The 258,150-nt window shown below is 43.2% G+C and overlaps 11 protein-coding genes and 1 long non-coding RNA gene across 37 annotated transcripts; 4 read left to right on the forward strand and 8 right to left on the reverse strand.

Annotated features, from left to right (window-relative positions):
* Positions 1–231: 231 nt before the first annotated feature.
* WBP2 (WW domain binding protein 2) lies at positions 232–14,014 on the reverse strand. Its single transcript, XM_079966264.1, has 8 exons — positions 13,855–14,014; positions 9,890–9,998; positions 9,123–9,258; positions 6,900–6,992; positions 5,624–5,758; positions 4,998–5,117; positions 3,632–3,708; positions 232–2,736 (listed from the first exon to the last, which is right to left on the reverse strand). Exons 1-8 carry the CDS (start codon positions 13,911–13,913, stop codon positions 2,683–2,685), a joined length of 783 nt encoding a protein of 260 aa, XP_079822390.1. The 5' UTR covers positions 13,914–14,014; the 3' UTR covers positions 232–2,682.
* Positions 14,015–18,038: 4,024 nt separating this feature from the next.
* TRIM47 (tripartite motif containing 47) lies at positions 18,039–37,460 on the reverse strand. The gene is made up of 6 exons (XM_079966050.1): positions 36,622–37,460; positions 27,420–27,515; positions 26,445–26,675; positions 24,434–24,629; positions 21,973–22,047; positions 18,039–20,425 (listed from the first exon to the last, which is right to left on the reverse strand). Exons 1-6 carry the CDS (start codon positions 37,351–37,353, stop codon positions 19,800–19,802), a joined length of 1,956 nt encoding a protein of 651 aa, XP_079822176.1. The 5' UTR covers positions 37,354–37,460; the 3' UTR covers positions 18,039–19,799.
* A 2,557-nt stretch (positions 37,461–40,017) lies between these two features.
* On the reverse strand, positions 40,018–50,696 carry TRIM65 (tripartite motif containing 65). Its single transcript, XM_079966096.1, has 6 exons — positions 49,965–50,696; positions 47,389–47,484; positions 46,757–46,990; positions 44,773–44,938; positions 43,309–43,389; positions 40,018–41,382 (listed from the first exon to the last, which is right to left on the reverse strand). Exons 1-6 carry the CDS (start codon positions 50,412–50,414, stop codon positions 40,721–40,723), a joined length of 1,689 nt encoding a protein of 562 aa, XP_079822222.1. The 5' UTR covers positions 50,415–50,696; the 3' UTR covers positions 40,018–40,720.
* Positions 41,390–45,210, forward strand: LOC307210454. Its single transcript, XR_013836021.1, has 2 exons — positions 41,390–42,584; positions 44,785–45,210. It is a non-coding gene; the product is annotated as an uncharacterized lncRNA (long non-coding RNA).
* A 3,430-nt stretch (positions 50,697–54,126) lies between the features above and the next one.
* MRPL38 (mitochondrial ribosomal protein L38) lies at positions 54,127–61,908 on the reverse strand. Its single transcript, XM_079966163.1, has 9 exons — positions 61,786–61,908; positions 60,904–61,083; positions 59,634–59,762; positions 59,331–59,539; positions 58,467–58,539; positions 58,117–58,162; positions 57,314–57,472; positions 56,252–56,388; positions 54,127–55,165 (listed from the first exon to the last, which is right to left on the reverse strand). Exons 1-9 carry the CDS (start codon positions 61,850–61,852, stop codon positions 55,029–55,031), a joined length of 1,137 nt encoding a protein of 378 aa, XP_079822289.1. The 5' UTR covers positions 61,853–61,908; the 3' UTR covers positions 54,127–55,028.
* A 10,219-nt stretch (positions 61,909–72,127) lies between these two features.
* FBF1 (Fas binding factor 1) lies at positions 72,128–102,982 on the reverse strand. Of its 5 annotated transcripts, none has more exons than XM_079965922.1 (30): positions 102,348–102,982; positions 100,184–100,292; positions 99,406–99,433; positions 97,010–97,051; positions 96,295–96,382; positions 95,942–96,002; positions 95,510–95,560; positions 95,246–95,381; positions 94,649–94,732; positions 93,191–93,310; positions 92,540–92,693; positions 90,729–90,850; positions 88,548–88,647; positions 88,034–88,462; positions 87,722–87,793; positions 87,007–87,104; positions 85,697–85,755; positions 84,560–84,715; positions 82,837–82,937; positions 81,140–81,346; positions 80,451–80,558; positions 79,027–79,166; positions 78,485–78,603; positions 76,216–76,338; positions 75,520–75,705; positions 74,899–75,075; positions 74,016–74,153; positions 72,934–73,072; positions 72,615–72,736; positions 72,128–72,269 (listed from the first exon to the last, which is right to left on the reverse strand). In XM_079965922.1, exons 2-30 carry the CDS (start codon positions 100,184–100,186, stop codon positions 72,186–72,188), a joined length of 3,447 nt encoding a protein of 1,148 aa, XP_079822048.1. In that variant the 5' UTR covers positions 100,187–100,292; positions 102,348–102,982; the 3' UTR covers positions 72,128–72,185. The 5 variants fall into 5 exon arrangements, with proteins under 5 accessions (XP_079822048.1, XP_079822050.1, XP_079822047.1 ...); XM_079965924.1 differs by lacking the exon at positions 102,348–102,982 and adding an exon at positions 101,533–101,650 and having other exon boundaries at positions 85,697–85,734; XM_079965921.1 differs by lacking the exon at positions 102,348–102,982 and adding an exon at positions 101,533–101,650.
* Positions 102,983–103,497: 515 nt separating this feature from the next.
* Positions 103,498–130,856, reverse strand: ACOX1 (acyl-CoA oxidase 1). Of its 3 annotated transcripts, none has more exons than XM_079966041.1 (14): positions 130,698–130,856; positions 129,198–129,357; positions 117,789–117,949; positions 113,580–113,687; positions 112,962–113,081; positions 112,377–112,492; positions 111,115–111,284; positions 110,622–110,784; positions 109,764–109,954; positions 109,160–109,339; positions 107,261–107,366; positions 107,023–107,166; positions 105,746–105,952; positions 103,498–105,205 (listed from the first exon to the last, which is right to left on the reverse strand). In XM_079966041.1, exons 1-14 carry the CDS (start codon positions 130,837–130,839, stop codon positions 105,155–105,157), a joined length of 2,019 nt encoding a protein of 672 aa, XP_079822167.1. In that variant the 5' UTR covers positions 130,840–130,856; the 3' UTR covers positions 103,498–105,154. The 3 variants fall into 3 exon arrangements, with proteins under 3 accessions (XP_079822167.1, XP_079822168.1, XP_079822169.1); XM_079966042.1 differs by lacking the exon at positions 117,789–117,949 and adding an exon at positions 121,987–122,147; XM_079966043.1 differs by lacking the exon at positions 130,698–130,856 and adding an exon at positions 121,987–122,147 and having other exon boundaries at positions 129,198–129,337.
* Positions 130,857–131,105: 249 nt separating this feature from the next.
* On the forward strand, positions 131,106–138,968 carry TEN1 (TEN1 subunit of CST complex). 4 transcript variants are annotated; one of them, XM_079966306.1, is made up of 4 exons: positions 131,106–131,261; positions 132,887–133,003; positions 134,772–134,929; positions 138,405–138,968. In XM_079966306.1, the coding sequence occupies exons 2-4, from the start codon at positions 132,915–132,917 to the stop codon at positions 138,539–138,541; spliced, it is 384 nt and encodes a 127-aa protein (XP_079822432.1). In that variant the 5' UTR covers positions 131,106–131,261; positions 132,887–132,914; the 3' UTR covers positions 138,542–138,968. The 4 variants fall into 4 exon arrangements, with proteins under 4 accessions (XP_079822432.1, XP_079822431.1, XP_079822433.1 ...); XM_079966305.1 differs by lacking the exon at positions 131,106–131,261 and adding an exon at positions 131,268–131,448; XM_079966307.1 differs by lacking the exon at positions 131,106–131,261 and adding an exon at positions 131,471–131,584 and having other exon boundaries at positions 132,885–133,003.
* Positions 138,969–140,694: 1,726 nt separating this feature from the next.
* On the forward strand, positions 140,695–151,676 carry CDK3 (cyclin dependent kinase 3). Of its 17 annotated transcripts, none has more exons than XM_079966195.1 (8): positions 140,695–141,263; positions 142,363–142,510; positions 143,314–143,391; positions 144,839–144,959; positions 145,677–145,847; positions 147,719–147,820; positions 149,902–150,105; positions 150,406–151,676. In XM_079966195.1, the coding sequence occupies exons 2-8, from the start codon at positions 142,485–142,487 to the stop codon at positions 150,529–150,531; spliced, it is 828 nt and encodes a 275-aa protein (XP_079822321.1). In that variant the 5' UTR covers positions 140,695–141,263; positions 142,363–142,484; the 3' UTR covers positions 150,532–151,676. The 17 variants fall into 17 exon arrangements, with proteins under 17 accessions (XP_079822321.1, XP_079822332.1, XP_079822325.1 ...); XM_079966206.1 differs by having other exon boundaries at positions 142,460–142,608; XM_079966199.1 differs by having other exon boundaries at positions 142,460–142,510.
* Positions 151,677–152,112: 436 nt separating this feature from the next.
* EVPL (envoplakin) lies at positions 152,113–194,105 on the reverse strand. Its single transcript, XM_079965850.1, is given in 25 exon segments — positions 152,113–156,083; positions 156,550–156,642; positions 157,354–157,464; positions 157,563–157,646; positions 157,943–158,093; positions 160,054–160,247; positions 160,692–160,830; positions 161,040–161,218; positions 161,891–162,072; positions 162,351–162,448; positions 164,706–164,860; positions 165,907–166,053; positions 166,930–167,055; positions 168,455–168,550; positions 170,248–170,355; positions 171,754–171,915; positions 173,627–173,665; positions 174,889–175,014; positions 176,667–176,790; positions 178,096–178,250; positions 178,729–178,831; positions 188,021–188,148; positions 188,150–188,192; positions 191,897–191,974; positions 194,074–194,105. Coding segments are annotated over 25 exon segments (6,255 nt in total). The 5' UTR covers positions 194,091–194,105; the 3' UTR covers positions 152,113–152,666.
* Positions 194,106–206,968: 12,863 nt separating this feature from the next.
* SRP68 (signal recognition particle 68) lies at positions 206,969–228,330 on the reverse strand. Its single transcript, XM_079966051.1, has 16 exons — positions 228,138–228,330; positions 225,877–225,943; positions 224,278–224,391; positions 222,444–222,639; positions 219,909–219,991; positions 219,269–219,378; positions 217,932–218,014; positions 217,099–217,239; positions 213,821–213,919; positions 213,561–213,625; positions 212,828–212,987; positions 211,574–211,668; positions 210,898–211,027; positions 210,359–210,434; positions 209,757–209,809; positions 206,969–208,877 (listed from the first exon to the last, which is right to left on the reverse strand). The coding sequence occupies exons 1-16, from the start codon at positions 228,292–228,294 to the stop codon at positions 208,650–208,652; spliced, it is 1,857 nt and encodes a 618-aa protein (XP_079822177.1). The 5' UTR covers positions 228,295–228,330; the 3' UTR covers positions 206,969–208,649.
* Positions 228,331–236,915: 8,585 nt separating this feature from the next.
* On the forward strand, positions 236,916–241,775 carry GALR2 (galanin receptor 2). Its single transcript, XM_079965826.1, has 2 exons — positions 236,916–237,733; positions 239,341–241,775. The coding sequence occupies exons 1-2, from the start codon at positions 237,354–237,356 to the stop codon at positions 240,119–240,121; spliced, it is 1,161 nt and encodes a 386-aa protein (XP_079821952.1). The 5' UTR covers positions 236,916–237,353; the 3' UTR covers positions 240,122–241,775.
* The last annotated feature ends 16,375 nt before the right edge of the window (positions 241,776–258,150 follow it).

A 258,150-nucleotide genomic window follows, 5' to 3' on the forward strand; every position in this document is an offset into this window, starting at 1 on the left:
CCTTTGAACCTCTGTTGTGGCTTGCATCAATCTTCTGGTGGAGGAGTGAAGTAAACACACATAAGGGCACAAGAACCATCTGATTCAGAACAGGAGTGTTCAGGGAGAAGAGCACTCTGTGTGCTGAGAGACTTTGACAGGGGAATTAACTTGGGAGTGCTCGATATCTCTATGGTAGAAGGTTTGTTGGCAGTCCAAGTTAAAAGACACCCAGTGAAATAGTTAAGCAAATCCAGAAAAAATGATACACTTTATTGTGTTCCACTTGAGTTGTGAATACATTTATGCAAATTCTTTTTTAGCTGGCTTCTGCAAGAATATCTAAAACCATGCAATTTATTTAAACAAGGTCTGATGGAATTAACTAACTCCGTTTCACTTGTGACAGAAATCAGTGGAAGACACAGAAAGAGAATCACCCTGCACAAGCAACCCGGGCTTTATTTGTAAAATGACTCTTCCATCTGAAAGCCTGTGAAGGCGATTTCACCACAGCAAAACAGCTGCCCACCCAAATATGCAGTCACAATGAGCCACAGAGAGTTGTTGTAAGTTATCTTTACTTCACAGTCTTGAGCAAATCAAAAGTCAGCCTTGCATTCAGAAGACCCACTTCACATCCATAAGGTATCGATAGAACTTCCCCAAAATACAATTCTTTAAATAATAATTTCTTTACATCACTGCAGTTTAAATAGCAATTCTAGAAAAAAGTCAGTGCATTAGATGGGAAAGGAGCGTGCACACGCATTAACATCACTTGTCAGCTAGAAAGCATTTGAAAATTCAAACTAAGGACTCCAGAAATGGACTTTTGTCTATCTGGGGCATCACACATCTAGTATCTCAGCAAGCTTCATTAGTACAGGGTGTTTTTTGAGCTCCTGCAGGAAACACCTTTCCCACTATTCAAAAAAGCACACAAACTAAATTTGATTCCTGCAGAAACTCAAGATTCTCATCCACTTGGCTGTCACTCAATTTTGCAGCATAGTGCGGTAACTGCAATAAATGCAAATAGGGACATTTTAAAGACTAAACAAGTTTGCACTTCCACCCCCTGGCATAAATCACAAGGTCAGGAATGTTATTCAAAACGAAACAGACAGCTAAGTCAGGGGAGCACAAATCAAGCACTGCAGAGGCATGCAGTTAAGCCATCCTACTTTGCCATAATTTTGGCCACAGATACTACCTGTGTTTTTCCTTGGGACATCTCTGCAGCAACAACAACAGGAAGCAGTTGGCATCCCTTGCTAAGTGGAACAGTGTCGCAATGTGCACAAAGCTGGAGTTAACTAGGGTGGTCTCAAACACTGCCGGATACCCAGGATCAAAGCAATTGTGAACAGATGCCCCAGGTTTTCTGCATGGGCTCAGTTAGTTAGCATTTGAGAGAGCCATGATTTGAAGCACTTCCTCTGCATCACAGATTACAGGGAAAGAGGGAAGATTTTTGTACAAATCAGATTCTGATTTTATTCTGGTGTAAGTCACAAGTGATGCTAATGGTAACACATGCATGCTGGGTCATACAGCTCTGTCAGTATATACCAAATTCCAAATATTCCCGTAAATGGGTTTCTGAGATCTTTGGGAGTCTGCTATGTTCTGTGCATCAAAGGGCTACTGCTATTCAAAACCAATTGCTAATATTCTGCCTCAGAAAGGAAACCGAAGATGCAGAAAACTCCAAGAGACTTTTCTTATTTCCCCATCTGTCAGTTTAGACATCATCTAAGTTATCCCCAGTCCAGAAGGTGATCTTTCTCTGCCTCTCTGAGTTGAATTTGAGCATAAGCAATCAAAGGGGAAATGCTTAGCCTCAGATTATGACATGCTCAGAATGCTAGGGATAAAAAACAAATAAATAAAATCAAACAAAACTAATTAAATAAATAGATCAAAATACAAGCCATCTTCTTCCCTAGAAATGCTTTCAGCTGCTAAGATGGAATTAGTGTTTAGGTAACTGATCAAACCGCATGGTCAAATAAATTACCAATTTTACCATAGAGGTATGATGTTTTACTGCCAGAACTTTGCAGCCAATGTTTTGTTGTTGTTGTATGAAAGAAAAGGACCAAGATGCATAAGTGACTCAACAGGAATGTTCAAAATTAAAAGACGATGCGTACATTCCACCATACATGCATCTTGCGGAAGAAATGGCAGAAGAGTCCAGTGTCCAAATAGAACCAGATGATCTTGTCAAGAGATCAGTGCACTTCCTTGGTCACAACAGAGCGGGGGTTCATGCAACTAAGGATTGTCTAGTAGATCACAAAGTTGATTTTCTTCCGAAGTGTCACCACGAAAGAGCTGGTCAACCTATCTAATTCAATAGCTGTTGGTTAAGTTTTCGGTTTAAGTGGTCTTTGTTCAGGAAGGAACATTCTCCAGGACAGTTGAAAGATGGGATGGGAGAGGAAGAACAAAACTCTTTCTCCATTATATCATCAACATAGAGAAAGAACCATACAGAAGAAAACAATATATTTTTAGTTCTATACGTGACAATCCAGGAAAATGTTAGATCTCTTTTCTAATGCCGCACGTATCTACCACTGCTGTTTGTGGGAGTTACGTGTATAAGAGGGAGGTTAAATGGTCCTTACCATTGTCATATCCCTAATCAACATTTAGCCAAATGGCAAAAATGAAGCAGTGTATGGTGGCTGTTTACTGGGTTTTCTTGTCTTCTGGAGGAAAGTAAGGAGGAGGAGGAGGCTGGTCCTAAAATGAGAGAGAGGGGGAGAGATTGTGTGAATTAACTTCAGTTCATTACCTCATAAACAATGCCAACTGTGAAGGAGCAATCCAATTTACTACTTCAGAGCACTCAAATATGTAAATCAAGGTTGGTGAACCTGTGATCTGAGGGCTGTATGTGGCCAAATTTTATTAGGATGCAGGGGGGGGGGTGGAGCTGAAACAGACTGCACAAAAGGAGGAAGAGCAGGGAGCCCCCTGTAAGCCCTCTGGCAACAGCAATCTGTCTCTCCCCTGGTACTCGCTTTTGGCTGTAGCTCCATTCACCACTGGCACATGCCCCCCCCCCGAAGTTTCCCAGCCCTGAGGTAAATAAATATTGTTAAGCTTGCGAACTGCAAAACAACCTCTGCTCTACAATAAATTCACTAAGGAGTGCTATGAAGACTGCATGAAGAGTACTATTCAAGTGATTAACGAGTTATGAGAATATATGAAACATCTTCTTGAATTTAAACGGACATTTCTTATATTGAACTAAAGAACCTTTGCCAACCTAGCACCTTCCAGGTGGTGCTGGACTACTGTATCAGCCCCAGCCAGGATTAATAGTTATTGGTCAAGGGTGATGCGAGTTGCCGTCTAAAACTGCTGGAGGGAACCACATCAGAGAAGGCTGCCCTACGGTGGGAAACAAGTCCTGCTCTTTTTTTGCCACCAGAATCTATTTCACAAAATCCTCAATGCATCCCTTGCCCTCTCCTGCTCTTTGACTGCTGCACCCACATTAATTTGTCTTATTTACCAACAGTACAATATGGCTGGAAGAGATGACGAGAGCAAGATGGAATACTATGTGCCCAATCTTCCCTTCCTTTCTAAGACTGCAATGACATGCAGGGCAAGGTGCAAAGCATACCATTGGCATGTAGACGTTGTGTGGGTTGCCTGGGTTGTAATAAGCACTTGCAGCAGCTTCTGCAGCCTTGGCTTCAGCTGGAAGAAAATCATCATGGTTAGGTAGGATCAGCATTTGCAATTGCAGCATCTCAGGTGAGGCTCCCTGCCTACTGACATCAGTCAGGCACCTTCACTTCCTCTTTTCAGTGCCTGATAAATACATTTTTTGTTTAGATAAGCGTAGCCATCTATATAGAATGCTGGTGCTTGTTTAATCTGTTTTTAGTTTGCCATTCATTGGTTTTTATTTGTTGATGTTTTAAATATTTGTTTTTAACTGCTCTAACTTATCATCTTATTGTTTGGTTCTTTTTGTAAACTGCTTTTTTTTTTGTAAATTTCCGATCGCCAAGCATCAAAGTCAGACCCACTGTAGGAATCTGCTGAAAGATCTGTGATTGTATAACAGCAGTTCTGTCCTAAGAGCCAAACGAGAAATCTGTGACAGATTCCAGTTTGGAAAGTTGAATCATTGCCAAACAGCTGCAAAGTGGCAGAAGGAGGGTGCAATTTGAAGTAGAGGAGTGGCAGGCCAGAAGTGCAGTGCTAAATTCTTCCCCCAACAACCTTGTTTCCTAGCCTGGATTCTGAAGCATTTGTCAGGAGATGGAAGTGTTGGTGGAGGAGGAAGGAGAAAGGGGGATTACAGGGATGAACACAGTGGGAAAGAAAAGGTTTAAGTAACTGCCTCCCACCTGTCACTGTAAACTAAGCGCTCTCTGCCATTTTGCAACTCTTCAGTGGTGACACAGATCTGCATCTATTTCAGCCCTCAAAAATTCCTACAAAACCTTCTCTCTCTGTGTGTAGTTCTTGTTTAATCTGTACTACACAGTGACACCAAATAAGCAAAGCTAGTGCTGTTATTATAGCCAGGTTATTCTATGTCGTTGCTATGGTAAACAAAGTTCAACCCTTGCCTGGCTCGTCTGATGGAGCAGCTGCTGTGTTTTCATCCCTTTCCTGATGACCCAAAATGTAGAAGAAAACCTCTATTTTCCCTTATTGCATTAATTGCATTTGCAAAGTTGGCAGCGAGGAAACAATCATTTCTTTGTAAACAGATTGTGCTAGCTCTGGAGTTAGAACATGATGTTTAACATGAAACCTCAACTGTACCATTTTTAGAAAGATGCCCTTTAAAGTTTTGCTCTCCAAAACACAACCCCCCCCCCTTTAGGAAATTTGCAAGGAGAAGCTAAATAAACATTATTCAGGCTGCTTTAAAGTCTAGTGAATCCTGCTGAATCCAGGCTTGAAGGCCCTTTACAGATATGTCACTGTTCAGAGGATATGTGATGCAGCCATCCTGGCACCTCTCTTACCTGCTGGAGTCGAAGGAAGGTCTGGACCACTGACAGGCGGTTCCATGGGCCCTGGATAGGGAGGGGGAGGAAGCTGCATGTATCCCATGGCTTCATCCATTGGGGGACCAGGATACAATTCTGCTCCAAGGAAGAATAAAGTGTTTGCAGAGAGAGTTTTGTAATGCATCACTAAACCATATACCTTCTGGCTGATACAATATATTTTAAAACAATGTCTATGTTATTAAAAACAGGGAATCTTAGAGAAAGAGCATGTCAGATTCAACCCTGTCACCAGCAAACCATTTTTCTGTATTGTGCCTGGCAAGTTATGGCAGATAAAATGCCAAGTTCAAAGTTACTTCACAGCATGATGACTACCTTGTGCCATGATAACTACCTCATGGCATCTGAAGACACTCATCATTATGGAAAGTACTAGGAATAGGCTGAGTTTTCTGTGGGAACTCTGTAGTTATTAAAAGTAAGTGCTTTCAAGCAAAACAAAAGTGGCCCACATTTAACAAGGGAGTAGCCAGAAATCAAGACAAAGCAAATGAGCTCTATTCTTTTCTCTCATTTTCAATTTTTAAAAAATAATAATAATTTAACTAGATTTTCCCTCTCCCACTTTCAATACTCACCCGGAGGTGGTGGAGGATATGGATACCCCGAGGGAGTAGGGTATATCCCATTGGCAGCAAGTGGTGGGAAGGTATAGCCCCCATTCGGCATGTATGAGTAACCATAGGCTCCATTGGGGACCTCACCCCTTGAGGCTGCAAAACAAAGGAAAGGAAATTATGATCAGTGTCCGTTTCAAAAACACTTCAGCCAAAAACACTATAGGGCACCAACTTCAACAAATTTGAAACTCGCTACTATAATGTCAAAAAATCTGCAGTGGGTGAGAGGAATAAATTAAACGGCTTGCCATATCTTACAACACCACCATGAAATCTTAATGAGTTCGGAGCACGCACTGTACAAAGATCTTAGTTGGCATGAGGAGTCTGGTGCAGTAGGAAAAGAGGAAATATTCAGCAATGTAAATTGTCTGGCCTGATGCCTAGTGTTCATGCACCCCTCAGGTGGAGATGGAGGGAAAGATGACAAGAAGAAATGCTTTACTGAGCAAATAAGCCAAGGAAGGAGACCCAGCTCCCATAACTATCAGCCATTTGGAAGAATTGGGAAGCAGCAGGAGCGGCTGACTGAAAAAGATGTTGAGGAAAAAGGCAGCAATGCATATTAGGGAGTTGGAAGGACTTTGGACTGTCCTTTGATAATCAGCGTGTATAAGGAACAACAGGTCATAATGGCAATGAGCTAGGGTGGAGGAGAGAAATCCTGTTTGAAGGGCTAGGTCAGGTGTGAAAGCATCTATTGTGCCTGCCTAGTGCCACACATAATAGAGTGTCTCTGAGATGCTGAATACCAAGAGTGGCTTTGTTTTTTGCAAATAGGGTCAATGAAAAGCTGCAACTTTGTTGTTGTTTAGTCGTGTCCGACTCTTCGTGACCCCATGGACCAGAGCACGCCAGGCACTCCTGCCTTCCACTGCCTCCCGCAGTTTGGTCAAACTCATGTTGGTAGCTTCGAGAACACTGTCCAACCATCTCGTCCTCTATTTCACTATGGCTTTCACTTTACTGATTCTGTAGCTACAATAGCTGTTATTTTCTCTCCTAGTAGAAGGAGCTTTCAAAGCAAGCTATTCAATCGAAGTACTGCCAAAGTTCAATTTTACCCGAAACCCTTAGAATTTCTCAAATAACTTAAATCACTCAGCTATATTTTAATTTCTCTCTCTCTGCCTTTCTCTCCAACATACACACACGTACACTCCTTCTTTTCAGCAAAATATATTCAGACTATATTTAGCGGAACTGGCTTCTTTTACCAAAAAACAGTGAGTACCTTGAGATGCTACTTGCAGCATACGTTGTCCAAATTCAATGGCACCTCCTGCGGAGAACGTCATTTTGAAAGTTGTGGATCCTTCCCAACCTCCTAGGGAAAAGGGAAAATAAACTGGAAGAATGGAATGGGAGTATCTGTTATCAGGCTGTTCTATAAAGCAAGTGTTATTCAGTATCCAAACATGAAGATTTGTTTCTCTTTAATTTGCCTTGAGACAAAGTAATGCACTTCTCTGATGTGAAGAGTTGATATTCTTTTGTATATGAAAGAATGGCTTGTAATATTTGTTTTTATCAAGCTGGAAATTTGCTGGTAATAAAAATGGTTTAAAAGCAAAAACCACCCATCTCTGATTTATGTAATTTATCATAAAAGTAGAGTTGCAATTTTCTGGATGCAAAACGTAACTTGGCTTTTATCTTATCTTAGGTCCTTAAGACGGTTGCAAGCTGAGTGGAGTCAAAAGACTGAAAGGTACATGAATTTGAAACACATCCCTTAGAATGTGGTTAAAGGACAACAAAGGACAACAAAATTCTGTCTGCCAACCTTAAATATCAACAAGATTAGATTTATTCTGAGTCAGCAAGGGCAAATTCAATTTGCTAAAAAGACTCTACAACTCCCCTCACTAGCTAGCCACAGATCAGTCTGGAATTATAATCATTTGACAAGAAATTAAATGGGAAGTATATCATAAGGCTCACAAAAGATCCCTTTGTTTAAAGAAATAAAATTAATGATAAGAGAATTTCCCATTTTAGAAACAAACAGAGTATATCATCCAGGCCACTGCTGACAATACACTACATGTGACTAAGTGTCTATTAAACTTGAGACACAAGTATGTGTGGAGGCAATATATTCATAAAAGGGAACAGTTCTGGGGAAGTGTCTTTAGAATTGCCGCCTTTTAATACATTGTAAGAATGACAGAAGTCAGAGTGGGATGGAAGATTGCTAATCTAACTTTTGGCAAAAGCCTCTCTCATGCTGTACAGAAGCAAATGCTGCTCAAGTGCTTTTTAGTGAATTAGGTTTGAGGTTTGAAATGAAGAAATAGAGTTACACAGACAAAAGAGATAAGGCTACAGCCAAGATAAAGTTATAGCTCAATTGCCTTTCTTAAATCCTCTGGGACCTGGACTGCTGTTCATTGTGAGCCATTTAAGGATGCTAAATAGATAAAATAATTTGGCTGATTTAGATTTATTATCTGCAAAGTGGAGCATGAGCTCATTTTTTCCTGTGACATCCTGCTTCATTAGAAGTACAAAGGTAGAGAAGGAATGGGACAAAATTTTCCTTACAGTTTTGTTACCAAAAAAGAGTTTTGACACACTGAATTTTGAACTTTTCCGACGTACCTAGTTGAGCTCAACTGCTTGCAAGTAAAGTTAGAAACCATTTCTGCAAAGGTAATCCCAACTCTCTCTAAAGACCTAACTGGACAGATTAAAATAATCAATACTGCAGTTCTGGCATGTACTTCTGTTGTTGTTGTTGTTTGGTCGTTTAGTCGTGACCCCATGGACCAGAGCACGCCAGGCATTTCTGCCTTCCACTGCCTCCCGCAGTTTGGTCAAACGGCATGTACTTCTAGAAATGCAATATTTGGTTTTTCATAGAAGTAATATTTTTGGCAAGGACTAGGATAAAGAATGACGAGAACAGGACAGGAAAAAATGTGTGGGTTCAGTGAATTCTTTACAGGAAGTTCTGAAGGCCGAAGGGAGGGGGTGCTCCCATACAGTTATCCACTCTCTTAACACTGCAACTTTGGGTCCTCCAATAAAATGCACTGGGCTAACAGAAGGTTCAGGATACATGCATATTCAGTATCTTTTGACACAAAGCATGACTACTCTTAAGGATTTTACTAGCAGAAGATACTGTAGTGGCTCCCCAAGCGCACAAAGTTTTTAAAACAGATTTAGAAAAATCCATAGCTAAAAATATAAACCACCATGTTTAAACTGGTGCAGAATCATCAGATTCTGGAGCATCTGACAGGCCAGTGGTGGAGATGAATGCTGGAATAAATGCTGTTTCATCAGATCCAGCACTGCAATTCTTACGCTCTTAAGAGAAGTTTGTTGCTGGTAATAAAGCTGTCATGTGGTCCATAAGAATCCAAATTCTTTGCTAGTTCTTCACTTTCTAATTCAAGTCAGAAACTGAATGCATCACCAAACACAATGGCTTTGGTATGATACCCACCTCCTGCCTCTGCTTTCACTTCCCCCTTGATGTAATTTGCTCCAAAAACTGGTTGTTTAATCTCACATTCTTTCATCAAATAAAAGGGCATCATGAAAGACTGCATTGCATCTTTTCCTTTAGACACAAAGATAACCTGCAGGCAAAAAGAATACATCTCCTTTAAAAGGTACATTTAGCATCAGAATAAAAAGCCATCTTACTGTTAGAAGCTAAAATCTGAAAAACTAAAGTGGGCTTTCAAAATGAAGACTTTCACAGGTCATGTATTCATTAGAATAGCCAAGCCATTCATTCAACTGATACTACTGATGCAGCAATGCATTTCAGAAACACACATAAGCTGTCATTGTTGCTCACCTCTTTCCAGAAACTTTCATAGCACCCCCCCAGAAGGTTAATGGATTTATTACATGAACAAGCGTAGCCCTGGAAAAATCCACCTCTCACGGTACTTCCAAGTAACAGGAGCCACTCACCCTCCCCACCCTGGGACCATGTGGAAAAGGGCAAATAAGAAATTGAATTTATTACCATCATCATAACTATCATATCTCCTCCTCTCCATCCAACCCTCCTACTTCTTTGTATCAATATGCTTGGCTTCACAAGTAAAGATATTTCAGATAGCTAGCTGGGATTCAAAACGTCAATTCATCATGGAGCTTCAGAGGAAAACAAGCACTGAAGAATCATGTGGTCTGTTTCTATATTCTTCACTCTTCATATTCGAATTTTACATACCAAATACATGTTTGCCAACTTACTCGATATGGGGTCATGAAGACACTGCCTTTCTTGGTCCCTTTGAATGCATCCGGCATGTGTTCCATATCATGGAATGTCATTTCAATGTGATCGTAGGTCATCAAGATGCTATACACACACAAAAAGAGGTGTTTGGTACACGGATTCACTCTTTAGTAATGATTTCTCTATAGGTTAGATAACGTGGGGTTTGACAAATTTCAGATCATCACCCAGCCTCATTCACCAAGTGAAACCCATATGCAATGTGTCCATGTTACTAAACACATGTACAAACATGCTGATTGTCTGTTGGGTTGAACAAAAAGAAATAGGAGAGTGAACACAAAACTGACACAAAATTTAATTAGCACAAGAGGCATAGCAACAGCAAAGCTGCTATCTTTGACTCATATTCAGCTGTTCAGATTGAACACAGGAGGGCTAAATGTGCACAGGAGCCCTCATTGGTACATGTACTGGCCCCACAGCCAATGTACTCAGCACATTGGATATACCCCCCCTTCCACCCCAAAAATAATCATATGAAGGGGGCATCTAACCATGTTCAGCTGAATGTGGTTAAGAGCTTCCACACAATCAGGAATCCTGTACAATCAGGATTCCTGATCTCACAGAGGCTTCTAACTGCAGTCAGCTGAACAAACAAATGCCCACTTCAAACCTTTACACTAAAAAGTTGGGGGGGGGGTGCACCTGGCATGCAGAGAATGTGGGAGGCAGAGTCAGCACACATCCATTATTCTATACATATTTAGCTCTCCAGTGATCAGGCTGAACTCCTGAACAGGGCCATGACACTGCCAGAACTATTCAACTTGCAATGGCAACTTTTGTTCACTCCATATTTTACATGTCCCAACAGGCAATATCTTATCAAGAAGGGCCTACATACAGTGTGGGAATTCCACATGGCTTTTTGTGGTGGTGGTGATTTTATGAGCCGTTTCAGTGTACAGTGGTACCAAGGGTTACATATGCTTCAGGTTACATACACTTCAGGTTACAGACTCCGCTAACCTAGAAGTAGTACCTCGGGTTAAGAACTTTGCTTCAGGATGAGAACAGAAATTGTGCTCCGGCGGCACGGCAGCAGCAGGAGGCCCCATTAGCTAAAGTGGTGCTTCAGGTTAAGAACAGTTTCAGGTTAAGAATAGACCTCCAGAACGAATTAAATACTTAACCCAAGGTACCACTGTATCCAGTTTATGCAATATGAACACAAAGATCACTTCAAGTCCCACCGGACCCCTACTCATCTACATGACTGTTAGGAAACACTGTGACTATATAGTTTGAAAGAGGGGAGGTACTGTCATTAGCATTGTCTAACATTGTAGGAACCTGTGAAACTGATGATGGTGTATAAACTGCTCTGCAATGTTCAGTTAATAAATCATATAATAGGGCTCTATGCAGGTGAATTTTCACCATCTCATGTCTGCTCTTCCAAATATGCTCCTGTTCCATCCCTCCATTGTCTTTGGCCACCACCATCTGCAGCACATTTATATACCCTGCAACAAACTCTGCCAACTGTTTCAGGAAGAAAAACATACACAGAGGAAATTGTTGATATACCCATGTGTGTGTGCTGCCATCTCCAGGGTGCAGTGCTGCTTTTCATCCATATTTGTGCTGTGCCAGGCAGTTGCTGCCCCACAGCATTTTGCTACAAATACAGGGAGCAGCAGGAGGTGGAAGGAAAATAATAGTGAGGAGAGGATAGTGGAAAACACCTCCTTGAAAATGTATTTGCAATACTGTACAGTACAAAGATGGCATCTGTAAGCCTTCCAGTTGCAAGTTTCACTTGTAGATGAAATCCCTTTATACTATGACTTAATAATTTAAACCTCAGGGTTTCTAAAGAATAGATTCATTCCTACAGCAGAAGTGTATGAAGCACCAAATGTGATAGCTCCTTCTGCAGTATTCCCATTACATAAACTGGTACTAGCAAGAGGCAACAGCAACCTTGGAATTTAATTTCCTACTGTGGAAGATTAGAGCTCAGCATTAATTACTTCCACGCCTGGAGAAGATGAGCAAAGGCTGTGAAATCTTATCTACAGACATGACAAAGTTGTGAAATCCGATATGAGGAGTAACCAAGACACTTAATTACAAAAGGGCAGAACAAAAAATGTGAGAGTGGTAGAGGGTAGCTCCTTCTGCCAGATGCCCATGAACTCACAGGTAATGTCAACTTTCTAAACAACCAAATATTATGAAACTGCATATTCTCGTGTTCCTGCCCTCCAGCATCCTGGATCCACTACCTGGCTGTGGATACCAACTACTCATTGGTCCCATTTGCACTATGCATTTAAAGCACTACATCACTTTAAAAAGTCCAGACTTCCTCCAAAAAATCCTGGGAACTGTAATTTGTTAAGCTGCTGAAAGTTGTTAAAGGTAAAGGTAAAGGTACCCCTGCCCGTACGGGCCAGTCTTGACAGACTCTGGGGTTGTGCGCCCATCTCACTTAAGAGGCCAGGGGCCAGCGCTGACCGGAGACACTTCCGGGTCACGTGGCCAGCGTGACATCGCTGCTCTGGCGAGCCAGAGCCGCACACGGAAACGCCGTTTACCTTCCCGCTGGTAAGCGGTCCCTATTTATCTACTTGCACCCGGAGGTGCTTTCGAACTGCTAGGTTGGCAGGCGCTGGGACCGAGCAGCGGGAGCGCACCCCGCCGCAGGGATTCGAACCGCCGACCTTTCGATCGGCAAGTCCTAGGCGCTGAGGCTTTAACCCACAGCGCCACCTGCGTCCCGCTGAAAGTTGTTAGGAGACCTTTATTCCTCTCACACAGCTACAATTCTCAGAGTGGTTTAGCAATCATTCCCAATTAGAAGGGAATCTGAATCTTAGAGAGAAACAACTGCAAACCCTCAACTGCGAAACCTCGGAAGGAACATTAATGAACTTGTGAAAATAGAGGGGGGGAAGTGCTGTCTCTCCTTCCTTCAAAATGCTAAAGGCTCAGGACAGAGAGATTAAGATGTGGCGTGTTCAAAATAGACAAGAGGAAATATTATTTCACATAACGCATGGTTAATTGTCAGCAAGGATGAGGATGCTACGGCCCTCCAAACGTTGACAAGACTCCCAACTCCCAGCAGTCCCAGTCTGGGACAATGGAAGTTTAAGTCCAACAGAATTTCTAGAGGTTCCCCTACCCCAGCTTACAGAAAGAGTCACCACAAATCACTGGGAGCAAAAATGCTTTCAAAACACCATCCTAGACTCCATTGATTAATAGATTTGTGTCAAGGGTGGAAGCTCAGTACTCAGGCACTGTAGCAGACCTCCAACTAGCAGGTATGCTTGGGAGCAGAGACAAAACACATCGGGTTAGCGAGCTTCCCAAGGACCCCTCGCTGCCCTAGTTTATGTATTAGTCCTCCTCCCCCCCCCACTCGTCCAAAGGGTTGGGGAAACAGTTGCAAACTTCTTCCTTTAATCCAGAGAGCAGCAGTAAAGGTGCCGATGCCTGAATCCCCCAACAGGATTCAGGGTTTTAATATTTCCAGAGAAAGGAAGAAAAGACGGACCGGCCGAGCGAAATGGGAAGGTAAACATTTGCTGCCCCGCCCCTGGGCGGGGCGACCCCCATCAGACGCAGCGCTATACACGGCATATATACATATATATATATACACGGTGGTACCTCAGGTTACGTACTTAATTTGTTCCGGAGGTCCGTACTTAACCTGAAACTGTTCTTAACTTTAGCTAATGGGGCCTCCTGTTGTTGCCGCGCCGCGATTTCTGTTCTCATCCTGAAGCAAAGTTCTTAACCCGAGGTACTATTTCTGGGTTAGCGGAGTCTGTAACCTGAAGCGTCTGTAACCTGAGGTACCACTGTACACACACACATATATATATATATACACACACACAACGTAGTAAGGGAACAGAACCGTCCACACACACACACAGCTGTCGCACCCGCTCACCTTTCGCTGTTATTGACAATGACACCGCCCCCCTCGGAATGGTTCCTGTTCAGCGCCATGGCCGCCAAGCAGCTGAGGGACCCCCTGATGCACACGGTCCCGCCGGCCTCCGCAGAACGATGTTGTGAAGAAAGCGCTGCGCAGGCTCTCCTCACGGCTTCCGGCGTAGCCGCGCTCCGGGAAACACAGAGACCGGAAGAGGGCGGGAGGAAATGGAGCATGATGGGAAATGTAGTTCGGCGCTGGACCGTCTCTAGGGAAGAGAGAACGGCGACTGCTGCTGCTGCTGCTGCCGGCGCTGCTGCAACCTTCCCTTTTTTTTGCGGGAAATCCCCTTATTTCAGCGCCGTTTCCCGCTGCTATCCCGGATTGTTAGATATCCCATAGACTGTCTCCGGGACAGGTGAGGCTGCTGATCCCTTATTTTCAAATCTGAAAGTTGACAGCTATGCTGCTGCCGCCGTTTGAGAATAAGAATAAAAAAAAAAACTTTCTTACGCAAAGAGAGAGAGAGAGAGAGAGAGAGAGAAGGCATGTACTTTTGTAAACCAAGAAAATCTTTAATAAAAATATTTTTTTTGAAAAAAGAATAAAAAAGACTTGATGCTAGTCTCGTGGTTGTGGAAAAAAGGGAAATCTTGTTGCAGATATGGTTGGAGTTACAAACTGTGCAGCGCAAATGGGTCGTTTGTTACTAGATTGTTGTAAAACCTGAAACCCTGGGAGAGGGAGACATTTGTGGCCCTCGTGGGACTCGTGACTTGCATCAGTCAAAGCCAATAGGAGTGGAGTTCAATGCCATCGAGAGCATTACTAGTCAAGGTGGTGGTCCACCAACTGGTGCTGGTCCACAAGCCATTAGCTGCTGGTCTGCAGTGACTCACAGCGCAGGTTGGGTGGGATGCTTCAAGGACCAAATATGGTACTGACCCTGGCACATTTTGTGGGGTGGGGGAATGCCCTTCCCCCGCATCAGATAGTTTGTGAAGCACTGATCTAGAGGTCCGCAGGTTAGCCTGGAAGCTCTTGTCCTTTGTACTTAACTTGAGCCCTGCCATGGGGAAAAACCCCCCTCAAATTACAGAAATGTTCTCCTGAGTTGTATTGCCTAACCAGGGATGGGCAACCCGTGGCACTGAAGATGTTGCTGGACTTCAGTTCCCATCATCCTGTGTCATTTTAATGTAAAGTTTAAATTATACTGGATAGGGACAGTGGGTTCTGGGCTACAAAAACTTAAAGCATAATAAAATGTAAGTATTTAAAGTGTCACATGGCTTGCCTCTTTTGTGTTTTGCTATAGCAAATGAACTCTGTTGAAATTTGTCTTGTCTCCAAATTTGTTTGTTTCTCACTGTGTATAATAAACTGGATTAATTCTATGAAGACCACATAAACAGGAAGCAGCAGTGGTCATATGAATCAAGTAACTTGATTTCTGGTGTTTCTGCCAAACAGAACAGCTGCAATTCACAGCAGGTATTTAACCTTTTTTAAAAAAATATATTGGCACTTTAGTGGTTTTATAAGCTATTTTTACTACTATTTTAGTTTGTTGTGGTTTCATGCCATTTTTTTTAACAGAGAAGTTTCCTGGCTGGCTCAGTCACATGGCTAAAACACACATTTTTCCAGGGCTTTAGTACAAATTAAGAGGCTGTAAGCGAGAACTGGATGTACATCCACAACTGATCCCTCACTAGCAATTGTGGTAGAGTTGGCAAGCCGTATTCGAGAGAAGACTGGAGTTGCAACGGAATGGAAACTGGATTATTTTTAATTTTTAGCCAGTTTGGCAGAAATAAAATTTGTGATTGGTCATTATGAGAGAGCAACAGCTGTAGCTTTTTAGCCCGTCTTAATCCCTTGGTTTCAGAATGATTACAATGTTGTGTTTACACATGGCTTCATGTGCTGGGCTCATGCACTTAACATTAGCTGAAGAACCAGGAAATGCTGAAACAAATAAACAAAGTAGACATCTGCTCCTACTCTCTTTGTCCAGTGCTCTTCCAAGTGGCAGCCTAATAGGGAGAGGTGAGACATCAAGGCTTTCACCATCTGCCAGGCCCAGACTCATAATCTATGGGTCCTCCTCCCCTTACAAAACTGCACCTATTGGCCATTTCATCTGACTGCAGCAGAGAGGCGAAACAGTGAGGGCCCACCCCTTCATCAGCCTGGTTAGACTCAACTACGCTCTGGGTCTTCCCAGAAGTGAAGCAGTATTGTCTTTTGCAGGGAATATCCCATCCAGTTCATTATCTTCATCATATAACAAGGGAACACTTTTCATCTCAAGGGGCTGCACTCAGTCATTGGCATCCTTCAGGGGCCGCATGCTAGAAGAAGAGGAGTTTGGATTTGATATCCCGCTTTATCACTACCCAAAGGAGTCTCAAAGCGGCTAACAATCTCCTTTCCCTTCCCTCCCCCACAACAAACTGTGAGGTGAGTGAGGCTGAGAGACTTCAGAGAAGTGTGACTGGCCCAAGGTCACCCAGCAGCTGCATGTGGAGGAGCGGGGAATCGAACCCGGTTCACCAGATTACGAGTCCACTGCTCTTAACCACTACACCACACTGGCTCTAGGGGTGGGCAGGGCCCAAGGCAAAAGTAGGTGGAGACAGGGGCAAAAGTGGGCAGAGCAATGGATGTGGTTACATTCCACCCATACAAAAGCCAGAGGTTTCTGTGTGCATGATTCACCTAACAAATCCTTGCACGATGGAGCTTCCTTCCTCTCCTCCGTTGGCACCTTGCAAAATTGGTTCTGGGGATGGTTGGGAAAACCCCCAGAACAGCACACATAGAGGAGGGACGATTGTGCCATCTGGCAAGCTGATGTGCTTGTGCAGGTAGAACATTCAACATTGGTCAATGTTGAGTTCCACCCTGTATCTCCACCACACATGCACACTGCTCCATTCAGGCAAACAAGCAGCATTATAATAATTCAATGACATGTTTTAGCCAGGCAATAGCAGTTGAGGGTATGGAGAAGGACCACTGAGCAACATGATCTGGAGAAAGTCCTGAGGGCCACTAAGCTATCTTTTTCAACTGTTTGCCACCTTCAGCACTTAGGCAGAAAGTGGGTGGGCAAAATGAAGTAAAGTTAAATCCATACTCCCCAAACTACATTGCCCTCCCCACAACCACAAATACAACCCCTTAATCTGGGCCAGACATGCATCTCCTTTACAGCAGAATCCTTTATGTGTCTGCTTAAAAGTTCAATGGGACTTACTTGCCGGGATCATACATACTGGACTGTAGCTGTAGCACCCTATAACCTAATAAAGACTTAACTATTACAAAATCATAAATTTAAAATAGGACACTCAAACCAGATATGGTATATTCTGCTTTTTAAATTGTGTTTACACCATCTCTACTGCATTTTTATTTGCTTGTTTTTTTCTTATCACTTTAATTGACCTTGTTTTTGTTTTTTAATACTTATCTTTAATGCGTTGTCACGTAAAAATACCAGGATATAACCTGCCCAGAGTCCTAGGAAGGTCACGGGAGGTCATTACTTTCAGCGACAGTTTGTGTTAAGCTCACTGCCTTACAACTTGATCCTAAAACTTGCTTTGTGGCATTATCAACAGCTACACCATCAGCACTGTAGCTATGGGAAGTTGCTTGGCTATTGCAGTGAGATTATTCCAGTATTACAGGCAGCAGTCAAAACAAATGAGAAACTGGAGCGTGAAGATTTTTACTGCAAAACAATATTGCAGAGGCTGTATCCATTCCCATTTTTCATGGAAGGTGGAATCTATATAATGTGGATAATGAGGATTACTCTGGTTGGGTTACGTACCAGCTAAGCTTGACTTTAGTGGAAATTTTGTAGTGCCACATGTTACAGTAATCACGAGTCTCTTACTATGATATTTAGTCGTAGAACTTAAAAACTGCAAGCCATTTTAATGAAATTAATCCAGATTATTTTCTTCAAAGAGGATGCACATGCTGCATGAATCGAATAAATAAAGCCCTCATTTTATTAAAAATAAATGCAGACACATGGGTGTGCAAACTTTATGGTGTATAGTTGGCTGCTACTATCCACAAAAGTGTTATTATTTGCCCATAGTAAACTGGTATTGATTGAAAACATTGCAGAAAGTAAGCTCATTCATTTGAGGTTAGCAAAGAAAGACAAACCAGGATTATGTTTGCATATTCTTTAATGGCAACTAGATTCTTTTAAACTTTTTTCCTTATTATTTCCTCACACGTTAGATTATACAACTGTGTATTATTAATAAAAATAATAAAACAAAGCAGAAAGGTTACCACCACCCAAAAATTGGGGTGAAAAACAAACAGCAGCACAGTATTACCTAAGGAAGCAAATATACTGGCTTTATTTTTTGCTCATGGAGGAACAATTAATATAGCCAATTTTGGTTCAGTGTGAAATTTCCTATTGTTCCAGTTTATCCCCAAAGTGTTTTTAAGAATAACGTAAGAATACAGAAATCACAACATGATCATTGTGGTATTCTTTCAATAACTAATTCCAATGGCAACAGGTGAGATTGTAAGGGCTGCATTTATAGGCATATCTACCAGGAAGTAGAGTCTTGCTCAACTCAAGTCAGACTAACATATTTAGTATCTGGCTGAAAGATGAAAATGCCAAAACATATTTTTAATAATGCTGACCAATGATGGTTTGTGTGTGTGTGTGTGTGTGTGTGTGTGTGTGTGTGTGTGTGTGTGTTGCTATTGCGAGCAATTGTGCTATAGTTATTTCCATTAGGGGAAGTAGAAAATAACTTTGGTGACCTCACCATTTCTTACTGGTAGACAGGAAGAACTGCATGAGCCCAGACAGCAGGGATAAGTGAACTCATACAATTAACCATCATGTTTCACCAAATTCATAATATTTTTCACCCTGTATCCAGTATGTTGCCATTTATTTTGTAAAAGATCCACCCATGGAAGATAGGCAACAAACTGAATAACTGGAAGAAAACTCTTGCAGAAAATAACCGTAGTGCTGAGACCACAGGGCTAATAAAACACACAAGCATTTCAGCAATTCAGTTATTGTCAGGGAATCCACGAGGTAAATAATAATAATAATCTTCAAATGGTAAAAATCAGTTCTGTCTCTGAACTAGCTAAGTTTTATTTTTCCAACCTTCCCAATTTATATGAAGAACTGTAATTATCTACTAAAATCAAGATATCCTAGAAACAGAAGAAAAGTAGGTCGCCTGTTTCAACTCAACCACCAGCTCCCATCTTAAAGAACAGCAGTTTAAATCAGAAGTTAAGATTTGGCTCAGTGCCCACAGAAAAAATTGTAACTCCTCACAAGCTGGGCCAGAGGTGGGGAGCCTATGGCTCTCCAGCTGTTAGGGGACTCCAAATCCCAGCAACCCCTGTCAGTCTGGCCAATAGTTAGGGGTAATGGGACTTGTAGTCCAGCAACATTCCAGGTTCTTGACTCCTGTCTTAAAGTAACACTGATATTTTCCCCGCCGCCACCATCCCCAAGCTAAGAGAGCAGGAAGAAGCCCTAGAACTGATGAGTACAGAATCAGGAAACTGTGTGTGTGTGGTAAATATATTGGATTAATACAGAAAATGAAAGTTCAGACTAGAATCAATCCTCTCCAAATCCCCAAACAGCAGGTGAAAGGTAACAAGCTTGGTCTTCGAGTTTAAGCCCAGTGTGAATAAACTATAACTATGACTAAAAATCCAAGAGGTGGCAAGAGAGAGAAAAGACCAACATGGAAATGGCCCATTATCTTTAAAGGCACCAGTCAAATGACTCAAAAGGTAGCAGGGACAGACATATGGGCGAAGACCCTAGTAACCCTGTATCATGGAAGTGGCATGCTGTTCTAGGAAAGATCCCGTTTTAAATCTCTTTACCAGTTCCTTTCTTGCTCTACCGCACATGGAACGAGTTACCGTCGCTTCAGCACCGAAACACAATCTTTCTTGAGAGGCCCAAGTTGCATGTGGGCATCAACACTTTCAAGGAAGAAGGCTGGCTTGAGGTTGTGTGTAAACAGCGCCGGAAACTGGTGGTTGATCTTATTCTGGAAGGGGTCAAAATGACCCTTCTTGAAGCGAGCCACTTTGAACTGCTGCAGGCACGTCATCTTGGAATCCTTGACTCCAAAGAAGGTCAGCACCTTCTCAGAGTACTCCAAGTACACCCCAATCGTATGGAAGAAAGGCTGCTGTATCACGCAGTCAAAGCCGCCGAACCAGGCCACGTAGTTCTGCCCGTTCCACTGTAGGCAGCAGGAGTTCTCGTTCCTGCCCAGGCGGCCCCTGTCATAGGACTCCTGTGGGTTGTAATCTTCCGTGATGACGCCAATGCTCACCCAGCCGTCAATGATCTCCACTTCCCAGTAGTAGTTGCCTCGGTTCATTAAGTTCTCGCCCAGCACCTGCTCGCAGTTGACAAACCTAGTCGAGCTCTCGGGGTAGGCGATAGGGTTCAGCACCCGCTTGGCTCCCTTGGTCCCAAACAGCTGAAGGAATTTGTCGGCAGTATCGCTGTCCAAGTCGATGATGAAGGCAACTGTGTGGGGTGGGGGTGGGAGAAGGCGAGAAGAAAGCAGAGCAAGGAAGTCAGACAGTATTAGTTATCTTGTCTTCTTAGACAACAAAACTGAAACATACCATCACTGAGGTTGGTACCCCTCAGTAATCATTCAGACTCCTGAACTTATGCACCCTTGGCTTAGGAGTCTTGGGTAGGATCTAACGTTGTGTGAGTGATGCAGTGGGACTTCCCCCTTCCTCTCTCTGCACCCCACCCCCCAAAATATGTTCCAAAGGGTCCCCTATCATGGTGGGGGACTGCAGGGGAAAGGAGAAAAGGAGGGTGGCAACACAAGAATGGGCCTTCTCTGCAGTGGCTCCCCATCTGTAGAATGCTCTCCCCAGGGAAGTTTGCCTGGCGCCTTCATTATACACCTTTAGGTGCCAGGCAAAAACGTTCCTTTTTAACCAGGCATTTGATTGATCTGATTGACATCCTATGCTCTTTTAAAATGTGGCTCTTTTTGTGTGTGTGTGTTTAATTTCTTGTTGTTATTTTGATTATATATATTGTGGTTTTTATGTCGATCTTTTCTGTGAACCGCCCTGAGACCTCCGGGTATAGGTTGGTATATAAATAACAACAACAACATAATTGCATTGCACAAGCAGAAAGCTGTTGCATGAGTGGAACAGCAGTGTTGGATACAACCACGTGTTCTAAAAACTCCACTACTGCAACCAACATATATTCTGCAAAAATTGTTGGATTTTTCCTAACTATATTTAAATTTGCGCATACCACTTGTGTGGCTTCAGTTTAGCCCTATGGCAAACTTGGTTGGTTGCAGTTTTTTTAAAAAATAAAAATATTTACCCGCACCTTGTGTTTCTGTGTTTTGGGAAGGTGAAATAGGAAAAGCGGGTGGCAAGATGGGGGTATGTAGAGTAATAGTCATTTAGAAGCAGAGAGTGGCAGAGGTATGGAATCAAGGAGCAAAGATGTACCGCACTCTGATTTCAGAGACCCCTTCTGTTTTCTATATTTTCAAGGTTTCTGGTTTCCTCCAGTTCACTTTAAAAAAAATAAAATAAAATCCAGTTTCTAGTCCTCATGATATATATTTAACATAAATCTCTTTTTTATGCCACAGCCTTTTTTTTCACTTTCATGCAGTGATAGAACCGAATATGTGTTTTCCATCTCCTCCAATATGTGCCTCTTTATGACAGGAAAAGGAGGTGGTGTAGCTTTACAGGCATCATAGAATCATGAAGTTGAAAGGGACCACAAGGGTCATCTAGTTCAACCCCCTGCAATCCAGGAATCTTTTGCCCGTGTGCTTAAGTCCCTGTATTTTCAGCTAAACCTAGCTAGGCCAGTAAAGACCAGTAACTGAGACACTGAATGTTTTCTAAAAACAACACTCAAGCATTTTGTTTTCACTGGACTGCGCTCATAATTAACTTTGCGTGGGCTGACATTTCTGCTGTCTGCAACACGTCTGCCGTCTGCCAAACGTTACGCCATCAGCAAAGAAAGAAAAGCCAAGGGAGACAAAACATACAATAAAATGGTCTTACATTTGAGAAAATAATCTCGGGACTCCAAACAGGCGGGGTTGCTGCTTTTTTCTGGAATCGGGGGCTCAATGGTCACTGTGAGGAGAGGAAATTGTCAAAAATTTACCTCAGCAAAAAAGAAAAAGAAAAAAACCAACCCATCACACAAGGAAAAGAGGCTTGTTCACTAGAAAGTATCCTGGCTGATCAGACCCAGGTGTACTATTCCATAAAACCACCTTTAACCTTAAATTCATTTGTCATCAACAAGCCTGTTGTGATTAGATTCTTAAACCTATTAATCAGAAGAGGGAAATCCCACAGGATGTTATCCCAGGATCCAAGATCCTAACATGTCCTTGTGCTACTACAAAGCCAGCCAGCAGAGGGATCTGCTCATAACTGTGTTGTAGTTCTGTGCTCATCCAAAAAACAGACATTTTACAGAGTTGCTGGACCCCAACATTTTCTTCTGGGTCTGCAAAGCCTGATTCCCTCTCTACTCTCCTTCCTTCAGCCTCCCCATCACCACATAGGGCTCTGTGTGGTGGTGCCCAGTTATCATAGAGTTGGAAAGGACCCAAGGGTCATCTAGTCCAACCCCTTGCAATGCAGGAATCTCATCTCATCCATGGCAGATGGCCATCCAACCTCTGCTTAAAAACCTCCAAGGAAGGAGAGCCCACAACTTCCCAGAGGGAGACTGTTCCGCTGTTCTCATGGATGTCTTGTTTGTGCCTCTGGCTGGGTCTTGTGGGGATAGTGGCAGCACGCTGTGACCTGGAAGCAGTTACTGAAAACTCCCTGGTAAGTATCCAGGAGGTATTCCTCCCTGAAACATGGGGCATGTATGGGAGAGGGTGGGGAAGCCCCAAACAGAACAGAGCCAATGCTAGGCTAGTAGTCACACATTGCAATAGTTTCTTTAGGGAGCAGTTGAACTTGAGGACTAAGCCAGCAAGATCCACTCCAATTCTGGCAGGACAGGGAGCTTCAAATGTATATCTCCCCTGTGTTCTGAAAGACAAGGCTCTGTTTTAAGGAAAAGCCACTTTGGACATCTTCCCCAAACCACTGCTGGCCACACCCGGTGATGTCTGTTTGTTGCCTTCTGATTTATTTGAGTCCTTATGGAAACCTCATAAAAAAAACCAACCCCAAGCGGGAGGCACAGGGCGCAGAAACCCGACACCAATTTAAGAGAGTCTTGTTATTATGCAACTTCAAAACAGCTGCACCACTTGCAGTGCTTTGAAATGGAGGCTGTAGTTTAAAACATCTTCTCCCTTTGAGGCTGGCATTTGACATTCATTTAAAGGTAAAGGTACCCCTGCCCGTACGGGCCAGTCTTGACAGACTCTGGGGTTGTGCGCCCATCTCACTTAAGAGGCCAGGGGCCAGCGCTGTCCGGAGACACTTCCGGGTCACGTGGCCAGCGTGACATCGCTGCTCTGGCGAGCCAGAGCCGCACACGGAAACGCCGTTTACCTTCCCGCTGGTAAGCGGTCCCTATTTATCTACTTGCACCCGGAGGTGCTTTCGAACTGCTAGGTTGGCAGGCGCTGGGACCGAGCAGCGGGAGCGCACCCCACCGCAGGGATTCGAACCGCCGACCTTTCGATCGGCAAGCCCTAGGCGCTGAGGCTTTAACCCACAGCGCCACCTGCGTCCCGACATTCATTTAGGCAGGTACAAATCAAGAGGAGACTTGGAGATGTCAAACAGAGATGGGGAACCTGGCCCTCCAAACGATGCTGCACTCCAGCCCCCATCGGTTCCAACCACCATGGCCAGAGATGATGGCGATAAAGTCCAACAACATCTGGAGAGCGGCAGGTTCCCACTTCCATGATGTAAATGGTGCCTAGTGGGTTCTAATGCCCAAAAGTCTACAAGCAAAATTCAACATGTGAATGGAAGCAAGTGTCCTGAATTTGCATAAGGCTGGGTACCTCAGCTGCATTTCAAGCTTTGAGAACAGACTGGGAAAAGGAGCATCTCCACCCCCATTGTTCTACCCGGACACTGAGGTCCAGCCCCGAGGGCCTTCTGGTGGTTCCCTCACTGCGAGAAGTGAGGTTACAGGGAACCAGGCAGAGGGCCTTCTCGGTAGTGGTACCCACTCTGTGGAACACCCTCCCACCAGATGTCAAAGAGAACAACAACTACCAGACTTTTAGAAGACATCTGAAGGCAGTCCTGTTTAGGGAAGCTTTTAATGTTTGATGCAAAGGAAGCAATGTGCATTCTTGTTGCTGATACTTCCAAGCCCAGTCCCTGTTCACAGAGACTTCCAGAGCTCCTAGATACTTAAGAGCTATAGGGAAGCAGTGGATTCTTAGCACTTGCTGGGCACTAATAATCTCTGCAGAAACCGCATGGTAGCTATCAGAGTCAGCAAAGAATTCCGTAATCAAAACACTGCAGAATGCATAGCGCTCTACATGTAATGCAAGGACAGGATATTCCGTCTGCTACAGACCTTCTGGCATGCCATAAAGAATGGGCCCTTCGTCTCCGTTCCCTGAGAGCTGGTCCCACTGGTTCTTGCAAATGTTCACTAGCATTTCCTTCACAGCGAGCACGGCCTGGCTGGATTTGATGAAGCTCAGCTCTTTGGGGAAGCTTGCCCATGAGACGTTTTTCTCTTCGGTGGCTATTTTCAGTGCTTGGAACTCCTGTGCCAAAAAAAGAAAGAAAGAAAAGGGAGTGATATACAGCAATTGACTGATGGGAGGACTCATTCCACAGAGCCACCTCTATGGCTGCTGTTTGTGACATGGAAACAAACATACCAGAGGGAGGGAGGGGGACAGAGAGAAAGAGCAGCTACACTGGCAGGAGATGTTGGCATGCTGCTCTGTTCCAAATGTGGATCCAGGAACATAGAGCTCAGCAGAGCCTCCTCCCTATAAGGTCCGTTTACCCAGGGCCCCTACACAGTGGATGAGGGCATATTTCCCAGCAGAGATCCAGATAGGACTGAGCACTGTGATTGCATACTAGCCTTCTTCAACCTGGTGCCCACCAGACGTTGCTGGACTACAGCTCCCATCAGCCCCAGCAAGGATGGCCAATGGTCATGGATGATGTGAGTTGTTGTCCAACAACATCTGAAAGGCATCAGATTGGGGAAGGCTGTTGTAAATGAATGAATGCCCTACAAATTGTGGGGCCTGGTAAAAGAGACAAATGTCCATTGTGTCCTACCTGCTTAGGGAAGCTTTTAATCTTTGATGCATTACTGTATTTTAATATTTGGTTGGAAGCCGCCCAGAGTGGCTGGGGAGGCCCAGCCAGATGGGCGGGGTATAAATATATTATATTATTATTATTATTATTATTATTATTATTATTATTATTATTCCTTCCTGTCCCTGTAGCGTACAAGCATGCCCACCTTCCAATACAAAAATCACCAGATTATGGACAAGCTGAATCAGACTCTCCACTTGTGGCTCGCTAGAGAGGACAGCACGTCTCCACAAATCCTCCCTTTTTCTACTGTTTCCAGAGAGGGGAAATCCATGCCATACATTGAAAGCACATTACTTTCTGTAAAATAATCCTGGTCCGACTGCACTCACTACCAATTCAAAGTGCTGGTTCTGACCTATAAAGCATTAAATGGCTCAGGACTGCAATACCTCAAGGACCGCCTCTTTCCATATGAACCTACCCGCACCCTGAGATCATCTTCTGAGGCCTTCCTTTGTGTGCCTCCTCCTCGAGAGGTCCGGAGGATGGCAACATGAGAACAGGCCTTCTGCAGTGGCTCCCCATCTGTCCAATGCTCTCCCCAGGGAAGTTTGCCTGGCGCCTTCACTATACACCTTTAGGCACCAGGCAAAAATGTTCCTTTTTAACCAGGCCTTTGGTTGATCCGATTTATATCATATGCCCTTTTAAAAGGTGGGTTTTTGGAGGGCAGGTTATTGGGTTGTTGTTTTTATTTTGATTACAGTGGTACCGCGGGTTAAGAACTTAATTCATTCTGGAGGTCCGTTCTTAACCAGAAACTGTTCTTAACCTGAGGTACCACTTTAGCTAATGGGGCCTCCCACTGCCGCCACGCCACCTCCACACAATTTCTGTTCTCATCCTGAAGCAAAGTTCTTAACCTGAGGTGCTATTTCTGGGTTAGCGGAGTCTGTAACCTGAAGCATCTGTAACCTTAGCATCTATAACCTGTGGTACCACTGTATATATTTTGTGGTTTTGTGTTCTGGTTTTGTTCTGTGAGATGTCCGGGTATAGGGTGGTATATAAATTTCAATAAATAAGAAGAAATAAAATTGTAGTTTGTTCAGGGCATTGGGAACTGTAGTTCTGTGAGAGGAAACTACAGTTCCCAGGATTCATTTGTGGAAAGTCATGTGCTTCCGATGTATGTTAGATGTGCTTTCGATGTATGGTGTGGATCTGCCCAGAGGCAAGGAATGAAGCGCTTTTAGGGGTGACTCTCTACTAGAATAACACTCAGGGGCACAGACCTGCAGGAAAGAGATGGTGTCTGTGCTGGGAACCTTCTCCAGATTCCGCTTGTGTTCAGTCAGTGTGTCACGCCTCTCTTCCTTCTGCCGCAGCTCCTCCGCTGCCCCAGTCAGCATTGCTCTTTCCCCATCTTCGATGAAGCCAAGGACTTCCTTCTGAAAGGCTGCAAGGACCCTGGCCGTCTCGGCAAAGAGTTTGCTGACCTTTTCCTTCTCTTTCTGAGCAGTGCCCTAAACACAACAGAGATAGCTTTATACCAATTATCATTCATGTAGATTACATATATTTTCACACACACCCCCCAAAAAAACATGCACACATCCAGATCCTCCTTTGAAAGTTGGCCAGGTGGGGGAGGGCAGAATTCGACATTAGGAAACATGTCTGGATTATTCCATTTTAAAGCCCTCCAATTTTTATCAGGACCACGACATGTAAAGAGGCAAACTTTAGGGAAAAGGTTCCCACTGCTGCCAAATTCACTAAGCCACTATATGCTTTTCTGTATTTTATCTGAGTGCCAGAAATGAGGGTATCCCTGCAAGTGGAAATGTAGCATGTCATGGAAATAGCTACCTTGGACACGCCACTTTCTTATAGGAATGGAGTTTCCCCCAGTCTGATGGAACGTTGAAAAATGTGATCCTCCACCTGCAGTCTAGGAAAAGCACCATGTGATCCAGTTCTCAGGAAGCTTGTATATTTGTGCAACACGGGTGCATACATGCAAGAGGATTTTTGTTCTTTGCTTACATGTTATCTTTAATTAAACCTCCCAACACTGCAGCAGAATTGGATCAGAATCAGTGGATGAACCACCTCTTGATACCCAGGCCAAGAGACAGCCCAAACCCCTGATCCCCTTGGCACCAGGAGACCATGACATAGAAATATATGAAAAGAACAGGGCACAGTGTGTGTGAGATCAACATCCAGTTTTTCTTCTGGGATGAAATAGACTGAAGCCATCTTACTTTGATGAGGTCCACAGTCCTCCTTGTCTGCGCAATAGTGACTCCAAGTTCATCCAACTGATTCTCAACGCTGTTCAGGATTTTGGGTCTTTGGGCCTTTTGAAGAAAGGGAATATCAGAATGTCACCTCGCATTGACAGAAAATAGTACATTTCTCTTCCAGTCCTCATGGCTGTAGAGAAATATTCACCGTTAAATGTATTTCTGAAAAGCAAGAATGGGGAACTGTGGCCCTCCAGATTTTGTTGGACTCCCAATTTCCATAAGTCCTGGCCAAGCTAGCTGTGCCTGATGAAAGATGGGAGTCCAGCAACATTTGGAGAGCCAAGAATTCCCCACCACCACTCTAAAGATTAAAAAGGACAAGTTCTTTGAAGGTGGTAGTGATGAGACTTCACTCTGCACTGTGCCTGATTGCCCTTGCTCCCCAAAACCCTTATATTCCCTCCTGTCCATTCATTCTGCATAACGTATTGCCCTTATTGTCTCTCCTGCCTATTATATATTTGTTCTTGACAAAGGCTCTGCTAGACCATAAATCTAAGCCACAGTTTGTTCAACAAACCATGAGTTAACCAGGATGATTAAATACACCACATCTTATTTCTCCATCATTTCTCCTTTAAAGCCCTAAATGGCCTCGGCCTTGTATACCTGAAGGAGCATCTCCACCCCTATCATTCAGCCCAGACACTGAGGTCCAGCACCGAGGGCCTTCTGGTGATTTCCTCACTGCGAGAAGTGAGGTCACAGGGAACCAGGCAGAGGGCCTTCTCGGTAGTGGCACCCGCCCTGTGGAACGCCCTCCCATCAGATGTCAAGGAGAGGATGATGGTGATTAGTTTTGTTTTCCAGCTCTTCTTTTCTCATGCCTTTGTAACCTGGTAAACATCTAGGTTGGAGTAACCAAACAAGCCATGATTGAAGAAGGGTGCTGGGTTCACATACTACACACCAAGCCATAGCTAAACCAGTGCTTTTGTGTGTGTGTGATAGTACTCACAGGTACTGAATACTGTTACATATTTTTTGTGGCTCATGGCAGCCATTTTGTGCTGGCACCAATGGCACTTTTATCAAGATATGAGTACCAGCACCTTGTTTTTTATTTTTTAAAAAAACACTGACTAAAACAAAGGTTCATAAGTCAACAATAAAACAAGTTTGTTGTCAGTGAACAAATAACAGTTACCGGTAAATGGCTAGGCAGGTCTCTCACACAATGCTAATAATGTTTTTGATTAATCCCTGGCTTAGTGTTATGTGTGAATGAGGCCAAAGTAATCTAAACTGAAACAAACCATTCCCCTGATGATCTATCAAATGTTGACCCTGAACATGAGTTGGTTTGTGTTTGGAAACATTATTGTAATATATTATGTGCGTGTGTCTGGTTTTTGTTTTTATTTGCAAAAGCAACAGTCTTTTGTCTACTTTTAAAGACCTGTAAAGGAAGCGATCTTCCCAACTGTCTGACATTTGAATTTTGACTGGAAACGTGCCCAATTCTGGAAAGCTAAAAAGAGCAAAGTGCTACTGTCATGTGGCTCCAAACTCCATTTAAACAATGTGCTGGAGTGAGATAAAGACCAGACTGAGAGGGTTGCAATGAAAGGAACAATCGTAGCTCTATCAGAGAAAGCAAGAGCCACAGCCCAAATTGCATCAACACCCTCACCCGGACCAGAAAGCAAGGAAATTAAAGTGCCACGGAGAGGGCTTATCTGGTGAAGCCATAATAACCCATTGATCTCTTTAAGCAGACCCAGGGAGAGGGAAGGAAAGGGATTTAACTGAGATGTAGCCAAGATGATTTAACAAAAAAATGGCATTATTTTTTCCGGTCATAAAAGCTAGTCATATATGCTATTTTATATAAACATACAGAACATAAAATTGCTAGCATTAAACGGAACTAGCATCAATAGCCACGATCAATTTGATTTGACACTGGCCAATAAGGTACAAATTGTATTTCATTTGGGGCATACACAGCACCAATCTGTCTATGCTGTGTGCTAGTTAGGGTACTGTTAAAGGACCAGGGTTCAAATCCCCTCTTAGCCCCTAAACTAACTGCCCAACCTACTTCTCTCACGAAGATAAAATAGAGGCGGGGGCGGGAAGAACAAGATACCCTTCCTCGAGGTGGAATATAAATGCAGCAATGAGAATGATTAAGTGCGTTCTGACTAACATACATGTGCATGTGCTCACACATACAAGGAATTTTTTTTTTCAGGTTTTCCGCCATGAAAATAAATAAAACTTGCTTAAGCCATCCCAGGCATGGCAATCCTTGACAGCAAGCCAAACCCTATCTATTTTTGCCACACAGGAAAGTCTCTGCCTCTTCCCTTCCACCAGGAGTGATAACATTTTATTCCAGGCAAAGGGGGAGGTAATTAACAGACGGGTTCCCTTCTGTTCATCAGCTACAGACTTGCTCTGGCTCCATAACAGAACTAGGGTCAATTTATGGTTGTCTGGCAGCAGGAAAGAACTTCACTGCCTGGAATTCTGACTTCATACCAGCTCCAAACAATTGGTCCTTCAAGCCTAGTAGTGGCTATCCTGATTGGCAGCCGTTCTCTGGGATCTTGTGCCAAAGTTTTTCCTGGCCCTGTTACCCAGGAAAGCCTTTCAGCTGGAAATGCTGCCAAAGACTGAACCAGAGGCCTTTTGTACGCAAAGAGGGTGCTCCCCCCACTGAACCATGGGACTGTCCAGTGGAGTCAGGTCCATTAAGGGAAAGGAGAACGGCCCACCACCCTCAGCCTGCTCTCTGCCAGGCCCACCTGCCTGCATCCTTCTTACAGCCAGTTCAGGGGGCAGCACAACTTGCCAGCTTCCTTCTCCTTAGTCTCACAGTGTTGCCCTTGTCCACCTCAGCAGGGAAGAGGATGGGGACAAATCTAGACAGTTGGCTCTGCCAATCATTGGCTCTATCTACTGCTGGGCTCCCAACAGGTCCCAGCTGCCACTGGGACCCTTTCTAAAATGTTTTGCTCAAAGTTTATAGGCAATATATCAGATGGCCTTTTCAACCCCTTCAATAAACTCTGTCCTGATTAACTTTATTCCTCCATTGTTACCATGCTATGAGGCTCCTTCCCATGACGTGATATATGCTTTAGAGACTGTCCCTATACAGTGGTACCTCGGGTTACAGATGCTTCAGGTTACAGACTCCGCTAACCCAGAAATAGTACCTCGGGTTAAGAACTTTGCTTCAGGATGAGAACAGAAATCGTGCTCCGGCGGCAATAGCAGGAGGCCCCATTAGCTAAAGTGGTACCTCAGGTTAAGAACAGTTTCAGGTTAAGAATGGACCTCCAGAACGAATTAAGTTCTTAACCTGAGGTACCACTGTACACCCCACTTCTGTGCCTCTATGACAGCAATGTGGAAGTGGTGCTCCTCCAGCTGCTGTGAGATTCCAACTCCCACCAACCCCTAGCCAGCATGCCCAGTGATCAGGGATGATGGGAGCTGTAGTACAATGAACAGCTACTGCTTCCCCATCCATGTTCTAAAAGTGACCACCTGGCGCCCATTTAGGGAGTTTGCACCTATACTTTGAAAGCCACAGCCGTCCTGCCTGTGGCTGCTGTAGCTTCAATCCCTTTTTCAGGCCTCATGCTACATACCAGAGGTACTGGAACAGACTGCAGTATCAGAGTCCTTCCCACACTAATGAACAGAAAGCAACATTCTCCAAGTAGGCCTTTTCGGGTGTGATCATAGCATCAGTTATGGTACCTTACATGGCATTACACCCAGAGGGCTACATCTCCCCTCTGGGTGACCTTTCAGGGGTCACATGCTGATGGTAAGCCTTGTCAGATGCCAAAGTAGGAAGAGCAATAAACATGAATTTTAGCTTTGTGCGCCTCTTTCTCTTCTGCTCCTCAATCCAGGCAAGAGTTCAAGGACCCATTCCAGCCAGGCTGAGCAGGGAGGGGGTGTGGCTTGAAGAGAGTCCTGAGGGCCAGACAAAGAGGTTTGAGGGACCCCATTCAACCTCCAGGCCTGAGGCTCCCAATAGCTGGTTTAAAGCATGTTAACAACAGCCAGTGCTTTGTCTAACTTTTTATGTACTCCCTTCAGAGATCAGGAAGACAAAGAGCTCCAAATGCTACTGGACTCCAACTCTCATCATTTCTGGATGCGGCTGGTAGGAGTTGGGAGTCCAAGAACATGACGGGTACAAGGTTCCCCACGTCCGGCTTAAAGTAATGGGTCGCAAGAGTAGTGTGAACACTGAGGAAAATATTTTCCTGGGCATCCTGGGGTACGAGTAGTGATGTTAAATTCTCAAGAATAATCTTTTGGAGAATACAGTGGTACCTCGGGTTGCATACGCTTCAGGTTACATACCCTTCAGGTTACAGACTCCGCTAACCCAGAAATAGTACCTCAGGTTAAGAACTTTGCTTCAGGATGAGAACAGAAATCGTGCTCCGGCGGCGCAGCAGCAGCAGGAGGCCCCATTAGCTAAAGTGGTGCTTCAGGGTAAGAACAGTTTCAGGTTAAGAACGACCTCCAGAACGAATTAAGTACTTAACCCGAGGTACCACTGTATTCTCGAGAATATTCTCTGGAGAATATTCTCCCCTCACCTCAGTAGGTTTGGGGCATCTCAATCGGCCTTGTGACTAGAGAAACAATGGCATCGCGATGCAATGGGAACTTGCCTGCTCTGTGTGGTCCCTTGAGGATTCCCATTTGCAGAAGCATCCTCCGCCCTTAAATGCTCCACTTAAGAATAATAACCTTGAAACGAAGTTGTTTTAGGGAGTTGTAAAGTACTGCTTGCAGCAAACCTTTCCAAGTTTAGCCATCTCTCCCAAAGAGAACACAGAGATGGGGTTTCCCAACTAACCCAGTGCTTTAGGATGAGCTAAACCGAAACTGACAGCTCAATTAAAAACTAGCAAGTGAAAATCTAGGAGATGAGTCAGCGTCAACTGGGAAGGGGAGCGATGGAAAAAATGCCCCGTCTCAATGCAACACAAAGGGCTAACGGAGCAAGGAGCGGAACCTGGGAGACGAGCCAAGTGAAATAAAGAAGCCAGTCTGAGCCACTGTGGGAAAGAGAGGCAAGGGGAAGAAATGAGTCCCTGGTGCAACTGCACAGCAGCCAAAGGCTGTCAGAACAGAAACTGGTTGGGCCCAGTTAACAGGCACACAGAATTAATCACACCCTCCTCCCACGCAACTTTTGTTGTAGCCTCCTCTCCAAACCCAAAAGCAACAAATTGTTTGCATGTGTGTAATCTGGCAGGCCAGGCTGAAGTTCAGCTAAATGTTTGTCTTCGCATTAGGAACATCTCATTGAGGGTTTGGGAAACACAGGCCCCCTACCCCACCCGCTTTCACTGGAAAGCTCTCTAGGCGTTGGCTGAGCACAGAACAGCCCCAGAAGCAGAGATGTGGGTGTGGGTGTGGGACTGTACCCCACCCATAAAATCAGAAATCCAGACACCTTCTTCCAGACCTCTAGACAACTCTAAGGCTGCACTCCTAACTACGTTGACTCTGAAGTCAGCCCTACTGAACTCAGTGTGGCTTACTCCCAAATAACTGGGATTAAGAAAGCCCAATTAAATAAAAACCTCTATGGTCTAGGAATTTCAGAACATTGAAATTTTAATAGGAAATGTTCTTCTCTGATCAATTATCTACACTCCCTACCTCACAACCCCTTCTAGATTCTCGGGCTCTAAGCACTTAACCATGACAACAGCCAGCTCCCCAAATCCTTACCAAATGCTCTCCTTTCTGGGTCCTGGCTGCACGCAGCTTTCACCTGTCTGTCTTGGTAGCTCTTGGCAAAGCCCATCCCCACAAGCCCCAAAAGACTAGTTGCAGAATATTGCATAGCTTCAGAGGAGCTGAGTTCACACAGGCATGTACCTCACATGACGTATCAGCATTGGGGGACTCGCAGCTCCATGGAAAATTACAGAACTCCCAGCTGCACAATCAGAAGTGCAGCAATGGATGTGACTGTCCTAGATGCTGTCGGATGGTTGCTATGTTGGTTAGTCACCTTTCCATTATGAATCGGTTTTGAAGCAGGTTAAAAAGCAGGTGCAGCACATCTACATATGCACTCTTACAATGCAATTCAATTGATGCCCGAAGCAAAGTAAGTGCAATTGAATTCAGTGGGACTCCTTCCAGGTAACAATGATGGAGAACCTCAGGCTGGGGGTTGGGGGCTCATATGTGGTCCTTTCTATCTGGCTCTATCTCCCCCTCCTGAGACACACACCCCATTGACAGCTTTGAACTCTCCTGGAGTGTTTTTGCCTGGATGGAAGGCAATTCCTTTAACTCAAATTCTGATTCGTGCTTGCCTAGGCAAAGAACAGAGGGGGAATGTGGGAGCATGCAAATTTCCCATTTACTGCTATGCTTATTTTGCCTCTGGCCCCACATACTTTGTGCCCCCCCCCCCAAGGATGCCCAAAAGGCATTGCGTCACCTTTGACTGAAAAAGGTTTCCCTTCCTCAATGTGAAGGATTGCAGTCACAAACGCCTTTCCAAACTTTTAAAGTGCAAAGTTTCTGTTGGAAAAATTGACTAGATCAAAAACTGGTTTAGTCAATCAAACCAGTTCATTTATCAGCATGGCTGCAGTTAGGAAGAACATCTGTGGTCCACCAGATGTTGTTTGACTCCAACTCCAATCGACCACAGTGAGCATGGCCAGTGCACAGGAATGATGGGGGTTTGAATGACTTCTGGAATGTCACAGGTTCCCCATCCCTGCCCTAAAGCATAGCTCCCCTATCAATCATTATACTGGCAGAGGGGTCCAGCTACCAATTTGGATCAGGGCTAACGCCGCAGTATGCTGCACTCCACCCTGTTCATTTGCAGTGTTCTCTGTCTGCACAGCCAACATCTGATCAAGTCATCAGCCTTCCAACTCTGTCTCGACAAGACTGCTACAACCTAAAAGCTTCCTGTCCAAGTTGCCATCACTTTGGGATTCGCTGTGCTAAAATTTGTTCCAATGCTTCTTGCACTTACAGCCAGGGCAGGGGAGACATAATTAAGTCATAAACCTGAACTTAAAACATGTCATGTACAGTGGTACCTCAGGTTACATACGCTTCAGGTTACAGACTCCGCTAACCCAGAAATAGTGCTTCAGGTTAAGAACTTTGCTTCAGGATGAGAACAGAAATTGTGCTCCGGCGGCACGGCAGCAGCAGGAGGCCCCATTAGCTAAAGTGGTGCTTCAGGTTAAGAACAGTTTCAGGTTAAGAACTGACCTCCAGAACGAATTAAGTACTTAACCTAAGGTACCACTGTATACCTGAAACCATCCTAAAACACCCTAAGTAGTAGCAGTGTCCATAGAACACATACTCCAGGTACCCACACCCTCCTCCAGATCAACAACCTAGCCTTACAGATTCCTCAGCAATGCCATTCCAGGGATTCCCCAGATAGGGCTGTGCCACTTCAACCCAGGTCTCCTCCTCCTCCACAAGGATTGCTCCATTCTCCTGCCAAGCTAGCTCTACAGATAACTTTTCCAGCGCATCTTACCCTGCTCTTTCCCTTTCTGAACCAATTTCCCAATAAGCCTTAATCTTGTTCCACAGCCTCCGCCGTTCCACTCATACGAACATAGGATTATATGGCTGCCCAGAGATGTTCTGCTGCCCATGGCAGAACAGCAACCCTCCCTCTCCCAGAGTCGCAAGATAAGTAGTAACCAAGAGCTGGCCACATCATTTTGGTACCTGAGGCACGAACTCCCACAAGTAGAAATACAATAGCAGTAATAATAACCTCAAATGTAACAATCTGTTGACAAAAATCAGTCACCCAAGGCAGCTGCCCCACTCGGCCTAATGGTAGGGCCAGCTTAGCTGCCTTCTACTGAGTCAGTCTTCTGGTCCATCTGGCCCAGTACTGTCTACTGGCACCAGCTGCTCAGCATCTCAGGGCAGAAGTTGTTCCTCCACTGAGCTACTTGTTATTCATTTCCCTGGAGATGCCAGGGGTTAAACCCCCGCCTACAATGTTTGCACACTTCCACCAAGCTACGGGCACCAGGCAGTGACTGGTCTAAGCAGGTCACCGAGTGTGCGTCCTGGCTGAGTATCTGAAACCTGGTCTCCCAAATCGAACACTCTAACATGTTCTCCCACTCTACTGTTAATGTATCCCCTTTGCAGACGGTTGTGTGTCTTATTTAACTTACTTCAAATTGTAGTAAGCCAGCCCTTCTGTGTTTGGTGGTGGTGGGGATCTCCTACTTACTCTGTTGAGTTCGACCCTAAACCATTGCCCCCAAGTCCTGCACTGACAGCACTGCTCTGCCTTCCTAACCCCAGAGAGCAACTACACACTGCTTCAAATTCTGAAAGCTTACAGGGAAGGGTCTTTCAACAAGCTCATACTCCTTCAAAGAAAGTACCGTAAGTTTCAGGAATGTGTTTCTGAGCAGACACAGACCCTTGTACCAACTCTTAGGAAATAGGGTACCTGCTTTTCAGATAACTTGGGGCACCTGACAAACTGCTGTCCCATCCTTCTAGATTCAGGTAGGTAGCCGTGTTGGTCTGACAAAGTCGAAATAAATAAAAAATTGTCCAGTAGCACCTTAGAGACAAACTAAGTTTATTCTGGGTATAAGCTTTCCTGTGCATGCACACTTCTTCCGATACACACGTCTCTAAGGTGCTACTGGACAATTTTTTATTTATGCCGTCCCATCCCAGTGGCGTAGCGTGGGGCGTGCAGGGGGGGCCGGCCGCACCGGGCGCAACATCTGGGGGTTAGGGGGCGCAAATCCACGGGTTAGGGGGCTCAAATCCACAGGTTAGGGGGCGCAAATTACTTGCCTTGCCCCGGGGTGCTGACAACCCACGCTATGCCACTGTCCCATCCAACAGGGACCTGCCAGCCAGTCACTTTGCAGCGGCCTCAGGCAGCTTCTCCCAACCCGTCCCTAGCGAGGCTCCTAAATTTAGCACGTCGAGGAACAGCAGCAGTGGCCGACAGCCACCCACCCTCCCCTCTTCCAGTTGGAACTGGTGAGCGAAGCTTGCAGGAATCTCCGCGCACTGCAGCCTAAGGTAGGGGAGCGTCCCCGCCCTCCGCGTCCCTGGAGCGAGGCTGCACAAAGGACCCCCTTTGTGCCTGGAAGGGCCGGACGGCCGTGCTACCCACCTCCACGTGCTCCCGCTCCACCTCCACCGCCACCACTTCATGGCCCCGGTGCTCTTGGGCCCTGCACAGCTGGCAGATGCAGCTCCGGTCCGTCCGGCAGAAGCTCTCCAGGGGCTTGAGGTGCAGCTTGCAGAGGCTTTCCTCGATGTGCCGCAAGGGCGGCACCAGCCGGTGGCCTTGGAAAGCGGGGCTTTTGAGATGAGGCTGCAGGTGCGGCGAGCAGAAGGACGCCAGGCACACCAGGCACGACTGCGCCGCTCGGGCGCGCTCGCCGTCGGTGCAGAAGTCGCACAGCACCTCTTCGGGCGGCGCGCAAGAGTCGCCGGGCCCGCACGGCTCCGGCGGCTTGTCGGGGGCCATGGCCAGCCCCGGGCTGCTCGGGGCGGGTTGCCGGAGCTGCAGCAGCTCGGCCAGGGTGTGGTTCTTCCGGAGCTGGAGGTCGGCCGGGAAAGGCTCCTGGCAGAGCGGGCAGCGGGAGCTGCTTGGCGCGCCGCTTCCCGCCGCGACGGCCCCCGGGTGGTGCCTGTGCGCCCCGAGGCAGCTCAGGCAGAAGTTGTGGCCGCAAGGGGTGGTGACCGGGTCCTTGAGGGCGTCGAGGCAGATGGGGCAGCTGAAAGGGCCTTCCTGGAGATGGGAGACTGGGCTGATGGGGCCGGAGCCCGCATCCATGCTGCTCGACTCCACCGAGAGGGAGGCGAAGAGAGCGCGCCTGGGCTGCTCCCTTGCCCACATCCAGGGCGCGGGAGAGCCGACTCCGCCCACCAGGAACGCGTGTCGCCGACGGGCAGCTCCGGCCAGCCCCACAGTCAGCGGAGATTGCCGAGTCCAGCCTCCCCTTTAAGGGGGCAGCGTGCGCGTTCCTCCTAGAGGCGCGGCCCCTCCACCGCTCCCACAAAGGTGCGAAGCGGAGGTGAACATTAATAAAGGCTTTTCTTTTTCCTTTTCCTTTTTGTCCTGGTGTGAATGTCAGGAGCAGACGATCGTGGGAATGCTCCTTGTTGCGTGTTTGGGGAAGAGCGAGGAACGAAGTTGGGTAAGACAAGTCTTTCATTGAATCCCTGTCGGTGGAACTCTGACCCGGACCCCGGAACATAAAGGGGGCATGTAGCTAATTGTGGTGGGATGCTGTGGCCCTTTTAAGACACTGTCACTACATTGTATATGGCGGGGGGGGGGGTTTATGGTCTGCCAGGTGTTGTTGGACTTCCAAACTCCAGGCAGCATGGTCAATGGTGAGAGTTGTAGTTCAACAAGCCTGGAAAGCCACAGATTCCCGCTGCCGGATTTATGGTGTCGTAGAAGTGATGCACGATACTAAGCGTGCTTTCTCTGAAGTAAAACCCAACGAGTTTAATGAACGAGGCTTACGCTCTAAACTTTATAGCATATTTAGGCTTGCAGGCAGCCTTATATAAGTTGTGACAGAATCACTAGATCTCGGAAATCTCTCCTATCCGGCACGCTCTAAAGATCATATTCACAAATACAGCGCTGGGGGGGGGGGGGGGTTTGGATGATTATTGCCCTGCAATTTTTTTAGTTCGTTTTAATTTCCCCTGGTAATCAGGAATGAATTTCTGGGGGGGGGGGGGAGGCGCTCGGAATTATGAATCTCCCATACAAGGTGAGCGAGCCTAAACATGTTTACTCAGAAGTAAGCACTGCAGCTATCATAGGGAATACCATCCTTTCATATGTGCTTGCTTTCGTATGTTTGCTAACTTGGAGACTGAGCAGATTTTCAACGATAAATAGGTGTTGTGACCTAGACAGATACAATTTTGTTTGCCTAGGATAGGGTCAGGGAAAGGGACAGAAACACACATAGATTGGAGAGAGCGCACCTAGCAAATTCAGTGTTCAGATTGTTTGGAATGGAACTGGAAGTAAAATGGCCAGTATCAACATTCTCTTATTTAAATCAATAGCATAGCTGCTTTTGGGATACAGTGCACAGTTCTGCCCACCCTTCTCCAAAAATTCATTGGCATGAAAAAAGGGGGGAGATAAAGCTATTAGTGCACCTTCCCTAATTTGGACAAAAGGCAACAAAGAAGGGGCATGATAGTGGCTTATAAATATATTAAGAGGATGAGCGAGATAGAGGTGGGTGGAGAGATAACCCTCCCCTCCCCCGATATTAGAAATTGAGGGCAACTAAGCACGTTAAAGTGCAAGTAGATACCGGTAAATAGGTACCGCTCCGGCAGGAAGGTAAATGGCATTTCCGTGCGCTGCTCTGGTTCACCAGAAGTGGCTTAATCATGCTGGCCACATGACCCAGAAGCTCCCTCGGCCAGTAAAGCAAGATGAGCGCCGCAACCCCAGAGTCGTTCACGACTGGACCTAATGGTCAGAGGTCCCTTTCCCTTTAATGAAAGGGAAGTACTGTGTTTCCCGTCTGCTGTCACAGGCAGCATACTTCCAAATACCAGTTTCTGGGAATCACAGGTGGGCAGTGTTGCACTCAAGTCCTGCTTGGATTCTTACCTCAGGCTTCTGATTGGCCACTGTGAGAACAGGTTGTTGGACAAGATGAGCCATTAGCCTGACTCAGCAGGCTGTTCTTCCATCCTTATTTCAGAGAACGGACGGTGATGGCCAGTAACAGTTTGGAAAACACAAATTCAGAGATGATAGGTCTATCGATGGCTATCGGTCACTGTGGAACTTTGAAGCCCAGTAGTCATATGCCTCTGATTTTATCCACCAAATCAGATTTTATCAGATGCACAGGAAATCCGAAGAGATTTTGTTTAACCAACCTTCAATTCAGCGAGTAAGATGGTACTTTTTTCCAAGCTGTGGAACGATGAGAAAAGCTCTTGGACTTGAGGGAATTAATCGGTACACAAAACAAAATAAAAAATAGGGGTCACTGAAAGTGTAAGGTAAAGGATCCCTGGATGGTTAAGTCCAGTCAAAGGCGATTATGGCGTTGCAGCACTCATCTCGATTCAGGGCAAGGGAGCCGGCGTTTGTTCACAGACAGTTTTCCGGGTCCTGTGGCCAGCATGACTAAACAGCTTCTGGTGCAGTGGGATACCGTGATGGAACCAGAGCGCACAGAAACGCTGTTTACCTTCCCGCTGCAGTGGTACCTATTTATCTACTTGCACTGGCATGCTTTTGAACTGCTATGTTGGCAGGAGCTGGGACAGAGGAATGGGAGCTCACCCCATCGCAGGGATTCGAACCACCAACCTTTTGATCAGCAAGACCAAGAGGTTCAGTAGTGTAGGATACCCAGTCCCTGGCAATTGTGAGCTTAAGGTCACCCTACTAAGAACCAGATCAGTTTTGTTTCTTGGATACTCTTCCCTGGGGTTATGACAATTTTCTAGCTCACAGCTAGAACAGGGAATTCTAATAAAAGAAGAAATTTATTTAGTAAGCTTATTTTTCCTTTTTGCTTAGAAAGCTTTATTTCTCAATAAAACTTTTTTTAAAAGGTGAACAATAAAACAGGAACCAACTTGGCAAGTTTTCATTCCCACCATAATCTGCTGATGAGAACGTGGCAACAAACACGTGAGCAGTTACGACATGTTGAGCCTGCACAGAGAAGTAAAATAGAACTCCTTCCATCATAATTTAAACTCACAACATAAAATAGTGCAACCTCTCTGAACCAAAGAGTTCAGTTTCCTTGTATGGAAAGCTATACATATGCAGTACATACACAGTGGAGAATGTAATGTTTCAAGGCAAGCCAACTCTGAAAATTAATATGTCCCAAGGAGAAGTTATCAGTCCCTACTGTGCCATTTAAATTTAATTTTTTTTTATAAAAAAAAATTAGTTCTGTCCACCTCCAGTCATCCCCCCGCCCCCTAATAATTGCGTAAGTAGGCTGAAATATTACAAACTTTGTTTACTCTGTTTTCCTGCTCCTCTTCATTTCCTGCTTAGCTTTTAATGAGATGAGATTACCAGGATGCACAGCACACTAAGCATTGAGTGGCCAGGACAGCCGGAGTTCAGTGCCCTAATCATCTTCCCCAAATTTTAATCCCTCTTGCACACTTGTCCCACCTTGAGATGAGAAATGGGGACTTGCATCTCTCTGGGGAAGATGAGTACAAAGTACCTTGAGACCTCAGGAGAGTTGCTCTCCTTGTTTCGGAGTGATCTCCTCAGATGGCAGTTCGTCCACTGTGGTGGCAGCAGCAGCAGCAGTAGCTGCTGCTTGCAAGACAGGAGGCACCCCATCAGTTTGAACTTTGCCCTGTGGCTTTTGGCAGAGGGTCACAGCTATGCCTTCGCAAAGCCAGAAGATTGGGAAAAGGGGCTCTGTGAAGATCGTGTTGAAAGTGTGGAGGAGTGTCATGTTGTCATCCACGCCATAAAAGGATAGCACTCCGTGGTTGCAATCCAACCACACCCCAATGAATTTGCACACGTGCTTTTTTATCTTAATGCACTCGGCGTTGTGCCAAGCCATATAGCAGTCTTCCTGGACGTGCAGACCCCAGGAGAGTTTATCCAGCCCAATGGTGAATGTGCGGCCAGCCCGCTTCTTCCTTGGGAACCTTCCATAAGCCACACCAATGATGACAGAGTGGCCAGATAACTTGACTTCCCAGTAGCAGCTGCCCTGGCTGAAGTTCTGGGCACACATGACTTGCCATGGCTCAAACCTCTGTGGGTCTTTTGGCCTCGACCCTGGAATACGTTGAGAGTGATGGCACTTCCGGTTCTCATCCGACAACTGCATGTATTGGTTAGCTGTGGTTGGATCAAAGGTCAAATTCTGCTGATCTGCAGGAGAGACAAAGGTATCAAAGTCAGGTGGGAGAAAAAACACCCAAGTGTCTTTAACTTGTTTTTAACTGGCTAATTCCTCTTCAGTTAGAGGAAAAAGGTCTCCAATCCCTAATATCAACATGCCATGGCTTTACTGAAGTGGCATTTTGGCAATTTCTTCTGTTGTTCTCTCCTAACAGAGCTAACCTATTGTCAACTCTGTTCTAAGAACAAAATACCAACTTTTTAGTATTGCAGGGCATTTAACCAAAGCAGCAAGGAGAAAGTATCAGTGCGCATTTGAGGAAGAGTGAAAGTTGGCTTTAGAGGCGTCAAATAAAAGCCAAGGGAAGTGGGTGCCTTCCATTTCCTTTGGAGCAAGATCTCTAGGATCGGCAGGCTCTGCTTTATTTAAACATCATTTTTTGCTCACAATGGCCTATGAGAAATCCCTGCTCATTGCCAGGGTGCCTATGAGGGGTGTCAGTTGTTGTCAGCAATGCAACATTCCCTTTGATCAGCCTTCTGCCTAAATAAGGTTAATGGAATAATTATTTCCCTCAGGGATGCAAACCAGAAGCCTGGGCAGGGAAAGTACACAGGCATTATGTGCAAGTATATACAAAAGATTGTACCTTGTCCATTGGCTCTGGTCCACAGATTTCTGAAAGGAGTTACTAACTGTTTGCGGTAGTTACTAGTCCTAAGTACTTTCTCTTTAATCCATGTTCCACCCGTGTCAGAAAACAGGAGCTGTTCCATTTACAGTCATACCTCGGGTTAAAGTCGCTTCAGGTTAAGCCTTTTTGGGTTGTGCTACGCGGCGACCCAGAAGTAACAGAGCGTGTTACTTCCAGGTTTCGCCGCTCACGCATGTGCAGATGCTCAAAATGATGTCATGAGCATGCGCGGAAGCGGCGAATCGTGACCCGTGCACACACAGATGCGTAGTCGCAGGTTGCGTTCGCTTCAGGATGTGAATGGGGCTCCAGAACGGATCCCATTCGCTTCCTTAGGTACCACTGTATTAGTTTAACAGATAAATTGTGTTCTTTGTGATTTAAGTGAACATCTGCTCCATAGCTTTCTGGTTTCCTGCTAATCTAAGCGCAAGAAGCTTCTCTTGAACAAGGAGGATCCTAGAGATCTTAACAGGGAACTCACCCAGCTGCCTCCAAAAGCAGTGTTGGGAAACTTGGTCACCGCCTCCTCCATAGGTATGTGGGAGACAGTGAGAATAAAATGCAGAACTTATAGGTCTCCATTGGCTGCTTCCAATATGGCTCCACAGTTTTGCAAAGCTTTTTGAACTCCTGGATCTGAAGGCACACCGGGGCCAACTTATGCTTCTTTTTTTAAAGGACTACTGATGTGGGCAGTTGCTTACTTGCATGAGCAGTGTAATATGGGAGTAGCAAACTTTTGCAATGTTGACTCCTTTGCATGAAAAACAAAAATCATGGACTGCCTTAAACAGTATAGGTGCTGTAATGGGAGCCAGCACAAAGAGCCCCACTAGCGCAGTCTGCCCTCCTCAATCAGCTCGGGGTAAGGGTGGGAGAACCCCCACAACAGTGCACAGGAGAGGAGAGATCATTCCAACAGGCAAGCAAAAATGCTTGCACTGACAAGTGATCTCCTCAGCGCTAGTTTGAATTCCACCCCATAAGTGGAAGGGAAGAGGAGCTACATTCTTGTATGACTTTGCAACTTCCATGCTATGCTGTTCATATGCATAGACTTGTTTATGCGAAAATTCCCCACGCGCCTCAGGTCAACCACCACCAGGAATATTATTATAACCAACAGAACGCACACACAAAGAAATAAATTTATGATCCTGACAGAGGACCCAAAGGAAGCAGCTCTGAATATATTTATGCACTTGTGACCCTACTAGCTTTTTTTAAGTAACTGCGTGCAGCCCAGAAAGTCGCTTACCTTTTAAAAAAGATATTCTTAACTCATTGTCTGGAAGGCACGGTCCGGCCCTTCTCACAATTACCTTTGGCTCTGGTGAGACTGCAGAGTGAGAGATAAGCAAGGAAAACTTTAAAGCAGGAAGGAAACTCATTTGCCTTAAAAACAACGATTTCAAAATGGTAGACAAGTCAAGACTCGGCAGTGGGTTGGGGGAGCCTTTTCGGGAGGGGTGAGGACAAGATACACAGGCAGCAAGGTTCAAAGCTGGCCTTTGGATATATTTTAAAATATCTCTCTTTAAAAAGAAGCAGCAGCAGCAGTGTACTTAAAGGCATCCCACAGTGTTATATTTTTCTTCATAATAACCAGACACTTAGGTGCTCCCAAGGAATCATCTCTCATGGTCTGAAAGAAGACAAAGCAGAAATACTCTCTCATGTATGATCAAATTATTAAAGTTTCTAAAATCACTTTTCTGTGTGCAGCAAGCTTTACAATTCTCATCCTAATGCATCACAAAAGACCACACTTGTGGACTGTTGTGTATGAGTTGTTTGGTGTCATGTAGGTGCAAAAGGAAGGGTTTTCTCCTTTGAAGGCAAGATTCCTTTGGAGGCAATCTGTTGGGGGGCTGCATGCCACTGGTGGGCAGGGCTGGAGCCAATGGTGGGCCCAAACCAATGATGAATGGGGTGCTCTCACTGCCACCCCCTTCCGCTCCCCGCCCTCCTTGGTATTGTGCTGCTCACCTTGCCCAGGCCCAAAATAAAGGGTTGCCTCAAAGTCAGGAGCTGAAATGAGTAGGTGAAATCCAGATAAAGGCCACATGTTCTGGCCCAGTTCAGAATTTCAGTTTGCAACAAGCTTCAGTTTGCCTTTTCATCCAAATGTGGGAAACTGTGGTTTGTGCAACTGCAGCTTGTTCTCAAACCAGGATCTGAAGACAGAATCAAAGAAAGGCTTTGAATCCTGATTTGAGAACAAAACCACAATTTCCTGCACTTTTTACAACTAGAAGCAGAAACTTCTAACCTCCTCCTCTTATGGTCAGAGAAGGCTGGGAAGTGGAGGAGGAAGCGAAATGAGCCTCAGGCTTGCTGTAGCTTGTCCTTGTAATGACAAACTGTGGTTTGTCATGATTACATCTGAACTGGATCCTACTTTCCTAGGAAAACATTTGGGAACAAAGGACTTTATAAGATTTAAAAGTCTCTCTGAGGAGGTCAAAGTTTTGTGGACCACTACAGAGAAAATTGGAGTAATTCTCGCAGTACAAATCTAATCTTTCTTTCAGAAAACTAAGCACTGTCATTGCCCTACTATTCCTCTTCAATATGGAAATCTATCAAAATAAATACTTTTCCCCACTTTACTGTAGCACTTAAACCTCCAGCTGCCTTTATTAGAAAGAAAACTGACCAACTGACTTTCCACAGGTGATCTTGAATTTTTCACCACTCCATAAAACAGCTGAATGGTTACCTTTTGTTTCAGTCATTGGTGGACTCAAGGAATTTGACTGAGCCTCTTGCAAAAGCCTGGAAACCTCATTGAAGAGTTCAGTAACAGCATCCACATTGCTGGCCAAATCAAACTCAACAGGTGGAATAACTTCTAAGTTGCCAAGAGGAGGAAGATGATGCAGTTCCTACAAGGAACAGGAAATGTAGGAATCACAAAGTTTGACTGTTGACGTACATGAATGGAGCTTAACTTCAGCTTATTTAAGTGAACTGGGTTGATCCTGGAATTCTTTAGTTTGGTACTCTACAATGGCCACTTACATATTGCCAAGCAGGAGGAAATGCATCGCCAAAGAAGGGAACAAACAAACACAAATTTGCATAAAATATGTTAATATATGCACATTTGGACAAAATTGCAATTCATTGAAATAAAAATAAATTGGGAAGACCTTAATAGTGTGACCTGTGTCCCTGCTCAGTTTGCTGTCCAGATGCAACTTCCAAGTCCCTGCCTCTCCCTTCATTGTGGTTCATTATCTCTTAACTGGACTTGGACCAGCCAGCCCTTCAAACAGAGGTAGCTATAAAGCAGGACACATGCTCCCCTCCCCACTTCTTCTCCTCCTCCTCTGCCTGCCTTAGTGGTCCCCATAGCACTTGCTCAGAAATCCAAATGCACCAAGAATACGTTGCTGGGTCCCTTTTGTGAAGCCACCTTGAGCACTATGTTGAAAAAAGAGTTTAAAATAAAAGCGAATAAAAGCAAGTGTGTTCATTATATATTGGAAGGCAGTGGTGTGCCAGGGCATTCTTGCCAATCTGAGACTGTTCAGTTTGTAAAAAAAATTCAAAACAGAAAGGAGGACAATGGCACAGCAGCTCTCTGATGAGAAAACCACACAATTCTCTGCTGTTGCTGCTGCTGCTGCATGCGCGAGTGTTTATCGGCTACAAAATGTTGCTGTGAGTAACCATTTGGGCAAAGCCATTTTGCTACAATAACCCCCTCTCACTGCATGACTTGCCTGTCTCTCTGTAGACCAAGGGCTCCATCAATGGAATTCCCACCCCCCCAGACAGTTCAACTTCAGACGTCCCCCCTCTGGCATGGTGGATGATTCACATTCAAAACTCTGCTCTGGAGTTGGCAGCCAAATTGTTTTTCAATTGTCTCAACTTGCTGACCATTAGGCCTAGCTAATCCTTTTTCTCCTCTCTCTGTCTCCTAGCTGAGAAGGCTAGAGAAGCGCTTATAATTATGAAGAGTCCCACAGAAAGGTCAAAGAGCCTACACTCTTTTCTCAGTTGCATGCTGTACACATGGCATGAAACATACCACTGCTTTCTTAGCTTACGATGCAGTGCAATGCTGGGGAAAAAAATCCCCACTTCACAGAAAACTTTTAAGGATAAGCATTTGTAGCCACACTGTTGTATGACAGGACCAGGGTCTGGGATTATCTTTGCACAGCATTCAAAGCGTATCACTGTTAAGAATTAAATAAACACAGAACTCCTGCATGCCTATGGTTGCCAAGGTTCAGAGGCTTAGTTATGATATTCAAGATACCTCCCAGTTAAGAGCTTGTCAGCTGCCAAGAATAGGGAGCAGAACAGGCAGCAACTCCCACTCTGTAATACTAAGCTATGGTTTATTTTAAGGGTGGGGAGCCTCTGGCTTGCTGGCCAAATTTGGCCCACCGGTTCTCCCCATTTTGCCTTCCACGACATTTTCCCGAACCATAGGTGTGGGGCACGTAGAGACTGAAGGGCGGGGAGTTCAATCCTGCTTGGTTTGGCTATGTAAGAACTCACTGGCACAGCCGATCCCTTCAGAAAGCAGGATTGAACTACTTGGAGTTCAGTCCTTCATGGTCACTATCTCTCATCCATGAACCAACTTTAACAAGTTGACAGGACCACCCACCTATTAAAGCTGTCCCCTGGGAGTAGGGATATAAAGATCTGGCCCAAATGCCATCAGTATACACATCACATACCTCCAGAAACGTCATATCATCAGTACAAGCGAGCAGCTCTTCTGCCTTCTCGTTGCGCTGGGTAAGCCCATCCAGTTGGCGCTTCAGCTGGTCCAAGTTCTCTTGCATTTTGCCAAGTGCAGCATCTTGCTCTCTTTCAATCTTCTCCACTGTCTTCCTCTGGCATTCCTTCAAGGCTTCCACAAGAGAAGCGAACTTCTGCACAACTCCAGATTTTAACTTCTCTGAGGAACCCTGGATGAAAAAGGAAGGGCAACAAAATACAGTTGTTTCCACTGTAGCTGCCTCTATTTCCCTTGCTGCTCTGCATTCTGTTGGGTACTAGGTGCCCCTCTTAATGGAAATAAGAAAATAAAATGTTGGGAGGCAGGCAAAAAGAGAGACTGTGATCCTTGACTGGCTAGCAGGGGCTGATGGGAGTTGTAATCCAGAACATCTGGAGGGCACCAGGTTGGCAAAGAATTCACTACAGGTCTGAGCTGTTAGGAAAGGGACACAAATGCAGAAGGCCCACTTGCTCATTCAGTAACTGGAGTTTTAGCCATGATGGGTACCAAATGGGGTCAATGGAGAGCAAGCACTTCCCATGGGAGGCACTTTTGTCATTATGATGCTCTCTGTGGATTCCTTACCTTGATGTTGTCTATCCGCTGCTCCAGTTTCTGAATTGCTTCTCTGATAGGCTCTGCCTCCTTTCGAGTTTTCTCCAGGGTTGCTCTTACGGACTCCTGCCAAAGAGTTCAAAATAATTTAACAGGCAAGCACTTCAATCTCACCTAGCCACACCCGGCCCCTGCATCTCACCTTCCCAAGAAGGGCGGCAGATTTCCCCAGATGAATCTTCCAAGATTCATTCATCCCTTTGGAAAGACTCCAGAGTTCTGTTAATATAACACCCTATTAGATTGAAGGTAATCAGTGTAGGCATCAAGGTAGCCAAGTTACAGGAAGTGGTAACTCACTGAGGATGTAAGAAGGGGCCATGATGTCCAGACTAATCCAAACCGTTACGTTTGTATTGAGCAGTGCTGAACTGCCTCACCACACGAAAGCCCATAGACTATGATTTGGGTCTAGCAATGTCTTCCAGTGTATATTCAAGCAAAGGATTCTTGCTTGGTATTGTTACAGCAAAGTCGTTATGCCCTAGCTAGCCTTAAAATGTTTCATATCTATACAGTGGTACCTTGGGTTACAGACACTTTAGGTTACAGACACTTCAGGTTACAGACTCCGCTAACCCAGAAATAGTACCTTGGGTTAAGAACTTTGCTTCAGGATGAGAACAGAAATCGTGTGGTAGCGGCGCGGCGGCAGCAGGAGGCCCCATTAGCTAAAGTGATGTCTCAGGTTAAGAACAGTTTCAGGTTAAGAACAGACCTCCAGAACGAATTAAGTTCTTAGCACAAGGAACCACTGTACGGCAAGTGATGCCTGCTTTATAACTTTCATGGCTTCTCCTACAGAAGTTGAGGAAATGTAGCTTGGTGGCAGCACCAAGAGTTAATGTCCGGCCATCCTTCATATGGAATGAATTAAATCTTAGGCTACAGTGGAGATAAAGGCCTTACTGCATCAAACCCATTATTATAAAGCATTTGGTATCTGAGAAGAGTCGTGAGTCAATCAGGCAGACATTCAGCAAGTGAAAATTTATCCACTGCAGCAAAGCTGAGATTAGAGCAATATACACAACCTAGGCTGTCTCTGCGTCACCAGTGGGCATAGCCGGGGGTGGGAGGCAGTTAAATCGAGTAAATAAATAAAAATACTTAACTAAAAGTAGAAATTGTAGAAGGATTTTGACTGGTTTTTCAAAAGAAAGTAATTTCTGAAGGCAGCCCTGTTTAGGGAAGTTTTTAATGTTTGATGCTTTATCATGTTTTTAATATTCTGTTGGGAGCCGCCCAGAGTGGCTGCGTAGACTCAGACATATGGGCGGGGTATAAATAATAAATTATTATTAATTAATCATCATCATCATTATTTAAAAACAACTGTTGTTGAGACATTTCATTCCAAATCTGAGACAGAGGATGATGACAGGTGAGTGTTCTGCCCCCAACAACATAAATCCTTTAAGAGTAAGGTGCGCACCACGACAACTACAATGTGCAGGGACATGTCCCACAATCCCAAGTAACTAATGCACCAGAGGGAATGCTTAATTTTAAAATGGGATGCCCGAAGGCTCCTTTGGCCAGCATGACACCCGTCCATCAACAGCCTGGTCCCGTGCAGGGTGAGAGATGCCCAAGATCGGCAGACGAAATTAATGGACTATGCAGAATTGGACAAAATGACAGGAAGGATCCGAAACCTGTGGGACCAGAGATTTACAGAAGATTGGAAGAAGTATATGAATCATTTGAAGAGCAACTGTAGTCAACAAATTACACTAGTAGGACTACAAGAAGTTTTGTAAGGAGAAATATACAAAGTGTTACAAAGTAGGAAAAGATAGAGATATTGGTTATGAGTTTGAAATGTAATAGGGAAGATAAGAAATGCATACTGAGAGATTAGATTGGAAAATTTTCAGACGGGATTGACGAAAGTCAAAAATTTGAATAAGATGTAAAAGTATGTTTAATTACTGTTGAAAATGATATGTTAAAAAAACTAATAAAATGTATATATATAGTACAGTGGTACCTTCGTTCTGGAGGTCTGTTCTTAACCTGAAACTGTTCTTAACCTGAAGCACCACTTTCGCTAATGTGGCCTCCTGCTGCTGCCGCGCCACTGGAGCACGATTTCTGTTCTCATCCTGAAGCAAAGTTCTTAACCTGAAGCACTATTTCTGGGTTAGTGGAGTCTGTAACCTGAAGCGTATGTAACCCGAGGTACCACTGCATATAAAAAAAGAGAGATGCCCAAGATCACAGGAGTTTGTTCTGTGTACATACAGTGGTACCTCAGGTTGCATACGCTTCAGGTTACAGACTCCGCTAACCCAGAAATAGTACCTTGGGTTAAGAACTTTGCTTCAGGATGAGAACAGAAATTGTGCTCCGGCGGCATGGCGGCAGCAGGAGGCCCCATTAGCTAAAGTGGTGCTTCAGGTTAAGATCAGTTTCAGGTTAAGAACGGACCTCTGGAACGAATTACCGGCAAGTTCTTAACCCGAGGTACCACTGTATATGTTATGTTGCCATGGCCCCAAGTGGCCGGCTCCGGAAATGCTTCTGCCCCGCTCCCTGCTTACTTCTTTGGCTTTCCGCTCGTCCTCGACGAGGGCCATGCCGTGCTGCTGGCACTCCTTGAGCGTGCACACGCAGCAGATGCCCCGCTTCTCCGTCTGGCAGTACAGCTGCAAGGGCCGGCCGTGCCTGGGGCACTTCCTTTCCCGAGCAGCGGCCGCCTGCTCCGTCCGGGAAGCCGGCCCGCCATCTTCCTGCTTGTGGAGCAGCTCCACCAGACTGTCGAGCAGGACGGTCTTGCTGAGCTCCGGCCTCTCCGGGAAGCTCTTTCGGCACGAGGGGCAAGTGTAGCCCGCGGCGGCGGGCCCTTTGCCCTCCTCTCCTTCCCAGTGGTCGCAGATGCACTTCTCGCAGAAGCTGTGCCCGCAGGGCACCGTCACCGGGGTGCTAAACGTATCCAGGCAAATGCAGCACGTCAGCTTCTCCTCCAGCCTCTGCGGGTCTGGGGAAGCCATGGCGCGCGGCAGAAGCGCCACTTACAAAGCCCAGAGGAAAAGAAAGTGAAACTCAGGGCCGCCAAAAAAAGGCTGAGGCTGCTGGAGATGGCTCAGGAGAAGGAAGGGCTGGGCCAAATCATCAGCCTCCAGGCTCTTAAAGAGGCAGGGAGAGTAAAGATGATTGGCATCTCCTTTCCATGCAAGAAAAGAGTTCTGAGTTTCTGGCTCCCTTGTCCCCGTGTGAAAGGCAACCTTTTCAAATACCACCTGCTCCTCTGACAGGACAGTGCTGGATATAAAGCTAAAGGGACCCCTGACCATTAGGTCCAGCCGTGACCGACTCTGGGGTTGCGGCGCTCATCTCGCTTTACTGGCCGAGGGAGCCGGCATACAGCTTCCGCCGCCGTTTACCTTCCCACCGGAGTGGTACCTATTTATCTACTTGCAGTTTGACGTGCTTTCAAACTGCTAGGTTGGCAGCAGCAGGGACCAAGCAACGGGAGCTCACCCCATCACGGGGATTCGAACTGCCAACGATCTGATCGGCAAGCCCTAGGCTCTGTGGTTTAACCCACCCACGTCCCATATGTATATGCTGTCCCATATGTATATGCTGGATATACATATAAACTAAACAAGCTATAGCTTAGGGCCCCACTCTCTTGGGGCCCCAATTTAAAAAAAAAAAAAAAAGTGGATGTACTTTGATAAAATACATACAGTGGTACCTCGGGTTACAGACGCTTTAGGTTACAGACTCTGCTAACCCAGAAATAGTACCTTGGGATAAGAACTTAGCTTCAGGATGAGAACAGAAATCGCACGGCGGCAGCGGGAGACCCCATTAGCTAAAGTGGTACCTCAGGTTAAGAACAGTTTCAGGTTAAGAAAGGCCCTCCAGAACGAATTAAGTTCTTAACCTGAGGTACCACTATATTTTGTTATGTGCAAAGGGCTTTAGATACCTATTAAGTCCATAAATTACCATATAGCATATATTCTACACAAAAACAGCGACAATTTGTTGCTGACAAAGGACAGGTGGACATATAAAGGGCCCCATTGCCTTCAGTAGCTTAGGGCCTCATCAAACCTAAATCCAGCCCTGAGACAGGAGATCTGATGATGAGCTTCTAGGTTCTTTGCAGGCTCAGTTGAAGGTGCAGCAAGATCTGTGCTCCATTTAGGCAAGTTTTTAATGTTTGATCATGTTTTTAGTATTCTCTCGGGAGCTGCCCCGAGTGGCTGGAGAAACCCAGCCAGATGGGCGGGTTTGACGGTCGTACAGAGCCCCTGGTCTTTTCACGGACTATTGACCTGTACACCACTACTTTATTCTTCTGCTGCCACCAATTTTGTGGGGGAAATCCCAGGGCTCCCCAGTACTTAGTCAGGTAGAGTTAACAATGAAGATTAAAGTTTATTTCAAACACAAACAAGTTTTAAAATATATTCGAAACGCTGTCACTCTATTCTCTCTCAGTCTTGTCCCTGCCTCTAACTCACTCTGACTCCTCTATCTCCCCTCCCAAAAGAACCAACCCAACTAACTCTCAAAACATCTGGGCTGAGCCTTAAAATCAGGTAGGCTCTGCCTCCAGGCTTTCTTAGTGGTCAACCTATTAACTCTTTCTCTCCCCCAATATAAATGTAACCCCAAAGAATGGGCAAATGCCACATCGGGGTATAAATAAATTATTATTATTATTATATAATTATTATTCCTGAGCCCCGCATCCCACAGCTTCACCCCTCTGCCAACAGAAAGAGAGGTTTTTGTCCAGACTGATCCTTGCCTGCTTCTGAAGTTTTTTTTCCCTTGTAGGCATTTTTTTAGGAAAAGCTCTAGATACATGTTTTTAATTGATGTGCTTTTCGTGATGGGTTTTAAAAACTTTTTTGCACTGTTATTCCATGTTATCTTAGCAAAGAAATTGATTAGCCTCTATTAGGTGGTGCACTCCAGGAAACCAGAATGGCTGTTAGGTTTCACATTTGTTATGATTTTTGTTGTTGTTGCTGTTATTGTTGTTATGTCCTGGTTTCCCCCTTTCCTGATTATGTTTTATTGTTGTCCTTCTTTATTTTGAAGTCTCTATGAAACTTGTGCTTCTCCTCTCATAACTGACAATATTTCTTTTTAATAAAAATTGCTATGAAATACTCCAGCATACACTCTTCCAACACAGGATAGTTGTCTTGAAAGACAAGAACTATTCAAGAGTGGCCAGACAGATAGATGCTGCTGAAAAGCTCACAGGGTATGATGGCAACAGTTATCCTCTGATATATGGCCTCTGATATATGGACATTTGATTTTTAGTTGTAGCACTACTGGTAGATCTATCCTCCATGAACAAGTCCATGAAGACTTATAAAAGCTATATAGACCAGTATCCATCACAAAACCTTGGAGCAATGAGTTCTACAATAATACACTGCATAAACACGCTACTGCCAATACATTCTGTTGGATGACTCTCTTGTATTCTAGTAATGAGCTTTATTCCTCTTTACTTTCTCAACAGTGGTCATGATTTTAGAAACCTCTAGCAAGTTCCCCCCAAAGTGATTTTCTAAATTACAAAAGCACAGTCTTAAATCTTCCACCTGTGAATTTCCCTCTGCAGTTAGTTTTAGTTGCCCTTTTCTACAGGATGCCCAGCTCTGTAGCAGGGCTGGCGAACCTTTGGCTCTCTAGGTGTTGGGACTCCATCAGTCCCAGCAAGAATGAATGTGATACAGTGGTAGTTCCGCATCCCTACTCTACAGGTTGCTCAGGAGGATAAGGCTATCAGTGGCTACTAGCCTCAATGGCTATGCTCTTATATTCTTGATATTACTTTTTAGGTAGAAGGAAAACAACCAGACTTTATGCCAAAACGCAGGACTGTATATTTGATACAGTACTTGTTTTATCCCAACCCCACCCTGATTTCTGCAACTGAATTTCCTGGCAGAGGCTCTTGAGAGCTGACACTTTCAGTAAGTTTTCCATTATGATCCAAAGCTTGCTTTTTTCCACACATACTTACACTGAATTTCTTTTCTAGGCTGTTCTGTTGCCAAAAGCCATAAGAAGAGAGTAATTTATTCCCCATTCTTCACAAGACACTTAGGGATTTTTCCCACCCTAAATAATTTTATTTTGCCTATAGACCTGTCCGCCCCATCTCAATACAGTATACGTTTATGAGCGTTAAATATGACTAAATAAAATAGGGGACTCAACTGTTTACGATCTCTCTAAACTCTGCTTTCCCAGATTTCCAAATTCTCTTCTTTAAAAACAAGCATGCAGCCCCGTATTTCTCTTCTTCAGTGTTGCTATTTATAACCTGCAGACGAGTAACTTGTGTAGTAAATGTTTTTTAAAAGATAGGGCACTCTTCAACTGTGGGCTTGCTATCGAAATGCTATGGAACTGTTCTGCAGGACAATATTTTGGAATAAGGAACATAAGCACACACTGGTTAATCCAAACCTTATCAGACTTGCAAATATACACAAAGGTAGGCAGTCATCCATGCAGGAATAAAAGGGTTCATGTTGTATATGGAAAGAAAAATGAGGAAATGAGATGATCCTGTGTTTCCCAGAAGGTAAAGAAATCACCTATGCAAAACAGGCTCTTCAAACCGATTTACCAGTATGTCTCAAGGTATCCAAATGAAGAAGAAAAAAAAGAAATAATTTTAATGGCAAAGCAAGGAACACACACATCTTGGTATTCATTTCATTTGGTTTAATTCCGACAAATCATTTAAACCATATAAACATATATCAACTAGCTCCACAGCCTGTTTCATACATTGCACAAAGCAGGCATTGCTTATGAAAGGTTCATGCCACCAACCAAAGGTTTCATTCCTTAAGGTGTCACAACACTGATGCCCTTCAGAAACATAAAAGGTATGATGCCTGCTTGACCTTAGAAATAACCTCCTCCAACTGATGGCCTCCTGATGTTTTGGACTGTAACTTCCAGCAACTCCAGTCCCAGCATGACTGTGCTGGATGGAAGTTGTATTCAAAACATCCAGAGGGCACTAGGTTGGGAAAGGCTGCTTGAAGTTATTGAAGCAGTTGATATATTAGATAGTTCCAAGAGACTGACGGCTCCCATCTGCTTCTCCCCAAATACAAGTATTTTTCAGCATGAATTTAAAAGAACGTTTATTCATACTTTAAAGACAGAACAAGGTCCAGCGTTTCAGTAACAACTCAATGCTTTGCAATATTTCAGGCATTATCTGATCCCATTCAGGTGAGGCTATTTTGCTGAAATGGCCCAGCAGTTGATGAGAGAGAAAGAAAACTGTTTTGCTTGGAACATCTGATGGAAGGCATCTGGCTCCTGAGAAAGTGAGGCAGAAACTCAGCTTCTGAATAGCCCTGGACACAGCTTGCCTGCTTCTTCATCACAAGGACAGAGTCTCCGAGATATAGAGAAGACAGATGCAAGTTGCACCTCTCTCTTCCAAGTGAATAAAAGTGATGATTCAAATCAAATCCAGCTGCCTCTTATATTTCCATTTTCCAATCAGAGACATGAACTGCTTGGGAGGGTTCTTTGTTGTACCATGGCTACTCAGTCCAGGGTCCCGTTGGCAAGCGGAGTATCAAGACATTTCAATATATGCCATAGGTAGGCTCATCACTGTCCCTGTATCTGTCCAGGTACCTCAGAGGCTGGAGGTGTGGAAACAACTTCTGCGGTGGATGATATTTAGGGGGACGCACAAAGTCAAACACAGGCTCCTTCATGTCTGCAAGGGGCAGATTGGAAGTTAGCACATCCTAACATCTACAAATTCCACAAGCACCAACCTGAAGCATCCTATCTGAAGGAGTGTCTTCACCCACATCATTCTACCAAGGGCCTTCTGGTGGTTCCCTCACTGCGAGAAGCCAAGTTACAGGGAACCAGGCAGAGGGCCTTCTCGGTAGTGGCGCCCTCCCTGTGGAATGCCCTCCCACCAGATGTCAAAGAGAACAACTACCAGACTTTTAGAAGACATCTGAAGGCAGCCCTGTTTAGAGAAGCTTTTAATGTTTGATGTATTACAGTATTTTAATATATTTTTTTAAGCCGCCCAGAGTGGCTGGGGAGGCCCAGGCAGATGGGCGGGGTATAAAGAATAAATTATTATTATTATTATTATTATTATTATTATTATTATTATCCTCCAGCTCAAAGACACCGATGATCTGCAATGGAAAATGGTGACTTTTGGCCCACTAACAGCACATGATTTCCTCGTGCTTTGGCCCTAATGATTTCTAGCTTTTCTGCTGCGGAAACCTGTACAAGAATGCAGTTGCCCTTCTTGCTAAATTGAAATCCAGCCCACCACATAGCACCAGTCCAGGTGTCCAAATACTGATGCTTTGTGGGCTTCAAACTGTTATGGGTCTGCAAGCTCCCCTGTCCCAGGCAGCTTTAAATGAAGTACTCTAGGTACTTCCCAACATGCTATTTCAATACTTGCTGTATGAACTGGGCTTTGTGGTAAGCAGCTTCCAAAACCTCATTGCTCCACAAGGATCCTGAAGTCCCTATCCAAATAATCACCTCTCCAAGCAGTTCAGAACAAGTCCCTCCCTTCTCTGGCTGGGAACTTGGGACACAGTGGGTGGGAGAAAAAGATTCCCAATTCTGTATACTTTTATCAAGTTCTGTTGCATTCTTCCCCAATTTTTTCAAGTTTTAAATTTAGCACGCACTCAGAAATATTTTGGTCTTACATAATTACTGGACATGTACTCCAGTCATAATTTTTTTATTACTAAAAAAAGAATGATTACTAATTTTATTTTTTAGTACTAAATTATATGTACGGTCCATTACTTACCGAGAAGGTGGTGAAAGACCCGTGTAACTGAATCATCCCACTGGCATTGGAAAAATGCCAGTCCTGCAGGTGTCATGTCACTCTGATGCTTCTTGTAGAAGTCAAACGTCTTGAATGTTCTCATCTGGAGACTGTGGCTGAAAAGATGAGAGGACAGAGATGCAATGGAACCCTTCTGCTGTTATTTCTAGCTACCTTCACTACCCTGTTCAAGCTGCCACCAGTTTCCTTCAGTAGAGTAAAACGGACACATAGAAGGGTAAATAATATTCTCTATCCATCAGGTAGCAATTGCTCCACCAAAGAAACCACTGAAATGGTAAGTCTGAAGGGCTTAGGGGGGTTTTCATTCCCCACACCGCCAGCCTTGAAAAAGGCCTATTTTTTTAGATTCCTTGGGTGAGAAAGCAGTTCAGAACTAGTTTAAACTTCTAATATAAATGTAGGAGATATTCCTTGGAAGGAGGGAGTTGCATCAAATTCACCCATGGCTACACTGTTTCTTGTTAGAGGGAAGGCTAGCTGTGTTTCTTGTTCCTTCCATTATCTCTAGCAATTAGTTTTCCATGCTCTTTTTCTTTCCAGAAAAATAAGGGGAAATTAGCTGCAGTCACAAAATTAAAAGACGCCTGCTTCTTGGGAGAAAAGCAAGAAAAATTATTTGTGTGATGTTTATTTGGATGGCAAGCAATGGTTTGGAAGGCAGACTATCACACAGAAGTTACAAACTCATGCAAGAGCAATTGCTACTCTTGACTTCATGCCCAATTGTTTACAATAGGTGAGGTTTCAGTGGGTACTACTTAATAGGTGGGTTTCAACTCTTAAAATCTTTTCCTGGACACATCGTTTTTACTCAATTGTCCCCATCCCCACCCTTTTCAACTTGAGCTGTGCCTTACTTTCTGGCTGTACTGTTATTTGACCTAATTTTTAAGTTTCACAATTCTTAGTTCATAATTCTACCTTCAGAAATAAGCCTGTGGCTTCTTTCGCAAAAGAAGCTGAAAGTTGGAAGCACCCAATGATTCCACCATAGTTGTGCAAAATGGGAAGAGTTACCATGGCACAGGCCGCTCATCTTCAGTGAAATCAATGGGATGGAGCTGCTTGAAGAGAAGGAAGACAAAGCGATGGTATCCAGTTCCTCTAGCGGGGAATGCAGGGAAGTAATGGCAAATCTCCTTGCCCATCTCCATTTTGTTTCCTGGAATGTTTGTCCTGTTGAGTTAAAATACGATTGTCAAGAGTGAGTTTGTCTGTATGGTATATCGAGTTCAAATGGCCATTACACATCTGAAGAGGTAAAGACTTGCCCTCGTTCTAAATCAAATTCCCTAAGGCTACCACAGTACAAGCAAAAGGGGTGGAAAGTGGCTCAATATATAAAAGCAAGGCTCCAGCTCAGTGGTCCTCAAACCATGCTCCATGGAAGCCTGGAGCATCTTGATGAGAAAAAACAGTAATGTTGAATGTTGGCTGGCCTCCTGCTATCAATCTACTCATACAGTGTACTGCCATAGTCAGAAGAGTATTCCAACGTGTGCTTTCAGTTTGCAGAAGGGCTGCACAGTCTCATTAGGGCACTACAATAAGAGTTTCTGCATCCTAGGACATGTCACAGAAACCTCCACAGCTCATGTAGGTGTGCAGGAACTTCACAGTAGAAAAGTCATTGTGAGAAGAAGGATCTTTGAAGGTAGAGAATCTGGTATGCTATAGACCTCTGCATTCATGCAACTGTCAGTTGCTGCATGGACTAGGAAAGTCTGCATGAAAGCAGTAGTGGAATATTGGGATTCAGCTCCAAATGTAACGTTGGTAACTGATGCCAGTGCAAAGATGGATTAGTAGCCAATACTCACACCAGCCAGTGGAGATACTCTGAATCGGCATCACGCAGGTGCCCATCTGTGTGTATAACATAAACATAATCTCAATTAAATTATCATTATTCATGTACAGTTATGTAATGCTTCTTTGTTGTGCTCTTTCTGGCTGCACAAATGATTCTTTTCCTTTGTCCTAGCTTGGCCAAGCTTTAAAAGCTCCAGATCACTCAGCACCTTTAATTTTTTACCATACCACTGGCAACTCCTTCATAATCTTTTGCAACCAGGATTTCTGCTGTTACTGCAGAACCTGCACATTAACTAGTAGCCTCTCAGAAAAATAAAATCTGGGCCATTCCTAGGGCGAGGAAACCTTTACTCACCTAGGTTGGTGAGCAGCAGAGTCCATAAGGATCCTTCATCCGCTTCAAATGAGACTCTGGGAGGGTTAAAAGCCTAAACAGAAAAATACAGCAATGATTACAAAGTAGCCAAGACTTTTGCCTACGCTCCCAAATATGATTAGTTTAAATTTCACCCCATCTTTTGTTTGCCAGCTTCTATCAGTCCAGCCAGATCTAGACAATTCACACTAGTTACAATTATTATCTTTGCAGAAAGATCATAAAAACGGACATGCTTTAATATCAAACTAATAACTGACAAAAGCGGAGAACAAGAGACTTTTGAAAAAATATTTAAAAATAGCCTGAAGATCAGGATTTGCTACTGGCATACAGGATTTGCTACACAGATACTACACACTGAAGCGACTTCAGGGGTCTTACCAAAAAGGGATATAGGAAAACATCCTCTTTTCCAGAAGGAAGAGGGGAAAATGGCATATAATATATAGCTTTTTAAATAATCAAGAATGAATAAGGTAAAATTACATTCAATAGAGCCAGACAGAAGAGGACCAATACCACAAAGAATGCTAATTATCACCATGAGTCATGAAAATTCTGAAGTTAAAAATATGACTTGGTGTAAACAGACTCCCAGATTAGTTGCCTACATTAAGCGGGAAATTAAGTCTGATGAACACTGTACTTATAAATAAACATCACAACAATTAGACTAATGAAGCTGTTGGTATATGCCATTGAGTGGGTGGGGGAGAACAAAGCAGTTGGCAAAGTACTCAAGAGAATCTGTTTTCTCAAAATGTTTACTAGATGAGTTGTGGTTAAAAAAAAGAGAACAGGATATTCTTCCCCTCAAAGCTTATACATTTGGTACAATACCTCTGTGGGTGTCACCATATTCCCATGATAAACTGGCATAACATATTCATCATCCTGATTGTATTCCACCCTTAAAGGAACTTGGGGAACAAAGAAGGCATCATCAAACAAGTCCCGGTACAGTCCATAGTGTTCTGCCACTCGCTGCCTGTGGGATGGGCCAAAGGTTCTCTCCCATTCAGCTCTTACATCATCAAGGGGAATCAACACTGCAAACAGAAACACAGCACTGTGAAATACTGAGTGGAAAAGCTTTAGTGAAGAGAAAAGGAATAAATGAGGCGGGAGCTGTGACCAACATACATTTCTGGAGGCGGGATGCTCTTTCCAATTCCACTCGATTCTGTTTCATTATAGCTTTTCTCTCCTTAAGTGTTTTTTTCCATGGTGGCGGAGAATAAGGTAGCCCAATGTCGATCTTTGCCTCTTCATCTACAGTTTTTAGAAAAACAGAGAAAACATAAAGTAAGTCTCATGACATACTTTCTGCCTCTGGTTTCGCTAAGGGACAAACTATAAATGACTGGGAAATTGGGTGGCTCATGCCTTGCCTTATGGTGTTGCTTAATACTTGCAAAGCTTAAAAGTTACCTGATATCCCGAGGTAAGTAGAAAGTGTCCCCATTAAGACTTGGCACTTATTGAGCACCTCCAATCTGCAGCAGGACCCCAGTACACCCACATATGTGCATGTATAACTCTTTAAAATGAATGAAAAAAACCATTACTCAGGCTCACTACAAGGCTGTGTGTTTCCAGTTCAGTAGCTTTCCTTAGTGAACAGTATGGGCAGTTCTGTTTCTCTTTAAAGTTTAACAACAAAAGGTGAACAGTCACTTTTTATTGCCTTTTGTTACCTTTCTCCTGTGCTCCCACTCAATTGAATATAGTAGTACCTAGGGTCACAGACGCTTCAGGTTACAGATTCCGCTAACCCAGAAATAGTACCTTGGGTTAAGAACGTTGCTTCAGGATGAGAACAGAAATCGTGCAGCAGCGGCACGGCGGCAGCAGGAGGCCCCATTAGCTAAAGTGGTGGTTCAGGTTAAGAACAGTTTCAGGTTAAGAACGGACTTCCAGAATAAGTTAAGTTCTTAACCCGAGGTACCAATGTATAGGCATGTAATTTGCTCTCAATTCTATGCTCGTTTACTCAGGGATGAGGTCATAATATTTTCACTCCCACTCTTCAGTCAAAAAAGCTCCTAAAGCAGTTCACAAGATCAGTAGTAAGACAGTTTCTGCTCTCACACTCATCTAAAAGGAGGGAGAGGAAGGAGGCAAACAACAGGGTCAGGCACTGGTTTTTAAAAGTCACCATTCTTACAGTGACCACATGGGACTGAAACTGTTCAGACAGTCAAATGGAATGGCTGCTGCGAGGTGACAGTCTATCAGCAGAGACAATGTGATAGCCCTGCTTTACTTTTCTTCCTGTACTTGGCATTCAGGCACTTACCCCCCAAAAGCACACATAGGATTGAACTTTCCACATGAAGATAAACTATTCATACAAAAAGGAGAGGAGCAGAAGAAACTGGACTGAACTTTTCTGTCCTCCCTAATGTTGTACCTTGCTTTGGAGTGACATATCGCCTGTAGGTTTTCCACCACTGAGGTTTCTTTTGTGCTTTCTCTGCTTCCTTGAAGTAGCGAGTGAAGACACGGTACTTTTCTAGCACCTCCAATTTACTAACATCAATATCTTCATTAGGCATTGGCCCGAGAGGTACTCCCACTTTCCAGAGAACAGCTAAAATAAATTAGCAAAAAAAGTATAGAAGGTTTGGTCTACATTTTATTTGAACCTGTCCCATTCAAACAAAAGCAGAAGTAATGGGTGTGGGGAGAGAAGAAACACTAGTAAACACTGCAGACACAAAAGTGATGGCAATACGCAGACGTGTTTTATACTTAAAACACTTACAAAAACTTGTGTCCAATTGCATTTCCACCTTTCTGTTCCAACAGCAGATGGGGCGGAAACGAATGAATCAGACTTTGGGGCAGTAAACTATGTTTGAAGCTTCACTACTGAATGTGCAAAATGAGAGTGGCATACCACTTTTTGTGTTTCTTCATATATTTTCAAAGATGCAAAGAAGACTAAACTGATTTCTTGCCAAGTCAGAAAATGTGCTGCTTCCTCATAACATGAATATATTCCACAGCTATCCATCCTCTGAGCTCATAGAGGTTTGCATGGGAGTTGAATATTATATTGGCCATTCACGGCACAACACAACCATCAGATACAAAACTCAGACGTCCAAAAACATTTGCCCTCGGATTACTAAATTATCGGGGCTAGAGAGAACTTAAGCGTCTCGAGTCCATCAGTAGTGGAGGACAAGCTACCCTAAAAAAGAGCAGGCTAACGGCTTCCTGCCCCCGCTCCTCCGCCCCTCCCTCCATCATCCTCCTCCAGTGTGGAAAGGAGACAGCCGTCACTCACCAGAAGTACTAAAAGGCCTAGCATTCCGTAGTGCATGCAGCGCAGCGCTCAGGATGGGCGCCGCCATTTTGCGGACCACGGCGTCGCTCGACTGGAAAGCCCTCGCGGCGACGCGCAATCTGGATGACGTCACGCAGGAGCGGTTGTCTACGAGAATGCCTGCCTATTAGCTCTCAAAGAAACAAAGCCTTATTCATGCTCCTTGTGGCGCAGTCCAGGGTTTTTTTTTTATTATTTTATTTACTTTGCTGTCATCACTTGTGCTTATGATTATTTTGTGGAAAGCGAGGTGTTTCAAGGTTTGCCATGTGCGTGTAGAGGGCGCGCTTTCTCCCGGTTCCTGCTTTAAAGGGGCGGCAGCAGATAGTTTTAACGTCTACGGCCATACTACCCTGAACACGCCCGATCTCGTCTGATCTCGGAAGCTAAGCAGGGTCAGGCCTGGTTAGTACTTGGATGGGAGACCGCCTGGGAATACCGGGTGCTGTAGGCTTTTATTTTTTTATTTTTTCCTCTTTTGTTTTCAGGTAACCTTCTGTTTTTGTCTCAGATTTCATTGCAGGTTTCTTCTTCTTCTTTTGTTTTTTATTTTTAAAATTGCTTCTGCTCTCGGCACCCCATTTCAGCCTGGCTCCTACCCAGCTGCTTCCTTCCTTTTCCTATGAATTCCATACTTGGGCCACACTGTAGGCAGGTATGATCTGGGTTCTCCTGCCATGGTTAATATTTTGAGCACTGTTTTGCAGTTGCAGTTGGGCAGACGGTTGAGCTCCATGCTGGATACTATACTACACCAATCAGCGTAGCAAAGCATTGCAAAAGGAAGCAATCCTACAGAACTGGCTGCAGTTTCCCGCATTTCCCAAAAAATTTTTTTGCACAACTTTGCAGAGTTTATGAAATAATTCCCTTGGCAATCCTGAAGTGCTTCTGTTTGTGAGCAGAATTATCAAGAATATTGGGGCCAGTTTGGAGATGATTCTTGTAGTCAGGGAGAACTAGGGTCTCAGGTAGAAAGTCCAATGCAGTACTGGTTACTTCACAATGGATGGCCCATAACAGTGAAAGAAGGCAGTGGTCCAGCACTTGGTACTGCCACATGTACTCCCAATCCAAGTACTAATCAGGCCTGATCCTGCACTACTTGCAAGATCAGCTGAGATCAGGATAGTATAGTCATAAGCAATTATTATTTCTTCCCAACTTTGCTGCTGTCCAATTATCTTTGAAACTAGGTTATAATAGAGCCATGATGGATTTAGTGATGTGAATTTGGATAGCTTTTGTTTACAGGCAGGTAGCCGTGTTGGTTTGCCGTAGTCGAAACAAAATAAAAAAATTCCTTCCAGTAACACCTACTGGAAGGAATTCTTTTATTTTGGATAGCTTTTGTTAAAGTGTCCCCTCTTCAGATGGCAGTCCTCTTTGTGTCTTTTACAGCTACCTAACAGGAATGAAGATCACAGAGATAAAATTATCTTTTTTTAAAAAAAACAACAAAAACTGCCACATTACCCCCTCACTACCTCTTCCTGATCCTAATTCAGTGACTTCATCTAAAGAATTGTGAGATTTTTCTTCTGCCACAGCTTCCCATTATTCTAGGTTTAGGTAAGCACAGCTAAACCCTTTTCTACACTGTCTGACCAACTAAATGCCCAGTTCTGTTTTTATCTGTTTGGGGTTTTTTTAAAAGCACCCATTACAGTTCAAATAAGCAGCATTTGTCCTTGATGGAAACTCTGACCAAAAAAACAGTGACATGTGGAGATTAAACACCTTCTGCCTCCTCTTGCTAAAATATATTATTCCACTAAGCAGTTTGTTTTTCCTGTGGCTACAGATTTTTATTAAGCTTTCTGGCCTTAATGGAATGTGCCAATTGCTGAGAACAGATGGCTGCTACAGAGAAATAATGAAAATGGAAGTAAGTCACTGAAGATTATGGGGAAGGGGAATGAAATCTCTTTCTGCCTTTCTATTAAAATAGCTTTTTGTTTGTTAGTTGAAGTCACTCAATTTTTACAGCTTAATAGACTGGTGGTTAATGTGACTGGCTGCAGCTTGGTTTAAATCAGATTTTCACAATTGTTCACTGTAACTGCACAATTACTGTCACCAACAGCAGAAAAACTAGCCATTAGAAGCTAACAGTACTTTTCACTGCCACTTCCCCCTTTGCTCCTGATAATTCACTTAAGTAGAAGTGAAAGTTAGCATTGCTTAGTTTAAATCAAGAATAGCCAACATGGTGGCCTCCATATCTTGCTAGACTACAACTCCCATTGGCCATGACCAGATGAGAGTTGCAGTCCAGCAACATCTGGAAGATCACAGGATCTCCAGCCCTGATGAATGATGAATAACAGCAGAAGTTAGTATTCTTAGGATTGTAGCCTTGGTACATCTGTCACTTTCTTGCAGATTCAATAGCATACCAGAATTTTAGATTTGCTTATTTAAAGTGAATTAATGGACTCTGGTGCCCTAGTGCAACAAACACACTTTTCTTAAAAGGGCCTTTTTGTGGTATAGAAAGTGGTGGGGAAATGCATTGGGAAGTGTAGAAAGAACAAATTGAACGGCTCAGGACTACAATACCTCAAGGACCGCATCTCTCCATATGAACCTATCCAGACCCTGAAATCATCCTCGAAGATCCTTCTTTGTGTGCCTCCTCCATGTGAGGTCCAGTGGGTGACAACACAAGAACGGGCCTTTCCTGCAGTGGCTCCCTGTTTGTGGAATGCTCTCCCCAGGAAAGTTCACCTGACACCTTTATTATATACCTTTAGGCAAAAATGTTCCTCTTTAACTAGGCCTTTGGCTTATTGACATCCGATGTCCTTTTTAAATGCGTTGTGGTTAGGAGGCTTACTGGTATGTTTTTGTTCTTATTTTTATTATGCATTTTGTGTTTTTTATATTGTAATTTTATGTTGTGAACCGCCCTGAGATCTACGGATCTGAAAGGATGTATACAAATTTAATAAATCATAATAAACAACAAAGAACAAATGACTAATGGGAAATTGTGTAAACATCCGGCTATCATAGAATCATAGAGTTGGAATAGACCACAAGGGCCATCGAGTCCAACCCCCTGCCAAGCAGGAAACACCATCAGAGCACTCCTGACATATGGTTGTCAAGCCTCTGCTTAAAGACCTCCAAAGAAGGAGACTCCACCACACTCCTTGGCAGCAAATTCCACTGTCGAACAGCTCTTACTGTCAGGAAGTTCTTCCTAATGTTTAGGTGGAATCTTCTTTCTTGTAGTTTGGATCCATTGCTCCGTGTCCGCTTCTCTGGAGCAGCAGAAAACAACCTTTCTCCCTCCTCTATATGACATCCTTTTATTTATTTGAACATGGCTATCATATCACCCCTTAACCTCCTCTTCTCCAGGCTAAACATGCCCAGCTCCCTTAGCCATTCCTCATAAGGCATCGTTTCCAGGACTTTGACCATTTTGGTTGCCCTCCTCTGGACACGTTCCAGTTTGTCAGTGTCCTTCTTGAACTGTGGTGCCCAGAACTGGACACAGTACTCCAGGTGAGGTCTGACCAGAGCAGAATACAGTGGCACTATTACTTCCCTTGATCTAGATGCTATACTCCTATTGATGCAGCCCAGAATTGCAATGGCTTTTTTAGCTGCCACGTCACACTGTTGGCTCTGTTGAATGGTTACTTTAAATGTAAAGGTTCATCATTGTTCCACCTAATGTGTATGTCTTTAAGGGGCCAGAGCAAGGGCCAGAGCAAGATAACGAGACCCAGCTTTACAGCTGTGAAACATAGCAGGTGCTGCTGAGTTGCATTGATTAAGGTGTGTCAGCATTTGCATGGAGTATATAAGGAGCAGCACCTAGCTCTCCCATTACCCTGGGGGTTGGGTTGGTGGTTGGGTCTGGTTTGTTGATGTATTTAGTGTAAATGGAGTTTTTGTTTTTTTGTAATTAAAACCTTGCTTAAGTTATTTTTGAGTCCCTTTCTTTCTAATGCATGGTCACCCCAGCAAGCTCTCTGCAGCGCTACCATACTGCAAATAGCCAACATCTTTGGTTATGGGCCCAGCTGCTGAGTGGATGACTGCATATTTTTGGACTCTGAGAAAGGTTTGAAAACTCCTTCTCCTGTTAGTTTAGTTTTTGTGGGTCTGGAAGATTTCCAGAATGGTTGACCGGGTTCCTGAAGCTGAGAAGGCTCTGGTCTTCCCACAGCTAACAGATGAGAACTATAGTTTATGGTCTTTTCGGGTGGAGGCGCTTTTGACCTCTAGAGAAGTATGGACCTATGTAACTGATGACCCTCCTGACCCTGTAACAAATGCTTGGTCGAAAGGAGATGCAAAAGCCAGGGCGATAATTAATTTGGCAGTCAGCGACCAGCAAGTAGTCTATATAAGGAATAAGAAAACTGCCAAAGAAATGTGGGACAGTCTTGCAGCAGTGCATGTTAGAAAAGAGTCAGTGTCTACATTGACGTTTTTCAAGCAGCTGTACCAGACGAAGTTGCAGCCTGGTGGTGATTTGGCAGCACACTTGAGACGTCTGGAGGCAATACGTGGCAAATTAATTCGAAGGGACATGGACATACCTGATATTCAGTATGTTTTTATCATTCTTTGTTCCCTTAATGAGGACTTTGATGGTATAGCTAGCCAGATATCTGCCGTCCCACCAGCACAATTAACTGTGGAAGGGGTGACGGCAAGATTAATGGGCGAGTTGGATAGAAGGGAGGCTTGTGCCATAAGCACTCCTATTTCCAGAAAGAATGAGGAACGCCATATGCAAACTTGTGGTGATACAACTGCATTTAAAGCTGCAAAGCGTTGTTGGTTCTGCAATAAGCAAGGACATTTTGCAAAGGACTGCAGATCCAAAAGAAAGCAAAGTACTCCTAAGCCTGTTTCTGCTCGTCAGTCACGGTTGTCATCTCAGCAGCCAACATCGCACCGTAAAGACAGAAATGAGCCGCGAGCTTTTCATGCTCGGACTGCAGATCATAAAAGAATTAAAGGTGCCAAGTGGAATTCTTTTATTGTGGACTCAGGAGCTTCTCACCACGTTTGCAACAATCGAAGCTTGTTTATTTCTTTCGAAGAGGAAATTGGTAATGTACATTTAGCCAATTCACAAGTCTTGCAGTCACTTGGCAGAGGTACTGTTAAACTTGACTCTTTAAATATTACAATAGCGAACTGCATTTACTGCCCATCAGTGGACAATTTATTATCAGTAAGGTGTTTTGCTCGTCAAGGCATAAGTGTGCGTTTCTTAAATTCAATGTGTGAGTTTTTTGAGGGGAACAAACGTCTATTGTATGCCCGGGACTCTGATGGTTTATATAGACTGTATTTTCGCACCTACTCCCAATCGCCTATAAATTGCAGAGCAGCACAGTCAAGCCCAGGGGTTGAGGAATGTAAGGCTACATTCCGGGTGTGTCCACGAGGCGCACAGAATTCTGGGACACTTGAATTTTGCTGATGTAATTAGGACGAAGAATATTGTTAATGGCCTCAACTTAAAACCATGTAAATTCTTTATGCAATGTTTATCCTGTTGCAAGAATAAGATTAAGGTTGCACGCAAGGGTAGATGCTCAGATAGGAAAGTAACTGAGCCATTTGAGCGTGTACATTGTGACTTAGTTGGGCCACTCCCACCATCATTAGGAGGTTCAAAGTACTGGCTCACTCTCATAGACCAGTATAGTAGATATTGTTGGACTTACGCAATAGCTGAGAAGTCCCAAGCATTTGAGAAATATAAAGTTTTTTGCAACTGGGTAAAAACACACTTTAACAAACCTATTAAGAACCTGTTTTCTGACCGGGGTGGAGAATTTGTTTCTGAGGATTTTGAGAAATTCCTGGAAGCGCAGGGGACTACTCATGAGTTATCTTGCCCCCGAAGTCCCTGGCAAAATGGGCTTGTTGAAGTTGTGCAGCGTGACTTACAGGCTGGGGTTAAAACGTATCTGCACGATGCTAATCTGCCCAAAGACTTTTGGGCTGAAGCGCTTAATGCTTTTTGTTATGTTAGAAATCGCAGTTATCATTCTGATTTAGATGTCACCCCCTATGAGAAGCTGTTTAAAAAACACCCTAATCTGAAATACCTACGCATTTGGGGTTCAGATGTAATTATGCATTACCCCGCTAAGCAAAAATTGGGTGAGCGTAGTGTTCAGGGAAAATTAATGGGCTACCAGCAGGGGGCGTACAGAATTTACATACCAGCAACTGGCAAATTTCATATTACCAGAAGCATGATACAAACTGTAAATTGGAATGGAGTTGCTGTTTTCCAAGATACTGATGGTATAGATAATACTGAGGAAGAAGAGGAAGAAGCAGCAGCAGCAGGAAATGGTGCTTCTGAATTAATGGAAAAAGACAAAAAGCCTGTTGAATCTGATAATTTGTTTGATGATTTAAAGTCACAGGAACCCGAGGGGAGGTTAGATTCTCTTGAGTTTTCTGACCGTGAGCTTAGCCTACAGGCACCTCTTCAGTCTGACAATGATGATTTACAACCTGAAACTAGTGGTTCCCTTAGTCCTGTTAAGTCTGAGGAGTCTGACTCTCCTTCCGGACTGAGACGTTCAGATAGAAAGAGGCAGAAGCCACAACGTTTTGCAGATGAACATTTTAATACTGTGTATGCCAATAAGGCGGTTTTTGAGCCAAAAAGCTACAATGATGTTCAGAATTTACCTAAGCACCAAGCTGTAAATTGGTATAAAGCTATGAACTCCGAGATAGCTTCTTTAAAAGAACATAACACTTGGTCTCTTGTACCACAAACCCCAGATATGAGACTTATCGATTCAAAATGGGTTTATAGAGTTAAAATGAATGACAAAAATGAAGTTGTAAGGTACAAAGCAAGATTAGTTGCTAAGGGTTTTCAACAAATTCCAGGCGAAGATTATGATTTGTGTTATTCACCAAGTGTAAAATATGAAACAGTTAAGCTTTTGTTAAAAGATGCATCACAATGTGGAAAAGCCCACTATGCAATGTTTCTCTGCTCTTAAGAGAGTGGTAATGTACCTTAAACACACCAAACATTATAGGTTGCAGTTTACAACATGTATTGACAAAGGTTTTGAAATTTTCTGCGATGCATCTCATGCAGTGGAACAAAATAATTGCAGGGGTGTGTCTGGTATGGTGTTTTGTTATAACGGTTGTCCATTTGAATGGAAGTCCCAGACACAAACCATTATTTGTCTCTCCACAACAGAGAGTGAATTATGTGCATGCGTTCAGGCCACTCGTGATGTAGAATGGTATCTGCAAGTATTCGCAGACCTACAAATGCAAGTAACACTACCAGTAAAAGTTTACCTTGATTCCCAGAGTGGACTCGCCATCCTATGTTCAGAAACCAATACGCAGCGCACTAGAGTCTTAAGATTACGTCTGCAGTTTGTAAAGAAACTAATTGCTGATGAAATGATTGTATTTGAATATGTTCCAGGTGACAATCAAATTGCGGACATTTTTACAAAAGCACTTCCAAAGGTTACACATGAAAAACATGTACAAAGTATGCTTTATGTTTTTGTTCCACAATGATGAACCGCAGGGGAAATGTTGAATGGTTACTTTAAATGTAAAGGTTCATCATTGTTCCACCTAATGTGTATGTCTTTAAGCGGCCAGAGCAAGGGCCAGAGCAAGATAACGAGACCCAGCTTTACAGCTGTGAAACATAGCAGGTGCTGCTGAGTTGCATTGATTAAGGTGTGTCAGCATTTGCATGGAGTATATAAGGAGCAGCACCTAGCTCTCCCATTACCCTGGGGGTTGGGTTGGTGGTTGGGTCTGGTTTGTTGATGTATTTAGTGTAAATGGAGTTTTTGTTTTTTTGTAATTAAAACCTTGCTTAAGTTATTTTTGAGTCCCTTTCTTTCTAATGCATGGTCACCCCAGCAAGCTCTCTGCAGCGCTACCATACTGCAAATAGCCAACAGGCTCATGTCAAGTTTGTGGTCAACCAAGACTCCTAGATCCTTTTCACATGTAATGCTCTCAAGCCAGGTGTCCCCCATCTTGTATTTGTGCCTCTCATTTTTTTTGCCCAAGTGCAATACTTTACATTTCTCCCTGTTAAAGTTCATCTTGTTTGTTTTGGCCCAGTTCTCTAATCTGTCAAGGTCGTTTTGGAGTGTGATCCTGTCCTCTGGGGTGTTAGCCACCCCTCCCAGTGTCATCTGCAAATTTGATCAGGATGCCCTTGAGTCCATCATCCATAGTTGATAAAGATGTTGAATAAGACCGGGCCCAAGACAGAACCCTGTGGCACCCCACTAGTCACTCTTCTCCAGGATGAAGAGGAACCATTGATGAGCATCCTTTGGGTTCGGTCAGTCAGCCAGTTACAAATCCACTGAGTGGTAGCATAGTCAAGACCGCATTTTACCAGCTTCTTTACAAGAATATAATGGGGCACCTTGTCGAATGCCTTGCTGAAATCAAGGTAGGCTATATCCACTGTGTTCCCTTCATCTACCAGGCTTGTAATTCTGTCAAAAAACGAGATCAGGTTAGTCTGACATGACTTATTTTTCAGAAATCCATGCTGACTATTGGTGATCACAGCATTCCTTTCTAGGTGCTCACAGACTGTTTGCTTAATGATCTGCTCCAGAATCTTCCCTGGTATTGATGTCAGACTGACTGGGCGTTAATTATTTGGGTCCTCTCTTTTCCCCTTTTTGAAAATAGGGACAACATTTGCCCTCCTCCAGTCTGCCGGGACTTCGCCTGTTCTCCAGGAATTCTCAAAGATGACTGCCAGTGGTTCTGAGATCACATCTGCCAGTTCTTTTAATACTCTTGGATGCAGTTCATCTGGCCCTGGAGACTTGAATACATCTAAACTAACCAAGTATTCTTGTACTATCTCCTTAGTTATTCTGGACTGTGTTTCCTCTGCTGAATCATTTGCTCCAAATTCTTCAGGTCGGGCATTGTTTTCTTTATCGGAGGAGACTGAGGCAAAGAAGGCATTGAGGAGTTCAGCCCTTTCTGTGTCCCCTGTTTGCATTTCACCATCTTCTCCTCTGAGTGACCCCACTGTCTCTTTGTTCTTCCTTTTGCTACGGACATACCTATAAAAGCCTTTTTTGTTGCTTTTAACTTCTCTAGCAAGCCTGAGTTCATTCTGTGCTTTAGCTTTTCTGACTTTGTGTCTACATGTGTTGGCTATTTGTTTGAATTCCTCTTTGGTGGTTTCCCCCCTTTTCCATTTTTTGTACACATCCTTTTTTAATCTTAACTCAGTTAAAAGTTCTTTAGATAGCCACCCTGGCTTCTTTAGGCACCTTCCATGTTTCCGTCTTATTGGTATTGCCTGAAGTTGTGCTTTTACTATCTCCCTCTTAACAAACTCCCAGCCATCATGAACTCCCTTTCCTTTTAGTATTACTGTATTACCGACAAGAAAATCAGGATGAATGCTAGACAAATGGTCATTGCTGTGTAATTGTCCTGTAAATGAATCAGAATGAAGCTCAATAAAAGATAGAATATGATCTAACCTCCACAGGAACTTTGTGCAAGCAAATCAGGATGAATGCCTTAGCAAGTATATAATCTGGAGAGTCTTCTATTGACCTTTTTCGGCTCACAGGGGATGGGAAGTGCCCCAACGAAAGGAATGCAATAATAATAATAATAATAATAATAATAATAATAAAAATTATACCCCACCCATCTGGCTGGGCTTCCCCAGCCACTCTGGGCAGCTTCCAACAAAATATTAAAATACAGTAATGCATCAAACATTAAAAGCTTCCCTAAACAGGGCTGCCTTCAGATGTCTTCTAAAAGTCTGGTAGTTGTTGTTCTCTTTGACATCTGGTGGGAGGGCGTTCCACAGGGTGGGTGCCACTACCGAGAAGGCCCTCTGCCAGGTTCCCTGTAACTTGGCTTCTCGCAGTGAGGGAACCACCAGAAGGCCCTTGGTAGAATGATGTGGGTGAAGACGCTCCTTCAGGTATACTGGACCGAGGCTGTTTAGGGCTTTAAAGGTCAGCACCAACACTTTGAATTGTGCTCAGAAACGTACTGGGCAATAGGGTGGAGAGACAGGGTATGGCCAGGAGCACCTTGCTACCCAAATGAATCAAGCTCCAATGGCACCTAAAAACAAAAAGCTTCAGCCCAGAAAACCCCAATGTTTTTCACAAAAGCAGGGAGTTACAGGAAACTGTAAAAAGTTTTATTTTACAAATTTGTCTGTTAAAGTGAGGTTTGGCATTTACATGTTTACATTTATCACCGCCCTCCAGAAGCATTAAAAATATATATATCAAAATGATAAAGATCCATCTTTATTAGGAGAAACCATCAATCCCTTCAGGACTCTTCCATTCTCATGCTGACTGTGATGGAGCATTGTAGGAGGTTTTCTTCAAGGTTTCTAAGAAGAACTGTTCTTCCTCTAAGAAATCATGATCCTGTTTAAAAAAAAAAGAAATGTCAAACTAACAGGATCTGTGGGTGTCACAGACTCATCATGCTACCTTCCCATTCACCAACTTACTTTAGTGAGTAAACCACTTAGAAGTTTTATTACAACCAAGTGGTATATAAATATCATTAAATAATAATAATAAATCCATCTGTCTTGTGAGCTAAACAGAGCTCTTCTTTAAATAAGCATGCAGTGGTTAGAAATGAAACTGAGCTATGTATAAATATGTAATATGAAAGTTGTATAAACAGCATCAGGACAGAAACAACAAGCCCGGGGAAGAGGTAATGTTCCCAATCTACAGAAGAGCTAGAGAATTAATTTTTACCCGATCAGCTGAAATCTTATGCAGCACCAGTTTAGCATAGAGATCTGCTGGTCCTGAACTGGATTGGCCCTGAGAGGTTCCGGGGTTGGCTTTAGGTAGATCAGTAAGAGGAAGAGAGAAATCTGGGAAGGAAATAAACTTAGCTAGAGTAATGAGCCTCCACACAAAGGCCCTCACAGATCATGTCCCAAACAAGGTTTATCCGCCAAAAACACTCCTGAAGGGGTTGGTAGTGGAGGAAGGAGGGATCATGTCCCAAACAAGGATTCCCACCAAAAACACTCCTGAAGGGGTTGGTAGTGGCTGCGTAGCTACTTACAGTGTGTCCTGGAGATTGCATTGGCCTGAGCTCCTGACAATGGCATCTGGGATGTGGTCTGGAACACCAATGGATTGCTTGGAAGTCCCATCCGCAGTTGTTCAAGCTGCCTCCTTTGCTGAGACAGGCTGAGGTGCTCCTGACAGAGTCCGGTGTGAGAATGAGAACGAGAATGAGAAACGTTCTGATGGGAGGCTCTGTGGTACAGGGCAACAAACCCACGTTGAGCAGGTGTCCTGTGCACAGAATGAGGTTTTTTTAACTTGCCATGTGCCTCCTAAATTTATTTATTTGATTGAATGGGATTTATTATTGCCCCTTCACCCAAAGGTGGGTTACATTGTGTAAAGTTACAAGCAAAAACAAAACGTGATAAAAGCAGCAGCAAGTCAGTATGAAATAATGGAGGGAGTGGATCATTTCACATCAACCCTTCATAAGCCTGAGCAAAGAGATGTGCCTTGAGCTGCCTACAAAACTACACAGTATTAGCAGCAGATGCACCTCACAGGAGAGAAGGGAGAACATTCTAGAACACAGGAGCTACCACAAAAAAAGCCTCCTGTGTGTCATTGTCTCTTGCACCATGTTCTGCAGAACTTCCTCTCTCTGGGCAGCCACCTAAAAGCTGCCCCAGAACAGACCTGAGGGGTGTATGAGGAGAAGAGTCCCCACTGCACAGGCAGGGTGGGATTTTTAAAAAAGTGGTACAGTGGTACCTCAGGTTACAGACTCCACTAACCCAGAAATAGTACCTTGGGTTAAGAACTTTACCTCAGGATGAGAACAGAAATCGGGCGGCAGCGGCACAGCGGCAGCGGGAGGCCCCATTAGCTAAAGTGGTACCTCATGTTAAGAACAGTTTCAGGTTAAGAACGGACCTCCAGAATGAATTAAGTTCTTAACCTGAGGTGCCACTGTATTTCTATCTTTTGTTCAGGACAGCTGTCCTAAACTAATAAGTCTAATAAATATTATTATGAATTATTATTATGAATCATTATTACTAATAATAATGCCGAGGCTGACAAAGATGTTGGCACACAGGCAACAAAATAGTTTAAAAGCTTCAGAGAAATCACCTGGTGCAGCAGTTCCTCCTGCTCCCTGAGTCGCTCCATCTGATGCTGCACAAGACGCAGCCTGGCCTGATGCTCCGACTCCACCTTCCTTGCCTCCATGAGGGCTCTTTCTCCCTCTTCGTATTTCTCAGAGGATAGCTGTGCAGTGTGAGGAGAAAGAATCATCAGGACCCAATTTGTTACTACACACTCAGTGTTACTGTGTGCTTACCACAACAAAATCTGTCTTGAGCCACAAGCAGTGAGATCTTAATTCTATTTTCCAAGGAGCAGGTGACGCCACCAAATAATTTCCTCTCCTCCTCCTGTTCCGGGGGTTCTCCAAACCCTCCTGGACAGATCTCAGAGGAGACAGAGGTTGTGCTGGGGGAGGAAGTCCCACTTTGCAAATGGAACTCATTGTGCTGGCTTCTGCTAGAGCAACAACTTAGTTGAAACTGGCACAAAGGGTTGACTCCAATGAAGTAATTGCATAAGCAGAATGAATTGTGATTGTGCAATTGAATTTTCCCTCTGTCTCCCCCCATATGCCCTTTGCATCTCCCACTTCCCACCAAAATCTACTCTCAACCCTGCAGGGCAGGTCTGGGGGAGTTTGGGGGGCATACAGTGGAAAGATAGACTGGAGAAGTTCCATTGCACAAGTTGTTCTATTCATGCAGTGGGTTTGTTGAATTCAACCCAAGAACAATGTAGTGTGCTTCAGCATCTCCACAACTGAGAGAACAAAATACCACATTCTGATGTTACACCTAGCACTAGAAACCAGACCAGAAGCCAAACCTGTTGTTTGGCTCCTACATTCTGCTCTGACTCAGTTTCATTCTCCTTCTGTCTTCCTAGCACAGCTAGATGTGTAAAGGGAGAAATGAGGCTTTCTTACTTTGCTCATGCTATGGATTTCTTCGGTCCTCTGCTTGACGTGCAAAGCTGCTGCATTGACCCTTTCCTTTTCCAGCCTCAGCTCCTGCTTCTCTTGCTCCAGAATCTCCCGATCTCTCGCCAGCTGTTCCTCCTTCAATCTCAGCTCACTGGCTTTGATTTGCAGGTCTGCACGTTCCTAATAAAAAAGAGTCTGTCAGATTTGCTATCTTGTATTACTGTGAATGGAATATTAGGCAGCTCCTTATAATGACTTAGATCCACCTAGTTCAGTTCCCACATACTTGAGCAGCAGGCAATGGCTATTCAGTAAAAGATCCTCTAGTTAATTTAATTACTGCATCTTATATTCCCATGCCTACATTGTATTGTTTAATTCTTTGTGTGTACGCATAATGGTAGAAAGACAAAGTAGAAATAATATATTACTGTAATCATGCTGGTCGCAGGTTCCACTGTAACCATGCTGGTCGCAGGTTCCTCACACATACCTTATTGTTATTGCATTCTGAAGAGCAACGCTTCACAAGCCCCGACCTAAATATCCTCTCAGATTCTCCCACCTCTTATTTTCACTTCATATCTCCAGAACTGAGCATGCTCTCCTTCAGCCCCTTTTTACCTTTGCCAGGCTCATGATAGCCCCTTCTCTCTGAGAGTCAATCTGCAGAGCCCGGTCCACCTCCCTGTCTGTGCGTTCTTTGCTCAGCCTCTGTTGGGTGTGGAGCTCAGACCACTCTGCAGCAAGCTTATGGCGCTCCGCAGCACATTTCTGCATGACGGCCTTCTGCTCGTCAAGCAAAGCATTCTAGGAGCAACAAAGGGAAACACAGGGAAGTAATGCGTACTTCTTGAAAGCCTCAGAACGACATCAAATCCAACAAGAGGCCTCGTACACCAAAATGGCATTTTTAAAGGTCAAAATAAAAAAAATATTATTAAATAAATTAATAATAAATATATAATATAATAAATTAATTAATATTTTTTTTTTATTTATACCCCACACTTCCTGGTTCAGAAAACCGGGCTCACAACAAATTTCTGTGTGTCTTGAACTTATAGTCAGTTGCCTAGGCAGGGGGAGAAACCCAACACTTTAAAATTCTCTTTGTTGTCATGGAGGAACCTCTATGTAGAAACAAGAGCAGCAGGAAATGCAAGAGGTGTATAGAAATTCCCCTCCCACCTTCCAGGTTGGTATAGACTGCTCCATATTTACAACCAGATCTGTCCACACTTTGCAGTGTGTTGGCAACATCATTTCGCTAAAAAAAACCCCGAACAAACGAACAAAACCACCAAAGGCCCTTCTAACCTTTGCCCTCTCTAGCTCTTCTTTCTCCATGCTCAGCTGCTGGGTTATGATCCTCCTCTGCTCCTCTAGCGAGTGTTGCAAAGACGATGCTTTGGATTGTTCTGCTGTCACCCTCCAGCGTTCCTAAGGTAGAAAGACACAAGATCTGCTCAGGGAAGGCTCATTCCACCATTAGGCAAGAAAGCAATGCAGTTGGGTGTGTCAGCAGTCCAAGGGGGAGGCTGACTGACCATGTGGGAATGGAAAGCTGAGAGAGGGGCGGACTCAGTTGGTTAGCAGGTCAGAGTGGACAACAATATACTTGTAACAGAACGGTTGCTAGACAAGCTAAGGCAGACACACCAAGGCAGGGTGGTAGAATTACAAGATCTATTGCTTGTCTGCTAATTAAAGGGATATTTATGCTTCAGGACTGAGCTCTATTTTGTCTGTGTGCAAAGGGTACCGCTGAGCCTCTTGGGCTTGCCGATCAGAAGGTCGGCGGTTTGAATCCCCGTGATGGAGTGAGCTCCTGTTGCTCTGCCCCAGCTCCTGCCAACCTAGCAGTTCAAAAGCACACCAGTGCAAGTAAATAGGTACCGCTGCAGCGGAAAGGTAAATGGTGTTTCTGTGAGCTCTGGTTTCCGTCACGGTGTTCCACTGTGTCAGAAGCAGTTTAGTCATGCTGGCCACATGACCCAGAAAACTGTCTGTGGACAAACGCCGGCTCCCTTGGCCTGAAAGCAAGATGAACGCCGCAACCCTAGAGTCACTTTTGAGTGGACTTAACCGTCCAGGGGTCCTTTACCTTTACCTTTATGTGGGTAATTACAGAAAGAGTCCTACATCTAAGGGTTGTAACCAATGCTGGTCCTACTCAGAATAAACCCAATGAAGTTGGCATTACTAACTTAGGATTGTTAATTTCAGTGGATCTACTTTGAGTAGAGTTTAGTTGGATACAATCCTAGGGCAATGGGGTGGCGGCAGTGGCTATTTTAAGAAGAAATCGGGGCTCAGTGGAGCAGCAGAAGGACAAGCTCTCATGACAAGCTGAGGACAGGAGGCAAGGAAGGGCAAATTGTGGGTGTTGCTCAACTGAAAGTCATTCTAGTCACAGCTGTGTCATCAACCTGATGCAATGCCACACCACACAGCAACCCTTCACATAGTAAGAAAACTAATGTACGCAGACAAGTTGTTATTGGCATTCACCTGTCTTGGAAGACAGTGGAGGAGTATGCCATGGAACTGGGACAATTCTTAACCACTGATCAGTGAACAATGTGCTTTTTCTTACTTTTCTTCTGTTAACTCATGGGGGGGCGGCGGCAAGCCCCTCTGAACAGTTCCGGAAGAATAAACATGACTTAGAACCACGCTCAAAGTTTCAAACTGGGAACAGGGAACCTGTGGCCCTCCAGATGTTGTTGAACTCCCATCAGCCCTGGCCACTGTCCAGAGCTGGAGATGGTAGGTGTTCAGCACCTGAAAGATCACAAGTTCTCCATCCCATCCCTGCTTTAGAGACATGTCATTCAATTAACCATGATAAATAACAAATTTCAAAATCCCCTTTGTTAATATATATTTTTTAATAATAATATTTATTCAAAGTTTTCAAGATTACAGAGGAAAAAAAGAAAAAATACATAATACGACACAAAAAGCAAGAAAAGAAAAATAAAAAAAACAGAAAATATTGTTAATATAATGACAGTGAGCAAAATAATTTCCTCCACTCTTTCAATGCACATTTGTGAAACCTTTTCCTAATTCTATGCTAATACAGGTATTTTATTCTGAATTAGTTTACCAGGAGCGTTTTCATAAACAGCAAACTGGATCAGAACCCTTGCTCGGATCTCAACATGTCATTCTAAATCAAGAAATATGTCCACTCTTTACCATTTTTTTGTTCAGTTATGATCTTAAGAAATTCGTGTTAATGGAAGTTGTGGGTTCCCTCAGTAAAATTCTGCTTACCAAATCTGATATTCACTTGCCCCTTCTGTGCACTCTACTGCACACCTCACCCTGTAAGTGGTAGCAGCCTGAGCGAGGCTGTGAGGTGACATTTATCTGGTGGACCACTTAGTTTCCACAACGCTAGTAAATAAATGTAGTTGAAAAGGGCTCAGGAATTCAGTGGATAACTCAAGCCACCTTAAAACAAGCATGTTATTTGAGGAGGAGCCGGGGAGGAAAAACAGGTCACCCTTTAAAGTTGCGAATCCCAGAAGTCACATTCTTGCTACAATAAATGGCTGCCATTCCAGCAATAGCTCACCTGCTCCAGAAGGCGAGTCTGCTCATTCAGCCTGGCCTCCATCTTAGAGATGACTTCTTGGAGCCGGCTGCGTTCTTCTTCCATGTCTCTCTGCTGCCGGATCAGATGGTCTTCCAGAACTTCAGAAGGGAGGAAGAAAGAATTACCGACACTTTGCAAGGCTCCAATAGTATAGGGGCCTATCTCTTTGTTCAAATCAACCCTCCCCGCTGGTGCCAACAGTTTTAGACTGCATAACTGGTGCTAACCAGCTTATCCCTACCAATTTCCAAGGAATTTGTAATTTTACCTCACACAAATGAAGTGGAAGATGAGGCACCCCCAGATAACAGCCTCCATCACATTTTATTTGCCTTTGTAAGACACTAAAGGGAAAGTTCCGGACATCCTTCTGCGCTGATTCTACGCTAGTTTCATGGCCCTACAGGAGAATCTGCTGAAGCTGATTCAAAATCTCCAATTCCCAAATTAGAAGTGCCCCAGTGAAAGAGGAAGTCCTGTGGAAGTGGCATTTAGGTCCCTAGTGTCGGGAAGCTACGTACCCCTGAGTTGTTCATCCCGTTGGCGAGACCCAATCTCAAGTCCTTGGGATGTGGTGTGGTGAGTGGCCTCCACTTTGTTAGCAAGGTCATTCAGGTTGCTGGAGAACTTCTCCATCTGGCTGATGACACCATTCAAAGACCTGGAAAAAAGCAACGTGAGCGCCAAGTTGCCCAGTACTATGCATCCTTTTGTTTCCCATAGGCACAAAGAACATGAGCCAGAAAGCTTCTTATGCAGTAGTGAGGCTTAGATGTTGCTTCTACTGGAGGCGGGCTAGACATGTTTTGGCTACTTGGCCATAAAGGGTGCAAATTTAGAGCGGAGGAGTATTGGCCCTTTTTTGCCCAGGATACGCAGGCTGCATTTCTGGCCAGCATTTTATTTATTCATTCATTTATGAATACCACTTCCCTTTCCATGAAAGATCCTGAAGCAATTTAACAATAACAAAACTAGCCCCCCCCCCAGATTTATCAGTTTAAGAGCCTTGCACCAGTGCCTCAAAATTCTCAGGTCTTGCTCAAAACTTGTGTGTGTTTGGGGTGTGTAGCCTCTAACCTCCACCTCCACCTGAACCCCCGTTTCTCCCACAACAGCACTGTTAAGCCACCTTGTCACTGGAAACAGCCTCAGAAAAGTGTAATTCCTCCTGAATCACCCTTTTCTCCTTAGGTAGCAGCATCCCCAAACATACCCATTGAATCTCTCACATCTTATCCCATTTCAACATGTGGAGGGTTCCTTCCCTGTCCCATTCTTTGCAAAACCCCTCAGACTTCTCCTGACCCGTTTCACTTCCCCAGTAGTGCTGCAAGAGCAAAGCAGCCTACAGTTCACCTAGGCCAGCCTCCCTCAACCTGGTACCCACTAGATGCTGTTGGACTTCAGCATCCATCATTCCTGACCATTGGGCAATGCTGGCTGGGGGCAAATGAGGCTTGGGAGTCCGGCAATACTGAAAGGCACCAAGTTGGGGAAGGCTGATCTTGGCAAAGGAGGGAAGGAAGCCTCCTCCATCACCACTCCCTGTGGCTGATGTTAATGCAGTGCTCCTCTGCGAAGCAGAACCACTCCCGATGGGCCACTGGCCAGTAGGAGAGCAGAGGACACCCACACCTTCTGCAGACGTTGATCATATTCTCCCACTAACCCTGAACACCTGTATTTGTGTACCAGACTGAAGCAGATATCCTTCCTTGTAAAGAGAGGCTCTCAATCGTCACGTGTATATGAGAATTCCTGTATGTCCGCAACTCTGTTTCTGACTACCTGCATTCAAGTACCCCCTTTTAGTTACTGCTGCTGAAAGACTAGACACCCTTTGAGCACTACAGACAATTCTCCATCTATGTTCCTTGTTCCCTAGCACTGGCTTCTCTTTCTTTCCAATTGCTTGAGCTCGCAGGTGGGCAGCAGGTGTTACCTGGTGTAAGAGGTGGCGCTGGTCACTGCGTCAATCTCCTGAGCCTTCAGCTGTTTCAGACGTTGCAGTTGCTCTTCGTGGTCTTTGCGCATTTCCAGAATAGACATCCTGGGGGGCCCCAAAGGGGGAGGGGAAAAAGACACTAGACACATGATTGCTAGGAAAATGGAATAAAACAAACAGGTTCTTGGGACAAATCTCACTTCAGAGTTTACGCCAATCTGAATTGTGCTTTCTCTGTCTCTCTAAAGATATAAAGATCTTTCCACAAATAAGGCAAGCTTTCAGGTCACACAGAAAGTGTGGCCAAATGTTGGAAGAAGAAGAAGAAGAGTTTGGATTTGATATCCTGCTTTATCACTACCCTAAGGAGTCTCAAAGCGGCTAACAATCTCCTTTTCCCTTCCTCCCCCACAACAAACACTCTGTGAGGTGAGTGGGGCTGAGAGGCTTCAGAGAAGTGTGACTGGCCCAAGGTCACCCAGCAGCTGCATGTGGAGGAGCGGGGACGCGAACCCGGTTCCCCAGATTACGAGACTACTGCTCTTAACCACTACACCACACTGGCTCTCATCACACTGGAAGGACTGAAGTTTGAGCATTTGTCAAAGGAAAAGCAACAGGATAGACGGTCTGACTTGGGCTTTGGAAAGCCACCCAAGTTCCTTTGAACCTCCCTCACCACATACCGCTGAAGCTCCCGTAGCCGGTCAATATCCTTGGCCTTCTCCTGCTCTAGCTCTGTCAGCCGGCGCTGGTGTTGGGCCAGCAACTCTGATTTGGCCTCCTCTGCATTCTGGCAGCAAGATAAGTATCGCCCTGCCAGCTCTTGGTTCTCTTGCTGGAGGCGCTCCTCACGCTGGTGGTACGAGTCCTCAATCACCTTTACACGGTTCCTATGTCAGAAGGGAAAACACCACCACACGGGTTCCCAAGCATGTTTGGATTGAAAAAAGTGATGTAGGATATTCTTGTGTAATTGTTCACTCACTAGTATTTCAAGGGAGGAGGGGTTGTTGCTGTTATCGATCTTTTTTTTTTTTTTGTATCTTTAGTTTTTCTATCTTACGATTTAATGTGGAAATTGTTAATTTGGTTGTGTACTTTTTGATGTGTGTTATTGTTTGACTATTATTGTTATATTTGTAATTATGTAATTCTTTTCTTGTTGGAAGCTGCCTTGAGCATGGTTTTTAACTAGGGAAAGGTGGCACAGAAATAAAATGATGTCTGCCTGTCCGTCTGTAATTAATTAACTGCTTTAGGGGTCTAGTGACTGGCTTACGACTTATTTGCCTGTATAGCTGTCTAGGTTTGAAAACTGAGCTTCTCATATCAGCATCTCTCTCTCATTTTCCATATACATTACACTGTAGCACCAATAACCTCATCTTCTAAAAGTGGTTTTTATTTGCTATTACCTGTTTCTTATACTGTATGTTTTTAACCTTTTATGATACAGTGGTACCATTGGTTACAAACTTAATTAGTTCAGGAGGTCTGTTCTTAACCTGAAACCGTTCTTAACCTGAGGTACCACTTCAGCTAATGGGGTCTTCCATTGCAGCCAGCGCACAATTTCTGTTCTCATTCTGGGGCAAAGTTCTTAACCCGAGGTACTACTTCCGGGTTAGCAGAGTTTGTAACCCGAAGTGTTTGTAACCTGAGGTGTTTGTAACCCGAGGTACCACTGTATGCTTTTTTGGTAGCTTTGAAACACTGGGAGCTTCCAACACAACCTATTTATTGAGCACCCATCCTGATTTGTTTGCAGAGAGATTCCACAGCTTTGGCTATTCAATGAGCTTTCATCCTGATTCGTTTGTGGGGAGGTTAGATGAAGATGTGTCAAAGCAATAGTTCCGGTGGTAGAACTGTGATTGTAGCAAACTCCTCTAGCTTTCTTGCTCAAACAGGCTGTGACTGGCAAGGAAGATATATACTGCTTGTACTGCATGTCCGCTCAGGGGAGGGATGACAACACACTTCACAGTGGGCCTAATCATTTGGAAAGAGGCAAGAAGAGAAAATGCTCCTGGTATACGTAGGAATAAGTACCTGTGCAAGTCCTTGTGGGAAGATGTGCCTATGAGTAAGTTTCTGTAGTTCCTGTTTCATATGGATCCTTGGGGCAGGTGCTCTAGGATGAGTTTGTGCGTTCAGAACAACCAATGCCCAGTGGAAGTTGGTCCATTAAGGCAAATGGAGCGCTGCCACACCCAACATCAGTCTGCTCTCAGCCAACCACCACCCTCTTGCCATTTTGCTTACAGACAGTAATGGTGCCGCTCTCTCCCCCTGCCATTGGTTCTAGCGCCACCTACTGTTGGTCTTCCTGCTTTCTGCTCTACTCGTCCCACTGAGCACCAGCAACAGCTGCCAGTACCTGTGAGCATTCTCAATGAGCTCCAAGTCTTCTTGATGGCGCTGCTGTAAACTTTCCAGCAGAAGTTTTTGCTGATTCTTCTCCAGCTCCAGCCGCCTGACCTAAATGAATTTGAAAAAAAAAGTTTACTTATGAATATCCATAAACAGGGTACAGCTACTTGGTTTGGAGCTACTCACACGTTGCATCAACACAGTAGCATTGCTTCAGATTTAATGTAGGGAAGCCTTGGCGGGATGGAGGAGAGAGAGAAAGCAATTTGACCATCACAAGGATGTTTACTGTTAAATAATGTGACTAAGCAGTCGTCATATTTCCGTGACTCACATGCCATCAGCTACTTACACATACATGGTTTCTACAGCAGAGTAAGGCCAGGTTTATCAACACTCACTATCCATGCACATTTATGACATGTTGGGTCTGCAACAAAATGTTGCAATGTAAAGTCCCCTTGTTCAGATTTCTAGTCAGCTGGCCATGCCCTTTTCCAGCATATTCCATTCCAATTTTCCATCCCTAAGAGTCAATCAACATTATATGCCAACGGAGCCTGCTCAGTCTTCATTGAGGTGCTTTAGGTCTCCTTACATAGCTTAGGGTTCCCACACCCCAAATATTTTTCTCATAATACTAGAACCCAGGGTCATTCAAGGAAGCTGAACACTGGGTGATTAAGGACAGTTAAAATGAAGAATTTCTTCTCACTATGCATACAGCTGAACCACGGCATAATCTCCCACAATGACTTTAGAAGATGATCAAGGAAATTAATGGAGGCTAAAGTTATCAAAGGCCCATGAGGGCTATGATCTACATTCACTGTCTGAATGTGGTTAAAGGGAATCTGGGGAGAGTCCCGGTTAGATGGCCATCTGCCATGGATGCTTTAGTTGAGAATCCTGCATGGCAGGGGGATGGACTAGATGTACCCCCAGGGTACTTTCCAACTCTACAATTCTACTTTTCTGATTCATAGGCCTCTGGCAGTCACCGGGAGAACCAGATGCTGCACTAGATACGCCTTTGGCCTTATCCAGCAGGGCTCTTCTTACATTCTGTACTTCTGCAAACCTTGGGATTTCCTCAAGTCTACTGAAACCTCCTCCTCTTGCAATGGATGGTGCTGTTTTGGCTACGTAAGGATTCACGTTCCTTCTTTGAATGTGCTGTTAATGCATAGCATGGTGTGTCAGATGCTGCTGGTGGTTGCTGGTGAGTAACCAGGCAGAACTCCAACCTGTCATTTACAGGTTTTATTGTGCAAACTATTTACAGTGCAGATCTACAAAGTTCATGTCCGTCCTAGTCACTTGCAGATTCTGGGAGTGGCCCCTTCCGGCTTCTCCCCCAGCATAAGAACTTCGGCACCCCAAACCTCCTCCTCCCCTTCTTGCATTTCACCCCTCTGCGCAAGCTGGGTGATGGAAGTGGTGTGCGTCCCTCCTGGCGAGGTGAGGCACTGGGGCTCTCAGCAGCATCCTTGAGCCCTTCCCTCCCTTGGCTGGCCCCTTCTCTGCCTTCTCCACTGGAGGTGTGGCTTTTCCCACCGCTGGAAGAGGAACTGCTCCTCAGGAGTTTCTGAGGCTCTCTGTATTCCAACAGACCCCCCTGCCTCCCCCCTCGTTCCAATGGCAGTCCCCTGAACATGGTGCTTCCATTAAAATAACAGGATGCAAAAAGCAGCTGTTTCTATTTCATGCCTTAAGCGCAATTAACTTACCTGACCTTCCAGCTCAGCAATGCGAGTTTGAGCACCCAGGAGCTCCGCCTGATAGCTCGCCAGGCTTTCTCGCAGCTGCGCTTGCAGACCCGCCAGCCTTTTTTCATACTCGCTGCTATTAGGTGAGCTCAGCATGTGGGGTTCCAAGTGCAGGAGCTGGGAAAGGGCAGAGGAGTTGAGAGAGAAGATACAGAAGGGCATTTTCACAAGGGAAGAATGTTTTGCAGGCTTCACTGCGTCCCCATGTGCGGTGAATGTGATGGAACTGGGGTGGGGAAGCCTTTGCCCTCCCCAGATGTTGTGGGACTTATATAATCTCTGATCATTGCTGACTGATGGGGGTCTAAGCCCATCAGTAAATGTATGGCCACAAGTGCCCCTTCCCCGTGGCAGAGAGCACATGAAAGAACCAATGTAAAATGAAATGAACATTCTGTCCGGCACTGCTCTTATCATTCAACTTGCAAACAGGGAGAAGTTTGAATACTGTTCATAGCATCACTCGTGAAAGAGTGCTGCGGTATCCACAGATCATGCCATCCGGCAGTCATGCATGAGTCTGATCTGCTATAGAAGAAAACAACTTGCTGGAGAGACATCTCCTGATATAGAAACATACAACTATGGGAAGTTATTTCCCCTTTTGAGGAACTCTGCACTTATGGAAATTAGTTTGAGAGTGCTGTATATAATGTGGAATTGTACAGTCTCCCTTCCCGGATGTTTATCTAAGGAGAATAGCTCAGTATCTGTTGGGGAATGATTTAAATCAGGAAAAACTTTGCAAGTGCCAGGTACTGGTCTAGGGACAGTAGGGACCCCTTCTCAATCCAGTGGGTTTATGGGAGTATGAGAGCAGCTGGAAAGAGAACACCAGACCCATAAAGTGCACCAGGGTTATCTTGGGACAGGATGTGGCCGCTCCAAAAGACAATGCACCTTGGTTAATGGATTATGCAGCCTTCCGGGCTAAGTTCAGGTTCTATTTAAATACATGCACAATAAGAAAAGAAAGTTTGGGAACTGTTATATCATCTGTATGAACTGCTAGACGAGTGCTTGTTAAATACATTTATTCATCTATCCCTCCCACTTCCATTCCTCAAAAAGTAATAAAATATATCACCTCCTACCTACCGGAGAGTGCACAGGAATGGGGAGGATTTCTTCATGTTCTGGGAAAAAGGCTGCAGGTGCTGTAAAATCAATCCATAAAGAGCTCAGATGCAGCAATGGGTTTAGATGCTTTCCCTATATAGCAATACACAGGTAGGGACTGTCTCTCCCATTTCTGTATCTCAGAAGAAGAAGAGTTTGGATTTGATATCCCGCTTTATCACTACCCGATAACAGGTTCTTGGGACGAATCTCACTTCAGAGTTTACGCCAATGTAAATTGTGCTTTCTCTCTCTCTCTAAAGATATAAAGATCTTTCCACAAATAAGGCAAGCTTTCAGGTTACACAGAAAGTGTGGCCAAATGTTGGAAGAAGAAGAAGAAGAGTTTGGATTTGATATCCTGCTTTATCACTACCCTAAGGAGTCTCAAAGCGGCTAACATTTTCCTTTCCCTTCCTCCCCCACAACAAACACTCTGTGAGGTGAGTGGGGCTGAGAGACTTCAAAGAAGTGTGACTAGCCTAAGGTCACCCAGCAGCTGCATGTGGAGGAGCGGAGATGCGAACCCGGTTCCCCAGATTACGAGACTACCGCTCTCAACCACTACACCACACTGGCTCTCAGTTAAAAGGAGGTAGGACAGCCGTTTGGCTGCTCTTCAAACATAAAGGAAAGAAGGAAGGGGCTATAGAAATTTCACCCTGCTCTGCTCCACAGGTTCCTTGATAGAAAACCCTGTGGGCAAATGGAAGTGGGAAGAGAGTGGACAGGATGTAAGATGGGGCAGCTTAAGGATGAGTGGTCCATTTCACTTCCCTAGCACCAAGCGTGGCTTCAAACCTCTTTCTACCACACCTAATCCAACAGGAGGAGGAAAGGAACATCAGCAGACAACAGGGCATATTAGCACTGAGCAAAGGCAAGTATCAGATTTCCAAATATATTCAGTTCAAAGAGTGGGGTGGGGATGGGGCCTCAGCACAAGTCTAAATCAAACTGGCAGAGAAATGAACTAAGAGATGACAGCAGAAGCAAGATGTGCAACAAGAAGCTTTCCCCTTTGTTGGAGCACCAAAGAGTACTCTCTCTCTCAGACACCGAGAGGAAGTGCAGTTCAGTGCACCGCATTTGGTAGCCCAAACATGAAATGCTTCTATCATTTGCCATTTCAAGGTTAGGGAAGGTCAAACAGCATTCTTGGAAAGCAACTTTGTAGAGGCAGGTTCATTTATACCATTGATTAGGAAATAACAACAACATAATCACAGATGGGAGGTATGCTGGCAATGTTCGTTCCCTTGGCAGTTTAACTGGAATTTGAAACTTACTTGTCTTACTGGTGTCTCCAAAGGGAGTCCCTTTCCTGGAATTAGGTGGAAAAGCAGGAGTGGTTTGTTCTTGAGATCTTAACAGAGGTATGGAAGACCTGTGTCAAGCACAGAGAGAGACAGAGAGAGACAGAGAGGGGAGAGAGAGATTAACAATAAATGGACATCTGAATAATCAACTTTTATTATGGAATAAGGGCCATTCTACAATACAATCAGGTATTCTACCCATCTTTACATCATCCAATCCAACAGCTAATGAGCTGGCACCCTCTCTTTTAAACATCCTTGAATACATAGGAATATCCTCATAATTCCACACAAATGCAGGTATTTTGCTCCAGATTAAATAATGTCTTCTCACACCACAATCCGAAACATGGTTACCCAGAAGTAATTCCCAATATGTTCTATGGGATTTATTCCCTGGTAAATGTGTTTGGAGTTGCAGCTTCAGTCACCATGTGGATTAGAATGACCAGCATCTGCTGACCCTTCAGATCCTCCTTTGTAAGAATGGAAAGAGTCTTCCTCCTTCCTTTTTATTTTGTGCATTCATGTACAGCACCAGGAAGAGCAACTTGACAATAACCCAGATGACTTAACCTAAGAGAAGCCCTGCTAGACCAGACCAAAGGCCTATCTAGTCGAGCATCCTTGTTCCCACAGCGCACAATGACAATGCCCAAGTGGAAGCCCACAAGTAAGTTCTTACCCAGGTTGTTCCAGTCTGGCAGGCCTATCTACTGGGGCAATAGACTGCTGATAGGTGGATGGAGCGCCCTGGCTGAAAAAAACAAACACAAAATCCAAAGTACAGGGATAGTTAATTAACACAATACTTTCCCCCAAAAAATCAGCCTACAAGACTTGCAACGAGGCAAGGTGACATGTGCAATACCAATGGCTAAGTGCATCATGACTTGGGTGCGCATGGGAAATTTGCATAGTAATATACATATTGAATTTGGAAAACAGTTTAGAGAATCTGAAAAACGTGCAGAATTCAAGCGACCTCTGAGCTCACCTGGTAAGAGCGATGGGATCCACTTCCTTTCGGTGAATCTCCGAGGACCCAGGTCTCCTCTCTTTCTCTTGCGCTCGAGTTCTCTTCTGAGATAAGACATTGCTCAGCCAGCTGCCTTCACCATCATCCTTGATGGGTTCATGCTTTGGCGCTGCTGCTTCTTCAGCAGTAGCTGCTTTTGACCTAGAAGGAAGATGGCGGGTAGGAATGGGGGGCTCGGCATCAGAAGGGCTAGGCGGCCTATCCAGTGTGGCTCCTCTTATGCTGGTCTTGCTGGATTCTTTTAGCGGAGGTGACGGTGGCAGTTTAAAATCATCCTCTTTCAGCCCCAGCCAATCAGCTGCAGTCCTGCTGCGTACAGGGCTGCCAGAATGAGGAGTTGCTGGTTTCTGGTCTGTTTTAAGCTCACCGAGGTTCTCCGAGGAAAACCTGCAAATAGAAACGAATGAGAGAGAGCCAGGATTTTACAAGCAGAGACCGAACCACCTTTTGTGGCTTGTGCATTTACCATTACCTGACAGACTGTCGTCTTGACTGCCTTCCCTCTGGAATCATGGCCACAGTGGGTTGGTAGGCTCCAAAAGTGAACTCATCTCCCAAAGTATCTTCCTTCTCTGTACACAAAAAGAGCCCAGAGAGTCATGCTGGTGGGATGCACAGCCATGTCCCCCCCCCCTTGCTTTTCTCAGAGACTTAAGAGCAGAGGAAGCCCATGTGTTGCCCTCCAGATGTGGTGGGCTTCCAATGGTCAGGGATGATGAAGGATGGAATCTAACAACATCTGGAGAGCCACAGGCTCCCCAGCCCTGCCTTGGAAGCCCTGAAATTTCCAGGTACCCTTTTAAAAAAGCTGGAGGCTTTTCTACTAAGTGTTCTCGGCAACAATATTCCGAAAAATTTGGGAGAATTTTTTCTATATGCCACGGCTGCAGCTTGAACATTGATAGCAATGAACTGGAAAGGGGGAAATGTTCCAACCATAACAGACTGGCAAAATAAATTACAGGAATATGTAGAAATGGCGCAACTGACTAACAGCTTGAGAGGCAACACAAGACAAGTATTTGTACAAAAATGGGATAAATATAAGAAATATTTACGAAATTATAACAGTGGTATAATGTCTATGGCAGCATTTGATTGACCCTTATATAGTGAAACATGTGAGAAATAAGTCAAAAGGTACTAACTGTTGTAAGAATGTATTAGAAGGAATATAAAGAATAACTCAGTAATGTTAGGTATATTCATTACTAGAATAAGGCTATACACTGGGAAATGATAGGAAGTCCAACTACACCTTTTTCTTTTTTCTGGTTTTTTCTTTCTTTAATTCATATTAATAAATAGATAAGACAACAAAAGATAGTAAAAATACGAATTAGTTCAATTTATGTAAGTAAACAGAATACTACTTGTATATGGTTTCTGCTTACACAGATTATATATATGTTTACTCAAGAAGATGTACAATAAATTTATGTGTGTATATATATACACACATACACACACACACACATACACACACACACACACACACACAGTGGTACCTCTGCTTACATACGCTTCAGGTTACATATGCTTCAGGTTACAGACTCCGCTAACCCAGAAATAGTGCTTCAGGTTAAGAACTTTGCTTCAGGGTGGGAACAGAAATCGTGCTCCAGCGGCGGCGCAGCAGCAGAAGGCCCCATTAGCTAAAGTGGTGCTTCAGGTTAAGAACAGTTTCAGGTTAAGTACGGACCTCCGGAACGAATTAAGTACTTAACCCGAGGTACCACTATATGTATGTGTGTGTGTGTGTTTTATATATATATATATATATATATATATATATATATATATATATATATATGTTATACGAGATATGCTATATGAAATGTGTCATATGATATAAGAGATTGTTAATAAAGCAAATAATTAAAAGAAAAGAAATCTCCAGGTACTAGCAAGTCGAAAAGATAGATAGAAAATAGTGTGCAGCTGCCTCCTGCTTGGGGCATAATAGTCTTTATTTTATTAAAAAAAATAAAAAATGAGAAGTTGAAGCAGTAGCTCAGTGGCAGAGTGCATGCAGAAAGTCCAAGGTTCAACCTCTGTTCTCTCAAAGTAGAGCTGTGAAAGAGCCCTGCCTGAAAACCAAAAGAGCCACTGGCAGCTAGAGTAGACAGTAAGGAGCTAGATGGACCAGGTCTACCTTGCTATAAGGCACTATCTGCTCTGAGAGTGCTTAGTGGCAAACAACAACAGCTGCTCTCTAAGGGGGCTGGAGTGTCTTGCTTGTGAAGTAGAACTGGAAACCGTGGTGGCACCAAACCCTCGTCCATGAGCTGGCAAAGTAAGAGGAACAGGCTTTGTGTACAGTTGCCATGGAGGTGGCAGGAGTAGCAGCCCAAAGAGAGAGGGAGAGGGAGAGGGAGAGAGAGAGAGAGAGGGAGAGGGAGAGGGAGAGGCAGATAAGCTCTAAGTGGGGGAAATAAAGTCAGAGTGGGTGATGGCTGTGGGTGGGATTAAATCTGGCTGCGGGTCAGGAGATTCCCACCACGGATCTAAGATATTTTCAATCAACCTTTGAGAGAACTGAATTTCAGCTGCAGCCTTTTCCAGGGTTTTAGGAGGAGGGACAAAAGGACTTCCCAGAATACTGTGCGCATGAAAAAGGAACAAGAGGCTTCATCACTCCTACGGCACTTGCCTGCTTGCTTTTGATATTTCTTGTCCTTGGGTTCTCCTGTCTTTGGCCTCTCCAGGAGCTTTTTGGCTGTTCCTTGCCCAAGCAATTCATCTAGCATGGATCGGGCGGGATGAGACTGCTCCCTGCGAAAACGAAGTGCAATTCTCCATCAACTAACCCATATGATCAGTTCAGAGAATGTGGAGGTCAAGAGGAGAATCTTAATGGCTTTCTTATCACCTTTAGCTATATTATTCCAGCATTTACTTTAACTGCATGGTAGATGAGAAAAAACTGAAAACACACGGGCCATTTCTGATAAAGGCTCAGAACTAAAAAAACTAGCTATTTCCAAAAATTAGCAGAAGGAAGTCTTACACCTCTATGCTAGAAATAGGCTTTAAGATGCTGCCTGCAGCACTCTGCCCTCCTGCAGTTTCCAGAAACTAGTATTCAGGATACTGCCTCGCCAGAACATAGTCTTCATGGTTAGTAGCCATTGAAAGCCTTATTCCCCATGGATTTGTCTGAATTCTCTTTCAAAGTCATTCCAGTTGGTGGCCATCACTGCCTCTTGTAGGGGTGAATAAGTACTTTGTTTTCCCTGTCTTGAATCTTCCAGCATTCAGAAGAAGAGAAGAAGAGTTTGGATTTGATATCCCGCTTTATCACTACCCTAAGGAGTCTCAAAGCGGCTAACATTCTCCTTTCTCTTCCTTCCCCACAACAAACACTCTGTGAGGTGAGTGGGGCTGAGAGACTTCAGAGAAGAGTGACTGGCCCAAGGTCACCCAGCAGCTGCATGTGGTGGAGCAGAGACGAGAACCCGGCTCACCAGATTACGAGTCTACCGCTCTTAACCACTACACCACACTGGCTCTCACTTCACTGGCTCAGCTTCATGGGATGTCCATAAGTTCTAGTGTTATGAGAGGAAAACAACTTTTCTCTATCCATTTTCTTCATGTCCTGCATCACTTTATAAACCTCTATTGTTGTTGTTGTTTAGTCGTTTAGTCATGTCCGACTCTTTGTGACCCCATGGACCCAAGCACGCCAGGGACTCCTGTCTTCCACTGCCTCCCGCAGTTTGGTCAAACTCTATTGTATCACCTCTTAACTCACCTTTTCTCTAAACTAAGAAGTTCAAAATGCAGTAACCTTTCCTCACAGGGGGTTTGCTCCATCCCCTTGATCATTTTAGTTGCCCTTTCCTGAACCTTTCCCAACAATATCCCTTTTCGAGATAAGGGGACCAGAAGTGTACACAGTCTTTTTCATAAGTCATGCCAGCCCTCTCCTGGGTGCACTGCAACTAAATCAGGAGCAACAGTGCAAACTATGAGTTCGTTTGCCTTAGCTTATCCCAAATGTTCAACGTTTACAGTCATGCCATTAATCTGAAAGTATCGCACAACTCAGGGACGCAGGTGGCGCTGTGGGTTAAAGCCTCAGCGCCTAGGGCTTGCCGATCGAAAGGTCGGCGGTTCGAATCCCTGCGGTGGGGTGCGCTCCCGCTGCTCGGTCCCAGCGCCTGCCAACCTAGCAGTTCGAAAGCACCTCCGGGTGCAAGTAGATAAATAGGGACCGCTTACCAGCGGGAAGGTAAACGGCGTTTCCGTGTGCGGCTCTGGCTCGCCAGAGCAGCGATGTCACGCTGGCCACGTGACCCGGAAGTGTCTCCGGACAGCGCTGGCCCCTGGCCTCTTAAGTGAGATGGGCGCACAACCCCAGAGTCTGTCAAGACTGGCCCGTACGGGCAGGGGTACCTTTACCTTTACCTTTATCGCACAACTCACTCCATTTTAGTGAGTTTTAGGGAGATTGCTTACTCTCTGTCCTTTCTTCCAGATTTCAGCTCTGTCTTTGGGCTCTCACCAAACCCCATGGCATCCATGAGATCATCTCCATCAACCTCAAATGTTAACTCGTCCCGCTTCCGTTCAGGGGCAGCAACATGGCCAGGAGCTGCAGACACAGGTGTTCCTAATAAACGGAATCGAAAGAGATTGCACCAGTGAGGTCTAACTATTACAGAACTGGTCTAATGGGCTTCCCTCCCCAATCAAGAACTGCTCAGTGTGACCAATACATAGCTGATAATTTCCATGCTAAATATTTTGAGCCAGATTCAAATAACCAGTCCTGGTTCTGGTGTTGTTGGTTTTGGTTTGTTGTTCAATTATTGTTATAACACCAGTTACTGCGGAACAACAGTGGGAGAGGGGTCTTGTCGTCACGCCATGCCTGTGAGCTTCTCCAAGGCATCTGGTTGGCCATTGTAGGAAACAGGGCACTGGAATAGATAGGTGCTGGGCCTGATCCACTGGGGCTCTTATGTTCTCACAGACTTCCAAAAATGCTACAAGCATTGATGAGTAGAGAAAGACTGCCAACCGTTTCATTTGCACAAACAAATGTGTGGTGTGCTTTTCTTTGAAAAGATGCCAAGCCAATGGTGCAATTCTGGTATCCGCACTAACCTTTCTCTTTCGAGGTCCCAGCATTTGTTTCTGGAACACTTTTGGTGGCAAAGGAAGGCGCTTTCTTCACCATGTCCTCTTCCTCATCAGACAAAAGACCAGCTAGAGGGTCGTCTATATCTGTGGGAGAAAAAAATACATCTAAGAGAGTGGGAAATCACTTCAAAACAACGGACAAAGAGCAAAACAGAGCAGCAAAGTTACCACCTCAGCCACTGCATAGGAAGAAACTGCACTACTAGGAAAGGATTGAATTCTTCTCCAGTGCTTAGTAAATTAATTTTATGATGTCTAATAGCCCTTTCTTTAGTGAATTGTTGTTCCATGACCATCACTTAGGGTTGGATGGATTCCTGCAGCAAAATGGCCTCTGAAGTAGCGCAGTGTTTTGTTATTGAAGAATCCGTATATTTTAGATTTGGAAGGTCATGATAACATATATGGCTGGCAAATGTACTTGTGGTATGAAAAGGTGAAAGTCCATAAAGGATTTACAAACCATATAATGGGGGGGGGGGATGTATAGAGTATGGGATAAATATAAAAATTTATTGGAGACCAAAATACCACTATGGCTTACACCAGTAGAAGCTATAGCGGTGAAGAAGAAGAAGAAGAAGAAGAAGAAGAAGAAGAAGACAGAAAACTGGGTAACTTATAGAAATTTGTTAAAAGAGGAAGATGGAGAAGTTAAATAAAAAGAGTTTAAGGATTTATCAGGAATGTTAACAACATGGATACAATATTAATCATCTGAATGTAGTATTCAAAAAAGATAAGAAATGGGGGTTTGGGGAACAATTATCTCAACTAGAGAGAGACCTGCTAAATTGTAAAGTTAAAGTGATGTCTAAAATGTATAAGATGTTATTGGAATGGGAGGCAAAAGATGAACAAGTGAAATCTTCAATGATACATTGGGCAATAGATATTGATCATAACATAGACATGGAGGCATGGGAAAGACTGTGGAACATGGACATAAAATTTACAGCATGTAATAGTTGTTACTGGAAGAATAATAAATCAAGACAACAAACTTTTTATTAAGGAATGGAAATAATTTATTGAATATTTACAAATTGTAAACAAATTAAGACATTAGCTGGAAAAGCATAAAGAGTTAATTGGGATGTGCAGTAGAAGAAGAAAAAGGGGTAAATTAAGAGAGGGAGGGAAGTTGAGGTTTGATATGTGAGGATTGTTTAATTTTTTTTGTTGAAGTGTTTATTTGTTATAAATGAAAATTATAAACTTATTTTTAAAAATGAAGTAGCACAGTGTTGAATCAGGTAGGCCCCATGCTGGTTGTGTATAAATGTGTCCCTGTCACACCCTAACCTTTCCCCATCAAGATGTACTTAGGTTTTTAAAAAATGCATTTTACATGAGCGCATGCATGTGTGCGTATGCACATACACAAATAGCCGCTCTCTCATGCTAACAAGCAGAGCTTACCTTCAAAGGAAAACTTCTGTTTCAGATTTCTGGAAGTGGTGAGAGTAGAGCTGGGATTCTTAGTGATTCCACTTTCTGAGTCTCCTGTATTAAAACAACAGGTATAGCAGATACTTTTGCTTGTGTCCAATTCTAATGTAACAAGGAAAGTTCTGTCTCAAGTCACTGTGAACTTAAATGCTCCTTGCAGGTGTGAGTCAACTTTTTGAAAAGTCTGGAGAGGATTCTGTAGGTGCAACATTAGAAGCAGATAAGGACACAACCCATTCCTTTTCTCAGGGATGTCATTAGTCCTTAATCAATAAGTGATCATCATAGACATGGCTACAAAGATGACAAGAAGTTGCTTCAAAGTTGTTTTAAACGGTTTCTCATATAGTGTTATATTGTGTTTTAACTGTTGTAATCCACCCTGGGACATTAGGGTGAAAGGCTAGTAATAAATTGTAGTAACTTTAAGAATAAGAACAAGAATGTAGTAACTTTAAGAATAAGAACAAGAATGTAGTAACTTTAAGAATAAGAGATCGTTTCTACTATAGTAGCTCTTTACACAAATTTGAGTATTACTTCAGTCCTGAAACAAAGGAGTCTTACGTCTCTCAGTGATTGATGTTTTCTTAGCAGAACTTGCTGGCTCATTCAACGGCCGAGTTTTTGCCATATTCTTCCCCAGTTTCTGAGCAGGCGCTTTCTTTATGCCTAGAAGATCAGCATCCATGTCATCTATATCCTGGCACAGGAGAGAACACATATACTCAAAATGAGTGTATTCCACTTTTTCACATCTAGGAGAGCACAGCACACTCAACTTATATTTTTGCCCTGCCAAAGAAAACAGAAAAAGTCTTCTCAGTTTACCTTCAAGGTCTCTAGAAGAGCTCCTGGGTCTGCATCTGAGATATCAGGATCCTTAGGGGTGAATGAATGAACACACAAGTTATTGCTTCATTGCTTGCAGTATTTTTATGCTGTCTTTCAATAAAAGAGGGGGGAAACCAAGCACTCCAAGGCACTTAATCCAAGTGCTGCCAACATATGCACATTATTAATCCTATTCCAAAGAGAAAAATACTGTGCCCCAATGGGAAATGGTTGGAAAAGTTCTACAGGTCCATGTCCTCCCCACCACCCATGACTGAAGTTGATGTACTGTATATTCTCCTTTCAATGCCATGTTTTCAGGTACAGCAATAACCTGCAGGAAAATACCCGTAGCTGTCCAGTTGCATCAATGGAAATGCCTTCATTACCTTGCAGAGAAGATGTGCACTCTTATTTTTTTCCCCTCACCTCTGCATCTTCCTCTTCCTCAAGAACCATTTTGCTGAAGACATCATCCCCCAAGAGGCCCCTGGGGAGTGGTAAAATCCAGAGCTTAGGATGTGCAAGAAGAAGAATAAAATACGGTAGCCTAGAAAACAACACCTGAAACGTTTCACTGGCCTCATTGAGACACCCTCAAAATTACTCAGATTTCAGTAGTGCCTATACTTAGAAAAGGTTCTTAAAACAGAGGGCAAATTGAGAGATGCTGGGGGGAAACAATAAAGAGGGAATTCTCAAGAGGCTCCAACAGCACTGCTATCTTTTTGTGTGTGTGTGCTGAAAGCATTAAAGTCACAAATAGCAATGCCATTCCTTACTTTTTGCTGGTCTGTGAGGCGATTCCTCTGGGTCTTCCTGCACTACTAACAAACGAGGCAGGTTTGCTGGATTTAAGGGGAACGTCCTCTAGGAATGAGAGATGGGGATTTTAGGAGGTTGCAGCATAGGTTATATCCTTTGTCCTAACAGTTGCACAGCAACCTGAACAACCTCTGATGCTGGCAGTCTCAACAAACAAGCTAGGGATTGAGCACCCAGGCAGATCAGTCGTACAGTATATGAGCAGGCCAGCATGGTGAACACAATGGTTGTCTCCATCTTCCTGAAACGCAGTGAGGCCTCAACATTCTCCTCACTGCACAGCAGCCATCACAGCTAAGTCACCTAGGAAAACGTTTGCCCATATCTCCCTTAAAACAGAACATTTCTTACGAAAATTAAAGCTGACCATAGAAGCTAAAAAGATCCTTAAAAACAACCTCCCCAAACCCAACAAAACAGTAAGAACAAGAGTTAAAAAAGAAAAGTGCAGACTATTAGAATCATGTATGAATAGTGTGACTTTACCGGACATCTGAAAGAGTATTGATGATTACACCAGGCAATTTTACTAGGGGAAGGAACTCCACAACCAGGGCACCATCATGGAACAGGCCCTCCCTCTAGTAGCCATGCCTCATTTGAAAGTCTTACTTGACAAACTGGTGCCTACGGAATTTTAAAACACCATTTTCCATTTCACTGCTTATTTACCTTCATCACCAAGGAGATCACCAAGAACATCATCAATGGAGCCTAGAATAAGACAGAGTTTACAGTCTCAGAAATCTATCCCAGCATAAACTTAGGAAAGGGCTTGCTGAAACAAGTGAGATCCAAGGCCGCCATATTTTGACAGGAACTCCAGAGACAAGAAATATATAGACAAATCAACTTCACATACATCATAGTTCCTGTGTATTGGCTCCCTGTGAACCGAGATCAATCACTTAACAAAGGTCTCAAATGTGGGTTTGAAATGGGTTGGCATCCCTGGCTGAGATGGAGCCTGGTTAGCACTAGCTACGGGCACCATTGATGCAGATCTAGGGGATGTAGCTAACAAAGTCATTCAATTAGTACAAGGACTTCCACCTCTCCCTTTCCTTCTGGAGCAGATTTTGGAGGAAGCACAAGACAAGGAGATAAATTCCTGTTACACAGAGAGAAGTCCTTGTGCTACTGGAATGACTGGATATAACCCATAATGCTGGATTTTGATTAAAGCCAACAAAGGAAGAACTCAAATGGGTGAAGCATGTGGATTCACACACCCCAAAGGCTGGCTGGCTCTCAATGGGCAAAGCAAGATTTGCAGTGTTACACCTTTATTATCAGGCGCTATATTTTTCCATGGAGAATGTTCTGTGTTCTAAGTTCATTAGCAACTATGAGTGGATATCCATTGCAAACAGAGTAGTAGGCAATCTTTGTTGTTTCGAAGTTGGGATTAATGTTTTTCATGTGATTGTCCCTAGCAAGTATTCAAGTGAGCATATCATGTGTAGCTCTTTGGACTGCTAAAATTTATCAGAATTGTCAAAAGCTTTTTAGTACTTTGTTTTTTCTTAAAATTAAACGATTCACAAGAAGTACGTGCTATTGCCCTCAAATATTTTTAACTATTCCAATAAAAAACTCTACAGTTTAAAGAGCATTAAAGGTAAAGGTAAAGGTACCCCTGCCCGTACGGGCCAGTCTTGACAGACTCTGGGGTTGTGCGCCCATCTCACTTAAGAGGCCAGGGGCCAGCGCTGTCCGGAGACACTTCCGGGTCACGTGGCCAGCGTGACATCGCTGCTCTGGCAAGCCAGAGCCGCACACGGAAACGCCGTTTACCTTCCCGCTGGTAAGCGGTCCCTATTTATCTACTTGCACCCGGAGGTGCTTTCGAACTGCTAGGTTGGCAGGCGCTGGGACCGAGCAGCAGGAGCGCACCCCGCCGCAGGGATTCGAACCGCCGACCTTTCGATCGGCAAGTCCTAGGCGCTGAGGCTTTAACCCACAGCGCCACCTGCGTCCCCCAGAGCATTACACGTGCTTTAATTTTCCCTCTCAAATATTTCAGATCAAATGCCAGTGGTGCATTGGGACAAAATATTTAATATGAGTCACTTTTTTTTAGCTTTGTTTACAAAATACAAGTAAAATAGACACACTGAATTAGATCACTCTTTAGTGCAGCAAAAAATGTTCCAATGAAAGCTGGAAATTTCCCAATACACAGTAACTTATATAAAGTACCGTATTTTTCGCCCTATAGGACGCACCGTCCCATAAGGCGCACCTAGTTTTTTTGGGGGGGGGAAATAAAGGGGAAAAAATAATTTCCCCCCAGGCTGGGGCGGGGGAGGCCCGAGCTTCCCCCGACCCCAGTCCCCAAACAGGCAGCTCTCTGCAAGCCGTGGGAGCCCAAAGCTGGCTCCTGCTGCTTGCGTAGAGGTCCGCAAAGCCTGGACGTGCTGATCTCAGCGCGCCCAGGCTTCCGCATGCAGGCACCTCTCCGCAAGCAGCGGGAGCCAGCTCTGGGCTCCCGCAGAGAGGTCCGCAAAGCCTGTACGCGCTGAGCTCAGCGTGCGCAGGCTTCCGCATGCAGGCACCTCTCCGCAAGCAGCGGGAGCCAGCTCTGGGCTCCCGCGGAGAGGTCCGCAAAGCCTGTACGCGCTGAGCTCAGCGCGCGCAGGCTTCCGCATGCAGGCACCTCTCCGCAAGCAGCGGGAGCGCTCCCGCCGCTTGCAGAGAGGTCCGCGAAGCCTGGAGAGCGAGAGGGGTCTGTGCGCACGGACCCCTCTCGCTCTCCAGGCTTCAGCGAAAGCCTGCATTCGCCCCATAGGATGCACACACATTTCCCCTTCATTTTTTGAGGGGAAAAAGTGCGTCCTATAGGGCGAAAAATACGGTAGCTTAATTATCATAGAAAAAAAATCCAATGCTTTCCCTCCCCCAAAATATCAACACTACTACATTGGGCCATAGTGTTATTGGCTCTGCATTTTCCTCAAACTGATGATGAAAATGTTACATATACTGGATGACGCTATGGGAAAGTATCTCCACCCCAAACCAATATCAAAAGGGTCATAAAAGTGTGGAAACACAAACACACATACTTTTCAGTCCTTTCTTCGGTTTCACTGCCTAAAGGGGAAAGGGGCAGACAATTTGTTAGAAAAACAAAAGCAAAGACAAAAACTTTACTAGAGCAAACTAGCTCTCTAAATGCAGACAGGTACATAACAAACTCCAGAAACCAAGAGCTGGTAGCCATAGGGAGGGTTCTCATGTCACACTAAATGGTTTAGCCTTAAAAGGATAACTTGCAGTGAGCCTCAGATTTGCACATCCTCCACCACCTGTCCTCTCCTCCGGCAGAGAGCTACAGTTCTCCGAGTGGGTTTAACAACCAGCCACTCTTCACAGGGGATTCTGGGTACTGTAGCTCTGGCAGGGGAATAAGGGCCTCTTAACAACTCTCAGCACATTTAATAAACTACAGCTCCCAGAATTCTTTGGAGGAAGCCATGACTACTTAAAGTGGTATCATAGTGCATTAAATGTATGGTGTGAATGGGGCCCTGTTGTGTTCTGGCTAGAGTAGAGTGTACAGAGGATAGTCTTTCCTTTTTGTGTTAATTAAAGTTATGGACAATTTCACTATGACAATTTCACTATGAAGTGTTATTAGCTTGGGTTGCCACCCACAGGGATTTCATGGGAGGAGTGGGGAAGCAAGAACTATAGATGGGGATTTGGACTCCTAGAAACACCTCTCTGTGCCTGAGCTAACCTCTCTCTGGAGTATCATGCTGGTGTTTCGGCTGGCTGGGACAGTGGGAGAGGGCCTTGCCCAATCCATTAGAAGCAATTGACTAATGAGGCCTGCCTTACCATATCATGACTCTCAATGGCATATTCTGCCTCTTTCTCTTGTGTTCCACTCAGACATTAATCATCTTTACGATGCTAATACAGTGGACAATACCTCCGCCTCCCTCACCTAAAAAAAGAAACAGAACAATAAAAATGACCAATTTAGCATCATAAATATTTTTCATTTATTGAGGCTTTGAAAGTAGTTGTTGGCATCTGTCTGTCTCGGAAGAGACAGCCCATTTGGGTTAAGCTATTGGATGGCAGCAGTGCCTGCTGTGGCTGTAGAGACCAATGCGGGTAAGGGATACATTTTATTGATTGTTATATGGTGGCAAAGAGCTCAGAGAATTTTATTTATTTAAAGCAATTTCACCTTGCCAAAATAACAGCTTCCAGAGCAGCTATGTTTCTAGTCTCACAACAACCTTATGAAGAAGAGTGAGCTATTGCAACTTGTCCAACAACACCTGCTTCACAGCTAGTAAGAATCTAAATTTGGGTGTCCCATATCCAGCTCCAATACTTTAGCCATCACAGCACACTACCTCACTGGAATGACTATGGCCTTCATAAAACAAGCACCCTAATGCTTTTGCAATTTATTACAGCCTGATCTTATGCAGTTGGGACACACATTTGCTCATTGAAACAAATGGGCAAAGGCACTCTCCAACAGCATGGGATTGCAACCATGGGTAGCCAGGAATCGGGAGGGGGGCAGAACCAAATTATCTGTGACGCAATTGGTCAGTTAGTTAAGCATTTTTATTTATTTATTTGCTTGATTTGGGGTGTGTGCAGCTGCCCCCCTTGCCATGCCCATGATTGCAACTTTAAATGGTACCTTTTTCTTTTTGCCATGCTTTTATTTTTACCTGTGGGGTTAATGATAAAGGATAATATTCCTTTGTAAAAAGAAGTTATAACTAAGCCTTGCTAGCAATCATCAAGCATAAAGCAGAAGGGGATACAACACACTTAAAGCAATGCCATCCACAGGGTTGACAAACAATCCAGCCCTGTCGAGTTAAGGTTCGCTTACCAATATCAAATTTATGCTGGCAACACTTGCACGTGTGGACATGCACGCGTCACACCTGTGGCATTTTAACGTTACGTTTTATACACGCTTCCCGGTGCCGGTGAAGGCGTGCCTGCACCGTTGTCCATGGAAGCATAACCGAGTTACCATGGCAGACGGCGTCCGCGGCAAATATTACCCTTACACCGGCAGCGGGAATAAATCGCCCCGCAAACTGCCCCCTTTCCTTGGGCTGGGAGCCGCCTGAAGCCTCCGGCGCCTACGAACCCCTGCAGCCTCCAGCCTCTTCCTTTGGAAACTGGAAGAGCACAGCTACTCTCACCTGCGGTGACCAGGTGCTCTCCAAGCAAGGGAGGTTCTTGCCAGCTGAGTGGCCGCAAAGCTTTCTGGGAAACGTAGTCCCGGCAGGACGCTCTGCCCATATACTGTACTGCGCACGCGGAGCTACGTTTCGCAGCAAGCCAAACCGGAAGTCGCTCTCTTTTGAATAATTCATTCAAAGGAGTGTGGGGGGGGGGAGAACGTTTCTTCCTTCTGCGCAAGCGCAAACGGCTCTGTGCAGGATCGGCCCTTGCAAGATCGTTTCGCGTGGCAGCGCCTGTGGAACTCACTGCCTATTGAGACCAAGCATGAGGGCACATGAAGCATTGCCCCAGCTGCCGGCTGTCATACCACCCGTCCAGGATGTGGCCCTGTCTATATCGATTCCATAGGTCTGCTCAGAGTACAGCTACTGTTGGAAATACCCTTATTTTAAATATATATTTTATATTATACCCAGGTGGGGAGTTTCTAGCCAGTAGATCAAAGGCAGCCTGGCCCTCAGGACTTCACAACCTTCTGGAGTGCTTTTGCCTGGTTGGGATGATTCCTTGAATTTTGACTATGCCCCTTGCTTAACCGAATGGAGAGGGGGGGGGGTGATGCTTTCCTCCTTTACGACAATAATGGTCAAATTTGTCATTTCGCTACCGTTTTGCCACTAGCCATAGGGGAATGCAGCCATCAGGCTGAGAGACGGTCCTCCACCCCTGGGCCCCTGGTGTTCCATTCTTTGTTACTAGCACAGATAAAGGATGGGCTATCCATCTTTTAAATAATAACCAAGCAAACAGACAACAGCTGAGCTGTACCCACCATTGTGAGGACGGAGGAGGTTATGATGATGCCTCCTCAGCTGCTGCCATTGGTTGTGAACTGCCTGTGATGTCACAAAAGAACATGGCGCCTGAGTGGATATGTAAAATCAGGACAAGCGGAAAGCCAAGGCAAAAAGAGAAAAGACTACTTTTTCCTTCCTAAAGAACACAGTGGGCAACAGCTGTGGCATTCAGCACCAGGTCCTTCCACATACAGGTGAACTGGCAGACAGAATGAGGTGATCACCCCACAGCAGGAAGCTGTGGAGCGATGAGAAGGCAAGTTCCCTTGTGAAGCAGGATTGCAGCTTGAAGGTGGCCGATATCCATGGTTGGAAGCTGGCAAATGTTGGTGCGGGGAAGCTATTGGGGAGTTTGCATTTGAAAAGCAGTGGGTGCCAGAAGGCCGAAGCAGGCTTATGTTTGTGGATGTAAGCTGGTTGAAATTCACCTTTGGAAGCTCATTGGTGGACATTTGTGGATTGAAGCAGGGCCATGTATATGAATGAAGAGTGGCTAATGGATTAACGTCTCTTTTAAAAAAATAAATATAGTTCTGCATTTTCAGACACCAATTCCTATTTTAAGACTTCCACCTCTACCCCTCCATGGTTCCTCCCCCCCTTCTGCATATCCTTTTAATACCACTCAATTCATTCTATACATTTACGTATCTTGTATGAATGGAAAATTTTGAATGTGGTTGAGGTGAATGGCATGTGTGTGTGCACGCATATGTCGCCCTTCAGACATGGCATGGGAATTACATGTTCATTCAGGGGTGGCAGAAGTCACCTTTCAGGTGCAAAGTGAATGGATGAACCAGTGGTTATTCATAGGTGGAAGTGTCAGGGATGAAGCTGCCAGGCGGAAGCCATTGGTGCCTGGGAGACTGTGTTGGAAGATAGCCATCCTCCTCACTGTGTCTTTGGCATTCAGGGATGTCTGAAGCCAGCAGAGTTTTCCTCAAGACTATGCTGAAAGTAATGAAGAGAACCCACAGGGCTTAAGCAAGCCAACTTCTATTTCCAAATAAATGTATTCCTAAATACTTCTACCTTTAAAGCACTGTTCATTTCACCTTCCCCACTTCCCTTGCTTCTGGTGCTTTACATGAATGAAAAGACACAATCATACACACAAAAGTATTTTTACTGTTTTAAAATGAATTTATTTATTAAGGGTACATAAGGTGTTCTCCAACTGCATCATTTCTCAATCAGCAAGGTACTGGAAGCACACAGTATGCACATTGTTAACAGTACAGTAATTAGGTATGTTAGATGGAATGATTCAGCAGCTAGACATTAAGATAAATTTTACAATCAGTATTCAGTTCAAATATACAGTGCTTCTGCTTGAAGGTTGTGTGAGGATAGCCTTGCAGTAGGTTCAGCTCTTGAATGGGGGGCATCAGATTGGTCCAAGAATCAACTCTGAAATTCCAGTTTTAACCCCTTACACAATTTCACATAATTGAAGGCAACTCAAAGTTCCTCAGTTGATGATCCTTAAATCTTGATGTGCCAGGATAATATTAACAAGGCAGAATCCAACCATTTTGCCACAATTTTTAGTCACACTGATTTCATATTTCTGTACAATACTAAAATGTTAGCCTGCTAACAGTATAGTAACCTGGAGTTACTTAGTCTAAAGGCACCTTAATGGGTACTCTTGTTCTCTACGGTACCCCGAGATCCAGATTGTGTAGGTAGGCTGACAAGACTTCTGTCCATCGTTGAAGTTTGGACCATATTCCCATCAAGTCTATGATTCATTAAAATGCAGGGCACAAATCATTCCCTCTTAAAGTGTTTCAGAGACTGTGATCTTGCTCACCTTTCAGGTCAAATGGGGCAAGTGGGGTGAAGGTGGTTTCCTCTCTCAACTAGTTGCACATTAAAAGCTTTACAGATCAGAAACTGTGTAAAATTTTAAGAACTGCAAAGGTAAAAGTATTCCCATTATTACTTTCTAGACTCAAGAGCAGGGAACCTTGACATTTTTCCACAGTCCTAGATGAAAGGCAGCACTACAAACAAATAGTAATAGCGGGAGACAGAACACACTTCTGTGCCTCAGAGGCAGTTGTATGGGTGATGTGTTATGATTTACAGCTCTAGAGAAAGGGAGATGAACTCCTAGCTGCTGTCTGGGAAAGCACTGTGTCACACAAACAAACAAGATGATGACGACTCCTGCTGAGAGTCTGAACCCATGATGATAGGAGTTTATTACTGGTACACAAAAGTATGGAAGCTATGATGAACACAAAATATTCCTGACCAGGTCCTCAAAGCCCAGTTCCTGACAAGACTTTTGGAGACCTCACTAAAGTAGAATAAATGTGGAGGATTCCGACAATTCTCACCTGTGTTGGGTATAAATGCTGACAAGGTGTGCAATACTATATTGAGCTTTAAAGGAGTTTCCAGACGAGAAGCTGTTGCTCCCCAGCAGCTACCTCCATAACTACTTAGTAGTGAATATTCTGCTATAGATGGTACAGGCCTCTGCAGCAGTTTAAACTGCTTCACAAATTGACACTTCACACCAATCTGTAAAGCTTTTTTTGAATCATTAAAAAGGTTAGTTTCTGAGCATAATTACAATTGCACTTCTATAATCCTGTGTTCCCCCCCACTCTAATCCTTTCAAAATTTATTAAAAATTGGGAAGAAAGGCTACAATTAGTAACTACCCTATGACTGTTTGGATTTGCCAAGTGATTCAAGTGCTCATAGGGCAAATGACATCAATTCCAGGAACTGGAGAATAGTGCATTAAGAGCAGCAAACGCCATCACAGTTTGGCTTGCATTGGCTTCAGGTGCTTGTGAAAAGATTCATGGACCTGTAGAAGTAACAAGATAAGTTGTTATTAAGTATTTGGTTTAAAGTTAACGTCTCTCGTGCTGCAAGAACCATGCAGCTCCCTCACAGAGCTGCAAACCTTTTGAGTACTTCAGAATATACATGCACAGCTTATCACTACTGTAATGGTAATAGCACCATATCAATTACTACTACACATGACAGTGAAACAAGGCCTAGGATCCTTTTTAAGTCAGAGTTTGGATGTTTGGTAGAAGCAGAAAAATGAGAAGAAATAAGAGGGCCCACCTATCCACCCCAATCATGATGTTTTGTGGTTTAGTTAGAATGTGAACCTTGTAGTTTCCTTAATTCAGGGTGCACAACTCAAGCAACCTGGGGCAACTTTAAAATATTTTTACTAACCCCAAGAGGCCTGCATCACTACATTAACCATAGAAAAAGGTCACAATTTTACCTCAGGATTTTCTTTTCAAACCATTGTTTGATAACTCTGCATTTCTTACTGCGCCTCACAATTGGTAGATATACTAGGGAAGGGAATGAAATATTTACTGACCTGTGTTTTATTTAGTGGTGATTTCTTTGACCACTCAAACATGTTTTCATAGACGTTACCATCATATCGGCCAAGCACAGATCCAAGAACGTTGTCATGGAAGTCAAACGAATCCACTAGAGCGACTGCATTGGGACGGATTAATGCCAAGAGCTCCTTCACGCGCTGGTTCACCTGAATTATCTGTGCATCTGTCAAAATGCCTCCCTGAGGCAAAAAGGAATCCACAGTTTTACAGATCTAAGCACTTTGTGGTTTGCAGCTACAGTATGAATCGCCCATGAAGGGCAAGATTACACAGGTGAATATAAAGCTGTCAAGAATAAGGTTGGCAGGCATGCCAACCTCCTCTGCAGCTGCCATGGAAACAGGCTATTAGCTTCTTTTCATGCTAGTAAAAAAGAAGTGTACGCTAGTAAATTTACAGAATGATTTTATTTGTGTGTAATATGTTATACACACGCACACAGATTCCTGGCACAAAAAAGTGTCTCCCAATTAATACTGGGGGATATTAAGCTAATGTGAAGCCCAAGCTAGCTAAAGGCTGACCAGGACCTAAATATAAAGTAAAGGATGATAGTATGTTTGGAAACAAGCATCTCCCTCCCTCCTGTCATACTTACAAGTTATCATACTTGTATGGCTTTCCCTGCTATGAATGTGGGAAGCTGCCTTAGACAGAGTTCATCCAGCCCAGTACTGTGTACTCTGGAAGGCAGTTCTCTAGAGCGGAGATCTTTCCCAGATCTGTCGTCATACCTATTTGTATGCTCCCCTAAACCACCTCTGCTTTGCAAACATACATGAAAATTCCAACTTCAAAGTATGGCCTGCTTTATCCAAAACCACCCATCTTGCCTTTAGCTCCATTGCCAAAACGTCACCCAAAGGTTCCCCCGCTCCCCGCACCAAGAACTGTTTAATTCTAGCTGCCTCAGTTAGGTGGTTCTTCTCCCCGTCCTCCCTTTTTTAGTGGCGCCCTCCCTGTGAAACGCCCTCCCACCAGATGTCAAAGAGAACAACAACTACCAGACTTTTAGGAGACATCTGAAGGCAGCCCTGTTTAGGGAAGCTTTTAATGTTTGATGTATTACAGTATTTTATTATTTTTTTTGGAAGCCACCCAGAGTGGCTGGGGAAGCCCAGCCAGATGGGTGGGGTATAAATAATAAATAATAAATTATTATTATTATTATTATTATTATTATTATTATTATTATTAAATTAACAACAGAGAAGAGCATTTTGGCTCAAGATAGAATTCAGTCACTGACCTGCAAAAAGTCTCCACTGTGCTTATTGATCCCACAGAGTGCATACAGCAGACACAAGTTGTTAAGGACAGCACGAACAGCTGGGTCACCAATTTCTGAAAGCTTTGCTGTAAATAGCTTGACCACCACATAGTGACAGTGGGCCTAAAACGGAATATTTAATGGACAAGTGAGAATTCAGGTTTCTGTGGGGCAGTCAACAGGCTTCCAAAAATAGTATTTGAGTGGTTCTACTAACCTCAGATGCTCGCACTAGATCAACGGAAGTCCGGTTCCAAGCATCCTCCTTGTTCTTTCTACGGTTCAGTTCAGCTTGCAAATTCTTTGCAGCAAATTCAACCAGCCTGTACCAAGGAAGGACATTAACACAGCTTATTCAAAGTAGCAACAAACCAACAGTTGGCAGAGTGAACTTTCAAGCCCATTAAATGTAACACTAAGAGAACCTAGGAGCTGGTACAAGCAACAACAAATGCCATGACCACAAGCCCCCAAAATTATACATTCAAGTACTTGCCCAAATCTACCTAGAAGATATCAAACATGAATTTGGGGTAGACTTTAAGCAGATAAATCTCACTCTTAATATTGGAGAGACAAAGACTTAATTGTGCATCTTACAACTGCATCACGTCTTGCTGTTGCGAGACACTGGAGGACATTAAACGTGAACCTATATGAAGTTTGGTATGCTTATATCTGGGAATTAATTTTGATGGAAAAGTTAACAGAAAGGGTACATGAAAGAAAACAACATGAGAAACTACATAACTTTTACATAACGTGATCCTCCATTATTACATATGCATCAAAGAAAGAACATGCATTTAAACCACCTAAGACACATGGCAGCATGTGGAATTATATTTTTTAAACTAGCAACTGTAGAAATATTTTTTATTTGATTATATTACTAATGTAATTACATGGACGTCGTTGGGACTGTTTGGGGGGGGTTAGGGGAAAACTATTTGATTATATGTTGTTCTTATAATATTATAAAATATTCCAAAAAAATAAATAAAAATATTGGAGCACCCATTCACCATCCAATACTGCTCTCAGGTGGTTTAAAGCAGAATGAAAATAAGCTCTCTGAAGTGACTGTGATGTGCTCATGTACTTCCCCATTCACTTAGTGGCCATGCTCATTTCCGCTCATCTCTGTCCACATAGGAATTTCTATCCTGTTGCACAGGTCGTTTTGCTACACTGTGCAGCACAATTTTAACTTTGCACTTATGTGGAACACCGTCAAGACCAGCATGTTTGTTTATTCTACAAGTCACGGGCTGCAAATTACGTTTGCCATTCTGCGAACTAGTAAAAGCAATGTTGCAAGTTGGCTGCACATTATGTTTTTCTTTTTCCCCTTTGGAATCCCAGCTATTTGTGTCAAGTAATTAGGGGAAAGGTTCAGCAGCCATAGATAGAAATTTATACTCTGATACATGCTATGATAGCAAGGATGCTATTTTAAGACCTGGTAAGCACTGACAGTATCCTGGCTTTGCAACGTAACAATGCTGTGATTTCTCAGGGAACAGAAACATTCACTTCTGAGTGACTATGAAAAAGGAATTCCCCACCACCACCATCTCCCAGGTAGGATGGTGGCGTTTATCCTCGTCCACTTGCAGCCAATCCCTTCCTGGATGGGGAATCCTTCTCTGCCAGTACTCCACCCACCATGCATTCTTTTATCTATTCAACTTGATCAGCAGGGCATCTTATCAACTATACTAGATATTCCTGTCCAGTTTCTCTCCCCTAGCTTGTTCCTAGAGCATTTCTAATTACAATTTACCGAGAGGTTCTACCACAGTGGCGAACACCCTTTCCAGTGTTACTGCACCCTACACAGCTCCGTAGCTGTTAGCACGTTCTCTCCCGTTCCCATACAGATCACAGCATTGCCCATCCTGGAAGAGGCATTTTCATGTTTGGAAGACAGCAGCAGAGATAAGCAAGACTCACTGCACACCAACCAGGTGTGAGATTGTCAAAACAAGTGTCCTGAGATGGGCAAGTTTTTGTTTTTGTTTTTAATTTAAAGACAACAACATGTCATTCTTTGATTTCAAGAAATCAACAGTGTTACTATGATCCACTTTATGCACTTTTTATATAAACTTACCTAGAAGCTCTCAGTTTATATGCCTCCACCAAACTAGACGGATTGTTGATATGCACTGCTGTGGGTCTAGCAGCCACCTGCTGGGGCTGAATGCGTAGCCCTGGTAGGTCATTCAGGTAGGACATCATGCCACTCACTAGCTGTCCAGAACTAACTTGGGTATAGCTTTTGACAAGGAACCTGGATGCCAAAATAAAACAAACAAATGCACACTACATTACTTGGCTGATTGCAGCTTAAAACAACTTACAAACTGATTTCAATTGGTAGCCATGTGAAGAAAGGGAGAAAGCCACATGCAGAGTACAAACAGGAAGGAAGGCAACATGATAATAATCAGTGTCATTTGCACCCCTCTTGCCAATAAAACATTGATAAGGTTGGAAGCTGAACATTCTAGAGTTTAGTTCTTGGACTGACGTGACTCTTGTATTTTCTGTATCTTCCTGGCACAAGGGGAGGAGAGGGGTAATCATTCCTTCAGGAAACCAGAAATGTTTGCGCTGAAAGGGCGATTTCCTTAGAGCTATGCCGAGTCCCTCTTAAAGAGATGACTAAAGACACGCAACAAGTGAAGCTACAAGCGAAAAGCTGCATCACTCACCGTGCCGTCTGCAGCATCATTACTGTGTTCTCTCCTTCATATGTGCAGGAGGGGGTGAAATTGACATAAATGTCAGGTAGGCCACTACAGCGGGAGTAGCCATGCCCACCACACGCCATTCGACATTCCTCAATGCCTGCATTGGCAATCCAGGAACTGAAAGCCTTTAGCCCTGCAGATAATGCATGCAGCTGGGGAAGAAGTAGAAGTTAAGAACCAAGTTATCTATAATACTTCTGCAAGGTTTGTCATTTACTGCAACATTAACACCCCCACCCAGACTTCAATGGTGGGAAGGTAGGAAGATAAAGCCTTAAAACTGACCTGGGGGGAGCCCACATGTTTCAAATGCCTAGGATGATATTAGCTAGATTTCCTTTTCCCCTGGGATCCCCAGGCCCAGTAACTATTACCGCTGTTGTTGAAAAGTACTTGTGACCCATATACAAATATACAAATTTACAAATATACAATATACAAATGCAAGATTTGCTACAGCACATATTCTACAACCATTTTGGAGAACAATGGAGGAGAGAAGTAGCAGAATTACATTTATCTTGTGGCCCCCTTCCCTCAAACTCCAGGTACAATATCCTCCTCTTAGACGAGGAAACTCAATCTGAATATTTATATATGTATAGGTTTTATTTTCCCATTTTCTATTTGTATCTAGGCGACAATACTTGGAACTGAAGCAATGCCATTTATTTTTGTGAATTCACTTGGTAATGTTTCTCTCACTCTCCTTCCTTTGACCCCCGCCCCTTCCCTCCCAGGAGCCACCTTCAACCTGATCTTTACTGAAAGAAGAGGCTCACTGCCCAGCTTCTCGCTTTATAAGACCAAGAGTACTACCTCTGGCAGCTCACTCAGGTCTCCGTCATTGATGTTCCCAGTGATGCGCCGATAGGTATCTTTCATGTAGGCGCCCACGAAGTGGAAGGCATATGCCGTTGCCAGAAGAGGGAACAGTTTGTACTGCTGTGTCTGATAATCCAAGATCTGAGGTTCTGGCTCACTGCAGCAGAAAGCAAACAAAGAGTTACATGCACATTTATTTAAATTTTAATAAAGTGGTTAAAAGGCAGAAGGTTAAATATACTAAATATTCTTGAAGAGTTGACAGATGTGACTGAAAATCAGATCAGCAGAAAGGACATACTGATTGGGAAAACTATATGCGTGGAAGCAGGACTAGAGACTAGGTGTCACAGGATGTTTACCAGGTGAGAAAAGGTAAAAGCTCAGGGGATGCTAAGGGTTTTAGGCTGCCCACAGAGCTGGGGACACTAATCAAGAATTTCACCACATGAGTCAGGAACACTCATCCAGTAGCCGTGCTTCTTACCCTGGCTTCAGTTCAGACTGGTGCCTCACTGCGCTGTAGCGAATGGCAATTGTGCAAGCTCTGGCTAAAGAGCGAGCAGCATCCCCAACAATAATTGATCGGATGAATACCATGGTTCCATATGTCAACTTGGCATTAAGAGGTTTCACGTAAGTGCCATCTGGTTCAACCTAGAAGGACAGAGTTCACAAATCTGAAATGCTTGTTCATAGACATACAGTGCTACCTCAGGTTACATACACTTCAGGTTACAGACTCTGCTAACCCAGAAACAGTACCTTGGGTTAAAAACTTTGCTTCAGGATGAGAACAGAAATCGTGCTCCGGCGATGCGGCGGCAGCAGGAGGCCCCATTAGCTAAAGTGGTGCTTCCGGTTAAGAACAGTTTCAGGTTAAGAACGGACCTCCGGAACGAATTAAGTACTTAACCCGAGGTACCACTGTATAGCTTTTTAAGAGTTTCACAAGTGCTTTGTCACAGGGGCACTCAAAATATATGTCCAGACAGGTATTCAGTCATTAGACCTACTTCAAAGACTCTGTCATTCTATACTTGGCTTTGTTTCTCAACTTTATGTAAAACATAGTTTGTGCATTTGTATAAAAAGATCCCCATGTTCAGCACTTTTAATTGCTTCCTGCCTGAGCACATGCTGCTTATCCAGTGACACTGTCAACCTGGTGGCCAAGAAGGTAATATGATCCAAGCAATGAAATTTAGATTAGCTGTTAACATCATTTATCATATGCCTATTATGCAAAACAGAGGCCAGCTACACATGGAGAAGTAGGTTGGAGCAGAAAATTAAGAGTCTGATAACTACCCTGCCCATCCAGATACTGAATTCATTTCACAGGGATTAGAAGATCAGGAATGTTACCAATACCAAATTGTTTAGGAGCTCAGTTGTCTTACATAATCAGAGTGTACTGAACTTTGACACACTCCTGGGAAAGCTTCTAGGGAGCTAACCAAGAATGGCAAATGGATTAGTAGAACCCTAGAACTCCAAACTCTCTAGCCAAAGATAACAGGGCTAATCTTAAATGGAGACTTGATTGTTCTTCCTTGAAGACCAATTTACAGACGGCTGCTTTTGAGTACAAAGTAGTCAGCTACCTCTTGAAAACATATCCTTCTAACATCTAGCCAAAGTAACCTTAGTACGCCTCCACATGGAACAGTCTCTTTAGAGTTGGCTAAAATAACTGGTAATTCCACAAATCAATACAAAAAAAGCAAAGAGAACATAATGATTTACCTTGGCATGTTTCATAAGCATGTTTTCCCGAGGAATGCGAAAGTTGTCCATTTTTAAGTAACCATTATCCATTTCATCATAACCAAATTTTGGTCCAATATCACCAACAGTTATACCTAACAAACATGTTATAATGGAAGGATAAGGAAAAGAGGCAGTGTTTTAATGCAAAGCCAAAATGAGGCATTAATAGAAATACCTTCTGCCACAATATTAACCAGCTACAAGTATCAAAGAGCTGAAGTGTGTCTTCAAAAAGACTCTTCACCACCTTTTCCACACTATTTTTACACCCTTTATCATTCATTAACTATATTAAAAAAAAAAGTAAAAGGAGAAATTCTGGAGATCTTGGGGATACAAAAAACATTTTTGTATTAAGGTAACAGGACCCATAGGAACAATAATTTTTATAATACACTTTTAAAGGCAATATTATGCGTCTCCACCTCTAAAAAAAGAAAAAAAACCCTTTGCATATGGCCCACAGGTCATGAATTAGCAACCCCTGAGTTACAGCATACTACATAGCTAGAAAGTGACTAATAAGGCATTATCCCAGTCTCCAAAATAGGATGCCCATACCTGGCAATGGCTCATGAGTCCCCAACTGACGTATCGGAACAATGAAAGCATGTAAGCCATGGCATTTGCCTTGGGTGTAAAGCTGAGCCAAAACGATGGCATGGTTTGATGTTTTACCCACTGCAGGGAGGGAAGGAAAACAAATGTAAACAATTGGAAGCTTCACTATACAGTTCCAGAAGCACCCAATTTAGGTTGCTAAATAGTGGCTTTGTTTAATGCATTCACAAGACTTTAAAAAATATAAATGTAATCGGGTTCTGCCCCAATAACGAATAATGAGTTTCCCAAAATCATAAATTAAAACTGACCAAGCCTTTCCAACGTAACATCACTTCCTCTAACATGAGAAAAGCAGTAGTGCTATAACAAAAACATTTATTCATGTGTGGTAGTGAATTTTAAAATGTTGGTTTCACAATCTGGCCCTAAAACAAAATCAAAAACGTTTCTCTCTCTCTCTCTCTCTCTCTCTCTCTCTCTCTCTCTGTGTGTGTGTGTGTGTGTACACAGAGATGTATTTTTAAAACGTTAACTGACTTCACCCTCTTATAAAATATTTGACTGCATGAGGAGAAAATTCCTTCTTTAGCTTCAAAGTTGAAATAATTCACTTACATCCACCTGGCCACCATTTAATAGAAGTCACAGTTGGACTATTTAGGATAAATTCCTGGGTAGCAGGATCATATGTAGCTGTGGTTTCCAGACCTCGGAGATGAGTTCCTGTAGACACGTAGCACATCTTATTTCAACAGTCACAGGTTATAACAACATGGACACATACATTTTTTTCAGTGAACTCCAGAGGCAATGCAACTATATAGGTAATGCAAAAGCAGAACATTTATCGCAAATTATAGTTACACAATGGGAAGTAGATGACACATTATGAAAGAAATAAACTGCATGTGTGAATAGCAGGAAGTATGCCACTCTTCCTTTGATCACAACACCAATAAAAGATTGCAAACTAGATCATTCCACTTTTAGGCACCTCCATCCTGAAAGCTCACTGGTTTTACAGCCAAGAGGTTTTCACTGCTCACGACTTCTTGCTTACTTGTCACTAAAGCATGTGTGCAGAGTGTAGAACGTAAGTACCTGATAAGGTGAATTAAAGAGAGAAGCACAATAATTGAATTCTGCTCCCAATCATCACCATTCACATGAGGAAGGTATTTTCTCAAATCCAGATACTGAGTGATCCAATATAATGACAGGGCCAGAAGTAGGAGAGTTCCATTGTTGTGCAAGTGATGGGCACAGTTGTACCTGTAATCTTCAACATGCATCTTAATAAAAGCTCATTTCCCAATTCATTATCTGTGCACCTGTTTGTGTTGCAATGTTAAGTGTGCACCAGCAGTTGTGCAACATTTTTGACCAGCATGTCAACTTGATGGAAAGTCCGGCTGGCGCTTGTGTGTTGCACGAAAATCCTCACAGGCTGCAATCTTCAACAACTGCTTCATCCATGCTGATTTTCATTTTGATTTCCACCCCCACAGCCATCATCTTCTTCATAGCTGTTGCTGGACACACATCATTTTCAAAGTAAGCAATGAAGCCTAACAGGTGTTGTGTCTGTCTCTCGTGGCTCAAGGAAATGGAGGAATTGAAGGCTGCTTATGTCAAAATAGCAACTGAGCTTCCACAGAAGGTTCCAGGTGACCCAAACTGGGTTATTTCATGGCAATATGAGTTCCTTGAATCGGATATAGGCTGATTGTGCTTTCTAGGTTCTGAGAACGTTGTGAAGGATTTGGTTTTTGAAAGAGTCAGAGCGCATTTAAGGTATACTGGGTACTTATTTTCAAAAATTGAAGCAGATACATGGCAATGCTGAACAAGAAGCTTTTAATGGGAAGCTTTTAATGTTTGAAGCTTTTAAAGGGAAGCTTTTAATATTTGATGTATTTTAATATTCTTTTGGAAGCCGCCCAGAGTGGCTGGGGAAGCCCAGCCAGATGGCGGGGTTATAAATAAATAACTTATTATTATTATTATTATTATTATTATTATTATTATTAGACACTGAGATATGTGTTTGGCCAATTGCATAGCAAATTGTGAAGTCCAGAGCCTGGGTAGACATCCTGGTATCACCAGATGATGGACTACAACTCCCATAACCCATGACGATTGGCCATGTTGGCTGAGACTGATGGGAACTGGGGAACCTTGTATGCTAGCCTGTTCTAGAGCAAAACTATAGATACACCCCTCCAGCTTTTAGCATTTAAAAAAGGGAATGTGCTCAACCACTGGTTGCAGCAGTAAGATGTGTACATGAATAAATAATAATATTAATAATAATTATAATAATTTTATTGTTTATACCCTGCCCATCTGGTTGGGTTTCCCCAGACATTCCGGGTGACTTCCAGCAAAATATAAAACAATAATAAAATGCCAGACATTAAAAACTTCCTTGAACAGGGCTGCTTTCAAATGTTTCCTAAAATTTGTGTAATTCTTTATCTCCCTGACATCTGATGGCAGGGTGTTCCACAGGGAGGGCGCCACTGCTGAGAAGGCCCTCTGCTTGGTTGACTAGCCCTCTGCAGTCTTTAGTTATCAAACACTGACCTAAATTCAGACTTGGGCACAGTTCTGCCTTTGGTTATGGTTGACAATCCTGCTCATTTTTTCTCATTCTATCAAAATGAAAGAACCATCTGCCTCAGAGGCCTTTAGAAGATAAATGTTCCCACATCTGAGCCTGAGAGAAAGAGAGAGAGAGAGAGAGAGAGAGAGAGAGAGAGAGAAAGAAAGGGAGGGAGAGATGCAGGCATCTATCTTCTGGTGGCCTATCCCTGTGCACATGTAATAGTTTACAAACAATCTGTTTCGTATAGGCTTGCAGACAGACTCTTACTGGAATGCTCTGACTTGTAAAAAATTATCTAAAAGTGAGCAAGCAGGGAAACCTATGTAAACTGTGAGACAACTCTCACAGCTTTCCCCTATTCTATGCCACTGAAATCCTACAATTTAATATAAAAAGCGGGCTATTTGTAATGTTACATTAGCTCCATCTCTCATTATTTAAAGAAATGGAGGAATTAATAGTCTAATTCCTTACAGATTTTGATTTTCTGAATACAAATTACTAGGCCTCTTGCCTTTTGAGCATCAGTGGCCTTCTCTGCCACTCTGCAGAGGGGACCATGAGAATTACTAATCTTGAAGTTTTTAACTGGAACTACAAAAATAATATGTTTTCTGTCACTTAGGGAGCGTGTGGGGAAACTGGAAGCTATTTAGATGACTTAAATTGTTTTGGACACTGTCTGCAAAAAGAAGCTGGACTTTCCTAGTGCCGCTGAAGAGTAAATTCTAGGCTTTCTAGCCAGAAGCAAAACTAACTTGCTAAATAAGGGGGGGGGGGTGGAGAATCATCTAACAACTGATGAGGACCACTGCTAGCAGGAAAGGCCCAATGAACACTGAGTATAAGCAATTTCTTGGGACAGTTCCTAAATAAGGAGAAAATGATCTGTTGTTTTAGTATCTCAATGAAACTTGGTTTTCCCATCTTCAAGAAGAAAACGTCAAGTAGGGCAAAAGTAAGATGGGCCTGGAGACTGACTGAGGTGCCATGTGATAGAGATCACCACACCTTGCACATTGAGAGCTCTTTGCCTAATTACAGCCTCTCATTGAGGAAAACAAGAGAGCACCTCAAACACACCCAGAAACATTGACACACCATAACCTTAAAATTAGAAGCGTAAGTAGTATCTTGCAATGTGCCACACCAACATGAACATTTACCATTTGGAAGTTTCCAATGATACTTCAAAAACAGGAGAGAAGGTTTCCTTTTCCTTAGGTGTAGATACATGGTATCTCACAAAAGAGAAGGGATCTGGATTAATATCCTTTTGCTGTATCTTCAAAAGCCTATGAACTCCTGATTTCAGTTTGTACTAAAAGCTGAAATGTCTCTAGTTAACTGGGAAGCCTTACAAGGATGCAGAAGCCAGGATTTTGTCAAACACACAAGAGCTACAACCAAAGTTTATTTAAATTAGAGGCTACATTGAGTAGAAGAGTCCACCAAAGGGGGATTCTAGCTGTTATTGCAAAAGCCATTATCCTATTTAGATGTGGTGAACCTACTGCTTGAAAAGCCAATATGTTTCCTACAAAAGCATCTAAGTTTAAAAGTTGCTGCTGCTGCTGTTATTGTTGATGATGATGATGATGATACAGGACTGTTAGGAAAGATGCATCTCACTCTCTCAGATCACATTTGAACTGTGATTTAAAGTAAAGATGGCTTTGTCAAAGAAAATTCACGTTTCTTGCTCAAGATTATTTGCTGAATCATTGATATTGCTTTGTGCAAGCTCACATATGCAATCATAACACGTAATCTGAAAGTTGATGTATGTATTCTCAACAAATGTATATGCTCATGCGAGAAAAACGAAGATGTGTCTGCATTTCATATACAGGGAACTCCTTGGCTGTGAATCAGACAGTCTGAAGAATCCTAGACTGGAAGGGAAAATGCCCCCATGCCTTTTGCTCAACATCTCTTACCCAGAAATACAGTGGTACCTCAGGTTACAAACTTAATTCATTCCAGAGGTCCGTTCTTAACCCGAAACCATTCTTAACCTGAGGAGTGCTTTCGCTAATGGGACCTCCTGCTGCCGCCTCCGCAGTGCCGCCACGCAATTTACGTTCTCATCCTGGGGCAAAGTTCTCAACCTGAGGTACTACTTCCGGGTTAGCAGAGTTTGTAACCCGAAACGTTTGTAACCCAATGTACCACTGTACTACACTCGCAAATAAGACTTGAAAGTACTGTACCATGGCCCATCTCTGTCTGGGCATATGTGCCAATGATCTCCAAGTTCCAAGCAGGCATGAAGAAGCGATCCTGCTGTTCTTGGGTTGCCTGGGTTAAGAGAGTAGGTAGGAACATGCCCAGGTGGAGGTCCAGAGGCTCAGGTCGTCCGTGGTGAGCAGAGCTGTGAAGAAATGCCGAGGGAAGGGAATGTGAAGGGGTGTTACAGGATTAAAGCAGGTGAGATTAGAGGTGCAGATTGGAGGGGGGAAGACAAAAATAATTTTATATGAATAAAGAATTTAGAAAGCACACTTTTACCAGAGCATCATTCTTTTCCCAAGGCCCACTCATAGTTATGTCAATAATAGGACCCAAGGGTGAAGATGATCTTCCAATCCTATTGCGGCAGGAGGGCAAGAGAGAGCGCAGACCCCTTTTTACCAGGTCCTCTTTGCCTCTTGGAAGTGTATTCAAAATGAATAAAACACTGAAAACAAAACAGCCACCTGTCTTACAACTGGAGTGGCTTGGGACCAAATTAGATAAGGAATGTTTTACATTGGGTTGACAGCAATCCATCCTTACCCAATTCATGTTCCGGGGGGGGGGGGGAGAGTGTAGTCATAAAATCCAAGCTGGTTTACTCTTGTTCAAAGCAAACCTGTTTGTCAACTGTTTTATTTTCTTTTACTCCAGTTTGTTGGAGACTATCCATCCAGAAAAGTATGGTGCTCTGAATCAGCAATCAAAGCTAGTGAACAACTCCATAGCTTTGTATCAACAGCCAACATTTATAACCAGTGAGCCATCACCAGCAAAGGTCACCCAAAACGCAACAAAACATGCTTCCTTATGATAATCCAGTCACCACACTTAAGTTCCATAATGTTCTGATCCAGAAGGCAGCATTATATACTTAAGGTATTCCTATACCAGCACCCCATCCAACACACCTTGGTGCGCAGTGCTCATTTCACCTGTTGCATTAAATGGTGCCGTGACTAGAAATGTGAGCAAAATCAAACCTGGTGAGATCTTACCTCTGCCATGTACTGTACTCACTAGAGGACCTTAAACAAGCCATTATTCTTTCACACACACAACATCCCATCTGCAACATGCAAATGATAACAGGCCTAGTTTGCAAGGTTTCTGCGGGGAGTACTGCAGTAATGGGTGTAAAGCCCTCTGAAAACTCAAAGTACTATTTATTATCCCCTCTATTTTATATATCCAGGTTAGGAGCACTTCTACTGTATAGTTAAAACAGTGCCAGCCATGAAGAAGGCATCAATAGGCTTGGGGGAACTTAGATTCCTACATCTCTCTCCCTCTCTCTTGCAGAAGGGCTTAAAAAATTGTGAAATCCCCAAAGAGTTCAGTGAGGACAGAGCATGCTCAACTGAAACAAAACACTAACTGTTGGGGTGGGAGAGGACTGGCAACACAGATGGGAGGGTGAATGGAATCCTAACCAGGGAGCACGTCACACAGCAATACTTTGTTTCAGGTCCCACTTATATATTTATATTTTTAGCCTGCTTTTCCACTGCAAAGCAATTCACAACATTTCCCACAAGGTGTCCCCCAGATGTTCTGGACTACAACTTCCATAATCCCTGGCCATTGGCCATGTTGGATGGGACTCATGGGAGTACGACGGTACTTTATTTATTATAAGCGCATCAAGATGTTTTAAGCTGATTGTGTGGCAATTTTCTCATGCTAGTGAAACATGAACCACAACTAAGGATGTACATCCTACAATGGCATGTACTAACTGTATTGTTAATACCAGCACTAAAACTTAGTACAACATGTCCTAGCTTCACATACCACTGAGTTGTGGGACGGTTAGGAGTTTGCTTATCATAAAGTTAACCAATCCCTTCCAACACTATGGGGATAGTGCAACAACATACTACATTATTAATCCATAGCAAGTTATATATGTGTGGCTGCCTTTGCAGTTGAAAAAAAGGAGAACAGTATTAAAAAGACTGGCATGTAGTGTCTCTGTCTATTGGGGACAGACACCTCTCTACAGTAGAGGGAATAGAAAAGTCAATTTTTAGACAGCAATGTTCAGTGTTGTAATTTTACAAGTGAAGCAATCATGCAGGTTTCCACTCTAAAGCACAGAGCTGCTTCATCGCCTCTGTTTACGCAAGTGGAGCTCCAATACGCCAGGGCACCACACAGGAGAAGAAAAATGGAGAGCAGGCTGAAGTAGCAAAATGGTAAAGGGTCCAGAGCTGCCATTTGGAGCAGGGATCCAGCAACCAAATGAAGAGTTCCATTCTCACTTGGACTAGCAAATCTATAGCTAATGCAAAAATATCAGGATTTTAAAATTTGGGCATTTTGTTCATCTAAAATGTCTAGAAGAGTTTACTTCACATGCACCATTGAAGAATGCTGGAATATTACCTGTAGAGAGATTTCCCCTAAAAACAAGTTCTTGCCACACCAGCCCCAGTACAGATTGTTTTAAATAGTGCCTCCATCCTAATGCAATGCCGGTTCAGCAAGTCATCCACCACCCAACAGATGTAATCCTAGAACACACATGCTATTGAAGAATCATCATCTGAAATGTTAAGCGGGAACTGCACTGCCCCACCACCACACACAACAATCAATGGTGACAGCACGACTGAATCATCATCAAGACACTGGTTAGTTGACAGAATACAACAAGTATTACACATCAACACAGAGACAGGGAAAGTAGGAAAACACAGCATGCAAAAATAAATAATCACATCCACAGACAAGGTCTCAAGGGAAGGGGTAGACAAACGAGTGTGACAATGATTTGCTTATTCACAGGATGTTCCATTCATTTTGCAGCTTCTGGCCTTTAAACTATTTGCTTGAGAGGCGGTACCGTTAATTCAAATGGTGATGTGAAGTATACCATAACAATGTGGAATGTTCATTTGCAAAAGGCAAGACTTCAAATAGTTAACAGCAGATTCATCATATAACCCAGCTCAACTGAGACACCATTCTCCGGGTTTGATTGAAGATTATGAATTAGGAACCAGAGGTTTTCATTCTCATCCATGTACTCTCCATCTTCTTGAAAGATTCCATTTCTTCTTTAATAGGGAAGTATAGTATTCAAGCAATCCAGACTAAGTCATAAAAGTAGTATTGGGCTTTGATAAACTCAGGATACTCCCATAACTGATAAGAGATTAGTGCTTTTTAAAAACTACCTACCACAGAAGAGTAGTGGCTAGAAGGGAAAAGAAAATATTCATATTCTTGATGTGGGTTTTTTGTCCTGTTCATCTTGTTCTTGAGATGTGTTCTTCTGGTTCATGAAATTGAAATGAAATGCTTAATCCAACAAGTATTAGCTGCATTTGGATGCTGGCCAGAACTTTGCCCTCCTTCATGCACAGAAAGGCCTGAAACAGTGCAGTCAAGATTTTTCATCTTGCCTGACTGCTTTGGGGGTGGCGGATATTGAATTACTGATTTCAGCAGAAGAAGAGCTGTATCTAAAATATAAGGCTGCTAACACAAAACATGCAAAGGATCTAGAAGCTTTTTCTACTGCCAACTAATTTTCTCCAACAGACCAGCATAGGGCTGTGTTACAAGGCCCTTGCATGCTACATTTTTTCCTGCTCCAAAAGTACACTAGTTAGCAGCTGCTCATTTGGTATACTCATGAAGGAATACACCTGCTCCATACTTCACTTTTGGCTTCACACTTTTGTACACTACTCACATCCTATATCCAAGTACTTACAACAAAGTAACTTGGACATAGGTTGTGAGCCGTGTACAATCTATTACATATTACATAAGCTTAAGGCAGCTGCTTAAGTGGAGATGAATGTTGGAGATACACTACAGCAATGTTCCTGGGCATCATCACAATGAAAACAAAACAAAACTAGGCTGATTGAACAATTCACTCATGCCCACTGTCAGCAATCTAGGAAGCAACTTTGGGTAACTGAAGTATTATATACAAGATCTGAGAACAAGGATATAAAACCAGCTAACAGCAAGGAGGTACCTTTGAATGCGTGAAGAGCACAACTTTGCATTTAGTGTCACTGTCAGAAAAGTCAGAAGTGGTGATGCACTGAATTCTGACTCCAGTATTTTTTAAAGCAACCATTCCACCCTAAAAAGCACTGCCGGACTGGAGTTACACTGCAGAGGATCACCCGTAAGTCTCTGGAAAGAACTAACCGTGCCCCATTTCCGTCTGAGCGTAGGTGCCAATTATCTGGAACCGCGAGGCCAGAGGCAGCCATTTCTCTCGCTGGGCAACAGTGCACTGGTTCTCTAAGGTGGGTGTAAACATGCTGTAGTGCAGACCAAGAGGCAGAACAGATGCACCCATGCACACACTATGGGAGAGAGAGATGGCAGATTAGGTTGTAGCTGTTATTTTTCTAGAATCCAACAAGGCTTTACTCTCTCCATTTCTCCATAGTCGTATACCCCCTAAGTCTTCCAGCCTTTTCATACTTTTAAAGATTTTAGCTATACCAGTAATGACACAGGAAAGGCATAAATGAACTACTGTATATGGAAAAAAGTTTATAAAATGCAGTGACATCAAATTCAAAACCTATACTATTCATGCACAAAGGGTGCTTCTACCCATCCGCACCTAAACAGCCAAGGCATTTCTTAAAATCCTGACCGTAGCTTTCTTCCTCCCCACAGCAAAGTTTTAAGGCAAATCTCCCCAGCCCTATCAAAGCTTCAAATACATCAGAAGAGCCCAAATTCTGCCATTATCAAGCTTTGTCTCATCTAGTTTGCAATTATTACTTTAATAACATTGGAGCTTATACAGGATGCTGTTTATGCTGACAAGGCTATTTGAAGACAAAGAAAATGGGAAGACAAGGACTGTGTGTGCAACATGAAAACAGGGTTTAACAAGCATTACAAAGGAGTGTTAAAAGGCATGTTGCTGAAGGCAGACAGTCAATTTGCAGACTGAGCTTCCCACCGTAAAGTGTTTTTTTTATAAATCAGCATTAGATTGTACTACTATTGTTTTGTCTGCACCACTGTGACACTTCAGCAGAGTAAGTTTGCAGAACGCCACTCACTGGAGTGAGCAGGCACTATCCAACTAAACAGTTCCTCTTGTACAAGAACTGCCGAATGAAACATCTCCACCACTTCTCTCCCTATATGCCCCCTAAGTCTGTTCTAGGAGTTTCCCCTACCCCTCCAGCGCAAATTTATGGGGTGCAAGGTGAGAGGGAAGTTCCACTGCCCAGCTAAAAGTCTGTGTCCTAGTAGAATCATTTAGTTTGATACCACTTAAGTGTTTTGTTTTCATCCTGCCAAGGACACCTAGACTGCACTTCATACTTTGAGATAAGCTGCTTCAGAAAGGGAAAGGGAAGTTGAATATTCTGCTAAGTGTGTGACCAGGCTTCATGTTATTTATTTTGGTAATTTTTAATCTTGCCAAACTCTCAAAGCAGAGTACAATTAAACATTTTTTAACAGTACAAATAAAACTATAAGGAGAGGGGAAATGAAAGTGAAGTTCAGGTATCAAGGTAACCATCAGGAGACTAGTTACAATATATAGGTAATTGCCCTACCCCCTCAGAATTAAGAGTTACACTAGTAAACCTGTCACACCATGCTGTGAAGTAAATTTCTAAGCTTACTCATGCCTGCTGCTGAAAAGGTAGGTTTAGCATTGGCTACCAGTAGAACAGATGGGAGGATTGCCAGAAGGTTCTTATGCTCAGATCTTAGTGGTTGTAAGGTAAATAGGGATGAAAGAGCTGCCTTAAGTATCCTGGCCACAGAGCATTAAGAACTTTAAAGGCGGTGAACACCGGGTCTTTGAACAGAGTCCAGGAGCAAGCCAGCAACAAATAAATCAAATTAACTGCAATCATTGCCACCTCAGCCTAAAGCTACATCACCACTTGGACCTGGGCTTCTCCTTCCTACAGAGTATGGTAGAACCAGCTGTCCTATGAGCAGGCGGGGATAACGATCATGACACAAAATGCCATCATTGCCACCATCTTAAATAGGCAATTTTAAAGATCTCACACAGCTTTAGATTGTTTTTATGTCATTGTTGATTTCATATCAGCTGCTCTGAAAACCTTGTCAGCTGAACAGCAAGGGCGAGTGGGGTGAAAATGCTATAAAGTCATTAAAGAGCAGGTGTTATCGTTAAAGGGCAGGTGCTTATATATGTTACACACTTGCTGCTCGCCTGGGAGTAAAATTTGTTAAAGGATATAAATAGGCCCTCCAGACACCTCAACGTGAAAATAAAAACCTCAACTTGTGTGTTTTCCATAATGACTTGGATACAGTTTTACATAGTACAACCCTAAGGAATCAAGGCCTCTATCAAAATAAGAGAATGGTTTGATACAAATTTTCATTTATAGCCCACCACAACTGGGCAACCAGCAATGGCCATCTATTACAAGGAGGGAAATAGTAGTTAGTTTGATCATCTATTTCATAGAGGGCAACATTAGTTGTTCACTTGATTAGAAAATGTCCACCTTCTTAATGTAGGAACAAGTGGGGTGAAAAATGGTATTGTGTGCTCTCTAAACTTTGGTTACTAGCAGAAGGCACTTGAATGCATTTCTCCTTCACTGAACAGCACTTTTGATTTCATATTCAACATTCTGCAGGATGTGAAGAACTCTTGAAACAGAAGAAGACATTCCCTTTTCTGGACAAGTGAAAAGCATTCCCTTTTCTGGACAAGTGAGAAAGCTGCCATAATGTTAAAGGATTGGAAACTCTCATCTTTCTATCTGCTATCAGGAATTCCTTTTATCAAAATAATTTGGATTGCAAGCAGGGGAAAAATAACAACATTAGATGCCATTTTGTTCTACCTTCTTGTTTATTCTGTTTAAAGATGATCATCTTAGTTCTCCAAGCTACTAGAAGCCCCAAAGGGTAGGGTGGGGAGAAAAGAGGGTGAGAAAAGAAATATTTTACTATTTTCACAGCCACCCACATAATGAGCTGTGGGAAAATAGTGAGCTACACCAAAGCCTTATGATGAAAGAAGCAAAGAGGCAAAGTGTACTCTCTTGCATAATCTGGCTGCTGTACAAAAACCCCCCAAAAGATGAGCATCCAGCAATTTATCTTATGAGATTAGACTGAGAAGGTGCAAGCGCTGCCCTGCTGATAAGTTAATTCAGCAACTTTTTGAATCAGCATTTGGCTTGAAACAGTGGGACCAACAGATGACTTTGGCCACACCTGCCCTTTCAAACAGTTAACTTTGCCACAGTAATAATTCAGTTGGGTACGTAATGTAATACAAGCCCTTCCAGTTAGTCACCTGACAATTCCTCCTGGGCCCAAAGCTAAACAGATGAGTTACTCACACTGTCACATGACATATTGACTTACCTTCTTTTTTTGTACTTACAGTGGTGCCTCACAAGACGAAATAAATTCGTTCCGCGAGTTTTTTCGTCTTGCGATTTTTTCGTCTTGCGAAGCACGGACTTTGGAAAAGCTTCAAAAATCACCAAAGTCTTCAAAAACCTCAAAAAAGGCTACCACACCGCGTGCTATGAGTTGCTCCTCGAAGTGAATGCATGGTTTTAAGAAAAAGGAAACAAACTTGCAAGACAAAGGAAACAAACTTGCAAGACATTTTTGTCTTGCGAAGCAAGCCCATAGGGAAATCCGTCTTGCGAAGCAACTCAAAAAACGAAAAACTCTTTCGTTTTGCGAGTTTTTCATCTTACGAGACATTCATCTTGCGAGGTACCACTGTATAAGAAAATACACAAGATAAGTGGATGTAGCACGTACCTGGGAGTATGGCCAATTAAGTTCAGTAGGACTTACTTCTGACTAGACGTGGTTAGGATTGTGCTACAAAATGCCGTTCCTGATAAAGGCATTTCAACCACTATGCGGCATTCTAAAGTACTGTATATATAATATTCTGAATGCAGTTGCACTAGTCATACAGAATGGGAGGATTTGGGTGGAAGATTAGGAACAGTCTCAAGTATATCAACTAGACAACTAGATGGCTTACTTGATTTTGTTGTTGTTGTTGGTGGTGGTGGTTCCTGCACAGGAAATTGTGACAATAGAAGATGCATAGGCACTGGGACTGGGACGCGGGTGGCGCTGTGGGTAAAACCTCAGCGCCTAGGACTTGCCGATCGCATGGTCGGCGGTTCGAATCCCCGCGGCGGGGTGAGCTGCCGTCGTTCGGTCCCAGCTCCTGCCCACCTAGCAGTTCCAAAACACCCTTAAGTGCAAGTAGATAAATAGGTACCGCTTTATAGCGGGAAGGTAAATGGCGTTTCCGTGTGCTGCGCTGGTGCAGGCTCGCCAGAGCAGCTTCGTCACGCTGGCCACGTGACCCGGAAGTGTCCTCGGACAGCGCTGGCCCCCGGTCTCTTAAGCGAGATGGGCGCGCAACCCCAGAGTCGGTCACGACTGGCCCGTACAGGCAGGGGTACCTTTACCTTTTTAGGCACTGGGAAGGGAAGAGATGAACTAAGGGCTGGGAGAGGGAGCTGAGCAGAATGAACATGCCTAACTAGTGAGCTCAGCTAATCCATTTCCTGAGCCCCAAACAAAACAAAACACTGATTATGCATTTTCAGGCATTATTGATGCTTTTTTATTTTTTAAGGGGAGAGAGAAGAGATGCGCTAAGTTCCCACTGCTGCTAAAAAGATTCTGTGGCTAGGCAAAATAATGGGTATGGATTTCTAAACTACTTTTCGTCTCTTATTACAATGCTTAAAATGCGGGAATTCTGGTGCTCAAACAAAGAGTGAGCGAGAAGTTTCAATGTCAGAGAGCAGATCAAATAGCAATATCCCAGGCAGGCTACCTGCCTTATGCTTTATCCCACAAACAGGACCAAGCCTGTTGTTAACTGGTAAAAAGGAAACCAAGCTCCACCCACTTGACTTCTGCCCGTGTACTGAACTTCAACCTGCCCGGTCACAATTACATAAGCACAGGGGGCAGGGGGAGAAAAGCTTTTGCCCACAGATATAAGTAGCTGTGTCATTCAATAGTTTAAGGTTTAAACTTTAAAGGGGTGGTGTTAGCTACCCGATTCATAAAACAGGAGTGCTTAAAAAGCAGTACAAATTAATATGTTACTCAATAGAACAGAATTCAGATTATAGCACATCAATGTAAGAAGGTACTATATTGCACAGCAATGTAGTTATTTTATTTATTTAGCAACTTGTATTAATGATTTCCTAGTTTCTCTAAACTCCAGAAGCCATTCTACTTATAGAACTGATGCAGAATAGCAGGGCTGAAAGAAGTGAAAGTTCTTTCACTTGACACATCTGATCAGATCATACCCTTTAGAATAAATTATGCCGCAAGCACAGGAGAGGGATTAACAAAAATCATGCTGGAGTTACAAGTTTCACAAGGCACTAACTCCAAGAAAGTGAACTGTAGCATGCCAGAAACACAGCAGAGTCTCACCACTGGATCTAGGAGTCTTGGTTGACCACAAACTTGACATGAGCCAACAGTGTGACGCGGCAGCTAAACAAGCCAATGCAATTCTGGGCTGCATCAATAGGAGTATAGCATCTAGATCAAGGGAAGTAATAGTGCCACTGTATTCTGCTCTGGTCAGACCTCACCTGGAGTACTGTGTTCAGTTCTGGGCACCACAGTTCAAGAAGGACACTGACAAACTGGAACGTGTCCAGAGGAGGGCAACCAAAATGGTCAAAGGCCTGGAAACGATGCCTTATGAAGAACGGCTAAGGGAGCTGGGCATGTTTAGCCTGGAGAAGAGGAGGTTAAGGGGTGATATGATAGCCATGTTCAAATATATAAAAGGATGTCACATAGAGGAGGGAGAAAGGTTGTTTTCTGCTGCTCCAGAGAAGCGGACACGGAGCAATGGATCCAAACTACAAGAAAGAAGATTCCACCTAAACATTAGGAAGAACTTCCTGACAGTAAGAGCTGTTCGACAGTGGAATTTGCTGCCAAGGAGTGTGGTGGAGTCTCCTTCTTTGGAGGTCTTTAAGCAGAGGCTTGACAACCATATGTCAGGAGTGCTCTGATGGTGTTTCCTGCTTGGCAGGGGGTTGGACTCGATGGCCCTTGTGGTCTATTCCAACTCTATGATTCTATGATTCACTCTGGTCTAGAGAGAAGTATCTTCCTTACTGCAAATGTGGCAAATTAAACAAGGTCCAAACTGGGCCAGAAGCAAGGTCAGTACAAAAAATGTGGTTCTATCTTGCAGGATCTCAGCACTTTGACACTTTTATTGCTTCTTAAATTATAGTTGGCTGATCTGCCAGTCAGCTGCCACTTCTGAGGCAGCCAGCCTGCAGTGCAAGGTGTTGCTGAACTTTTGGACAGAAGTCGACAGGCCTGGCTCTGAGCAGGTCAGGCCTGCACTCCTGCCTCCCTGTCCAGTGCTGAATTTCTGACTGTACCATGTCTCTCAAAACCGGGGGTGGGGATTCCAACCAAGGCAAAAAGGAGCTATGTTTATGCTAGAGTGGCACAATAAAATACTTTTAAGTTGCGACACAATTACAAGAATAATTGGCCAACACTGCTTTACTTAAGAGAGATTTGTTTCTTTTGGAAACAGTAACCAGCTGTATGAAACAACTAGCACGTGCACATTGCAACATCATAGCAAGGTCATCCTTCCCAGAGTTTTTAAAATGGAAGTTTGAGTAGGCCAGAGCAACCCATTTGACATCAACAGTTCCAACGAGAATAAACTATTTCAGAGGAAAGACTTGCAATCCTGCTTCAAGACCTACACATTCAGCAATCTTCAAAGAGGAATAAAAAACAACAACATCTAGCTAACAATGATTAAACCAAGTTAATTTCATGGGTTCAAAAGTCACGTAACATTCTGCACAATTAAGTTCACAGCAAGCTGGCAGTCTTCCATGTTGTAAACTTGATCTTTGGAACTTCAATAGTGCCCAATCATCTAATGTAGATTAAAAGAATGCTTAACCCTTTCCAATCTATTTCAACATGAAAAGGCCTTAGTGGAGGAAGATGTGGTCAAGGAAATAAAAAGTATCTTACAGTTATACTGCTAACTTAATAGCTTTATCTGCAGTCTAGATTCATACCGATACTTTGGAAAGTAGTTCCCAGCCTTCAATAGCTTACAGTTTGACATTATTCATGGTCAGAACGTAAAAAGGACTATTTTTATAGTCTTAGGAAATGTTGCCTTATCAAAATGAGCATGAAGTTGCATATCAATTCCAGGAGGTTTTACTCAGGTAAGCCTTACAATCAGCTGGCAACTTCTGATGGCTTTCCAGTGTCCTTAACCTTTCAATCCATGACAGAATGAAGAACAACTGCCTTTGTCTTTACAGGAGCACCTGCTATTTTATGTGCCCTGCACTGGATTTCTGTACCTTTTAAACCAGTAGATCTCATCAGGATCTGCAATTCCATATTCTCTTAGCTTCATCACCATAAGGGAGCTCTTCCTGATAGCAACTTCATAGCGCTGGCTGCGGGAGAGGAAATTTACATCACTGTGCTTGAAGTCTGGGTCGTTTGTCACAAGTGCTTCTGTAGAGAAGACAAAAGAGAAATTTAGTGCTAAGTCAAGACATATTCCTTTAAAAAAATGATATAAGGCTGGTTCTATGTTGTGGCTTCACTACTGATAAAACTGTTGACAACTTCAAGACATAAAGGTGAGAAATTGCTTTGAGTGGCACAAATAGTGGGGCATGCATCTGTTGTGTTTGGACAGCTTGCTATCACCATTGCTACCATCAGCAGGCCATCTTTGTACATCCTGACATGGAAAAGGTTCAACCTAGTGTTGCCAAGGGACCTGGCAATCACGTCGCTTGAGGATTCAAAGACACCAGCACCCTACAACACCTTGCTTTGGGAATTTCTACACTCTACCCTTGGTGGTACCTTGCCACCCATATGGGAAAATCCAGGGCCTGTTTTGCAAGGCAATGCTTTCGCCAGTAGTGGTTCTCTCCATCAACAGACACCAGAGGAGAGAAACCTAGACATCATCCTAAAACAACACCCCAGCCAGGAACATAGGCAGGGATGGGAGTGGGTGTTAGAATTGTGTTGTGCAACATTTAGGCCAGAACATAGGAAGCTACCTTGTACTGTCAAGCCACTATTCAGATTAATCCTCCTTTTATTACAAATGCCCCAAGTTCTTTTAAAATTTAAAAAAATAGTTATTTAAATGCAAGCATTTAGAAAAACTGCATGCAGCAGAGATCACACAGACAACCTTCTAAAAACAAAGGTGAGGGAAGCACCCTTGTTCAGAACAACTACTTATTCACACAGTATATAAATCTAGTTTTTAATAACTGCATCGGCTTAGGGAATGCCTTCCGGAACCAAACTCACCAGGCAACTACATTAAGAGCATTTCCGCAGCAGGTGTATACTTTGTTTCTCTCCCTCCAATGCCTTTTAAATCTTTTCTTTTTAACAACATCATCTTTGAACGGTCTATTTCTCCTAGGTGCCGCGCCGTTTATTATTTCCCCCCCTTTTTGGCATGAAAATGAACGGTTGGTATTTAATCTCTGAGGTTGCAGTTAATGCTTAATTACTACGGTATCGTTTTAATTGGTCTCTGCCTGAAGAGGATTCAGGCTTGCCGAGACGCGTTCCAAATGAGACAAGTTGCAATGGCACAATCTGGAGAGAGGAGGATTTGTGGAATCGCGGGGCGCGGAGGACACCCCAAATTTGATAACGAATCAAATTACCACCGCCAGGTAGTAGCTGCACACAGAGGAGGAGGAGGAGAAGGAGGCGCGCCCACCATCCTACTAAACCCCCACCTCCCAGGTCCAGAATGGCAGCCGCCACCGCCGCCGCCGCCGCTCTTCCGACCCACCCAAAGCGGCTCCTCTCACCGATCTCCTTGCGGCGCCGGGTCCGCTCCGCGCCTCCGTCCAAGACGTTGGTGAGCTTCTCCGTGTCGAAGGAAGCCCCCTCGCGCTCTTTGCGCAGGTCCGGGTTCATGGTCGTCGTTGTCGTCGCCGCCGCGGCTGCCATGGCGAAGGATGCGCTCTGGCGCCAGCAGACTAAGGAAGGTGGCCGGCGGCGAGGGAAGAAGAAGAACAACTAGCGCGGCGGCGGCAGCGGCGGGTAAAGAAAGGTTGGCGGCCAAAGCTTCCGGACGGGGCAACCCCGCCACGCCCACCTGCTCGGCACGTGACGCAGGCGGATTTCCACCCCGGGCGAGCGGCCTTCCGGGCCACGTGACGCTGGGGAGGCGTGGCCTCGCTCTTCAGCCCTCCCTCTGATGGGCGGGGCTTATGGAGAGAGACGGATGCTGGTTTCTGCTGCACGGGCGGCGGTGGTCGGTTTCAGTATCCAATAAGGAGGAGGAGGCGGGAAAGGAAACGAGAGCGGGAACTCCCTGCGCTTTGGAAGCGGTTGTGGGTGTAGCTGCTCCTCTTCCTCCTTGCTAATAGGTGCCTTAGCTGCGATGGGGAAACCAAGGGTGGCTTAACGTCGCCTGCCCACTGATTTGTGGCTGAGGGCACATTGGCTTCACGTGGCTGCGCGGCAGAAACTCTGCGGCATAGGAGGGAATTCTGGACAGGTCGCCTCTAGTTGGGTGTGGGGAGGTAAAGGAGGGTTTCGATTGCTGCTTTGCATGTAGTTTGCCTTGCGCCTGTGGTGCTTGGCACATTCCCGGTCGTCGCACCTGCCCTGTGCAACGCCCTCCCATCAGATATCAAGGAAATAAACATCTGTCTGAATTTTGGAAGGCATCTGAAGGTGGCCCTGTACCAGGGAGGTTTTTCATGTTTGAGGGTTTTTGTTGTGTTTGAATAGTTTGTTGGAAGCCGCCTAAAGTGGCCGAGGCAACCCAGTCAGATCGCTGGCATATGAATAATAATAAAAAATATTGTTACTGGACCCCCTCCCTCTCCATATTTCCATTGTCTCTTTGCTTCAAAAACATTAAGTGGCTAAATTTAAATTCATTTATTAGACTTATTGGGATGGGTGTGGTTAAAATTTCATGGAGAACAAAGAGAATGCATGCCTTGACATAAAGAGGTCTGTTTTCCTAGTAAACATTTAATCAAAATTTGACTTTGCATATTGATTTGGAAGGGGCTGGAGGATGTAACTAGAGCTTCCTATGCAGTCCCCTGTTGTGGGCATATTCTGCTGCTGTACTTCAGATACCCATTTTCTTTTATTAAACTCTTTTTGTTCTGGCTTTCCATTTGTAATGGCGTCCTCAAAGGTAGACTCGCCCCTCTTTCTATGGTTGCACTTTGGTTCCTTCTACATATTTTTTATTTTGGCACTCTGCTACCTAGTTTGCTTAGAGACATTGTGGTGTAATGGTTAGAATGTTGGATTAGCACCTGAGAGACCAGGGTTCAAATCCTCACTCAGCAAAGAAGTTCACAGCCTAACCTGTCTGCCAGCATTGTTATAGGGATTCAATGAGGAGGGAAAGAACCATGTACGCCACTTTGAACTCCTTGGAGAAAAAAGTGGGATATTCAAAAAATAAATAATAGTCTGTATTTGATGATATAATAATAATAATAATTTATACCCCACCCATCTGGCTGAGTTTTCCCAGCCACTTTGGGCGGCTCCCAATCAAGTGTTAAAAACAATACAGCATTAAATATTAAAAACTTCCCTAAACAGTATATAATATAATACTGTATGTGACACTTTCTTGTGCAGTGGCGTCTGAAGAGTGAGATGCTATAAGATAAAGGTATGGTAGATAGCAATCCTATCATCAGATCTGTAAAATAGTAATAGCTACCACAGCAGAGATGTGGAACCTGTGGACCTTCAGTTGATGCTGGACTACAACTCCCATCTTCCCTATTCCAATGGCCAAGCTGGCTGGGAACCTTGCAAAGTACTTAAAATGAGGTTATTATCATGAACAAAATAGGTAGTAGTCTATTAGAATCGATTTGAGCATAATTAAAGAAGCCTGTCAACTGAAAAAGTAACACCTGCTGTTGCATAGTAGGGGAATCTAATTCCCTTGGAGCCTTGAAGCGGAAAGATAATCTTTTAAATACTCATTTCATTTTTTGTCTGACTGTAGGGTCTGTTCTCAAGAACAGTTGCGCAAAATGCTTCCAGATGCTGGGACATATCACTTTCCTTGGGAAATCAACTCTGCATTGATCCCAGAAGGGAAGACCCTGAGAACCTTTGGCAGGTCAGTGTAATTCCTTTCGACCTTAAGATTTCTGTTTCTTTTGGTCATCCTATCTAACATTACTACTGCTACTCTTTTTGTCTCTTCTTTTCCTTCTGATTCCTTCCTTTAGATTCCATAAAAGAACCAAATTCATAAATAACCAAATGCCCCATGTAAGAGAAAGCATAACGAGTTTGATTTCTTCCCCCCTACCCTGCACATCTGTGAAAAAAACTTGTTCTGTTTCCTGTCTCCCGTTTACTAACGATTAAACCCAACCTTGAGATCAGCAGGATAGAGCGGGTTATGACTGTGTGGTCACCAAGTTCCCCTCTCTTGGTGAGGAAGGCCTATGCTGGTTTTGGGGTGTGGTGGTTGTGGGGAGACATCCGCAATCCAGGCCACTGCTAGCTCTACTGGTGGTGGGAGCTAGTGGTAGTCCATAAAATGCAGTAGTTTTGGGGACTTAGATGTGTGAGATGCTGGCTTCCTTGGATTTACTGGAGCAGGTGTGGGGAGTGGAGCTCTTTAAAAAAGACAACCCAAAAGAGGTACATCTGCTCCCCACACCTCCTGCCCTAGATGGTACAAACTGGCAGGGATTGGGAAGTGACAGATCATTATTGTTATCATGTTATTGTTGTAAACTGCCTTGAGATTTATTTTTAAATGAAAAGTGGTATAGAAATGATTTTAAATAAAATGAATCACCTACCACTTCACTCTTCACCCCTTCCTACTTAGGACTGGACTCTCATCTGTTGCATAGTGTCCTTGTTAGTTTATTAATCCATATGTTGCACCACCATTAGATGTTGCAAAGTATTTGTTGTTGTTGTTTTAGTAACATAGTTTTTATACATCTTCACTTTTTAACTTTTTAACATGGTTGCATTGTTTACAGTAGAGGATATGATGTGCAACAGTGATATAAAATTTAAAATGAAACAACGATAAATACTCAAATAAACATTTCTGAATAGATTAACAAAGTTATGTCAAAGTGTATATGCCAAAATCATTACAATTATTACAGATATGAAATTATGTCTAGTAAGGTTTATTGCTTTGTTGACCCTTAGTAAGAGGTATTTTGTATCAATAACAATTATAATTTATAGGAAGGGGGAGGGGGGAAATTAAAATGTGTACTTCATGCATGCTAGGCTCTACTGTAATCTATAGGTACTGTTCCGCCGTATGCCTCATTATTTGTGTAATCCATAACGTCACATGTAAAATATTCATTTTTATTTTTCTGGCACAGAGATGAATATGTGAGTTAAAAGAAAGAAACATTAGGCTAACATTGAGTTAATTATCCTAAATGTCATATTGTATGTATTTTGAGCTCAGGCACTCATTCAGTATAGCATTATTAGACATGCTTAGCTGCGAGAAAAAACTTTCAAATCATTTATTTATTTTTAGTTAACTGGATGGCGTTCAAAGAAGTTTTACTTAGAGTCAACCCACTGAAATTAATAAGCACAACTAAATTATATTCATTGATTTAAATGGGTTTCTGAGTAAAACCTAGCTGATCACTACCCAATGTGTTTAGCAATGGGAAGCAGTTATAGGTAAATCTAATTTCTCTATATTTAAATACATTATTTGATTATTTAATTTCTGCACTACTTAATATATTAAAAATATCTATAAGCAGTGTACAAAAAACTGAAGCAACAACGGCCAACTTGAAACAAAATCATTCTGCACATAATTTCACATGCTTTATTTATTATTATCAACATTATTTGAGACCCAATTTTTTGTTTTTCAGGCTACACTCCTATGATGTGGTCAGCTCCCAAGCCATCTTAACAGCTCAGCACACTTCAGTTCAGCACAGTATCCAAGTTTGTACCAAGTTTGTGGAACCATTCCAAGCCCAGCTTGGGGCTCTGTATATTGTACTGGGGGAAACTGAACATAAAGAGGGTAAGAACACTTGTATTTTTTTCTATCCGTGAAACCAGGAATAGTCTAGATCCTGGCCTGGTGGACCAGCCTTTATCTCCTCCACCCCAGTGAGCCAACTTTGACAGGTGGGCAGGACCACCCGGCTGCCAGTCATCAGGCATTATATTGATGTTGGGTGAGTTGTCCCAGCCACTTGCCAAAAGTTGGCCCACCAGGGGCGGGAGGAGATCCTGCACAAAGCAGGATTGAACTCTTCACACAGCAGTTAATATGCGGGGAGTTCAATCCTGCTTTGTGCAGCTGCTTCTCTACCTGGCCCACACCTGTAGTCACATATGGCATCAAGTGTGGGGCAGCTAGGTGTGGTTTCAGAGAAATGGCCTTGCATGTTTGGCCCATGGGCTGGAGGTTCCTCACGTTTGGTCTAAAAGGTAAAATAAGTAGTCTTGGGAATAGGGACCCTGATCTTCTGATGTAATCCTTTTGCATGAAAGGAAAATGACATTAGCACTGATTTAAGTTAGTACCTAATCACTCCTGTTGGTGTTTCCTTTTCATTCTCTGGAACTGTCACAGGGATAGCACTTGTTTTCTAATCATGCTAGCCCTCTGCTGCAAGCCAACTTGTTTGTTGCAGCCTGTCTTCTTGTAATTTTATGCAAAGGTGGCAACGTTTGTTTCTGGACTCTCTTAACATATGGAAAACACCTTTGACTAGATTGTATAACACAGAAACTTTAAGCTGCTTGTGTACCCTTATTAAAAGTTGCATTGCCTAACCATGAGACTTGAAATGCTGATTTATGCTACAGTGGTAGTGAATATTGTGTGGGAGGCACTAGGGCTAGTGCACGTACGTTTAAGCCTCTGGGTGGGGAGGAAAGAAGAATCATGTCCGTATATTCAACTACACTGAGGACACAGTTCAATGCATTTTTCGAAGTGCATTTGGAGGTGTTCATGCAGTACTGATTGCTTACGTCTGTCAAAGAATCCTACCAGTTTTGATGGCCGTATGCAGTGGTGGCCTCCCTAAGAACATAAAAGGAGGCTGCTGGATTAGGCCAATGGCTCATCTAGTCCAGCATCCTGTTCTCACAATGGTTCTCCAGATGTTATTGGACTACAGCTCCCATCAGCTATGAGCATTGTCCATGTTGGCTGGGACTGATAGGAGTCCAACAACATCTGGGGGCACCATCTTGGCTACCATCCATGTATGTCTGTGGAACTACTGTTGTCAGTCCAGCTAGCTTTCCTAAACGGCCTCAGTCCAGTATACCTGAAGGAGCGTCTCCACCCCCATCGTTCTGCCTAGACATGGAGGTCCAGTGCCGAGGGCCTTCTGGCGGTTCCCTTGCTGCGAGGAGCCAAGTTACAGAGAACCAGGCAGAGGGCCTTCTTGGTAGTGGCACCCACCCTGTGGAACGCCCTCCCACCAGATGTCAAAGAGAAAAACAACTACCAGACTTTTAGAAGACATCTGAAGGCAGTCCTGTTTAGGGAAGCTTTTAATGTTTAATAGGTTATTGTATTTTAATATTCCGTTGGAAGCCGCCCAGAGTGTCTGGAGAAACCCAGCCAGATGGGCAGAGTATAAATAATAAATTATTGTTATTATTATTATTATTATTATTATTATTATTATTATTATTACTACAGTATGGCATTATCTCAAGGAAATGGGTTGTTGTGGGCTGTTGTTGGCATCCGTCTGTCTTGGGATACAATGGAAGAGTACACTTTTTTGGGGTGAAATCAAACAGTGCCTGTTGTGACTTTAGAGACTGATATGGGAGAGACATGTTTTGTTGCAGCAGGGGCAGATGAAGGCGTCCAGTTGTGCTGATGCAGGTGTACCATGGTGTCTCTTCTTTCTGCGCTCCTCCCAGAAGACATTCCTCTTCTGGTCACTGCTGCAGATACACAAGCTAGCTTGATTGTCTCCAGGCGCTGTGGTCATTTGCAAGGGATTCCCACACGATGGGGTTAATGTTGCCAGCCTTCATGCTACACTTGCCAACATCTTTGTAACACAGAGTTGGTCTGCTAACAGGCCTGGTGTCTGAAGCCAGCTCCCTGTAGAGCACATTATTTGGATCCTGCCATCTTCCATTCTGTGGATATGACTAGCATAGACGTTGCTGAGACAGAGGTGCAAACATGCTGGGAATGTGGGCTTGGAAGATGTTTGTTTGAGACTCTGCCCTGCCATGTGATGTCTTCTCCTTCACAGAAAAGAATTCCTGAGGGGGCAGATTATAGAGCAGAATTATGGGGCAGGAGGATGCAGCCTCCCCTCATTTGGTGCTTCGCCCTTGCAAAACCACAAACACACAAATTTCAGATTCTTTTACAAACATGCTTTTGGAACTTAGCTGGGATAATAGTGGCTATGGGGATGGAAGAAGGAAGGTGAAAAGGGTGGGCAGGGGAACAGTTAAACACTCTTCCTGCAAACGTCTTATTCCCAATATCGTTTTCCTATGTAAAAGCAGTAGCTGGGAGCTGAGATAAGCAATTAGCTAGCAAAACAACGTTCCAACGAGAGTGCTTGGAAAATATTATATTCCTGCAAGAAAAGAATTGCCTTCAGGGAGGACTTTTGAATTCTCTTCAGCAAAGGGATAACTATACATGCTGTGTCTGGGAGAGCTCCTGCTATAATGTGGGTATTCCTTGGCACCCAAATACCAGCATTTCTTCAGCACCAGTTGTATATTTTAGGAGACCTTGACCCCTGGCACCAATTAGCCTGCTAGCTGACATGGTCTGCAGATGGATCGTTTGGGATCCTAAATAATTAAGTAGGTTTCTGGGTGAAATGTCAAATGTGACTAGATGACAACACCTTCTTGTACCAAGTAATAATTATGATAATAATCCCTCATAATTCAAGCACTTCTTAGTTGCACACTGAGATACAGGAGACATGTGACTTATTATTAGGTTTTCTGAAATCTACTGTGCCTTTGTACTTGTGGATATTCAAACTCAGTTTTCAGACAAGTAGGTGCTCTGGAATTAATCTGAATTGGTTGATGGGGGTGGGAATTGAACAGACAAAACTCACTGTTTGGAATATTACATGTGAAGCTGAATTAGAAATTAGAAATGGCTTCTAGGACTTGACTGCTCTGAATCCCATGACCTATAAAATAGACATACGGTTACCCTCCATCTCTTTCCACTTCAGTGATTTCTAGCCAACTATTTCCCATATGTCATATTTAGCAAAGCACAGTGAAAATGTGACCTGCTTAATTTCAGTTTTCAGCAGGCCCTGTTTTAAATATGACCTTATAGTCCACTTCTAGATTTTTGCACCAGCCTATTGTCGTGTGCTGGTGTAAAGTTGCAGTGGCATTCTGCATTCTAAGCATTTGTCAGCATACTGCAGTTGCAAGACTGCATTATTGACCATGACGGAGCTTACATAGATTCTTAAAAAAAGTTGCCACATTTCTGATGACTTTAATTTTTATATTTACAGGTAATGAGATGGTGATAAAGGCCCGTGTGTTTACATGTGTGGAAGGAATAAACCTTCAGTTGCTGGAGAAGGCCATAACGGAACAGAGAAAATATTTCCAGGAGAGAGAGAAGCAGCTGGAAGGAAATGCCTCCTAGTTCTGTCTGCATTAGGAGAGGACTTACTGAACATAATCAGTGCTATACTGAATAGGGCCAGCTTATCATTTTCCTTCACTCCAGTACCATTTTGAAATGCTGTCTTAAAATTGTACTGCCTGCTATTGCCTTAAGATGACCCCCCCCATCCAAAAAAAATATTTTTAATGTTCAGCGGGAGAAGGTATGCCGCCGGTGTTCTAGAACTGCTTCACATATTACGCTAGGATATGCAGAAGTTGCCACAGTGTTTTGAAAGCCATTTAAACAATGCAAAATGCAAAGGGTTAATACATGCATACTAGTTTGGAAGCAGTTTATTACGACTGTATTTTGAAATAATGAAAACAGCCTTTAAGTTTACAGCAGCTGGATTTTAAATACTCTTTGGTTTTTTGTTTAATAATAAAATTTAAAGTTAATAGTGTTTAAATGCCCATTCTTCTTTTGCTTTTGTGACAGGGCCACAAAGCAGCCTTGATTATGTTAAGTTGCTCATTTTTCAGTCCTCTGTGGCCAATCTTCAAGTCCCAGGCTTTATGGATACTGTGAGAAAACTGGTTGGTTAGCAGCATTCCTAGATTGACTAGTACTTACTGGGCTATTTATTTGTGTGCTTCCTGACAACCTGTAGCACTCAGCTTTATTATATGCAACCCTTAGCCTAATTTCAAAATCCCTCTGCTACGAAACAGCTTTGACCTCCAGCAAGAGTGATCTGTACTTCCTGCAGCAGCTGGGTGGACAGGGAGGAAGGAGAGAGAGAAAGAGAGAGAAAGAGAAGGGATGGCAGAAAGAGAGAGAAAACAGGTGGCTATGTCCACATTTGGTCCTGCCATTGGTCAACTTAATCTGAGGGAATGCAGTCCTCAACAACAACAAAGTTTTGCACCTCTGCTGGGGTGGGGGGTGGGGAGAGACACTGAATGGATTTTGATTAATATCTTTTGAGGGCTTTTCTGGATCCTTTCTCCACCAGAGAGAAATATTACAATACTACAAGATATTAATATTACAAAATCATGACAGGTTTTATTTCTATATTGCCTAATGGGAGCTCAGATTCTTAAACGTCCATTATGGTTTCACCTTAATACTAGATTACTGAAAGTTGTGTCATAGCCATTATCATGCTCAACTGAGATTTATATTGAAAATGAGGTGTGTCCCCACCCCCATAGTTACGGCACTTTGCATGGGTCTTGACTGAGATTTCTACTCCAAAGAGTTAATGATCGAAGTTAATTTCTGCTTTAGAATTCATAGAAACAAGAAATGTTTCTATGTTCTAATTATATTTGTATCAGTCTCAGCTGTTAAGATCTATGGGAGGGGATCTAATGTGGGAGTCATCTTCTTGTGAAATAAAACCTGTCAGAGAAAGGAGCAGAGGCTGACCTTTAGCAGAGTGCCCATACTGATATCTCATACGAAGATAACACACATTTGCCTTCTACAAAATAGTCCTGACTTTCTCCTAACTCAGATGAATACTGAACTCACAATCACTGGTGCTGGTAAGAAGTGTCATGCCTACTTATAAAAATGTGTTGAAGAGATATTAAAAATCCACCCATGTGCCATTTCTTCCTAGTTAACACACTTTTGAGAACTCAGCATCAAACTGTTCACTCTGTGCAATGACCTTAACCACCATGTTCACTGTAGTGTCAGAAACAGACCACCACCATCCCAAATTAAAAATTAAGACGTGTTCTTGAAATGATGAGGATCACAACTTTTTTGTAAGTGTAAAATATATGGCAATATATGGATAAGCATATTTGTTTGCATATTGATAATAATTGCAAGACTTTAACATTGTTTAAAGGCTGGGGGTGAGGTAGGAGAAATGTGTTATTCATCCTATACTTGAAGAATGGTTACATACTTTTTCTAGCTCTAAATACTGCCTAACCAAAACTAGCAGAATCTGTTTGGCTAGACACCACAGCCATATTAAGGTTTCAGAGAATGCAAAGGCTGAGGATGATTGACCACTGTGGCCTTCCAGGTCTTGTTGGGGTCCTCTTTCCATCAGCCCCAGCCAGCATGGCCAATGGTCAGGAAGTATGGGAGTTATAGTCCATGAATTATGGGAGTTGTAATACAACTAACCTGTGAAAGACCAGGAGAATAAAGTGTTTCAGGGTAGTGAATGCCAGCCTTTCCCCCAATGTCAACAACCCCACTAGCTCCTGTCCTGAACTTTGAATGTTGGACAGGAAAGTCTGAAGGGGGGTTTTGAATGTGTTTGGCTGGATATACTTAGAATCTTCCTCACAATTGGGAACCCTGATACACATGGTTTCCAAGCACGGAGAGGCTGAACCCATGAAGTATCCTATCATAATACTGGTTTTGATGTGCAAAAGTTGGGGTGGAGCCAGCAGGGATGGGAATTTGGGCTGCAGGGCTGCTGCGTGCCCACTTTATCCTTCCTTGTGTTCTTTGAATATCCAAATATTAATTATTTACTGTATTTGATATTTGCATCTGTTAGTCTCACTTCATAACAGAAGTCCTCTGGGGTTCACAAGTGCTTCGGTGCTATCACCAAGTCTCTGAAGAAAAGATAGCAAAGAAAAACTTGCCCAAATTAAGTAATTTTGATCATTTCCCCCTTGCAAGAAATTTTAAAAGCAGGGCCAAAGTCTAGCCTGCAGTTATTGCTCCTGTCAACTTCCTATAATATATCCCTGTTGGAAGGGATGCAGAAACTGTGAGTATACTAGTCAAACAGCACCAAAAGAGATCTCTCTGTGTGTTTTCTTATATTTGGTAACATTTGCATTTTTGCATTTGAACATCTCCCTCTAGTGGGCAAAAGCCACTTTAGTGGTGGTGTGAGGTGAATTTTGACCCCTTGGAAACACTGTAGTTCAGTAGGAAGGAGGGTATGGAGGCAAATGGAAGACTAGATGAGCAGGTGGGAAGCATTCTGAGGAGCCGAGAGCTTTAATTTTCCCGTTAGATGATCACATTAGTAATTTGTGACTCGCGTGGGAACGGGGGTGGCTTAGTGAGCAGTTCCTTGGGTGTCAGGGCAGGCCTGGGCCCAAGGCCTTCCTCAAATATGACAATGTGCAGTAAGTCTCTTCCATTTAACAATGCCATGTTCTTGAACATCGCATGTAAAGAAGGATTCTTATTCAGAATATTCCCAACACACCCCCTTAAGAAATATTTTGATTAATCTTGTTGGAGGGACAAGAATATTCCCTATATCTGCAGTTACCCTAGAAAACATTGTGGCTGTGGATCCCATAATGCAATTATGCATTATGTAAAAAATCCCTTCCTCTTACCTGTCCTGGGTCTATTGCCAATCTGCTCCACAGGGGAGAGAGTGAAAAATGTGCCATTTGCCTACGTTTTCTGCTCCACTTATACAAAACCTGTACTTAATTTTGCAGCTGAGGCAAACAAACAAGGCCTGTGGGGTGTAGTTGATAAAGTTCGACTGGGAAAGTCAGGGGCACATCTTTCGCTATGAAACAAAACACCCTTTGAGGCTCATCTGCTTCATAGGATGGTGTTGTGAGCCCAAAATACCACCCTGAACTCCTTGAAGGAAAGGCAGGATCCCAATAAGGCATCATCCATTATGTGGGGATGCATATTGTGTTTCTTGGCCCTGGGGCTGGGCTGTCATAGCACAAAGGGAACAGTAAATATCATTGTAATCGCCAGACACCTTCAGTTAACTTAAGTAGGTTAATGTACTGGAGAATATGAGAGTAGTCCATTTGAAAGGGATTATTAAGATGTTATTTAAGCATTATGCTTATTTGTTTAAATGGATTATTATTACTTTTCAGGGGTAGGGTGAATGGAAGAATGGAAACATGCAAAATGCTATGATGTATAGAGATGACCAGATAGTACTACTCCTAATTGTCTGATCAAATGTTACAGCAGCAAGTAAGAAGACAGAGAATGGATGCGTTTCAAGATGTCTTCCAAAAGGTAGAAAAGATTGGAGAGGGCACCTATGGGGTAGTATATAAAGCCAAAAACAAACAGACAGGCCAGCTAGTTGCTTTGAAGAAGATCCGCCTAGATTCGTAAGTACCTAGTTCACTAACTTTCCCCTGAATTGGCTACTCTTAAAACTCATGAAATGGTTTTCTGATAGCATTTATGTTTTGAATTTTAATACATTGCAAATTGTGGAATTTGAGAGATATCATGCGGATAACCATGGGCAGAATTTATTCACATAAGGGTCAGTTCCAAATAGGGTCCAGCTGTTAATGTAAAGTATACTTACTGTAACAGTAGAATTGCAAGCACCTTAAGCATGGAGACTAATGGCTGATTTAGCCATTAAATATGACAATGGAGACACATGAATGTATCTGTCCCTTTTAAAATTTTGTGCAGATATGCTTTTCTTATTGAAGCAACTATCAGAATTGAAGGGGGTGGAGAAAAGACTTATAGTCTTTGAGGAGAAAGGCCATCTCCTTAATTTTATATTTTAGTAGTTGTAGTTCAACCTGTGTAGAATGCACTGAGATTATCATATCTTATTCCTTACTTGTTCACATATGTTATGCTTGCTGTTGCTAAAATATTAACCTTATACCTGTGTAGTTTTCCACATTTTCTCTTTTTGGTGATTGATGGGACACCCTTTTCCCTCCCTGCTTTGGCTGACAAGCTCTATGAACATTTCCCTAGAGAAGATATGTGAGTGGAAATAATCACTGATGCCCAGTAAAGCAGAAAGAATTGGATTGTTTGATACCAAATCCCTTTCTTCACAGGGAGACGGAAGGAGTTCCCAGTACAGCAATTCGAGAAATCTCCCTGCTGAAAGAATTGAAACATCCAAACATAGTGAGGTAAGAAAAAGTCTAGACTTTGTGTCTGTGTAGATGTGAGCTGTTCTCTTTTAAAAAAAATAATTTTTATTAAGTTTTCCATTTAACAATCCAATTATATCACATTGATTATTCCAAATTATACCAATACATATCATAAAGTCCAAATATTTTGCCAAATTATAAATTTTTGTAGGGGGTTCCCATGCTTCTAGTTCAGTAAGGGTCCAGTCATCTCATATTTCTGCTGCTTTTAGAGATGTGAGCTGTTCTCATCTACAACCTATAACAGCATTGCTTAGATTAATAGAAACATGGAATAGATAAGGCTATTTTTAATTCAGACTGCAAATCCTATGCCAACTTTCTTGGAACTTTTCCAGCAGACACCTTGAGGAGACTAAAACAGCCTTGGGGTGGCTATCAAAATACTCTTGAGCTGCCACTCACAGGTTTGGAGTCTGATTGTTGAGGAGCTGGTCATGAGACCTCCTGGGGCAATAATCCTGGCTTGAGGCCATTGTCATTATCATAGGGACCAGGGGCTAGGTTAGAGTGACACTTGGAGTGAGAGACATTGTCTGCTAGCATATCTACAAGTAACTATTCATGCAAGTACATTTTAAGAGGCAAAGTAGCATAGTTATAGTAGTAAACCTGCTCATTAGTAGTGTGCTGCCTTGCTGTTTCGAATAACATGCAGGCATACAGGTATCTGAAAACAGATAATGTTAATTTGTTCCTCATAGTCTTTTGTTGCACCTTTGCTGTTCTTTGCAGAGCAGCACAGGAGAGAATGAGGGATAAATAAACACGAAACTGCAACAAGGGAGTCTCGGTGCCGAGTAAGTTTAATTTAAATAGCATTGCAACAGCCAGCATTTAGGCAAGACATCTGTTGGCAGCTACTAGAGAATGCAGTTTTGCAAACAAGCTCCTTCACCCAATGGCTTGTCTACTTGCTTTGTGTATTACATATTTATCCCATCCTTCTTCCAAGGAGCTCAGAGTGGCATACATGGTTCTGTCTCTCTCTTCTTAGTAGTGGCTTATGGGATGGTGGAGATGGGTCTCTGTTGCTCTCCTGGCTTCTCAACACCGTGAGTTGCTGCTTCACCCCTCTCCCTCTTGGTAAATGACAGTGACTCACAGCACTGGGAAGCCGAGAGAACAATGGAGCTGCTACTGCTCTCTTACCATTACTCTTACAACAACCATATGGCGTAGGTTAGGCTGCGAGACAAAGCCCAAATTTGCTTCATGACTGATTGAGGAGTTGATCCTGGGTCTCCCCAGTCTTAGTCCAGCTTCCTAACTACTGTGCCACACCGACTCTCCTTCTGTTGTGCCAAAAAAAGGAGGGTGTGTGTTTTGTGTGTGTGTCGGAGTGGTGGATGCATTTGTTCTGCAGGGGCATTAGTTCTTCCAAACCCAGATGTTCAGTCACTGAATTCAATTTTTATTCCAGGCTTCTCGATGTGGTTCACAGTCAGAAGAAACTCTATCTAGTCTTTGAATATCTGAATCAGGACCTTAAGAAGTACATGGACTCGTCCCGTACAGGGGAGCTGCCTTTAAGTTTGGTCAAGGTAGAAGTTTATCCAAACATACACACAGTCACTTACAGAAAATATGTTCTTGAATTTCAACTCCCATCAGCCTCAGACAGCATTATCAGTTATCAGGGATTATGGGAGTTGTAGTTCAGCAATATGTGACAGGCTACAGGTTAGCTACCACTGTGTTAGACCTTGAAGCATTGAAAAGCCATTCACATTGCAGAAGGGCCTGTAAGATTTTAACTTTCTTTCTATCTGATAGTGCCTTTAAAAACTGTGACAGACAACAAATCAGGCAAAGGCTGGGGTAGGAGAGCTTTAACTGTTGAATTTTCTCCTTGCGTTCTTCCTGTCATTTAAAAAAGACATAGGAACCCTGACAGGAAACAATCTGGCTACCCTAACAAGGAGTGTGGAAAGTTTCTTATCTGGTCACACTGCTGTTCTCAAAGAAATAGATTAACAACGTACGTGGAACCTGTTTGCAAGCAAGCAATTGTTTGAGATGTTGAACTATGGCATATTATGTACCAGCTGTCCATGGTTTCTTTATGCCTACACTGGATCTTGCCACATTAAAAAAAAAAAGTTTCAGGAAAACGCATTGTAAACCTTGTACTGTAATGGGAAATCATGTTGCTGAAACACGGAATTCTACAGCACCATCTGGTGTCACAGTGTTATAATGCATTTAAAATGCTTGCTTGTTTGTTTTTACTAATCTCTGAAACCTTTGCTTCTCCCTAGAGCTACCTTTATCAACTGCTACAAGGTGTAAGCTTCTGTCACTCCCACAGAGTCATCCACAGAGATCTGAAGCCCCAGAACTTACTTATAAATGAAATGGGAGCCATCAAGCTAGCTGATTTTGGCCTAGCAAGAGCCTTTGGTGTTCCACTGCGTACTTACACTCATGAGGTAATGTTCGTCATCATCTCTTCCTTCTCTTTCTTAGTGCTGTTAGTAGGCAAGAAGGTTTCCAAGTCATCCTCTGAGAAGGTGTGTGTGTGTGTTTGTGTAAACACAATTTTTGAGGCAGATTTTGCACCATCAGGGTGCTGCTGTGATGCTCCACAATGGTAGAATTTTCCTGCCTTTGAAACACTGAAAGATGCATGAGACCCCCTCCGGGTGCTGCTCTGGCTGTTATTTGATGTGAAGTGAGAAGAAAAGTAGCCATGAAATGAGCTATTATGATACCCAGTCTTATGCAAAGAATGGATTGAAACTGCAATTGGCAGACCTTAACCTAAAGACCTTAACCTAAAACCTTCCACTTTGAACAGTCATGGCTTCCTCCCAATGAATCCTGGGACGTGGAGTTTGTTAAAGGTGGCAAGGCTGTTGGGAGAGGCCCCTGTTCCCTTCACTGAACTACAATTCCCAGAGTTCCCTGGGAAGAACAATTGATTATTAAATCACTCTAGGAATTGTAGGTCTGCAAGGGGAATCGCGACCTCCTAACAACTCTGAACAGTTTTAAACTACCATTCCCAGAATTATTTGGGGGAGGGGGCATGGCTGTTTAAAGTGGTATGATACTGCTTTAAATGTTGAGTGCAGATGGGTCCTAAGGCTCTTTCATCCTGACACAAAAGTGTTCTAAACCCACCGGTCCCACTCCGTCTCAGACTTCCTTTGGAAATAGCTTGCAAGTTTGCAGAAGAAGCCCCAGGCTCTGGATTTGTGACATGTCTCTTACTGACATTGCATGACTTTGCACATGCATGATGCCTTTTGTAACGTCTTGGATGCTTTCCACTTTTGGCGTGTCCTTTTTAACAAGCTCCCCCAGTAAGTTTTGATCTTGCTTTTAACCAAACCTCGCTGCAGACATGATATAACTAACAAATGCAGCACGTGTGCAAACCAGAGCTGCACATTATTATTTTTAATTGATGGAGGATAACCTACTACAAGGGACGCAGGTGGCGCTGTGGGTTAAAGCCTCAGCGCCTAGGACTTGCCGATCGAAAGGTCGGCGGTTCGAATCCCTGCGGCGGGGTGCGCTCCCGCTGCTCGGTCCCAGCGCCTGCCAACCTAGCAGTTCGAAAGCACCTCCAGGTGCAAGTAGATAAATAGGGACCGCTTACCAGCGGGAAGGTAAACGGCGTTTCCGTGTGCGGCTCTGGCTCGCCAGAGCAGCGATGTCACGCTGGCCACGTGACCCGGAAGTGTCTCCGGACAGCGCTGGCCCCTGGCCTCTTAAGTGAGATGGGCGCACAACCCCAGAGTCTGTCAAGACTGGCCCGTACGGGCAGGGGTACCTTTACCTTTACCTTTTAACCTAAAGACTGTCCATACCTTTAGTGTTCTGGGTCAAGATTCTGCAGATTAAAAGTTCATGCCATTATACATTTTGAAGGTATGTTTTTACTACCTTAGACTAACATGGTTTCTCTCCAGGAATTTAGATTTTTAAATGCGCCGAGACAGAAAAAGAGGATGCAGCCATCTTGCTTCTGAGCTCATTGCTCCATCAGTTCTCTTTGTCCAGCTTCCTCTCCCACATGCTATAGCAAAGAACAAGTGGGACTCTAGTTTTGTCTCATAGCAGGTTGGGGAGGAGAGTGAGTGGAGGGATAGCAACACCTGCTTTTCTGACTGGCATTCAAGAGGCCATGCTGCAGTCTAGTGGACTTTATCTGAGTGAGAACAATTTCTCGCAAAAGACTGGATCGTGAAAGTTTATGGGCTAAATCATAAAAGTTTTTAACTGAGGGTGGGAAGGCATTTGAATACATAAAAAGCATAAATTGAACTCGAGCTTTCAATGTGGTTCCTTCTAGGTTGTAACCTTATGGTATCGGGCTCCTGAAATTTTACTAGGTTGTAAATTCTACTCAACAGCTGTGGATATCTGGAGCATTGGCTGCATATTTGCAGAAATGGTAATAGACTTCAGTTTTGTTGATTCAAAAGTAAAGTGCACTGTGTTTTAGACGCACAAAAATGTTAATTTCTTATGAAAATTTTATGTGGTAATGTGTGCCTTGTTTGTATTTATAGCTACCTAGCTCCCCTTGTCTTTGTCTCTCACACACACTCTCTCTGAAGAGAATTTGTAATCTGAGCCCTTAGCCCAGAAGTCAGTATTGAAGCTCAAATCAATACTTGCATGTTGGCAAGAGAAGCAGTTGGTGCACTGTGTCATCTAGATGACATAAAAATCAGTGATACTGAGTTTATGTATACTCTTAACATTACAAATATCCAAACAGACACTGCAAATCATGTAATCAATGTGCTCTTATTTTTTTCCTAATTCTACTGTGTGGCAGAACCAAGTTTAGTGTTCAAAATGTGTTATTCTTGCCACCACTTTTTTAAAATTTCAAGAGTCTTTGATAAGACTTCCTTCTCTGATATTGTTAAAAGTTGCAATGAGCATGAAAATGTACATTGATTGTTGCTGCTGTTCCTGTGGCCATCTGATTCTGTTTAGATACATGCTTCCTGATCACAGCAGAGTAAAGGAGAAACTGACTTTCAATTTTTTATCCATTTAAAAATGTTTTATTTTATTTGAGCATTATACCTGGTTTTTGTACACTGCTCTGAAAGCTGCACTGAGGGGTGCTGTATCTTTCAAATAAATAAGATATATTGCATAGTGAGGCTCACGCTGCTGCTGTATTGAGGAGGAAGGTTGTGACCATGGCAGGTAGTCTGCAGTTAAGAAAAATTATGTGGAATGTAGCTTCCATTTTGGTTTGGTAAATTTATCTCTCAATTCTGTGAGGGTGCTTCCAGAGGGATGTATATTCCTTATGCATGCATTTTTATTTTATTTTATTGCAAAGCCTACATAACATTATTGTTGTCAATTGCTTTAAAAAGATATGGGCTGGCATCTTAACTCAGATTTCTCCATTCACAACATTAAGCCCCCATCTGGAAGTATCTGATCCAACTTTAGCCAGTTGCATGCGGCTAGCTTTCTGCATAAGGAAAAGAAGAACTGTGGCTCATGGGGAAGGCTTGCAGCTCAGTGACAGAGCATATACCTAGCATGCAGAAAGATCCTAGGTTCAGTCCCTGGTGCTTCCAAGGTAGGGCCTGGAGAGCCGCTTTCAGTTAGTGTCAACAGTGCTGAGCTAGATGGACCAACAATCTTGTATAAGGCTGTTCCCTAAGTTCCTATCAGAACAGATCTATCAGTGGTAGATCAGCAACGCGTTCCCTTAGTTTTCAACCTCTTTTACACACACTAGCTGACTTCTCCTGAAAAACACCTTGCTATGAGAAAGATGTGCAATGTGGCAGCAGCCACTAGAGGCTGCTGCTGTATAGGAAGAAAGTGATGAAGATGACATGGCACTCGATTAAAGGACATGCAGCCCTTATCCTAATACTGTTTACAACATTTGAAAACCGCAAAGGTTTAAGCATTTAGGCTCTTCCTTCAGCCTTGCCTACCATATGGCTCATACTGAAAAGCCACGTCAATTGCTTTTGCAAAGATCAATTAAACCAATTTTTATTTTAAAAGTTTCATATTAATACATCTCAGGTTTTTATGTAGATTTCCACCCCATGGCTGTCCTTGTTGTCTTTCTATCCTGAGCTCTCAGCAGAATAAAACATGACTGAAGTTTTAGTTCAAGTGAAGTTCAAGTTTGTAATATAGAGCATGGGATCAACATTAGATTTCATGTTCTAGATTATCATGTTGAACTTGCTTTAGTTTACTGTATGTCTTTGCACCTAGCTCTGGTTAGTAGATCTTGGGATTCTAGTGCAAAACAAAGGAGATCCAACAAGCTTGAAGTCTCCCCCTGATCTACACTATGATTTTCTGGGGATCTGGTGTGGTGTTCAGTATATTTCTCCTTTCTCCTTCAGCACCAGGTGGCTTGTACTAAAAGGTATTTATTTCTCTCTGTTCCTTCTCCCTGGGACTTCACTTGGATAAAGAATAGGGGTGCCTATGGAAAGATAGATGAGTGGGACATCCTTTTTCTTTCTCCAGGTAACCAGAAAAGCCTTATTTCCTGGGGACTCCGAAATCGATCAGCTTTTCCGTATTTTCCGCACTCTTGGTACACCTACTGAATCATCGTGGCCGGGAGTGACTCAACTTCCGGACTACAAAGGGAATTTCCCGAAATGGCCGAGAAAAGACATGAAGGTGTTAATTCCAAACTTGGACCGAGACGGACGAGACTTGCTGATGGTAAGAAAGAGGCTGGAATGAAGGGTTTTGTTTTTAAAACAACCTTGGGGCAGGGATGTTGTAAACCAGAATTTCAGCCAAGAGCCTCAATCTGAGATTTAGTCTTAACCCTCAAGTGTATTTGGTAATATAGGTATTTGGTAATATAGGGATTTGTGATTTCTGCCATTTTGATCATGACATTACCATTGCATGCAAAGCCTATACTTGGGAATAGAAAATTAGTATTGACTTTGGGATGATAGGCATAGTATCAATCCATTAAGAGAGATATTTCTGTGTCCCCCCTTTTAATTGCAGCAACTATTACTGTATGATCCCAACAGACGCATCTCAGCCAAAGCTGCTTTGACCCACCAATATTTCTGGCAGACTCCATCACGAGATGCCAGAGAGCATCGTGTAGTAGAGAGGTATGGCCCATGAGAAGGAGGCAAATCTGCAGTGTGCTTCCCTGACAATAGTTCCCTGGATTAACCCTTCCTAATAACTGAGCCTCTTATGCTTGGAATTGGAATGGCTATAGAGGATGAAACTTGTTCATTCTGGTTTAGAAGTTCTCAGCCTTTTAGTGGGGTTAATGCTATATTCATATAGATTTTGACTGTTCTAAATAGAAGGCAGCCTCTTGTGTTCTTTGAAAACAAACTTGGCACTCTAAGTATTTGATGGGGCAAAATATGATTTGAAATTTTAGGATTGCTGTGTATTTGAATTCAATCCTAATCCAGCAACCACATATTAATTATTTTTGCTGTAGTTCAGTATTGCATTGCAGAGAAATTGGTGATAGTAACTTAGGCACTGCCAGCACAGCCTGCAGACGATGCAGTGGACAGGGGATATCATGTCATTTAATTCTCCCTGTAATTAATATGGGAGCTTTTTGCTGGCATTCACACTATCCATGCTCAAGAGGAAATTGTGGGAGAACCAGACATCATGAGACCACCCAGAAATACAACAGATTTTAGTTTCTTTTTGTATCCTTTATCAGCATACTTGTTTACCTTTTCCCCCAAGAAAGGACAAAAACTTGGTCCAAACACATTTCACATTAAAGAATGGGCTTCTTTATCTTGGAGCAGCTGTCGGACCCTTCAAGTTTTCATTTCTAATTTAATTAGAATGTGAAAGTCTTTCATCATCAATGTGCCAAGAGAGTCACTGAATAAGCTAGATAGAGCAGGATGCTAAAGAATAAATATTTGATAGACTCCTGTTACTGATCTTGGCCGAATACATGGGGGTTGGATCCTGCAAGCAGGGTTCCGCTCATGGATTGCTCCTGCTGATAGAAGGGCAGGGGGAGATAATGTCCACTGATTTCCTCTTTGCCTGCAATCTCCTGTGTGCTTCCTGAAAATCTGATCTGGAGGGAAACCAGTGAACTTGCCCCCTACTTCTGCCTGCTCTGAAACAAAGCCACTGCCTAGTTATGGGGTTATTTTTTTAAAAAAACCTTGTTATTGATGTTTTAAGTCATTTTTATCATTAACTGTTAATATTATTGAAGAAGTTTCTGTATGCACTAAATAAAAAAAAATGCTTTGATAAATCTTTTAATGTAACTTGCTGGTTCTCAAATGTCCTTACTGACAAGAGGGCCTACGATGGGAAAATCTTTTACACCGCAGTCATTTTTGCTTATATTGAATGCATGGTACAGTATACAGAAAGAATCTAGAACCCCTTTTGCCATTTTGAGCTCCAGCCCTCACGGTTATCAAGGGAATGAAATGTTCTCTGTGTGTTGTATATCAGTCTTGCTTGCCTTTTATTGCCCATAGTCCTGCTCTGACCCGACCATTAGATTTCTGATAAAGTGTATTCTTTGGCCATGAATCCCCATGTAACCTTCTGCACTGTTGTTCTCCATAGTTGTATAATGTTCATTTTATGGGGTCCATTCTTTAGCATAGCCCCGTTGCGATTTACTCATGGTTAGGATCCTAATGTGCACACAGGAACCATCCCAACGTTTTAAAAGATAACTAATGGAGCCTGTTCAATCTTTTAACTTTTTTATTGCATGCATGACAACCATCTAACTCAAAGCTCCTTGATACACAACTCTTTAAACTTGCCATGAAGGCACAGAGTAAAAGCTTCCCAAGCATATCTGTTTATTTTTAAAATCCCATTTATTTCCCTATAGTATACAGCAGGGGTTCCCAAACTGGTCCCTGGACCACTAGTGGTCCATAAGCTTCATTCGGGTGGCCTGCAGCATTTCTGTAAAAATACAATGAAAAATCATCTAGCACAGCACATCACAATTGCTACAACAGGCAGATAAATCATTAAGAGATCTGCAAAGACCCTCAACATTTTTCAAGTGGTCCATGGGGTGGGGTGGGGAAGTTTGGGGACCACTGCTATGCAGTAACTCCTGCATTAGAACCCTTCTACCTTCAGAAATGCATCTTAAAGGTGCATTGCTGCCTTGTTATAGTGAAGTAAGACTAGCAATCTAGAATAGCACACAGCCATTTAGAACTGCCAGGCACTCTGTTCATCTGTGGACAGTATATGAGCTCTGTTGAGGATTTCTTATTTTCTCAGTGCCTGAACTGATATGACTGGTATCCATCAGATGTGGTTGGAAGGAGAAGGAGCCCACTTTGAGGATCTTTCCGGCAACGAGCCATGGCTTCCTTATAATTAATCTTCTCTTTGGTGATGGGGTCAACAAGATCCTTTTCATAGCTGGATTCATCTTGTAGCATCATGGCCAGATCACTACTAAGCATGCCAGCCTGGGAAGCTTCTGGCACTGGGATACGGCCAGTTTTCTTGGGATCTATTAGCCCTCCAGTCAGATGTTGGACCTGTAAATAGGGAAAGGCATTGTCCTTGGTCATCCACCCTTTCTGGACTGCCTCTCCTATAGACAGCCTTCTCTTGGTGACTGGATCTTCAATCCCTGTAAAAGCTTTCTGAGCATTCAGCAGCCTTTGCATGTAGGTGTTGTCTATCAGCCCTCTATCAATGGCTTTGTGGACAGAGTATCGATCACGTGAGATAAGATCAACAATGCCTCCAGTAGCCGCTTGGGCCTCTAGAAGCTTTTGAGCAGTCATTGGGTCCACCAGCTTCTTGCTAAGTGCAGACTTTATGTTGTACTTGTTGTCGGAGGTAGTGTCATACACACCGGCAATGGGGAAGGTATCATCACAGAAGGTTATCTGCGTGCCAGGAGGGAAGAAGCTCTGCTTTTGCTGGAAAACAGGGGATGAAACTGGAGACTTGGAAATGATTGAACCAATAGAAAGGGAGGAATTTTGCTTAGTTTCTCCTGCTACCAGCAGAGCAAACTCAGAGATGGGGATCTTGCCTTCCCTGTAGAGCTGGTATTCTTCTTTTGTGATCCTCCTAAACCGCAGGGCATCGTCAATGGAGTACTGCTTCCCACTCTTCTTGTCAAGGAGCACAGAAACATCGCCTTTGGGTCCCAGCGTTGTGATTTCTTCCCAATCACATTCTAGTTCTTGCAGCTGAATATATTGACTTCGATCTATCATGCCTCTCTTATATGCCTCATAGGGTGACATATCCTTGCCAGTCTCTGGGTCCAGAATAGAAATCTTTGTGGAGAGGTTAGTTTCTCTCATCTGGGTCTCATGGTTCAGTTCTTCCTTGTTAACTCTGGTTTGGAGTTCCCGGATAGCCCTCTCTTTTTCATAGATCTGATCCTTCTCTCTAAGTATGTCTGCTTCAAGGGAAGAAAGCTCTTGACCAATTTGCATCTTCTTTTGTCTGTCATTCTCTGTCCTTTGGCTCAGGAGCTTGGTCTGCTCTCTAAGGAAAAGGATTTTCTGTTGCTTCTGCCTTTCTAGTTCGTTTAATTCATTCTCAAGATTGTCTTTTTCTTGCCTTGTCAGATTGCGAGTTCTTTGGAGATCGGCTTCTTCTTTGGACCACGTTCTCGTCATGCCTTCTGCTCTTTCAATCTTTTCCTTGAGACGCCTGATATCTTCTTCTGCATTCTGCCGGGCTGTTCTCTCTCTGCTTAGCAGATCCCAGAGACGAGCTCGCTCATTTTCTAGCACCCTATCCTTTTCTACTCTGATTACTTCCTTGTAGATGGTTTTTTCCTGAGACTTTGCTTTTTGCAGAACATCAATCTGGGACTGAAGTTTCTTACATTCCCTCTGCAGGTTCGATACTTGAGCCTTTTCGTTATCCAGTTCAATTCGCAGGTTGGTGCTGGACTGCTCAAGAACAGGATCCTTCTCTACCTTGACCACTTCCTCTGTGATTATTTTTTCCTGCACTGGGGCTGGGCTCTCCTCAATTTCCTTTATCCTCAAGGTGATCTGCCGCATTTCCTTTTCCAAGGCTAGCCTTTTGTTTCTGTCTTCTTGGAAGTTAAGCAGCTTCTCTTTCTCTTCCACCGCAGCTCGAAGCTGCTGGACTTCACGTTCCAGGCGTCGGCGGTTGCTCACTTCATCATCCAAGCTCTTACTTAGCCTGCTGTGCTCATCTCTGAGTTTTGGGTCTCTCTGAGTGAGAACTACCTCCTGGACTACCACTTTTTCCTCTGGTTTTCTCCTCTCCAGAAGCATGTACTTGTTCTGCAGGTCATAGATGGCATCTTCGGTTGCTCTCCTCTTTTGTGATACATTACGTACTTCCTGGCGGAGGCGTTCAGCTTCTCTCTCCAATAGAGGGTCATTCTCATATCGGACAACCTCCTTGGTAACCAGCTTGGTTTCTACCTTGGATCTTTCTCTCTTCCACTCATCTCTCTCTCCCTGTAGCCTGATCAGCTGTTCTTGGGACCTGCCATTTGTATTCACAAGGTCATTCAGCTGCTGTTTCAGCCTGTCTATTTCTCTCAGAATCTCCGGACTCTTTTCCATCTTCACCACTTCTTCGATGACCTCTTTAAACTCCACAGTAGGAGGCTGAGACTTAAGGACTTTGAGCTCAGTCAGGGCTCTTTCCACCTCTTGGTCAACCCTTGACCTTTTTCTTGAAGCTTCTTGGAGCTCTTTCTTCAAACGTGCTATCTCCTCTTCTGTTTCTGGGTCAAGACGAAATATCTCGTTGACTCTTTCTTTAATCTCCACTTTAGGCTTTTGCTTTTCCACAGTGCTGTATTTGCTCTGCAGCTCTATCAGTTGGCTTGCTAGCAACGAGTTCTTGCTTCTCTCCTCATCAATGAGAGTCTGAAGCTTGGATGCCTCCTTCAGAAGCTCTGGGTCTTGCTCCACTTGCTTTACCTCCTTCACAATGACTTTAGGTTCTGCCGTTTCAATCAGCTTTTCAAGCTCTTCAGTCCTGCTTTTCAGTTTAGCAATTGTATCCACCAGAGACTTCCTCTTGAAGCTGTCTTCGTCAATTTGCATTTGCAATGTCCTGACTGCTTTTAGCATTTCTGGGTCCTTCTCCAGCTTGACCACCTCTTTCAGCACCACTTTCTCTCGGATGTTTGGCTGCATCTGCTCCAGCAAGTGCAGCTCTTTCCTGAGCCGTTCAAGTTCGGAGGAGGAAGTTGAGTTCTCCTGGAGGTGCCTGATTTCCTCTCGGAGTCTGGCTGCTTGAGCATCTAGGCTTGGGTCTTTCTCTATCTTAGTAATTTCTTTTGTAAGCAGCTGGGCTTTAACAACCTTACTATCTTTCTCCATTTGGAGGACCTTATTGTTCATTATCTCAATATCTGCCTGTAGACCCCTTCTCTTCTTAATTTCATTTTCAATTTGATTAGATATTTTGGACAGGTCACTCTCCAGAGTGGGATCCCTGTAGTATTCCATCACTTCTTTCTCCTCCACTCTTTCAATAGGCCGTTGGGTCTTCAGCATGAGAAGTTTGCTCCTCTGCTCTTCCAGCTGCTGCTGAGCCCTCGCTTTCTTGCTCCGTTCCTCTTTCAGCTGAGATTTTAGGGCTTCTGATTCTCTATGGGACCCAGCTGTGTTTTCAGACCGCTGGGTCTGCTCATGCATCATGTGCACTGTCTCATCTACTTCCTTCTGCAGAAATGAAGAAAATGAATCTTTAGAAAGACAAGCCAAAATGACTCCCAATGTAAACTTTTACACTGCTGCCTATATGGATATGTGGCGGTAGAACTTTAGTTGTCTAGCAAACAAGTTTAATAGTGTGATAAAGAGGAAGACAGAGATAAAACATTGCACAGACAAACACACCCATTGAGGGAGTGTAGCAGTGATGGTGAGAGGTGAGGAAGGGTGTGGCTAAAGGAGAGGTGTGGCCTGCAGAGATTCCTGGAGGCCACATTCAGTCCCTGGGCTTGAGGTTCCCCATCCCTGCAGTAGAGCATGACAGCAACTCAAGGCAGTATCCTGGCAGCTTTTGGTATGAAACACCAAGAAATCTTCCTTCTCATTTGCTCCCAGGAGAAGCTAATTGCACTAACTGAAAGTTATGGTTATTTATCTATGCACTATCATTTAACCTAATATGATTTACATATACCTTGTCCATAACTTTCTTGGCAAATTCCAGCCGGCTGAGTTGCTCTTTGTTTTGGGCAGCTGTCTCGGTGAAGAGCTTTGTCACGTTTTTTTCCTAAAGAGAATGAGCAAAACGCATTATTTTAAGATACCACATCACTTTGTCCTGCTGCTATTTCACTTCTAGTTCAAGGCTGTCAACATCTGCCAGGCTACAGTACTGAACAAACAACACTGTATGGAAACTATAAATGGGGCCTGCTGTTTAACTGAGATCAGGAATGGGAATGTTACCAGTGGGAGCATTTCTTGCTTTCTTTAAACTGTAAGAGTGTGCTTTGTCAGTCTTCTCCCCTCTTCTACTTGCACTCTAACAGGCACTCCTTGATCCTTCTCCTTTTATTTTATTTTTATGTGACACACTGTTATGATACATGTGTTAGAAAAGTCTAGGTATAGAGGAATTTGCATCGCAGGAATAAGTAGAAGATAATCACCAGCCAATTCTAAGCCTCTTATCAGCCATTAGGGCTACTGGACAATTTTCTCTTTTTAGCTTTGTGAATCAATATTTATCCTGTAGTTTCCTATGAAATGCACTGCTTTTGATGCTCCCCCCCCCACCAATCCAAACTGAGAAAAAGAACAGCCTAGCTGCATATTAAGCTTGTAGTGTATATACAGCCAAGGTGCCACAATACTTTGTTTTCTAAGATTTTAAATTGTTCTGAGATTTTCTAAACCGCTTCAAGAATGTAAACCAGTTGGTTAGGAGGGGTAGAAATTTTATATAAAGAAATCTGGGTCCAGGGTCCCAAGCTCTCACCTGTGCTTGGATGCTCTCCTGAAGTGGTGTCACCCGGAGGCGTTTTGCCGAAGAAGCAGTCAAAGAAGGGTCTAGGGAGGATCGGTATTTTCCTGCCTGAAGCTCATACTCCTGTTGTTAAAAGAAAAAAGGATGTGGTCAAAGGAAAATCAGACTGGTTCGCCCAACAGGAAATGGAAAACATATAGAAAGAAACCCTGCAAACATACGTTGAGGACAGTCTGCACGTTCTGGGACAAGTTGACCACAGCATCCTTGTCAGATTCTTTACTCTGGATTTCATCTGCCAGCCTCTGCAGGAGGAAAAGGCAGTTAGGACAAGAAAGCACCAGTGGTCTCCCTGGTGCTTAATAAACAACAAGCATTATAATGTTCCTGCCCTGAAAGTTCCTGCTTTCAGTCTAGGTGAGTGTGTGAGCTGGGTTACCTCATCCTCCACTGTGGTGAGTTTGGTTACATCAGTCTGTCAGTAAGACTGCAGAACTACCTAGCATTGGCTGCCTCAAGGAGCCATCATTTCCCTTTCTGAGGGTGTTGTGACCTTGAAATTGCAACACCTTTCTTTGGGTGAAGATACCACACTGCTCACCTTCTGGGCCTGTAGCTTGTAGTTGACCTGGCTGGGTCCATCTGTGGTCTTGACCTGGTACTTGGGAACATTGTTGAGCCAGAACATTAGGTTCTCATTGGCATTTTGGAACTGTTGGTAGGTGAGGCTGGTGTTCCGGAGAGTCTTCTCCCTGTGCAAAGAACGGAGACACTGATTAAGAAGAAGAAGCTTAGGTTGTGCCTGCTGTGGTTAAGAGAAAGTGCCTCATTCATTGACTGGAAGCATTCTGTCAAGTTACAAGAGGAAGGTTGATTCCTTTTGGTGAAAGACAAGGCTTTGCTTCTGGAAGATGGGATATATATAACTTTTAACCCAGCAGCCAGAGACTGGATAGAAAATGATGGGCTGGCCACTGAGAGGGAAGAGTGGCTACAAAATAGCTACCAGCTTTCCACATTCCTCCTTAGTTCATTGATCTCAGCCATGCTGCAAGGCACTATTTTGTCCCCAATGCTATTTAGCATCTATAATGAAGCCATTGGGAGCAGTTTTGTGGAGATTTGGCACACGGTATCTTCAGAATACAGATGACACTCAGCTCTATGTCTCTGCAACATCTGGATCAGAAGTGGGCATGTCAGTCCTATACTGATTGGCTGGATGAGGGCCAATAATCTGAAGCTAAATTCTGGCACTATGGGTGGGTGGTTCCAAGCTCCAGGCAATTGCCCATTTGCACTCCCTTTGAAGGAGCAGGTTCTTAGGTTGGGGGTAGTCATTGATTTATCTTTGTCATTAGAGGCCCCTGTTTTGACTGGTATACCAGCTGCAGCTTCTCCTCAACAGGGATAATTTGGCCACAGTGGTCCATGAACTGGTAACCTCAAGACTTGATGACTGCAGGTAATTACGCAGGTGGCGCTGTGGGTTAAACCACAGAGCCTAGGACTTGCCAATCAGAAGGTCGGCGGTTCAAATCCCCGCGACAGGGTGAGCTCCCGTTGCTCAGTCCCTGCTCCTGCCAACCTAGCAGTTCGAAAGCACGTCAAAGTGCAAGTAGATAAATAGGTACCGCTCTGGCGGGAAGGTAAACGGCGTTTCCATGCACTGCTCTGGTTCGCTAGAAGTGGCTTAGTCATGCTAGCCACATGACCCGGAAACTACACCAGCTCCCTCGGCCAGTAAAGCGAGATGAGCACTGCAACCCCAGAGTCAGCCACGACTGGACCTAATGGTCAGGGGTCCCTTTACCTTTTACTTTTATGTAGGGCTGTCCTTGAGGTTGGCTTGGAAGCTGCAGTTTGTACAAAATGCTGCTGCACCATTGCTGTCTGGAGCTAACCATTGCCAATGTATGACACCTGCTGAAGGTGGTGCACTAAGTGCTTATAAGCTACTGGGACAGGTTCAAGATGTTGCTATGTGTTTATAAAGCTCTAAACAACTTGGGACCTGGCTACTTGAAAGAATGTCTCTCTTCTTACACCCCCCACCTGGCCATTATGTTCCATGGCATAGAACCTCCTCGTGGTACGTAGAGCTCCTACTATTCATTTTGTCTCCAACAGCAGTAGGGCTTTCACTGTTGTGGCCCCTTTAATGTGGAATTTGTTGCCATTGAGGAAAGGCACACTCTGGCAATGGACTCTCTCAAATGCCTCCATAAGATGTTTTTATTTCCCCAAGCCTTTTCTCCCTGATGTTTTAAATTATTGTCTTCTGCTCATTTTTTTAGTACAGTGGTACCTTGGGTTACAGATGCTTCAGGTTACGGACTCCGCTAACCCAGAAATAGTACCTCGGGTTAAGAACTTTGCTTCAGGATAAGAACAGAAATCATGCAGCGGCGGCAGCAGGAGGCCCCTTTAGCTAGAGTGGTGCTTCAGGTTAAGAACAGTTTCAGGTTAAGAACAGACCTCTGGAAAGAATTAAGTTCTTAAGCCGAGGTACCACTGTATTGTACTGCACTTTTAATTTTCTTATTCCTGGTGTATATTTATATGTTTTTATATCATATTTGAGGGCAAAAAGAGACTGGAAGCCACCTGTTCCAAATCTGGCCTGTTAATTAAGATGGCTCACAAGGCTGGATGTCCAGATACACACAAACACTTTCCATGCCCACCAGTGGAGAGGATTTGGCTTCTTACCGGTGATCCAGCTGGTCAGCAACAGCATGATATCGGTCATTAAGTAGCTGGACCTCCTTTTTCTGCCTTGGCAGATCAGCGCAGTACTCTTCAAAATTGTTCTGCACTGCACTGCAGCTGTGCTCAGCATCCTTGAGGCTGCGGTTCAGCTTCAGCAAGCTGTCCTCATGTTTCACCAAATCCCGCTTCAGTTTCTGTGAAAGAAAGAGACCATCTGTTCAGAACAGCAATTTTATTTCAACCTGTGGATTAAAAAAAACCCTCCCGAAATCTCAGTCTGATTGCTTTCCTCGATCATTTGGTCTTGAAGTGCCAAGCCTGTTTCTGCTAAGTGGAAGGAGACTGGTGTGGCGCTGAGCAGAAATGAAAAGCCAGGTATTGTACTGTAATTTAATTTAATTGCAAACCAATGGAACCAATGTGTGGAGAGGGGAAAAAGGACAAATAAATAGTTTCACTTGGGGTTTTAGCAAATGGAAAATGTTGCAGCCTCAGTTGGAAGTGAGCCTGGGAGATAAAATTCTCTGGTGGTTAGGGATAAGGGAAGCACTGGCCCAGAAGCACCCACAGAAAGAAAAGAAATACTCCGTTCTATCCCACCCTATACCAATGTCCTCCTGATTCCAAAGGTCCCTCACCTGAAGTTCATTGGCACGATCCTGCAGTGCATTGGGCGAGGCTGGGATGATGCCATCATGAGATAACTTGGCCTCAAGGGTGCTGATGATCTTGTCTGTGTTCTCTATCTGATTCTCCAGGTTCAGGCCTGCTTTGGCTCTGGAGAGGGGGAGACATTATAATGCCAAAAGACAACATTTCACTTCTAGGTTGTTTCCTTCAACACCACACCAAAGCAAAAAAAAAAGTGCTATATATTGTCCAGGTGAAAACATTTAAGATTTCATAGAGACATTTTGCAAGCTGCTGCCTCCTTTACACAGCAACAGAGTTCTATTCTCTGCCAAAATATTGCTGAAGTCACTTACTTTTCCTCATAGAGCCTGGAGAGCACCTTAACATCATTGTATTTGTTCTTGATGTTGTTGAGTGTCACAGGAAGCTGGGAGGCAGAGGTGCCAGCAGGCTTCTTGGAAAGATAGGCCTCACACTCCTTCTGGGCAGCTTCCTTTTCTGCTCCTATGACTTGAAGTCTCCTTGCTGTTCCCTGATATAAAGGCGGATTTTATTTTTAATCGGTCAGTGAAATTCAATGTAATACAAGAGTCATTTACAGAGAGACCAGTTAGGGACATAGGTCTCAACACCACCAGTGGATTTGAAGCCATTGGCTTGACGTGTCTACATGGCCTATAAGCTGATAAGGTTTAATGATGCATCTAGCACCACTCTAAGGCTTTTCCAGCCCAATGGAGTTAGGTCACCAGTCATACCTGGGAATACTGAGGCAATTATTTCATGAGCAACTCTCAACCACAGAACCTTCATAGATGTAGCCAAATATTTTAGTTATTTATCCACATCTTTGAGGAAAGCCGTAAAAAAGAAGAAGAGAGAACAGGCTAAAATTCATTCTACAAAATATAGAGGGGGTGGGAAGGTGAGGATAGGAACTTGTTTTCAATGAAGCAGCTTCAAGTGTTGCATGAGAGAGAGCCTCTCTCCCCCCCCCCCCCCCGTTTATCAGGAATGTCAGTGGGTCCATCCCAGTTAGTCTTGCAAAGTAGACATAAAATGTACAGGCAGAAAAACAGCAGTAGAAACCTCTCTGCCCTGTGAAGGCGTTCATTCCCTCAGAATATGAACAGGCTTATCAGAGGCACAAGTGAGCAGTCAAAACTTACCTCCTGCCACTTTACCAAAAAAAAGGGGGACTTGCCTCCTGCTCTCTGATCCGTTGAGTAAGGTCCTCTACAGGGTCACTGTGGTTTAGTGGAGACCTCAGGCGGCTAAAAATCTCATTCTTGACTTGGTCCAAGTTACCACCAACTTTATCCAGTTTATGGAGCAACTGGCTGGCTTGGGGGTCATCCTGGGCCACGGTGGTGCTTCTGACTGGAACTGAAATGACAAGTATTATTCACTAAAGCATGCAGATATTTGCATTTGTCCATGGGGATAATTGCTATGCCTCTAAATGCCTCCTGTTCATCTTCTTCCACATCCACCCTGTAAGTTAAGCCTTTCTCTAGGATCTCTGATCCTTATGGATTCCTGCACAAGCAGAGACTGGGCAACTTGAAGGCCCATGGGGAAGAGAGGTGAGCACCTTAACCAACCCATCACACCACAATGGTATTGCAATTTCCCCTTAGAGAACGGCTGAAATGCTGACATACCCTGGTGGCTGGATTTAACTGGTTCCCTGTGGCTGCTTTTCAAGGTGTTCTGGACTGTAGCTCTCCTCTGCTTCACTGCGCTCAGCTCACCTTCCAGCCTGAACACGACAGGAGAAAGTCAAAGTTATTCACAGCACAGGGCTTCTCTACAACACTTGCCATGTACACGAGGCATGCTCAGAGAGACTGCCTTTTTCTAGTGGGGCATTAATCAGATCATTTTATTCCATATCAAGTATTTATACTTAAATAATTGTTCAAAAATAAATAAATAAATAAATAAATATCAGAGCAGTTTATGACAATTGTATATAAAACCAAACAGTAAAAATAATGTGAAATTTTAAAATCAGAGCCGCTTTTGTATTGCTGCTTCCCATGCCCCTCCAGTAACATCTGCAGGAAAACTACCTAGCTTGCAGGCCGGTAGTTGACATGGTAAGTGACTACATTAGTTGCCTGACCTGTGAGATTGCTTCCTATCGACGTTAGCTGAGCTGTGTGTAGCATCCACACAGAAGTGATCCCATGCTGCTTAAGTACCCCATGATTCGATTTCTGCTAGAGATTTCTCAGAAGACACTTTCCCATCAGCTTCTACTTTGACAAAGACCAACGGGTACTTTCTAGGGTGTGTATTGTTGCACCAATTTATAGTTCTACCCTGGGTGCTCGAGCACCCACAAAATTCCTCATGAAGGGGCTGGGCACCCACAAATTTTGGCGCCAGGGCCATGCACACTGCATGGCATCCATGGCCCCAGGCACCCACAGTTGTGGGGCCAAGCTGGCACTCCTATACACACACACACACACACACACACACACACACACAGGCAGCAACCATTTTGTGCGTGTCCAATTGACGCACAACCACCAATGTGCAGGACTTTTGGACCTGGAAAAGGGCAGAATGGGGACGGAGCCAGGGGAGGGGCGGGCTTATGTGTGCTCCACCAACATGTGCAGGGCTCAGGAAAAGAATCCCCACACAAAATGGTTGCTGCCTGCTTGCTATTTTCCATCCTCTAAGCAAGCAAAGAGGCTCATGGGTTTGAGACAATCTACTATCCAATCCATTGCCAGTCTCTCCTTAGTGGACTTACTCCCGTGTGCAGGCCAACCAGCCATGCCCTAGATACTCTATTCCCACCCCCGCCCCACCCCCAAACAGCCAGGCCACATTCTGTCCCCACTGAGTGTGCTCATTGAACTGATTTGGGGTTCTCACCCGGAGCTTTCCCAATTTTTTTTATTTTTTATTTTTTGTTACTTCTCCAAACACTGGGGTTCCCTCAACCTTTCTGGTACCTCCCCCCTCTTGAGGATAGATTATGCTGTTTTAGCTACATAAATATCTCTACTTGGAAAACTGTTCCCTGAATGCTTTACAAAGATCAGTTTTAGATTCTGATGGTTGTCTGCACTGTTTTGGAGTAAATGTGGTATCCTGATTATGCCAAAAAAAGAAAGAGCACTAATTAGAAAAGATAGCACATATTTGCAGAGCTTCTTCAGTGGGAGAGGTGGAATCTACAAAGACCAATTTGTTAAGGAGCTGGAAGGACATAAACTAATTAAAATTCCTGTTTCAGAGAGTCTCCTAAGCAACAAATGACATGAATAGTGTGTATTTTGGGGAGGAAAAATGAACAAGAGAAAAGGGAAATTGCTGCCATGATGCCCCTCCTAATTATGCACCACTGTCTTAAGGCTGATTCTCAGGGGTGACTATAATCACATTTTTAGCATATGTAGATGTACAAGTTCCACTGGCAGGACACTCATGCTTGCTAACATGAAAGCTTTATGGGGTGACTACTGATGCAGCACCCTGCATGAATTGCTGTCAACATTATACATCACTTGATCGTAAAAACAACAATTCTCCAAGTGATTATGGAAAGTCTATGTGTAGAGGCAACATGATACCACAAAACCTGCACCTTAAACAACAGGCATATTGGAGCCTGAAAACCATTTCCATCCAGCAACATTTCACTACCATCACGAACCAGATCTTTTGCAGCTCCCCAGCACATGCAGACATAATACCCGCATGATAGAATGCCATTAAACCTTTTTTATAGAGAAGAACCTCTGATATGGGACAATTTCCAAAACCATGGTTCAACCCCATCGTTTTTAAAGGTGTTTCGTGTTCTATACTGCCCTAATATTTTATGATATGGCATTATAGAAATAGTTTTATAAATAAATACAAATAAAACCCGTATTCACCCATTTTTAAAAATCACCAGTATTGAATAGATAGAAAATACGTTCCTATTGTTTGTGGCATGTGTACCACTAGTGGTATACTCATGAGACAGAGAGAAAAAGCTTTGTACTCACCTGTTAACTCTCTCTATGGCCTCTAGATCTGGAGGGGGGATGGAAAAGCAAACAGCAGGCGCTACCTTAGTCTCTCTACTGGCATTCTGCACAACCCAGTTTTCCTGGTTGCTGTTGTCATGCAGCATATACTTCTCACCCATCTCGAGCCGCCCCTGGAAGGAAGGAAGACAGAAGGAAAGTTTTGGTTTTGAGAATTAAGAAGAGAAGAAGAGCCCTGCTGCTGGATCAAACCAAAGGCCTATCTACACCAGCATCTTAAATCCCATAGTGGCCAACCAGATGCCTCTGGAAAGCTCATAAACAGGGCACCTCTCCTGTCCATAATTCCAATATTCAGATCACTATCTTTGATTCTGAAGATGGTATACAGCCACCATGACTAGTAGTCATTGATAACTTTCTCCTACTAGCCCCAAATGGGTGGAATGCCATATAAAGTGATTTCCCTTAAACTCTGCCACTCTATTCCATGGTATGTCCTACAATAAATGGGTCAGTTGTGTGGTGTCACACCTGCTCACTGTTTGTGGTGTGCTACAGATTGGTTAGTGATGTATGGAAGTGAGAGCTGGACCATAAAGAAGGCTGATCGCCAAAGAATTGATGCTTTTGAATTATGGTGCTGGAGGAGACTCTTGAGAGTCCCATGGACTTCAAGAAGATCAAACCTCTCTATTCTTAAGGAAATCAGCCCTCAGTGCTCACTGGAATGACAGATTGTGAAGCTGAGGCTCCAATACTTTGGCCACCTCATGAGAAGAGAAGACTCCCTGGAAAAGACCCTGATGTTGGGAAGGAGAAGGGGATGACAGAGGACAAGATGGTTGGATAGTGTTCTCGAAGCTACCAACATGAGTTTGACCAAACTGTGGAAGGCAGTGGAAAACAGGAGTGCCTGGCGTGCTCTGGTCCATGGGGTCACGAAGAGTCGGACACAACTAAACAACAACAACAGATTGGTTGTTGCACTGTTTTAGGGATATCTGGGCATAGAGAACTCTCATACCACACTGTTCCTTTTTCAAACATGGCACCCAAATACTTCACCGCTGCTTTTCTTTCTGCTTGATTTGATGTAGAAGTAGCAGCAAAAAGGAGATTAAAGCAAACTCTTCAGAAACCACAGTGAGGTACACGGTACACAATTTCAGAATAATCAGTTTCCATCACATGTGATACGACAAGGCCATTTTCTTACATCGCCCAAATCCCAGTCACAGATGGTAGTCACAGTAATTGGCTGGGAGGGTTGGAGTCTGCGGAGTTTCAAAGGGCTAATCTCCTTGCTCCTCCTTTTCAGTTCAGCAATGCTCCTCTCAGCTTGTTTCACAGACTTCTCATCATTCTAGACAGGAAAGAGGAGGAGAGAGTTCAGAGGTGGTGTGTATTTTGGGCAAATAACACAGCCTAGAGCAGGACCAAAACAACTTGTGGCCCACTAAGCCATGCAGAGCCCATCAGCCCTATACATTGGCCTGCTAGGTAGATGACAATGTTCCTGTTTTCAAAGATCTAGGCTAGTTAACGAGCTCCTGGTGCTCTGCCATACATAGTGAAGGGGAAGCATTTGGCTTGATGGCCTGTACGTTGTGTGGGCTGGATGTTGATGGGGCTGGCGACCCTAATTTTGAGGATGTTGATGGCACAATGACTTTTGTTCTGTTCACACATTCAGAAGAAAGCATGGAAGGAGGACTTGGATCATGTTTGCTGTCTCCATTTCCTAAAATGCACATTAATCTGAAGGTCTGAAAGAGCTTGTGCATGCACAATTTGTACACACACTGCACAATCAGGAACTTTTCAAAAGGCACATGATCTCACTGCTCAACCCAGGTCAGCCCTTCATTCATAATCTTCATCTGAACAGAACTTCTGTGTTTTATTAATTCTTATCTGGGGAGCAAAGCCTTCTGGGAGAGAACCCAGTCACAAGGCACAGGGACTGGGTGCAGTTCCCCACCAGCAACTCATCTTCCCTCACCTCCTCCTTTCCCGTCTTATCTTAGCTTCTCTTCACTCGATTTAATGAAGTGAATCAAGTCCACTTGTCCAATTTATAACTCCCAGGCTCTGCACCTAACTGAATTTAGATGAAGCCATAAAAATAATTAGATTTGGTTGCTGCAATAATCCAGGAGAGGCACGGTTGCTCCAGGCCAGTAATTAAAACGTAAGAACTTGTTGAAATCACGTCCCCATTCCCCCTTGTGGTTCTCACTTCCAGCTGAAGGAATAAATCAGACACCACTCCCGGGCTGTCCTTGTTGAACGTGCTGTATTTCGTATCAAGGTCATTGTTCAGCTTGTTTAGCGAATGGCTCACAGCATCAGCATCGTCATAGAACTAAATACAAAAAAGAGAGAAGAGCAGTAGCAAAACAGTCAGAGAAATATACTTTGACCATGAAATTCAGACCCTGCTAACTTCTGCTGCTGTGCTCCTATAGCAGAATGTTCATGTTGCTGTTTTTGCCAAACTTTAACTATATAGCCTCATCCTATCAGGACAGTGCAAGCTTCAGGGCTCCAGAGTTTGGCTGCTTCCACTAGTTTTCCGTGTGCTGCCCACTGGTGTGATTGGGGCCTGCATTAAGACCTCAACAGTCATGTGACCCAGTACTATGTGGCCATGACTTTTGCCTCTATGCATTTGGTTTAGTGCTAAAGCATTAAAAATGTTGGAAACATGCCCTAATTCTATCAATACCAAGATCTTGCACAGAGACTCTTCTACAGGTTTTCCTCCATATCAGGAGTGGCAGATGAACATTGGGCAATAGTCGCTGCCATGGTACCTCCCATATTCTGTAATGCTCTTCCCAGGAAAGCTTGCCTGCCACTTACTTTGATGACCTTCCAGCACCAGGTGAAGAGCTCTATATTTTCTAAGGTTGTGTAATGGTTTCTATATCTGCTGGCAAATGCATGCTGCTGTTTTAGATTTTGCTGCTTTTAATACGTTGTTTGCAAGTGGCAATGGCTTTAATCACTTGCATGGTATTGCATTTTGATACCATGCTGCCCTAGGAATGTATCCGAAGGATGAGATAGAAATTTCAATAGCAACGCAGTAGGAAATCTCTTTTTAACCCCCCCCCCCCAAAAAAAGGGGGATTCAAAGAGTGTTAAAAGGACTACGTTAGATTCAGACCTGCCTTTCCACAAATGGAAGGTCTGCTTCTGTTTGTGGAATGGACTCAGATCTAGCAGTGGCTCTGACAGGAGGAAGAGAGTGGGCAAGGGTGATTTTTGTTAACCTTTGCTCCCCCACCCCAAAGCCCCTTGCACTGCTGCTTTGGAGGCAGTTCTAGAGCAGCTTTGATGGGGCACAGGGAGAAGGACTGCTAACAAAAAATCTGAATCGAGCCCTATGAAATTAAGAGATTTTCTGCAAAAACAAATGCAACATGTATTGCAGGGAGTTGGATGAGATGACCTTTAGGGTCCCTTCCAACTCTACAACGCTACAATTATATGGGCATACTAGACAAACTAATGCTTTCAGACTCCGAACATGGAATCTTTCTAAGTTATGGGTGAGGAGGGATCCATGAGATGACGAAGGCGCAAGGAGTTCAAAGTGCTGAAGGTGTACCTTCTGATCACTGAGTTTCATGTGAACTTTGTCTGCCTGCCCTTAGGAAACTGCCTAAATATTTTAAAAGTTTCTACACATGATCATGAAGATTTGAGATCCCTGGGGTCCCTCATATACCACCTTCTGGAACCCTCCCACAATCTACCTTTCTGTAGTTCTCTATGTTCTTCAGATGGTTCTCTTGGCAGATGCACAAGTAGAGAAGATTCTGCCACTCATTCTTAAGCGCTTCCTGATGAGCCTGCAGTGGAAAAGAAATAGTTCTCATGTCATTCTCCATCTAGCTTCATGGTTTTCCGCTGAGTTTCTTTTCTGTTAACCCCCAAACTGACAGAAGTATGTAGCTGTAGGCTGCTGAATCCACACAACAAAGGAAATAATATTACAGGGGAAAGATAATATGCTGTTCAAAATCTGAGAGGGAAATCAACACATTTGCTTTGTATCATGTGAACGTATCAGTTTCTATAAGGTCTGAATCAGAGGTGTGTCATAAAACATTTTTGAAAAATATTAACATTCAAAACACACTTGTAAGCTCGTTGCACAGCTAGAGGATGGACAGCGGTATAGTTTATTCTTGTGCAACATCTCATTCCCCGAATACTAATGCCATCAGATTGCAAAATATTACCACTCCCTGAGAAGCTGCATTGTTGGACTCTAGTCCAAGCTCTCCATGATTATATTCTCAGTTGAGAATATAATGCCAAACTTCAATGTAGCACAAAGCAAAAACTCCCCAGATGACATTTGCTTTGCAATTTCTGTTTCCTTTCATAACTGACCATTTCCAGAGCATTTGTCTGCTTGTACATATGATGGGCCAGAACTTTGACCCAGCTATTCCAACATACCACATATCCTGAAGAATTTTATCTTTTGGTACACAAGAAAAGGCCTTTCGGAATGGGAGCTTCTGAATCATGTCACCTGACAACCTGTTTATTGAACATGCATCATGATCCATTTGCCCTGAAGAACCAGAGAACCAGAGGGCAGAGAACCCAGCAGATCCAGCAGCACATAGCACAGCCCAATTAGTATGGTATTGTCAAACTTAGGTTTGTCTTTTTATACCACTTTAGCTGTCATGGCTGCCTCCTCAAAGAATCCTAGGAATTGTAGTTTGCCAAGTTGCAGAAATTTCTCTGTGAGTCCACCCACACCCCTGCTACAATTCCCAGGTTTCCTTGGGAAGAAGGGGATGTCTGCTAAGCTATTTTTGTAGTGTGGATTTGTCCAACAAAACACAGAATGTAAGGTTAGCGTAATTATTCAGAGAAGATCCTTCACCTAATGCAGATTGCAAAACTTTGGGGGAAAAGATACGTTTTTTTAAAGTGGCACACTAGAGTTGCCTGCTCTCAGCTCTCAGGATGTGGTAGGTTTTAATGGTGAAACAGTATCTCAATAAATACCGTATTTTTTGCTCTATAAGACTCACTTTTTCCCTCCCAAAAAGTAAGGGGAAATGTGTGTGCGTCTTATGGAGTGAATGCAGGCTGCGCAGCTATCCCAGAAGCTGGAACAGCAAGAGGGATTGCTGCTTTCACCGCGCAGCGATCCCTCTTGCTGTTCTGGCTTCTGAGATTCAGAATATTTTTTTTATTGTTTTGCTCCTCCAAAAACTAGGTGCGTCTTGTGGTCTGGTGCGTCTTATAGAGCAAGAAATACGGTGCTCTTTTATTTTGCTGTTCTCCTGAACTCGCTCTGGAGGGCCATACAATATCACAAACATTTAGACACAGCTTGAAGCAAGAGAAATCTAGAACAATTCTTTGTTAAGCGGAGGGGTGGAGAATTGGTGGTCCTCCAGATGTAGTTGGACTCCCATCAGCCCCAGCCAGCACGACCAATGGTCAGGGATTATGGGAGAATCAGTGCATAACTGTTTGAAGATCTGGGCACAGAGAGAGTTCCAGATTCTGCACCTACCTGAATTGGGCTCACAGCTGGATGCTTCAATTCGACCATCCTCTCTCCATCATCTTGGAGGGTATTCACATACTCTTCTTGGTTAAGGAGTTCATTATTTTTGAAATCCTGCAGGGGGATCAGAAGGAGTTCACTATATAAGCACTTTGAATGCTAAGAGGTCCTTTGCATTTTAGGAGAAGCAGTAGCCCCACATGTCCTGGAAACTGCCAAATCTACCGCTAAGCTTAGTTATTAGATGCCTTTACTGACATCAGTGGGGCAGAGAAAACTCCTGCTGCTCAGATTGTCATATAAAAGTGTGTGAGAGAGATAAATGATGCATTAGAAGACAAAGAGCACATTTATACAATCTCTTCTCCCAATAAAACAACTGGAAAAATGTGAAGTACATGTAGCTAGAACTTTCCAGATGTGTCCCAGACCCAATTGGCTAAGGAAACCAGGGCATAGATTATAGTGATAGCTTATGTCAGCTGAAAGTAGTAGGACTTCTGTTCCCAAATCCCCATTCACAAATGGTTTGCATGCAAAGAAAGAAGCATCTAGATGCAAAAGTATCTGTTTTCCCTTTCCTCATTGCTGGCTCTCTCATATACACAGATACCCATGCCACAAAGCAGCTTGGAACAGGTTCCCCAACCATTTATATAAAAGTTTCATAATATGGTAGGTAGCTTCCTCCATCCTCCCCATTTGCATTTTCTCTCCTCAATGTTTCCATGCTTGTGCGGCACTTCGTAGCTCCATAAAAGGAGCACTAGAGAGCATGCATGCTCAGAAGAAGCCTAAAGGATGGTTTCCTCTGGGGTCCACCCTTGTTCTGTTGACCAAGTCAGAGTAACTACAAACATGCCCAAGTTCAGAGAGCTTCGACTAACCAGAACATATTGAATATACGTTGGGACTCTGAGTGTGTGGAATCTGTAGGACTGAGGTAAAGGGCAACAACAGCAGCAACAGGCCCAGTTATCTGTTTAGTAAAGTGATGTTCAACACTGATAATTAAAAGGACTATCAAATGCAACTATGCTACATGTTGGTGCTGTTACACATATGAATCATTGTGAGCTAAAAACCACTTTGGAGAGTAAATAAAAGAAACCCGCATTCCCTGACCAAAGTCTTATCCAAAAGGTTACCATGGGTGGCATTCAACAGTTTTATTCAGAGCAGATCAACTAAAATTAGGAATGTTCATTGATTTCAATGGGTATACTGTGAGTAAAACGTAGTTGAATACCACCCTTTGGGCAGGATTCTACGAACAAGCCTTGCTAGGCGAAGCCCACACAATAACGTCCACTGCATGCAGGACGTGGCTCCCAAAATTGGTTCTGTGGGTGTTGAGGGAACCCCCAGAACACCATGTAAGGGAATTCTTCTGTCTGGCAAGTCAAAATTATTGTGCTTATGGAACCCTTGCCAAAGCACTATGTTGAAGTCTTCCCCAAATCTCCTGTTCTTCCCTACCAGGTGCTTTTGTTTTGCAATGCCGTCACTTACCTCGTACGCACGCCGCGCAGACTGGGGGTCAGCCATCTGGTCACTCCAGTCCTGCCTCAATATCTTGTTCTGCTGCTCTGTGAGGTAACCCAGCTCCTTAGTGCAACCCTGGAGGTGTGTATAGAGGCTGCCCAAGCTCTGGCCCCGCCAGATAGAGGCTTTCTGTCCATTTGGAGAGAGAGAGAGGAGATTTCAATGCCTTGATGGCAATTTTAACTTAGAATGCCTATAGCCTGTTTTAGGGAACGTGGTGCGTTTCAATTCTCCCTCCTCATAATATAATTTGACACCACAACAACTCCATGAAGTAGTTTAGAATGAAAGACAAAGGCCACCACTGAACATTTATCATATGAACCTGGATCTCCTCCTACATCCAGCCTCAAAACCTCAGTCCAAAAACTTCCCCATAGAGACGCTGGCTACTGTGAGGATGGGTGACTGAAATGAAGGTGTTTGTGCTCAGTGAGTCATGTGGCCTGTTTGGTTGCTTGAAGTGGGCCCTCAGGTTCTGGAAACCATTGTGTGGAAGGTGCAGAATTTAAATACTGCACCCAGGGCATTCAAATGCTTTTCTTTTCCTCACGCTTCCAATTACACATTCAGTGCTTCCTTTATGCAAGGGACCAGGAACTGTAAATAAGGTACTGGGAACTAGTAACCAACTTTAGCTTTGTAGGAGCGTACCTAGGGGTTCACCAGGTTGGCACCTCCAAGGCTGCAGGCCCAAGTATGTGTGCAGAAATTGCACCTCTCCACTCTGCCTTGGAGTGGCTAGGAGGCCTCCTAGCCATTCCCCAGGCTATTCCTCCGCAGCTCTGGGGTGGTTGGACCAGGGGCGCAGGCTCCTCTGGGCGTCTCAGAGGAGGAATCCAGTTGCTGGTGTGGGCCTTCACAGCAGCCCTGTGGGGACCCCTCCCCAGGTGGCCAGCAGCACTATTAGAAGTGTGAGTGGAGCACCCAGCATGGCTCAGAGGGAATAAATAGAGAGACGGTTGGAGAGAGTAGCAGGAGGATGGAAAAGGAAGGGATAGGGAGGAAGTAGAAGGAAAAGCAGCAAGCGGAGGAAGGGAGACAGGAAGCAGGCAGACAGATGATGGAGGAGGAGGAGGAGGAGGAGGAGGAAGGAGAAGGGTGGCAGTATAGCAGACCCAATCCTGATGGCTGTGGAGAAAGTCACTGGCACAGTGTGAAAGGCAACAAATAGCAAACTTTTTGAGTGTTGGGTCCATGGTCCCTCCCAACTTTGAAGGTCCCAATATAGCTTCTTGCCAAGCGTGCAGAAGTATGCCCAGCAGTAGAGGAAGTCGCTCGGGCGCCTGGGGCTGCGCACCCGGGGTGGGGCAAGGGCAGGGCACCCATAGGGGTGGGGGGCACTGCGAAGCCTCCAGAGTCTGCCTCCTCCCACTCAGTTGCCCTACAGCTGGGGGGGGGGGAGGCAGCGGGCGGACCGTTTGGGCAGCGCAGAGCCTGCAAGCGCCCAAGCCACCGCGTCTCTCCCGGTAGAGACGCGTGGCTCGGGCGCGCTACAGGCCCCGCGGTGAGTGCCGCCTGGCATTTTGTCACCTCCCTCAGTGGTGGCACTGGGGGTGGCCTGCACCCACCTTCCTCTTCCCCTGGGTATGCCTCAGCAGCTTTGTAAGTGCTTCAGGAATCGACTAGTCCAGGTTGGGGTGCAGCTAAACATGCCTCATTTTCCAAACAACGCCCTGCCTGAACCTGACAGTTTTCTTTAAAATATAAAAGCCTCTTTAATAATCCATTTGGTTTTTTTAAAAGGAAAAATAAGTTACCTCATAGAGAAAAAGTGATGTTGTGGTCTATGGATTAACACAGTAAATTCTATTCTAGACATATTGGAAAAGATTCTTACCAGCAATTTCTTGTGCTGGCTCCTTAAATCTTCTGCTTCCTATTTGTTTGGTAAGGAGGGCAGGGAGAGGGAGAGAGAGAACATTCACAAAGTAATTGATTATAAGTTTTAAAAAAGAATTTCACAGACTATAGAAAGTTTTATTTAAAAAGTAGACCTTGTCTTATTGCAGGCAATTGTCAGGGTCCAATATATGTACTGTAGGAAAGTCAGTGAAGACTTATTTTATACAATTTGGATTCAAGTAGAGTCTTCTGGCTTTTTAAATAAATTGATGCTAACAAGTTTATTTCAAAATGCTGGTATTCTGTGTGTACTAATTCAGTGTTTATCATTTTAATTTGAATCAGATTCAGGAAAGTGATGCTGGGAACATTGAATTTTGAACATTGAGTGCAAAATTCTGGCTTTGTTTCATCCTTTCAAAGCAGACTACTCATAGCTTTCTGTTTAAAGAATGGCAGCAGAAAGCTATCAATTAGCTAAGTCGGCCTTTACTTTTGGCTACCAATTAGTCATCACTATCAATTAGCAATTTTACTTTACTAAGGTAATTAAGGCTCAGTCTGTTTCTGTAGGCTGTTATTATCACACAGTTCAGTAATAGGGCAGCTGAGGTACAATGTCCTAAAAAAGGCCACATAATCACATAATGTCCCAAATGTGTAATACTCTCCCCCCAGAAGTCCATTTGACACCTACAGTGTTAATTACTTAATTAATCAATGAAGCATTTATTGACTGGCTTTCATATAAAAATAAAAATGTGGTTTGCATAATAAAACAGTAAAATACCTTAAAAACAAAAACAAATACCATAATTTTTTGAAGAAAAAATTTAAGCATCTTTCATGTGTCATCTTTTCAGCATCAGCTCAAAACTTCATTATTTTCTCAAGTTTTTAACTGTTGAGATTTTATAGACCTTTTATTTATAAGATGCTGAGCCTGTGCTGGACAGCACAAGATATTGTATGGAATTACTTGGATGTATCACTGATGTTTTTATTCTGTTCTGAAGAAAGTTCTGCAAGTAAAGTTTTGAATAATATCTAATGGGTCTGGACCATGTTTCATTTCAAAAGGAGTCAGTTTTTATGCACCCAGTTGCTTCCAGCTGCACAATAGTAATATCTGCAATACTCTATACAACCTCAGAATCTGTACTGCATGGTTGAGGGAACCCTACTGAACACATTCTGGGGGCACACAATGGGGTCTATCAACAGAGTTGGAAAGGTAGATGAAATATGCAATTTTACCGGACTATGAAGGTTCTTGATCTGGAGTCCATATGCTTCAATTTCCTTCTGAAGGATGTTGTGTTCTGCTACCTGTTTCTCCAGCTCTGGCATAGTAGGTCCATATTTCCCTGCATCGATTTCTTTCTGCAACAAAGCCAGTAAGAGCACTTTAAGGGTTACCCAACTGAGAAAGACCAGTCCATTCCTCTAACCTCCTACGCCAAGATCTGTTCCTCATGGTAGCTGCCAGCAATAAGGACCCCCTTACCTTGTGATGTTGGAGGTTACTGAGCACCAGAACAACAGAGCAGGAGAAAACAGAAGAGGGGAGGCAGAGGTTCTCAGGACAGGTTCAAAAGGCCTGGTAGTTTTACCAGCACAAAACCATTATTGGTAAAACTGCCCCTCCCCCCGATAAACTTTTTTCTGCCATGAAGCTTTTCAGACAGAGGAGAATCCTTTGATTCAGGAGGACCTTAGGCTGTGTACACAATATACCTTTAAAACACATTTAAAGCACATTTCCCCCCTCAAAGAATTCTGGGCACTGTAGTTTGTTAAGGCATACTGGAAATTGTAACTCTGAGGGGTAAAATACAGTGCATAGAATTCCTTTATGGGAGAAACATGCTTTGAATGTGCTTTAAAGGTATAGTGTGTACACAGCCTTAGCTGTTGATTTTACAAGGAAGCAGGGCAGGAGGAGAGTTAAGGTTCATGCAGAGAAGAAACAGCTGAGTAGGCTTACATCCAAGACAACAGTGTGGCTGGCAGCAGCCAAAATATCTTCTAGCTCTGCAGTGCAAATGCCTCCAGCCATTACTCTCCCCATAGCTAGGACACCAGAGAAGAGAAGTGTGTGTGTGTGTGTGTGTGTGTGTGTGTGTGTGTGTGTGTGTGTTGTCTTCCTCACAGACCCATAGAGTAAATAGGAGATGTGGAGGGAAGCGTAGACTGGATCATCATCCAAACAGGGAATTAGACCCCCCCCCTGAGTCAGGGGAGGAAGAAGTCGGTTGTGCACTAAGGAACCCTGTTTCATCTGCTGGTAGATCATCATAATCATCAACAACAACATTATCAACAAAGTATTATTATTTATGCCCTGCCCAGCTGGACACCAAAGAGCTATAGTGATGACAAGGCAACCCTCCATTCTAAAACCTCAGGTCTAGTGCCAGTAGTTGAAAGCAGGTCTGTGGCAAAGGGTATGTTCAGTAGCAAAACAGCTGCCGGTTCATCTTGACTACAAGCCTGGGGCATTTATTTCAAAGGCACTATTAAAGCAGCTGCATCTTCCGGGTTGCTTTAAGATATTTGCAACATTAAAAAAACTTTCTCAGGTTTACCGCAAAGAAACTGCATTTAACAATCCAAACAAACCCCCTTCTGCTATAGTTCCTTCAATGATGGCAGTGACAAGAGGGCCTAAGGTTGTGATCCAAACCATAGCTACTATGATTATCATGATGACCAGGTTGAATTCCCATCAAGTTGTATACTGGGCCATATCTGAAGATGGTCTCATCTGCTATCAATGATTGAGTCAGGGGAGGTTATTGCTTTTGTTTGTTACTATGTTATGTATTTTTGTGTTTTTATATAGTTAACTGCCCCATGAACCTTTGGATGAAAGGCGGTATAGACATTTAATAAACAAAAATAAAATCCTCATGAACATAACTACACTTCTTGAATCATGCCTTTTGTTTTCCTTAGTGGAATTAATGTTCACCTTTATTAGCAAATCTGCTTGCTCAAATCAAATACCAGTGTATCCAGTTAGCAACCTTTACCTGCTTTTGTTCTAGAATTTTTCCCCAGTCCACTTTGGAACCAGCTTCAGGAAGTGTAAACTTTTCATACAGATCTCGATATTCGGCACATTGGTGTGTCACTCGGCCGTGCAGCTGCTTGATGCTTTGCAAGAAAGAAGGAAGTTTCTCTGTTAGAAATTAGGTCTCCCAACCTAAGGAAGATTTGACCAGGACCACAATGAAAGGTTTGGTCTGGAGTTTATCACCTATTGATGTCAGTCAGCCACATGGGTTACCATTAGGGATGGGAGAATCTGTCAATTTAAGTTTATCAGACTTCCATTTTAGTGTAGACTCCTCCTAATATACACATTTTTGTATACACATTTGCCTAATATACAGTGATACCTCGGGTTACATACGCTTCAGGTTACAGACTCCGCTAATCCAGAAATAGTACCTCGGGTTAAGAACTTTGCTTCAGGATGAGAACAGAAATCGTGCTCAAGCGGCGCAGTAGCAGCAGGAGGCCCCATTAGCTAAAGTGGTGCTCCAGGTTAAGAACAGTTTCAGGTTAAGAACGGACCTCCGGAACGAATTAAGTACTTAACCTGAGGTACCACTGTACATATATCTTTCTAAAGCATATTTCCCCATATATTTACATTTACCCTAATTAATTTCTCTGCTGCTTTATGCATTTCTGAGCAACTTTACCTTAGTACATGCATTTTTGTACACATATCTTGGGTTGGGGAACCACACTGCAAAATTCAGAGAAGTGCAAATTTTGAATAATAGAATTGTAAAGTTGGAAGGGAGCCTGAGGATCATCTTTTCCAACCCCCTGCAATACAGGAATATACAGGTGTCCCAAATGGGTATCAAACCTGCAACCTTGGGATTATCAGCACCATGCTCTTGCCAACTGAGCTATCCAGGCATGGTTGAATTTCAGTCTGTTCATTGTTTTGGAAGGTGCAGATTTGGAAGATTCACCTTAAAATGCAAACTGAATCTAATTTGTGCCTCATCCCTAGTCACCATGCAACTAGGGCCAGGTCCTTTTCAGTACTGGCCCCGACTTGTTGGAACGCTCTGTCACAAGAGACTAGGGCCCTGTGGGACTTGACATCTTTCCACAGGGCCTGCAAGACAGAGCCGTTCCGCCTGGCCTTTGGTTTGGACTCCGTCTGACCCCTATGTTTCCCTCCCCTTAAGGTTTTGATCTGTGAGCTACTATTAAAATGAGGCTGCATTTTAAATTGTATTTTGACCCATATTTTAAATTGGCCCCCCCCCATTATGTTTTTATTGTAATTTTACTGGTGTTAGCCGCCCTGAGCCCGGCTCTGGCAGGGGAGGGTGGGGTATATATAAAAATTATTATTATTATTATTATTATTATTATTATTATTAACATTTAGTTCAGAAGGAATGCAAACAAATAGAAGCATTACAAACTCACTCTTTTTCAATTTCCAAGGCCTGAGGGTGCTTCAGACGTTTGACTTTGTCCACATCTAGGAAGAGGTCCTTCAGTAGCACCTCGGCCTCTTTCAGGTTTTTGGCATTCTCCTGCTGGAACTCAAAAGGCTTGTTCTGCTGGCGGTAACTGCTGTCCTGTAATCCAGAAAAGTGTTGGTGCATAAATGCCATTATCCATCGGAGATGGTAGGAAATGGCTGTGAATCATGAAGCCAAATCTTACTCTTAAGTACAAACAGGCAGCTCTCGGTATTTTCACAAACTTGAGGAAAGTGTTTTTCGTCACGCAGTGCATAAACATTAATTTATAGAAATCACTGCCAAAATATACACTGGTAGCCTCTAGCTTAGAGGATTGAAAAAAACAGGTGAGACAAATTTATGAAGGATAGACTTAGCATGCTGAGGGAACAACAACAGATGATACTTCCCGAAGGCATTGGGTTGGAGACAAAATGATGTATTAAAGCTCTTGTACACCACCTAGACATTGTGTGTGCTTATACATATGCAGCTGAAACTTCAGGGATTTAATGCTCTACTCAGGGCTTTCTCCAATACCCCTTCATCTCTAGCACATAGTGTGGGTCTCATATCAACCTCCCAAATTTACCTGCTTAAGTTTGTTTTGTGTTTCAAGGATGTCCTTTTCCACCTGGTCAGCATTTTTTTGCATGCGAGAGATGAGCACAGCCAAGTCATTTGTGCTTGAGGATCTGAGGACAAGAACAGAGAAATCAGGTGCATACAAATTACAGTAGTTTGCTCAAAGTTTTCATTCGAGTCATGGCCCGATTAATCATTATGTAATTGCCAAATACAGGTGACTCTCCACTTACCTTCTGGACCCCCCCCCCAATAAATGAAATGCACGTAAATGGGGAGTCCTAGTGGCTTCTCTGTGTATCAGCTGAGCAGCCTCAACAAAGCCCCGCTGCGCCTCCAGCTCACAAGGAGACCCTCCCAGGCCAATAGGAATGAAACAGATCCAAGTCTGCTGTTGAGAAAGAGTGCCTAACTTTATTGCTGACGTAATGTGGAAGTGAGATGCATTTTGGAGTGTTTGTGCCCAGTAATCTTCTGAGTGACTGCGCACAGTCAGAAGTTCAGCAAAGCGATTAAGCTTCCCATAGCAGACAAAATGTAGCAGAGGTTGTTTCACTTGGTAAACACAAAACACATTATATACATATTATACACAGTTGCTACAAGAAGGCGTCTTTCTCTGAGCCTAGAGAGGGTTTTCAGCTTTCCAAGTCATCGCACATCCAAAGTCCAAAGTTGCTAATGTCCTGCAACTTCAGTCGACTGTTTCTTCTTCACAAGTCTTTCCAGTTCTGACCAACAATCCTTCTCCACAATTCTCCACCAGCCCAGACTAAGAAATTGCCTTCTTCATACACTCCTATAACCACAAATTAATACTGTGGATTGTCAACAGCCTGAAAATCCAGACACAATGTTTGTTTGACCCATTGATGACTTCCTAGTGACTTCTTGAGAACCACCTAGGGTGTGTTACGTTATATGTTGAAAAGAGCAATAGTTGATTTCTTTCTCCCCTCAGTAATGAGTAAAGTATAAAAACTGCAGTGAATGACATTGCAGACTATAATATTATAGGGAGTCATTCTAATGGAAAATAAAACTATTTGTCTCTGAGAAGTGATACTTGTTATCTATCAGAAGCACCTATCGTCCTATATGTGTTTTTTAAAGAACCTACTAAACATACTTTTTGGTTACCAAAGCTTTGTATTCACATTTTGAATGGAAAACATTATTCACAAATATACTATATACCTATCATTCAAATGTTACAAGATAAAAATACCATTACATGACAGCTTTTAAACAATAAATACTATTGCATAAAAAGGTAAAGGGTAAAGGGACCACTGACCATTAGGTCCATTCGTGGCCAACTCTGGGGTTGCGGCGCTCATCTCGCTTTATTGGCCGAGGGAGCCGGCGTACAGCTTCCGGGTCATGTGGCCAGCATGATTAAGCCACTTCTGGTGAACCAGAGCAGTGCATGGAAATGTCGTTTACCTTCCCGCCGGAGCGGTACCTATTTATCTACTTCCACCAGTATATATATATTCGTATATAAATGCATCCAATATACAAATTTTTGTAAGCGATTTCCCAAAATATTATGTATTTCTTGTATGTGATCTTCACTAATATAGGTACACATTTTTGTGTATATGCATTTCTGTACAAATATTTGATGGAGAATGGCATTGTAAAATTCATACAAGTGCAACTTTTCAAAGGTTAGCTGTGTTTTGGTTCACGTATTTGTTCAAGTAGTATGAATTAAGCAGTTTCTCCTTAAAATGCAAGCTTGAACAAAATTCTCCTCCATCCCTACTAACACACAATGCTATGTCTTTAGCATGCACAGATTAAAAATGGCAGCATAAACTTTGAAAAGAAATATCTGAAGATAAAGATTGTATTAATTCATCCAGAAGCTAGCAATTGGTCAAGGCTCTGTGACACACGTATATGCATTTAAACACATGCTTTTTGTCTCCTGTACTGTGGAATTGTAAGCCAAAGTCAAAATAAACTGGCTTATTTCAGACTAATCAACAGAAAATAAGTGTGTGCATGCAGGAAAGCGTAGCAATAAAAATGAGCTGATGTAATGAATGTCTGAGAAACAGTTGTCCTTTGTTGCAGAAAAATGACAGAGGTATGTACCATCAGAAGTATTCAGTTTTCACAAACCCTGTCTTCAGACACCCTATCATTACTGCTAGCATAAATCAATGGTGAAAGAAGAAATCAGAGTGCTAAAATTTAGATGCCTTGGAGAAGTCCATGAAGGGCTCTGTACCACTTCAGTTAACATGTTGAGTGGCCTTCCAAGTTTAGTTTCAATTTAGGCTCTCTGATCTGTTAATCCTGCTTTTCTAGAGCAGCAACAAAGGCTAGAATAAATTAGTGAAGTGGAATGGAGCGAAAAAGTGATTATGCGTGTTGAGTCATCCTTACTTCTTATGGTGGATTATCACTCTCTCTCTCTCTCTCTCTCTGTTCCACCTTAGTAATTTTCCTTTTAAATTAAGCTTGGACAATTGTGGCCTAGTGTAATTTAGTGTAGGCTGTAAACTGTTTGTGGTATTATTGCAAACAGTTACTGTAAAGAAAGCGAGGTGTTGTTTTCTTGTGGGATTTTAAAAACTATTACATGCTGTAATCATAATCTTGTCTTGTTTGTAGGATGCACAGGGAATTTTTATTGATGGGCTGCTATAGAAATATTTAATTATTATATGGATAGATTAGATAGATGATAGATAGATAGATAGATAGATAGATAGATAGATAGATAGATGATAGATAGATGATAGATAGATGATAGATAGATATAGATAGATCTAGATCCTTTCAAGGGGGCTTTTCTGTTTCAGGAATGTCACATTTTCTTAGCACTCAAAACAGCAATATATATCAGATTAAATCTAAGCTAAGTCACTGAGCACATGCAATGACTTCCATGAGCCCAACAGAACTCCCACTCCCTCTCCTCCTCTTTGCTCTGCCTCCAGATCTGTTGCGGAGGGTTGTGAAAACCCCTAGAGCAGATGTGGGGTGTGGGGAGAGGAGAGGGAGGAGACATTTTGTTAAAGGAGCAGAAGTTGTTCCGCACACACAAGTGTATGCAACCAATTGTTCCTGTGCAAAACTTTATTCTCTGTCACTGTCAAAGAAGGTGGGTGGTAATGTTTGGTGAGAGAGGGCACACACACAACCAAGCTCCCATTTTCCTCAGAGATCACTAGTCCTACCAGTTTTTTGCAGAAACTGGTTTAACCTTTCTCATGTCAATTGCACAAGTCGCTTGCCTCTTGCTGACGCCCCACTGGCTCCCCATCCCTGGAATGAGGAGGAGCCGTTGACGGCAAACACTTGGACACCACCCAGAACTTCAACTGTTGCTTTCTGCCAAACGAGAAGGAATATTAGTCATTACCCATGCGGCCTCCCTGACATGTTGAGACAGCCCTAGAAAGGTATTTGCTTTTCTGAGTTCTCTTTCTGCACCTTTGCCAACAGGCCTAGTCAAGGGAAACGCAATGTATCAGGCAGCTTTGCTCATACTTTGCAATTTATGGTATGATATGTATGGCAAGAAACCACAAAGTATTGAAACTCAAGGTGTTTTGGTGACCCACCTTTCGGATAAAACAAACTAACCCAAGAACCAAAGATCAGCTGGAACGAGATGCTTGTGGCTCATGGAACACTTCCTTGTTGTCTATTTGCATTTTGCCATGTGATGCTTGTTTAGAAATTCTCAGGACTGGCGATAGCATCTAGCATCCTTTCACGGTGCACTGTTTTTGACTCTGCCTCCTGTTTTGGGCTTCCTGCCCAACATTTCCCACAGTGCCCCAGAAAATGTCATTCAGCAATGCTATGTCAAATGCTCTGGGGCATTGTGGGAGATTTAACATGGCAGGCTTGACCCAGGCTCATGCTAGGGGAGGTTCATGAAAGTCACCCTGCTGTGGGTAGGGGGGGCTGCTCAAACTTCATGCTGCCCTCTGCATGTGAGAGTACACCACAAAAGATGTTCCCACAGATACTAAAGTTATCCCAACAACCATCTAACTTCCTAGATTCACAGCCTTAGCAAAACCCATGTAGCAAATTTATCCATCACCAAACTTATATCAAAGGTTTTCCTTCAAAGTGAACCTTTTAATCGTGTTCATTGCCTTGACCTCTTAAGAGGCATGAGCGCAATGTGATTATTAAATCCTAAGTCTGGTAACAACTTTCTCCAGAACAAATACATATTCTGTGCTTGCCTCTGTGTAACTGTCTTCATGGTAATTCACTGATGATTCTCTCTAATTGGCTTTATTAAGCGTGCTTGGTGATCATCCAGGATAGGTCAGCAGTTACTTGCATTTTTTAAACTACCACCCCACAGCTTTTTGTGTTTAATCTAGGAAGTATCTTGGCTTTTCTTACTTGCCGTATTTTTCTGTGTATGAAAGACAATGGCCCCCCCCCTTAATTTTTTGAGTAAAAAACTGGGGGTCGTCTTATACACGGTTTTCGGCAGGGTGATCAACAACTCCAAGATTGCCCCAGAAAAGCTCAACAACTTTGGCAACCAAAAAATACTGATTTCTTAATTTAGGCTTCAAAAAAATAGTGGTTGTCTTATACACAGAAAAATATGGTATTTTTAGTTAACCAAATGCTACCTATGCACCCTCTCTCTCAATTAACATTCTGCTTCTGAGCAGGATTTTAAAAATTAAGTATGTTATACTCTTTTATAAAGTAAAGAAGCTTCATAAATACTCTCTGATACAGACCAAAATTCAAGGCCTAGATGACATCCATTTATACTATGTTGTTTTCTATGCCTAATTCTGGGCTTGTCATTCTGCTTTATTAATAATTTCTCTACTGTCCTTTTTTCCCCCAACAGGAAAACATAAGGCGGCTATTAAAATAAAAAGATAAAATGTACTCTGAAGTCCCTGGTGGAAGGGACTTCAGAGTGCGGAATGGCTTGCCACACTGGTGACATCCAATGAAAGAGGAGCTAGCTGACACCTGGAACTACTTGATTTTTCAAAAGAACATCAATTTCATTTTCTGAGTTAAGAACTGAGTTTAAGAACTAGGTGTATATTTCACCTAGATTCCTTGACCTGAAATATTTTGTTATTCTGATACTCTCCCCAGGAAAAAAAATGTTTGGGTTGAACATATTCTGTTAGACCATGCCATCCATATATATATATTCCTCTGTAATAATAAGTGAACCAAGTGGTTTCTTCCATGACCATAAATTTAGGGCTTTCAAGTCTAGAAATGTGCAAGCAGCCCTGATGCTATCTTCACTGGATTGGCTCAGAAATGAACCTAGAAATTCCCCCTTTAAAAATAAAAATCAATTAGCTTCTAAATCAATACAACTTACTAACAACTTCTGCACACCCATGAGCCTCCTAACTTTCTTGCTCTAACTCATTCAAGTTTAATCTGTACCAAAAAAGGGAAGAAATCCAGAAATAGCTATCAACTGTTTTCAGAAATGATGACACCTCATTAGAATTTGTATGTGTGACTTCACCTTTCCATGCCACAATAAATGTTGGCATACAACTGTCTCGAGAGACAATGGAGTATGCCTCCAGGGGTGATGTCAAACCACTGGAAACAACAATATCCATAATCTGCCAGCATCACACCCCAGCCCACAACAGGTCACCTGCACAATAATTGTTCATGTGTTTATTCTCAACTCCACCTCAAAACAGCTTTAAGAATCACAAACAAGCTCTTCCATGCTAGCTACCAATGCAATCACTTTTGCATTCAGGTGACGGTGCAAATTTGCAATGCACCAAAAGGTTATTAGGCAGAAAAGTTGCATGGGCTACGGATGTGAATACAGGCTTGGCGACATTAATAAAATACAAGCTCCACAAACTGAATGTTGTAGCGATTGTGCCAGGAGCTGGAAGGTTATGACAGCATTCATTTCTTCCTTATTCTTAGGTGAAAAGATCAAGCAGTCTAGGAGCCATGACAGGGCACAGTGATTCAACTTGTCTCAGCTATGGGTGATGTCCTATTAAGTCATACTCAAGAATATGACTGACACTGGATATCATCATGAATAGCTTGTCAAATAGGGAAAAATAAGGGCAGGCTTAATTGAGTTAATATTTATGAGGCATTTGGAAGTCACTAAGCATTAGACAGATCTTGGACATACTGCCTTGACTTTTTGAACCAGAAAATCATTTCGTTTTGGATTCCTATCGAACACCAGCCATCTAAAACATCAACCTGTCTTGGCTGTTTATTTTTTGCTTTGGGCAACCAAAGCTAATTTTAAAAGTCAAGCTGATGACAAAACCAAAGCCAAGAAGATTTTATTGTATTCTTAGCAATTGTCTATGGAGAAAATTAAGACTTTACAAATGAATGAACAATGATTCCAGTGTGCACTGAGTTGATAGGAAAACTCTAGCCATCAGCAATATCTGTCTCCCTATCAGTTCAAATAGAATCAAGCCTGGAGTATATAGATTTTTTCAAGGGACAGCATTTGTCTTTAAAGGGTCACATCACAACTCAGTGGAACACCATGGGTCTGTGCCTCAACTGCTAGAATAAGTATGAGTGACGCCTACTAGGGTAAAAGCACCATATTCAGAAATACTGATCATGACATCTATAAATGATGCAAACTGATAATATTTCCATGGCTTCTTTTGAGGAGTGGTTAGATAACTCAACAGTGGACCATGGGTTTTGCATAGGGATGCAAAATTTCATCAGAAAGAGAAGCAGCATTCAGTGGCGTAGCGTGGGTTGTCAGCACCCGGGGCAAGGCAAGTAATTTGCGCCCCCTAACCCTGGATTTGCGCCCCCTAACCCTACCCCTAACCCTAACCCCCAGATGTTGCGCCCGGTGCGGCCGGCCCCCCCTGCACCCCCCACGCTACGCCACTGGCAGGATTGGAAATTCTCTCATTGTGAATGTTCATCAATGGTTAGGATCAGAAATCACACAAATGAATGCAAGCAACATTCCTCATCATTGGTTCCCCCCCTAAGTCTGCAAATGTTACGTTAATGGTTACATTATTCTCTGCATATATATATTTTTTAATGATTCCCTTCCATTGAAATGTACAGAAATTGACTGTTTAATTCATTGCCTATGTTTTGGGCATAGAAAATATATGAAGCCGAACCGTAGTGGAATGGGAATGATGCTGACTGTGACTAACTGAGGATGGGATAGAAATTGCTGCCTCCTTACATCCCTAGTTTTGCACGCAGAATGTTCCGGGTTCAATCTCTGGCATTTCCATTTTGTAAGAAATGACCAAGTTCCAGGAGATGAAGAAGACCCTGAAGAGCTACTGCCAGTTGTAGCAGACACTATTGGAATAGATGGAACAACGGTTTGACTCATTATCAGGCAGCTTCCCATGGCCTTCTATCAATGAGGCATATTTATTCCCTACTGCAGCTATTCACAGGACTCCTCCAAACATTCAGGCATCCCCCACCGCTATCCATGTGGCTGAACCTCTCCATAAGGCAAACTATGCATAATCTGAATTATTGCATTATGATACCTCAAGCACTCTTAGTGCAGCTTGATTGTGGGATGCACAGAAATACCATGATGGTTTCAGATTTCTTTCATGTATATTCTCTTTTGGAAAGCCAAGACAGAGAGTTAGCAGATCAGTCTGAGGCCCACTTTGCTTTAACAGTGTGACAACATTATGTGCCCTCAGACCATTCTCTGGCCTACACCATGTGCGCAATCCAATCAGGAGGAACACAAACTAAAAAAGGACGTAGTCCCTAAGACAATATTATCAGCGGATACCTCCCTGGAAAAATCATCACACTCGTGCTACTAACCTGCAGCATGTACAAACCTTTCAAATGGCAGCAGCTGCTCAACAACAAAATCCCAGTTGGGCATATAAGGAGAAGAGAGTAAGCAGCCGACAGAGAAGATTGTTCTTAAGTTAAGGTAGCTTTGCATGGAGCCTAAGGACTCCATCTGCCTCTGAAGGAAAGGGAATTGCATGAAGCCATAACATCTGGAGGGCACCACATTGGAGTAGAAAGTGAAACAGGAGGGAATGGACCATTTTGCAGCGGGTGCAAAATGGCAGCCTGCATACCTTAATGTCTGTTGCACAGGCATTTACCACAGGTTGCCCTGATAGAAAAGATGTATCCCTTCCCCACTCTGAACCCTAAAGAATTACTGTTCTAGCAACTCACATAAACATCAAAAAAGGCATCTGCAAAAGGTGAAAATTTATCAAAATAGAGGAAGTGATTAGCCATGGACTTGGACAAGAAAACAGATTACCTTTAACCAGGGTAATTTTTTAACAACAACCTCTAGAGGTGAATGAATTGTGCACCCTTGAGAACCACCTGAAAAAAAGCACTGCCCTTAACAAGCAAGGATAATTGGGGTGTATGAACTTCTCCTTCTCCAATATTATTCTACCCTCTGCTAACTTGACTTACTGGGCTCTCCTGCTTTGGCCAGTTAGATGTTTCACTGCCTTGAACGGTGCCTTGTATGCATTATACCTGCAAGAGGAATCACACCCTTCCAAGAGGGAGAAGGGAAATCTGGCAGCCAATGGAAAATGTTTAGCTGTCAGCCTCCTACGCTTGGCCACCACAGAGCAATGGCAGCTATGCCCCTTTGAAGGCTACTTTGTCTTTTAAGAATCCCAATGGCAGTGGGATGCAAGAGAGCACCACAATTCCCATCCCACTACAGGAAGAAAAAGATCAAGCAGGGAAACAGAGCTAGAGCAACGAAAAGTATTGTGGCACTTTCAGACACTTTGAGACATCTCAGTCTCCTATTGAGACAATTCCCAATTGTCACAATAGGAGACAGAGATGTCTCAAAAGACTGTGGGTCACTTGTGCTGGGAATACCACCAGATGTTGAGTTTTTAGGTATGCTCCCAAGCCAAGCCATATTTTTCGTAACTAGTCTCAATAAATAGGGATTTTCACCTTCTCACTTGTACACAGATATTCAGAAGCACTTGCCAGGCTGAGGAGGAGGAAGCCTACTGTGGAGAAGAGACGCCAGTATAGCTTTTGCAGCAGAACACTTGGTGTGTCTGCTCAAAAGAAAAGTACCTCAGAGTTCAGTGTTTACTTCCAACCAGGTGAATGGATACAGGCAGCTGTCCACAGGCCACTTATTCTTTTGGACCTTCCCTTAGGCAAACAATGTTCATTTCCCCCCCTTTACTTGTAAGACACCTTGCCAGTTCAGAGGTGGCCTCCTGGCGTCCATGGCACTCTCCCCACTTCTGCAAAAACCACACTTTTAAACTACTTACTTGGGCTGCTTGATCGGGGACCCTTTGCTCGGGGAGCTTCTGCTTGGCGAGCCTTTGCCCACCCCTTTGAACATCTCGGCGGCGGCTGAAGCTCCCCTCTCTCTCGCTGTCTGGAAGGTTGTTGAAGAAAAGGGGTGGGTGCGTTCTAGCAGCTGCCTCTGCCTGAGGTTGTCTGTGGAGATGGTATGACAGGAGAGGATGAGAAAGTCTGCAGATTGTTAAAAGCAGAACCTGGGTGGCTCCTCCCTGAGCTGCAGGTGATTAAGAGCCGAGATGGAAACTTGCCTTAAAAAAAAAAAGGACTAGAAAAACCAGTTTAGGACTGAATGAGTAAAAAATAAAAAAGCCCAGAGGGAAGGAGTGGGAGACCCCACCCTGGTACTCTGAAGAATGTGCTTCTGTACAAGCAGAGGCAGACCCAGTTCTATTCACACGATTTCTGACAGACATTTCGTACACTGCAATTCCCTACCCCAAATACAATCTACATCTGGGAAATAACATGTGTGCCTGTAGTTACTACATCAAAAGTAGCTTTGCTCATTGCTAGCACACAGGATCAGGCGGTCCATCTGTGTGGCTGCTGTCCAATCCATGCCGCACCCTCGCTATTTAGATCTACCACTGATTCCTTTCGACAAAAGGAAAATTTCCCAATTAATTCCTAAAGAAAAATGATTTCCATTTGCACCAGGTTAAGTTCAAATCCCCTCCACCCGCCCATGGAACTTGTTGGGTGATCCTGGACAAGGCACTGTCTCTCAGCCTGGCCTACTTTACCGGGTTATTGTGGGAAATTATTTATTTAAATTATTCATTATTCAACAAAACATATGCCCCACTTGCCTGTAAATAAAGAGTGGTATTCCACTAAGATTTAATCAGAGCAGACCCAGTTAAATTAAGGGTTTGGTCTATTCATTTCAGTGGGTCTACTCTGAATAAAACTTGGCCAACCATGACTCAAAACCTCCAACAAAACCAACAAACGTTAAAATTGTCAACAAAAGGCAAAATTAAACATAATAAAAATTCAACATATGATTAACATCAACAGTTAAGGTAAAACCAGATGTAAAATACATGTCGACTTCTACATGTCTTGATGGGTTTGCCAAATAAAAATGCTTTTAGCAGGTGCCGAAAGGGTGCCGTGATGTCAATAGGCAGTGCAGGAACTGGGTCTTTAGGGTTTTGCCACCTACTTTTCAAATCCCCCTTCAATATTAGAAAGGTGGCATGTCTGTTGTCTTTTGGATGTCTACTGGAAACCTTCCTCTTTCAAAATGCCTTTTAAATTGAGATCCTTACCAGTCCACATCTGTATTGGAATTGTTTTTAATATGTTTTTATTGCTTTGTCACCTGTACTTTGCCACCCTGGGCTTCTTTGTGAGGAAGGGCAGGATACACACTTAAGAAGGAATGAATGAATGAAATAAATATTCAATTACACTTTCCAGTCCTTTCCCATAGATAACCAGAACAATCACTACACCATGTTGCTTTTGCCATAAATCTCTTGATCGGCACTCAACTTCCTCCCCCCCCCCCCCGCATAGTTGCACCGAAATAAACGTTTGTTGGCACTTTACATACAATGTTGTATATACTGAAGGGTGAAGTAGCTCCATGTTAGAGCTTACCTCAGGTTCCTCTCTGCAAGGTATGTGAGCAAACTCCCTGTGGTTATTTGTTTCCTCCTTCCAGCTGGATCATGTCCAGCCAAGATTGGCACAAGTAGTATTTTTTTAAGCACCTTTTCAGCTTTGGCCGTCAAATATGCCTGTGATATGGCTGATGTGGGCATGCAGGAAAATTGCAACTCATCTCAGATCATGAATTCAAAACATGCCAAGCATCTGAGTTGAAAGGTGCCCTGCTTGCCAAAAACCAAAACACACACGAAGGTGTGGCTTTCATTGAAGAGCAATGATTTCTTTGTGAAGTTGCAAGAAACCATTTTCTGGCTCAAGACTAGAGGGCTGAGAATAGGCTGAAGTAGCACTAGTGTGCTGGCTTTGATCTAAGTGCCAAATTAAAAATTTAAAAACAAAAACCTTTTATTGCTTAGAGAAAGAAATTTGAGCATCCTGCTGACTTCTAGCTGTGAAAGAGGACCGCCCTGATGCATTCAGCACTTCTTTAGTGACTGTCTTCATGTGCTTGGAAATAATCCAGGAGGGAGATGGTGCTGGACTGTTTTGGGCCCTTCCTTGTATTATTAGTCAGGCACAAATTGCTTTAAGCAAGGAGAGACGCTCAAAAGCCATTTGTGCTCAGTGTCTCAGGCATGGGTTTAAAACCTTTCGCATTAGCACAGCCTCAAAGAGTAAGGGGTTCAGTCTAAGATAGTAGTGGCATGGTTTGGGTTTTCTAAAACTTCAATGTGCTGGAAACTCATTGAGAAAGAAAGGGAATGAAGTTCTGTGTCATCATGCCCTCTGTCCTCACTCTTCTCTTTATCATCTGGGTCTGACAATATAAGGACAGAGTGTTTGGTGGCATGAGGGAATGAAATTATATGCAGCACCCCTTGAGGTTTATAGCATAATCATTCCAATTCTCATATCAATATGAGACCTCGGAGCCTCCCCTACCTGGCCTGGTCTCCTTGGCAACACTTCCCCCAGGTGGGATTGGACAATTGACTGAGGTAGGCGGAGACCTCTAGGTATCCCACCTGAGGGAGGCAAAGCCAAGCCTATGCTGTTGGAGCCGCTTCAGATCTAGGGGCTGCGCACGTCCACGCAAAGGGCGCCCCTCGTTTTAAGCGGGGAGCAGTCATTCCAATTCTCATATCAATATGGCGTAGGGTAGAGTAAGATCAAAGCCAGACTTGATTGTGTCATGTGTTGTGTAACATATCCATGGTTCCCCCCGCCCTTGATTTTTCAGAGCAATTTTAACTGGCCTACTCAAATTTGTGATGTTGTTTTCATTCTGATTATACTGTGGTTGTTGCCTTAATGCACTGACTAGTCTAATGTTATCAGTTGCTTTCAAAGTTTGAATTATGCACTTTCATATTGTCATTGCATGATGGCTTAATTAGTGCTTGCTGTCATGCAATAACATATTCCTGAGAGCCAAAATATAAAATGAAAATGAAAGAGATACGCAACAGTAGGTGAATGAGCTTGACCCTAACAATTCATTCAGCCTCTTTTCACTGGAAGTCTAACAGATGCTTCTGCAAAAAGCACACAAGAAGCAACATGATAACTAATAAATGACCCATTCATTCCTTTCATTCCAGTGCATTCAGGGACTCAGAAAGTCCCCACCACATAGCACCCTTTAAAGGTTATTTTCAAAGGCAAGGCAGGTATTCTGAAGACAGAGTCAGGACTAGTTGAACTGGCTCAGCTGCAATGTCAGTAACTTTCTATGCACACTGGGCAGAAACCGTTGTAAACAGTACTGGTTTGGCAGGACCTGAGCTAAAATAAGTCTCGGGGTGCTACAAATAAACCCTCTAGGGCATCTACTGAGTACAACAGTGAAAGGTACAGAGAGAAGGGTGAAAGAATTCCAGAATTCTTGGTGGCTCATTGCTTGTTTTTATTTCTCTCAGGCAAAGATCAAGAAATGTTTGTAGCTGGGATAGGACAGTGGAGAAGTCTTTTGATGGCTGGCAGGCATGGCATGATGTGGAAGCATCAGGATCACAAGAAAGTATGCCAGCAAAACTTCAGGTAGAGACTGAACCTGCCTGAAGTGGTGATGGCATCAGCAGCAGAGTACCTTTGGATGTCATTCTAGCTAGCCGCAAAGAACCCCAGTGGTAATAGTTGCAATAGTTTGCAAAAGTAGTTCAGATGTTCCTTCACACAAATACGAAGACTTGCCATCAAGCATTATTGTGAGCCCTTACCTGCTACTGCCCAGGATGCTTTGTACATCTGGACAGGACATCACAGAAGCTGGTAGGTCCAATGGCTGTGGGAAAGTTCTGAAATGAAGATCATGAGAGAAGATGTTCAGACATCAATGCTATGGGTGAACTCTGGCTAGTAAAGGTAAAGGTAAAGGTAAAGGTAAAGGTAAAGGTAAAGGTAAAGGTAAAGGTAAAGGTAAAGGTAAAGGTAAAGGTAAAGGTAAAGGGACCCCTGACCATTAGGTTCAGTCATGACCGACTCTGGGGTTGCGGCGCTCATATCGCTTTATTGGCCGAGGGAGCCGGCGTACAGTTTCCGGGTCATGTGGCCAGCATGACTAAGCCGCTTCTGGTGAACCAGAGAAGTGCACGGAAATGCCGTTTACCTTCCCGTCAGAGCTGTACCTACTTATCTACTTGCACTTTGACGTGCTTTTGAACTGCTAGGTTGACAGGAGCAGGGACTGAGCAATGAGAGCTCACCCCGTTGTGGGGATTCGAACCACCAACCTTCTGATCGGCAAGTCCTAGGCTCTGTGGTTTAACCCACAGCGCCACCCACTTCCCTTTGAACTCTGGCTATCATGAGCTAAAAGGTAATATAGCAAAGATAAATGTTTTCAGCTTCAAATATCATCATGTAAATAGAGACAAAGTGCGGGCAAGGACATGGGTATGGATGGTAGGCAGGCAAAGAGTGCTATAGTAAAAGTATAAATGCTCTGCTGGATCAGGTTAAAGGCCTATTTAATATAGTGTGTTATGTTACCACAGTGGCCAACCAGATGCCTGTGGAAAACCCACAAGTAGGGAGGGAGGATAAATTCAATTCAGTAGCCATTTAAAGCTGAATCCACCTTGTTTCAAAATTTGCAGTTCTGTAAATTTTGCAATGCAGCTCTCCAACCAAGCAATGTTCACAAAATGTAGATATTAGGGGAAAGTGTGCATAAAAATGAATACATTTGTAAAAAATAACTTACAGACATGCTTTATATTAGGAAAGGTTGCTTGCAAAAATGTGTACATTAGGAAAAGTTGCACATAAAAATTATTTATTAGGAGAAATTTGAGGTAAAATGCTGGTGAATTTTCATGGTGTGTGTGTGTGTGCTTAGTTCAAATGGCTGCAAAATGTGGAGAACTGAGTTCAAGAATGGAAAAATGAGAAATGAAAACCAAAATTGGAAGATCCTTAACCACAAGACATGAACACAATAATATTCTCCCACAACAATATTCTCCCACTAAAATTCTCAGCAAGGTTTATTTCAGTAGGTCTACTCTGAATGGTTGGATTCAACTATTTTTTTTTGTTTGGTTGGTTTATTTGTGATGAATAGAATAGAATATTTGTGAAGAATAGACCGACTCTGGGGTTGCAGCGCTCATATCGCTTTATTGGCCGAGGGAGCCGGCGTACAGCTTCCGGGTCATGTGGCCAGCATGACTAAGCCGCTTCTGGTGAACCAGAGAAGTCGGTGAAGAATAGAATTGGTCTATTCTTTCTACAGCATTACAAAGCTGTGTTAGGAGGTCCCCTCCTTAGCTTTGGTATTTCCATAAATATTGACACTATCTTATCTGCTTTGTTCTTCCTTATGTCAGGCAGTGCACACACACAAAAATAATACCGTACTTCTTATTTATTCCATGATTCCTTTCTCAAACAGGCTTTTCTGTGTTATTTTGAATGCATATAGCAACCAGCAATGTATGACCAGAGTCACAGGGGCACCTAATGTTTATTTTATTGGCCGAGCTCTTTAGTATGTGATCAAACATGCCTTTCAGTCTGGTTGTCAAAAGAAAGAAAAGACTTACAGCTGAGAAGTTTGTGTGTGTGTTTGTGTGTGTGTGTGAAGATACTATTGGGAGTGAGCCAATAGGAATGGATTTCTTTCAATGGAAGAGATTTAAACACATTCTTAGGCTATCTAACAACTTAGGCTATTAGAGAGTCTGGGAATGGGAGCTTTTCCATGCTGTAACAATATGTGACAATCTGGACTTTTTACATGGTTAATTCCTGTAGATCATGACATCAGAGCAGTTGGCATAACTTGATATAAAAGGAGATCCCTATTATGAACTATCCTTACCCTGGTACTTAGTCCTTACTTCAAACGTGACCTGGGAGGTATGAGTAAATATTCTGACTTCCCAGTACTTACTGTAAAGACCAGCACATTAATCCTGTGTTGCCAGCAAAGATTAATTATCACCTCCTACAAGAAAGAATTGGGTTCTGCATAGACAATGACATCTTCCTCCAAAGGTAAGGTAAATGATTCAGGAAACCAGTTAGTCATCTTTAACTAAGGTCATGTCCCTTCAACTTCAAACTTAGCAAAGTAAATGGAATAAAAGACAGGAACTTGTAGGAAATACCGTATTTTTCGCCCTATAGGATGCACTTTTCCCCCTCCAAAAATGAAGGGGAAATGTGTGTGCGTCCTATGGGGCGAATGCAGGCTTTCGCTGAAGCCTGGAGAGCGAGAGGGGTCGGTGTGCACCGACCCCTCTCCCTCTCCAGGCTTCAGGAAGCTATCCACAAGCCGTGGGAGCCCGCGGGAGTTCCCCCCGGGCCCCCCCGGCTTGCGCAGCGCTGCCTCTTATCCCGAAGGCACCGCCCGCTCAGCAGTCGTGCCAGGGCTTCGGGTAGCTCTGCGCAAGCCGCGAGAGGGCTCTCACGGCTTGCGGAGAGCAGCCTGTTCTGGGGGCTGGGGTCGGGGGAAGCTCGGGCTTCCCCCGCCCCAGCCTCGCGCCTTGGGGGGGAAATAATTTTTTTTCCTTTATTTCCCCCCAAAAAAACTAGGTGCGCCTTATGGGCCGGTGTGCCCTATGGGGCGAAAATACGGTAAATAATAGTACAAAGGAATAAAACTCTAATAAGACTCAAACATTCAGAAAGACCTGTTCCCTCTCCATAGAGAATAATTGACCCCCAAACTCCAGATTTTCAACAGTTGGGTAGCTTACAAACTCCAATAGGACTCCATCTTTGCTCCTCAACTTTCTCGAGGATGAGCCCTTACTGAACATGGACCAAAGGAATGGGAGAGATCTTTCTGTTGTCTGGCGGGTGTTTGCCTGCATATATTCTTGAAAGTAATATACAAAAATGTACTATACAGTGGTACCTCCGGTTACAAACTTAATTCGTTTTGGAGGTCCGTTCTTAAGTTGAAACCATTCTTAACCTGAGGCGCACTTTTGCTAATGGGGCCTCCCGCTGCGCACGTGCCTCTGGCGCGCAACCTCTGCTCACATCCCAGGGCAAAGTTCACTTCCAGGAGACCTATTTCTGGGTTAGCAGAGCTTGTTACCTGAAGTGTTCGCAAGGAGGACGGTACGTAACCAGAGGTTCCACTGTATTAAGGAAGATAGCATCTTTCTGGCTCCATCGCATTGTGCATTTGCCTTATGGGTTGTCATTCTTGCTTTAATGCCTCACTAACTCTAGGCAGACCCTCCCTTTTCAATGATTTGCCCTGCCTAAAAAAACAAAGCAAAGGCACAGATGTTAGTGGAAGCAGAAAAATAATATTAGATGTGCTCTACAAGTTATTCCTCAGTCTCAGTGCCTCAGAAGCTAAGCCTTCTTGCCTGTGTTCAAAGTCATAGGCATAATCTCACCTCCTGCTGAACCAGGTGGCACACAGCTTATTCCTAGGGGCAAAACATCAACTAATCAACACCACACCCGCCTTTGGAGCCACGGCAGGTTATCAAGCCAGCCAAAGACATGGAAGGAAGCACTGGCAGTTGCTACAACACAAAGATGGAGGTTTCCACATCTCTTTTCAATTCCTATTCCCATTCCAACTCAGGAGCAGAATCCCTTTTTGTAAAGCCGCAACATCAGGACAGATCTCTCTCCTGCCTGTTGAATTCCTTACGGAATTCAGGCTTCACACAGGTATTGGTGAGGTAACTCCAATATTAAGAGGGCTGCATACAGCTCAGTGGCAGGGATCTCAATGCAGGCCTGCAGCAGGCTTTATTACAAGCAGAGAGGAGAGATGGAGGCTAGGCTGTGCTCAAAGAGATCGCACACAGCTAAGCCACAGTATCTGAATAAGACACTGTTGGGAAGACTGGCAGAAGCTTTACAGAGTTAGACTAACCTCCACCACCGCTCTCTTGCATATGCTTTTGTGAGGGGCATGCAAAGACTCTGGATTGTCACTACACTACAATGTACACCTGTAAAAAAATTATACAGTGGGTGAGAATACTTTCACAACACTCATTACTGTGGCACAGGTTTTACTTGTGCTTCTCTTTCAGGCCTGGATGAATATGACAATGGAGAAAATGTAACATACACACTAGTTGTTGTATGTCAAATAAATGAGAAGAATGTACTTTGGCATTTTCACCTAACAGCCTTTGTCCTGAATTGCCCTCCAAAATATCCAGAGAAGGGAGAAGTTATTTACGTAATATTTTTAATGTTTAAAGGGCAACACAGAGTGAGAGTCGTTATTGGACAAGTCATGCAAAACAGGATGACCAGTTATGATGCATTCCAGCTGTGGCTGTAAATATTTTCAGCCTGAAGAACCCCTTGAGAAACATGTCTTACTTTACAATGATATGCAAATGGGGTTAAGGACTGATAACATAACCACTTTTTCAGCTCTGTCTCAACTTGCTGGACTTCAGCATTCTGACTTATTTTAATTGATGCTTTGTTAAATTTTTTTTTCTTCAAGCAGCAAATATTCCAGCACCGTTTCTACAGTTGCTCCATGCCATATTAAATTATACTTCATCTTTACTGCTGTAGTCGTGGTTTTTAACTCATGAATTTTGAGAGCTAGAAATCCTTGACTCACTGCTCTTGGATCACTATGGTCTTCCGTACTGCACAAAATACTTTGCAAGACATTGGAGGGGCGGGGGTTTGGAAATGTGTGTGCAGTGACCAAATGGTTAGGACATAACTCCCATTCCTGAATGCTGACTCAGTTTCAAGCTGGGTGGCCAATGGTCAGCCTATCTGTAGACGTAGGCATGTCTGGCAATTTTGGTTTCACTCAGTTTTTGAGATTTCTAATCTTGCCACTTTTCTTGCCACCAGTTAGAAATGGTTTGGAAAGTTTTCATGAAAATCCACCAACATTTTATTTATATATTTAAAAGCATTTTTAAAAAGTAATGGTAAAGGACCCCTGACAGTTAAGTCCAGTCACAAACGACTCTGGGGTTGCAGCGCTCATCTCACTTTACTGGCTGAGGGAGCTGACGTTTGTCCGCAGACAGTTTTTTCCGGGTCATGTGGCCAGCATGACTAAGCCGCTTCTGGCGAAACCAGAGCAGTGCACGGAAATGCCGTTTACTTTCCCACCGGAGTGATACCTATTTATCTACTTGCATTTTGATGTGCTTTCGAACTGCTAGGTTGGCAGGAGCTGGGACCGAAGAATGGGAGCTCACCCCGTCGCGGGGATTCAAACCGCCAACCTTCTGGTCGGCAAGCCCAAGGCTCAGTGGTTTACACCACAGCGCCACCTGCGTCCCTTAAAAAGCATTTATATACCACTTAATATTTCAAAAATCTCTAAGCCTATTTCCCGCCTTTATAGTATTAAAACAAAAGCAACTTAAAGCCAGTGAAACTTCAACCAAAACACACAACGCATATAAAAGTGAATAAAACAGCCACTACCAGGTCACTTGCCTGATCTAAGGTGGGTTACATCTTAGCACTACCACCATCAGAATACATGATAAACAAAATTAATAGAGTCCCCAATTGCATGTTTGAGTTAAAGGTGAGTCCGAATCTGAAAGCACTGAAGACTGCTGCACTAGACCATATCCTCTCTGCCACATACCCCACCACCAGAAACTCAGGATGCATTTTTACTTGTGCTGATTTTCAACATGAATATTTTAAGAATGAGTGCTGCTGTCCTATGCCTCTCAGGAGAGAGAGAAAATAGCACAGAGAGACACTTTGCATTAAGAATAATGTTTGCAACGGGGAGAAGAGGAAATCTATATCCAGACAGATTTGTCGGATGAAATTTAAGTAGCAGAATTAGAACCTGCTGTTCAAGTTTTAAATCTTCCTTTGTCTGCATATCCAAAGAACAGACAAAAGAGCTCCATTATTTCAGTTCTGCAGAAGCAGAGAAAGAAATAAGTTGTTGATTTGAACAAATTCCAAGTATACAGAATTGTATGGAAGGAACGAACTTAAAAGTCTCCAGAACAGCCTTCCCCAACCTGGTGCCCTCTCCACAAGACACATCTGACCATAAGACGCACCTAGTTTTTAGAGGAGGAAAACAAGAAAAAAAATATTCTGAACGAAACAGTGGATGTATGATTTTTGTGGTTCATGCTGTGGCCACAGACATGTGATTTGATGGTGAGTTTGGGGTAGTCTTGGGAGTGTTCCCTTGATTTACACATGCCTTCAGCCGAAAATGATATTCTGTTGGGCTCCAAAGCTGCCATTAACTTTCCCCCAATTTTTATGGTTATTGTTTTTATAATTGCATATGGGTTTGATGTTTTTATTGTGTTTTATTATGTATTGTGGTGGTTTTTTAATTGAGCCCTGCCTTGGAATTACATTGTAATGAAAAGCATGTCAGAAATGCTTTATATCTTTGAGTGGATATTTTGAATAATTTTTCTACTTTTGCTGACAGACAAAGAATCAGAAGTTTTCTCCTCACTCTCACTGTCATTTCTCTCTCTTTCCCTTTTTCCCTGTTTGTGTTTTTATTTAGATTAGCTTCTTTTACCTTTGATATTCTAAAAATATATTGGGTATTTGATACTAACTTTCATATCTTTTTTTCAAACTTTAATAAAATCTATGGGTGGGGAAAATGCTTTAAATACATCAATAAGAAAGCATACTGAAGACATCGGGTTGAGAAAGACTGCTGACCTGGGAGCTTCCTTGATGTCTGGGATCTGTGTTTTAACCACTAAACCAGAAGTATTGAAGAGTTCTCACTCCCAAACCAGAAATAACATGGAACATTCATGGATTTGACGCCCTGAAAGAGCACATGGCAAATATAACATGCAACTTCTTCCATGGAGATGGGATTCTTTATCCCTAAGAGACGTAACACATGAATCAGATTATAGTTAGGGCCATATGTAGTCTTTGCTATATATTTTTTAATCTGATCTCAGGGAATCCGAACATTGCAGCAAGCAACTAATTTCTGCAACCTGATTAAACTACACAAATTATGCACAGTCCCTGTCGTTTTGCTGTTGTTGCATACTTTGTTTTGAAATGTTTACAGTGGTACCTCAGGTTACATACGCTTCAGGTTACAGACTCCGCTAACCCAGAAATAGTACCTCGGGTTAAGAACTTTGCTTCAGGATGAGAACAGAAATTGTGCAGCGGCGGTGCAGCGGCAGCAGGAGGCCCCATTAGCTAAAGTGGTACCTCAGGTTAAGAACAGTTTCAGGTTAAGAACAGACCTCCAGAACGAATTAAGTTCTTAACCCGAGGTACCACTGTACTAATTTGCATAATTTATTCCGCTTTTGCTAGGCATTGCAAACATATCAAGAGTTCAAAAGTCCTTTTAAAAAGAAGGAAAGTCAAGAAGTGCCAGAAAACAATAATCAGGAATCTGAATGCTATGCTCCGTAACTACATTCCCTGCTCCTAAGACACCACAGCATGCAAATTCTGCTCCTCCATGTGTCACAAAAGCAGAAAGCTGAGAGTTAACCAGAGGTGTCTCTTAAGCAGTTAATGAGAGGTGTCTTGAGATTCGGAAATCAGTTTAGTAACAAGCCCTGATGGCTCATGAGTAGACCTATATATTAAATAAGACTAGCCAAGGACATTAGATGTGGGGAAGATTTCATCCTCTCCTGAACACTAGGATAGAAAAAACTATCCCTCCAAATACAAAGACATTGATACTCCTTATATAAGGATTCTTGTGTCTTCCCAAGCTAGGAATCCATGTGTGACTGTGGTAAAGCTTGTAAACTCATAAAGTCATAACATCTCATAAAAAAATCAAAGAGGCCAGAGGCTTTCTCAGACTTTCCACTGGGTGTCCCATTTGCAGTGTGCATTGTTTTGTTAAGTTCACGAGAGCTTGAAATGGCAAGGGAGGGCCTGGGAAAGGCAAATTCAAACCAGTTCCACTGTACCTCACCCCTATGCTTTTGTTCGGCATTGCAAAGAGGAAAAGAACACATGGGTCTGAAACCTAGACAGGGATGGGCAGAGAGCACTCTGAAAGTCCACAATGCCTCCCATGAACACCCAGACCAAAGACTTGCACAAGAAGGTAGTGATGGAAATGGGTGTCCCTCTCCCTAACTTGGCCAGAATTCCTTTAGGTGAGGCAAACACTTGGGAGACATGGGGATAGAAAGGAATACGCAAGAGTTGCAAGGAGAGAATGTTACCAAGAAAGCATGAAGATGATGTTAATACTTACCAACACCCCAACCTTTGTACACATTAGATCTCCGATCTTAAGCAGCAGTCGCCAGCGCTGGTTCTACTTCCTCAAAGTACAGGCGTGGGAGTGGCAGAGAACAGCAGTATTGAACTTTCACTGATTTTCTTTATAATCTGTATCAGCCTGGCACATGAAGGTAACTGAACGGCATCAGAAATATGTGAGGAGGGGCTGTGGCTCAGTAGTAAAGCACTTGCCTGCTTATCTGCCTATTCATGTCTGCTTATTTGCCTTTTCTTTGCTATTATCCACAGTCATCTTAGTAAGTCCAAAGGAGAAGGAATATTTTTTTGGGGGGGGGGAAGTAGTAGAAGAGGAGGAGTTTGGATTTGATATTCTGCTTTATCACTACCCGAAGGAGTCTCAGAGCGGCTAACAACCTCCTTTCCCTTCCTCCCCCACAACAAACACTCTGTGAGGTGAGTGGGGCTGAGAGACTTCAGAGAAGTGTGACTAGCCCAAGGTCACCCAGCAGCTGCATGTGGAGGAGCGGGGAAGCGAACCCGGTTCACCAGATTACGAGTCTACTGCTCTTAACCACTACACCACACTGGCTCTCAGTACCCATTTTTATCTTACTTTGTGGAATCAGTGGAGTGGGCCTAGCTAGCCATCAAGCCCAACCCCTGCTCAGTGCAAAACCAAAACCCCAGAGCTAAAGCATCTCCAACAGATTCTAGGCCAGGGGCCAACAACATGGTGTCCTTGAGGTGTTGATGGACTCCCAACTCCCATCAGCCTCAGCCAACATGGCTGATGATCCCACACCCTTCTCGGGCAAGGTGCTTGAACATTTGGAAGCTGTACAAGTCCAGGCTCTCTTGGGAGAGGTGGATTATTTGGATCTATTCCAGGCTTCCTTCTCGTGCCTTGGTCACTCTCACGGATGACTTCTGCTGGGAGACTGGCAGAAGGAATGTCACCCTGTTATTTCTCCTGTACCTCAGCAGCTTTTTGATACCATTGATCTCCTGGATAGGCTTTGCAGAAATGAGGCACCACTTCTAGAAGATGCTGTTCCTACCTGGAAGACCCCTTGGCTTTTGTGATATGGCATTTCATAGTGCTCTATCTTGTTGCCCTACACTAGTTAACTATTAGAAGATTCACAAAACTGCTGAGTGAAGTCAACCAGGGATTTGGAGTGCTGTGCTTTCGGTATGCTGATAACATCTAACTCTACTACTAGTTTAATCTAATCCAGGTAAAGCATCCAAAATACTAAATGGAAGCCTGAGGCCAGTGAGAATCTGAAGCTCAATTTGATGGTTCAGAGCTGGTTTGTCTGACCTGGACAGCAGTGTTCAGCCAGAATAGAATTAATCTCAACATTGCATTTCTGGGGGCAATGATTGATTCAGCTTTATCACAGGAAGTCCAAATGGCTTCCATGGCAAGTAGCACCTTCCACCAACTGAGACTGGTCAAGTGTCACATGAAACTCCCTCCAAGACAGCGAGCCTCTCCATGCTTTGGTAACATCCAGATTTCATTATATCAACGTCTTTGAATGGAGACTTCAGTTATCCCAGAATGAAGGGTTGAATTCAAAAAGGTCATTGCATGAGAGAAGCAACTTCCACCCCTTAAAAAAATATGCTTCGAAGGTTTGAGGAACCCCCAGAGCAGATGTGGGGTGGTGAGCAGAGGAAGACTGACAGCACCAGCAGTCGTTCTGCTCTGGCAATAACCATTATAAACAACCCACAGTTGTTGGAATACTGGTGGAGAATAAGGCAAGTGCCATAAGGTCAAAAGAGCCACACTGGTTGTCAGCCTATTTCTAGGCATAATTCAACTCCATGATGAATTTCAAAGCCTTTATATGGCTTAGGACCTGGGCATCTCAAAACCACCTCCTCCCATGTTTCTGCCTACCTATTCATGTAATTATTAGAGGCCCTTCTCTACGTGCCCCTGCCTTTTCATTCAGTTGTGGCACCCCATTTATAGAATGCTTTGCCCAGGGAGGTAACAACACGGCACTGACAGATCTTGCAAGCAGCAGATGAAGGCCTTTTTATTTCCTGTTTACAGCAGATTGCTAGGTTGAATAACTATTATGGCTTTTTTTGGTGTGTCATGCTGATAGCATCTACACCTAAGGCTGGGGCAAAAATCCTTTAATAACTTTTTAAAGATCTTATTAAGAAACCCTCTAACTTTCCATTCTGACAGCTTTGGATTCACATCTGCTTTTAACAGATGTGTATCATTGTCCCATCAGGGGATTCTAGGGACAATGCCATTCATCAGCTTGCTCACACGGTAGCGGTACCTTTTTACAGGTAGTAAATATGCCTCGTAACCCTGTCTCTAACCTGTACAACAGCTTAACTGCAAAAAGTGACCATGCAACAGGGCAAGATTCTTGCCACCTTGTTCCTTATCCATATTAACAACTACTTTATGGCCAACTTTCATCCTGTTATGTATCCAAGAGGTACTCTGAAAACCCATGAGGAAAGCTTGCATGGCATATTTGAGGCAGCACTGACACCACAGCTGCCACTTGAAAGAGGGGCATATCCATTCATCCACACACTACCACTATTCAATGTTATAAACTCTGTGACTGATGGATAACTTTCTCCTTCCCATCTTTTTTTCTCTTGTCTTTTATTCTTCCTTTTGCTCATCTTTTAAAGTCACGTATCTTTGGTTTATATTCTTGGCACGTATTATCAGTTCCTTTCTTCTCCTTGAAAGCCTCCTTCCCTCCCACTGTTAATCCTGATCCTGCTTTTCTTCTGTTCAGTTAGCTCTATGACAGTAAGGGTAGCAGAGTGCTAACCTTTTGCCCAAGCTGGATGATATCAACACAATGGGACAAGCTTTGTTTAGTTTCTAATAAAGCACTTGGAACAGACAGACCAACCATAGCTTTGTTATATACAGTATTCACTTCAACTGTTGCTTTGTCTCCTCTTCTCTGGCTCTCATTTCACCGTTTAGATTGCATGGACCTGCTTGGTTCATTGTTGTGTACAGCAGCCTTTAAGACCTTTAAAAATAAATATTTCTTTTCACAATTAACGATGTTTAATTTTCTTGAGAGATATGTTCTTGCACAGAGCCTACTCTTCAAACATGTGGAGAGGAGGCAGTTTGATTTACATGAACAGTCACAAAACACCATAAAAAACACAACAGTGTGTATATAGAAACCTTGAAAAGTTTTCCCTCTTTGGCTAGAAACTGTTCTGGGCCAACTTTGTACCATAGAAAAGTACTTTTACTTTGATAAACAGAGTTGCTGTTCATGCCTTTAATTTTCTTTTAATTGATTTATCAGGCACAAATTTGGCACCTGCTCTGTTTTTTCAAAAAAACAAGGGGGGGGGGAGGTGTTATTAGGATAGCACAAAACTGGGCTGGAACTGCTCTATGCCAAGCCAAAGGATAGCTAACTTGGTTATTTATTTTCTAAGCATATGCTTTTGCTACAATGACTTCAGCAATGCAACTGCTCAGTGACCAAAACCAAGGTAAATTAAGTATGGTGTTGAAAAATATTTCTGTTCTCAGCACTGCAGGAAGTACTCACCAGCAGATTGTATATACACACATATTTTTTTTCTCTGTTATGACAATTGGTTTTAAACAAATTAAGCGAATTGAGTTTGTAGCAGGTCTGCGCAGAATTAATGGTCCAGGTAGAACACGAGCACATACAATGGCAAAACACATTTTTAAAAATGCAGATCTGGAGCATTTACAGTTTTTAATCTTTCTTAAAAGAGATAGGATACATTAAAGAGAAAAAGAAAAACACATAGAATATAAATTCATTCTTTTAACTCCTGACTGCAGTGTTCAAACAACTATTACAGCTTTTATAACAGTGAACAGATCTCTCATTTTAAATTGAATGCCCTGGAATGACTGGGATGGCAGAGTGTGCCATTCTCTTATTCCGCTTTCAATTGTCGGGACATAACTACCCCAAGGTATTGTCTGGAGCTGGAGGTCCGCATCTGCTCTCTGGTTATCCTAATCTGATTTCAAATGATTATTTGCTGACCTTTTAACTTAATTAAAGCAAAAACTTGTCAAAAGTTGTGACACAATACTCCACACATTATCATTGCCTCAGTTAACTGTGACATCTTTATCACTAGGTGTTGCTGACTTCATTATACAGGCCGACAACCTATGAAATGTTAGCTAGTAGGCTTGTGTTGTCCAATAGGCTTCCAGCTCTTAGGTGTGTGGAATCTGTGACCCTACAAATATTGCTGGACTACAACTCCCATTCTTCCTGGCTGTTGGCTTTGCTGGCTGGGGCTGCTGAAAACCTGAGTCCAAGAGCATACGGAGGTCCACAGCTTCCCCATCTCTTAAATGAACAAACTGGGCTCCAGAGAACTAAGCTGCTCTTCATCACAACTGAGTCTTGCAACAATACTTCTCTGCATCTGTATCGTTCTTATTGCATCCTATCTTGCACTTATGCAGAGAACTGAAGAATCCCTCAGTGTTTTCCCTAAGTCAACACATTTTACTCCTAGGTTGTTCTATTAACTTAAAAACTGTGACATTACATAGTACAGACATCACTAGCAGCCAAATATTTCTAGCTCAACCAAATCATCCCGTTTACCTTTCTGATCAATACAAGAAACAGACAAAGGTGTTTAAATTTCAACCTGATATAATCAAGGCCGGGGGGGGGGGACCTTTATCAGCCTAGGGCGTTGCTCATTGCCAACCTTCTGGAGGCCACATGCCAGCATTGGGTGGGGCCAGAAGCAAAAGGAGGCAGAAGGAGGGATGTGGCCCTTCTCTTGGTACAGTAAGCTATAGCCAGTCAGGTTTCTATGCACACATCTCTTCACCTAGGCAAGCAAGATGCATTATCACAGTTCAAGAACGTGCAAAAATGCTTGAGGGTGTGGGGCAGCATCAGTGAGAGGTGTGGCCTTAGAGGGAATTGGAGAGCTGCACTTGGCCCCCAGGCAGCGATTTCCTACCCCTGGACTAAGTGAAAGACATCGCCTATTTCTCGACCAACTAAGCCAACATTGAACCGCAATAAGCTACACAGAAAATCAAGGCTCTTACAGAATCACTTGTGAATTCTGATGGAATTTATAGTGTAGGTGACTAATAGTGAAACTAAGCAATATTCTTTTGAACCAAAGGAAACAAGCTGGTGATTCATACTCTCAAATACCACCACCATATACTGCATTCCTGTTTCTTCATTGAGCGTGACATTAATTTTTGTTTGCTTTTGGGAAATATGCATTCTTTATTGTTATCAGGCAGCTCCCCACTCAACTTGCCTCTATGCTGATAATTTGTTCTATGCTGATAATTTGTTCACAAGCATTCTATATAGATTTCCCCACCTCAGATATTCAAGAATTACTCAAATGTGCTTACCAACTATATACTACTACCAGCCAAATATGAGGATCTAGCATTCTATCACCAACAAACCTCTCCTGACTCAACTTTTAAGGCAGGCATAGGCAAACTCGGCCCTCCAGATGTTTTGGGACTACAACTCCCATCATCCCTAGCTAACAGGACCAGTGGTCAGGGATGATGGGAGTTGTAGTCCCAAAACATCTGGAGGGCCGAGTTTGCCTATGCCTGTTTTAAGGCTACAACTTCAGATGCAAACTACCTGGTTTTTATAATTCGCATAGCTTTAAAAAAGCCCATGTTTCTGTGTTCTCTTTTGATGATTTTGTAGTGCTTCACAGTATTCCTCTTACAATTTACAAATTCAGAGGGTAACACACCATTAATCATTAAATGAAATCTATTTGTGATGCACAAACTGCCCTGAAACACTGCAGTGAGGCTCCCTGCTGCTCTTTAACAGGCACCTGACCCAATCCAAGGGTTGTGGCCCATACACTGGTGTCCATTATGAACAGCAGCTGCTTTGGTGGTAGCTACACCTGGATACAGGCCCTAACACATTGCTAAACAACAGTTGAAGGGGAAGCCTTCAACAGACATGTGAGCAGCCGAAGCACAGTGGTTCCAACTCAATCATCCCATAGTTTGTCTGAACCATTTCAGCTGGCTCAAGATAGTAGTACAGTGGACCCTCGAGTTACGTACTGCTCTGGATATGTAATGTTTGGGTTGCGAACGCGGCAAACCTGGAAGTGTCCAGTTATGGACTTTTCGGGTTAAGTACAGACCCCCCCTAATGAATTTAATTCATATCTGGAGGGTCCACTGTAGTGGGTACATGTGTGTGTGGCAGGAAGCATTTTTTTTAAAACTGCAGCAACAGTTTGAAATATTGCTTTTACTCTCCCTAGAAATTTAGCTCCAACAATTGCAAAGGCAATTTTTCAACTTTCAAGTAAGGAAGCAGCAAAGTGGAAGCTCAACACTGATTTCAATAGTTTAGAACTACACTTTTAGAAAGCAGGAATAAGTCCCTTATTGTTTCAGGATTTCACTTCTGTCTGACCAACATGCTTTGTTCCATAGGATGTTTCACAAAGGAAGTAGTCGCCATTTGTGACAGCAAACAAGGACAAAAGCAGAGGGAGTGGAATGTGTCCAGTTGCCCACAGGTGTGGGGTAGAATGCAAACAAAAAGAAAGTTTGGCTACATCTGTAAGAGGAGCAGAGTTCTCAGATTTAATTCAGAAAAGAGGACGACAGCAGAGCTTGAAGCAAAGTACAATCAACGAAACACTGATAGGCACATCCCCAGAAAGGAGATTGGACCCAGTCACTTGACAAAAGATCTCATTTCCATTTAACCTTCAACAGAACTAACAAATCATTGGCTTACTACTGCATCTCAATGTGAAATTTCATCTCTTGATAAAATTAAAAAATATTACTTCCTTTTTCTTTTGCAATAGGTTTTCCCCCCTATAAAACCCCCTTCCCATAGACAGATCAGAAAGACCATTTCTTTAAAACAGGTGGGGCACTTTTTTCATATGGTGCATACATCCAATAACTTTGGTATAATTAAACCCAATTTATTTTTAATCTGAAAATTTTAATTCTCTGCAGCTTGCTAACTGAGCGGCTGAAAAGCAGTTTTTGTTTAATATTTCTATAACTGAACAATCCAGTTTCAAAACTGTTTCCAACAATGCCAAGAAGAAACAGAGCTAAACTGGAGCACAGTATAAGAAAATATAAACACGAAAATATGGCTAAGGACTCTCATCTCCAACTAATATTTCAGACTACCTAAGACCAGTAATATAGCTCGCAAAAAAGTCAAATATACAATTCAGGCTCACAAATGTTTAGAATAATTGTGCCTATGCATTTTTTTTTTTTTGGGGGGGGGATGATATTGACATAAAGATACTTGGATTCCCACAGCACAGATAAATGCTCTCACAAAAAAATGCACCATGAACACATGGCTAGAGATCTTTATTGCTTAAGATTTCATTGGCTCCACTTTTGATTCTTCACTAGTGGAATCCCTAAAACAACCAAATATAATGTCAGAAAGGAGGTAAAAGACAGAATAAGCAACAAAAACACCCTCCCAATTTACCACTTTCAGCTAAGTTGAAGAGGGAAACTGAAGAAATGTCAGGAGTCTTTCAAGATATAAAATGATAGTAGCTTTAGGTTCTAAGAAAGACCCTCTGAGAAACATATTCCTCTGTTCTGAGAAGTGGTGCCTCAATGTGGAAAGACTATACAATACGCTTTAAAGTGTATTCTTAAACAATCTCATTTTTACTTTATAGATTTTAACCATCATATATCTTTAATCCAAGACTTTTGTAAATCTGAAGCTCCTGATTTTTGTTAAAACAAAACAAAACTTTACATGACTGTAAGCAAAAGTCAGAAATGGCAGGCAGTACAGATATCTAGCCAGCTGTGGGTTTTTGCATACTCTGCTTAGACAGTCCAAATCTGAAGACATATATGTGCCTTTGGTTCCCCTCTGTTCTGTACTGTCCAGAGGGCTGGGTTAGCTTTTTGAAAATTAAAAGTACCATATCAGCTGTAAAACAAAATGATGATATGCCTAGCCCACACAAAGTGGGCATTATTCCTGCCTGAACTGATTGATAAATGTGATTTGAGACTCCAGCTCTTTCCTTCAGTTTCAAATGTTGGGAGACAGACCACATTATGCATGTTCTCAGGGTGGAAAGTTTCTAATAAAACAGGTGTGCAAACAAAGAGAATAGTGGGAAGTTATTAAAGACCTCCCATACAGATTTTAGACATAAGTAGTTAAGGTCTGAACCTGCTGGAGCCATCCCAAAATACAGGAAGAAAAGCGCTCTTCTTGAGAATGGCCCCGGTTAACTCCGGAATCCAAAGATGCCCTTGATATATCCTGTGAGACCACTCTTTGCTTTCTGCTCCACTTTGTCCTCCAGGGGTGGTAAAGTAACATGGTTGAGAGCCAGGTCAAAGAACAAAGGCTTGCATGGTATTGGTTGGAATTCTGGCGGGAAATGCACCAGACTGGCTTGCTTGCTGACAAGAGAAGGATCCAGGCAGAAAGTCTCAAACCGTTCAGAAAGTGGCTTGATATCAAAGGAAACAAAAATCTCAGATAAGATTAGTTGAAACAACATTAGCTACCAAGTGAAGTCTAGCCTAATGGCCAGGCAGGAACCTATTATCTCCTTCCCCATAAGTTCTGACTTTGTGGGTAACATGTCCAAGCCAGTGAGGCAGGTACAGTAAGAATGGATATTTCAGATGTACTGCCATGGAAACCTCAGAACCTTCTTTTAAACCAGTCCACGGGACAGTTTCTCTTCTAAGCCTGAAGAGGAAGTATTTTAAACTCTGCTAGAGAGGGTGTGTGTATGCATACTTACAGAAAGCTGACAGCTTCTCAATAATGAGTCAACTGTAGAGTTGCACAAACTTGGTTAAGCGTTTAGACCTGTTCTACGCTCATTTTTCTTCTCTCTAAACAGCTTCTGAGCTGTCAGATTTCCTCCCAGATCTGGATGAAGGTCCTCATTATCATGCTAAATAGAGTTCAGGTGTAATGCCTGGGTGATTCTACAAAACTGAGCTGAAAAGTATTTTTATTCCTCATGGTCCAATGAAACGAAATTCAAAGCTGTTTATGGATGAGGAATGGACTTTCGCTTGCCCAATGGGACTTCCTCTTTCACTGTTCCTCGCTCCCCGGGCTAAAAAAAAACACCAGTCTGCCCTGGGAGGTTGGGGGACCTGGGGCAGATCTGGGGTGTGTGGGAGCTGCAGAAGGGAGGAAGGGGAAGTCCCAGTCTATGAGCAGCAGAAATCTGCAATTAAATGTACTTGTAAGAATCTGTCTAATTTGTGTAACTAAAAGCATGTTTGTGCAAACTGCAACATGTGGTACATTTGCTGATTATGCTGAAATAATCTATTTTCCATCTCACTAGCTACAAAAACTGTCTTACCTTGCCATCCTTGACCTGGGATGGTGATTCAGTCTCATGGTTGTCACCTGCATCTGAAAGGTGCCACAAGAATATTTTAGGAAAATGCAGCTCCTAGCAATGCAACTACCTATAAAACACATCAATAGTATACAAGCATCTATTGTCACAGCTTTAAGAACATGTTCCTATTCTCTGTTGTAATTTGAGATTTATACGTAGTTGTCCTGTTTTATTTATTTATGTGTAATAGTGCCATCAATACTGCAGTCTGAAATTTGACCCAGGTGAGTGGGGGACAGAAGGAAGGAACGACTGCATGTTCACTTGAGTTACACCGGTTTCTTTTCAGTAGTGACTGAGAACTGTGAGTTGTGCTGAACAAGTCATAGAAAGTTCTGATGCCTTTGAAAGTGAGGAATTTGTGCTGCATCAGAAAGCCAGTGGAGGTTTCAGAAAAGGTACCAGAGGGGAATGGTTTTGGTGATAAGAGTTCTAGATATATGTAGGCAAGAGGTGTCCACAGCATGAACCAGAATTTTTCTGGAGCAGATAAAAGGCTACAATTTCACAATGCTGAAAGGGGAGAAGCAATCTATACAGAAGAAATGGAACCCACTCACCTAATATGGCAGCTGCTTGCAAGGAGTATTTTTCTGCATTCACTTGAGTGATCAGCTCTTGGACATCAGGCAGCTCCTAAATAATCAGGTCAATTATGTAAAACATCTTCCAGGTATTAAAAGTTTTATGCCATTAGCAAGTTTCAACCACTGTTCAAAAACTCCTCAGAGACAGAAGATCACCCAGAGCAGCTTCAATCACAACAGATGAGGAAGCAAAGCATTTACTGTGCATATACAAATACAATCCACAGTAGCCATTACAACCCCACAGCCTGCATCCGGCAGTACCATTGAGATACATATATTCAGTATATTTTCTGCACGAAGAGGAAAGTCTCTGGAAGTCACAGCTGCATTTGCGCACTGTACCTTAAGGTCTACAGAGCAAGAATTTACAAAAGCTAAACATTGTATTACTGCTCAGCAGTTAAAGAGCCAGTTAAATATGTATACACATGGCCTCTAGCTAATTGCACGTGGTCTTTCAAGAGCTTTCACTGACAAAGTTGCTGCATGCTGAATGGAGAGTTTCATACCTTTAAGCTGTTCTTATAAGTTCCAGCTTGGGCCTGGACTTCGTTGGCATATTTCAGAACTCGATCATACAAAACAAGGGCTTCACTCCACTTCTTCACTAGAACATATGACTGTGCAATGAAAAAACACCTAGTGGGATAGGAAGACAACATTGGGTGCATTCAAATTCATGTTAAAAACAGTTCAAACAATAAAAAAGGATATAAAAAACAATTTAAAAGCAATTTAAAAGAAGCCCACTCTGCTGAGCAATTTCTTGTCTGCTTCTTGTTCAATCAACTCAGTTCTCAGTATAATTGGTTTTCTGTTAGTCACAAAAGGGCTGCTTCTGAATTAGCAGAAGAATGTTGCCTGAGGAAAGTGACTTCAAATTCAATCAGTGTTGAAATAATAACTATTTGTTTAAGTTTCTGTGCAAGAACTTCCTCTGGGCCTCTAACATTTATATGTTATAAGTTTGTATTTTCCCTGTTTACTGCAATGAAATCACCAACACACTGTGGAATGGCACTGCAAGAAATCTTCTGGTACAGCTTACACAAGAGCTCACAGAACACCACTTATACTTTCTCCTTCTCTTCTTGGTTCTTGGGATCCATGTCTCTGTATTCAAATATTAGCTGTTCTTTAGCTACAGGTAAACTGATCAAGTAACCTTGTTTGCTTGAGAATTACCTGTAAGCTTTATACACCAGTGTCTTTATCCCAATTTCCTTTAGGTAGCCTTTATCTTCTTCCAGACCAGGAAGTTGTGGCAACTCTGCCAGATTCTTCAATGATGAAGAGAATTAACAGAGGGGGGGAGGGGAGAGAAACAGTTCTTGAATATAAATAGTATTTCATAAATCAGAAATGCAACTAGTGGTTTCCAAAATGAAGGTATCTTTTTTGTAAAACAGATTGTTGTTTTTAAAATCAAATGGTATATAAATCTTGTTAAAATAAAGTAATGATAATCTTTCACTAAAACTAATTGGCTTGGTGTGAATGCACAGCTGTCTGGTTGTTTCGCTGCTGCACTGTATTGAAGCAAGCCACAGTTTGGCTTAATGTGTCATCCAAATGCGAGTTCACAATTTAGTTGTCTCCAGACTAACCATGAAGCATAATCGAGGTTCGCTCTTCGTTTATGGCTCATGGCTAGTCTGGAGAGAGCCAAACTACAAGGGTGGGGTTGGACAACGTGTTAAGCTAAACTAGCTCAGCATGGTTAAACAGGAGCAAAACAACTGGGGAGAAGCAAAGTCACCACCCTCTTCTTCCCAGGAGCCCCCAACACTTGTGCCAAGTCACACTTTGGCTTAGAGTGATGTGTAAACCAAACCAGTAGTTTTCACAGGATGGTTGGTTGTTTCTTCAGTAAGAAACACAAACATATGAAATAACTGAATAAAGAAGCTACAGCATCACTCTTTTAAACACTAGAATTTTCTTAAACCCTTTCCACATGCTCCCTTTAAGAATAACCTGCAATTATCAGAATTATCTATGTGCTAGCTGTAGTAAATGCTCATATAGGAAAGTGACAAATGCGTCAAATTTAGTCTCCCTACAATGAAGCCACATTTTCCCCAAAGACTTGCATCTCAAAATACAGGAAAGACTATAAATATTTGGAATGCTGACCAGCTGGGACCGTGTGCTTGAGGTGGAGTCCTCTAGGGACAATGAACGCAGCAAAGATGTACTTGCAGGAATGAACAGGCAGGAGAACAGACTCATTTTGAGACCATGAGGCTCTAGAATTTAAGCACTACTACAGGCTACACAGAATTTTCAGCAGAGGATTGTGATCTCTGGTTGCCAAATAATGCATTAGGATCTCCTGCAGCTTTATAGCACTTGTGCTTTCTGATCCTGATTTGCAAACTTAGGAAAGGATTAAGAAATATGGAACCAGAAAACCTCCTCCCGCTCCATTGCTATTACCTGTAAGATGATGTCATAAAGGCGTATCAAATCCTGAGGCCGAGGTGTACGCTTGCCATCTTCCTCTGGCTGCTGCTGCTGAAGCAGCGCCTTCTGCAGTGCCTTTGCCATACTCTCATTGCGCTTGATGGCTGTGGACAGCTTGATGTATGTCAGATAACTAGAAAGCATGATTAAAGGAGTTTTGTTAAAGCCATTTCAAAAACACCTGGACATACCATAAAAGCTTAACAGGCAAAATGGGCAAGTGAACAAGATGACTGTCAAACCTTCCTAAAAAGTTTATAGAAGAACTCTAGTCTGACCACCTTAAAGTTTTTCTCGTTGATATATTTGCAACAAAACAAACAAGTAGAACAGAGTTTGGAATATGTTTAACTTTGGCTGGCTTACAAACCCTTATTAGCAATGTTGGAATATTTAAAACGTTTATTATATTGCTGGATTTGAATGATCCACAGTCACAAGCCATTAAGAGTTTAAGATCTATTAAATAAATATTGAGGGTTTTCTCCAAGCGAGTTGTATGTCCCACACAAGCACTTCTCATGCAACATAGCTTCCCCTTCCCTCTTCTCGTTCTATGTGCTCCCTCAAATCTGTTATGGGGTCTCTCCAAACTTACAGAACAGATTTGGTGGGTACTTGGCAAGAAGGGGTGGGGAATTCCAATGTGCAAATGGGATGACTTCGTAGGATACAACCCTAAATTAATATCTAGAAGGACTCCCACCTGTGCAGGTACTGGATATTAGTAACCTTTCCAGAATCCACTTCTGAAGAGTGTTCCCGCTGCTTCTGTTGGGAGCAGAACAAGGCTATATTGTATTTATTTGGGGAGCACACAAGAGATAAAACAAAAACTCAAAGCCTGAGAGATACTGTATTATAATTTATTACATTTCATAAAGAACCCTACAGGGTCTGTCACAAGATGTTTTCTTCAAGCACTCAGTTAAAAGGTGATGCACAAGGACAATACTTTATCCTCACCTGATCTGGTTTCAGTTCTTCACGAACAGCTTGAATTGCATCTCGACACTCACTCAGCAAGGATTCAAACAGCCGCTCTTTAGTTTCTTCTTCTTCTGCCTAAACAAAGAAGCACCAGAGAAACACTGAAAATCCATTAGGCCTATGATACTTTTTCTGAAATCTTAAAGGAGGTAAAAGCTCACACTAAGAATTCTAACAACTCAGAAATGCAACATCATGTGAAACTTTACAGAATGTTACACTGCTGGCGGAACAAACTGTAGAAACTTGGCCCTGTGGCTAACATTTCCTGAGATGCACTAGGGAAAGTAGTGTGACTATGTTCAAATCACTGAAAAGAAGGCCTTCTACAGTAGTTTCTCATAAAAACTGTTTGTAACTGTTTCATCAGTGCGGTACCGTATGAACTGAGCAAGAAAAACCAAGAGCCCACCAGGATCATTGTTATATGTTTAGATTGTCTAGTTCCAGACCACAATCTTCAAGGGCAACCCCATGTATAATGCACTGTAGTAATCTACATAGACTACCAGACCAGAGAAACAGAACCTCGGCTGTCCCCATCCAGACAGAGATGCAGCTGGATCATCAGCTGCAGGTGATGAAGGGCACTCCACACCATGAAGATTACTATTTATATAGTGCCATATTATAAAAAATCAAGACCTCCAGAGGAAGTAATGGAAGCTGCATACCTGTTCCTTTGTGGTGTGAGACTCCACCCAAAACAGCTTGAACCCCACCCATCCAGTTTAAGGAACCACCCACTAACAGTATCAGCCTTTCCTAGATTAAGCTTCTGGAAGGCTAAAAGTTCCACTTCCTTGGTATACGGCCTGATTTGATTAGATCAGCATGTTTGAGAGGCATGACTTGTGCATTGCAGGATTAGGGCTGCACTCCAGAAGCCAATTACAGTGGTGCCCCGCAAGACAAATGCCTCGCAAGACGGAAAACCCGCTAGACGAAAGGGTTTTCCGTTTTGGAGGCGCTTCGCAAAACGAATTTCCCTATGGGCTTGCTTCGCAAGACGAAAATGTCTTGCGAGTTCCTGCAGGTTTTTTTTCCCTCCCCCCCCCCTTTTCCTAAGCCGCTAAGCCGCTTATCAGCTGATCCGCTGATAAGCCACTTAACAGCTGATCGCTAAGAGCCGCTAAACCGCTAATAGCGCTAATCCGCTAAGCTGTCAATGGGCTTGCTTCGCAAGACGAAAAAACCGCTATACGAAGAGCCTCACGGAACAGATTAATTTCGTCTTGTGAGGCACCACTGTACTCTCTAGTTTCATTAGCCTGAACAGCCCTTCAGAAAACCTCCCTAGCAGTTTTGGGATAGGTTTGGGCATAGTAGCTTTAATTGCTCATCCAACTAATGTTAACTGGATTAATAAACTTCAAAAATATGCTGCTTATTCTTCAGATATATATAAAGGTGGTTTCTAAATATTAAGGAGGGACATTGGTTACTCTGAACCACCACCGAGACAAGCTAGACAAGTCTGACAGCATTCTCAGCAACATCCATGAGAGTATTTCAACTTCAGACATGCAAAGGGGAAACCAACTAGAATAATGATGAAGTAATAAAACGCCCAGCAGACAGAGAACAGAGCTTCAGGACTGGCATGGGGAGAAGGCTGAGGTTAGTGTATTGATCACTCATGTTAAACATAACTATGGACAAGCACTGGGTGCACTGCAACTGATAACAAGCTCCTTCAAGAAATGGATGTATCAGCAAAGGTTCTTAAAGAGCAGAAGTGAAGGAAAAATAGACTTGAACTGAATTAATAGCTTGAATAAGTAAATACTTGATTCAGAAGCATGGTTACAGTTTTACTTCTCTGCCTGATGAGACCCTGAAAGTATTTTCTTCATAATGTTCAGCATCTGCCTAACAACATTTGTATATATTGTTATGGGTGTATCCATTTAGAGATTCCCTTGTAACTTGTACAAAAACAATTGTGAGAACTGGATATTTAACCAAGCTTTGGCTCATAGGGTTGCCTCTAAATAAGACTCATGTATGATCCACTCAACGAGGATTCCATAAATCTGCTTACTTCATGACAAGTAACAAGTGCTGTTCCTCCATTTGACATGCACCAACGAACCTTTGCTGGTGGGAAGCTAGAAGTACCTTCAGGGAAGAAAATGGAAATACAATTTCCCTTCCCATTCAGCTTCTGCAACTGGCAGCAACCATTTGCTACTGGCTCATTCCTCCATGAAGGAAAGGAAAGTTAGCTGCAGTTTTGCATGTTAAGACTTTTGCAGAAGACAGCGGCAGTCCTGCAAATCCTAACAGGAAGGTAAACACTCCCTTTGTTATTCTACAACAGGCGTGTTCAACTCCCAAGAGACTGCGATCTACTCCCAGTATAAAAAAACAAACAAACTGGCAGTGATCTACCCATTGCCATTGGAGGGAGGAGTGTGCGTGGGGTGGGTGGATTGCCCAGAATTGTTGAGCTTTTTTGGGGGAGGATTGCACAGAGTTTTGAAGCTTTTCGCCTGTCAATTTTTGTACACAATAAGGTTGTTGCAATCTACCAGGATCAGCTGGGGGGGTCTACCGGTAGATGGCGATCTACTGGTTGGACATCTCTGTTCTACAAGAACAGGGGGAGGAGAGGCAGCGATCCATGGCTTGTACTTTTGCAAAATTTGCATAACAGAAGCCACCTCTTCTTTCTCCTCCACCCCTATTCCTTGCAGAGGGAAAACATTTACTTTCCCTTCCTAGTGGGCTTCGGCAAGATGCAGCAACAGCAAGGTGCTACTTGCACCTTCTGCAAAAGCCTAACACAAAGCCAAACACTTCTCAGAGTTCTCTGCACAAATAAGGTTCGGGAACAGGAGGGGCTGGTGGTGAACTCAATAAATGGGTTTGACGAGTAAGCCAAGACAAAATTTGGGGAGCGCTATGTACGTGCAAGTGTCTGCATGTCAACATGTGATAATTCCAGAAGCCAATCTAAGTGTACTCACTGACTTGGCGACATGCCTGATCATAACAATTATAGGTCAGAAAATACACATCACTTATATCCTCCTACATTCTTTTGGCCAAGGTTCAGCCAAGACACAGGAAAATCGTGAAGCTACACCACCTGCTGATCACACAGCTCTATTGCACAACTTTTCTGGGCGTATATCTGCCCCGCCCCCAACACAAGTGGATGATGTACAGCTATCTAATTACACACAAGAATACAGGATTTTGACTACAGTAAAAATCACAGTGATAGATTGCAGGGAGTTTATATTTACCTGAGCAATAGCTGCTTCAGTATCAGCCATCCCCAGCAGGAAGATCCTCACTTTGTCTATCTTCACTGGCACTGTTCTTCCCCTCCATTCTACCTCACTCATAGTGGCTGCCTGCTTTGCTCGGGTTTGGGTGATTAAGGACTGCAAAACAGAGAAGCTACTATTTAGAAATGCAAATAGAAGGTTGTATTCCCCACAATATTTCACCTAGATCTGTACAACAATCACGATGACAGCCATAAAATCTGCCCGTTTCAGTTTTTAAAAAATTAATCTGATAACACATTCTTTTTTTTTTTTTAATAAGCAGTCTGTCATATCCCCTAAAGGCAAGCAATTATCAGAAATCACAATATTTTAAGTATTTTTTTTTTAAATGCTCCTACAACCACTAAGGACTCTTCTGTTTATTATGCTTAGTCAGAAAATCCTTGCCTACATAAAATTATCTAGATCAGGGTTGTCCATCATAAAGTCAGGGAGTGCTGTCAGATCTCTTAGCGAGGATCCCAGTGTGTTCCATGGCACTTTTTCTACACTCAGCACAAATGACTAAGCCACCTTCAGTGATCATATGCATCTGGTATGTATCTGCTTTGCTAGGTGGCTAGTTGGAGGAGGAGGAGGAGAGGAACGTTCCAAGTCTTCCAGGACACAACTAGGCATCTGCATGTTATTCATTTTAACATAACAAATAGCTTTCCATGTCTGCAGGACACACTAGATGGCAAGATTTTTTTACAGCCCATCCAAGTTTGACACTATTGGTCTAAGTTCAGGCTTATGCCAACTTCTGCAAGAAAGGCTCTTTTTAAAAAAAGAGAACAGATTACCTCAAGTTTTTCAGCAAGAAGCCCCTCAGTACCTCCAGATCTCAGTCTCATTTGCATTAGCTCACTAATAGCAGACTGGTCACCTAAGAAACAAATAGCAGTGTACAATATGTGATCTAGCACATTTTGTTACATTGTGAGAAAAACAATTCCAAGCCTCGTGATTGTGAAGTAAATGTAAAGAACACTGGGAGCAACATGTTACATTTGTGTCCTGAATATGTATGCACGAAACAGATATGCTGTAATGATAAACGCCAATTTGCAACAGTGGGCCGAGAAAGGCAACTCTGTAGTTACTGGCTATTTGGGGTTATTGGGTTGTTGTTTTTATTTTGATTGTATATATTGTGGTTTTCATGTTGATCTTTTCTGTGAACTGCCCTGAGACCTTCGGGTATAGGGCAGTATATAAATTCAATAAATAATAATAAATAATTCTCATAATAATATTTTCAGCCCATGCTAAAAAGAGATGCTGACTATGCACAAGGACCCCCAAATTTACAAACCTTCGTTCTTAAAGGAAAGTTACATATTATTCAGTTGCAAGTAGTTTCATCTGAGGTAGAAGACAGAACATGGGGGGATTTCTCAAACCTACATATTATTCAGTTGCAAGTAGTTTCATCTGAGGTAGAAGACAGAACATGGGGGGATTTCTCAAACCTACATATTATTCAGTTGCAAGTAGTTTCATCTGAGGTAGAAGACAGAACATGGGGGGATTTCTCAAACCTTTCACATTAAAAGCTACCAATTTTTTATCTATAAAGGAAAAAGTACTGCTGTTTCTGTGAGGAGAAAGCACATGGGGTGGTAATTTTCAGCAGGAAAAAAAATGCTGGAAAGAGAAGGGTAAGATCCTCCTCACGTGAAGATTGCAGCTTTAGCAGCTTCTTCAGGAAAAAACTGCAAGACACATGTACTTTGGACTTTATTTTAAATGACCAGGTTTTTGTCAAGTATTTTCTGCCCCAAGATCAAAGAAAGTAATGGAAAAATTGGGATATTAATTACTGCATAGAAGTGAGGGGGGGGGGGAAGCACCTAGATCCAACTCATAACCATTAAAGCCCAATTTTGATTCTTGTTTTCTCAGCTTTCTGTGTTCTCCAGCGCATTTTCAAGCTCTCTTTTGCAATTATGACAGGCAGAACTATTCTAAATAAAAGCAGAAATTACCAAAACATCAAGCTGAGGGACACTCTGGACTTTAAACGGTGCACCAACAATATGCTTAAGTATGTATTCCCCCTTCGATCTCTTTTGGCAGGCCAGCAAATGTAAACAGTACTAGCAGTCTTTTAAAAAATGTTTTTTCTTGGTTTACTTACCAATATTATAAGCACAATAACGAATATTTGGGGAGATCTCCTCCACTCGCTGATTATATAGTATAGCCTGCTCATCTGTGAAAGCACTAGCCAGCTTTTCATATATGGTTCTGCAGCAGAAAGATAAAAACTTAATAGTTACTATTTTACAACAATGACAGTCCTTTCTCTTTAAAATAAATTACTGTTAACAGTACTGAGCTGTTCTTACAAAGGCCTTTTAACTTTAGTTACAGGCAGGTAGCCGTGTTGGTCTGCCGTAGTCGAAACAAAATAAAAAACTTCCTTCCAGTAGCACTTTAGAGACCAGTTAAGTTTGTTATTGGTATGAGCTTTCGTGGGCATGCACACTTCTTCAGAAGAAGTATCTGAAGAAGTGTGCATGCCCACGAAAGCTCATACCAATAACAAACTTAGTTGGTCTCTAAGGTGCTACTGGAAGGAAGTTTTTTATTTTGTTCCTTTTAACTTTATTATCATGCTACTCAGTAGGACAACTACTCTGGGTCCAAAACTGATGGGGGCGGGATTTATATTGGAACACAGAGAAGAATTTGCGTGGAAAAACTCATCAACATGTGATAGGATTAGTTTAACAGTTTCATGTTAACAAAGCAATAGGAAGGATGGGCAAACTCACTTGCATTTGTTGAATGCTTCCATTGCTGCTTTCCATTCCTGGCGCTCAAAGCGGAGCATACCCGTGAGGTATGCTGTATATGCCTGTAAATCAAGGAGAGGTGCCTATTAGTCGGTGCAATAGTACAGTCTCAGTCTACAGCCAGCAAGAATACAGCCAGCAGAGACTGGCAACTTGCCTGAACACTATTCTTTTCTCCGGTTGCCTACATTACCTCAAATACCACGACAAGCATTCATATAGTAAACCTGGCATTCAGCCCTAACATTTACATCACTACATACATCGTACAAGTTATACATTCATGTTTCGAATTCATGTTTTCAGAAACCTAACCCCAAGTGAAAAGGCTTTAGAAATTATGTGATGCTGTTTTGAAAGACACGTTACTAAGACTTGTAGTATTTACTGGCCAGTTGTTGCGCAAGTATTCATGCTACACCACCACACAGAGGGTGTTCAGGTAAATGAAAAAACATGTGCACTATAATAAGTAAATCATTAAGCTGCCAGAGTCAAATAGCTGCCTGGGTGTGATAAGTCACAAATCAGCATATAGAAGGATTCTAGCATAGATAATATTTTTGGAACAAATTCCTAAAGGATGTGTTTATCAATTGCTATTAGCTCAGGCAGCTAAAAATGGAATGCACTGAGGAAGCCCGATTACCAGATGCTGAGAATCACTTGTAAGTTTCAGGTATTTTTAGACACAGTGCTAGACTAGGTAGAATTTTACCCTGACTCAGCACAACAATTTTTTATTCTTTCTTGGGTTTTTTCTGTGCTCTGCCAACAGTCAGTTTCCTATTCACTAAATACACAAGCTAGGCCCCAAACTCCCACCTCACTCTTCTTGGTTCTGCCTCAATCAAGGAATCCCAGGATTTGTAAAAATGAAAGCCCCATCCCTTGTAGGTTATAGCCCTGCGGGGGCTTAGTTTAACAAGAGGGCTGCATTCATTTCTGGGCAACCTTCCTGGGGTAGCATGCCAGGAGTTGGCAGCACCAGAGGCAAAAATGAGAAGAACAGCAAATGTGAATTTTACCTTTATGCAATAGGCTAGTTTACTTACACACACACACACACACACACACACCTCCCTATGCTTCACCCCCAGAAAGGAAGCAGCATTTATTAGAGTTCAAGGACTCTAATAAACACTGAAAGAAGAAAGCAGGGCTGGTGCGAGATGTGACCTGGGGAGAACACCACAGGTGAAACAAAGAGACCCAAGTCCTTATCCCTGCTACTGTCTGACCGTTCCCAGAAAAGGCTCATTTTATATATGGGAGTTCCACTGGAAATATTAGGTAATGGTTGCTACATCAGAAGATATACCACAAAATGTTGCAGTGCACCTTAACCTCCTAGCAGGAGTGTTCCTGTTCAGGTTTCCAGCCAGCCAGCCAGCCAGCCAGCCAGCCTTACCCTCCTCCAATATAAGCTGCAAGGAGTTCAAGCAGAATATTCCCTGGCTTTCTGTTCCAACTGACACTCAACATCCTGTGACTATAGAATACTCCTCACCAGAGTAGGGGATTTCTTTTTTAGGGCAGAGATAATAATTGTTATTTATTTTTCCAAACTTTATAGAGTTCTTCCAAACAGGCTGATACCGCCTTCCTGTTTCTCAGCCTAAAGTTGAAAGTGAATGGCAGGACAATTATCTATGTTTCCTATATGACAGCATGAAGATTCAACCTTCTGGACAGAAGGTGCAAAATGTCAGATTTGAACTTCCATAAATTGATACGCTACAGCCTGATATTTTCAAAAACCGAGCGGTGTTCAACTACTGCATCTCATCAGCACAACTATTTCAAGTTGCATGACAATTTCCCTCTCTATTTTTGCTGTGCATGGCCTGCACACACCCCAAATCTGCTCCAGAGGGTTGGGGAAACCCTTAGAACAGATTTAGAGGTTGCATGGAACAGGGTGCAGGGAAGGGTGTTCCTTTGCACAAGCCAAAATTATTGCACTGACAAAACATTAACTTAGCACTATATTGGATTCCACTCACCATCCTCAAATATATCACTTGTCAACCTTCCATCACATGTCCTTATATATGTAAATAACAGAGCCTGCTATTTCAAACAAGCATTTGCATCTCCTGACCTTTTTGCTGCATCTGCTATGGCATACTATAGTCCTTTAGTCCCAGGTAGACTACAAGAGGAAGCACTGGCTAAGCAGCATACATATCGGCCAGCTGGAAACATTCTATAGGCTGAACCCAACCAGACTCCTGTCTAAGATTAGCTGCTATCTGCTTTCTTTCCCCATTTTCTGTACTGGTTTTCAGATTAATGATCTGTCTCAAACTTCACAGACCACTATTCTGATTCAGTGAAACTGTTATTTAACTTGGGCTTAAAAAGTCGCTACAAATATACTGGACATTCCTAACCTAATCTCCACAGGAAGTTTTAACATTATTTACAATTCAGATTCATTTATCCAACACGAAACAAAATGTCAGTTTATATCTTCTATGCTATAAAAGGGTTTTGAAAGTTAGCAGTAACCTGAGCTTCCAGCTTGGTCTTGGCATCCACGCGGTTGCTTTCACACAGGCGCTCCAGCTCCTCAGCATGTTTTACTGCTTTGCGCAGGCGAGATAACAAGTGGAATCGTTTGCGAGGTTCTGTGTTGGCTTCCTGCTTAAGCTGCATAGCATAACTCCAGGCTCTCTCGGCATCCATCAGAATCAAGAGCAAGTATCTAGTGTAAGAAAAGTAAAGACAGCTTAAAAACCTATTCCAAACAAATTTCTTTCCTTTATTTCACGTGGGCAATAAAAACCCATGGAACAAGTTCTGCTGTGGTTAGGACAGATTTATCTACCCCATCACCTTTAAAGCCTTGATCGCACATCCTGAAGACCATTCTCCTTTTGCGTAACTTAAAATTTGTAGGGAAACTGCCTATATATTTTTTAAAAAAACCTGTTTTGTTGATGTCTAATTGTTTTAGTTGTCAAATGTTATTGATATTCATACAAGTTGTATTCAATTTATTGTATTGGTATGTGTTTTTATTCCTTTATTTTATTTCTTAAATGGCATATAACGTCGTACCTTGGTTTTCGAACAGTTTAGTTCCCGAATGTTTTGGTTCCTGAACATGGCAAACCCAGAAGTGACTGGCAAACCCAGAAGCCAAACATCCAGCAGGGCTTCTGATTGGCTGCAGGACCTTCCTGCAGAAGCCGCGATTTGGTTTTCGAACATTTTGGAAGTCGAACGGAGTACCGGAACAGATTCTGTTTGACTTCCAAGGTACGACTATACATAGTATGTATGTATAAATAAATAAATAACCAACCTCAGTTTCAGATGTAGTGTAAAAATCTGGAGGTGGTACAGGTACCTTGAGCAAATTGTTTTGAGGCTGGCTGTGGTCCCTGTTTTGAACTGTGCCATCCACACTGAACTTACGAGGTCCTATGCTGCTCCTTGGACTAGCAATGATCAACACAGGAAAGGGGGTAGCTCCGAATTAGCTTCTGAACTTTTTCATTCAAATATGTGGAATCTTGATACTCAAATCCCATTTTATCTAAAGAATCCCAACAGTTAACCCAACAAATCCGATCCCACAACAAAGTAGAAAGAAACAAAGATGGCATTTTGCCCGCCCACCCACAAAGATATTAGCATACAAATATGCATATTGAAGTCTGGTAGTCAGGATACTGATTTCCAAGTCACTACATTTAAAGGGGAAAAAGATCAGTAATCCGCTTCAAAACATTTTTATAATACTGAGCAGGGCTGCCTACCGTATTTTTTGCTCTATAAGACGCACCCGACCATGAGATGCACCTAGTTTTTAGAGGCGGAAAACAAGAAACAAGAAAGCAACACAAAGCCTCTTGAGCGAAGAGGCAGGAGCGCTCCGGCTGCACTCAAGGGGCTCTGCATGGCTATCCCTGAAGCCAGGAGAGCAAGAGGGATTGATGCGCACCAATCCCTCTTGCTCTTCTGGCTTCAGCAATAGCTGTGCAGCCTGCATTCGCTCCATAAGATGCACACACATTTCCCCTTACTTTTTAGGAGGGGGAATGTGCGTCTTATAGAGCGAAAAATACGGTGTTTTGAAGTTGAACAGTTCTCTCCTCTCCTCACCAGAACCCCAAATCTGCTGCACACAGTTGAATAATGTCACCCATGGTGCTGGGGGAATAGCACTGCTAAGGTACATGTAGTCAAAAGCAATTGATATAAGCATGCGGCACCATTTCCCTTTACTACTGGAGGTTTCTGATTGAGAGATATAACCAGAAGCTTATAACTTTACCTGCCCCTTTTGGCAAAAAAAAAGGAAAAAAATCAGCACAGCTATTGAGCATCCTAGTACCTGTTGTCAGATAACAGTTCTTCTGTTACTTTCTTGCCTGTGAACTTGTGCCTATTTCCCATCTTGAAGTTAAGAGTTTTTCTGAGTCTTCTTAGTCGTCGGGAGCAGTAACCTCTGAAGAGAAAAACCACAACTTTTTAGTTGTTACAAAGAATAGAACTTGGGCTGGATTCAACTAAATAGGTTCCAGGAGCCAATGCAACAAGCCCTGCTAGCCTAGTGGGGTTCCCCCTCCCCACTTTGCTTGGGAAGGCAAGGAGAATCCCCAGAACAGTGTGTGGAAGGAGGGGATGGGAGTTTGTTCTGTCTGGCAAGCTTGCACTAACAGAAGGATAGGATTTACACAATGTTGAATTCCATTTTTTGCCTCCTATTTGACTAAGAAAGAGAAGGGCAGTAAAAACAAACCTAGAGCTATAATACATTTCATATATTAGAGGGCACCATGTGTGGCCGTCATCAGTTTTTACAGTGGAAGACAGTAGTCATAGCCAAAATGTTAATAATCAGGAAATCTTGGCAGCCTACATGACAGATTTACAGAACTGAATGGAACCACAAAGCAGCTGCTTTAGAGTGGTGCACCAAATGGCTTATGGAAATGAAGCCTTTAGTGCCTAGGTAACACACGAGTTCTGAGTAAGTAGCTTTCCATTCAGTGTTTTGCATACTCCTCTACACACCTGTAGGGGACGCAGGTGGCGCTGTGGGTTAAACCACAGAGCCTAGGACTTGCCGATCAGAAGGTCAGCGGTTCGAATCCCCGCAACGGGGTGAGCTCCCCTGCTCCTGCCAACCTAGCAGTTTGAAAGCACGTCAAAGTGCAAGTAGATAAATAGGTACCGCTCCGGCGGGAAGGTAAACGGCGTTTCCGTGCGCTGCTCTGGTTCGCCAGAAGCAGCTTAGTCATGCTGGCCACATGACCCGGAAGCTGTACGCCAGCTCCCTCGGCCAATAAAGCGAGATGAGCGCCGCAATGCCAGAGTCGGCCACGACTGGACCTAATGGTCAGGGGTCCCTTTACCTTTACTACACACCTGTAAAAGCTGTATTATATAAATTATATGCAACACCCATGCTAGTGCTTTATAGAATGAAGAAAAAAGCCACCCAACGATTTAACGATTCAAATAAATGGGGAAGTATCTTTAAACGTTAAGTAGATACAAATTTTCATAAAGAAGTAGAAGGAACAGGTACTCTAAAACTAGGTTTGCCATATGTCCGGAATTTCCCAGACATAGCCCTTGTAAACAGTGTCTGGGCGGAAATCGCGGAAATGTCCAGGGAAACCCAGTTGTATGGCAGCCCATGTTGGTAGTGTAGATTTTGGTGAATTTCAATAAAAGTAGCTCAAAAGTTTTTGCTTTTTTTAAAGAAGCTCAACAATTTTGGGCAAAACTTTAAAAAGCTCAACAACTTTAGGGGTGGGGGGAGAAGCAGCTCAACAACTTTTGTGTCCAGATTTTCACTTTTTGAAATATGGCAGCCCAGCTAAAACTGCAGAAAGAACTAGCATCTGTTTAGACCTAGTCTAACAAAAGGACAAAAGGACATTGGCTGCAAATCATTCCCGTTCGTTATTCCTAGTATACCAACCTGTATCTCTGAAAATCACCATGCCGTAACCCATGTTGCTGTTGCGATTCCTTAACAATCTGAAGGACTGAAGAACTTGCTAAGGAAACGTTAAACAGGATGCTAAAGATGTATCATTAAAATGACAGTTGTTATTTGGAGCACATGTAAATAACTAATTTTCTATTTTGTAATATTACACTGATACTTATTTCTGAACTGGGAAAGTGTTAAACAAAATAAGTTTTACAGATTACCACAAGTAGAATTCACTGGAAAGCCAATACAACTGTATATATCAATGTTGGCTTGAAGATCACTGTTTAAATTCAATTAAGCTATATTCTAGGAAACCCAATGGTTCCTTATATATTTATAAAGAAATATTTGATGAGATAAAGGTCAGTGGGGCTTACTTCCAGTTAACTGTATCGAGGACTGCAATCATCATTAATTTGTGAGATTAACTGATCTGATTTATTACAGTTACAAAATAAAAACTGGTACAGATAGGCCAATGAGTATAGTAAGAGTAGCAAGTGTACAGATAAATTCAAAAAGAAGCCAAAAAGTAGTCTCTACTTTACATTTCCCATCTGCATTTTCAGTAACGCAAGAAGAGTAAACACTTAAAATAATGAAGCATCAAAAATTCATTGGGTCTTCTGATCAGTTCTTAATAAAATTTTAAAAATCAACCTTTCTAGGCTCCAAACGCACAATATAAAAAGCATGAACTACAGGTTCCCTCTTCCTGAATCCACAGAAACAAAGATATTTATTAAATCTTAATATTTATGGAAGTCAGCCAATTAGCAAAACAAAGGGCAGAGCACAATAGCAAGCAAGCATAAATGCTCTCCTTATTTCAAGATAGCTAATACTGCATGTGGCAATTGCACAGTTTGGGATATTGAATTTCTGAAATGGTATACTTTCCAGTAGGTTTCAATGAACTGCTACAACTGTCCACTATGAACACTTTGCAGTATTTAGTGGTAGCTCTGGAGAAGGAGGCAAAAAGTATGCCTTTAAATTATTTTCAGGGACTGTTAAATTTTCTGCTGCACACAAAACATTTCTACATGATCACCAGTTACTTTTAATCCCAATCACCGAATTAACTTTCAAACACTGACCTTTGTTCATCTAACAATTTGATGCTGCCCACATCAATCCATAAACAACTATTTCACTCTACAGTATATCAGAGTATATCTATTCCACAACAATGGCCTCTTGTCTCTCCCACTGTCTAAATTGTAAGCATCTAGGTGCAATGACTTTGTGGAAGTTTTTATTTTAAACTTGTATTGCTTGGTAAAGTGTTACATATGCTGGTAACACAAAGGAAAAATAAATTTCACCAAAAGATCCACAAAGTTTAGCAAAATAACACTTTGGGCCTGGATTTCTTTCCACAGTATAACATTTCATTTTTATATAGCAGTTATGAATGCTTCTCCACAATGTCCAACAGCACAGGACTGCTATATCAGTCAAAAGAGCTTAGCAGTACTTCTATAATCTGCTATATGGAGCAGATTACAAAGGAAAGACCCCCCCCCCCCGAAAAATGTATATGAAACCAAATAATTCCAAAGAATAACTCTTTCCTCCAAAAAGAGATTGGTAAGCAGAACTCAGAATCCCTGCTCAGCTATCTTTGCTACAAACTGCACACGGATTTCACATTTCAACACTGCTTTTTTTCCAGGTAATAAGTCTGCCATGGCCCACTGCCACAAAATAAATTCCACACGGAGCCTTTCAGAAACAGGCGTGGCCTGCAAATCCAGGCTGTTTAGGGGGTGGTAGTGGAAAGAGAAAGTTCTTCTTAAATATGCCATATGTTGCTGGATCCCATATCCATTCTGTCAAAATCTCAAGGAGTAACAGCCCCCCCCAACAAAAAAACCCCCGACCACCCCATAACGCCTGGCTGAAACTGTAACCTAATGTAAAGCTAAGATGGGCGGGGTATATATAATAACATTATTATTACTTATTACTAATATGCTGCTCTGCATCCCTAAGGTCCACGTCAGCTGCTCCCGCTAATGCCCATTAGGAAATCTGCCAGCGGCCCCTTCTCCGACAGCCACATCCCCAGCCCTGTAAAGAGCGAGGGGGGAGGCAGCGGGAGAAAGGCCCACGGAGGCCGAAGGGGCCAGAGGCTTCCTGAGGGCCAGAGGCCAGGGCTGCATGGAGGGCTGCGCCGCTCGCTTAAGTGACACGTCCCCACTAAGCCCTCCCCAAACCCCGTCATGCCGGCAGGATACTTTCCAGGCCCAGGCTATCGCCGAGGCCGCCCGGTTTCGGCTTCTCATTCTCCTTGTTCTCCTCTAGGCCCGCCGCGGAGCCTCCGCTGTTGCCTCCGCCGCTTCCACCACCTCCACGGCCGCTACCGCCGCTGACCACCTGCCGCTCAGCCGCCATCTTGCGCCTGTTCCACTCGCGGCGCGAGGCATCACGGGACGGGAGAGAAGAGCCGTCGGGAGCGCGCGGCGTAGCGGACATGGGCGCTGAGGATGACGGGAATGAGGAGGACGGGGCAGGGCTGGGCTTTCGAAAAGAGAAAGCGCTTTAGTAAGGGGCTATTTAAATGGTTGAGGCCGCCCCCGAGCCGCTGCACATTCGGGCAGAGGGAACTGGGGCAGTACGTCAGCAGCTCTGTTAGCATTTGAAGCTGAAGCGGGGAAGCCGGCCCGATTTTTTTTTTTTTTACTCCAACTCCCATCAGCCCCGGCTAGCGTGACTAACGGCCAAGGATAATGGGAATTGCAGTCCAACAAAAACATCTGTAATTCCCTAGTCCCTCCGCGTGTAATTGTCTAATTGAAATATTTGCATGCGCTTACCTAATTTGCACACACACACCCGCCTGCTTCGTTTCCCTTGCCTTCAGCTGCTGTTTCCCTGAATCTATTTTTATATTTTAGGTTGTGTTCTTGTAAGGCCCCGTGTACTGAGATGGTGTTAAATAAAAGTGACGAATTATTCTAATGGCAGGTTTGAGCAGAGGCTCCTCTTTTAAGTTCTAAGGAGTAATCCGCTGCAGCAGCAGACTCCCCAATACAGAAGACTGCTTCAGCTGTTGTCTGAGCACTGTTCACTTGGGTTTATTTAGTCAAACATTCATTTTTTAGAACCACAGGAGCCCCACAAGGCAGCTTACAAAGCCAAAATAGCACATTAAAAATAACAAGAGAGCATTAACACCAGCTCTGTTACAAACAAAATCAATCAGAAGGAGCCAGCTGAACATGAATTGGGAGAAAGTTTCATAATCCACCATGATTGCCAATTTAGAAAAAAACCAAACATTGGAAGGGTTCCTGTACCTTTAACAGAGCACAATAGACAACAGTAAAAAAGGGTGTTTTCCAACCAGGGCCACCTCACGACATTTTGCTGCCTGATGTGAAGGACAAAAGGGCAGCCTCCCCCAAGGTATATACAAAAGCCAACTGGACTGATATTTGAATCTTACCCCATTACTGGTGAATGAACAATATCCTCCCTGTGCTTGAGGACTGCAGGCTAGCATTGGGGACACATGACACTCACAGGTCTGGCCACTCACTACACCTCAGCACCTGCTGCCTGAGGCAGGTGCCTCACTGCCTCATCATAGAGCCTGCCCTGTTTTCAACTTAGAGATGGTTTGAGTGAGAAAGCTGCAGATGTTGAATTTTCTGTTTGGCCTGCAACAACTAAAGGCATGGGAACCTGCCATGAAAAAGATCCCACAGCAGCTGCCCCAAACCTGGCACACTTTGTTATTCCAGAGAGTTTCATACAGAGATGTCCTTTTAGAGCTCCATTATTCTCCAGCTGAACAGGCACCCCACAGATACAGTCTCACTGCTGTGCTGGTCAAAACAAAATAAAAAAATTCCTTCCAGTAGCACCTTAAAGACCAACTAAGTTAGTTCTTGGTATGAGCTTTCGTGTGCATGCATTTAGCATGCTTACACAGTTCTGCAGAGTTCATATGGCATTCTTGTGCTTATTGGTTGCCATTAATTTGATTTTAATTAATTTTTATAATGAAATGTTTTTAGAATCGTTGGATTATTTTGATTGTTGTTAGCCGCCCTGAGCCCAGCTTCGGCTGGGGAGGGCGGGATATAAATAAAATTTATTATTATTATTAATATGTTTAATGTGCAACTCAAATGTGTGCAACACCAGGACACTGTAAAAAAACATTCTTGTGTTCCCCAGACTTTTGATAGCAAAGCCAATCATTTTTTAATGGATTAAAATGGGAGACATGCTTCCCTGTTACACCCATAAAGGTTTATGTTTAGAGTACTGAAGTGCTGAGAGAGAGAGGAGAGGAGATCATGAGTTATAATGTCTGTAATAACATCAGCTTAGGCCAGCATGGCACTGGTCATGGCTGATGGGAGCTGGAGTGCAGGGTCCCAGGTCCCCTCCCTGCCCATGTGTTAAGCATACTTACTAGGCAGTTCTCTGGCTATGATTGTGGCCTTCCAGGGTCCTCCAGTGGACATTTCACTGCACAAAGATCTGGCTGGTGGTGAATAGGTTTCTCCCTTCAACCCCAAATGAAGGGGAAGGAGAGCTGGGCTCCGAGTATGCTTGTTCTGTTGACATGTGTTACTGGAGTGTAATTCCCCCTCGAAAGGAGCCTGCTGGATCAGACCAATGACCCATCTAGTCCAGCATTCTGTTCTCACAGTGGCCAAGCAGGCATCTGTGGGAAACCCTCAAGCACACTCTCCCCTCTTGCGGTTTCCAGCACCTGCTATTCAAAAGCATTACTACCTCCACCTGTGGGGGCACAGCATAGCCATCATGGCTAGTAGCCATTAGACCATGGATTTGTCTAATCCTTTTTTTAAAGCCATCTAAGTTGGTAGCCAAAATTGTCTCCTGTGGGAGTGAGTTCCATAGTTTAACTGTGTGCTAAGACCCTTGGGTTTTCTTTTCAGTGAAACAGCCACATGTGGAGGGGGAAATTGGACTCTCCTTGGACTGTTCACAGGCTCCAACTTGTTCAATCCATTTTCATCATCTTTTCAGAATGTGAATCTCTCAGCAGTAAATTAGATTTCTTCTCCAGACATATTTTTTAAAAATTGAATTGTCACGTTGACCTTATAGGAGGGTTTTACTCTGCCCAGTAAAATACATCACATTCATAACTGCTATTTTCGCTAATATATTTCCCATTTGCAGGTCTGTGCGCACTGCATTTTAAAATGAGAGTGGCATCAAGGCGCACACATCCTTCCTTCTGCCCTAGGGGAAATGCACTTTAATATTAATAAAGAATTAGTAAAATTCTGCTACAGCTCATTTCTCTTGTGTCACCTCTATTTCTGTGCAGCTTGCTTAAATCCACAAGGGCTTTTGTTGTGGCTCCTGAACACTTTCGACTTTTGTTTTGTTTTGTTTTTTGTAGTTCCTAATAGAAAAATGGATGCAGGCTGATTTTCTGCCTCCTGTGGATGTTTTCAAATATTCAGTGCCATATTGTGTGATGACAGGAATGAAAAGATTTCTTCCCACATGACCATTCCATTTCCGATTTTATATCTCAAGTTCCTAAAATGACCTTGTGTGATACCTGTTTTCAAAGGGCATGGTGGCTGAGATGTGTCCACTGTCCACTTGCTAGGTTCAAAGAACAATAAGCTGGATGGGAACCTTAACTTCACAAAAACAGTGACTTGCTCAGAAGGTTTCATAGACAAAACAGGATCTGAACTAGTCTTCTACATTCAAGCAGTATATGCCCCTGTCCACTGCAACCCAAGGGCTCTCAGCAGTTCAACAGCAGTCTACAACATGATGTGACCTGAAATATACTTGGAGTCCTATAGCGATTTCATGCTTTTTATTGCAGCTTGTAAAACAGTGATTGAATTGCCCCCCAAACCTCAGGCTTTTATATACAGTGGTGCCTCTGGTTAAGTTCCGGAGGTCCGTTATTAACCTGAAACTGTTGTTAACCTGAAGCACCACTTTAGCTAATGAGGCCTCCCTCTGCCACTGCGCTGCCGGAGCACAATTTCTGTTCTCATCCTGAAGCAAAGTTCTTAACTCGAGGTACTATTTCTGGGTTAGCGGAGTCTGTAATCTGAAGCATCTGTAACCTGAAGCGTATGTAAGCTTAGGTACCACTGTACATTATTTACACAATGAGTCCCGTCTGATTGGCTGATTCTGCTTCCCTCCTGGAGTCTGACTGGTCTTTTCCTGCAGGCCAATCAGTTGTTGTATTCTATGATCGTACCAGCCTAATAGGCTGATTAACTTCCTCCTGGAGCCTGATTGGTCTTCTCCTGCAAGCCAATCAGTTGTTGCATTCTAGGATCCTACTTGCCTATTGTTCTAGGATCCAAGCTTAGTACATAACACCCTAACAACTTGGGACAGAACAAAATAAAAAAAATTCCTTCCAGTAGCACCTTAAAGACCAACTAAGTTAGTTCTAGGTATGAGCTTTCGTGTGCATGCACACTTCTTCAGATACACTGAAACAGAAGTCACCAGACCCTTCTATATAGTGAGAAGGTGGGGAGGGGTATTACTCAGAAGGGTGGTGGGAATGGGTGATAGGCAGATAGCTGTGATGAGCTACTTTGAGATCTGGTCATCACATACAGCTCCCAAGTTAAAACAGTACAATGCATCATCAGAGATCTACAACCTCTCCTGGACAATGACAGTTCTCTTTCTCAAGCTCTGGGAGGAAGACCTTTCATTGCCTACAGACAACCACCCAATCTTAAACAACTCCTAACCCACAATAATACTACTACCAGACTTAACACGGACACTGGCACCAGAGCCTGCAATAAACCCAGATGCCAACTTTGCTGCCACATACACCCGGACAACACCATTACTGGCCCCAACAACATCACACATACCATCTCGGGACTATTTAATTGCTCATCGTCTAACATTGTGTATGCCATCAAATGCCAACAGTGTCCTTCAGCTCTCTATATTGGACAAACAGGCCAAACCTTACGCCAAAGGATAAACGGACATAAATCTGACATCAGAAATCACAAGACAGAGAAACCAGTAGGAGAACACTTCAATCTCCCAGGACATTCTATACAAGATCTCAAAGTAGCTGTTCTATTACAAAGGAATTTCAGAAATAGACTGGAAAGAGAAGCTGCTGAATTGCAACTTATTACCAAACTTAAAACCATGGAGAGACCTGGTCTGAACAAAGACATTGGATTCTTATCTCATTATACATGACAAAGCCATTTTTCACCTTCTCACCCCTTGCTTTTTCCTGTAAGACCTATTGCAGACGTTAAGAGTCGTCAACAGGCTCATCACAGCTATCTGCCTATCACCCATTCCCACCACCCTTCTGAGTAATACCCCTCCCCACCTTCTCACTATATAGAAGGGTCTGGTGACTTCTGTTTCAGTGTATCTGAAGAAGTGTGCATGCACACGAAAGCTCATACCTAGAACTAACTTAGTTGGTCTTTAAGGTGCTACTGGAAGGAATTTTTTTATTTTGTTTTGACTATGGCAGACCAACACGGCTACCTATCTGTAACTGGAACATGGGACAGGTCTCCTATAGGAGCACTTGCAACCCTGCAACCATACACAATAGTTGAGTTCATCTGGGACACCATCATTTATTAAGGGTGCTGAGAGTTTTTAGGAGACCTTTATACCCCCTCTGAGGGGTACAATTCCAAGAGTGGTTTTGTAGCCTTATTGGAGTTCAGCGATTGGGTCTGCATTGCTCCCGGACAGGAGGAAGGAAGTCAAATGACACCGAGGGTTGGTTCAGAGAAAGAGTTCTTTATTTCTGCTCTCTGGAACAGCAGAAAGGCACCTGTGTGGTGTATCCACAGCAAGTCCAAGGAAATGAGAAATTTCATGTAGTATACATATCCTCCAGGCACCCTCTCCCTCCTTCCCCAGGAATCCAACCATGTCAGCCTATACACGTAGGTTGACATCACATATGTTCCTGCTCCGGTATTCTTAACCATAAAAGGGTATTCCTTCCTGTACTTCTGACCATAAAAGGATATTCCTGTTCCTACTCTTATCTTGGAGCAAGAGGTCACCATCTCCAAGAACACACTCTGGCGCTGTTCCCGGACTAGGTCTGTGCATCAGCATGTAAGATAAGCCCTAGATATGTCATCCCTACTCGGCTGGAACAGCCAAGGCCATCCCTTGCCATGACTGATAAAGGAGAGAGTTTGTTTATACAGCTGTGTCCTTGTTATGCATTTGCTCATCAGCTCAAGTTTTATGCATTTTAGAAATGCTAAGAAGAAAAAGGGGGGGGGGTTGAGTCAGTTTTAAACTGACTGCACAGAAACCCATTCCTTCAGTTTAACCATCAGTTCCTCTTCACAGGGAACTATGGGAATTGTAGTCAGGGTAGAGTGCAGAGGTGTCAATATCATTACTTTTTCTGATTGTTCCCAAGTTGTTGTATATGATGATGGGGTTCGTTCCAGATATATCCTTATTTTCATCACTCCCCACCAGCACCAGCATGATGCCTGGCCCAAATCAAGGACTGTTTCAAAGTTGTTTGGGTAGGAGACAGCTCAGTACAGAAAAGCAGAAACATTCTTATTATCTCCTCATACACTCCATACTTGGTATTTTCTGTAATTTTCCATGTACTTCTTTTCTATTTCACAAAATTAATAAAAACAACAAAAACAGCTTGCAAGCCAGCATTAAGTATGTCTTTTTATTTGTGACAATTCAAGTGTGTGGCTGGCTGTAATAATTCTAAATTATCCCAGGATTCAGTTACCTTTTATTTTCTAGTTGTAATTGCCAACAGCATACCAGCAACAGACATAACAACCAAGACTTAATTGTTGTTGTTGTTGTGTAGTCGTTTAGTCGTGTCTGACTCTTTGTGACCCCATGGACCAGAGCACGCCAGGCACTCCTGTCTTCCACTGCCTCCTGCAGCTTGGTCAAATTCATGCTGGTAGCTTCGAGAACACTATCCAACCATCTCGTCCTCTGTCGTCCCCTTCTCCTTGTGCCCAATAGTGTCTGGCAAAGAAGAAAGCTTTTCAAACATATTTTGCTAACAACAACAACAAAATGAATGGATCTTCTCATATTTGAACTATTTTTCTTTTCTTTTCTGCTCTTCTGGAGTTGGCATCCATTTTGTGCTTGGCTACACTGCTGGTGGCAACCATTTTCTGACTGGTGCTGTCCATGTCTTTTCAAAATTCCCAAAATGCCCCTGGACCAAAAAAAGGTTGGAGACTGCTTGTCTACAGATAGCCTCTCCCTTCTATTCCATGTCACAGATCTTGCTGGATTTGACCAATAAAGTGCTTATAGCCAAAATCATTACCACCCTTATTCCACAGAGTAGAGAGCACACCATATGGTATGCAAGTTAGCAGCTATGTGGCAGCAGCAGCCCAATCTGTTCCGATGAGGGTGCCTCTATATGGGACTTTGCTATTATTCTAATTTGGTGTTTTGGCATACAAAAAAATGGTGTGTTGTGCCTCAATGGTGGAGCACTTAGTTTGCATGCAGAAAAGCCCCTGCCATTTCAATCTTTGCCATTTCCAGTTAAAGCTATTAGGTAGCAGGGGTTGGGAAATACGTTTTTTTCTGCCTGAGACCCTGGAGAGCAACGGCCAGTCAGCATTTCCTCATGATGCTAGTATTTGCTCTGACAACTTTCTCCTTAAATATGAATTTATGGAAACTATCAAAGAGAAAGGGGGCAGAATAATAATAATAATAATAATAATAATAATAATGTGGTGCTGCAAGGCTTTTAGTACAGAAACAATGAGAACAGAGAAATTTTAGGCAGCTCAAATACTCTTATCGCTGGGGCTTCCCATTTTCTCTCTGTGTAGAGGATGCTGGTATTACTCATTCTGCCATCAACGAAGAAAGAAGCAAATCATATTTTACAGTCGCTCAGCCTGGGAACACCATGGGATTTGGAAGAACTGGAGGAAGATGAACTTATGGATGTACTCAGTGCAAGAGACTGGGAGACAGTTTCTTCTAAGAAATATAAACATTGCTTTGGAAAAATTGGAGAAGAGCCCAGAAACTTCAGGTCATTACGTTCACATTCTTCCTCCACACACAAGAAATGATATGATGTTTTATTAGCACTGTTCCTCATCAGTCTAAGCATGATCTTTATTAAATTCTAAATCCTCAACAGTAAGCGTTCTGGAAGGAAGTTCCCAAGGGTCATCTAGTCCAACCCCGTGCCATTCAGGAATCCATGACAGATGTTCATCCAACCTCTGCTTATAATCTTCAAATAAAGGAGGGTCTACCACCTCCATTCTACTGAAGAAGAGAAGAAGAGTTTGGATTTGATATCCCGCTTTATCACTACCCTAAGGAGTCTCAAAGCGGCTAACAATCTCCTTTCCCTTCCTCCCCCACAACAAACACTCTGTGAGGTGAGTGGGGCTGAGAGACTTCAAAGAAGTGTGACTACTCAAGGTCACCCAGCAGCTGCATGTGGAGGAGCGGAGACGCGAACCCGGTTCACCAGATTACGAGTCTACCACTCTTAACCACTACACCACACTGGCTGGGACTCATGCCTCCAGCATTCTGTATTCTGGACTGCAGATTCTCCACTGCTGACGGTGATTCGCATGAGCATGGTGGCACATTTTTCAGCCGCTACACTCAGCAGAGATATGTGTAAATATCTGAGCCGGCTGCATGTGGTAGCTGTTAATGTGTGCACCACTAGCTCTTACATATCTTGGAAGATTCTGCCCCTTCCCTGATGCACCAACGAAGGGTTGAACAACAGTTCATCCCTTTGCAGTAAGAAGTTATCAGCAAAGGAATGTCAATTTATTTATCACTAAAGCAATCCTTCCGTTCTTCCAAAAGCACATGGGCAAGCCCCAGACTTCCAAACACTCTGAATGTTCAGTGTGTGTAGTATGTATGTGGGGAGGGGTCTGTGTTTCCATAGATACCATTTCCTTTTATTTTAGCTGTTTGTCTCCCTGGAAACAAGAGGCAGGCTTGACTATATTAGTCCCCCAAGCATAGCATGGATTCAGAACGCACTGAGCGCTATATTAAAACGCCCATAAAAGCGCAACTGGCAAGAAGTTTAGTCCTTCAGCTTCGCACACCTACAAGAGTGGCTGCCAGCGAGGGCTTCCCTTCAGAGAAAAGGCAGCTGTCTGAAAGGCACTCCAGCGCCATACAAAGTCGGAATCTGTTTGCTGTGAAAGGAAATAAACTTGGAGCTTTAATGGTACCGTTTTTAAAAAAAACTTGAAGGCAGGCAGAAGTCCAGCATCTGTGAATGGATCTTGGGCTGAGCTGAAGGACTGCAAAGAGGAGAGTCGCTATGTAAAAGATCTGCTATGATGGAAACAATTTCTCAGAAGAAAAGTTGACTTCCAAACAGAAGCCATCTGTCTCCTCCTGGCTAAGCCTTTCTCCATCGTCTCCTCCCTAATCAGGGCATGCAACTTGCTTCCAAGATGAACAGAACATTGCCCCAGCTAAACTCTTCAGGAAGCAGCGAGAGCAGCTGTTGGCATCTGGTGTCTATCCTCATTCCTCTAGTGTATTCTCTGATTTTCCTGGTAGGCACGGTGGGCAACTCTCTGGTGCTGGCAGTGCTGCTGAGGAACAGGCAAGTCAACAACACCACCAACCTCTTCATCCTCAATCTGGGAGTGGCCGACTTGTGCTTTATAGTCTTCTGCGTGCCCTTCCAGGCCACCATCTACACCCTCGATGACTGGATCTTTGGGCCACTCATGTGCAAAGCAGTGCACTTCTTCATCTACCTGACCATGTATGCCAGCAGCTTCACCCTCACAACTGTATCCCTAGACAGGTGAGCAAGTAGTTGGGGAGCTGGGGGGGGGGGGAGTTTGGACTTTTAGAGTCACTATAGAGTTTCAATATCTCCGCAGCTACTAACGATTCCCTGCCTCCCACTTCCTTGCATGCATGTAAAACTTTGTTTCATAACTTTCTCACTGTTCCATTAATATATTTAGTGTTTTACAAATCCAGGACAATGGATCCAAAAAGGAAACATTGTCTAGACAAAGGAGGGGCCCCAAAATAACAGCATCAAAAGGGTCATCTTGTCTATGCCGTTACATCGAGAACTCCCTTCGAACAAATTATCCCAATACTATACAGACCACAGTCACAGAGCCACAGAGCCACAGTCAGGTACATTGTGAGATTTGGCATTCTTTTATTTCACACGTCAACACATGTCCAAAGGCTTCCTGACTCCTTTTGTTGAGGTAACCTGTCCTAAAATTTAACTCAAATATTTGCACCCAAATATTGGGTGTCACTCCAAATATATGCAGTCGGTGTTCTTACAATGACAAAAGTAAATTAAATTTTTGATATGAGAATCTATTGTTCATATGGTTTTGGTTAAAAAAAGAAGAAAATTGTAATGTGAAAGCATTTTGTTGCTGGTGAAGTTATGTTGTAAATTGAAAATAAAAAAATAAGGGTGGGTGGGTAAAGAAGGGTTTCCCTGAAATAACTACTTCCAGACTGCTTGAAGAGCATATTCTTTGGGGAACCTCAACGTATCCTAGCTGCTTGGTAAGTGCAGCTGTATATTATACGATTATGAAAACCTATTAGTCACATTCATATATGAAATAATATCCTGTGTTACAGGTATGTGCATATAGTGAAGTTAGAAGGAAATGAAATGCAGAGGGTGGAGGAAGAGAAATACAAAAAATAAAAAATAAAGACACTGAATTACTTTATTAATATTGACTATGTAAAAAAAAGTTGTTGATATTACAGACTGAATTGGGACACTGGGGGGTATGTAGCTAAGTTTTACTCAAAGTAGACCCATTGATATTAATGAACATGATTGAGTTAGGTCCCTTAATTTCAGTGGGTCTACTCTTAGCAAAACTAGCTGAATACTAAGGTGAATTTTTACAATTTGTTTTTTAAAAAATAAAAATTGCATTCCACGTTAATTGGTTCTCCAGTGCCAGAGCTATCAACAACAACTTTGTGTGTTGCAATTATCACCATCTGTACTATTCTACATTTCATTTCCCCACAATCTATCCACACACACACACACACACACACACACACACACAAAACACTTCATGCATCCGACAAAGTGGAAATTTGTCAACAGAAACTTAAGGCATAATAAATTTGCTAGTCTTTAAGGTGCCACAAGACTCTTTGTTGTTTTCACATATTGAGTTAAGGAGCTCGATTGTATGATAGTGGACTCTGGTGCTGCCATTTCATCACAGGGAGAAACTTCTCCAACATTCAAGATATTATTTTGGCTATTGCATTTACCGTCATAACCACGCCCTGTAACTTTGGTTTCTTCTCACATACAGTATTTACTAGATTTGATTTGATTTAAATGCTGCTACCACCTCAGCATCGTGACCTTCTCTTGCTTTACTTTTGCCTTCCTAGGTATCTTGCCATAAGGTACCCTTTGCATTCAAGAGAACTGCGAACCCCCAGGAATGCCCTCACTGCCATTTGTCTCATCTGGGGCCTTTCCTTCATCTTCTCCGGACCTTACATCAGTTACTACCAGGAGTTTCAGGTGGCCAATGTTACTGTCTGCCATCCCATCTGGAAAGTCTCTCAGCGCAAAGTTATGGACCTCTGCACTTTTGTCTTCAGCTATGTCATTCCTGTGCTGATTCTGAGCCTCACCTACGTGAGGACCATCCGTTACCTCTGGACGTCAGTGGACCCCATTAAAGACATGTCTGATTCCAAGAAGGGCAAGCGCAAGGTCACGCGGATGATCATCATTGTGGCTGTTCTCTTCTGCCTTTGCTGGCTGCCCCATCACTTGGTCATCCTCTGCTTTTGGTTTGGCTACTTCCCACTGAACAATGCAACCTACGTGCTCAGAATCCTCTCCCACCTGATTTCATACGCCAACTCATGTGTCAACCCCATCGTCTACGCTCTGGTATCCAAACATTTCCGTAAGGGATTCAAGAAGATCTTCAGTTGCCTCTTGCACAAAAGAGTGACCAACAAGGTTCATGTGGCACAGGTGACTCACACAGTGAGCATCTTGGAAGCGGATCTGACAGAGGTGATACACGTCAGTGAGCCCACGCATGCCAGGGCCTCCAGCTGCTGTCAAATCCCCATCCAGACATGGGGTGAGGCAGAGCAGCTGAGTCGCCAAGAGAGAGTCACCAACCCTTTCATCACTTTCAATGTCACTTAGAAAAGTGCCTTTTCTCTAGGCTCTAACCAAAGGATGAATTCCTTGGCAACTGAAGGATGTATGGTTTTAAGAACAAAAGATAGTGGCTGAAAACACAAGAACCAGCAGATGGCTCCAGCCAACGATATTTGATTGTTCATCGCTCCCTTCTCCACCAGAAGCCATTGCACTATTCAAGACTCTGCAAGGCAAAGCTCACAGAAGTGCTACATGCAAAGAACAACACTGGAAGGTGTCTTCATTTCATTTTGCACATTTTTAAAGTGGCTTCAGTTATTGGTTTGTTTTCATTGTTGTGCATTTTGTGTTCTCATTTTGTATTTTTATGCTGTGAACTGCCCTGTGATCTTCGGAGGAAGGGCATTATACAAATTTGATAAGTAAATAAATGAATTCAAATAAAACTCCATTGAAGAGATTAGCTGGTCAAGCAATTATTGTACTGGGAATCTGGACTCACCAGTGTATTACAGGGGCCTGGGGAATGGGGTTCTATAGCTTAAAGGAAGAAGAGAAGGATTACTACATCAGAAAATGAGACTGGCTGGTTGATTGTGTTAAGGACTTTGGACTTTGAGTAGGAAACCTCTGGAATCTGTTACAAGGGTAAACCATGATCTCTCTGTGCTCAAGTCACAAAGCCCCTTTCAGGAGCAGTAGAGTTTAGTCCCTTCACTGCCAGCAAATATGAATCTTATAAAGTCTGTCTGTCTGTCTGTCCCTCCCTCTCTCTCTCTATCTCTCTCTCTGTGTGTACATACTGTACGTACTACAGATTCTAACTTCCATCCTTCAGTGTAGAGATGGGAAATCTGTGGTCCCAGAACAGGGCTTTTCCCCCCAGCCAGAACTCACCAGAACTGAGTTCCGATATCTCTCAGGTGGCCATTCTAAAAGAACAAGGGAAGTGTTCATGGTAAGTTCTGGCACCTCTTTTTCTAGAAAAATAGCACTGCTCTAGATGATGTTGCGTTTCAGTTCCCATCAACCCCCGGCAACATGGCTAATGGCCGGAGATGATGGGAGCTGGAGTCCAGGAACATGTGGAGAGCCACAGGTTCCCCATCTCTGATCTTGGGCACCCAGAGTGGGCCGTACACTCTCCAGATCTAGATTTGAGTCCAACAACTCATGGTTCCAACTGGCTTTGATGGGTTGTGAATAAAGTTCATGGTGGGTTTAGGAATCTTAAGTCTTAAGCTTAGTTTTTCTGTCCAAAGAATCACATTATTCTGTCCATAAAACTTATTTGTACTGCATTGTATCTTCATTGCTTATGCTTCAATCTGTGCATACTTAATGTGAGAATAGGCCCAACTTAACTCATTGGGAGTTATTTCTGAGTAAACATGCATTTGATTGCACTCTTAATCACACAAGTTTAGACCTAAAAATAAATTCTTGTATCTCACAATATTCCCCCTACTCACTGCCAAAACAACAGTATCCAGTCAATAGGTTTGCCAATTTGTTTGTTTGATTTGCTTTCCTAGAGTGAGCAGATTATTTTCTTCATAGGACCCACTTCTGTTATCGTGCCTGCAATAAATCAATCAACTTACGATGGTAGAAACAGAAACAATAATGATGTATAGCAGATGCTTTCTGTCTGTATAATAAAAGATTGCCAGTGTGTGTTATTTCTTTGCTGAAATTGTGTGTACTGTCAATTTCATTCATCCAAAATAGTTCAGAAAATATGTAAGGCTTTTTAATAATCTGAAGACCATAAAATGAGGACCCTACCTAATATTTAATGTATATGATGCAAAACAAGGGTGTTTTTCTATGGCATATACAGTACCACAGTGCAATCCCACAGTGTTTAGGAATGAGCGTTACTGGGGGCAAAGTCCATGTTTTTACATCTTGGTTATAGCAAAATAGGACAGTACGTCAAGTTGGACTTGAGATGCTAAGAGAGAAGTAACGCTTTAAAGTCAACTTTATTATTCTGATTACTTGTGCAATGTAGTTAGTGCACAGATAAGTTTTTTATCTCTAGGGAACATTGCACACACAAAACTATGGCCATGGGTTACAGGAAATTTGCATGTATTATATGTACAAATAATACAAATTGCAGATCTTACAAGGAGGCCATTGGGCCATGGCTGGTGGATATATTTTGCTTTCACCCTGATGCTATTTGTGCAATTTTCAGCACAAAGTAATTTTCTGTATAGCTTGGACCTGATGTGAACGGAAATCTCAGCAGCAAGAGCTGTTTGTTGAATTTTGTCAAGAAAAGCTAGGTCAGTGGCTGAGGTCCTCTTTTGTGTTCCATCTCTTCCAGATAGATAGGTACTGATTATTCTGAATGAATCCTTTCTAACCCCTTACTTGAATAGGTCATGCACTGTTGGTATCTGATTGATGGCAGTTGATATGGATAATGCACACAGCTCTGAGTATGATATTCTATAAGGAAACTTAATCAAACCACTATTGTGGATTCCAGCAGAAAGTCCTCAAAAAGTATTTGTGCAACATTATTTTTCAGTTCAACCTCCATGGAGCCGCCATCATCATCATCATCATCATCATCATCATCATCTCCTTCTCCATCTCCTCCTCCTCTTCCTCTTCTTTTTGTAACTGGAGACACAGGTAAAGGTAAAGGGACCCCTGACCATTAGGTCCAGTCATGGCTGACTCTGGGGTTGTGGTACTCATCTTTCTTTATTGGCATAGGGAGCCAGCTTACAGCTTCCGGGTAATGTAGCCAGCATGACTAAGCCGCTTCTGGAGAACCAGAGCAGCGCACGGAAACACCGTTTACCTTCTCCTATTTATCTACATGCACTTTGACACGCTTTCAAACTGCTAGGTGGGTGGGAGCAGGGACCGAGCAACAGGAGATCACCCCGTCTTGGGGATTCGAACTGCCGACCTTCTGATCGGCAAGTCCTAGGCTCTGTGGTTTAACCCACAGCGCCACCCGCGTCCCAAACTGGAGACAAACCAAATTTAAAACAAGCGAACAATCCCAGAATGCAGAATATATATGGACTAGTAGATTAGCAAAGTCTCTCATCTACACTCCACAAACCACCTTGGTCCTCACCTTTTGGATCCTACCTCCTCTTCTGAGGTTCTTGGAAACTTTTGTCTGACCATGTCAGCCAAGCTCCATTAAACCTTATTGTATCCAGAACTGGTTGTTCCTACGTCAAGGTCTGCAATGCTCCCTATCAATAATCTCTATATTTAGTCTAACAATTCTTCTGGCATGAATCATGCACGGTAACTGTATAAACACATCCTTTATATATATATCTTTATTTACCTCCCTGGTCCAAATGTTCTACAGTAGAGGGATATATTTAATATGCATCTCATCCTTCTTCAGTTCCTTCTCATGCTGTCTCTTCATCTTTTTCAAGTCCTCTGGCTGATTGACAGGTTTCTCTCTAATGTTTCTAGCTAAGGGTTAATGTTTCTGAAAGAGGAGACATTGTGGCATGTGGTTAGCTGCTTATCTTAGCTTGGTTCCACTACTGGAGGAGGAATGAAAGGAGGAGCAAGATTTCCATTGCTAAATTGTGCACATGAGCAGAAGGTGGGAGGAGCTGAAGAAAAACCAACCTTGATCACCACAGTAATTTACAGCCTGTGATATATGCTACTGAATACTGATTTCATAACATAGCAACGAATCCACTATCTGGGTGGAATAAAACTGCAGCCATACCACCCACTCCCAAACTGATTTTCAACAGGTGATGTAGGACTCTCCCCTGGTTCAAAATAAATGTGTTCTTCACAGACAGAGCTGCCCCAATACATTTTGGTTTCTAAGACGAAGACAAAGATGGCACCTCCCCTCTTCCTATGTATAAAAGCTGACCAAACTGACAGCTGAGGCTTACTTCAACATGGAACAACATCTCCACTACAAATGAGGGCAGCAGACTACCTTCAGGGTGGTCCAGTGAGGTAGCATGAATCAGTCCACTCCCCACCCCTCAGCATTTGTTGCCTAAGGTGGCTGCCTCACTCTGCCTCATGATAGAGCTGGCCCTCTTGAGAGAAGCACATATCCTCACCCAACTCATTTGGGAGTGAGTGTGGTGTGGTGTAGTGGTTAAGAGTGATAGACTCGTAATCTGGTGAACCGGGTTCGCGTCTCCGCTCCTCCACATGCAGCTGCTGGGTGACCTTGGGCTAGTCACACTTCTTTGATGTCTCTCAGCCTCACTCACCTCACAGAGTGTTTGTTGTGGGGGAGGAAGGGAAAGGAGAATGTTAGCCACTTTGAGACTGCTTAGGGTAGTGATAAAGCGGATATCAAATCCAGACTACTACTCCTCCTCCCCTTCTTCATCTTCTTCTTCTTCCTACAATGGAGGCAGGTTCAAGGAGAACTAAAGGAAGGAAGCTATTGAAATTCACAAGAAAACTAACAAATGACTATTCATACACTGGGAACTGAAGCATGTGCATAAGGAGTTGTCCAGTGAAAGTCACTTAACTCAGAGTTCAGGAGACTGATTCTAGAAACAGAGGTGAGTGGAAAAACCAAGAATAAGAATACCAAGAATATTCTACAAAAATATTATAAGTTGTATGATTATCTACAAAAATATTATAAGTTGTATGAATGTTAAGTATTTGCACGATTTAGAAAATACCAGCTCCAGCGAATAGGCTTTGTAAAATAGAAAACTAAGTTATAAGTAAGAAAAGGTCAAAATTTAAGGCAATATTTTGTTTAATTTTAAGGTATGAGCAATTGGTAAAAATTATTTTAAATTTAGAAGTATAATATTTGGAAAGTACAAAATAAGGTATGAAATAAGGTAATAATTTGCTGACATTCTGATTATAAATAATGCAGGGTAAGGAGATGCGAGGAAGTCCAGTTAGTTATATCTTTGTATTTGTTTTTTATTCTTTATTTCTTTCTTTTTATCTTGGTGTATTTGTTTTGGCTTTTTGGTGTAGGGATTTTGTATTATGTATTTTGAAAATTTAATAAAATATTTATTAAAAAAAAAGAATAAAATATAAAATACTGATAGACACGAAAGATAGAGGAGGTTTCTCCCTGCTGGATATGAGATTATATTATGAAGCATTTTCTCCATTGCCTTCTTTTTGGTATTTACCACTGCCCGTACGGGCCAGTCTTGACAGACTCTAGGGTTGTGCGCTCATCTCACTCTATAGGCCGGGAGCCAGCGCTGTCCGCAGACACTTCCGGGTCACGTGGCCAGCGTGATGAAGCTGCTCTGGCGAGCCAGCACCAGCGCAACACATGGAAACACCGTTTACCTTCCTGCTGGTAAGCGGTCCCTATTTATCTACTTGCACCCGGAGGTGTTTTCGAACTGCTAGGTTGGCAGGCGCTGGGACCGAACAATGGGAGCGTACCCTGCCGCGGGGATTCGAACCACCGACCATGTGATCGGCAAGTCCTAGGCACTGAGGTTTTACCCACAGTGCCACCTGCGTCCCTATTTGGCAGATTATAAAAGCAGGCATTATGTAAGGCCCATTATTCAATTCCCTTGAGGACGCATCTGAGGAACTTACACACATAAAAGTGGATAGTGTTACATGTCAGGCTGCCCCTGCAATTCTGATGTGCACCTGCAGCTAAAATGGTCATTTTAACTCCATCTAGCAATTAGGCCACCCGGGGCCACTTCAAAAGAAACTAACACCCCCCCCCCATTTCGTCAAGTACCATGAAGCAAAAATCTCAAGTCTCTCAGAAATGTTCTTTCATTAGATTCCCTTGCTGCTGATTTTTAAAAAAACAAAACAGAAACTTATCAGCTCTCCAGAGAGGTGGGACAACCAGCCACTGCTCAGTTTCACTAGTTGTACAATTTTACTTCACTATAGCTGCATACAGTGGATGCTCGGGTTGCGAACGTGATCCGTGCAGGAAGCACGTCCGCAACCTGCAGCGCCCGCAATCCGCAGCACCGCGTCTGCGCATGCGCAGCTCGCGATTCAGCACTTCTGCACATGCGTAAAGTGCGATTTAGTGCTTCTGCACATGCGCAAGCGCCGAAACCCGGAAGTAATCCGTTCCGGTACTTCCAGGTTCGACACGGTGCATAAACCGAAATTGCACAACCCAAAGCGTCTGTAACCCGAGGTATGACTGTATTTTTCAAATTATTCATTGGCTAGCATTAGCTGTGGGGTTGGGGAGGAAATTAGGAAGCAGGGAAAAAAGAAAACTCCAGACACCAAACCATTTGGCCTGGTCTGAAAGGGACAAAGCTGGTTTAAAACTGAATAGGCAATAAATCATGTATTCAGATACACACCCATATTTGGTTGGCCTATCTGGATTCTGAAGAAAAGAACATATTATAAGTTGCAGGCTTTGTTTTGCACTCATCGCTGCCACCAGGGAATGAAAGTTAGAAAGGTACCTTGAAAAACAGGATAAGTGTGACAAAGGAAAACTCCGAGTCAACTTTGCTCTTCAAATAATGCAGGATTTTGACTATCAAATGCATTTGTGGCCATTCTGGGCCACAGAATAGGACTGAATGGCTCGGAAGGAGTGATGAAGGGTGGTGCAAATTATATGTCAGTCACACATTAGTCCCTAGACACTGCTAAATCAACTCATGGGGGGGGGACAATGTGAGGAAGACACAGCCTTTCAGTTTGTTTGACTTGCTGCCTTCTTGTACATTGATTTTGATTTGATTTTCTGTAACCTGTGGCATCTACACAATTAGCAGTGCAGAATAAGTTTAGTCCATTATCATGCATAACATTATTCCAATAAGTCCCTTTTTCATAAAAAGGGTATACTTCAGATTTCGTTTCTTCTTCTACAGTCTAGCATACCAGTTTAGGAACTCACAAAAGGAAAGTAATTATGACTGCATGAAATGAATTCATTATTTCTGTTAGCATGTTATTGTTATTTGTCTGATGATGTATATAATCCCCCTATCACCCCAAAACACCCCAAACTTCTGTCTATTTGTGTCAGAACATTATTGAATTCAGCTTTGGCGATTCAGATGTTTTGGCTTAAGTGCTCATAAATCAGCACATTTACAGAGCCTAGGGCTTGCTGATCGGAAGGTTGACAGTTCGAATCCCCGCAATGAGGTGAGCTCCCATTGCTCGGTCCCAGCGCCTGCCCACCTAGCAGTTCAAAAGCACGTCAAGTGCAAGTAGATAAACAGGTACCGCTCTGGCGGGAAGGTAAACGGCGTTTCCGTGTGCTGCTCTGGTTCGCCAGAAGCGGCTTAGTCATGCTGGCCACATGACCCGGAAGCTGCGGACAAACTCCGGCTCCTCAGCCTATAGAGCGAGATGAGCGCCGCAACCCCAGAGTCGTCCATGACTGGACCTAACGGTCAGGGGTCCCTTTACCTTTAAACCATCAACACACCAGTCTTAATTTAAACATACAAACTGATATATACACTATCCAAATATGCAGACAGGTATCCACACAAAATTGACATTTGTAACAAAAAAATGTTCAATTGTAGCAAAAGTGGGGAGGTCCTCAAATCATTGTATAATAGATGGTGGGTGCTTATCCTCTGGACGTCAAGTACAAGTCCCTTGGCAACCATAAAGGCTTGTGAGAAAGGTCATAATGACCCACACTTTGAACTGGACCTGGAAAGCAACAACTCAGAAGCCAGTGAAGCTTTTTCAAAAAAAGGAGTCAATATGCTTCCAACACCTAGATCCCAGTAAACAATTTGGCTGCCACATACAAGAAGTTCTTACACGCTTCAGAAAGTTCAGAAGCAGCCTCAGAAAACCGCTAGAGTTCAGGTGGCAACACAAAAGCTAGTCATTTTCTCCTTCTGCACTTGTACATGAAAAATTCACGCCAGGACTGAGACAAAATTTGAGAAACTCAATTAGTTTGATCCCTGAAGCCTGGCAGAGGCAAGGGAGTCGTGGGTGGGTTGTGACTTCATGGGAGACATAGCGATTTGGAGGCTAGTTTGGGATTTCAAAAGATCATGCCTGGCAGGTCCAAGAGCCCAGTGGCTGCAACCTGGAAGGCAGAAGTGTTGATTAACGTTTTCCGAGCTCCAAATGAAAAGGAATCAAAGGAAGCCAATAGAAAAGGATGTGGCAAATGGCTGATGAGCTGTTCTGCACTGATTCTTAGTATCCAAGGAAACAGCTTGAGGCTGCTAGCTCCCAGGCAGAATCTATAAGGATATTCTGAGTTAATTTGTCCTTTCATTGCTTTGTTGCCATCTCCTGTCCTCTCTGCACCACCCATTAACAGAGACATCCTCTTGTTCCTAACTGCACAGACACACCACTTTTGCATTGCCATTCTCTCTCTCACTTCCAGTCTTGCCTCCATTTAAGCCCATCTATAACCAGACATTTTGTAGTTAGGGGGACTTACGGAAATCATTGCAGAACAGCCAGGACATGAAAACAGGTTGCCAGGTAGACTTAAAGTTATTTATCTGCCTTAAATACAAATCTTGTAACATTTAAAGCAAGAGTCTAGTGCTAGTGTCAGTCATCCCAGAGCCTTTGCACCCATTTGTCAGAGCAAATTTACACCTTAATGAGCAATTGGGTAGAGTCTTGCCTGCTTGCTTTCTCTTATATATCTCCATGAAAAAGAGACTAGAGAGGCTTACTTTCTTCCACCCCCTCCCAATGAATCATGAAAATTCAGAGAGGGAGCCTAGAACAGCCCTGTGGGGACTCCCCCACAATAGGTCTCCCAGGCCTATGCTCCTGGCCTGCTTGCAATGCCTTAAATAAAGGGCAACGTTTTCTTAAAGAAAGAAAAAGAATAATCAGTGACTGCTCAGTCAGGGAAACAACATGCTGTTGCCAAAAATCAGGACATTTTCAGTTCTGTTCTTTTATGGAGTTTTGGACCTATTTAGATTATAGGTTCCAGGAGCCAAAGCTACATCATCAACCATTAGCATTGGTTGGCAGGCATAAAGTATTCCGAATATCTTGCCAGAACAGTCTGGACATCATTAGCATCATTTATATAAAAATGAAACATTTGCCGAACCTTAAGAAACTTGTCTTTCTTAGTTTGTTCCCAGCTCAACTGTATTTTATACGCTGGTTTCTCCATAAATATTAAAAAACCGCACCTGGTTGTACCAAGCCTCTTTGCTGATTCCCTCTAGATGTTTCCAGTTTTTAAGAACCAGCGATTCGTGCTGCAGCTAGGAGATGCAGAATCAGTTCTTTTATAATGGTGACACTCTTCATTCAGTCCTTCCTGTGCCCTTGGAAAGGGAACAGATGGGGTCTGTATAATGGCCTGCTTAGTAATTAGCTGAATTTTGACACAGATCATATCCCAGAACTCTGATACTGATGGGCAGGTCCCACCATGTAGAAGTATGTGTCCTTACTAGGTTTCCTGCACCAATATGGCGGGGAAAGATTTGACTTTATATATGGAAGTTTAATTGGAGTGAAATGCCATCTAAATGCCATTTAAGTGTAGTTCCTTTTATTAGGGCAGAGGTTGAGCATAATGAGGCTCTTCACTGAATTTTACTCCAGCTTGCTGAGTTATTAAGCTTATACTGTAAATCATCCTCCAAAGACAGCTGAAAAGCAGTCAAATTGCCAATGTCTAGTGCTTATTATTTTATAGGTGACACTTGACCTCTGGCATTGGGGCCAAAAGAAATAATGATATGTTCAAAACTTTTAGTTGCCTGCTTATCAATAACTAACGTAATTTGGCTGTAAAAGATCCCGTTGGCCAAAGCTGTCATTACCTGATGAGGCCACTACTACACTCTGAAGATGGAGGACTGAGTTTGATTATAATTGATTAATCTGGTTGGCTCTGTGACATCCCTGGGGGATTTTCTTGAAGATTTAGCTGGTGGCCCTCGTCTCCACATGGGATGAGGGGATGAGACAGCACAACCTCTCCCCTTGCAGCTGTATAGGTTTGGCAGATGTCTCTTGGGTATTCATAGATGCTGAAGGGAATGGAGGTTGACCATTAGAGCAGAAAACTCTCAATGAATACAGTGGAAAAGCAATTGACATTAACTTCAGTGCCCACAGTATCTATGATCATCCTTTACTTGTTGCAGCCTGCTGCAAATAGCACAGAATATTCCACTGTTAAAAACCTTTGGATAACACCACCCAAACATTTTGGAAACTTTGCTGTCTCTCTCCCTTGGGTATTACTAAAAAACATTATTATGGTAAGAACTCTATTTATTAGCAGCAAAAAAGAGGGGGGCTGCTTGCCGCTGCACTCAAAAACCACCTACATCTGAGATGCTTTTAACAACAAATATACCTACATTAATCTCACTATTTCAGCAGCAAAACTGACACATCACACATTACCATGGTTGTTCAGGTGGAGGTTAATGCTTTTGCTTTCTGTTTTCTGTGTTTATTCCATAGTTGCACAAAATATTTGTGAAATTATTTAGGCACTGCTCCTCTGAAGCCGCGGAATGTGGTGGCCACCTTGACTTATAGAATCTACATTTCTTTCCCTGTCCCCACAAAAAAATCAACGTTAGAGTTCCATGTTGGAATCTGTATGCCAAATATTCTGTGGATGCATGCAAATCAGGGCCATTCATTACATTTCCAGAACTAAGATGTCCAATGTTGAAAAGATAGACTGGTGGATTCTAAAGCTTTGCCCAGTCTTGGTCCCAACCAGGGCTGGGAAACCTTTTGTGACGGAAAAGTTGGTTCCACAAGTATTTCATTTTACTTTTATCTCCTGCCAGCAAATGGTTAAAGAACGGCATCCTCTGATTGGCTGAGGTTCCAGGAGGGAGAGTTTAAAAGGAGAGGCTTTGGAAGGAAAGAGTTAGGTTGGTTTTGAGTTGTGGTTGTGGAGGGTGCTGGAATAGAGGTTGGAGAGGTTGGGAGGTTGGAGAGGTTAGGTTGGAGAGGTTAGGAGATAGGTTGAAATATACAGAGTGCTGAGGAGGGAGAGTTGGTTCAGGAGAAAACATTCATGCCGAGTGTACAGAGAAGGACTGAGTGTAGTGTCCTGCAGGAATAATAGGACCAGATCTTGCTGGGAGACTGAGGGAGAGACAGGAGAAGTAGCTGGAAAAGGATCAGTCTACTTCGGTAGAGTCTGGAGGGGAGAGACTCTTCTGAGGAAGGAAGAGACTCCCAAAACCCAGTTAAGGAAGGTGGGTTGTGAGCCCTTAAGACTATTACTGAAAGTTACCTCAGGAGTTGGAAAGTGCTGCCTCAGAAAGGGACCAAACTAAAAAAGCTGAAACCTCTGTGAAACGAATTCAGCAAACTAGCATATTGATTCTGAAGTAACCTAAGTTTCTCCACTTGTATTACAATACAGTAATACCTCAACAAACGTCTGCTTCATCTAGCGTCCATTCTGGCGAATGTCCTCGGCAAACCCAGAAGTACCAGAAGCACAAACCACTCCATGTGCGTGCGCAGACACTGTGCTTTGCCCTGCATCCTTTTCAGCTAGTGGCTGGGGCTCCAGAACGGATCCCGGCCACAAAACAAGGGACGACTGTACCTTGTTTTAAAATAAACCTTTATTATTATTTTAAAAACACCCACTTGAGACTCCAGCTTATTGGTTATTTCCCTCCCAAAATCTCCCACTAGATTCTCTGGGATAGTTAGCATTTGTTTTAAGGGTTGTTCAGTGAGGTGGGGGCAATATATGTAAGAGAGAGTGGGCAAGTTGGCGCAAGCGGTAACTGAGGCGTCGGGCCCATTGCACCTTTGGCCCTCCAGCTGCAGCTGAACTACTGCTCCCATCATCTCTGATCATTGGCCATACTGGTTAGGACTAATGGGAGTTGGAGTCCAACATCATCTGGAGGGCACCAGGTTCTCCAGCCCTGCCATTGGGCAAGGTGGCAAGCAAATTGGTTGTCACAGCACCCAGGAGAGCTCCTCACGAATCCCATATGACAAGTTCACTGATTGGGGGAAGGAAGCAATGCCTCTCTCTACAGAGGACTCGGAGCTTGTTAATCCAGAACAAATAACATTGCCTTCCGTTGAGTGGGTATTGCTGTTTCAAAAGGGCCTGAAGACATAGCTGCAAAGCCCTTTTTCAAATGCATTTTGTGCTAATTAAATGTGAAATTATTCCCTTCTCTTCTTTTATATCCCAGCACACTGAAGAGTGGGCTGGAGGGAAGGGGGAGCGGAAAAGCCACGCAAATTCAGCAAGCAACATGTAAGGAAAGGAGGTATTCATGTGCAGAAAAGAGAAACAAATGGAATGCATAAGTAAATCTATAAGCTAGGGCATAGTTTATCACACTGTTTTATTGTGAAATAAATAATTTTACAATAAAGCAGTCTAATTGTGCTTACAAAAAAGCAATGTTCCGCTGTCTCTAATTACTATCTGTTGCTTAGCATACTTTCTCATCTGCCATTCATTGTTACCAAGCCCAACATGAGTTACAACATAAAAGACGCAACATGAAAATACAACACAGCAAGAGCAGATAAACCCCCCCTTACTTAATACAGGCATGAATATACTCAAAAAACAATATTTTTAAGTAAAGTTTTATTAATTATTTTCACAATACAATAAAAGTCACACCAACCCACACGAAGAATAACAAAAAAGAAAAGAAAAGAAGAAATATTTTTTGAAATACAAGATTCTCTCTTACAGGTGTAACCCAACTTTTGTCCCATACAGAAAAAGATGTCGTCGTCCCCCCAGCTCTCACCTGGAAGCATCCCTTTCTTCTTTCAGCCTCTCACCCTGGGAGATCTCCCCTCCCTTGTCTCTCACACAAGGTCCTTCAAACGGCCCACCACCTTCATATGCATGCAATTCTTACCCAAATACAACAATAAATAATATTAAGGGAAATAATAATAGAAGAGAGAGAGAGAGAGAGAGAGAGAGAGAGAGAGAGATAAGAATAATAACAAAGATGAAGAAAGAGATAAAAATGACTTCCAACTATCCATCCATCAGTTGTGCCAGGAAGCATTCCTCATAATAGTTCAATGTCCAATCCCGAATAATATCCATTTATTCCTCCCTCTGCTGATGTTTTTCCAATGTTCAACCCAGGAAGCACAGAGTCATTCCTTTCCCTTTCCATCCAAGAAATCCAAGAGAGATTCTCCAATTACAATTATGAGTAAGAGTCAGTCATAGAATTCTTCCAGTCCAACCTCACAACTTGACTTCCAGATTAAATATAACAATCCTCCCATTTCCTGTCACCCTAGCTTTCCGCTGTTATCTTTAAGATAGATTTACATTCTACCATTTCCTGTATTTCCCAATCCTTTTTTTTCTGGAGTATTTCAGGTGACATGGTTGCCTTTTCTTCTGAGATCATTCCAAATCTTGCACAGGGCTCACCTTCCGCGGCATTCAAGTTTCTATGGTCTCCTGCCACTGAGAAGCATTCAGCAATCAGATACAACCCAGGAAGCCACTTTGCAGCAATGTTCTCCTGAAGCACTTGCCTGGCTCGCTTTTATTGAAGGCTGCTGTTTACTTAGTAACCCCACTGTTTTGCAGAACCATCCATCTTGTTGATGTAAATCGGAAAGAAAGAGTTGATAGGCCTCAAAAGCCAACACTGTGGTAGCAACTGCTGTGGTGAGATAAGCCATGATAACAGGCATTTGCTGACGCTTCAGGAGTGATGGCGACTGACTGTTAAGGGATGAATATAATCTTAGGGTTATAGCAATGGAAGGGATTTCAAAGGGCATCTAGCACAATCCTGTGCAAGTGAAGGAAGCATACTGAAACAACATTGATGGCAAGTGTTCATCTAGCCTTGCTGCTAATGATGGAGAGTTCGTTACCTTCCAAAGTAGTCTGTTCCACCGTCAGAACAGTTTGTACTTCCAGGAAGTTCTTCCTAACATTGTCTCAGGCCACATCCGTACCTTACATTTAAAGCAGTATCATACCACTTTAACTGTGATGGCTTCTCCCAAAGGATCTTGATTCCCATTGGCTTGGCAATCTCTTTACATACTTGGTGGTGGCAGTTTCTTGTGAGATGTTCACATGCACACTGTGCCTTTAAAGCACACGACTTCCCACAAAGAATCCTGGGACCTGTGGTTTACTCCTCACAGGGCAACAATTTCCAATACCCTCAATTCCCATCACAATTCCCAGGATTCTTTGGGGGTAAGTCATGTGCTTTAAAGGTATGGTATTTGTTTCTAACCAAGAGGAAAGGTTGTCCAATGGTAAGTTATTGAGCTGGCCTTGGTTGTGCTTCTAATTCCTGCATCACTGCAAGTTGAGCCCTGTTCCCTTGAGGCCCTTTGGCCACCACATGCCCGCAGCTCTGGGCTGTTCCCTAGCTGGGTGAGAGTGTAGATATGCCCTTGGGGACTCTGCTTCACACAGAGATCAGCTTCAGACAAATAATTGATTATGAATCCAAAGTATAGCGTTGTCAGGCACTTGAAGAATGTAACAGCTGACACTGGGGGAAACCACGACGCTTCTCTGCCTCTTCCACATCTCCATCTTTCAAGGGAAATGAGTGTGTTCTGCAAGGCTAAGCATCTTTCTAGCGCAAACAGCCTTACCTAATGGTGTGAAGCAAGAGGAACAACAGGCACCAGGTGCCTCAAAGCAAAAACCATAATGCAGCTCAGTGACCTGCCACCTGAGCTCTTTCCTGCTGCTTAATGGCCAATTAAAAGCAACGGAGAGCTAAGACTTGTTGCCACTTTACAGAGCCTTCCCCAATGGCTTAGAGTATAATGGGCAGACTTATACCTTGAACACAGAGCACAGCACTGGGATTGCATACATTTCTTGCTCCGAGGTAGGGCATTCATCCCGAGCTGTATTGTGCTGGTCAGATCTGCCTGAACGAATTCCTATGCCCTAACAATAACCCAGAGATGCATTTTACATAAAAGCACACATTCTACTCATGTAAAAACTCCAGGCAGGCCCCACAAATAACCCAAAGATGCATTTTAAATGAAAGGATACATTCTACTCATGTAAAAACATGCTGATTCCCGGACCGTCCGCAGGCCAGATTTAGAAGGTGATTGGGCTGCATCAAGAGGGAGGGTGAGATAAATAAATACTGTACATTTCCATGTAAAAGACTAGGGTGTTTTTTTTACTTAAAAATAATGTTAAAAAGGGAGGGTAGTCTTATACACGGGGACAATCTTCCCCAATTTTCTTAATTTTGAGTCCCCCAAAATAGGGGGCGTCTTGTACATAGGGGGGTGTTATACACGGAAAAATACGGTAAATGCAATGTTATTATATGTAAGTTTCAAGGCATCTCCATCTGCCATGATGGTGACAGTGTTGCTTCAAGGAGCAATAACTCTGGCAGCGTTAACTTACAAACTTACAAACTGAAGCTTTCAAATATATGTTTTGGATCTGAAGACAGTGTTATTGGGGAACAGGGTTAGTCAAGAGCAGTGCTTTTTAAAATGTATTTGTATTAAAGATTTTCTTGATTTACAGAAGTATGTGTAATGTCTCTCTCTCGTATTTTTTCCATGTAACATTTTTACAAATCAGTTTCATTTGTTGAGACATTAGGAAGAAAAGGGGGAGAGGGGTGGGGCGGGGGGCGGGGGAAGCAGTGCTATTTTTCTAGAAAAAGAGGTGCTGGAAACTCACCATGAACACCTCCCTTGTTCTCTTAGAATGGCAGTGGTGCCCACCTGAGAGGTGCTGGAATTGAGTTCCGGTGACTTCCGGCTGAAAGAAAAGCTCTGGTAAAGAGCATGGGTTGTATCCTGGGCAGCGCAAGCAGGGTTCTGCTGGTACAAGAGGACTTCTATTTCTACACACACCCACACCCCTGTTCCAGAGTGTTCTGTAACTCTCCAGAGCAGATTTTGAGGGCGTCCAGGGGGCTGGGGGGGGAACAGTAGAGGAAGAAGAAGCTCTACTGTGTGCACAGAAATTCATGGGGCCAGTGGAGTTGCAGCGCTGGATATTGGAGGCTTGTGTATTAAATGTGTTAGTTCTTCATCACAAGCCCCTTCTCTTCAAAGCAGAGATGTCAAAGAATGGTTGACTGCAGGTCCAGCAAGCAGTTGACTGTCAGGCTGCTCTAAAGTTGTGGTGTGTGGCCCCGCAATATTCTGTGGGAAAGGACAGTTTTGTTGGGGAAAAGGACAGCGGTGTGCAGTATTCTGTAACAGCTGAGGCTGCTTTTGAACAAGAGGTGTCCTATAAATGGGGCACATTTATTGATCCATGTTCTTTTTTTCCTGCAAGAGTTTACCGAACAGGCAGAACTAATCTGAACCTGCCCTGTATCTATGCACTGCTGTGCTGGGAATAAACAGTGTTAATTAAAAGGTCATCACATTTCTTCTCCTCTGAACGGCAATACATTGTTTGCTAGTGCTTCATGCATAAAAGCCCGGCAGCGCTCAAGTGGGTGTATGATTTTGAAGCGTTATGGCTGGCTCTTGATCTAAACAGTCTCTGTGTCCTGATTGATTTCAAACAAAAAAAGCACAATTAAACATACATCCAGAAGGAAATTGATTTCGCCTCAATTGAAAGGATTCCAGTAATGCTATTGTTTGGACAAAATGCTAAAAGCTTCCCTTCTTTTGCCAATAGACTCATGCCAGATTGGCTGCCAGGAACACGAACTGCCCAGCCCTTTCATCAAAAAAAAAAGAAGAAGGGGGGACCCGCCAGGTACTTGAACCTGCATGTGTGCACTCACAGATCATTGCAGAGGGTGGGATGGGGTGAGTGGGAGAGGATTGTGGAGAAAAACAGAGGTAAAACGGTGCTATCCAAACAAACCATCAATCTCCAGGTCTGGGAGCTATTCCATCCCTACCTGCTCAGAGCACGAAATAATTGTGCAGGATGGGAAAGACGTGTCGTGAATCACAGAGAGAGAATAAGTAGCTAACAAGAACTGAGCAAATAATGAATGTGTCAGATGAAAAGAAATTTCAGAGAAGGCTGCTTTAGTTTAATCCAAACCAGGGGCAAAAACAAGCTTTATGACAGTTAGAATTCAACCCATATGCTCATGCCAAGTTAACTTTATGGGGTAATCCAGATTTAAAGATAGAGAGTCAACTCTTGTTTTTTTAAAGAAATTGGTAGAATGTGGGATACATTCATTAGATCAGTTCAGGTGGGGAGAGAGGTGGGTCATCCAAGCCCTGAACAGTGACTTTCTAGTTCTTCATGTCTATGAATAGTGCCCTTTCAATACCACAGGGATTCCTTTTTATGTCATGTTTCATTTAATACTGGACCGACTTGAGATCCCCCAGCTTAAAACATGTCCAAGGTGACCCCTGCCTATCTTCTTGGGAAATGTTCAAGGAGCTTCTATCCCTACTAGTAGCGGATGTGAATATGCCTGCTTGAGACAGACCATTTCCCAAATTGTTCATAGGCACAAGCACAAATGGCTCAGCACTCCACAACAGTGATAGCCGAGGACGTGATGTGATATTCTCTTCCTGGAGCAAGCAGCATTCCTGTGTTGCCCCACAGCAGATTGAAGAAAGGGGACAAAGTGGGTCAGGATGGGGGAAGCTGAAACTATACTGCCTTTAGCTGCAGCCATACTCTCTGGCTGACAGGTTGCAAACTGTTATGTACTGAAGTTCTCACCCTGGGTCAGCAGGGGGATACTATAGATAGTTATGCAAATGAAGGATCGAAAGTGACGTTCAGTGATTGGATAGTTTTAGAAAGTTGTTACAGTAACGTGGTACTGGAGCTCTATATAAGCAGGCTGACTGAGCCCTTCAGTTCAGTTCTGTCCTGGCCTGTGAATAAACAAGAGCTGTTTGAAGAATCTCTGTGTCGTCTGATATGTTCACCCACAACTTAACACAAACCAACTGAGACAGCTCTCCCTCCTACAAAAGAAAGGGCGGGGGAGAGAATTCACCATCCATTCTTTATCGGATATTTCCAACAAGGTTCGAAATGCCAACTTGGTTCAGGAACAGTTTACCTGCCCATTGTACCTTCTTAAAAGGCAAAGTTTTGAACAAGGGTTGTCTCTTTTTGTTTGTAATAAGGAAGTATATATAGTGATGACATT

The sequence above is a fragment of the Podarcis cretensis genome, assembly GCF_951804945.1.
Source record: "Podarcis cretensis genome assembly, chromosome: 2".
NCBI classification, from domain to species: Eukaryota; Metazoa; Chordata; class Lepidosauria; order Squamata; family Lacertidae; genus Podarcis; species Podarcis cretensis.

Bases quoted from the DNA above. Each gene is read 5' to 3' on its own strand.
- WBP2 (XM_079966264.1), bottom strand. From the start codon at position 13,913: ATGGCGCTGAACAGGAACCATTCCGAGGGGGGCGGTGTCATTGTCAAT. The intron at 5,759-6,899 runs GTACTCACTGTT...TTTGTTTTGCAG, and splicing joins GCTGCAAGTAGCATCTCAAG to CCTCAAGGGGTGAGGTCCCC. The intron at 5,118-5,623 runs GTGAGTATTGAA...TCCTTGGAGCAG, and splicing joins ATATCCTCCACCACCTCCGG to AATTGTATCCTGGTCCCCCA.
- GALR2 (XM_079965826.1), top strand. From the start codon at position 237,354: ATGCAACTTGCTTCCAAGATGAACAGAACATTGCCCCAGCTAAACTCT. The intron at 237,734-239,340 runs GTGAGCAAGTAG...TTGCCTTCCTAG, and splicing joins ACAACTGTATCCCTAGACAG to GTATCTTGCCATAAGGTACC.
- ACOX1 (XM_079966041.1), bottom strand. From the start codon at position 130,839: ATGGCAGCCGCGGCGGCGACGACAACGACGACCATGAACCCGGACCTG. The intron at 117,950-129,197 runs GTACAGAAATCC...ATTTCTTCACAG, and splicing joins GAGATCTACTGGTTTAAAAG to CTCTGCTCACCACGGACGAC. The intron at 113,688-117,788 runs GTACAGTACTTT...ACGTGTCTACAG, and splicing joins CCAGACAGAGATGGGCCATG to GAACTCATCTCCGAGGTCTG.
- TEN1 (XM_079966304.1), top strand. From the start codon at position 132,629: ATGCTGGACTACAACTCCCATCTTCCCTATTCCAATGGCCAAGCTGGC. The intron at 132,706-132,886 runs GTTATTATCATG...GTCTGACTGTAG, and splicing joins TGCAAAGTACTTAAAATGAG to GGTCTGTTCTCAAGAACAGT. The intron at 133,004-134,771 runs GTCAGTGTAATT...TTTGTTTTTCAG, and splicing joins ACCCTGAGAACCTTTGGCAG to GCTACACTCCTATGATGTGG.
- FBF1 (XM_079965922.1), bottom strand. The intron at 79,167-80,450 runs GTAACACCTGCT...GCTTTTTTCCAG, and splicing joins AGCGCCACCTCTTACACCAG to GTCTTTGAATGGTGTCATCA. The intron at 72,270-72,614 runs GTAAAAATTAAT...TTTTTTAAACAG, and splicing joins ATAAGATTTCAGCTGATCGG to GATCATGATTTCTTAGAGGA.
- TRIM47 (XM_079966050.1), bottom strand. From the start codon at position 37,353: ATGTGGGCAAGGGAGCAGCCCAGGCGCGCTCTCTTCGCCTCCCTCTCG. The intron at 26,676-27,419 runs GTAAGATGGCTT...TGTTGTGTTTAG, and splicing joins GGACTGTGGACCTCATCAAA to GGCACTGCTCAGAAAGAGAA. The intron at 20,426-21,972 runs GTAAGACCATTT...CACCCCACACAG, and splicing joins CCGAGATTATTTTCTCAAAT to TTGCCTTCATCATCGACTTG.
- CDK3 (XM_079966191.1), top strand. From the start codon at position 141,819: ATGCATTATGTAAAAAATCCCTTCCTCTTACCTGTCCTGGGTCTATTG. The intron at 141,900-142,459 runs GTGCCATTTGCC...CAAATGTTACAG, and splicing joins CAGGGGAGAGAGTGAAAAAT to CAGCAAGTAAGAAGACAGAG. The intron at 145,848-147,718 runs GTAATGTTCGTC...GGTTCCTTCTAG, and splicing joins TGCGTACTTACACTCATGAG to GTTGTAACCTTATGGTATCG.
- TRIM65 (XM_079966096.1), bottom strand. From the start codon at position 50,414: ATGGCTTCCCCAGACCCGCAGAGGCTGGAGGAGAAGCTGACGTGCTGC. The intron at 46,991-47,388 runs GTAAGGAATCCA...TTTTTCATCCAG, and splicing joins AGCGGATAGACAACATCAAG to GGTTCCTCAGAGAAGTTAAA. The intron at 43,390-44,772 runs GTAACCATTCAG...CTCACTCTGCAG, and splicing joins ACCAATGACTGAAACAAAAG to TCTCACCAGAGCCAAAGGTA.
- SRP68 (XM_079966051.1), bottom strand. From the start codon at position 228,294: ATGGCGGCTGAGCGGCAGGTGGTCAGCGGCGGTAGCGGCCGTGGAGGT. The intron at 209,810-210,358 runs GTGAGTGGGTTC...GGCACCTTTCAG, and splicing joins GCAAGCAGCTGCCATATTAG to ATGCAGGTGACAACCATGAG. The intron at 208,878-209,756 runs GTAAGACAGTTT...TTTGATATCAAG, and splicing joins CCCAGGTCAAGGATGGCAAG to CCACTTTCTGAACGGTTTGA.
- MRPL38 (XM_079966163.1), bottom strand. From the start codon at position 61,852: ATGGCGGCGCCCATCCTGAGCGCTGCGCTGCATGCACTACGGAATGCT. The intron at 61,084-61,785 runs GTGAGTGACGGC...AATTTATTTTAG, and splicing joins TAGGCCTTTTAGTACTTCTG to CTGTTCTCTGGAAAGTGGGA. The intron at 58,540-59,330 runs GTATTGTACCAA...TTTTCTGTTTAG, and splicing joins ATATGGTGACACCCACAGAG to GCTTTTAACCCTCCCAGAGT.